Raw genomic sequence first — 255,650 nt, forward strand, 5'->3', positions numbered from 1 at the left:
GTTTTGTCTTAGATTACGACAGTGCTTTCAGAGTTATGGAATCAATATTCCCTTTATTACAGGGAAGGTCTGCAGAGCGGAACCGTTTAGAATACATAGCTTTTTCTGAGTGAACACGACCGTCTAGTCAGCTAATACGGACAGTGGCTTTTGAAGGAAACAAAGTGAAGCCGGTCATGTAGCTGTCTGTACTACTAAGATTTATCCTCCACAAGAGACCCAGTTAGAACGTCAAGGAATGGCCAGAAATAAAGTGGTTATCACAGGACTCTACTTCTTAAAGATTCACTCTACCTTTGCTCTCTGAGGCAAGTCAGTTTAGGAGAGAGAAAGGCGACAAGCCTAAAGAAGACTGAAGGGTGTATTGTAAGACTTGAAGTTTGAGGCCTGCTTTAACAGTGATCTAAAAGAGTGAATATTTGTACGGTTGGATCAGAAGCCCTATATCTCAGTGGGTCTGACTTGGTATCTGAAATCAAAGTTTGGTATCAGTCCTGAGCCCTGTGGGATGGGAAGGATTGGGCTGAATTTAGGATGGTTGACTTCCTGTCAACTACTCTGTCCTGGTGAGCTCTCAGAGCAGCAACAAACCTCGGAATACGATAATGGAACAAAATACATTAAACAGCTCTAAGAGCTGTTCTTTGTGGTCAGGACTATTGAAAAATGGTGTTTTAGCCTAACACATTTTCATGACATTTTGAAAGGACAACTTAAATACATATGCAATTTAAATTAAGAGGAGCTAAAGATTCCTTTTTCAGTTAACAAGAGCTCAATAATAGAAAAAACATATAGACAAGTTCAGGCAGATCGAGTTCTGCAAAAATGACTATAACTCATTTCTGAAACTTAGGCTTTTTTTCTGTTCCTATCACTAGTGATGCCATAATAAGGCAAAACAGATTGCCAAAGAATAAAATACAGTCTAAGGTGTTTTATCCTAAATAACTCTTTAGAAGACGTAGCACAAGACTCACGAACTAGTGAAGAAGAAAGCTCACACTTTCAAAATTCTTTGCTCTGTAATTCTCCTTTCCCTTTCTTGAGTCAGCAAATCTCAGTCACTGTAATAAGACTCCTTTGGAAGCCTCAGCAAAATTACATTAGCAATACTCTAAATAGTTAGACCAGGTTAAAAATACTCAATTTATTCCAGTACCAGCTGGCTGCACTGCTGGAAGTTCTTTCCAACAGAAGGAAGAAAATACTACATATGTTCAATACAATCTAGTACTCAACTTTAATCTATTATGGTTTCTTGAATTTGAGAAGAAAATGTATTCTGAAGCAGGAAGAACTTTCTATAAATATGGGCCACCAAATACTTGGACACTCCCTGGGTGAACTTTGACACTTTGCTAGCTATTTTAAACAGCTCTAAGTACAGCCAGAGATTACTCTAATTTAACTCAACGGGTACTGAAGAAAAATCCTTTGGAAACATTTTTCCCTGTCAGAAATCAGAGCAACCATAGGCAGCCCGGTACGATTATCCCAAGCTTGGAACTTTTACCAACAAGGTAAAAGTCTAGTAGAGGCCAAAGGAATTATATTCAGAAAGTACAGAAGAGTCTAGTCTGAATGTTCAGTTTGAGACATTCACGTAGTACTGCTTAGAGCCCCACTCTTGAACTAAAGACAATGTTTTTGTAAGGGATTTCAGCGGCATCAGCCCAGCTCATAGCAGAGAACAGGACTAACCCAGTTGTGATTAACTATGAACATAAAAAGGATTTCTAAAAGGTCAGAAGAAATATATTGTGATAATAATGAGCAGTAAACATCACAACGTTTTTCTTGGATGCCAAATGACATTATTAAAAAGATGAACACCTTGTCATGTCTACTCTATTTATATGTGATATATATGATATATAAACACAGAATATATCATATATATCTATAAAAAAACCCACATGCACGTTTCTTGCAGGCAGTTCACAAATAAAGAATTCTTTCTTTGTAGTTTTTCAGATATACTAAACTTACTTTTTGCCTTGGACAAACCTGAAATGATATACTTCATGTTGTACTTTAGGATAAAGATTTTTATGGTAGTGGTGCCAATTTTGTTGTACGATGTTCTTAGAACTTTGGTATGGTTCCAGAGGTACCGAACATCATCACGTCCGGTTTGCATTGTTATCAAAGTAGGAACTTCAGCTCTTATTGTCTGGCTACTTCTGTTAACTGTATCTATGGCTAAATCATCAGATTTACATTCAGCTTTTCTTTTTTGGAAAAGACAACATATTTGCAAGTACATTTACTTTATGAGAACATCATATATAAAATGAACTATGCATTTAAAAAGGAAAGATTGTATTGTTCTGACACTGCAGGCCACTCTCTCCTCTTATTGCACTAAACTGGCATAAATCTTTTGACTCCTACCAACACACCCGTGATTGATCTTACTGGTAGCAACAGAGGAATCAGGTTGTATATTTGCTACACTTAAAATTCACCAGTGCAAAGGCAGTTTTAACAATGTTCTACAGGAGACTGGAACCCAAGATCTATTTTGCTGAGACTGGAAACTGATCTGTGCTTTGGAATATTCTGAGAGCAAAATGTAAGGAGAAAATAAGCTGCATGGCAACCTTCTCCCTCACTATCCAAATATAAGACTGGTAGCTTTAAATACATCCTGAAATATAATAAAAAGTGCAAGAGTATTTTAAATTTAAATACAGTGTTCATCTTAATAGTTAATAGATTGTTAAACAAGATGTAAAATACACATATACATAAAAGCTTATACCATGATCTGCAGCGGCATGCTATGCATAAGTGTCAAAGTTTGGCATTTCACTTGCAATTCATGCTATGTTTCTTTGGTCTTCACCCCTATTATTAAGTGGAAGAGCACCTGCTTTAGTTTGTAGTCATGGGGCACTTTATATCCTTTGAGGAAAATATTGGTACTGGGGCTCTGTGCTCATGATGCAGATGCAAAACTCCCATTAATATTAATAGGAAAGCTAAGGACGCGGTTAGGGGAGAACATACCACATTTAGATTACTCTATAGTTCTGCAGTCTCTTACAGTTAGCCAATACTTCCAACAAAATAGCCCATAATAAAGCTTGGAATTGAATGTTGTCTTTTGTTTGTTACCAATAATGCCTATATTACTGGGCTCTAATAGCTGAGCAAGATTCATACTGTTACAGTCACACTTGTATCCACATTCAACTTCCTTTTATTAGAAGTATAATACTGCACTTTATATCACAAATGTATAAAAATATGGCAGATAGTGTCATAACAATACTTTTCTTTTAAATGAGTATATTTAAAAAACAGACAATTATTTTCCATTTATATATATATTTATATATAGAATAAAATACTCCTGATGCAATATATAAATGTTACTGTTAGGATTTTTTTATAGAAACTACTGTAGCTGTTGCACTGCTTCACAATGTTTCAAACAGCTCAAAATAACTTTACATTATAACATAAAAGATATGATTATAACAGTACGATATTAGGTCATCATAAATAAATATTACAAATCCTATCAAATATGGTAGTTTAAAAAACAAATTTAAGAGTACAATTTAACTTTAAACCCCTAGCAGGGATACACTGCTATCACATAAAACCCACTGTTTTAACTAGGCAGCAAAAAATGTAGTAAGGGCATAGGTCTAGACATGAATGTTTTCACCCTTATAAGTGCCAATACATACCAAGTCTCCCAGCTTTCAGACAGAGATGTGCATTAAGCTGGAATGTAAACGAGAGAAAACAGTAATACAATTTTCTCCCTGAATGGCACACTCTGCCTGGTATCCAATGACATTTCTGATGACTGGTAATTCATAATTCAACTTGTTTTATCCCTGACTCTCACTGTGGTGCCAAACAGCATAGCGCCACACGTACATATTGCACACCTTTAAACAGCCGAAAATACAGTCTTACGATCACTGGAACCACCTATGTCAATCTCCATGTGAACTGGCCTATTTTCTGGAGTGCAATTACAAGGCTGTCTCTTTTAAATCATTCAGATTTGGCATTCGTGATCGGTTTGTTCGGTTATATGTGTGCCCATTCTGTCCACTCTTGGAAGGCAGCTGATCGGAGTAGGGAGGCCCATCGTTTGCGCTCCTGTTCACCGGCGCGACGTGCCAGCTGGGTTCCAGCTGGCCAGGTATCTGCAGTGTTGGCCTGCTTTTTGACTGAGACTCTTGCCGTACATTGCTGCTTCCACTGCTGGAGCTTTGACTCATGGGATGAATTCGCACTTCAGAAAAAGAAGCTTTGGCTGGCTGACTTGGTAAGGGTTGGAAGCGAGGCTCAGCAGGGACAGAATGATTTGAAGAGGACAGATGTAATAGCTTTCGAAGAGATTTTAACGGCTGGTTCTGAAAGACATGGTGGAAAGCACTTGACCTGGTGCCCTCTTGTTATAATACTGTATCAGGCTTCCTGTAGCAAAACTGTCATATCTTAAACTGAACATTCTGAACTTCATGGGAATTTATTAGTTTTAATATGCATTCATTTGGAATATTTCAGTTCAAGCTATGACTACACACCTGAAAAAATGTCTTCTCTTATGTTTCAAATCTATTAGCTACCTGGAAAGAGGAAATGGCTACATCAGAAAAACATTTGTTCCCATCAATTAGTTTAGCCTGATTTCCTATGAGAAAGAAGGCACAGGCACCTGCATTAGCAGTACTGAGAGATGGGCAGCTGTTAACTTTGGAACCTCAGCCATATTTTATGGCCATATCTTACAAATCTTGGAAACATGAAGTTTCTTGAAGTTTCCTGAACATCAGCATGGCATAGAGAGAGACCTAAGTAACTCTGCAAAATATCTCATGATATTTTGTTAGGCAGCAGCTGGGTGATAAGCTGTTCTGGTTCCTCATAGCATGTGCTTCTTTAGCTGGTGAGTAGGTCATAGAAAAATCATAGAAAAACTGAGACACGGGGTTATTGAAATGGGTAAGGACCTGGGGGAGCCCAAGAACACAAACTGTTAGGGAGCTGCTTTCATTAAACTCCACAGCTCATAGAACAATGTATTTCTTCAAACACTGCAGCTGTAACAAACCCTCTTGTTTGGTTTTCAGTGTTGTAATGGCAACACAGCATGGCACGCAGGCTCTCTCCCAAACTCTAATCCCCAAAAGCTGGTTTTAGGACCAGAGAAAACAAAGCTGCATCAGTGCAGTGCTATGCTCCAACAATCTAACCTGCTCAAAAAGCAGTTTGTGCCAGCACAGGCAGAGTTGTACTGTAACGTGGTCACAAGGCCCTTAGTATTTCTGTGCCCCAGCACTTCCATGTACAATAGCACTGCACCTGCAGGATGCACCATTCCCCGCAGCGCAAACCGCAGGGTTTTCATACAATGCTCCAGCACCTACCAGAGATGTGCACTTAGATTTTGTTTGCCTCTAATAAAAAACCACAACCAATATATCAGAAGACTCAAAGACTGTCACAGGGCCTTACGGTCTCTCTTCTTTTCCTTGTCATTCAAGTCTAGATTATCAAAGAATTATGCAGGATGGAAAGCACATGACTTTTTACATTCAATAAGCAAGGAATGGGGAGGCTGGGAAGTAATGCCAAATGCAGTTTTTCTATTCACTGGAGAAAAAGCTGTCAAGACACATCAGTGATCTTGGAATACAGGGAATTGATAATGGCACTTACATGAGGCTGGATTTCTGTCATCTTCTCAGGATGCCAATCCTTCTGCCTGCTGCTCTGGTGATTAGAAGTGTGAATGGCTTTCTGTAATGCCAAAAGATCCTGACCATCACTGCTAGGCATCTGCAACAAAATATTAATTAGTGATTTCTTAATATATTCTTAAAAATAGCTGTAAACCATTTTCCCCAGTTAATTACATAATGCAAGTGAATTCCATTACTGTAGCAGAATTGTAATGCACTTTCAGTACTTTTTGCCATAGTAAATAATGAGTGGCTGTGAATCTCATGCAGATTTGCTATACCCTTAGCCCTTAAAGCATTCACATGCTGTTAGTGTTATTTGCTGTAAGAGAGAGCAGGTAAACAAGGCTTCAAAAAAAAATTTTTTTTGTTGCGCCTCATCTTCATTTAAAAAGCATTCCATACTGCAGTTAAGACCATGGATCAGTTCTATAAATTTGTTCCTGTGCGAAGCAGATCAAAATAATCTCTAAACTGATGTCTGGCTGATTTTGCCATCACAAGAAAATGAGCTTTTTCTCTCCCCATCTTTCTTCTCCTTCCCAAATATTCCAAACTAATTGAAAAATTCCCTGAAAAATGAAAAACAAACAGCAACTTCAACAAAACTTATGGTAGAGAGATTAATTTAAGCTTTTATACATAAAGAGTTTTATCTCATTCCAAGCATTTAATGCAAAAAATGGGATAATTAAAATTTTTAAAGACATCTTGCAATTAAAACGAAGTTATCATGAACAATCAGGAAAAACAAAAACACAGCAGAAACATGAGATAAAAACTTTTTTTCAGAGAATCTGTTATTACAGTATTTAATTCAGTTCTAATATAAAGGATCCACTTGCATATAAACTGTATCTTCAATATACCTATAAAATAAACTGGGTTATTTTTTCCTGATTAAAACAAAAAGAGACAGTCTAATTTTAAATTTTTGTGACTTTGCAACTCTTTTCCTCCTTTAATCTCATTCTCCCTGGAATTATGTGTATTACATTTTCAGTATATCAGACTACTAAAAGTATTTTTTAAAAAACACAACCTATTCCAACAGAACTGCCACTTGTACTAGAATTTATCGAACTGGCCCAGGTACTTAACTGGCATGAAGAGAAAAGTGAACCCGTGAAAATAAAACACATGCGGCTGTAATCAGTAAAACAAGTTTACTGGAGCATTTTACAGTGCTACTGTACTTAAAAATTAATACCATGGGTAGAGTGACTACAGGAAGCTTTTTCAAAGAAGAGCTATGCTTTAAATTATTCTTTGAATTAAAAAGAGGAAAGAGGGATTTCTTGATGCTTGGATTCTCCCCGTTGGTTGAGTCTGTCTGTAATATAAGATACAAAAACTAAATGCATAGTATTTCAGTTCAAGAGATCTGTCCTTACTATATTCATACATCATGTACTTTTTTAATTCCAACAATATATGGCATTCATCCTATAATTTGCTTGAAGAAAATAAAATACTGATTGATGTTCTGAATGAAAAGAAGTGTATGGAATAAATTCAAAGATTTTAGTGCATATAAAGAATATAAAAAGAGATCAGTGTACCTATTCTTAAATCCACGCTCCATAGGGATGCAGAGTACACTTCAAAGCCTTTTGAAAACAACAGAACAACAGGTAGCTCTTGTTGATTTTACTGAGCTTTAGATCAAGTCCTGTGCTTTTTGATCTAAAGTAGTAAGATAGTTCTTATTTTTATATAAATTAAACATCAAAGATATGCTAGCAATGTACAGTAACCAATTTTAGAATGAACAGTTGATTGCTACCTCTAAAAGGAATAAAAATATTACATTTTTAACTTTCAAAAAGAGTTAAGGCTCTAAGATGAATTATTTTAGTTCTAACAAAAATATGCCTTCAACAACTTCTTTTATAACTGCAAGGGCACTGGCCGTTTTAATTTTATTTCTGTAATTCAAACAAAGGGCATACCAATGGATGCACAGACAACAACAGAATTATCAAGTATTAAAATTTTAAGGGGGAATATTCCTCCTTTTCTCATGTACAAACAAGCACAGGATGCATATGCTGTGTCTAGCATTATTTTGCCTACCAAAAAACTCTTTATAATACCATATAATGATTATACGACTAAACAGAATGATGGAAGCACTAGTAACAGAGAAGGTTTTCAGACAGCTTCCTCAGCTTCTTGATTCCACTTAGAATATCCAACTAAGGAAGGACAGAGTCACTAATTAACATAGCTTCTTTAGAAATCTCATGATAAGAAGAATTTCCTGTTTGAAGCTCAGTAAACCAAAAAGGAAAGCAAAGCATGACTAGGAGGAGTGCTCACCTGCAACAGGATTTTCCAGAGGAGACTGCTTCTTCAGAGACATAGCTTGGAATATGTACCAAAATCTGCAAAACTTGTGCTCCTCTGTGCAGACTGACACTGCACACAACCCTCACGGATATCAAAATGTTTGCTGCCAGGTTACAGAAAGAACTGAGACTCTTAACAATCCTCAAAATCTTTTGCTACATTACAGAAAGACTCTAAGTAAGAGAAAGGAGAATGGGTAAGACTAGCTCTGCAAAAACAATATTGCAAAAATTCCTGTAGTGAGCAGTAATGATTATCATCCTGTGAAGAACTACCACCAGAGAACTCTAGAGAGAATGATTAATCAAAACAACTCTGCAGGAGGAACCATCCAGAACTGATGCCAACTCTGGACTACCAGAGATGAGAGAATGACATTATTAAGAAGGTATCTTCAATTAATTTAAGATATCCTTTATGATTCTTACGATCATCACTGGCTAAATGAGACTTATCAAAGGATATTAAAAGTAAATAATAGCTAGCAGATGTGATACTGTCACCTTCTTAACAAACTCTAACTCCATTACATGCTTCTCAGCATTTCCATGATTCTCAGGTCTATTTTTTATTTGCTGAAGAATTTCTGTGTTGGTATAAAGCAGGCATAACAACATACTTCCAGGAGTCTAGAATTGGAAGCCTCAGAATAAAAACTTGGATAGCTGAAAGCTTGAAAAGCTTTTACTGCGGAAGGCAAATTTGGTGCTGAACAGAAGGTAAACCCTATTGTTTGTGCTGGAAGATCCTAATGAACATCTCAATGCTGTCAGGGACACTTTCTTAACTAGCAGACATTTGGTACAGAACAAAGATCAGTGTCTGAACTAGGCACTTCTACTTTACATTGGTGTGTACAGTCTATCCTCAGATATTCTGCTGTTAAACAAGACAAGTAAGTAGAAATCAAAAAAGATTTTGCAATCTCTGGTGGGATCCAAAGATGCAGTTGGTGTCAGCAAGTCAGAATGCAAGAGCATTACATCATTGCAAGAATTTTATGCATCTTCCTGTGAGAAAGTAGCTCTAACTAGCCAATGTAATTTCCTCTTACGCAAAACTTTATTTTCTCTCACTTTAAGAGCGAAAAAAAAACAAAACAAAACAAAACAGGAGTAAGGACTGTGTATAAGTCTGTCTGTCTTGTCACCAGTGATGTTTTTGGTAGTTACAGTTCAAGGTACTTGCCACTTAGAATTTTTTGAAAGTGTTAGATTTTAAGATGCAATCCGATCCAGTCCATATTTCTTTCACATAGTTCAAGCTGGAGGTTGTTGATACACTATCAGCAAGGCTTTTAAAGTAGTCTCTACCACCATGCCTAAATGGTTTGAATCACAGCAGACCAGAACAATGCGAATTTAACACAGTTTTGGAAAATGCATCACTGGAACCAATTGTATTAGGTGTGCTTTCCCTGCAGGGACATTTTGATGGCAAATAACACCAGCGTTTAAATACAGATGTTTTCTTCATTTGTATAATACAAATAGTCATGTTTTAACCGAGTACAAGTATCAGGATGAACAAGTTCAGAATCACGTAGCAGTTTGGGACTGCACATCAGAACATACGTAATCAACTCCATCACTGTATGTAAAATGTTTTAAAAAGCTTAGCTATTTGTTCTACAAATAGAACTAACACACAAACTACATACAGAGATAAAAGAAGAGGAAGACTGGCATTGTGGTACAATTGGAGCTAACAGCTGAACCTGAAGACGAATGTAATAGAAAAGGAACTGGAGGCAACTGGGATGAAGATTCTTTACAAAAACTTGCACTGTGAGCCATGAAAACATATGTTGCACACAGCCTTAACAGTCATTTACTTTGTATATGTTGATGGCATATCCAAACAAGCTGCTGCACCAATATTCAGTGGAGAATATTTTTAATGTAATGCCATCTGATCCCACATAGTGGTAAAACTACTTAAAAAACCTCCTTCTTTCACATGCAATAGATTAAGCTCCACTGCCTACAAAGCTTAAAATCTAATCTCCACTTATTTTGAATCTACTTACATTAAAGTGAATTAAAAATAATTTCAGCAAAGGCACAGACCAATGAAAAGGTGGTATTTTACAGGAATTTTGTGCACTACTGCCCACAGATTCATATATATTGCACACAACCACGCAATAGCATAAAGAGGGATTGCAAAAAATAGTTGGACATGATTCTGGAGGTAGAAGTCTTTCTGCTTTCATTCATAGGCCATACCTGTGAAATAAGAAGAGGTAGGAGCCATTGCCCTGAAATCTGTCCAGAAGAAAGGCAAGGCACATTTTTTGGTATGCTAGTTAAAACACTCATGCATATATTCTATGCAGTTCAAATAGAATAAAAAAAGAAAACTGCTCCTCTTTCCCACTTTTCAACAGATCAGCCCTCCACTGACAGCCAGAGTCATGCCACCTCACTTTATGACAGCATATATTTTAATTTAGTTACATCCCTTTGCCCTGTGGTACCATTAACAGCTTCTGAGGCTAGTTCAACTGTGGAAGAGTGAGCATGGTTTACTCCATTCTGAGCACCTTGAAAACTCTACCTGGAATTTCACTTACAAAAGTATTGCAACTTATTTTTTCTAAAACATTGAGTACTTAAAACATAACCCACAACATGTGGAATTAAATAAGCTCCTCTGAAAAGTGGTGCACACGTTACTGTTGGGTATGATGATCGCTCTGTGAGACAGAACATAGTTTGATTTTCAGATTCCAGCTCAAGTCTGAAATTTATCCTCTTACTCATACACAGAGAACATCTGACACAATACCAGTAACAAATAAGGAATTATTGTAACTCTTAGCTTTTCCTACTCAGGCTATGCAGAAAAATGAAACAAGAAGGAAGTCTACTGAAAAGAACAGGTAACATAAAAAGACAAGGGTTATTTCTGACACTACTTTGCACATGCGATTTAGTAACGTGCTAGTATACTAGTAAGAATTTTTTAAAAAGTTCAGAAGTTCTGCTTCTAACAGCCTATCTGAAAATTGCAAGACCACACTTTTACCAGCTATAATTTAAGATAAAATACCTCCAATTTTAAAATTTTTTAAAACAGACTTAAGGTAATCCTAACTTTAAATATTTCCACAGCTGCAATCCAAGAACAGGAAGACAGGAAGTTCAGATTTCTTCAGTTATCAGGTGAATTTTCATTTTAAAATTTTGTGAAAAGTTAATATACTGCTATCCTCTAACAAAAGTTCTCCTTTCTGACAACTAGAAGAAAATGTAAAAATACACAAAACAGAAAGGCCACGTAACAAAAGCCACAATTCCTATCCCCCCAAACCCACAGAGCATTAAGAATGGTTAAGGTACATGATCCTTATTTCCAGCCACAGTAAATGGCAAGAAGAAGGAGACCATCATCAAGGCACTGCCATGAAAAAGATTGGAAAGAATTTTCACTTATAACAGTTTTATCTCCTTCTAATGGGTGTCTGATAAATTATTCAAGCTTTGAGGACACCCCAAAATTTATCTGTTACTCTTAGAATATCATCACATTATACTGTGAAAGAATTTGCCACATACGCTTAAAGCTCTTATAAAAACTGGTTCCCTAGTGTCTAAAAGAAAAAAAAATACGCACAGAAATGTATCTACTAGGTGAATTAGTGTTTGAAAAGGAAGATAAATAAACCCTGAACAGGGAAAGAAGTTGATTTTCATATAGTGAAGACAGAAATTAAAAGAACAAATAGATATATGCAGGTAGGATCACATATAATATAGAGGCACTGTACTGATCTAGCATATTAACATGGGACGATTCAAAACTGATAATGATGTATTTTCTTTTAGAAATACTTACGGTTTGAGATTTCTTCTTTTTCTTTTTTATTGCCCTGAAAAAACCTTGCTTTTCTTTCTCCTTGAGCTGCTCAGAGTGACTGCTAAGATTTTCAGGACTTTTCCTAAACATGAAATAAGGTATTGTAAGAGAGATTTAATTCAGACATTCTGTAAATTTTATGTAATAACAGCATCTTATGCCAAAGAATGCAAATTATTGATTAAAGCAAGAAGATTCTAAATGTTTTAGCATTCATTGGTTCAAGGATTACTAAACAAATAAAGTATAAACAGTCTTAATAAATGGGAAAGGAAGACCTCAGTGTTAGGACAAAATGATTAGCACAAACCAGTGAATAGTTATTTAGGGAAAAGATAGGCATGCATATTTTCTTTTTTAAATAGAATTTAATATTCAAACCAAAATATCACACACAAGATATTTTAAGAAATTAAAATCATATCTGAGAGAACATACAAATAATGATGAGGTATAAAAGCACAGATCCAGTTCATCCATTGCTTGCTGGAGAGCTAGGAGTTGCGAAGACGTTTGTCAGACAGAACTGATTTCAATCAAAATTCCTGACCTTTGCTGCATGGTTCCAAATTAATCATCTGTGAAGTCTGGGAATCTACTGTTGTCCACTTCCACTTAACAACTTCAGTAAAAGTTTGTTATGCACAGGTGCGGCAGTGCTGCCAAGAGTAGATGACTTGAAAGTGGAATAGTTGCAAAGACTGAATTTTTATTTCCACTTATTATCTCAACTAAAACTGAACTATTTTCTGCTGGTAAGTAGCATGTTACTTAAAAGTATATACTGTAAACTATGGAGGCAAAGTACTGATATGGAGTAAAAAGATCATTTTAACTTACTGGTGAGACATTAACTGAAAGCAGTTCTAGTATCTAATATAGTTTGAAAATTGGAAATGGTGCAGGGAAGTTTCACAGAAATAATTTCAGAGATAGAAAGAATGGCTTACAGTTAACAGAGACGAGATTTCAATCTCTCTAGTGTGCTAAAAAAAACAAACAAACTAACCCCAACATTTAGCGTTTCCTTGATTGCTGCACATAGGTACTTTTCCAGGTAGAAATCACTGAGTACAAGGAAGATCTTTACAGTAAAGGGAAAAGACATAACAAGAACAAATAGGTGGACAATGCAGCCAGATAAATTTGTGTTAGAAATAAGGCACTGATTTTAACAATGAGAATCATTAATTGCCAGCACAAACACCTTAGGGGAAACAGTGGACCTCCCATCTCCGACTTTGCAAAGCAAGACTGGACACCCTTCTGGGAGATGCACATTAGTCAGATACGCTACTGTGCTTGTTCCCTGGGGGCTGGATGACATTTAATAATAACTAATATAGAGGAAGTCACATGGGGTGATTTAACAGTCCTTTTAGCCTTAAGCTGCATGAAAACAAAAATGAAATTATCCCAGCGGCTGGATGGCAAACCTAAGAGACAGCCACTGTTCTAAGTGCTCTGGATGACAAACAGAAGCAGCCTTCCTTGGAGTAGCTGTAATGTAGCAGCCCTTAGCTGTCTGCTACACTCATCTTGGGGCTCTAATTCTGGCTTTAAATGCTATGCTATAAACTGGTGATTCAGCAGCTGCTGCATGCCCAGCTGACATTTTTTTCCAAGCAAATGTGAAACACATAACTGGGGTAGGAATCACTACAGTTACTTTCCTTATTGATAAGCATACCTTTACTCTGATACTTTGGTTTGACCAGTTGCTGTTGCTGAGTAAGAGAAGCTGGTGGAAGTTTTTCCAGTTTGGATTTTTGGAATATAAAGCTAGATCCAAAAAACTATTCAAATGTTCAATGATATAGATTCTACTATAAAAATCACAAAGCTAGAAGTAACTACAGGATTGCGAAGGATTCCCATTTCCATCAGGCCCCAGTATTTGGCACTGCTGTATGACAGCAATATGGCAGTCCCATATTATTCACTTACAGCAGCACAGTGAAAGCCACGGTGAAGAGTAACACTACTGACAGCTTTACAGATTCTGACAACTCACAAGGCTGACTTAAGACAGACAAAACACCTCCGAATTGTTCATTAAGTGATTTTTATGAATTTCATCTTCCTTAGTTTGTCAGGAAGCTTGGAGGAAAATATGCACTCCAAGTAACTTGGTTGTGCTCCGAAAGTAATGCAAGGGGCACTGAGAACAGAATCGTCCAAGCCTTGCCCCAGAGGAGCCACTGCGCCTCCACAGTCGGCTCTGTGCCATTCCCAAAACGCAACCTAAAGACAAAGACGCAAACAGGTCCCAAGCCGCCCCCCAGCGCAAATTACTAACCCAGCGACTATGTCGCTATAGAGGAACCAATCTCTCAGACCAAATGACAGTCCTAACCCAGTTACTCTGCCTTGTACTTTAGAATTTTTCAATCCCTTCCTATGACTTTTCCGCTCCAAAGTCCATTCCAAAGTGGAGAGGCTCTATTTCTAAAGATGAATTTTATCTTCCGAATAAAACTTGGGACTACTGTGGCCACACTTTCAGATAGAGATTCACTCAAGTGTAACTCTTTTCTCTGGCCCAGTGAACCCGGACGAGGAAAGAGGAGAGAAGTGAAGCTGTGTGCCATAATATCCTAAAACTATAGTTAGCAGCCAGAGGAGGAAAATAAGGGGGCAGAGGACTCTGCTCATTTTCCAATTGCTGCTTACCCATGAGCCAGTGGTTTTACCCTGACTGGTTTACGGCACCAGCTCCTATGACTCATATTGCAGTACTGTTGTCTGAAAAAGCACCGACCTCGAAAAGGAACTGCTTCAAAACACATGCTCATTATGTGAAGAGAGTGAACATATATAGCATTATAGCAGGAAGTTCAACACAAGGATTCTGTGCTGAGTAAAAATAGAGCAGAACATTTTGATCGATGGTATGAAACACCGGGATATTTTAGGCATTCCCAAAGATTTTCAGACAATGGACAGCATAGCAAAAATTCAGACTATCAGAAGAAATGGGATTGTACAGTCACTCAGCACTGTCTATTCTTACAATGTAACTGGAAGTCTTGCTATTTTGCATAAAGCCTCAGCTCTTGGAGGCAGTTATACAGGAATCTCAGTGTCTTTTACTAGCAAATAAGTCTCCAATCTTAAAAGATGCAGAAAAGAGCCCTCATTTGGAGTGCTCACAGTCAAGCAGAAACCAAAGGCAAAATGTCCTCTTTTCCATTATTTTAGCATTTTGATCCTTTTGCACGGATAGAACATAAAATATGGGTCACTGGCTATTCTGGTCTGAGACACTTGGGAACATATATGTAAACAGAAATTCTCTAACTATCACTAGCACTTGTTGTCCTTGGGGAAGAAAGGCATCCAATTTCATGCAGGTACAATGAGGTGAAGAAGCAAACATGCATGAGGTGAGCAAACTAGTATGTCTTAATACTAGTTAAAAAATTGAATAGGAAGCATGCTGCATTCATGCTGCCATAGATGGGATTATATTCCGCTGTGCTCCTTTTTGTAGGTAATTCTTCATGTCTGTTTCTGTTATTTTTTCAGCTATGCTAATCTCAACAGGCAGTCTGCTTTATAAATCATCTTTAACTGCCAATTTACTACTCTCTTTACAGAACAGCTCACAATTACATGAGTAAGAGTTTGCTCTAAAAGGAAGAACTATTCAAAGATCTGAAATTTTCTTTGGAAGGTAAATGAAGAGTTATTAATTCTCAAAGTTAACTTTTGGGTTTGCTTAAAATAAAATCCTCAGTAGTTAGTATTACCATAAATGGAGAAAGAAAACGTCAGAAACTAGTGAAGCACCTCAAATACGTGGTTTACTTAACATAACTCAGTCTCAAAATGTTGAAGTTTATAGTAAAATTTCTTGGCCTAAAATCTGGCCCTGAAAGCTAAAAATCAGAGGTCAGACCTGAACTCTGCTAAAATAGTACAAATTTTTCAGGTGAAAAAGAGGGATTTATTAACTGCAATAAAATCTAGACATGACATCTTTTATATTGAATATCACCCACAAGCTGCTGTAACCACTATATTACCTGCAAATATATCACCTCAGGTTGTGCATGCACGCGCACACACACACGCACACACACACACGCATGCATGCACACACACACGTTATGCAAGATTAGTAATCATTTAAATTTGGAAGTGGTTGGTTCTATGAAGTTGTAAAGCATATACTTCACTAGGTTTATTTCTCAGGCAGAATATCAATGACTACAAATTTTGGAAAATTTCCTTGTAAATAGCCCTAGGTTGCATCATCTAATTTTGACTACAAAACAAAAACCACTGATGACAGGGGAAAGGACATGGTAAAAAATACTGGTTACTAGAAAAGAGGTTGCATGCATTGATAGGGAAGTTCAGATGCTGCCAAGTAGACAAAAATAAAAAGGCAAACATAGTAGATGACAATACATATGCAAGAGTCTTAGGCAGGAAAGGTCAACAGGAAAGCTATATGATTAAGAAGTGTGAACATCTTCAAGCTATGCAGAGCAGATTTCTAAAGCCTCAACCATAGCTAACTTTTAAGTTTGCAAGTTACAAATTTTGCAGTTGCTTCATTATTTTAGAAAAATTCCAGAAATCTGTAATGGAACTGAAAAGTATTTACAATGCAGAAACGGGCTGTATTGCAGACACAGCTGAGGAAACTTTAAACTAGCTTGCTTTGGTATTGATAACCTTCTAGTTTCATAGACTTCACTGTGAACTAGCTACTTGGCTTCTCAGACAGACTCCTGCCATGACTATATTGCTACACTGATACTGAAACAGCAAGATTACGAACAGTTGGCTCATGTTTGTAATAGCCTGTGTAGTTCCAGGGTCTTGAAACTAATGGTAGATGGATAACATGCCTACGAGTGTGGGATTTTTTTTTGAGTGACAAACGGAGAAAGTGTGTGTATGTTTATACATATGTGCATATCTGTATCTAAATAAATACATATATTTAGATAAAAGTAAAAATGTATAAAGATATATGTGTTATACATACGAATATACATTCTTTTTGCAGGAAGATACAGTATATACTAGCAAAGATACAACCAGCTGTTTCTCATAGAATTAATATATCTAATTGGACATAGACATTCTAAACAACAGGTTTCCAGAAGCCCCCAAATATCTTTATACAATAAATGCAAGCACTTCCAGTAGGATATGAGATAAAGTACTGCATGTTAGAATTCACCACAAAGAGACACTTGGTACTGTAACAGTGGTAGGTTTAATTCTGGTCCATATTATGGCACACTAGCAGAACGAGGTAAAGTATCTTGCCTATTAAGACAAAGCTTGAACAAGTGAAAGACTAAAACATCTGTTCTTGAACCTAAAGAAGAAAAAATGACAGAGAAGTTCAAGGTCATTCAGAGGAAATTGAACTGAGGTAAACAAAATATTTTGGGGAAAGCTGAACAGTTTGCCTTTGTTCAAACCAAGTTTTCTGAAGTACAGAAATGATCTAGTAATTTAAAAGTAAATCCTGATGACAAAAGTCGAGTTTAGCAGTGTAAGATCTTTATTTTATAGAGGCAGGACAGTGAGGACAGAGTGAAAATATGCACACAAAGACAGAGGAACATCTGTGACAATTCAGTCTAACAAACTCACAAAATCTTTGACAGAAAAAAGGCAACAGAAAGCATTAGTATGATAGAAGCAGTATTTTACAGTAGTGGCAAGTCCAGGTGGAATACGTCACTCACAATTTTAGATGAATTGTCACGTACCAGTTATGTATGCCAGTAGAACACTGAATATTTACTTCATCATAACATTGATGTAAGCAGAATCACATTCCATTAGAGCTTTCAACATTTGCATAGGCATTTACACAACTTCTATACAGAAAATTAAGTAGAGAAACAGTCTCTACATCACTGAAGAATCTGATTAAGCCGCATATATGGCACAGAACAATTTTGCAACATTAGACCATTGCCAAGACAACTTGCACAGAGTAACATGTAGAGCTGGGCAGGAAACACTTCAGGATAATAGGGAGTAGGAGAAGCAAAGAGAAAGAGAAATGCATGCCAAAAGAGCAGACAGCTTGGTGTTGAGGGCACTGCCATTCTCCCATTTCACAAGAAGAAGTGCTTATTCTTCTGTGGGCTTTTCTCTCAAAGGAGCTGTTCCACTTTGTGGAAATATTTAAGTATATTAACTGGAGCAAGGACTTAAATCTAATTGTCTCAAAGTTCACTGAGGGCCTCAATCAGTAGCCTATGCTCAGCATTTCTGAGGTCCTTCCATTATTTCAACAAGATGAAACAGCTTCAAGAAAAGATATTGAGCAAAATAGAGAATGTGCTGCAGAACAACCTGCAGCTTCTGGTTCAGGGCATTCACTGGTTGGATATAAGACCTTGGTTCATTCCTCTGATTTATATAACAAAGAACAAAGGCCCTGAACTTGAATTCTTCGTGTTCTAAGAAATAACACCGAACCCAGAGTATTTGCTATTGTATGGTGAATACCTCACTTGTTTTCACTGATAATTCCATCCTGGAGCAGAATAACCTTCCCAATAAAAGGTTAGTTCATAATATCAATTTGTTGCTTTGAAATTTTCCATTTCTGATAATTTGGAATTTTAAGTAAAAAAATACTTGGTCAAAAAATTCCCAACCAGCTCTAACAACATATGCTATTAAGTTCAGTTCAGAGTTAATATAATATTGCATAAGCCTTGTAGCGACCACATAACAGAAGGAAATACATTGCTGAATTATATAGAAAGCAAAGCAAAATTTCCACTGGGTCAGGTTATATGCAAGATAATGAGATTCAGATATGAAGGACAACAAAATATGTAAAAGGGTTCAATAGTGCAAACAGTACCTTCTTTAGTCACATAAAAGTAAGTCACAATATAAGTACCATTTTTTTTTTCAGATAAATGACCAGATCCCCAAATCAACTGCCATAAAAATACAGGCAGGTGGGGCTACTGAAGGGTAGAAAGTGAAGTCTACTGAATCAGAGGAGGCAACAGTGCTTTGGAATAAACATCATCTATTACTGACACAGGTATACAACCTGAATAAAAGTTGAATTACAGGTTGTTGGGCTTTATTTCCCCATTTTCCTTTTTCTTTTTTTTTTCCTTAAAACAGGTAACTCACAGGTTGTGCATGTGAAAATACATTGAAGTTAACAAATCATTGCAGCAGTTCTTTAGATAGCATGGTTTTACCACATTTTCAGAAAGCAGTGTTTCAGAGTGATATGAAGTATAGTTGTCTCATGAGAATATACATAATCCCTTCCTCCCACCAATCCTTTGAAACTCCATTTACTTATTTTTATGGAGTGAGCTTTATTGTAATTGAACAAAGTAGAAGATTAAGAATATTTTAGAGCTGAATAGTTCTCATAGAAACGAAATTAAGGTATTTCCCTTTAAGTCCTGCAAAACTATGTATGCACACCGTCATTCTATTCACATAATTATAGTTAATTGTTTTAAGTTATATAATGGAGTCATGTGGTGCTTTTAATCTTTTAAAATCAATATACACCATTAAGATATTGCTTAGTCCATTATCCCATAGAATGCACTTATTTCCTTCTGTGGTGCATGAGCAAAAAGAGAGCAGCAGTCCCCATTGTAGGGCGAATATTATATTCTTCATTTATACAGTCCTATTTTATATATGGAAACATGCAGTTTGACAATTTTTTTCCATTTGTCTGACACTTCAGGCTTCTGGAATCCATAGATGGCCTTGCTATCCACACTATATGCACACAGGTACTTTCTATTAGCTTTAACCAAAGATAGATAATGGAAAAAAAAATCAGGAAAGACCAGAAAAAAGTATATAATTTCAACGCATTTGTTTCAATAGTGTAATGAAGTATGTCCTATTCCTTAAAAGGGGACAAAAATCATGCAATGCTATTTCAGTACACTCACAGGGAGCAATTAAGCAGGTATAGACAATCACAAATTTCAAAAAAGAGTTACAAAATATTCTTTTCGAAATGAAGAGCCTAGAGGGGAAAAAAATTGGTTTTCTGTGTAATTTCTTCCTCTCAACAGTCCCCTTTTTCCTGCTACCTTCTACACATCTGTGTAAATAACAACTCACCAGGTATCAAAGGTGGTTTGTCTCTTTGAGTGGTTTGCCACCGTGCTGCTGTCTGCTGGTAACACAGGGGCTCTGTTTGACACATTGTTTTCTAGGTATGTACTCTCCGGACGTGGAGATGGAACTGAACAGAGAAATAGTAAACAATGTATACTGAACGCCATCAAAAGTCACATCTTTTAGTTATCTGTTTCCTCTTTACTTTTACAGAAGATGGAAGATACTGCTGTACTTTATGTACAACTAGAAGAAACCACTGTACGTTTTCACAGGTTGGAAACCTAGTTTTTTGTGACATTGTCAAGATGATGTTATTATAGTGTATTATCATCATCAGAACTTGAACAACACGTTCTTGAATTTTGACACTATATCTATCTATAGAGATCCACAAGTGCAAATGATATTTAAAAATAGGAAGTGGAATAAACAGTTGAAATACCGTCATTAAAGACATTAATTACTACAGTTTACATTTTATCTTCACTTAGGCCTGAAAAACACTTGGCCTGAAAAATTTTAATGTGGACTTTAATGCAACTACTAAGAGGAAGATACTACTCAGTGTAAATGAAAGGATCAAAATCAGATGCTATATTTTGTTTAGTAACACACCTCTTGTACTCAAGTCAGAATTCCTATTGTAGATTTTTGAAAATCAGTTATACATACCTAAAAATAAATTTGGTATCAAAACTGTGTGACCCACCATAAAAATTTGTACTGGATTAAGAACAAATCAGGTGCTGGTTGCACCATTACTGCAGCACCATGCCGTACCAGCCATCTGAATGGAATGTGACGATAGAACAGGGGATTGTAACAAGTTTTTATTTAAGTCACAATACACAAATTCTTGTATACTTGGAAGTCAATATTTAAGAACTGAACAAATACGAATTTACCTTTTTCATAGTAACTTTTTCTGTCAATAGGTTTATTATCAATTTATTATTTAAATATAGCACTGTTTTTCCAAAGACATAAATAAATTTGTGAAATAAAATATATTTGTTTCATAGATAAAATTAAAGAGGAAGCAATATCTAGTTTGTAATACGGTACTGAATTCAATTCAATCCCAGACCTACAGTTTCCTTAGCCATGACCACATGATTTACAAAAAGTCATTCTTCCTTGGAATTTCTTATTTCATTATGTGTATGTGTATGTATGTATATGTACACAAATATATACATAATCCATGTCCAATTTATAGGAATGTTTCAAGGATTAATAAAACCAATTCAGGGTTGAGGATCCTTGAAGATTCTCTGTTCCATGTGCTCTAAAACCTTAGTAAACTCAAAAGCACTGCCCAAAACAGTACAAACTTTAATAGGCTCACAAGTTTTAATATTTCAATGGGATACTTACAAGGATTGGCAGATTTTAACATGCCTAAATCAGGTCATCAGCCAACTGATGAACCCAAAGAGGATCAGTGGGAGACTGGCAACTCTACTTAGGATTATTAGGTGACTCATAATCAAATTTTAGCTGACTGGGAGTTCTGAATGATCAGCAGAGTCTCACAAGCATCCTAACACTAGCAGGACAGTAATTAGCTTCTTATCATCCTCCTCCTTTTCAAAAGGATTAACCAGGTTTAGCTGTGAGGCAGCTGCTCAGAAATCACCACCTTTTAAGTACAAATCACCATCTTTTGTTTATCACATTACAGCAGTGTATGTTTGTGTGTCTGTATGTGCATACATATATATATATATATTTAGAGTATCCGTTCCTGTTCTATTATTTATTCTGAACTAGAATTACATAAATGTGTTTTACTTGTAGAAGAAAATTCTGATTTTTAGTAAATCTGAACAAAACACACGAATATAGGACTTTACTGGTTAAAGTAAGAACTTCATTTCTACATACCTATCACACTATCTGAAATAGATTAACAAGTATATTAATTTGCTACAGGTACAAAGGTGTTTAGATATAACGTTATTAAGAACTTAAGACAGGAATTGATGTTTAAAACATTTACTTTGGCAATTTTCATTTATCTTAGTTAACTCTCTGATAAAATTACTTTGTGTTTTACTAGGTACTGCACCGGATATACTTTTCAATCAAAGTGAGTTACCATTTACAAATAAATAATATAATGATACTAATACAGTTACTACATATTACCTAGCAGGCCACCCTGGTCTGTTTTTCCTATAAACATTTTTAGTTGTTTGTGTTAGTTTGCAGTATCCATTTCTACTATTTCAGTCATATTCTGTGTTAAAACTCTTGTTTAATTTTGAAAGATCCATCATAAAATTACCTCTGTAAAAGCTGCCGACTCTTCTTGGAACAGGGTCATTATAGAGAATTCTATTTTCCTTAGTAGATGCTCCATCTTCCGTGTGTGGATCATGGTATGTTCCACCCTAAACAGAAGAATAGTTAACTATTTAAAATTAAAGAACACAAAGTGATCTGCACTGTTTTTAACCAACGTACATAAGCAAGAAATCCCAAACTCAAATACACACAATTTTCCTGTCATTTAATTAATAACTGCCATTATCAAACCACAGATTATGGAATTAATAATTATTTGTTTTTGCTTTGTTTTTGCCAAAAGGACAAAAATGGCATTAATAGGATTTTGCCCCTTAGTTGTAATTTTAAAGACTTTAGCATGATTCAGACCTCAGATTTTTGCCGTGAATGAAATGTAGTTGTAACATCTCTGGAGGAATCTTTTCCTGGAGGTCTTGTTAAATTCATTTCTGATGGGATCTGGTCACTCTGCTAATAGCAAATTTTAAAAAGGAAAAAGGAAATGCATATAATCTGTGATAAATGCAACACTACAGCACTCTCTCTTATCAGCTGTTATACAGTAGCACCTAGAGGTACCAACAGTCAAAAAGTTTACTGTACAAATAATAAGAGGTAGTTTCTGAACTTAAAAATTTGTAAGCTAAATAGTTAAGTCAGACAGGACAGAAAAAAGATACCATCAACTCTATTTTACCGAATAAAGTACTTTCTGGAAAGTACTATAACCAAAAACTTAAGCATGTCCTTAGAAACAGATATGCACATAATTTGCTGCCAAATATGACTTAACCCTAATCATAAATGAACCAGCTGCTACAATTATTTCTGCAATAAAGACCAGATAAAATTAAATGATCTCTCCAAGACCACACAGAAAATTATACTGAAACATATATATGTATGTATATACGTATATATATAGTATGTATACACACACACACACACACACACACATACATACATATATCTATATATCTAGAATGTCCAAAACGAACAAAAGGTTAAAAATCAAAAGGATTCTGATTTCAGTTCACAGTAGTGTGCAAAATCTATTTTGCCTTTTATTAATAATGACCTGGCCTCACAGGCACAGATAAAACAACTCTTGAAACTGTGCCATGATGAGAAATGCAGCTAAAAACAATGCTTTAAATTGCAGTTTGCTTCTTCTAAAATTTACAAGAGGCTGAAGCATTTGATTAAATTACTACTTGTGTAAAATACCTCTTGTCAGCAGTTAAGCTACAAGAGACAGTAATAGCAACTTGTATTTCATTTTCTTCTGCTTGACCCTTTTTGTGTACACTAACCTAAAAAATAAAAAGAATCCCCCCCCCAAAGTATTTTACTAAGACATATAAAGCCCCAAAGCTAACACTGAACATCTTTTATTTTTATTTTTATTTTTTTTAAATCCCTTTCAAAGGTTTAAAGCCAGGAAAAAAAAAGAATGTTTTCTCTTTAAACGTCATAAAATGTGAAGGGAGAGGGAAAAAAAAACAGGAGCAAGAGAGAGAAAGAGGGGGAAAGAGAGAGAAGCAGGAGAAGCAAGAGGGAGAGAAAGTGAGAAAAAAAGGAGGGAAGTATGGAGGGAGCAAAATCAATAGAATTGAAGAGAAAAAATTAATAGGAATATAACAAAGAAACAAGGAGAACAATTATGTTATTCTTGAACTTGCGAGTTCAGTAATGTTGAGAAAAGAGAAATTTTCTTATTTGTGATCTAGAGCATGTCAAAAATAAAATAGATGGGATAGGAGAAAACCCAAGAATTATTTCTTTGTGAGAATGCCTTTATGAAGCTTAATAAGAAGGTTGTTCATTTAATTCTAATTTGTTTTTGAAACTTAAGAAAACAAAGAAAAAATAGCTGAAGAGCACTTAGAATAGTATTTTCTTTCAGCCTTCAGTTGAAATATACATTTAAAAGTAAATTTAAAATTATTTAAAATTAAATCATATAACTGAAGACTGAAGTTTAAAGATGTTGCCCGTAAGATATAGAGACACGTACTTTACAAATAATTAGAGTAACTAATTCAAGCACTCATTCCAAAGCAAACCAAAATGAACAAAATCAGAAGCAATGGGCAGTACATCAATTTTTCTAATTAATATACAGGCTTGTCAACCAACTGTCAAAGAGAAAGAATGATAAGGACATTCTGTCTCTACATAATATGAAGTAAAATTGAAATTGCTTATCAAAATAACATTCTCTACATATTGCAGGAAAAGATCCTAATACAAGAAGAGTACAAGGTAGTGTGAGCTTTTATTATCAAATTCAAATGCTGGTGTTACTGCCCTTTTACGGCAACATCTTCAAGAATAAGTAACACCTAGCTCAATTAAATGTGAGAGAGAGAAAATGACTATATAAAAAAAAGAAATAAAACCTGGTTTTGAAATGGAGCTGCTATAATGCCTTTTAAATGGTTATTCTCTTTTAAATTAGATTGCACTTCTCCTATTTTGATGAAATTTTTCTCCTTATAATGAAGATAGGTAAGCCTGAATGGAGGAGAGATGGTAAGTACAAAAATGATGTATTAATATGCAGAAAACATCAGAAAAGATTTATGTCTTTTTTCCTACTGAATTGAAGAGCCACCAACTAACTGAAAACTTCTTACGGTATTTGCAGACTGCTATCAAGTCTGCTACAAATATTTCCTAGCTTTTAAATTTTTCTTATTTCTAAGTATGCAAAAGTCTTTTAGTCTCTTTTATAAAACATATTATTTAGATCTTAAGTAACTTTTAAAGATCTTTTCTAACTTCCTTCAATTTGTGAACAAATCTGAGCAAGCTGTTCTCTCCTTAAAAGTTACTTTACCAGAGATACATGTATAAAAAACGTTCATTTTCTGTACTTCTCTTTGCACCATTTTGCTGCAATCTGCATCAATGCTGCGGCAATTTAAAGACTTAGGGACAAATGCGATTCCCCTGAGTAAGACTTCAAGTAATTCAGAAGTGCTATATAAGGAAGGTAAATCAACTTAAAACTGGTCCTTGCTCTAGACTCACGAAATAATGATCACATTAAAACATAACAAGACATCTAGTGACAGTTATCACTGCATCACTGTTTCAGAGTCAGTTAATCAGTAGTTTCGTCACTATTAAAGCTCTAGCCTATCCCTGTTTCCTATTATACTAATCAGGAGAAATATTGCAGTGGTTTTGATATTCCGCTAGTAAATTATGCCATTTCAGCCATAACACTTTGCTATAAGTGAGTGAAAAATCTCACTTCCAAAATATTTAAAATTAGCTTTCATAGCAAAAAGATACACAAGAAAAAACACAGCAAAAAACCCCAAATCCAAATAAGAGAAGGTTAATTAAGGAAAACGATATGGTAAAAATGACATCAGAGAGCATAACCAAAGAACAGCAACTACTTACTATATTTTAAACTCACAGACACATTTGTCTGTTCTCACATTTTAGGACTTTAAAAGAATGGCATTCATAGTTCTTTTTTTTTTTTTTTTTAAGTCTCTTCCTTCAAGCTCTGAATATTAAGCCTGTCTGAAAAATCTTAACATTCCTTAAAACAAGACAAATAAACAAACAACTATGCAAACAAATAAAGAGAAGAGAGAAAGCAGGACACTTTCCCTAGATGAAAGATACAAAGGAAGGAAAGTCTTCCATTACAGGCAGTATTTTGAACTAACCCTATTGGTATCTTCTGTACAGTCTTCTCGTGAAGAGCCAACAGACCTTGTGAGTGACTTATGCTGCACCTGTGGAGATAACAGTTGCAGGCTGTTTGCTCTGGCTGCCATCCCTTGCCCTACGTTTAAGCCACCCTCTGAGCCCTTTGACCTCACTCTGTCCCGGCTCACATACATAGAGTGTCTATGAGGGCGCTGCTGTGAAGAAAAAGGACTGGTATAACCTAGACCATAGGAAAAAGATTCATGTGGAGCAGACAGCGAGTGAGAATGGCTTCCATCTGCGTGATCTGGCAGTTTTAACTCCTCCATTGTTTTGGAGTGTCTTGTCGATGGTCTTCGGGTGTCCAGGGTACCCTCACTGCGGTTGTTCCTCCCAGACGGACTGAGCAAAGTCCTGTTATCGCTGTGTCGGGGAGGAGTTGGACTGGTAGGAGAGTTCAGGTCCATACAACTGGATGGAAAATATCTACTGCTGTTTGGTTCTGCAGCTTGTGCCCTAGCCTCAGAAAGATTGCCCACCGATTTTGAGTCAGTCAGAACTCCGTGGCTCTTTGACTTTGTCCGATATGAAGGACTCTTAGAAGACTGTGGAATAGTATCAATATAGCTATGGCGACTATGCTTATCACCAGGTTGCAGCGTCCCAGTCTTGTTTTGAGAAGTTTCCACAAATGAGTGCCGGTTCTGCTGAGATCTGGTGTTTGACTTCAGGTATTTTGTACCTGGACCATCAGAACTTTTTGAGTCCACATTAAAATCAAATTCTGTTTTTCCTTTTGCTTCCTTTGGACTGAGAAGATGTGGCATGTTATTATTGGCTAGATCCTTGTTGCCAGATCCAGGTGGGTTGCTTGATTTTTTTGCATGCATTGGACTATGTGCAGCTCCAGGAAGGTTTCCATTTAAAAAACTTTCATTTGTTGGAAGACCCTCTTCTCTTGGCAGGCCAACCCCTAAAGTCTGTATATCCTTGCTGTTTGATCTGTGATGTGACTGCAAAGCAGAACTTTTGCTGGCTTGATTTCTACATCAAAATGCATAAAGAAGGATTAATACACCAGATAACATAGTCATATATTAATAATCTCAATTTTAATAAAAGCACATTCATGTCAAGATGGAGGCACCCTTAAAAACAAAAAATTTAACTGTAATGAGATTAAATATTACCAGCTAGAAAGCAGGAACTCCCCTAGAATAACAGATTTGCAAGTGTTAGTACATTGTTGTTTCTTATTGGCTAAACCCTGACAGACAAACTCAGCTTTGGTTAATATTTTAAAACACAGCTTCAAAAATCCAACATACATGTTTGCATATTCATATGTATGTGTGAATAATATATATGTAGATCACTAATGTACACTACATTATGAGAGTTAGTTGTATATCCATTGAAAAAATTCTTAAATATATCTGGCATACCAAGTTTAAGGTAGAATAATCAAACATGCCAACACTGACAAAAAAACTACACAATCAATGCTCCATTAGCCAGATAATGCTGGTCTGAGGATGGTGATGTGAAAAATAGAGTATACTGTGCTGGTAAAGACATCCAAAAGGAACGTGCCTGAGTTCAGCGTGGCCTAGTGAGCCCTATAGGACAACCAGGTCTAACACAGGAACGCAGACCCCTGCAGAAGTTGGCATTATCCCAGTTCTTGGCATACTAACTTATTCCCCAAACTGTACTAGACTTGCTGGAACCAGATGGACTTGGTGCAGGGCCACTCAGTATCTTTGTTGCACATTCCAGCTCTCCTGGTTTTGAAATTACAGGGCTATTATGGGATCATGAATTGGTTCTGCAAACATTCATCCTGAGTTTAGGAGGATTTATTAGCTCAGGTTTTATGGCATATAAAAACAGTTCTGCTTCTGGACTTATGCTAGCCCTGGAAACAGTGCAGCCACGACTAAACCGTGTTGTGTCTGTGCCCATTAGCCTTGATGGACCAAGGTCAGTTTAGCTCAGGGCTAACTTACTTATCTCTGCATCTAATTCTATTGGTTTAGCTCAGAGCTAACTTACTTATCCCTGCATCTAATTCTATCATAATCTAGAATTCAGATATACTACTGAGAAATAAACTCAGAGAAATGACTGTTTAGACAAGTTCATATCTTTGTTGACCTTGTTAATTATAATTGGATAATGCTTCTATATCACCCACTTTTAATGATCTAATTACGTGCTCTATTATAGTTCATATAAATTGAGCAATTTTAATGTCAAGTTAAACTATTTTTTAGTTAAAAGGACAGATATCTTCCTTTACTTTTAGCTTAGAGATAAAAGGAGCCTAGTAATTTTAAATCAAGCAGGTAGGCAAAGCTTTGTATTAACAAAACGTTTCCTATGAGCCTAGGCTTTTCTTTCTGCCGCCTTGGCATCATAATTGCAAAACTTCTATCCTAAAATTTAAAAGGGAGTTAAAGCTTTTTGGTGACTATCTCAGACCAGTAAAGACTGTAAAAGCCAGTTAAAAAGTTAGAGTGAGGAATATTTTTTTGGATATCATAGGAGAAGCTAAAGAAAAAGCCGAAAGGTCATCTTCCAAAGCGTGCAGAACAATCCTAGACATGACTAGGATTAAAAGCAGGTATTGTTCTGCACGCTTTAGAAGATGACCTCTTTTGTTAGAGGAACAACATGGGGCTCTCTGCACTGAAGAATTTCCTTGAACAATATGAAACAATATGATTCCAGAACATGGAATGATATATATCTTTATCTATATGTATCTTTCTCAATGTGCCTAAAGTGTTGAATGACTACTTTTCTTGATGATGATGTTGAATTTAAGCATGACAAGAACTTACTCACTGGCATAACAAATGACAGGTAAAATGGTCACATGACTGCATTTACCTGTTAGATAATGTGTTGCTGTCTACGTGGTAAGGTTTTCTCTTAGTTGACCGTGAAGGTGAACTTCCACAGCGATCCAAGAGTCTTTGAGTTTGAAATGAAGGGTGGTTCAAACATTGTTCTGTCAAATACCTATCTGCTGGATCTAGCTTTAGTAAGTTCTTTGGAAAACAAACCCCAGAATTCAAGTGTTAGTATCTGTATTTGCACCAGCAAAAACTAAAATGAAGCAAAGAACATTATTGGGACAGTTTTTTAATCTCCAGATTTTCTGAAATTAGACATAAGTGCCAGAATAATTTAATGTTATACTACTAAATTACATATAACACAAGTAAAATAAACACTTTCAAAATACTCTGTTCAATGTTCGAGTGAAAGGTCTCAAGCTTATTTACTACAAATATTATTATTTTTTAAAATATACTTTTCAGGATATACCTTAGAAGAATATTGCTTGGAATGAACAACATTAAATTTACCTGTAGTAAAACAGTACCAATGAAATAGGCTTTATAAACATGAATAGAACAAGAATATAAACAGAACATTTTTATTAAAACAAAAATATTCTTTTGAATACAATATTTTTAAAAATAAAAGATTCTGATATTTACTTCAGTAGGGGTTCAAGTCCACCTATATTTTTAAAGACTCATCTAAATTGTTTAGAATGCACTCAGAATAACATCTGCCTTACAATTTCGTTAGATTTGTTACGTTTTTGAACAAAGACACTTTCTGACACATAGAGAACAAACATTAAATTACAACATTAGAAACCAATGGGTTGGGTATTTTGAGAAGCTAAAAAAAATTCTTGCAGAAATTTAAAAAGTCCTGGAATAGTTCAACTGTATGATTGTGAGCAAGGAAAAAATTTTGAATGACTATTAAGTAACAAGAATAGCTATTTTTAATGGTTATATAGATTGAATAAATAACAGCCTCATGTACATACACACGTGTATGTGTGTGTGCAAGCGCACGCACCTGTATGCATGTGTACACTTACATACACACACACACAAAACTGTACCTGCATATGCATTAAGGTAGTATTTAATCACTTAACCACACACTAGCTTCCCTTCTATCTTCCTTGGAGAGTTAGGCTCACAAGGTTCAGTAAGGGCAAGTGCAGAGTCCTGCACCTAGGGAAAAATAACCCTAGGCACAGTACAGACTAGGGGCTGACCTGCTGGAGAGCAGCTCTGCAGAGAAAGACCTGGGAGTGCTGGTGGATGACAAGTTGACCATGAGCCAGCAATGTGCCCTTGTGGCCAAGAAGGCCAACGGTCTCCTGGGGTGCATTGGGAAGAGCGTTGCCAGCAGGTCGAGGGAGGTGATCCTGCCCCTCTACTCAGCCCTGCTGAGGCCTCATCACGAGCCCTGTGTCCAGTGCTGGGCTTCCCAGTACAAGAGAGACATGGAGCTACTGCAGAGAGTCCAGCAGAGGGCTACAAAGATGATCCGAGGGCTGGAGCACCTGCCCTATGAGGAACGGCTGTGATAGCTGGGCCTCTTCAGCCTGGGGAAGAGAAGCCTGAGGGGGGATCTTATCAATGTGTACAAGTACCTGAAGGGAGGGTGTCAAGGGGATGGGGACAAACTCTTTTCAGTTGACCCATGCAAAAGGACTAGAAGCAACAGGCACAAACTGAACCACAGAAGTTCCGCCTGAACGTGAGGAGTTATTTCTTCACTGTGAGAGTGCTGGAGCACTGGCACAGGCTGCCCAGAGAGGTTGTGGAGTCTCCTTCTCTGGAGATATTCAAAACCCGCCTGGATGCAACCCTGTCTAACATGCTCTAGGTGACCCTTCTTGAGCAGGAGGGTTGGACTAGATGATCTCCAGAGGTCCCTTCCAACCTTACCCATTCTGTGACTCTGTGATCCTGTGATTTGCTTCAAAATGGAAAATGTTCAAGCAACAAAGCAAATATTCAACATTTCTATGCAGTTTTTTCATAAGATATATTGTATTTATATTTTCCAATTGACAAATCATGCACTGAATCAATAACTTTTTCCCGATTTTTTTTCTGGTGCTCATCACTGCAGCGTCTCAAACAGCCTAAACAAACATGAGAAGGCTACAAGTGTGATTTTCACATTCCTGCTTAGATGAGAGGATGTTCAGAGGCTAACCTCAAGTGCCTTTACACTAACTTGCGGAGCTTGGGCCACAAGCAAGGAGAACTGAAAGTCCATGGGCAATCACAAGGCTGTGAACATAACTGGAAGCACAAAGAACTGGTAGGAAAGTGCTGGAACATGGCCACTGATGGATATGGCTGGCTTCAGAAGGATGCAGGATGAGGAAAGAAAAATAGCACTCTGTATATGTTCCTGGATTGCACCAGTATGAAACAGAAAGTGTGTCTGCAGACAGTCTCTGAGACAGGATTAGAAAATTGTATTTGCGATGTTACAGTAGGGATTTGCTGCAGACCATGTGTCCAAAACAACAACGTGGATGATTTTCTGTAAAAACAAGCAGAAATTTCCTGACCACAGGCCCTTACCCTCACAGTGGATTTCAACTATCCAGACATCCAGCCTCTGTAGACAATCCATGACATTTCTAGACTATGTTGGCAAAAATTTCCTAATGCAGCTGTTGGAGAGACCAACCAAGGGGAGCACTGTACTCTGCTTGACCAGTTGCTCATCAACAGTAAAGAACTGCTGACAAATCTGATCAAAGAATGCAGCTTGGGTTGCAGTGACCCTGAGGCGATTAAGGTCAGAATTCAAAGGAAAGGTGGAAAGATAAACAGCAGGGATAGGACTCATGGCTTAGGAGAGCACATTTCAACTTTTTTTAGGGGATTGGTAGGCAGAATCCTCTGAAAAACTGCCATCAGAGTAAAGATGTCCAGGAAAGCCAGCCGACTTAAAAAGAAAAACTTTGAGAGTTTGGGAATAAACCATCTCATTGTACAGAAGACTGAAGATTTTGGCAGGTCAGCTTGGCTAAACAAGGAAATTCTTAATGAACAAAAATGCAAAAAGGGAGCATGTAAGAAGTAGAGTCAAGGACAGGATACAAAGGAAAAATACAAAAGCACTGCTTTGGCACAAAAGGGATGAAATTAGGAAGGTCAAAGTCTGCAGCTAAAGCAAGCAAGGAACATAAACAGTAAGAAGAAGGGATATTACAAGTATTCTAGCAGCAAAAGAAAGTTCAGAGAAAATACATGTCTGTTGCTAAATAGGGGAGACAACTAAATTGCAGATGATATAGAAAAGGCTGAAATACTCAATGACTTGTTTGCCCAAGTTGTCACATGCAAAGCATGCTCCTAAATTCTCAAATGCATGCTTGCATAACAGCATAGTTTGGGAATGAGAGGGGAGGCAGGGAACAACAAAACCATGGGTCCATATGGATGTCTCCTGTCTAGAGGAGTAAAATTCAGGATTACCCAACTTGGATTCATCTTCATTCATCTAGACCACAAATGCCCTATTTAGAGATATATTAAGAACTCACAGCTTCAGCTGACATAAGTTGAAGCTTAGGTTATTCAGTAATCTAGTAATCAGACCTGAGGTTCCTGGGGAAGCAGATAATGAGGAACACACCAAGTACAGGCATGTGCCAGACTGCCCAGAGAGAAGAGACAGGCATAGACCAAAGTACGGGCAGTATTTAGAGCATACAACTTAACCACACATCTCTTCTGTTCTTTTCTTGTAGTCTTTTGCTCAATATTTAGCAACTTTCCAACTTCTGAAATAAATAATAAAAGTTAAACACACAAATATCCCCTCTACAGAATCCCTGATCTTTTTTCACAGAAATGTTGAAAAGAATTACTTAAATAAAAGTGGAATGGAATTATTTGGAAACCTACATTCCTTAAAATCCAAGTACTTCATTTTGCAACTTTTGTAACTTTTAAAACACAGTAAAAGAACCCAAAAGACACTGAGGTATAACATATAAGAAATAAGATAAAAAATAAAAACAAAACCAGAGCATGCATAACAATGGTCTGAAGAACGATCTTCCAGCTGCTATTCTGCAATACACGCTACCAAAGCTTGAGCTAGAGGTAACTATAATGTCAAGATTATCTGTGAACTACAAAACTGAGAAGGATGTATAATACTGAAACAAGCAATTATATGGAGCCTAGCTTTGAGAGCCTAACTTTGCAGATTACATGAAACCAAGACAAAAAGCCATGCTGATTCTTTTTATAAGGCAGGGAGATTAAATGAAAGTGATTTGAACTGTAAAGGAAACAAAAGAACAACTTTGGTGGACTTCTACTGATTACATCAATACTTTTAAAGGTATTATCCTAGAATACTCCCAAACATGACTCCTGGTTTCCAAGACAACTGGCACAGATTCGCTTGGGACCACACAATTCACTCAGAGTTGATTAGCCACATTCGTACTTCATAATATTTGCTGCAGATTGCCTCTAACTCTTTGATGATACCCTTCTGATTCTAAAAATGTAATTTCTCTTATTGTGATGTTTCTTCAGCTCAGTGGGGCTGAAATAATGGGAGAGCTGTGCTGCAGCTTACCACTGTGATGTTTTTACAGTACAATGCTGAGAATGCATTGCATATCCAGGAATATGGCACAAATACATAGCAGAATATTTCACAGTATGGGACCGTTCTGGAAAGAGTCACCTTCTCCAGATCACATGTAGTGTGCTGGTTTGTTCCAAAACAGGACTGGAGAGCAACCTAACATACAGGCTGTGTATAGGTGAGCAGCAGTCAGAAGATTATGAGCTCAGACATATAAAGAAATTACTGTGCTTCAACTTAATCTCTGACAACTGTCCATGCCCTGCTGCTTATCCAGCAACAAATGCACAATTCCTCAGGTTAGCGTAACAGTATTTCAGTGTGGATTTATCTAAATTTATCACAGGCTGAACACTCACACTTCAGCATTACTGAAGTAACCAGTATATCTGAATGGTCTTCAGTGTCAGTGCATGCTGGTGCAAATAATATTGATTCTTTTGTTTGGAATATACTTTGTTATCAGATCAAACAAATTTGAACAGACTCTCCTTGGCATTTGCAAAGGGTATGTTCCTGATTTCTCAGAAATATCAAATCCTTGCTACAAACAATGGCAATATCAAAATATCCAAAAGGAATTTGTTCAAAAATACTTTTAAGATGTATTATATTAGCAAACAGAGATAATTTACATCTTTCTCTACACATTACAGGAAAAAAATAAATACATTTTCCTACCTTCATAAGGTCAAGTAACACACCACTTAAAATTCCCAAGTATCTTCTCTCCAAGGACTGTGGATGATTGACTGCAGGGAACTGTGAAAGTAATTTACCATAAATATTCAGAGAAGGTAAACAAGGTATAGATCAATACAACCTTTCAAAAAACAGAAACTACATATTGAGTAAAGGCATAAAACTTAATGGAAATCATGTGGAATCATACGTGCTAAAGGAATCAGAGTGCTTCCTGAAACATTACGAAATATAATGGTAAAGCAAACAACTGATGTACTATATGTATCTAGTCCAGCAAGGAAAGTATTCCTGATTAGGAGGGCTGTTAGCAGAATTTATCACAAATGAAAAATAATCAAGTTGGAGATATAAATATGTTTGTGGCATTATGACTGACAAAGGCTGGGTGGTTTAAAATAGATTAAGAATTAACATAAGCAATATTCCTCCCCCAAAAAAGGATTAAAAATAGCTTTGAGATAATTTAATTGTTGTATATATATAGTATTAACTAAGTATCAAAGATTAACCAACAATTCCAACATGTTTTTAGGGGAAAACTTCAAGAAAACAGCATGGCAACTATGCAGAGACTTAAGGTTCAGCATTATTCCTCTGGTCAAGCTGCAGTAAGAACCGGCAACACCATGAGAATTACTGCACACTGCCGAAGGGCATCTTTATCAGCTAGTCTTGACAAAACCAGATGAAGACAGTATTTGAAACTAGTCCTAACTGTCTGGAAAGAAAACAGGCAGGCACGATTTGAGGAAGGAAAAAATAAAGTATAGAATTGCTTTTGTTGATATTTGTTGTTAATTTTTATTTTAGATTCTCATCATTGTCATCTGGAACTTAAAGGTAAGATATCTGTACTTTAAGATTTTATGAAGGCTTGTCAGATTTTTTCCAGTACAAATATATGACTGGACATTCCAAAGAAGGAATATAATAATAATGTTAAAATGATTCAGTAAAGTCATTAGCTGAATAGTCAGAACGAGCAGAGGTGCAGAAAACCAAATGAATGCTGTAAAGAACAGTGTATGTTCTTGCAGCTTCATCTTTCCCTAAATTTGAATCATATCAATATTAATGCAATCACTTCCAACAGTACATTCTAATGTAAACTTGGTGCTTTGATAGAGGTTTCAAAAATATTCAGTAAATCTGTGGTGCCAAATATAGCCATTTTTTTTTAATTAGACAAGTAAATGAGGAGAAAACAGTATATCGGATTAAAAATTTCCCCTGACAAAGTTAGGTACTCCCACACTGGATCACAACTCACTGGTCAAGAGCCACAGACTAAAGACTCCTTAAGTAACAGCAATGGTGAAAGAAGCAGTATAAAGGAAGACAAGAAAGAATAAACTCATTGGTGAATTAAAATGAGAAGCTAGACAGAACAAGCAGACTTAAATACACCACTGATTTAGAAGAACTGAGTTGAGAAGTCTTCTAAGTTACGGAGACAAGACAGCCCCTTCAGCTAGCACAGGACATCCAATATATGCAGAACATCCAATTTTATCAATTTGACTCCTCCTGATTACTGAGATTTGCCACCAACTGATCTTGCCTGATGTATAAACAAGCTGAATAAACATATGAAATGAAAAGAGAATCTTTTCTTCCTTTTAATCAAATGAAAGAAAATTTGTTCAATATTTCATTGCTATACCATAATGTCAAGTACAATGAGTTGAAAAGAAACAAACAACAAAAATCGAATCTCAGGGTATGGCATGCACTGAACTCACAACAAATAAAACAGATAAACTGATTTCAGTATGGTAATTTGAAACTTAAAAGCTGAATGTATATGTCAGTGTTTTCAGAATTAGAAATTAAGGTTGGAATTTCAAGAGGGGTTTAAAAAAAAAACCCTCCAAGAACCTGATAGATCCTAACTGATGCTGATTTTAGAGAAAACTGGGCATTTTAATACCAGAGTAGATTTGAGGGAGGAAAAGAGAAGAAGAAAAAGAAAGAGGGGGGAGAGAGAGAGAGACAAAGAGAGAAAGAGAGGAGAGCAGAGCAAGAGAGAAAGAGACGAGAAAGAAAAAAAAAGACAAGGAGGAGAGAGAGAAAGAGAAAGCGAAAAGAAAAGAAAAAAGAGAAGAGAAAGTAGAGAAGAGAAAGAAGAGAAGAGAAAGAGAAGTACTTAACTGAAGTCTGAATAATGGCTTAAATGTGGAAAACACTACAAAAATATTGGTTCAAAGTTATATGTATTAGTTAATTCATGGGAAAATTTTGTTCCACATCAGAAGACAGGATTAAAAAGTAATTCTGAATGTAACTTTCTATTAGAATGCATACAGAAGAGAAAATATGGTCCAATCCTTAAAACAGTATCAAATACATATAGGACATTGGAAGAAATGCTTGTCTAAAGTGTTTTTAAAAACCTCCACTGACAGAGGTTCAGAGGATTAGAAACTCTTACAGATTATCTAACCTTGTAGCTAATTATCCTAACATCTTAAGCCAACTACTTCTTTTCCTACCATCATCAGCTAAATCCAATTCATGGCAGCCCTTAGCACATTTTAAGACAACTATGTCCCCTTCTTTCCCTTTGTCCTTACTTCTCTCAGTTTTCTCTTTTACAGGGTAAAACTTAAAGCTCCACAGGTGAAATCTTATAAAATATCTACGTAATATTTTTTTCAGCATATTCTCTACATCATGTTAAAAAATTGGACAGCTTCTTCTAAAACATTATTATGCTGTACGCATTTAGATCATGAACCAATATAACCCACTATTTTTTTAACAATATAGTACTCCTGCCTTATCAGGTTTTTTTTCTACTTTATATTTGTGTATTCAATCTTTAATTTTCAGATGTAATAGTTATATATTTCTTTATTGGATTTTACATTAGCAATTTCAGGCCATTTATCAAGATCAAAAGATCACCCTTCTAAGCAATGTTAATTAAAAAAAATGACAACCAAAACTGAATTACAAGAAAACAGAAGTACAGTCAGTGACCAGGAGTTATTAAAGACAACGGAGCCATTACTTAATATACTGCTTTTGGGCTCTTGCCACATTGTACGTTTCAGCTTAGGCAGTTTCACCATGCCAGTGAGTCTCTGCCAACATAGGATATTGGCAAACTCCTGAAAAGGGAACAATGCTGTCAGTAGGAAGAGATTCTTTTCTTCATCACATAGCTTACGCCAGCTCACCTGGTAATGTAAACCAAATAGCAGAAAGCTCTTTTGTTATCATAGCAGCATCCTTGGCTCAGACTTCCTGACACAGCAGCCTGAGAGAGCAGGCATGATTTTTTCACACCCTAAACTGACACAGCCGTGCCACTAAACTTCAGAGTGCACCTATGGCAGATTAATGCTAAACTGGGTATAAATGCTAACCTGCATGCCAAAAATGTCAAAGAAATTAAAGTAGATTTGAATCCACTTTTAACAGTAAAATAAACATATTTAAACAACTTAATATTGGTCTAATCAGAATTCTACTTACGAACTACAAATGCCTTATCATCTAAATAGCCTGCTTACAAATAAATGCATGCAGTAGATAACCCTAAACACAACTGAAATGAAAAGAATCTTCATGGCATCAAGGACAATAGCACAAATACTGTGTGAACAAATTAAAAAAACCCCAAAGTTTTCTCTTACCCGCAAGCCGTGGAAGCGAGGGTTGCTGTAGAAGAGCTTCATCTGCTCAGCTGGCAGAGGGCCTAGCACCTTCTGAATGGTAAAGAGCTGGTCAATCTCGCTCTCGCCGGGGAACAAGGGCTGCCCATCACTCAGCTCCCCCAGAATGCAGCCTACTGACCACATATCCACTGCCTTTCCATAAGGGGCTCTGAAAACAAACACAGAATGTTTTCTACCCACTGACACTACTTCTCCTTACTAAGCTACTTGAGTTTACTGGCCATATTCTTTAAGCCCTGCTTTTTTGCAACACAGAAAAATAAACTTCAATATCAAAGAATGGACCTCAAATATGAAGTCCTTTGTTTCTGCACCAGATTATCTGATGTATCCCTGTTTGGCAGAGCAGGGCTGGAATTCTCAACTACCCACTGGGATTTGGTTACCTCTTGTGAAAAATTTACATACAAGCATATCTTTTTGATTTAGAAGCAGTTACCATTTAAAGTTAAACTAGCACTAATTTCCATTCTCACCAGGCGTTCATGACAGTGTTGTATCTTGGTATTGCATTTATTTTTCCATTGTGCTTAATAGGTGGATCAACTACTGAATTTGGCGACTGAGAGAACAGAAATGATAAGCAATGTTTGTTTTAGCATTCAGTATTCATACAGTGGAATTTTAATTACAGAGAAAAGAGGATGACTCTGAAATTATTCATGAGTTGAAAAACACAGGTCAGAACACAATGAAAGCATCATAACATAGGTAACTTGTACTGCAGCAAAGCCACGGGGTGAGGCCCTGGGGAGAAATGTTGATGGGTAGTCAGGCAATGTAGTGGGGAAAACAGCACTTGCTATTTCAAGCTACTGATGACGGAAGGTGCTAGGTAAGCAGTGAGAAGGAGGGAGTCCTTGTTTGAAACAAATGTAAGTGGTGTGAATGTTAACACTAGAAAAGGCTATTCCAGCTTTTCTTGGGAAGATAGTATGGAAGTGCAGATACTATGGATTGCAACAGTCAGGAGAGACTACAGTCTTGAGGATGGTTTGCAAAGCAAGTAGGGTAGAAAACTGAAACACAGACAATGGAAATTTATATGAGAAGGACAGCGTGGTAGACTACAGCAACATTCAATCCAGAGGCGTAACACAGAATCTCTCTTGGACAGTTTCTGATTTTTAATCTAAGGTTCTGTTCCTTGACATGTTTCTTTAACAGCACACCTCAATCACACATAGCTAATGCATTGCATATTGCTGGCTTTTAAGGGCATCTGCTGTAGAACAAAACAATTCATTTTCTTTATGCCTGAGTTCTTGCTTGTTGGATTTTAATTGTTTTGTAAACATTCAACTTATTCCAAGAATCATTTTTGGATGTTTAAGTTTTGGGCAGAATTGCGGGAGAATTCTTCTGAGGTGAAAGAAAAAGCATATAAAGAGAATAAAGACCGGAATAATGGCTGAATAGAAACATACTTTATTGATTCTCGTTTTTAAACTTGCACTCAACCTCTGTTTAAAGAGATTTTAAGATCATAGCTAGCCTGCTTATTTCTGGAATGTGGCAACACCTGGAGTTACAGGTGACAAATCCAATCCTAAACCTAACCTCTTTGCTTCTTCCATATGCTCAGGGTTAAAAGTTGTCCAGGAAGTGAACACCTGTAGACAGAAAAAAGAATCTGCCTTTTCCCTATTCGTTACTCATGATTACCTATTTCTCTCTACCGGGAGAGCACATGGCAAAGGGACTCTGAAATCCTGATGACTAGATGGTTAGGTTAAGGTGAGAAAGCTAGTTTATAGCTGCACAAAAGCCTGAGGAAAATTATAGGCCTACTGAGCTGCCTGCTGCCAGAGCCAAAGGCAGCTAGGAAAGCTGGTAGCATGTCAAAATTTCAAGAACTGTTTGCCTTTCAGAATCTGCCATGAGACACTGCAGTCCTTTCACAAACAGAACCACCACAAAATCAAAATTTGCCCCACTGGAATAAAGTACTGACAACAAACCAAACCCAGCAAAGCAGAGTATGCAGAAACTCTTGAGGTGTTACAAGAACAATGGCTCTGTAGACCATTAACTCCTTTTAGTAACCTGGAACAAAGACTAACTGAGGATTTGCTGAAAGACTAAATGTTCTTTCCTTCTTTCTGTGATACTGCTAGTCTAACCAGCCATTAGGCCAAGTCTGAGGCCAGAGCCAAGGAAGGACGAGCTGGACCAGTTGAAAGGACTTTGCAAAATGCAACGCACAGACTCCAAAGCCATGGATCTGTTCTTAAAAAATCCTATGCCTGAAAGCAAAGTAGTTTGTGAAAGTGCAACTAAGAAACTGTTACCTTTTTAACAAGAACGAGAAAAATATTAGCAACCCTTTGAATAAGACAGGCTCTTCCACTGTGACATGTGAAGCAGGAAGAAGGCAGACCGCTGAGGCCTGGAGACCAAGCTGGGGCTAGAACTGAGGAAAGGGCTAAAACCTCAGTAAGGCAGTAACCAGTACCCTTCCTTGTACACCAGGATAAAAGAAGTTGAATTGCAGTTTAAGAAGTTTCCATTATATGCTGTGTAGTCAAAAAGTAGCAACTATCCACTTCTTACAGCAATTAAACTGGAAATATTTTGTTTAGGAAGGCATGTTCAAGTCTCCTGTTCTACTGACTGTAAAGATCAGCCTTCTCGGCTGAAAGGGAAAACAGTGCAAGAATGCTGGGGCTGGATTAATGAAATAATTCATTCCTGTATGATATGAAGATCACAGATCGGAAGTGCTATAACATATTCTTGCCAAATTTGACTAGTAATTTGATATGCTTTAAAATCTGCCGGTATTTAGCAATCTTTTATAAACAAAGCATAAAAAGTACTCCACTAACTGTTACCTGAGGCTCTCCAGTATGAGCAGATTCGGATGCTCTGTGAATAACTGGGTAGCTATTTCTTTCCTCATATGAAATTCAAGTATTTGACCTTCCCTATCACATACAGAATCCTCTCTGGGACACAACACAAAGTTTGAAAAAGTCAAGAAGTGTTTGATAAAATATAAATATTTAATAATCCTGAGAAGACTTCCAAATCATTGATGCTTATAAAGATTTGGAAAATACGAGCAGGAGGGGAAATGGGCAAGAGCAGTGTCTAAGAAATAGAACAGGATTGCCAAGAAAGAGACATTACTTGTGCCAGAAAAACTTGGCATTATATCAGCAAAGTTGAAGTCATATGCATCAAACACACACACACCTCCCCTTTCTCTACAAGCTAATCAGATAAATTTAGTCAATTATGTGCATCCATGACTCCTGATAAATTTTTTTGTGTTAATAAAACAGTTTCAAAAAATTCAAGTCAGATTAATACTGTACATGTCAAGTTTTTCATGTCTTTCCTCTTAAAACCTAATCAATAATAGAGACAGATAATAAAATGCTATATAAATAAAAAGGCCACTATTGATGGTTTTCTCAAGTTTTTTAAAAACAAATATATATCTTCTTGGATGTTTAATAATATCTGTTTTCCCCAAAACATGAAAAACAAAGTTTTGAGGTTTTTAATGGTAATTTTAACATACTGTTCTGCATATAACAATGCAAATGCATACTAACTGGATTAAGATTAGTAGAGCTCTATAAATAGTGCGATGACTTTATTGACAGAATAATTATTACCTTATGCTTTATCTATTCAAGAAATGTCTGTTTTCTAGTTCAGTGTTAATCAAAGGTTCCACAAAGATCTGTTTCTCAGCAGCATGAAACATCTGGCTTAAAGCTCTTCTTTGTTTGAATCTGTGGCTACCAATTCTTTATTTCTAGACTACATATACGAAAGTATATATATGTTATACATACAGGAAATGTATTGTACAGGAGTGTTTTGTTCTCATAAAGTTTAAAAGAAATGCACAGTACAACCTGATAGTAATGGAAAGACCACATGCTGTATAATTTCAGTTATTTATGTCCTTTCCTTTACCCGTTTGGGTTCTATGAATTTATTCATATAATATTTGAAAAACTATTTAACCTTGCAAGGTGAGAAATTCCTTATTTTACAGATGAAAAAAGAGCAAAATTAAATTGTCTGACTGAGGCTACTCACGTAACTACTGCTTGCACAGGTTGCATGACACTAGCTATTCAGTGCTTTAATAAAGTGATTCACAAACTTTCCTCCAATAAATTCTTCCTGTCCACTTACAAAGCTAGCATCATCTTTTTGTACCACCTCAGCAGTGACCATGATCATTGATGCATGTCAACTTACATGAACTAAAATACTTCATAAAAATCTGCAAGTTTCTTTAAATTTACCCTTTAAATGAACTACGGTTCCCCACATGTAAAACTCACAAAAGATACTTGACAAAACGCAAAGAATTAGCCAATGTTTATGTGTCATGGCTGTTCTAGAACCTGTACTTACCCAAGCAAGAGTTCAGGAGAACGGTACCATCTGGTAGCCACATATTCTGTATAGTTAGCATTGCTTCCTTCAGAGAGATTACGAGCAAAGCCTGTGAAAAAAACAATGAAGGTGAAAGATTATATTGTATTTTCAATAAATATGCATGCCACTACTGATTTTGGCATTAAGAGGTTACATCTATTTAAAAAGAAACAGTTTACATCCCCTAGTGCACAATGATGTCTCCAGAGATTGCAAGTGTTTGCTGAAACACAGGTTTTTATTGATGCAGCACTGAATGTTAACACTCCTGCTTTAATGACAAGTTTACTTGTGCACTGTCCTCAGAAGTCTGTGGCATTCTGCCATGACTTTTCTGCTTTACCATAATAAAAAACAGATAGATAAAAGTTACTTGTCAGTATGCCACATAAGCCATTGAAATATAGTCACTAAATTTCATTGTGAGGCGCTTTTTACAGCAGACAATTCATAACAATGGAAACTTAATGAGTCAATAAGGAGAGGTGTCCTGCTGGCCCTTGTACTAACAAAGACAGACTGGCTGGAGATGTGAAGGTTGGGGGCAGCCTTGGCTGCAGTGACCATGAGATGGTGGAGTTCAGGATCCCGCGTGGAGGAAGCAGAACAATAAGTAGGATAACAACCCTGGACTTCAGGAGAGCGGACTTTGACCTCTACAGGAAACCATTTGGAGGAATCCCATGAGTTAGGGGCCTAGAAGGAAGGCAGGGTGCAAGAGAGCTGATTCAAGCATCACTACCTCCAGGCTCAACGGTGATGAATCCTATGAGTAACAAGTCCAGCAAAGGGGGCAGGAGATCTGCATGGATTAACAAGGAGCTTCTGTCTTCAGACAGAAGAAGAAAGTACACAGAATGCGGAAGAGGGACAAGCCACTTGAGAGGAATACAAGAATGTTGTCAGAGTAGGCAGGGATGCAACGAGGAAGGCTAAGGCCCATTTGGAATTAAGTCTGTCAAGCGATGTCAAGGACAACAGGAAGGGATTCTTCAAATACATCAGTAGCAAGAGGAGGACTAGGGAAAATGTGGAGCTGCTGCTGAATGGAGTGGGGGCCCTGGTGAAAAGGACAGAAAGAAGGTAGAGTTACTGAACGCCTTCTTTGCTTCAGACTTCACTGCTAAGGGCAGCCCTCAAGAATGCCAGGGCCTGGAGATGAGAAAGGAGAAGAGAAAGGAAGACTTTCCCTTGATCAAGGAGGATCAGGTTAGAGATCTTTCAGGCAAACTTGACATCCACAAATCCATGGGCCCAGATGGGATGCATCCACAGGTACTGAGGGAGCTGGCGAATGTTGTTGCCAGGCTGCTCTCCATCATCTTTGAAAAGTCATGGAGAACTGGAGAGGTGCCTGAGGACTGGAAGAAAGCCAGTGTCACTCCAGTCTTCAAGAAGGGCAAAAAGGAGGACCCAGGCAACTATAGGCCAGTCAGCCTCACCTCCATCCCTGCAAAGGGGATGGAACAGCTCCTTCTGGATGTCACCTCCAGACACATGGAGGAAAAGAAGGTGATCAGGAGTAGTCAGCATGGATTCATCAAGGGGAAATCCTGCTTCACCCATCTGATAACTTTCTATGATGGACTGACTGGCTGAGTAGATGAGGGGATAGCAGTGGACATTGTGTACCTTGACTTCAGCAAGGCTTTTGACACTCTCTCCCATAACATCCTTCTAGAAAAGCTCAGGAAGTGTGGGCTAGGCGAGTGGACAGTGAGGTGGATTGAGAACAGGCTGAAAGACAGAGCTCAGAGGGTTGTCATCAGTGGTGCAGAATCTAGTTGGAGGCTTGCAGCTAGTGGTGTCCCCTAGGGGGTCAGTATTGAGGCCAGACTTGTTTAACTTCCTCATCAATGACCTGGATGCAGGGAGAAAGTGCTTCCTCATCAAGTTTGCTGAGGATACCGAATGGGAGGAGTAGCTGATTCCCCAGAAGACTGTGCTGCCATAAAGAGAGTTCTGGACAGGCTGGAGACTGGATGGAGAGGAACTTCATGAAGTTCAATAAGGGCAAGTGCACTATCCTGCACCTAGGGAAAAATAACCCTAGGCACCAGTACAAGCTGGGAGCTGACCTGCTGGAGAGCAGCTCCACAGAAGGACCTGGGAGTGCTGGTGGACAACAAGTTGATTATGAACCAGCAATGTGCCCTTGTGGCCAAGAAGGCCAACGGTATCCTTGGGTACATTGGGAAGAGTGTTGCCAGCAGGTTGAGGGAGATGATCCTCCCCTTCTACTCAGCCCTGGTGAGGCCACATCTCAAGTACTGTGTCCAGTTCTAGGCTCTGCAGTGCAAGAGAGACATGGAGCCACTGGATTGAGTCCAATGTAGTGCTACAAAGGCACATATAGGACTGGAATATCTCTCTTATGAGGAATGGCTGCGAGAGCTGGGCCTGTTTAGCCTGGAGAAGACTGAGAGGGGACCTTATCAAGGTCTACAAATACCTTAAGGGAAGGTGCCAAGGGGACAGGGCCAGACTCTTTTCAACGGTGTCCAGCGACAGGACTAGAGGCAATGGGCACAAACGGAACCACAGGAAGTTTCGCCTGAATATAAGGAAGAACTTTACTGTGAGAGTGACAGAGCACTGGAATACATTGCCCAGAGAGGCTGTGGAGTCTCCTTCTCTGGAGATATTCAAAACTCGCCTCTATGCGATCCTGTCTAATATGTTCTAGGTTACCCTTCTTGAGCAAGGGGATTGTACTAGATGATCTCCAGTGGTCTCTTCCAACCTTAACCATTCTGTGAGTCTGTGGTATAACTGGGGAGTAGACTCTTCAGTCATTGATCCTAACTACTACAGTCACACTGCATTCATTTTTTTTTCTACTGGTCAAGAATTTATGAATTATTCTTGTCTGATGACCCTCCCCAAGAACCTATGGATTATTCTTGTGTGAGAACCTCCCTCTCTGATTTTAACTTTTGTATGAGGTTAGCACAGTCCACCTTACTTGGCAATGAAAATGATCATTTCCCTGCAATTACAAAAGGCAGAAGATCTGAGCAAAACTGCTACATATTGCATATCATGCTGCACTGATGTGTGTTTCCCACATGCTTTATTATCACATACAAAGCAAGGCTCTTATCAAATTTACAATCAGAATCCAAATCTAAAATAACTTCCTTCTCCACATCAGTTTGTTAAGAACCAATAACTGTCTACTTATTTACAATTGTACCAGAGGTTGACTTTTGTCTTAACGCATAACAGCTTAGAAGAGTGACACAGAGAAGAAGGCATATACTGGAATGTCCAGGGGTAGGCATAATTTAGATTTTGTTTTCATTCCCCCTATTCTCAATTTATAAAGTCAGCTGAGCACTACAGGGATGACGTTATTAGAGTCTTCACTTAGAAGTACTACAGGGCAGCTGCTGTCATTATTTTTAGAAAAGTATCATGGATCCTGCTGTTTTCAAATAACTAATAATAAGGTGAGACTGAGGTCAGACAGAGCTCAGCAGTAAGACTCTGTATGTGTATGTTCCTTACCGGAGCTCAAGCTGAGACAAATCAGCGGGGCTGAACTGCAGAAGCAACATTTTAAAAATGCTTTTTTTATTGGGATGTGGCATTAAAACTTGATCCAAAATTCACTTCAATTAGACCACTGGGAGTCTTTCTATTATTTCTTAAGTGACAAATAAAGAATAAAAATTCTAGAGTCCTGCAGAGGTTTAAGGTGTAATTTCATTTTCAGAATCAATGTGCCACTTAAATGCAACAGTCATTTTTCTTTATTTCCAAATTCATACGTAGAAACTGCCAAAAGTGCTTTTCTTACACAACTGTGATTCTAAGGTTGTGAGATTTTCTTATTCTGAAAGCAGATCTCATTTGACAGCTTAGTCTGAAGGAGTCCAGTCACACTGACCCCCACGGTATGCTGATTTCCTCTATGTTGGAGTAAAAGTTTGGATGTAGAGATTATTAATAGACTAGTGATTTAAGAAAGCAATAAAAAAGTTTGGTATTGACATAGGGTACTGTTACTACTTTTCATAAATAAGATATCTCTTCCTTCAAGAGGCAGTAATCTAGAAGACATGTACAAAGATGAACAGATATTTCAATATTGTCCCAAAATAGGAATAGTTCTATTCGGTCCCCATAAAATCTACTGAACACTACTGATGCTGATGGCAAAAAGCTTGAAAGGAATCTTTTTTTTTTAACTGAAGACTATCATTAGGATTATAAACATTACTGCATTTAGAATTACTCAGGCAGTACTGCTTCTGTTTCAAATTACATGACCCATCTGATTAATCTTGTCAGTGAAAAAAAAAATCTTTCATTCATCAATTTAGAGGAGAGAGGGAAGAAAATAACCAGGAGAAAGTGGATAGCCAAAATGAAGAGCAGGAAGCCCCAAACTGAATGAAGAAAAAGATATCACACGACCTAAACAAATACACCATGGCAGCCCCTGTGCTAATGGTAGGGCAAAAGCCTGGCAGCCCACCAGTAAATCTGTCCCTGAAGAAGCAATTAAGATCAGGATGCAATCTTCCCTCCAGGCCTGTCCACTGGAACCTGGCCCCAAGTAGGAGCTACAAATGATGTTCAGAGATCATCAGCAGCTAATATAGTCCCAGAAAGGATTAGCCCCCTACCTTTCCAAATAAGGTGCAGTACGGATTTGATGCAGCAAGACAGAAAATAAGTATTATCATGCGCTTCAGTGTGATGCATATATATATATATGTGTATATATATATATATATATATATATATATATATGTATAGCTGGGTGACTTAGAAAACCATTTTACTCTAGCTTAGATTCTATGTTACCATGCTGAAAGATGATGGACAGAATCCACACTTCAAGGAAGCATAATATCTTTCTAAAGACACAATTACTCATTTACTATGGTGACAAAACGAGTTCAGAACACTACTGCTCATTCCTCCAAGTGTTGAGGTGGTGGGAACAATTTTTTGCTATAAAAGTAAGAGGAGGTAACTAGGGAGAAGACTGGACTGAACTCTAAGCAGCAGGAAAGAACTAGATCAGAAAATGAAGATGGAAGTGATTTAGCTGAGAGTAACTACAAAAACGGGTTTGCAAAATGCATCAGAATGTAAGGAGGAAGGAACAACCAAAATAGAACAACAGATTTCAAAAAAGCCATAACCAGAGGAGAGTCATAACCAGAGTAGGAGAGATGTCAAGAAAAAAGGTGTGAGGGAAAAGGCAGTTCAGAATCTTGTCAGCTTCTTATGTAGAAGGAAGGCAAATCAAAGTTAGACAAGTAAAGCATTCTAACATTAATGGCATTTAAGTACTTAACTAAGTGCCTAGCAATGCTGTGGAACCTCAATTACTAAGATTTTAAAGAATACATTAAGGAAACATCAGTCAAGAATGACAGAGACATGCCTAATCCTTTCTTTGAGTAGGTGGAAGAGCTAGAGAATTTCCTGAGGTCTTTTCCAGTCCTGTGTTTCATGATTTCTATGCTTAAACATTATACAGAGATTAAGAGATTGTTAGAGTAAGTAATTCTGAAGCACTGTCATTGAAGCAGCACACATAATAGTGTACAGAACGCATAACTATTTCCAACAACAGTTGGATGCATCTGCTGTAGCTGGCATTTCGTACTGTTCTCTTTTTCCATTTCTATTGGCAGAAACTACACCCACACGCCATGTGCCCAAGCAAGCACCATATTCAAACTCATTTTTATCTAGTACGATATGTACAAAACACAGCACAAGGACTACAAAGAACTTGTTAAGAGTTTTGAGCTTTTTCTTTCTGAATTATTTTGTCCACTGAGTTAATTCTGAAACACTCAGTTACTTTAATATTTGCATTCGGATGGACATAAAGATTTTTTGTTTGCATTTGTTGTCATTACTTGACAACATGACAAGAACCTGTGTTCCAAATCATGAAGCGAGTTAGGTAGACAGGCAGCATGTTTTGTGTCATTCTAAAAGTCAAACTCTAATATCCTGTGCTGCACATGTGCAAGAAATTTGTGTGTTTAATTCCCTTCTAGCAGGTATTTTTGCAGTAGTAACCAAAGCAATTTACAATAATGTCAATTAGCAGTAGGGCTAAATAATTATAATTGATCCCAAATTATAAAAGTTGCTTGGTACTTTAAACTCAACGAAATCTGAAACATGAAGCAAAGTTCGAAGCTACATAATCAATAATGACAACACAAGTTCTCACAACTTCATTCACCTTCTTCTCCTGGGCACTGGGAGTACACTGTGATTGCATTTCTCTTCCAACACTAGAAAAAAAATCTGGCTATAGCGTATGAGATCAGCAAGCTTACAAACTAGACAGAACATCATTCTGATAGAATTCATAATTGTATAATTTTACTGAGAAAACTGTCATCCAAAACATGATCACATTGTTTGGCTTATTTTCCTGCAAAGCTCCTTTGCACACAGAATGTCGTGACAAGTCCGTGCATAGAGATTTGTTAGCTTATGCCACGCACCAACAGCAAAAAGTCACTTTCAGGGAAAGAATTAAAAATGAAAGAGGAAGGGGAAGGTGAGAGGGGGAAGGGCAGACTCTCCGCAGGGGCCGGTGGGGATGGGAGGCGAGGGGGCTCCATGGCAGAGTAGCCTTGCCTTCCTCTCCAGCAGGACCTACTCACACCCCTATTGGCTGTTCCTGCTTGTAATGCCGTTGGCCCTGACTGGAGCACGTGCTGGGCAGGGGCTGGTGCTGCCTGCTGATTGGTTGTCAAGCCCCGTGCCTGGCAGTCATTGGCTCCCCCATGTAACACACCAGGGGCAGGGGCAGGCTGCTGGCCCCGCCTCACGGGGCACCTGTCATGGCAGCGCTCAAGGCCTTGGTCCGCAAGGGCAGGGCCTGGGGCACCGTGGCAGGAAGCTGAGGGAAAAATACTGCCCCAGTGCCTCCAGTGGAGGGGGCAGAGCTGCCAGGAGAAAGCAGCTGTGGAGATGCAGACAAAAGGTCCCCAGCACCAGAAATGGCTACGGCACCTACCTAAGCCCCCTGCAATAGTACCATTATATTTTATTAGAGCTCTGTAGTTCTTCACATTGCAAAATAAATGCCAGCTTAATTCAAAGAACTCCTATGGACTGAAAATTTGGAGGCTTTTCCTAGAAAGGTGATTGTTTCTGAATGCTTAAGCAAAAATGCATTTAGGATTAAAAGAAATACAAAGCCCTGCAAATGAACATCATTTTTTTATTACTAAAAGCTGTTGCAATTTATTTTTTTCCAACAGCTCCTTTTTCCATTCAAAATTGCAGAGGTCTGAAACGACAGCTTTCATGAAAACAGCTCTCACTGAAAGTGCCTTTGTGTAGTGCTCTGAAATTGGTTTTTATTCACCAAGTCAAACTGTAGGCTTTTTAGAGACAATGTTTTATTCTGTGTTTATGTAGCATTTAGAACAAAAATACAGGTTGTTGGAATCAGTGTATACTCTGCCCTGTTGTCTTCTGAGGATTACTCACACGGCCACAGTTTGTCTTGTGCTTAGGTGCTGATTCTTCAAAGCCTTAAGTTGTCATTAAACAGGCATTCGTAAGTCAGGAAATAACAAAGTTAACATTGCATATACAACTCTGACTTTATTCTCCAGCTTTTCAGTCATTAATCATATGATCACATATGACTCCTTGATTAACACAATAACACAAGTTGTTATGTACAAGTGAAGACAATCATAATAGTCCCTAAGAACCAGTGTTTTAAGAAGAATACAAAAAGTTAAAGAATTTCATTGTCTTTACTAAACAACGAAAAACACTTTTTTTAATATATGAAGGCCAGATAAATCTACAGTTCTGCTACCTTCTAATCTACTTATCGTCTGAGCTTTTCTTAACTGAGTGCCAATAACACTGCTAGTAAAAACTCTAGAAAATAGGAAGAAGTAACATGTCAATAGAACGGCTGCATTAACACTGGTATTTCACGAGACATGAACATTAAAGCTCAGAGATCTTTGAAATTAAAGCAACAACCTGAATGAGTAATCAATTCTGAGCACTAAAATGAATTTAAACAGTACACACTGTTTAACTCGTACAAGAATAAGGCAGCATTGCACTGAGAAGATTGCACAGAGATTTTCTCTAGAAAACAAACAAATATATATCTAGCTATTGAACTTACCGAAGTCACACAACTTCAGAACATCATTGTGGCTTATTAAGAGATTCTCTGGTTTGATATCTGGCGTATTGGAATAACAGAGAAAAAGAAGATACCTGTTAACCTTCTTAATTTTAAACTTAGTGAACAATATAATGTATTTAAGATATTCAAACAATCACAAACAAAGCATTACAAGAGCAACTGCTGAAACAAGTATCACTAGGCTTCAAATGATGACGTTTGTAAACACGCAGAATTCACTTGCTATAATGTGAGGCCTTTTAAGTAGTTTCTCAACAAAATAAAGAAGATGAAAGGTGCTTACACATATTCCTAGACATCAAAACAATATGCAGAATATTGTATATTGCAAAGGAGTATGTAGAACCATCTTTAATTACCCAGTTAATCAGTAAAACATTAACTATGTGCACTCATTTTCTTCAGCGTTATGACAATCTACTCCTGCATCTCTTGCCATTTCTTTAGAAAAAACATGTTCTCTAGTTACACAAGCCTGGTTTTTATTTCTATATGGATATTGTGGTATTTGTATAAGCTACATTTCTTCAAACAACATTTCACAAAATATTTACAGATTCTTGTCTGTGTTTGGTCAATCTCAAATACAAGTAGTGCACTAAAAGTTTCCAAAAGATGAAAATTCTTATACATTAGAAATGTCACTTTTGCAAAGTCATAAGACAGAATATGATTTTATTAAATTAGGATAACATAAATAAAACTAGATAAACTCATACATCAAAGTACGAATTGTAAGTACTTGAAATTGAGGAAAAAAGTACATACACAGAGCTGAACTCATGGGAGTTTGGAGGAATTGACTTATACCAGTAAGCGCAGATGACCAAGCTTTAAGTTCTGCGTTACTGTTCTCTTAATATTTTATTATTATATTCAAAAGTGAAATGATTTAGTGCCATGAAATATTTAAACAGTTCCTTTTCTTTGGCAATGTCTGTGGCATAGTTTTGCTTCACTGTGCATATGGTACAACCTCTACTTATATGCCAAAGACACCAGTGGAAAACAAGCTTTATATGTTTTAAAGCGACCTGAGGCTTGGCAGGCTTAACACTCAGCCAAATTCAAAGATTTTTTTTTCACAGACATTAAATAAGAACTTATATTTACATCAGTGCAAATTAATTCAAGCTATAACATCTTTCCATACAGTAAATTTCTATCAGGGGCTCACTTCTATATGTAAAACTACAAACTTACCTCTATGAACAATATCATTCTTATGACACCAGTGAATTGCTTTAATTAGCTGGTAGATATAACTTTTCACTTTTTCTGGTGGAACTCCATTTGGCATTTCTTCTAGCAATTCAAGCATATTCTAAGTGTTTAAAAGACATATTATTTAAAATACATACACTGTAGTAGCCAGATAAGCGTATCTTCAGCATACAAAGGAACACACTTATGCCAGTGAGTCTAGCTATGAAAACCAGTTTAACATTCAAAGAGTAAGTTTTAGTCATTCACATGCTACTAGCTGTTTTCATTCTAGAGAAAGCACTTGTGAAGACAATATTCCTTAAAGGCGAACCACAAATGTACTCTGAGACCTTTAAAATCTGTCATCAAACCACTTGTAAATAAATGATTTTTAGAAGTTTTAATCTAAGAGATTGCTTAAACAGAAACTCCAGCTCAGTGTTGCTATATGAAAAACTTAGTTGAGAACAGCATTTCATAAATATCCTACCATGCTTTAACATACCATTTTCTTAATTTTTAAGTTAGTTCTACTGCTTTCACATAGCAGGACAAAAACCTGTCAGTGTGAATGAAATAATAAAGACATAAAAATGCCTCATATGGGCATAAATAATACCCTAGGGAATTATTAATCAACTAAGCAGAGGATGGATATTAGACTAAATGTTAATTTAAGTAATCTAGATTTGGGTATTGCAGAGCTAAGATTCCTTAAAGGATAAAAGGCACTCATAATCAGTTAAAACAAAAATTACTGTATTTTACCATATTTTATTTAATTGTTTTTACCATTCCTCATTCACAAATACAGAAATTACCCTGGTTTCGAAAGGCATCTATAAGGAGCTGTGGAAACTATTTTACACATTTGAAAATGAGAAACATCTATAGATTGTGAATTTTAGCTGAAAACAAAGATGACTGTTGAAACAAGAATGATATTATGAACAAGCTATATGTGATGTCTACCTTTAGCATTATATTCTTTTACTCTGATGCAAATATGTTAAATATTGCACCCTGCTTTATTTACCCAATATACTAACCTTTTTTTTTTTTGAAATATACCCTTATTAGATCAGTTAAATGTTTTCTATGCTCATCTTCCAAACCACTGCTAGAGTAAACTCAACCAAGTGAATGGTAACACAAGATTAAATGTTATCTTCTAGTTTGTATGTGATCAAAGACATTCCAAAAGTTTGGATGAACCACAGGAAGCAAAGGAAGAGTAAGGCAAGCTTTGGATGTTAGGGCTAAGTAAGATCTACCACATTAGAAGTTGCTGATCTGCTCGAGCACCACACTACTATTTCTGCCAATCCATGTCATAGCATAGGTCACCTTACATTATGTAATGAAACCATACTACATAATCAATTATAAACTGAGGTAAGGAGACACAATATCTAGGATGAGATATCTTCACATATAAGGGGTAACTGACTGAAGAGAACTAGCACGGTGCAGCACTGCAACATCACTTTGATATTAAATGAGAATTTCAATCAGGAGAACAACACCTGATGAAAGCTACATGTATGTGATATATTTTTTATGCTTGCACGTAGTTTTACTTTATGTAACAAAATATCATCTAGTTGTTTTCAGGAAGAAATGCTGAACGGTTAGAATACAAAAGTAAGGTTTACTGTGGCCATAAAGCCTACAAAAATAATGGAAAGACCAATGTGTTCTATGCTGTTTCTCCTAGAAGCTGACCTGGCCCACTTGGCAGTAGTGGGCTAATCTAAGAAAATTTTGGAATGGGTTCAAATGAGGTCAGGATTCGAAATAATGGTAGTGACTTTTGCCAAATCTTTCTAAGCAACTGCTGATGCTGAACTTGTTAGAGAAAAACAGAAATAGAAATCTTATTTTTAACGGAGGAGGAATGATAAAGTTGCAAAAAACTGCGTGACGGAAACTCATGATCTTGTTCTGAAAGACTATGGAGTTCATATACAATTATATATATATATATTCCAGTCCACATGATTTGAATGTGTTTGTGTTCATATATGAAATATTTTTTGAAGCTATTTAGCAATAACAACTAAAAACACATCACATGAGGTAAAAGCAATAATAAAGTTATTGGTGGTGTTTTCTCACAGTATAGGTCTAACTACGAACAATTTGTATTCAGAAGAACTTCTGCTATTCTTTTTACATTAGAATAGTGCCATTTTTAGAAGTAATTTCAAAGACTTTTTCAGTTAGCTGATGATTTAATTGTGGATAGTACAGACTCAACTCACTTTTTCCACATATTCAAAAACTAAGTATAATTTTCCTCTTCTTCTGAAGGCTTCTTTCAATTCCACTATGTTCTCCTGTTTCAAAGTGCGAAGCATTTTAAGCTCTCGTAAAGTGGTTTCTTTGACTTCTTCATTTTCTACGGTGCAAAGTAAAAATGACAGATTAAAACTTATTAAAAATAAAAATACTTAGTAACAAATGTTATTAATAATTTATTTGAACCCCTGATTAAAATCTCTGTTGCTGGATATTACAGAGGAAAAGGCTCATTTTCCAACATGGTCTCTTTCTGCTGCTTGGATGCCTTCTGTATTGGAAGAGAGCTGCATGATGACTGCGCTCTCACTATATAACCTTGACATACTTCCCTTCACTACCATGCAGGTTTCCAGTAGCAAAAAAAGCAATAACAAATAATCTTTTGCATTCTATCTTTTTTCATTCTGAAGACTAGTAGTATACATCTATATTTTTTGAAGCATATGTGTACAGATAGCTCCCTCACCCACACACACATATCCCATGAATGAAGCACTGATGTGGCTAATATGCTCTTAGCAGAGACACTGGAATGAAGAGCTCATATTTGGTCAACATGAAAGACAAATCTATTGCATTCTAAAAATAACTTTATCTTCCAATAGCCACGACAAATTAAGACATAAACACAGATTTTTATGCCTTATAAGTTTTTCATGAAAGGCTTTTAGTGCAAATTCAGCAAGCAGACCACTGCTGAGGCCGCAGAAGGCAGTAGAGCAAACATCGATTCAATGAAGCCTAGAATCTGTGATTCTAAAGCATCAAGAAATTCAACTAATGTTTTGACAACTTAGCTGTCTGAAAGTTGTTCAAAAAAAGGAGAGTGTTTTACTAAAGCTTTGTAAACTTCTCATCACTGAGGGGCCCTGAACTGGTTGGTTATAGGTGATACTACCGAAGAAATGTCAAGTAAAACAGATTAAATTAGTTTGCACTCTTCATTTAGTAAAATGAAATGCATTAATTCAGTGAATCTCCTCATGTACATGCAGGCAGTGGAAGAAAAGGGAAGGAAAATAAACTGTTTTTCCAAACAGGCAAAAGGCAAAAACAGACTGGCAAGGGATAGAGAATAGCACAAGTCATACAAACACACACAATCATAATCAGAAGAATGAAAAAAATTGAAAGGTAGGAGGAGAAAGGAGGGAAAAAAAACTCTACTACCATCACAAATGTTTTGATTTTAAAAGATATATAATTTAGAGCAATCTAAATCATCTGATTTTAAAGTGTTTGGTGTTGGCTTGAATCAGCCTGATTACATACTTTCTTCTAAAACTAGACACTTTATTCCCTAGTGCATTTAGCATGCATGTATCAAACAACAACAAAAATCCAGTGAAACAAAAACAGTAATAGAAACAATTATAATATATTCAGGTTTTTAATGAACTACCCTGTTAACAAGACATATGTTAAATGGACTGATCAAATCTATGAAGAGAACTTCTGTCATATTTTCTGAACCTTGTAAACAGCTAGCTACAGCTCTGAAAAACAGTCATCAGTCATGTAATCTAATATTACATAATCCTGTTGGCAAGTCATACCTAACAGCAATGTTGCTTTGTTGCCTTTTTTTTTTTTTTTTTTTGATTGACCAGCTAAAATACTAATCCTGTTAAGGCCTTGATACTGAGATTTCATTGGTTAGAATCTGCCCCAAACAGCCAGATCAAGTAGCTACATGCAATTCTGAAGTACCCTCATGACCTGCTTGATAGGACTACCCCAATTCAGTACTCCCCTACATTCTTTAATTGGGGTTTAAAACAGATTTCTAAACAGCAGAGTTAAAAGATTTATCAAATACACCCTTCAAGTGTCTGGCAACATCAGCTGCAAAACAGAGTTTGCACTGCAGAAAGAACAGAGGCAAATTTGACTTTACTATGTCCAACCAACCCTGAAAATAAAAGTCCTTGTAGCCAACCACATCTGCATGGTCATCAGCAATCCCATAACAAGACTAAAAAAGAAAAGTTTGCTAAAATAAAATGGCTATTATTTCTTTAAACACATCATTAGAATTTTAGTTGAAGCCATAGTATACAGCAAATCATAGCTGCATTGCCTCAGTCCAGGATTAGTCCCCTATTACTTCATACTTGGCTTCTCATTTGGTTTGTGTAAGTCCATTAGGGATCAGAGTTAAGTTCTGACATATGCAAGGTAGAAAGCTGCCTACAGTTGTTGATTGCCAGTTTTGCCTATGATGGGATACTGGGATTAGACTATTCAAGCAACAAGTGCAGGTGAGAGAGCCAAGCCTTTATTTTTACCAATACTGTGTGTGAAGCAGGGTGTGGGCAGCACTAGCAATAAGGTCCATGGGTCCTGTCTTCTACCACCCTCTCAGCCAGCAACAGTAAGCCTTCTCTGCAAACTCAGTGACACTGGATAGTATATCAAAGCTGCTCTGAGTGAAGCACACTGTTGGAGAATGAAGCCAGATGAAGGGAGAGCAGAACTCCTGCTACTTTACACTGCTCCCTCAAAGTCTCCCACAGATCACTGAAAACTCCCACAGAACTTCTTAGCAACCTCTCTGTCTCCTCCACTTATCCCTTCAAGTCCCCCTTTCCAACAAAATCATTTAAATGATGAATATTTAATTCAAATCTCCTCCCACAGATAAATGGTGATGAAGTTCATTTTTGTTTAAATTAGTAAGACGCGTCAAGCCAGTGTTATAACAGGAGTTTTTGCCATTCCCTGATCACATCTAGCCTCCAAGTGACATGTCTAACTACCAGGCATTGGACCACAATCTCAGCAATGTTAACATGGATGCCCCAAGAAAAAAAGATGGTAATTTCATCTAGTTTGAGTATATAATGCAGCCTCTAGGCAGGTATGAAGTATCAAAGGCCTTGAATACTCACAAAGCTAATACATCATTATCATTTTTGAATCATAACTTGATATGAGAGACTTCTTATTTAACTGGAGAGGTATTAACAGCATTGTTGTTGATGTAAAAGATTATATAGGAAAAAAAAGGTTATAGGGGAGAAAATGTTACCTTCACTGTCTTTGAATTTCTTGATAGCCACAATTTCATGTGTCTCCTGTAAAACAAAAAGCAAAGAAAGTGAAATGAACAATATACGGGGAATTTTTTTTTCTCTCCCTGAGCATCACAGAAAATAAAACATCCATACAAACTTCACAATACAAAAGTAAATGAACTAAAAACTTGGTAAATGTCTCAGTGCTCAGGCCAGACACAATACAAAAGCAAGTGCACGTGTGCAAGCACACGTTCTAGCATGAGGCCAAGACTTACAATGAGACTTGTAATTTTGGATCACAAAACCTTTTGGGTTCCAAAGTTCAAACACCCAAAAAGAACGTGATTTTTAGGAAGGTAAATTCTTTGTGACTCCTAAAAAAAGGAAACAAAGTAAAGGAGCAGATCTCTTAAGAGTAGCATATCCAAAACCAACATCCAGAATCACTTATCAGTTTGGAAGTGTTAATCTACGTTTACTATACGGTAACAGGTGATAACTTTCTAGCACCTTCCCACTTTTGTGTTCCTCTCCTGTTCTCACCAAAACTAATTATCATAGGTCACCTTTTTTGTTATGTTAAACCAAGACACATCTTTCTTCTTTTGTTGTGTGGGCCAGAAGCAGGGACCACTACAGGTCTGCTCATATGATGATGGGACACCTAAATTTTGTTAATATGATGGTGAAAGAGCCTTCAGGTCACAAAGCAAGAGGGTGTCAGTAAGTAGGCAGTAGGCTAGCTGAGTTATTTGAAGGGCTCGATCTACCATGTACATCTTTTTCTAAACTTCACAGTTTTCAAAAAATAAAGATATCGCAATATTAACAGGCATAGAGAAGCTGGACTGGAAGGCAGCAATAAAAAAGTTTAGCCCCTCCAGCACGTCTGAAGACGTATGTGTAACCAATTATTTTTTATATATATGAATTTTAAATATAAATATATTGAATATAAGAAACCCTTCGATCATCACTCACAATATCTATCATAAAACTGGAAAGAGTTATGTTGTCTATTGATTTAAATGACTAACTATATGTGCCCCACATTGAAGAAGGTTAATTTAACAGACGTAGCGCATGTGAAAGCCATTTTTGCTATTAGTTCTTAGCACTTAAATTGCTTTTCTGCTACCAAAACCTACCTTTCACATACATTGGCCTTATTTGAAGGCTGATACATTATATAAATTCTGCTGAGATCCTACACATGTCCAAGAATTACCTTCTGCTCAACAAATTTACAGAATGGGAAAGAAAAGGATGTCAAAACTGAGGACATAATACTCATTTCAGGTTAGGAGTGATTCTGAAAAGCTTATCTATAGCTTTCACGTCAAATACAGTACCTATACGTACTTGTTTCAGGAAGCTTTCAAACTGAATGGTCCAAACTGAGTTAAAGACTGTTTTACTAATTATATTATTTGTGGGTCACAATATTGTTATTGTTATCAACTGCATCTACAGTTACATACTAACAGTTAATGTTAAGAGGGTGAGTGTTTTCAGCTCATTTGACTTCTGCTACCTAACTTAGGTGCTTTGTCTAATTAAGCCTCTGAAGGGCTATTCTGAAACAGTACTGAAATTGCTCTCTAAAGGCTCTGCTGACTGTAATATGCCTGGATTTAGACAAGTGTGCATACACCTCTTTGCAGATGAACTAAATATACCCATTAACATACTATTCCTATTTCATACAAAAGAAAATAAGAACTTGTAGATGCTTCAGCAACCACTACACAACTGTATTTTTCTCAAAGTAATGTCTGAGTGTGTTGGAAGAAATGTAGTAGGAGTTAGAATCTGTTGCCTAATACAGAGAACAGTTCTGCACCATTCAAAAAATCTAGTGTGTGTGTCATCTCTGGCTTCTGTGCCATATGCTGATGACCCCCTGATGTATAGAGTGAATGTGACTATTCTGGGAATTAAACTTAAGAAGTACTTGGGTCAAATCTTGCAAAGACTTACGTAAGATATGCTATCAAAAGTCCCATAGGATCCTGACTATTCACAATATTTAAAGCACATGCGTGGGTCTATGAAGAACAGGAAAATAAAGACTTTATGGAAAGTCTTTACAGTCACATATGGAAAAAACGTTATCCAAACAGCTCAGAATACTAAGACAGTTAAGACATTTTTATTTGAAAAGCTTTATCACTTACACTACTTTATAAAGCTAATTAAAGGTGCCATAATGAAGTAATGAAGAATTTGTATATAATATACTCTTTTTGTTTTGTATTATCTGTAAAATGAATATCCTATCTTTTAAAAAAGCAAAGAATAGTACCTGCAAATAACTTGAAAAAATAAGACAGTAACAAAACGAAACTAGGCAATAGGTGCTTTGAGAAGCTACATTAGCAACATCTCTTTTCTCCTTAACAGAGACTTCCTTGCCTATGTTTCTTGGAGCATCCCATCCTATCTGAATGACTTTTTTCAAGGAATCAGCTATCTGTCACGCAATAAAGCATAAAGCCACAGCTATAAATGGGTACAACCACACTTAAGATTACTATGCATATATTTTACACACAATGCATCCGCTAGTCAAAATATTCTGTAACTTTCCTAAAATGTGAAACACCTTAAAGACAGCAGGGTTTGAGAGAGCTCTATCAAGCAGAACAGGAAACTGAAGCTCAGTACCCCTTTCCTATAACTTCATTGAGTGTTCTAAACCAACTAAGTATTTCACATGAGGTGACATAAATATTAGTAGCTCATCAATCATATTTTAAACCAGTTTCCAAAAGAAAAACGCACCTAGAATGCCCTGTTTGTATGTCTCTCCATTTGCTCTCACCACTAATAATTTTGAACTAGATGTCCAGCTTCAACTAACTTTTAGAGAAATACAAGTTTCAAAAAGAGAAAGTTTCAGAAATGTTGTCAGCTAGATATAGAATAACCTTCCTTGAAAGTAAAGCAGTCAGAACTCAATTTCTCGTGCATGTTAAGATATTGCAGACAAGCATCAGATGCAGATGGTGCAACCAGCTAACACAGCTTTGTATCAGCCATCTTATATATTGGCATTTAAACAAACTCAGAGAGAGGGAGGGTACTGTCATCAGGAAGGCATGTTGGCAAACATGGAATACATCTTGTACAGGACCATTTTAAAGACAGAATCACAGAACAGTTGAGGTTGGAAGGCCCTTCTGCAGATCATCATATCCAACCTCCAGCTCAAACAGGGTCACCTATAGCACGTTGCCCAGGACCTTGTCCAGACAGCTTTTGAGTATCTCCAGGGATGGAGACTGCCCTCTCTGGACAAGTCCTCCAGTTTTGGGGGTTTTGTGTTTTTTTTGTTTTTTTTTTCCCTTCTTCTTCTTCTAGAAGGCATTTCCTGTGTTTCAGTTTGTGTCCACTGCCTCTTGTCCTGTCACTGGGCACACTGAGAAGAGACTGGCTCTGTCTTCCTTACACTCTCTCTTTAGATAAATATATACACGTTGATCAGATCCCTCTGAGCCTTTTCTTCTCCAGTCTGAATACTCCCAGCTCTCTCAGTCTCTCCTCCTATGACAGATGCTCCAGGCCCTTCATCATCTTTGTGGTGCTTTGTTGGACTTGCTCCAGTAGGTCTGTACCTCTCATACACTCTCCTACAACCCAAATCTGCACCGAACACTCCTGATGCAGCCTCACCAGGGCTGAGCAGAGGGGAAGGATCTCCTCTCTCAAGCGGCTGGTACACGTAGTAACCAGATCAGAAAATAGATGAAACAGCTGTCAATAATACAGGCAGATGAATGCCCAGCTTGAGATTTTCAAACAGGTATTGGCATGCACTAGGCACAAAGCAAACAAGATACCAAATTCCTAAGCCATCCAAAGACTAATGCAGATATGAAGGGATGTGAACTTAGAGCAATTAGGGAATCTGACATTGCAATTCAGGTTCCTATGGAGTTTTAGGTGCCTAAGGGCTCTTTATAGGTCAAATTTAGACTCAGGCACTTAAATTTTACTTAACAACCTTTGGGAGACCTCAGCCTTCCTGATCTGATTTCAGTGCCTCAAAAACAAACCAAACTGCAGTTTTCTAAAATAGAAATGTAATTCTCTAAAACATTTTTTTTTTAATTTTGAAATGTTTTATTCAAGATTGTACACTAAAATGTGAACAGGAACTGCAGCTAAAACAATGTTCAGTTTGACTGCAGATGCCCTGCCTAGACAATAGCTCAGTATCCAACACCTATCATGGAAAATTCTCATATTCAATCAATATACAGGCTAGGTAGATACAACTGCCACTGGCTGAGTCAATGTTTGAGACTTAAATGAACTTCAAGGAAAGAAAATTAAAACTCAACTAATCTTAGGTATTCTGTGCTCTTTTTTGTAGAATAGGCAATATCCTTTGCCTATTGATCTCTACTAATAGCTTATAGTATAAAATGTGAAAATAGAGTTCACTTAGCCATAGTTTTGCCTACTCAGCTACATTTATTATTAAGTACCAAAATTTCCTGCTCTATTAAAAAATTCTGGCATCAATACTTCACTTTAGATTCAGAAGCAATGAAAAACTTAGAAAGACAAATTGCAAATTTGCAGTTGCACTACTCAAATACCTCTTAGCATCAGTGATGCCTTTGCTCATTAAGCACATATATATGTATAATAAATACATTATAAAACTTCTATACACATCAAAGATAATTCTGGCATAAAGCACTAGCACACAAAAAGATTCTTTAAAAAGAAAAAAAAAAGATTATGTCCTTCAGAAAATTACGCCATTTGGCTACAATTCTATTGCCTCATAATACATGCTTCAATGGGAACTGGCTTCATACCAGGTATTTTAATTTAGATTACTACAAGTCAAAAGACAAGGAAATCGTACCAAAATATGCAACAGAAGAATCTGAGGGAGCTAACAGTAAAGTCTCATTAGCAGAACCACTCACAAAGTATGTTTAAAAGATAAGAATTGTAATATCTCCCAGTAAGTTTTGATCTTCTGCAAGCATACATATGGATTTAATTTCCTGAGGCTCAACAAGGGCAAGTGCAGAGTCCTGCACCTAGGAAAAAATAACGCCATGCACCAGTACAGGCTGAAGGCTGACCTGCTGGAGAGCAGCTCTGCAGAGAAGGAGCAGCACTCTGGGAGTGCTGGTGGATGACAAGTTGACCATGAGCCAGCAATGTGGCAGAGAAGGCCAACGGTCTCCTGGGGTGCATTAGGAAGAGTGTCGCTAGCAGGTCGAGGGAGGTGATCCTGCCCCTCTACTCAGCCCTGCTGAGGTCTCATCTCCAGTACTGCCTCCAGTGCTGGGCTCCCCAGTACAAGAGAGACATGGAGCTACTGCAGAGAGTCCAGCAGAGGGCTATGAAGATGATCAGAGGGCTGAAGCATCTGCCCTATGAGGAACGGCTGCGAGAGCTGGGCCTGTTTAGCCTGGGGAAGAGGAGACTGAGGGGGGATCTTATTAATGTCTGTAAGTACCTGAAGGGAAGATGTCAAGGGGATGGGGCTAAACTCTTTTCAGTTGACCCATGCAAAAGGACAAGAGGCAATGGGCACAAACTGAACCATAGGAAGTTCTGCCTCAATATGAGGAGGAATTTCTCTACTGTGGGAGTGCCGGAGCACTGGCACAGGCTGCCCAGAGAGGCTGTGGAGTCTCCTTCTCTGGAGATACTCAAAACCCGCCTGGATGCAATTCTATCTAACATGCTCTAGGTGATCCTTCTTGAGCAGGAAGTTTGGACTAGATGATCTCCAGATGTCTAACCTTAGCGATTCTATGATTCTATGTTTTCAGATACTCCAAGTAGTAAAAACCGATAGTTCTTAAGGATCAATAATAACTTTTTCAAGTATGGATTTTTAAAGCAACTGAAAGCAGAGAGTATTTATAAAATCTAATATGCATAGAGATAGTGATAGTCAACACTGCACAAGTAACAGAGAAGCAGCATATTACTGCAGTTACTAAGTGCTGCTCCAACAACATCCAGTACATTACATCAAGCTTTTATGCCAATACATCAAGTTATGTATTAAGGTAGGATATGGTATATTCTGTGGTTCATTTATGTTTTTCAGTGTGTACAAGTATGAGACTATAAGGCCTAAAGATAAATGAGCATTAACCTCTGCTAGAAAAGGTTATATCATAATCATATTCTCTGTTCATAAATACATATTTCATGAAAATAATCAATAAACCAGAAAAAACATGATCTAATCCTCACTGAATCAGAATTATATACATACAATTTAGTTTGCCATACTATAGACATAAATATCAATAGAATTCAGCCAAGTGTATCCTACAGCTAATGTCTTTTCTGAATAAAGCAGTACAGTTTTACTTTGAACTGCATAAACATGATTATGTTCTTTAAATGTTTATAATGGACCTTGCAGTAATCTCAATCCCAGTAAATATCATAGAACATCAAATAACCATCTTAGAGGCAGCAGAACACCACTGCAACACAAAACCATTACAAGACGGTAACAGATTAACTTTTAAAGAGTTGCTTATTATGAAACTTAAAAAAAAATTTCAAAAATTATTCTCAAAATGAGATAGCATAAATAGTAGCATTTTAATAATTGATCAATGTATCACAAATGCGACATTTTACATTACAATAAATTTTACATTCAAGTCAAGCTACCTTGCACATGCAAGTTCTTAGAGGTAAGTGGTATCATTAACTAGATATAAATTAGGTCTTTAAGACATCTTCCAGATACTGTCCTGATACAATTTGCATTCTGGCCTAACACACTTGTACCTTTGGACAACACTACCAGATCAGAATACAGCCTCCTGTTTTCTCAAGACTCTTCTAATATTAGGTGCTGGCAATTTCACAGTATTATTTTGAAATCTAGTGAAATACCTTAGAATAGTCTCTGTAAATTAGAGAGATGTGCAAAATGAGGCATTCAATTTCCATTTTAAAGAGTGAGATCGGAAGTCTAAGTCATAGTGCTGCATATTCTTGTACACCCAAAATACTTTGGGAATTTCCATCAAGAGGCATTTCTCTGTATTTTACATTTCTCTACTGAAAAAAATGTGGTTTTCATCTATCCCTCTCTATCCTCCCTCCCCTTCCCCCAAAAACCAAAATCAAAAAAAAAAAAAAAAAAAAAAAAAAAAAAAAACCTGCACCTTGGTTTATTATGATATACGACCCTTAGCCATAGGAGAACTTTTAGGAAATTACTTTCTTCTTATCTAAGAAGTTCTTAGTTATTCATTTCAGGAAAAAATATCTCCTCTGGTAAACAATGACAGGGCAGTATCTCTGAACTTTCATAATGCTTTTACCTACTAGAAAATTTGATTAGTATTTCTCCAATGTATACACGTTAGAGTTTATGTAAAAGCAAGTACCTAGAATGAATCACCACAAGCCCATTTTCCATATCACTGAAGCCAAATGTTATTCACTAACCAGCTAAGTGCAAGAAAAGACTCTTAAGGAACAAAGATTCAGGCAATTACACGCCTACTTTAAAGAAGATGGCCACACTGGCTCCTAAACAAGGACAACGGAATGCGGACTAGAGAAAGCTTAAACCAGTCTGGACCCACCCCAAAACTTTAGAGTGGCAGCTATAAAAGCTCAGCTGCCCCACCGAGGGAGGAACAGGAACAAAGACTAAAACCTCTAGCTACCACCTTGGCAGAAAAGGACCAGCAAGCATGAGGAAGCACAATGAAGGAAAGAGACTTTTTTAAATGCAAGCAGATTAAACATAATTTCTTTTCTATTTATCTGTCTTCGACAACATTTGTAATTGTGTTGTCTTTTTGAAAGTTATAAATGTTTTCTTAATTTCCTATTTTATTTATCTGATCAAATGCAATGTCAAATGCAATTTAAGGGACTTATATAAACAATAAGGCATTTCCTCACCCAAGGGGCAGATGAATCTGTAAGCCTCAATCCTGGGAAACCTAATTAAGTGGTGTAGCTGTGGTACAGTATCCAAAGGCTCACAGAGTGGGGTTCCCCTTTCAACTATCCCAAGCCGCAGTAGAGAGCTGAAAGGGCCAACCTCAAGAAAGTCCAAAGGCTCTTCCCCTGACTACTGGTCAGAGACTCTCCAGAATGCAGTAACTTCACACAGTCACAGACTGTGGTCTGGGTGGTTAGGAAGACATCTCCGCAGATCTGTCTAGTCCAAGCAGGGTCAGCCAGAGTACATTGCTCAAGACTATGTCCAGTCTTGAATACCTCCATCCTTGGAGATATTTTGAATACCCTTGGAGAAGCTCAAAACCCAAAGGGACAAGACACTGACCAACCTGCCCTAGCTGACTCTGCTTTGAGGCAGAGACATGCCTAAGGAGGCTTGCGTGGACCCTGAGAGGAGCACATTATAATTTAGGAATTATATTCTTCTGAATCCGTGATCTCCCAATTTTATTTTTTTTTTCCTTTACTTTATTCTCACTTCCTTTAGGACTTAAAATCGAATTAAAGTATCCCAAAGTGATAAAGTAACAAAGACTAATGTTAGCCTTGTAGGTTAGTCCTTCCAGCTTTTGTTTAAGATTAGTGGAGGTGCAGAGTGTGATTAAGAGCATGGCTGTCAGCTGGTGGAGGAATTTATTTCTCTCTGGAGGCCAGAGGAAGCCTAAGGAAGCTCATCTCTCCAGAATAAAGTTAGCTTTGTACATATTCACCCTGTATCCTGTTTTACATTATGCCAAAATACTCTAAATACTGGCTTTTCATAAACATGGGGAATGAGCAATTTCTTTAATCTCGGGTTATAATGTTAGGATTTAATCTTAAAAGAGTCCAACTATGCTTAAGTATTACTCTGAAAAAACACTGGAAGAAAGTGAACTCATTCAGTATTTGCTGTTAGCTACTGGACTGGTGACAATAGTTAGCAATGAAACTTTCATTCCTCTGACTGTTTTTTCATATTTATTTACATTTTTCTTCAAGCACGAAAGTATGTATGTATTCCCAAAGATTTTGTACAGCAGCATAATCAAAAGGATCTGGAATAAAAAGCAACTTTTGAATACTTTAAATGCAACTATTCTGACTCTTCACAGTAAACTAGCATTACCAGAGCAAATGTTTATAATCTGGCCTTCATTTCATCCTATTGAAGCAATACTGTACCACTAATCTCTATCATTTTACAAGCTGACAGTATTATTTAGGCTAAACCATAGATGTAAAATGGAACACAAATTCAGTAAATAGCTGGGTTTCCTGATACTGAAAAGTCAGTACTAGCTATTTCAGTTTCAGATTCTGATCATCTTCCAGTTCTACTGGATTTTTTGCCTATTATGTCTGCAAATTGTGAAATAGATCAGGAAAGGGAAGTAAAGCTTTTTATATACAGCAAAATAGCACATTGGAAAGATATCAATATTAATTATTTGCAGCAGATCCTTGAAACTTCAAATACAGTGATTGCAAAGTGGAAAAAGCAGGAAGCCATAACAACCCCTCTCTGTGCCCCACTAGACCTGTAAATTTCTAATAGCAACTAGCTACCCTCACTGCTTTGCAAAAATACTGATTTTATTAGTGTGAGGAGGTTTATTCAATTCTCCAATGGTCTGAAAACTGCTAGTAGTAATCTCATTTCCTTTTACAAAGCAACTATGACATCTAGCACTAATAATGATCAGGCAGAAGCAAAGAATTTTAACACTCTGGTACTTTTTTACCTGCTTCCATCAGACATAGCTAGGTCTCCATGTAAATACACAGTTTGTTTCAGTTTTATTTACTGGTCAAAACATTATCCAATGCTTTTTAATCATAGCATAAAAATAAAACAAGTAATAGTGAGGAGTAACACATCTTGTTAATGCAGTGATGAATGATTTAAAGAACACCTAGCTTTCTAAATGCAGAGACAGAACTTCTGTGAACACAGAAAAAAGAAATAGGTGCTTTGCCCGAATGTGGTTAATTCACTCTGACCTCTGTAGCACAGACAAAAGGCTACTATTAGATCTATCTGTACTTAGTATAATTTTTTATGTCTGACTTCTGTATTTTTAAGCTATACAATCTGTCCTTCCTTTATGGCTTCCTTTAAAATGTTCCTGACTCCATTAATGCTGAGACGAGACAAGTGTGTATAATTGCACTGTATTTTCTTCGTTCTTACTATTATTACTGCTTTAATGCTTCTTTCCTTGGGCATCTGATAATTCAAGGGTAGGTAGGACTTACTGAAAAATACTTTGTTTTGTTTTTTGAAACATGCCTCATACCAAAGTTTTACTTGGTATTTTGGTGTTATTATTCCAACTTTTGGCATCAAAATAGTTTGTGTGGTTTGCTAAACTTCTGAAAATTGTCAAAGTTCTCAAGTTTTGATTCTGAAATCCTTATTTTCATAACTGCTATAATCTATCTATTTCCTTCTGCCAATTAATTTTATCTAGTAATTTCTTTCATATTTTACAATGTTTTGCCAGGCCTTGCTAATACTAGTCTTACCAACGTTCTGAAGGGGTCTGTTTCTTTTTTTTGTTTGTTTGTTTTTTGTTTTTGTTTTTTTTTTTTTGTTTTAAAATAAACAGTATCTGTAAATCAAGGAGTATTATGAACCAAGGACAGACTCATCAAGCAAGTTTCTTAGGCTGAAACTCTTCAGGTGGAACTCAGTTTCAAATTAAGAAAGCTAAGTTCAGGTATCTACCTGTGAACTAGGTGTCTGAGCTTCTATTACAATCAGCAGAGCTATGGAGCTCTAGGCTGATCAGTCACTAAAGACATGACTCAGTAGCCTAAACATACGGATCTAGTACCATTTAAGACTCCCTACAGTATCTATGATGTTCACGTGGTGTTGGCAGAAAAAAAACAAGATATAAAAAGATGTAAACTTTCTAGAGTAGAAGCTAGAGGTACAGCATTATATCTCATAACACCTCCGAAAGGAGGCAGTGCTCCTCTGGCACTCCTCCAGGAGTTCAGGCAACTAAACTGCACTTTCCTTTCCCAGTGCAGCATGAACTGAATTACTCCATACTCCTTGACTAGATTTCCATCGACTAGAGTGGGAATTTAGACACTTACAAAAGTGCACGCATATACAGCTAAATTTGTATCTTGATCATGTGATCTTTCCAGGTCTAAAAATCACGAGAGCATGTGCAATGAAATTCAAGTCAATGCAAATATTCAGCTTGAGCATGTATGAAAAATGGATGGAAATCTCTATGGTCAGCAACAGGACAAGAGGCAACGGACACAAACTGAAACACAGGAAGTTCCATCTGAACATGAGGAAAACCTTCTTTACAGTGAGGACAACAGAGCACTGGAGCAGGTTGACCAGAGAGGTTGTAGAGTCCCCTTTCTTGGAGATATTCAAAACCCACCTGGACACAATCCTGTGCAATACGCTCTAGGTGACCCTGCTTGAGTGGGGGGGGGGGGGGGGGTTGGACTAGACGATCTCCAGAGGTTCCTTCCAACCTCAACCGTTCTATGATTCCGTAAAATCATACCTGGACTTTCTAGTCATGGGTAAAAAATCAGTTAAGAGCAGACTTTTTATTTTAATTTAAAAAATTGTTCCTTTCTCTCTTCATCACAGAACACCCCATATCTCCACAACCTTTAAAGTTAACTGAAAGCAGCCTTACTGCAAGGATTTTGGCCAGTTCACTCAGCATTCTTGGATACAACCTATGTGGTTTCATGGACTTGTATGGGTCAAGTTCCCTCAGGTAATCTCTTACCTAATCTCTTCCCACTGCTGGTGATTCATCTCTTCCTTGAACCCTTTCACTAAGCACAGAAGTCTGGAAGACACTGCCAGTGAAGACTGAGGGAAAGAAGGCAATGAGCTCCTCAGCCCTATCTACGTCTGTTGTCAACCTGTACCATTCAGCAACAGCCCACCCACCCACCCTCCAAAAAAAAATTTCAGTTGAAATCCATTTCCCCCATTTTGTGCGTGCAAAAAGTATAATACTGTCTTGTCTGTGAAATTTATTAGACAAAACATGTCAATAAATGCAATTAAAAGCTTAGGTAATCTGGTATCAGCCCGTTGATACGTTTTGCTATGAAACGTTTGTCAATCTTTGCCTTCAAAGTTTAGCATTCAGTGTCCTCTTGCACACATGGTAGCTCCTTTCTCCTCAAGCAGCAGTAAGGCTCAGTCATTTCTTTCTCTTCTATCACATCTTCAATATATTTTTTTTTATTCCTCTCTATTCCAGAGTCAAAGGAAGATAAATTTGAACAGGAAATGTCACCTGTATTTTCTAGCCTCGGTTCTCTACTTCTCCCACTAGACAACTGTATTATGGGCAGAAAATAAATACCAAAAACCAACCAAACAAAAAGATTTTGTTTGTAGCAATCACAAAAAGATGCATTTTTCCTCTCTGGGTTTTTTGCCTTCCCCTACCCCTAAATCAGGGGACAATTTTTGTGATAAAACCACTCTCCTACCATAGCAAATGTTGGCAATGTTATAATGGGCAAAGCTCTATAGGTGCATGCTGGTACTACTTTCTTGTCCTCAATTTTTAAATTATAGCATTATAATACAGCAGGATTATTTTTCCCTGACATTTCAGTGATAACTCCCCCTCACTTCTGACTCTCTCTGCCAGCCTGATGGATGCTCTACATATTGAATCCTAAATCAATGCTCCTTCCTATTTCCCTTTCAATTCAGCTAACTTTTTTAAAGCTTTTTCAGTCAATACATTGAAATGGGTTTCAGGGAACATCTTCACTTCTTTTCAAACTCCTGCATTCAAGTTTATCCAGAAAGAAAGGTTTTTCTTTTCTAGGTTTATACAGTCAGCAAGTTTCTTGGCCAATAAGAGAGAAATGTTTCTCTCTTAACTACCATTTTGCTCTACCAAGCATTTAAAACTGCATTCTTTTTAAGGCTGTCTCTTCTTTATAGAATAGTACTAAACATTAAAATCGAAATCAAACCTATTAAAAAAAGAATAGTAGACAAAATTCATACCTTGAACACATATTGGTTTTTACTGATCACTGTTGCAGAGCTGTCAGAGGCAAGCCTGACTCTAAATAACGTGTATGGTAACTTATTAGCTTGAGAAACAGAGCTCCTATAAAGAAAAAAGATTCTGCACCCAAGGAAGACTAGACTTTTGCTGCTACTAAGGAATGAAGAAGAAACTGCAAGTATCCAGAAGTCTTCATAAAACAGCATTTCTATCTCTGTACTACAGTTGAAGTTTCAGCTTTGGAGCTAATTTGAGAGAATTTGTGGACTTAATGCAGGCAGTTTCTGCAATGCCCAAAGACTCATGACTACATCAGTATTTTCTTCTCCTTTCACCTCAAAAAAGAGAGAGAGGAAAAAAAAATCTAAACATCACAAGTTCCAGGAAATAGTAATAGAAAAAGCTGTTCTAATAAAACTTACCTCTACTAATAAGACTGCCTAACATACCCCAAGTTTACATCACACGTGTACAAACACACACATACAGAATGGTTGAGGTTGGAAGGGACCTCTGGAGATCATCTAGTTCAACCTCCCTGCTCAAGCAGGGTCACCTAGAGCATGTTAACACACACAACACAGGAAAAGAGAAAACATGCAGCATTTATGTTCTTAGAAAAGGGGAAAGAAATACAACATCTTGGTCTCACCAAGCTTATTGTTCCAAAGACTGGATGATCAGAATGAAGAGCTGAGGGCCAAGGGAATATAGTGACTAAAGAGACTAGGAAGAGAAAACTCAATAGTGCAGACTGGAAACAGACTAGAGTATCAAACTGGGAAAAGGAACCAGGATTTAGAAGCTAGTATTAAAAACAGCAGAATAAGTAAGCAAAATCTGTGCCCAGTGCTTTCCAAAATCTTACTGGAACCTAATTTTACTGAAAGCAGAGGAATGATAAGAATTCAGATATAGCTGCAAGCCCACTGAAGATGCATGGGAGTCTCATTCCACACAACTCTGGTATGCACAGAAAATGAAGGCAACGGGTTACTAGATACACCATTTCAAATAGTAGAAGCTGACAGCTGTGTGACAACTGCGTGGGTATCCATATGGTATTGTATGATGAATTTTATTTTTTGAGAAAGCTACAGGCAAGAAAATGGTAAGTTTATCACAGTGTATAAGTAAGAAGGGGAAAAGGTAACATTCTTTTATTAGAACAACTGATACAGGCAAAAGAAATAGCTCTTCAGGTCCACACTAGAAACAGCAATCTCCAAAGCTAAATATAAACTGAGAATAAGTATTGTGCGTTTAAAGGGACTCATAGCGCTACAGGAGACCTTAAACATTTCCTAACTTAAGGTAGGGTCCATTTCATTTAGCTTCAGCCAACTGAGTGTTAAATATCCCATGTGCATTGCCACGACTTCCTACACAGCTAGTAAAAAGCAGGAGAGAGAGAGAGAGATCTTTAAGTTACAATTTAGGAATAAAATGATGAACACTGGTAATGCTGGATATATTACCTCCTCTGTATCCGTATGCCTTGAGTAGCATTGTTAAATCAGCTAATGCCATCATAGTCTATTGGAATGTATTTATAATACACAAGCTAGAAATACAAATAAAAGATTCCCAACTGTTCTACTGAAGTAAGAAAGTCTACATTGCCAATATAGGAGTACAGCGTCAGTTCTCACATCCCACAAAGCAATCTGGCAGAGCTAGCAGCAAGACAGAGCTTCTGAAGCTTGCTCCTCTCCGTGAACATGCCGCTGCACTGGCACTGCAGGTTTTAAGAAACAGGCTGGCAGGGCACTACTGACACATTTTACTGTATTCCTAGCACAATGAAACAACTTTTTTTTTTTTTTAAAAAAAAAAACCCACTTCATCTGTTTTCATGCAGCTAAGAAAATATATATTTAGTTATTATGTTACTTTTTCCTATTCTATTGCTCTCTACAAACATTTTTACAGGTTGAACATCTTGACACTAATGATAAATCTGCCAGCTGGTGAAAACAAGGAAGGTAGTAAAAGCAGATAGCAAAAAATACATAGCATTTCAAATAGGAGAGCTGCTCCAAGTAGTAACCAGGCAGTTGAAAATTGGCTTGACTCAGCCAGAGGGAGTTTTAACCTATTTTGTGATAAAGTCACACAGATTTGTGCTAACTTCTCAGACTCTTTGGATGACAGTACCTAGCACTTGTAAGCTTGTCCAGTATTACTTAGATTTTTGGGATACTCTGCATTCCCATTGATAATCTATATTCTTTTTTGAGGGGAAAAGTCTACTGCAGAGAAAATGAGTCTGTTATTCAGAGAAAGTGAGTCTATTCTTGATCTGGCTGAACTTTTAACTTCTGCTCTACTCCTGATGCCATCTTTCCCTACCTATCTGTCACCTTCCTGCATGCCCCTCTCTAAGCGTTAACTTACTGACAAGACACCCTTCCAAATCCCTGCTAAGATTGAAAGTAGAATGCAATTTTTATGAAAGCAAACACTGGCTTTGCTTGCATCTCATTTACCTTGTGCATGTTTCCCTTGGGCCTAGACAAACAAAGAACATATTAAAGTAGGTCCCCCTATATTCTACGTAAAAAAAAAAAAAAAAAAAAAAAAAAAAAAAAAAAAAAAAAAAAAGACAAGCCTTGTAATTTCTTTAGAAAAGGTAATGTGATAGTTTATCTTCAAGAACCAAGTACTAAAATCTGATCACTTTCCCTAACAATGAGCTAAACAATCTTCCTTCCGTTTTTCTAGAAGACTAAAACGCTCACAACAAGGTAAGCCAATCAGTCTACAAAATAATCTCAAACTCATAATAAGTTAGTGTCTATTATAGATACCATTCCTCAAAGTGCCAATTATTTAGACCCTTTTCTTGCTGACAATGAGCAAAAACCCTCAAACAAGGTTACATAATGATCACATAACTAACTACAGAAGATGGCATATTTTCACTACACTCCTAGTCACAGAATTACAGAGTGGTTGAGGTTGGAAGGGACCTCCAGAGATCATCTAGTCCAACCCTCCTGCTCAAGAAGGGTCACCTAGAGCATGTTAGACAGAATTGCATCCAGGTGGGTTTTGAATATCTCCAGAGAAGGAGACTCCACAACCTCTCTGGGTAACCTGTGCCAGTGCTCTGTCACTCTCACAGTGAAGAAATTCCCCCTCACGGTCAGGCAGAAATTCCTGTGGTTCAATTTCTGCCCATTGCCTCTCGTCCTGTCACATGGGACAACTGAGAAAAGTTTGTCCCTGTCCCCTTGACACCCTCCCCTCAAGTACTTGTACACATTCATCAGATCCCCCCTCAGTCTTCTCTTCCCCAGGCTAAACAGGCCCAGCTCTCGCAGCCGTTCCTCACAGGGCAGGTGCTCCAGCCCTCTGATCACCTTCATAGCCCTACACTGGACTCTCTGCAGTAGCTCCATGTCTCTCTTGTACTGGGGAGCCCAGCACTGGAGGCAGTACTGGAGATGAGGCCTCAGCAGGGCTGAGTAGAGGGGCAGGATCATCTCCCTCAACCTGCTGGCAACACTCATCCTAATGCAGGTCAGCCCTCAGCTTGTACTGGTGCCTGGGGTTATTTTTCCCTAGGTACAGGACTCTGCACTTGCCCTTGTTGAACCTCACGAGGTTCCTCTCCGCCCAAGTCTCCAGCCTGTCCAGGTCTCTCTGTATGGCAGCACAGCCCTCAGGTGTGTCAGCCACTCCTCCCAGCTTGTTATCCTCAGCAAACTTGCTGAGGAGGCACTCTGTCCCCTCATCCGGGTCATTGATGAAAAAGTTGAACAGGATGGGACCTGGTACTGAGCCCTGGGGTCGCCACTAGCCATAGGCCTCCAACTGGACTCCACACCACTGATGACGACCCTCTGAGCTCTGCCTTTCAGCCAGTTCTCAATCCACCTCACTGTCCACTCGCCTAGCCCACACTTCCTGAGCTTCTCTAGAAGGATGTTATGGGAGAGAGTGTCAAAAGCCTTGCTGAAGTCAAGGTACACAATGTCCACTGCTATCCCCTCATCTACCCAGCCAGTCAGTCCATCATAGAAAGTTATCAGATGGGTGAAGCAGGATTTCCCCTTGATGAATCCATGCTGACTACTCCTGATCACCTTCTTTTCCTCCATGTGTCTGGAGATGACATCCAGAAGGAGCTGTTCCATCCCCTTTGCAGGGATGGAGGTGAGGCTGGCTGGCCTATAGTTGCCTGTGTCCTTCTTGCCCTTCTTGAAGACTGGAGTGACATTGACTTTCTTCCAGTCCTCAGGCACCTCTCCAGTTCTCCAGGACCTTTCAAAGATGATGGAGAGTGGCCTGGCAACAACATCCACCAGCTCCGTGCATCCCATCTGGGCCCATGGATTTGTGGATGTCAAGTTTGCCAAGATCTCTAATCCTATCCTCCTCAACCAAAGGAAAGTCTTCCTTTCTCCAGACCTTCTCCCTTGCTTCCAGGCCCTGGGGGTCTCGAGGACTGCCCTTAGCAGTGTAGACTGAAGCAAAGAAGGCAGTCAGTAATTCTGTCTTCTTTGTAGCCTTCATCACCAGGGCCCCTGCCCCATTCAGCAGCAGGCCCACATTTTCCCCAGTCTTCCTCTTGCTACTGATGTATTTGAAGAATCCCCTCCTGTTGTCCTCAACATCCCTTGCCAGACTCAATTCCTAACGGCCCTTAGCCTTCCTCATTGCATCTCCACATACTCTGACAGCATTTTTAAAATCCTCCCAAGTAGCCTGTCCCCTCTTTCACATTCTACTTCCTTTCTTCTTCTGTTGGAGTTTTGCCAGGAGCTCCTTGCTCACCTGCTCCCTTTGCTGGACTTCTTACTCATAGGGATGCATGGCTCTTGAGCTTGGAGGAAGTTGATGCCAGTCATTAGCTGGTAGGAGAGAACAGTCTTCAAGTACTTCCAAGCACTGGAAAGCCACACCTTTAGCTAAAGGATAGTGCCTAGCTTTCACAAAGAGACATAAGTATACATTTAATGCCTATTAAGATTCAAGTGGATAAATGCAGTTATGGAATGGGACCACAATTCTCTAGTTCAAGTAACTCAGCTTTTTGATATCAGTAAGTCACTAAGGTACTGCTCACTAGTCTCTTCTGTTCAGTAACTTTGCAGAGTTATCTTTGAACTCTCAGGCAAGAGTTAGGTAAATAGTTCCACCTAGACAAAATTAAAATGACACTATTCTTGAAGTAATAACCTATAGAAGATAACAAAGAAGAGGTTCTATCAATAAATAGTATCTTCTCTTTTTTTCTAGAGTTGGTTGAATAACCATCTTATCCTAAAGAATATAGACAGTAACTGCTGCTGCTTGACAATTTTGCTTCCTTTCACTAAAAGTCAATAAACCTCAGCACTTCCATCTACATTTCTGATACACTAAAAAAAAAAATTAGCCTGTTGAGCTCTAAATGGGCTGCACCAGCATGTTAGTGAATGAAGTAAGTTTTCTCTGATCAGTATTCATAAAACTGTAAGTATCTCCACTCAGAGCTTTCCATTTTCTTTTCCTAGTACAATTGAAGGTACTAAGATCAATAAAGCTTTTAATAACATGCAAAAAAAGGCCCCATTAGAAGTAGCCAGTTTCCTTATGTAAAGCTTCCAGAAGCATATTTCAAATAAGAGCCTTGCGTAAGACTCAAAGATTTAATTGAGAGGTTGTCAGGGAAGGGGAAAAAAAAAAGGTTTTATGAATTTAAAAAGTATGTTACATATTGATGTCTTAGAGCTATATATTTCTCCAAATTTGAAGACAGTGTAACATTCATCTAAATGGATATGCAAAAAAGGCAATGGTTGGAAAAACTTGTGGATTCTTTGTGGAATAAAGGTTTTGAATCTTTTATTCCATAATATGCCAATCAATTACTTTTCAATATTTAAAAACAATACTGTTATGCTAGATTTGATTGGGAGAAAAACAAACATTTAAGAATACTGCAAAAGCTAAAGCTCTTAAAGAAAGCTTGGAGCTTCATTCTTAATTTGTCTAAACTAAATGCTAATATTAAAGGAAAAGCTTCTTTGGATAAATTTTACTTTCTATTCTTTGTAAACTAGTACCTGGCATTCTGCTGGCAGGAAACAAAACAATAATTCCAATTGTAGTTTGTTGACTATTGCTCAACCATACTAAATCTGAGCTAGTTTCATTATACCACATTTCAGATGCAGAAGATTAATCTGCCCTGGGTTTTTTGTTTATACTACGGTATAAGCTCTGAGTACGAGCAATATAGAAGAATATTAACCAGTGAATCCATTAATTACTCCAGGTCCCACTAAAACTCTCTCTGAAACCCCCTTACACAGGTTTCATTCAGTGTGAATAGTTAGCTATGCCATTTCCTCAAAGAGAAAAGGAGGCCTTGCAGGATATGTTTATGTTAATCATTAACCTACACTAGGCCTAGCTGGGGGGGGGGGAGGGAACTGGGAATCCAAGCACAAAACTACCTAACTGTTCCCTTACCTTTGTATTTCCACAGGTTTCTTTTATGTTAGGATAAGTTACAATTCATATAACTTAATTTCTACCTAGATATTTTCAGGAAAGCTTAAAGGCATGCTCCTCCATTTAGTTTTGGGACCTGCTATCTGTAAAAACAGAGCCATCAAAGAATTTAAGTAATTTAAAATTAAATGTACATCTTCATTTTGATTTTTTTTAATATAGTTCAGAATGGTAAAAGCATTTGTCTTTCACCATACAAATATGTTTAAGAAAAAAAGCACAACAGATGTTAGCAGTGAGAGTAATTCTCCATAAAGTTCCTGAAACATAATTTTATGATGAAGAGACTAGTGGCACCCGAGGAAATAAAATCAAAAGATTTCATTTGTATAGATTTTTTATTCATATTTTGGTTAAACACTAGCACATGCTTGCTGAATACTTCGATAAAATAACAAAAATCATTGTAATCTGTTTCACATTGAGACAGAAGTGTTCACTTCTGCTCATACTGATGAGAGCAGAAAGAATCAGCGTAAGTGGATGTGCTCAAACTAGTGCATTTAAAAATTGCTAAGGGTCAACAGAAAAAAAGTGCTCACCTCAGATACTCAAATTGACCAGAAGAAACCATTCGCTTTAATTAAACAAATGTGTGTGTGTGTGTACACTCATGCATGTGTGCATGCCTGTGAACATGTATGCACAGGAACCAGAAGGGATGTTAGGCAAGCAAAAGAATCTTCAGCAATATAAATGAGAAACTATTGATTTACTGACATCTATGAGAAATAGGATGTGAGAAATACCATAGACAGGCTGGTCCCCCTTGATTTTCTGCTCTGATACCGACTTCATCCAAAATAATCTGTTTCATATTCCCCGTTTTATGTGATCTGGGGAAGGGGGATGAAGGTAGAGGGGGAGTTATAAATCTCAAAATTTCTAAATAGCAATGCAGTCAGTTTTTTTTTTTTCTCTGCTAACCCTTGGGATAGATTTTGTTTGGCCCCTCTTAAGCCTTGTTAAAAGTCACTAGAGAACTTTGTGCTGATTCTCGTAACCAGCACATGTTATTTCTTTTCATTGTACGTAGAAAAAAACGTACTGTTAGCTAGTAATGCATTTCTTCTTACGCAGACTTTTGCTCTCTAGTTTTGACTCCTCACTACAGCAACATTTATAGCAACAGAAGCACGAAAGACTTTCAAAATTAGAGCAGGTTCAGAACCTAGGCAGCAATCCCACCGCATATACTATGCTGTATACGTTTCTTGACACCATTCTTCACTGACTGGTGCCTCAAGGAGGGGGATAAAAAGCAGGCTTCACTCGCATGAATTTTTTCACACAAACAGTCACAGGAAATTTGATCTTGTAGAAAAAGTAGCTAGCCTGGTTTACCCTGCAGATGGCATTGCCTGTAACATATTTCTGTGCATAAACATGGCATTACTCCATCTCTGTTTGAAATGTTAATTGAATTCAAAAACATAGCTTGCCTCCTGGTCAAGATGTATGCTGTCAAGAGGTAGGTGTATAACCAGCCAAATTCTTTTCTGATCCTATAGAATTTAAATCTTTCCAAATCTCAGTACATGACTACACATATAAATGACACCTATCCCTGTTATATCTGAACACTTCACTATTTTTTAAAAATATGTTTCTTTACAGCCAAAAGGAAAATTGATTATGATGGGAAACTTGCTCAACCAAGATTAAATCTAAGAAAAAACACTTCACACTAATTTTTAGTACACTGGAATTCATAGTATCTTCTATTCTTGGAATTATATGCAACAATGTTCTTCATAACCATACATGGGAGAAATTTCTTCCTAGCAATGGATTTAAATCTGAACACCTTCAAATAAAAGACTTGTTTGTGGACTGAAAGATTAGGGAGATACAGCAGCATCCAAACTAAGCTTTTACCCCTCAAAGCATTTTACAGTTACTAATACTTAGTTGCATAATAAACTATACTAAGAATTGCACAATACCATACTAAGAATTGAAAATAAAACAACAAAAAAACTTTTCAGAGAACATACCCATCTGTGCACATCATTTTTGCTGCAGAGACAGGTAACACAGAGCAGGATAGGAACGAACAGGATATGGGGTGCAGTGAGAGAGCATGTACATATGCAAGGGCACACAAACATCAGAAGCAGCAGCACAACAAGGTTTAAAGAATAAACTGTATTAATAACTGCTCCCAGGATGCTGCTGCCACAGTAAGACTGAAAAACCTGCGATGCCAAGCCTGCGCTCTCAGGTGGCCACAGCACAACCCACTCACAAGCAGACCCTGCATCCAAACAACAGGAGGATGGCAACAAGGTTGCAGCTTATAAACATACAGTCCTTTGCCTCTTAGTCCAATAGGAAAACACACTACAGGCATGTATTTCAAACATCTATTTCGAAAGAGGAATAATGGTCAGCAGTCTGACCTAAGGCTTATGGAGGCTGAGGTAAGCCAGATGGGAGGCTAAGGACCATCCCATAAAAACTGCTGACTTCTAAATATAATATACATACCTACATATGTACGTATACTGTGTGTGTGTGTATATAAATATATATACACACACACTACACATACATACATATATATATTTACTATATTTAGAAGTTGGTTTTATAAGTAGATTTTATTTTATATATAAAATTCTCAAGATCTAGTTTGTTGTCACTATTAAGAGGAAGACCATGGATACAGCAGGGACTCAACAGCCAGCAACTCTTGTCCCATGTGCAATATGGAGGACAAGGGCCAGACTCTTTGGGCACACACACCTTGCTAATTTTAAGTATGTGGACACAACAGTTTGAGTAAATGAAATCCACGACAGAAAGTGTCAGTGGGTACAATAAATCTGCTTACAGATTCTGTAAATATTCACCTTCCTCTTCCGTAAGATTTATACTGAATTTTGTTACACATTTCCAGTGCTGCAGTACTACACACAAATCAGTATTCCCATGGAGAAAAAAATGGAAAATGTTTTACCAAAGTTTTTAAGGTGCAAGTCATTATGAACTACAGAGCAGTGTTGGTATCTGCTTCCAACAGAAAGTTATCTGCACTGTTCAAAAGCAATGCCTCACTTTGCAACACATCTCAATAAAGGAAAATAAAATTCCACACTGTGGGTATCTTTTATAATGGGCACAGTTAAACCATTATGCTGCAGGGCACTGGTATTTAAAATGGACTTGAATGAGGACTGGTCTAATTAAGCAATGTAAGTTAAGAGTAATTTGGGATAATACTATAAAAATTATAAAATATTTTATAAAGTCCACTCTTTTTTTTAAATAAAAGAAGCTTAAATGTATACTATTTAAAACAGGGGAAGCTGGCATACAACTGGATTCTTATCAACAGTAAGATGATGACTGAGTGAGCTTTATTGCCCAACTGCAGCTAAGTAGCAAATCAGAAGTTTGGAGAGTTAAATTTGTGATGTATACATAAACCATAGATAGCATAAAGAATGTTTTCAGTTCAGTGCAAATCTATAATAATTGCTATCAGTTGAAGGAAATCAGTGCTAAGTCCTTCTATCCACTGAGCACTGTGCAGTCTTGCCTCTATTCTAGAGCTCAATCTTTCCTTCCACTGAATCAAAAATTTCTTCATTATCTTATTCTGATATCAGGGTTGTCCAGTCCCGCAGAGGGACTACTATCTTCTATCTGAGGTCAAAATACCACTTATGGTAAGTGTAATTATTAATTTTTGTGTAAAGTTTTACATATTTGCATACATTTCAAACAGCTGTAATGTTATAAATGAAAGTTACTTTCATTTTTATCATCTTTGAAATAGTCTTTGACAGAGCAAAAAATATTGCTCTACTTTAAAAGAAGTTACATATTGCAGAAACTTCCAGTCAAAAAAGGCAGAAAGGTTTCTATATTCTTACGAAAATATTCCACCAATTAAGAGTCACACAAAACTGACTAATCATGAAAAGTGACTTTTACCAGGAAATTCTGAAGGACTATTTACTATTTAAAATCATACTGATCCTTATGCATGAAAAACGTGTGCCAAAAAGAGAACAGTACATTCTCCAATTTCTACATAAAGTGAAACATTGGGAAAGTCTGTGCTACCATGTCAATGTTTTATCTATTACCTAGACAACTCCTGGCCTAAAATAAACAAACAGACAAAGCTTTAAGTTCACAAAAACAATTAAGAAATATAAGTCAGTGCAACTGGTATATTCCGGATACTCAGTCATTCAGTACAGTAACATTTCAGGTCAACTTGGCTCCCACAAAGAATTTTGAAACTCAGCTAGATGGATACAGATCCAACCATTTTCACCATGGTATATTTAACGATCCACAGGAATAATTTTCTAAAGACCTATATTGCCTTCTGTTATACTGCCCTTTATTTCAATACATAGAGTGTCTAGAGATCAATCATTAATCCAGCACTCTTACAGCTGCTCATATGTCCTACAGAAGTTTTTAAAAAGTCCATGAGAATTCCTCATAGGAAAGTAATCAGCTTATAATAAAAACTGAATATTCTTTGCATCAATTATGCTACACAGGACTTTGTGATTTGATGACAAGCCTAGACTGTAATCCAATATTCAAGTAATTTCCTATTACTACAGATGTAGTTCTATAATTAGCCATATGTTGTTCCCTTTCCAATATATTAATTTGCATTGCCTACAGCACTGCTTTCCTAATGATCCAACACACTATATCAGGTCTCAAATCCTTAATGATTTCAATTTTTTCTGATATTGCTTCTAAGAAATACTGTAGTCGGGTTCTTAACTTTAATTTTCAGGGTAACAATTTCAACTTTTTTGCAGAAAATAGTAATTTGTATCAATAGTTTTGCTTTGTATGTTCATCATTTTGATATGTACCTTAGAAGGAAAAAAAAATGAAAGAATGCATATAGTTGCAAGTGCACTATAATGAGATACAGCACAACAAGCTGTTTGCAATTAAAAGTCATTAGGGGCAGCCACCAAACACATTGCTGCAGGTCTGATTATGATCCCATTATTAATAAAGTGTAAAAATTCATAATCCATCTGCAGAAGGGAGTATCCAATTACTACTAAGCAGTTTGCTTATTTACTGGCTATCTTCCAAGGAACAGAGCTATCCACTACATAAGTGGCAACTTTTTACTTAGCAAAAACCAGAACCTCTAGCAGGAATTCATGCAAGATATTACATAAACGACTATCAGAAAGAAACGCAGTCTCTTTAAAAAAAAAGAAAGTGCCACAGATGCCTGGTTCATCTGGAGCCACAAATGTGACAAATTGAAAGAAGCTACAAGAATGAATAATTTATTTATACACACAAACACACACACACACACACACACTGATTTAAGAGATACTCTTCCCTTTCACTGTAACAAATTATTCATCTTTGATTTAAGTCAAAAACATGTGTCAGCAATACATTTCACACATCCTTCCCAAGATCAGATTATCTGCACCTACCATTCTTAATTCAGGCTTGTATGCCACTCCCCTTAAGTCAGCTGCATTATTAGGGTGACCACACATTCTCCTTTTCCTCACTCCTGTTTTCAGCATTTTATTCTTCTGTAGTATCAGGTCATTCATCTCAGCTTTGCACTATATGATCTTCCATTACCCAATGTTACACTGTCCAAGACAACTCAAGCCATCCCAATTCACAGCACTAAAAGTAGAACCCTCAACATTGTATTGATTTGAATCCAACATACCAGAAAAAAATCTTAGCACCTTCTTCCACACAAAGTTAGTCTCCCTCCTCTGAAAGACAGCTCTTTTTTCTCCCTCCCATTTTTACATTAGGCTTTGGGGAGAAAAAGCAGATTGCCAGTTTTGAACACCACTCATCTGAGCAAGGTTCATAACATGACAAGTATCGAAGAGGAAGGTGAGAGAATGGTAATATCACACAAAATGACCCTGCATAGAGCAGATTGCACTGTCGTAACATATTCAACAAAAGGAAACAAAACAACCCCAGACCTCACCAATGATTCAATTAATATGCCTAGGCATAGTCTGACCTTCCATGAACAGCAAATCACAAAACCATTAAACTAACTGCATTTATTTTCACAACTGCCTTGTACAACCTGGTTGAGTCCCCTCAAAGAAACCACTGGACGTAACTGAAAAAGATAGCAAGGGCTCATACTGAAAAAACAATTTTCCTCAAAAAAATCCCTGACTTCACTCTGGCAATTTATACCAGAAATGATGGACTAAAGACAAGTTCTGACATAATGCAAATCAAAGGAGACCTGAGATTACCTTGCTTTAACATCTCACCCTTTACTTAGAAGAAAGAAAAACAAAAGTTTACTTCAGATAATCCCAGGACTCAAAGCTTCTAGGAAACTAGGACAACACTAAATGTAGAGACTCAGTTTTTTTCTACTGGAGCAGGCAAGCCATTTCACAGATGAATGGCTTCCTCAGATTAACACTCTAATGGTTTTTATTAAGAGATATCTTATGAAACATCTTTTTAAAAAAAATGCAGAAATAGTTTTGGGAATAAGACTTTAAGAAATAATAGAAGACAACCTTGTGATACAGAGAGTATTATACCGCAAGCTTGGGGGCGTGAGGGGGAGAGATACTGAATAGTTAGTTGTCTTTTCAAAGCTTTTCCAATCTCAGCAACTTAGCTTGACAGCCATTCTCCACGTTTGATTCCACTTAATTAAGTATAAATCAGGATTTCATTAACACTACTAACATTTTGAATATATTAGCATAATGCTATTATGATTGTTTATTCCCCCCATGAAGTGAGAGAATTATGGAAAAAGCTCAGGCAAATAGCTATAGGCACAAGATAAGATAGCAAAACATTGCACTGCTGGCATAATCTGTGCTAGAATATTCTGATGATGATTTTCCAGTAGCACTGTGGTAATTAACGGCTGTGAGTACTGTGCAGAAGTATCACAACATGCCTGTCCTGTTCTTATACTCTTCCCTTTGGTATCTCATCTGCTTCTAACAAAGTCACTTTTAAGATAGGGAGCTAGATGAACTCATCCTACTCAATATGACCATTCCTTTGTATCCCAGGGTAAAGGTAGTAAGATCTGTGCATTACTCAGCTTCCAGCTTTAAACTGCAACAGTAAAATGGAAGAGTCAAGATGGTTCCATCACAGCCAGTTCTTGCTGGAAAGTTTAGTTATGTAGGTCATGTGTATATGAAGAAATACAGATATTCAAAACATGCTTTGCTGAATGGAATCACTTACCACATGATAGTAAATGTCCTGCATGACTATCTTGTGTTGCTATTTCACTGTTTTCCATAACTTTTAAGTATTTGCATATCTACCTTCAGATCATTCACTAAAATGTAGAATAGCAAGTAGTATCATATCTAGTACTTAGCTCTGGCCAAACCACTTAAGAAATAACTTTCCTTAAATCTCTACTGGCTATCGCTTTGAGGTCTGTTAATCAGCCACTTCTCAAACCAAGACCACTTTAAAAACTAAAATTACACAAAATCATTAATTAGAAGTTTGTGCAGTTCTAGTGACATTAAGTAAATTCTATAATGTATGTAGTTTCATCAGCTACACACAATGCAAAGGATGAAATCTAGTTTATTTGACAAGAGTTGCTTCCAGTAAAAACCTATTGACTGCAGTTAATTATATATCCATCCTTTTTTCTTTATTTGTGATCAACTTTTCCATTGCTAAGACAGATCTAAAGCAAGAATATTAAAAGCCACAACACACTGCAGATAAAGTTTGCAATGTTTGCAGACACATATGCTTTCTAAGTTTAACTTTGGTTAGAGCGTGGTGCTAATAATGCCAACGTTGCGGGTTCAATCCCCGTACCGGCCACTCGTTTGGGGGTTAGACTAGATGATCTTCAGAGGTCCCTTCCAACCTTACCAATTCTATGATTCTATCTAATTCTGACCCTAAAGGGAAAGTCCTCAACCTAAAAAGAATGGTTTGCTGATTCCCAATGAGAAGACTAAGACAGTGTTAACATCAGCAGACATACAGACTAAAGAAGGGATTCTAACACCTACTAGACAAATTCAGAACTCTTGATGTTGATGACCACATCAGACAGACCCCCAAGAAGTACTGTGCATGTGTGTGTGTGCACACATGTGTAAGCAGCCTAACAGGGTGCAAATCTCAAGTGCCCATATATAAATGCAAGGAACTAAAAGTCAGTCCACAGTTAGAGCTACAGTCTCATTAGGATTATAAATAATGTGATGAGATAACTTGCATGACTGGAGTGCTGCCACGAATACATACAGGCTTTTTAGGAAAGGATAAGCTAGCAAAGCAAGGAGATTGTTGCATTTGAGTCCTTTGCATCGATTTTTGCTTTGAAATAGGTAGTAAGCAAGTCAAAAATTTATGCACAACAATTAGTGGACAGAACAACACATGTGACACTAGGGTGGGTATCAGCTTCAGTTTGCTTCCAACCAAGAAAGCAAAGTAGATGAAGAGTTCTTAAGGGAACTGGAAGAAACCTCATAATAAGCTCCAATTTTCACAGGAGACTTAGAGCATTCCTGTATCTGCTGGAAAGGTATGATACAAACAACTAGGAGATTTTAAGAAGATGTAGAGGAATTTCGTGACACAGCTGACGGACAAACTGAAAGGAATGTGAAGACTGATGGTAGCCTTGGAAGCAGTGACCAGGATACTTAATTTTCTCAGGATTCCAGTGTAAGAAAAATCGTAAAATTCAACCCTGGAATTTTACAAGAACAGATTTCTGCTTATTCAACGATCTGCTTAGAGACAGCCCTGTAAGGCACAGGAATGAGAGAAGTGGTTAATCTTCAAGGACAACTTCCTCAAAGCAAAGGAGCAGTCCATTCCAACATGCAGAACTTTCTCAAGTTTGCCAGCAAAGATAAACAAGGAATTCCTGGCTGACCTCAAACAGAGAAGATGGAAGTGGAGATGGGAGGAACACAGAAATACTGCCTTAGCATGCATGGGTTATATTAGAAAGGCCAAAGCTCAGATTCAGTTGAAAAATCCATAAAAGCAGAGGGCTTCTGTAAGTACCTAACAGCAAAAGGCAAACTGAGGAAACTGTGGTGCTGCTGTTCAGTAGGGGAATCTAGTGATAAAGGGTGTGGAAAAGCCTGAGGTACCTAATGATTTCTGTGTCTTTATTTTATTGGTAAGGTCTGCCACAGGCCTCCTAAGTTCCTAGGCCTACTGGCAGAGTCTGAGAAAATATTAGGGAGCACTTCAGCAAATTGGGCAAACAAGTCCATGGAAGCAGAGAGGATGCCTTCAAGTGTGCTGAGGGAGTTGACTGATGTCACTGCAAGGCATCTCTATCATTTGGAAAGGTCATAGAGGTTAAGGATGTTTCCTGATGAACGGAAAAAGTAAAGAAGGGGAGTATCTGGGTAACTATGCCTAACCTCAGTCCTTCAGAAAACTAGGAAGCAAATCCTCCGGGAAGCCATTTCCAAGCAAATAAAGGACAAGAATGAACTCAGGAACAGCCAAGATGGATTTGCCAATGCAAGCCATGCCTGGCTGACCTGGCAGTCTTCCATGGTAAGATGACCGATTCTTATCTTGGCTTAAGCAAGGCCTCGGGTATGGTCTTTTTCAGTGCCTTTACAGCCAGACTGGTGAGATGTGATTTGGATAGGTAGGCAGAAAATTGGCTGGACCTCTGAGCTCAAAGATTTGTTGATCAACAGCAGGGAGTCCAGCTGGCAGCTGGCTACTCGTGGCGTTCTCAGAGATGGATACTAGCGCTGATGCTGTTTTATGTCTTCTTGGTAGACTTACGTGAGAGGAAAGAACACACCATCGGCTAGTTTTCGGATGATATGAATCTGGGATGAGCGGCTGATGTGCTGGGGGGCAATGTTGCTATTCAGAGGGACCTGGACATGCTAGAGAAATGAGCCAACAGGAACCTCATGAAATTCAAAAACAAATGCAGAGTCCTACACCTTGGATAAAATTCAACAAAATTCATAATAGTGTAGGCTAGGGAAACCGATCAGTATAAGAGGACCTGGAGGTCAGGAACATACCCCTGTGGTGAAAATACCAACTGCATACTGAGCTTTACACAGAATCACAGAATGCTTGAGGTTGGAAGGGGCCTCTGGAGATCATCTAGTCCAACCCCTCTGCTCAAGCAGGGTCACCCACAGCACGTTAGACAGGATCACATCCAGGTGGGTTTTGAGTATCTCTAGAGAAGAGGACTCCACAACCTCTCTGCGCAACCTGTTCCCATGCTCTCTCTCTCACACACAGTAAAGAAGTTTTTCTTCATATTCAGGAGGAATTTCCTGTGTTTCAGTTTGTGCCTGTTGGCTCTTGTCCTGTTGCATGGCACCACTGAAGAGAGTCTGGCCCCATTCTCTTGACACTCTCCCTTGAAATATTTGTAGACATTGATAAGACCCCCTCTCAGCCTTCTCTCCTTTAGGCTAAATAGGCCCAGTTCTCATAGCCTTTCCTCACAGTCTTTCCTCATAGTCCTTCCTCATTCTTCCTCCCTTTCCATTAACAGAGGATGCAAGTTGCAGAGAAACACTATCATGTTCATTTTGGTAAATAATTAAAATCAAAGCTTCAAAATTCTGTCTCTGTGTCTTTTCTGTCATAAATTAAGGTAAACAAAAAGCTAGGGCAAACAAGTAGCACCTTTTCATATCTTCAAAATTTAATTCATATTGCCCCTCTAGCTTTCTTTCTCACAACCACTTTTTCTTCACATTTAAAAGGAGTAAGTTAAATCAAAAATATACTAAAACCATCAAGAATGTAGAAAATTGTAATTATTTTAATAGCTATAAGTAAATGTGAACTACCCTACAGTGGCAATTATCAAATATTTTCTTAACAAACCCTGAAGATCTAGTCAACAAGCAGGATGCTCTGCTCTGTATTTGTGCAGTACCTTACAAGAGAGGAAGGGATAGGTTTCTTACAATAAACTGTATTAAGATGTAAAAGGAAAAAAATTACAAAATGACAGATGGGCAGGGAAAGGACAGGGGTCAAAGATGCATTAAAAAGCCTAACTTTTAAATAAAAAAGTTTTATTCTTTCTTAAGAGAATAACCCTTGAAGTCCGAAAGAACTGGATTTTTATTATTATTTGTTTTGCTTTTAGGGTGCAGTGTGAGGCTTGTTTTAAGTAAATGAGAATCATAAATCAGGAAGTCAAAAATAGTAATATATCCCATCATTTTCATATCTCTGAAAACTAGAAACCCTAAGTCTTGGAAAACAGCATGCTAAAAGCTTTAACCTGTTTTATAATTTCAAGTTTGACCGAAACAACTAAAATGAAGAAGTGGTTCAACAACTACCTGAAAATTTAAACCACTAGAAGAAATTCAGCATCTACTAGCTGTAGGAAGAAGGAGCTCTGATCTGCTAAAAAAAAGCCAGAAATGAGATATTCTCATGAGAACTCAGACAACAGCTGATCCATGACATTATACCGTAATGTTAGAATATTAAATTCTTTCAGATTAGGACATGACTAAAGAGATGCAGAGCTTAAATTTCACCCAGCAGTGCAGGAAATCCTAGAATCTTCTTTAGTCACCCTGAAGCTACCTTCCATAAAGGAGGAGGCTGCCTTTATAAATTGTACTGTCACTACCGAGAACCTCTCAAACTACACATCCTGAATTATTATTCCATAACTACTATTCCATAACTACATAAAAATATAAAATTTGCCAGAGCCATTCTTAAGAGGATATTGTCTCCCCTAAACCCAACCAGGCTTCAGCATGAGATGGTTCTTTCCAGATTCTTATTTTTTTCCATTTTCAACTTTTAGTCAGTCTACACTGGCCAGCACCTAATATACTGCAAAAGACAAAGAAAATCACTAATCTGAAATCCAGGGAACTAACAACTGACTTTTTATTATAAAGGCATAAAATGTCTTCAAGAGGACACTGGTTCTAGAGTCTTATTCAGCTCTTAGAACATCTCTTAAAAAAAGCATCCTAGGCTAACACTCTGTCATATAAAGCATGCAAAAAAAAAATTTTTTTTTGATCTTTTAAACTAATCTTTTCTGTCTCTTTTCTCTTCCACACTTCTCACTAGCTTCAATCTGCATTCCTCTTGCACTTGTCAGAAGAAACTATAGATACCTGCACAAATCATATGACAAAGTAGAATTTATGCAAGAAAATCAAACAGAGGTGCTTTTGCCTAAGCAATGTGAAGTGTTACACAGCTTTTTTTTTAATTTATAAGTAATTTTCAAATCGCATATACCACACCTAGACAGAAAACAACACTTACTGTTCAGTTTGACTTGTTAACATACACTCTACCCAGGTTTTACTGGGAGTGGAAGAGGACCATCTTACCATGTGGTATTCTGTAAGTCTCAGATGCTTACACTGAGAACCACTATCACTACATCCTACAAGTCATCCTACTACCAGAGTGTAGGTAAATCTTCCTATACAGCAAAGCTCCAGCTTCAAATTCTCAATGCAGTCATGTAAACCACTTCAAGATTCTCTATATGTATCCTGGGCAAAAGTTGTATTGTGTACCTTCTTAAAGCCACTCCAAGAAGTCAGGCCCTCTGCACAGTATAATCATTTTCTAGAACAATGCATGAACTATACACAAAAGCCTTTTACATATTCTCAGGTCAATGCAAACAAATCATTTTATTATTCTGAAATATTTTGCTTCAGAGACGTAGAAGTTATTTTATTGTAATAATTACGTTACAGCTCTAAAGAGAGCAAAGTAGCTCATACTGGAGTTCTGTTTTGATGAGTAGCTAGTTCAGGCAGACAGGCTGCCGAGACTTCACTTTTGTCTGAAATAGGGTTTCTCCTTTTCCTCCTCCTTCCTCTTCCAGATTAAAAATCAACATGGATAAAAGTCAGTACCTTCTTACTAGATTTTGATTGTTCAGCAACAGCTGTAGAAATTCCATATGGAATCACCCAAACACGTAAGTGATTAATGGCAATATCTGACAATCAATTGGATAGATTTTCTAACTTAGAAATGAAATGAGATGAAACTGTACTCCATACCAACTTCTTCATTTTATTTTTTTCAGTTGGGATTAGTGAAACATGAAGAATACATCAGTCAAATATTTTTTTAAAAAATTTTTAGTACTAGATGTAGGTGTTTCCTTTGACAATATTACAATTAAAAAAGTTGAATGACTAACTGTGAGGAAAGGCCCTCCTCATTTACAACATATCTAATACACAGCAACATCTCAGTTCTCTTCAAAAGCCATTGTTTCACCCAAACACCAACACTCATCTCTGAGGTAGTTTACTTACCTTGTGTCTGCATTTAAGTACAACACCATAGGCTCCTGAAACAAAGAAAAAAAGGTTAACCCATCTCAAAACAGAAAAAAGTAGTAAAGTAGAACAGTTTTCAGTTACCTCCTGGCTACAGGAATAATATTGTTGCCAGTATTATCATGCTAAACTTGCACATAAAGATACCTTGCTGAATATTTGTACATTAAATGATTTTTAAAAATCATTTAAATGCAAATGAATTTTAAAGTGCTATAATTTTTTGAAAATATTCTTGCAGAGATAAGTTTGATAATCTGCATCTATCCACTAAACACCACTACAAGTTTTGATAGTAAATTAAAACAGCCCTATCCCATTTCTTTCACCTTCCAAACTTTTTCCTCCAATATTAAATGAGAAAAAGTTTTAAAGAATAATATGATGTTTAAGATTTGAATACAAACAATATTTCACAATGATATTCTGCTACTGAAAACTTATTATCGAAGAGCACTAAGTCAAATCCATATACAAGTAGAATTCATTTTTCATTAAGATACGACTTACCTTCACCTACAACCCCAAGGATCTCAAATTTATTCATCACATTACCAATGGTAGGAATCTTCATCAAGACAAATTCCTCTTATGGTGAGAGCCACAAAACATGGCAGAAAGGGGAGTGCCCAAAGGTTTTGCAGAAGGCAATCGTGAAAAGTATCTTGAAGTGGGTGGGAGAAAAAAATCCACCTTGATCAACTGTAATTCTTGCACACTTTCCTAACTTCTAGGCAGTCAGTAGCTTCCTGGGGAAAGAAAGTAAAATAACGTAATGAGTATCTTGTTTTATTTCAATAAAAGAAAGCAGAAGAGTATATACTCTCAACATTATCTAACTGCTAGATAGTTTCGGTTAGAAACTATCTAACAGAATGGCAGTAGACAATTAATTTACTTCTACATTTCATGATCAAGAGAACTCAGCAGCATGTATAAAGGATTGAACCTATTAAGAATATATATATATGACACAGTTGGTTTTGTAATCTCATACTTGGGGTGTCTGTTAAAATAACAAATAACTTGCATTAAGAATATTTCTTACAAGGGAAAAAGAGGACAAAAAAGATGCTAGGAACTACCACAGTAGGTATAAATACACTTATAAATACTCATGTTCTCTCTTCAGTTTATTTCAGCAGGTAGGTACAAAAATAGATTGTGTTTAGTTATTTTATTCAACTCTAGTGACAGAAAGGATAAAGTAGAAAGGATACTAATCAATAGAAAGTGTCCTGCTGTGCTTATTCTCCAAGATTTTTTTAAAAAGAAAAGAAACTATCTGCTAGACTGAGTGGCAACTAGTTTTAAAATCATACTCATTATCAGTTTGAGAGAAATGTATGAAAAAACAAAAGACTTACACAAGATTTTATCATTTGACTTCTTCAATATCTCGCAAATATAGAGGAAATGAACCAAGCACAGGCAGAGAAACAATGTTTTTTTGTGTCATGTTGGTTTTGGGCACCAAACGCATTTCTTCTACAGCCTTAGTAGGTTTGGTTTTGCTAATCGAAATTGCCTCCTCCCACCCCCACAAAAAATCGGGGTGTATACCACATGCTCTAAAATAGAGGAGAGAAAAGCTAAAATAATTTCACTATGAAATGGAAATACAGAATTTGAAAAATTCAATGCTCTTAAAACAGCACTGCTCACAAGGAGCAACATGGCAGGATAAAAGTGAATTCATACAATTAACTTAGGTATGAGTGACCTAATGTTATCGGCTTCAGCTCGCACAAACAACTGAACTGCTGTTTTAGCATGAGCTATATTAGCTATGGGTGGTGTCAAAAGCAATGCCATGACCAAGTGAAACATAACAAAGAGAATGACTCAGGGTGGAGGGAAATCATAATGATAAGAGCCTCAGCAAGACACTGGAAGATAAGCTGGGTGGGGGGACGGGATTAAAAGCAACTTAAGAGTTAAACAAATGAAGTATTTTGGAAGCAAAACTTTGAAAATGAAGACGTCACCTATTCCTTAATAGAATAATTCAGTTGATTAATTAAAAACTGTAGATTAAGTAATATTTTTATTCGTTCATATGTTTTACAAAATGTCTTCTCCTTTCCCTTCCATACACTCTTTTTCCCTCTCATTTTCCACCTCCTTCTCACAACCACCTTTTGTCTCACAACCTGCCGTTTGTCCAGGCTTTCCGCATACAGTAAAGAACTACAAAACGGGCTCACGGAAGAGAAGGCCCATCTGGTCGGTTGTACCTATCTACATCAGAACAGAGCCCTCAGTGCGCTGGGTTTGGCACCCGATTAACACAGGTTTGTGCCAAGCAAACAGGCACAGCTAGCCACCCACCCACTGTACCTGAGCAATGACAATAGTGCTAGAAAGACATTGAAAGAGCCATTAATGCTATAACATAAGAAAAAACAAGGCATGTTCAGAACAGCAATAATACTTGTCAGAAAGGAAGGAACATTCAGAAAATATATATCCTGTTTTCCATTAAACTATTCAACATGTCACCAAATCTGCCACTTCAGTTTCCAAGACGTATTGGGGGTTTCTTCACTGACAAGTCTTTCTAGAAACTATCTTTTCTGCTTCTTTCATTATCATATATCACCATTCTGCCTTACAATGTACACAATACCTTTTTGATCCAACATAAACAGTGAAGAAGCTCATGAGATAATGTACCAAAAACTTTACAAGAAGTTTATAGAGGCTCCTCTTTCTCTTCATTTATAATTTCTGAAATTCTAATCAACCACTCACATTTTGGGAATATAATTGTAGTTTTTCAATCAAGCTTTGCTGCCTACAGCTTGTGATTGACATTTTTAAAAGAGTTTTGCAAGTATAATCAGTATGCGCCCTATTTTTTATTGGGAATATGTGTTAGATTTATTGCAGTTATTTACTAAGCTAACTTTTCTTTCTGAAATTCAGTATTAAACATCTCTCCACAAGCATGCATTTGCCTTCTAATTGTATAGGGCGTTTTATGTTCATCTGTTTTTAAAGTAACAGCTGTAGAAAGCTGGTTTGCTCATTACATTAGTGCTCCTGGATGCATGTCATCTAGAACAGCATTCACATGCTTTTGCCTATAGAAATTACGTGGCAACTCAACTCACTTATCAATACTCATAAACCAACAGCAGTAAACTTTGACTATACCAAATATCCAAACTAGTTTTTAAATATCCTATCCAAAATGCAGCCCAATAGCAAAGATGATATAAAGGCACATATAATGGAAATCCCCAAAGAAAACCACACCTAAGTGAGCTGCTCCTTTTGCACTAGCTCCCTGGTAACCTTTGTGCACAACTCTGCTGTAAGCGTATTATGGTAACGTAATCTGGAAATGAAAAGGACAGCTAACGAAAAAGTCAGCAGAAAAGTGGCACCTGGGAGCAGCAGTTCATACTTAAAAACCTGTTTGCCCTAGCTGTTCTGCCACATCTCCTCAAGCAGGGCACTAATTCAAACTAGCTCCCTCCTTTTTTTAATGCTAGTGAATTCAGGCTACAGTGAAGTAACAGGTAGCTATGCCCATCTAATCCCTACCTACCCCACTGTTCTAGCTTTAATCAAATGTAATGAGAACCAGAAAAAAAGACATTATTTGCTTATTTTGGACATGAAGCCCAGATTTGTTCTCCAACCATACAAGAAGAGAGCTGGTTAACAGAAGCCTCCCAAAGTATTACCCTTGCTTTCTCTCAAAGTAAGGACTCCAGCTACTTCAAGACAAATTGTGCAAATTCATTTGAGATCTTTGCTATCAAAAGCTGCTGAAAGACTGAAAAGAATCATTATGTATATTCCAGTCTTTGCCTACTGCTTAATGACAGCACCCAGTGAACTTTTGGTGGGGGGTTATTATTTTTAAAAGGCACTGTGCTTGTTAAGACTATTTAAAACCAAAACTACTAATTCTTGCAGGGAATCTGATAACATTACCTCAACTCTAGGAACTGTGCTGAATCTTGTGAATGGTAGACTGAGTAACTGTAGTACATTCTTGAAGTTGTAACCAAAAGATAATTTTTAAAAGTTACCCATAGCAAAAATGACTTTAATCTGTAACTTAGTGAAGACAGCCTGGATTCTTTCAAGAGGTTGAGCACTGTAGCCTGTAATGAAAATCTTACAAATACCAACCACAAATTCTTTCTGCACACAGAGAAGCATATAGGTCTGTTTTAATATTGCTGGCTATTTTAATATTGTTAATTAATGCGCATGCTGGCTAGAACTATAAACCTTGCAGAAGGGGAAATAAGGCTGTTCTTTACCCCTCAGAGGTTCACAACAGAGAAACAGCACTCATCCTCTTAAGATCCCTTCCTGAGGCAACCAGATTCACAGCACACCAAAGGTTTACGAATAAAAATAATGCATCTTTGAGATGGTCTCTATGTTATTCTGATATTCTGCAAAATCTGGAGCCAATTCAGAAAAATGAGACACCATGAAATGAACAAACACAAATTAGTCTCGCTGAATGCAGAAATGTAATAATATGGGATTTTAATAAAATTATTTTGCAATAGCATGTAGGACACGTATCAAATGCAAAAAAACTGCATAAACATTCTGGGAACGCACATATTGACTCTATTATAGTGATGTGGTACCTGATCATTTGCATTTAAATTAAAACAAAGGTAGAGAAAAAAAAAACCTCATCCTTTCCCCAACTCCATTTCTCTTCATGACCATTGAGTTTTAGAGCATCACTCAAAAGCACTTAACTTTCACATTCCTGCCAAGGCCTCAATCCTAAATTAAAAAGTCATTCATTATTTCATAAATATCAACTAGATCACAAAAAAATCCCCAAACAAACAAGCAAACAAAAAACAAAAGCAGAAAAGGACCACACACACACGCACAAATCCATCTTGAGGGGGAAGAGGGGGCAAAGATCTGCCTAACTATGCAATCAGAGAAATTTCTTGAGAGTTTTTTTTAAGTAGATATTTGTCTTCACAAAATTTGCAGCAACTTCACAACTCCCTGTTCTAGAAATACACTGTTAGCTTTTGAAGTATCATTCATTTCATACATCAAGACAGAAAGGGTGCAATCTGGACCCTGCTGAAGTCAGTTACAAACTTCTATTTGACTTCAAAGTCACCCATTAACTTTCTAAAAAAAAAAAGCTTCCTATCAATAAGAAATGCCCCTCCCTCTCCTAAATCAAGAAATCAACTTGATCATTTGGGGTGGGATTTTTTTTAATTGACTAGTTTTACTCACTCTACTGCTTACTACTTAGATGCTACTAAGAACTTTTACAGGCCAGGTACACTTTCATCTGCTTATTAAAAAAAAATACTGGGTCAAGCAAACATAGAACAATTTGCAGCACATAAGTGTCTGTCTTTGATAGTTATAACTCAGTTCAAACCTTGGCAGATTTCTATTGCACAAGGTACACATATGAAAGGAAGCATTAACTGCCTCTATCAGTCATCATGTATCACCAATACATCTTCTTTCTGCTTCCCATTATCTGTTGTTCTATTGCTCAGGGTTTTCCAAGAAAATGCTCGTAACACTACAAGCACCTGACCAAAGTGTTTAGTCAAGCAGAATATGCAAGGGACAAGAGTAACAAGATAGATGAAGACACTTTTCTGGATCTACTGCTCCTGAAGAACATGCCAGGAGTATTATGATTTCTTACTGATTAGGAAGAACAAATAGAGTACATGAACAGTTATAAGCAGGAAGCTGGCAGCAGAAGTTCGGATGGGGAGAATGGAGCAAGAAATACGGCTATATTGTTAGTGACAAAGTTCTGAGAGTTCTTGCCACTCTGATTGCTCCATTTTGAATAAAGCTGCCCACTTGTTTTTCCCATTTTATAACGCAGATCCTCTAATGGGACAAGATACAAACCCGTGAAGACTACATAGTACAAACCTCCCCACACCTGTACAGTATGAATAAATAAATAAGTAACAGCTGAAGAGAGAAAAAAGCAACCGGAATCTGTAGTTAAGCAAGCAAGCCTTTATTCATACACCAAGCTTCAGTCCATCCTCTTCTGCTCATCAAAAATGCAGTAATGAAAAAGAACAGTTAGTGAAAACAAATGCAAATAAAACCTGTCAAACTTGAACACACTCAAATCTTCATTATGTAAGCACAAAATACTGAGGTTGCTTGCACCAGCTCACAACATTAAAGTTTTAAAGTTCAACCCCAATAAGCTTTTATTTACCATATGCCATTTAACAGCATGTCATCATTAGAACTTAACTGGTCAGGGCTTTTTTTTGGGGGGGGGGGAGGGGTGGCTAGTCAGTTGTTTTATAGCTATTGATACACTGAAAACTGTCAACTCACCTCCACGACTGATGCCTTTTATGCAAGTTATGCAAGGATGACATTCCAAAATGTAAGTATCTCCCCCCCCTCCCATGCAAAAGACAAGGGAGGAAATTTGAATCTGAACAAAGCTATCATCCCGCAGCACACACACGATTAAAAAAAGGGTTTGAATCAGCTCCAGTCTATTAAAGATACCCATATGGCTAAACTCCCAAAGGAAAACTGAGCTTGGAGACCAAGACCAGTTATGATTCAGTTTGTTTCATCTTGTTCTGCTATAACTCTTCCTTCTGCATGCAAGTACAGATTCAAAAATAAATTCAGCTTGTCCTGAATACATAATAAACTAAATTCACTTCTCAGGGTTAAAACACAGGATTTATGAGCTTCTCGAACAGCTGTAGCCAACTTAAAAAGAGTGGGTGCCTAGCAGGATGCTTCTATGACTAAAGCGACAAATAAGCAAACTGATTATCAGAATGTTGAGCACACAAGTAGCTCCCATGACTCATAACAGAAGGACAGGAAAGACAATTTTGCTTCCATTTTAGTCTTCTTCCTCTTTGGTAAGAGCTTTAAGAAGCCTGTGTATTGTGGGTGTGACAGTTTCTTACTCACTTTATGGCTGCCCTTGCACATGCTGGGCATTCTTCACCATACCTGCAGCAACTCTGAATAAAGCAGCCACTATTCAAAGGATAATACTCTCAAACAACATGCTGTTAAATTCAAAGCCTTAGCAGCTTCATCTGGCACAAGACACACATTCACTTCAAATGGAAATGCAAAACTTTGTAGGGGAAGAAAAGCACATCTACTTACTGAGCTTAAAAATGATATATGACTGTCAAATTAGCCATGGAGGAAGTTAACACTTTCCAACCTAATAGAGTATTTAAGTGTTCCTACTGGAAGATGTTTCTTTCATTTTAATTTTTCCTTCTCTCCTCTCAGAAAACTACTCTTTAATAATATCCTACACTCATTTGTCATACTGCTTACTATTTAGTCTCATATTTTCCTTGACAATCTGCCACGGACTTTAAATCTCCAGGCTATAAAATAACATTACTGGCGTAGCTTTTTCTTCCTTAATAATTACCAAAAAAGCTACTGTTTTCAGAGTTCCATATTAAGCGTCATTTTGTGACTCAATCCCACACTTGTGTCTGAAGTTTCATGATTAGAAGAAAGAAAGAAAAAGATTGAGCATAAAAGTCATTTCTCTCTACCACAAAAAGAAACGAGTATCTGGAGCAAAGGGAATTCTTTCCAAGAAAAGTAGAACACATTATCTTTAAGGAAATATATTAGAAGCACTAAATAGCCAGTGAATTGGAGAAGCACTCTAGGGTTTGAGCTAAGCAGATTTATGGAAAGAAAGGGGCTCTCAAGTTCTCCCGTTAGGCTCACTGGCAGCACACTCTCAAAAACTACTCTGCTACTTGCTCCTCTTCAGAGGATCTTCAGTTCTGTCCAGGTTCCCATCTTTAATGGTTGTAAACACTAATTCTGCATCAACAATATTACAATATCATACTGTTATCAGATAAAGCAACAGATTTACAAGATCTGATCACTTAATAAATAAAATGCAAATAAAATAATAAATTAAAAAAATCATCTGGCGCCTTCATAACTGGATCAGGCAACAAGTCCTTCATACATGCACATGCAAAAGCATATTAGTAATTTAAAAGCACTATCCTCTACCAAAAAAAAATTTAATCAGACCAACTTTATCCCTTCTACCAGCCCAGTTTTGTTTTTATTGTCCCATAAACTCTCTCATTCACTTTCTAAAAGTTGTATGATCCTCTCTGTCCGAAAGAGCAGAAAAGCAAAAGGTGAATATACAGCATTTATAAATACCAAATGAATGCTGAAACTAAATTCTGTGGTTATTCTAATACAGATCAAAATAACCACAATGACGACTCTCCCTTGTAATTTTCAAACACATCATTATATACAGATTGCTGGTTCACTATCTGAAGTAGGAAAAAAAATCTTTTTTTTTTTCCTTTAAAAAGGCATACCACAGATTTAGAACAAACAAAAATATGAGGGAGGGGAACCCCCACAATTTTTTTAGTAGTCAGAGAAAGCACTATAGACTCTAAAGAAAAAAAAAATACTCTAATTAAGCTACTAAAACATTATCAGATTTCTACCATTTGATCTTGATGCATTTCCCAGGCAGGCAGAGGCATTTTACTTAAATACTGCCAATCCATCTTTTACAAAATTAAAAGAATGCCTTCCAAAGTTTTCAATGAAGGACAAAGAAGCCAACAGAAATTAGGAAGACCGCTTTCCAAAAAGGTGCGGACTGCATTAAAACCTATGGCTATTGTAACTAGCAGAAATTAAATAAAAAATATTCACAATCCAAAGAAAAGAAAAGAAAACCTCTCAAATCTCTCTCTCATCAGTACGAGCTTCCTTTACCACAGAACAAAAATTTTGGCTGTTCTGGAATACAACACTCATAGTGTGTCATGGAAGCAGCAGCAATGTATCAGCTATGAAGGGCAATCTTAGGGAGGACTTTAAACATCTAGCTGAAAACCTTTAAATTAATTTTGCATTCAGTGCAAACCTGCTACAGAGAAAGTACAGCAATCAACTTGTGGTGCTACAATAGATGCGCTCATTTAAAGGTACCTGAACACTTTTAAAAAGAGGAGCTTCATTCTGGTACGTAAATTAAGACAAATGTATTTGGAAGATCACCAAATATATTTAAGGTGACCAGGTCTGTTCCCTGAAAGTGTAGGCACAATGTGTCATTGAAGTAGAAACACAAAAGCAAAAAGAGAGTTAACTTTCGATCTCATCCAAAAGCAGCAAAAAAATCAGCCTGATAGAGAGTCAGGCAAAATAGCGAAGACCAGAATATGAGCTTGTAAACAAGATCATATTCTTACCTCACTGTTCCTAGTTGCACCAGTGTATGAATATTAATGAAAGGTTTATCTGTATAAAAGAAAAGCACACTGAGAGCAACACTTACTCATCCTTACACTATTTATTTTATCTAAACACAAAATTTAAATTCAATTGAGATTAAAGCAAAAGTGTGTACTTAAAAATCTTAAAAATAATAAGATCTAGCAGTTGATGTTTTAAAACTTAACTGGTATGTCAACTAAACCAGATGGTCCTTTCCAGAAAGGAGTGAGCAAGCTATCTGTATGCTCCAAACTGAGAAGGCAGAAGTCAGCCCTAGGCTGCAAGATGTATAATTGAGTTAGCGTGTTACAGTGCTCTGCTAAGCTATACAAAGCATGGCTGTGCTAAGACAGAACAAGTGAAAGGCTACATCCAATTCAGATGAAGGAAACTGAGGTACCAGTAACATAATTCTAAAGGTTGACAATCTGCCCTCCTGTGTATTTATCCAGGGACAGAGGTGGATTGTAGCAAGGTGAGCACAGAGGAAGCTTAGAGCACTGGAGAGATTATCTTATTCTCTTAAAAAAAACTGTTTAAGGAAGTTACTGAAACTTAGAATCTCTCTCCCTCTTATACCCCCTTCCACACACACTATGAATTTAAATTAAAGCAGAGGAGGGAGATTTGCCATTTCTAAACTTGATAACTCTAATTCTATACTAACACAGATGAGAGTTTTGATTACTGTTGGAATTTATAAGAAATTGGTGATCCAAGTTTAGATTTTATAATTTACATTTAATTTCTAAAACATAATGAACTAAAAAACACCTATTATGAAAGCTGCAAAGACTTTTAATCACCTGTGATGTTCATTTTTCCTCCCATTTCCTTCAATTGCTAGATCCAATACTTGGGGCTTGTTTTTAAATCAGATTTAAAGTGCTTTGGTAAAAATAAAATAGTTTCTTTTCCTCTTCTGAGTGTTGCTATAAAATAGTTATAAGCATATCATATTTGAGACCATCCTATGGTACTGGTTCTCTGCATAAAGAGAACTGCTGGGAGAAAATAAAAGTGAAGTAAATGAAAGTCTTACCATATGACTCAGGGAAAAAAAAACTTCAAAACCATTAGGAAGCAGTTTGCTTCATCTCTGGAAACAGAATGTAGCCATAATTTTTGACTAATAAACAGCGTCATTTTGATGCCAGCCTCTATAAGAAGGGGTGAGGCTAGGAGGGGGTAGCAATAGCTCTTCAAGGACTTTAACTCAAAGATCTTGGCCTCATCAGTTTAATGGTTAAAAAAATAAGGAAACTTTTTAAGAAGTTTCACATGACATGGAAACTATCTTCATGTTTGTGTGTGAATGTTCAGAAAACCTTTCCTAACATAAAATGTAACCTGTACCTGTTCTCTATCCCTCTCCCCACCAACAATGTCCTTGCAAAACATACACATCTAACCAACTGGGTTTAACTAGTATTTTTGTCAAGGAGGTTAGCATTTAAAAAGAGCACAATGAAAGAACGCTACGGCATTAGTCAAGTTCCGGCAAAAAAAAAAAACCTCTGAACTAAATAGAGGAATCTTCTACTAAAAGGCATGAGCTAGCTCATAGAAAAGAAGTGAGACACACTAGTATTTGTATTAAGTATAGTGAACTTGTAAAATGAAGAATCATTGGGACTTTCGACATCCAAATTCAAAGACTAAGTACCAATGGAAAGAATATTTAAATGTCGTTAGGAAATGGGGCTTGCTCCCAAGTAGACTGCTTCATGTATGTTAATAAAACCTCCCTCTGACATGCTGATGGCTTCTTACATCTGAAATGCCAATAGCAGCAGAAGCATGTCTGGATATGTAAGTGACCCAAAAGAGGGACCTGAAAAACAGGTCTTGAAGAAAGGGAGCTGCATCTAAACAGTAAACAGTGTTGGCAGGCCTACCAAAGGACTGACAAAAGCAGCTTATAATCCTGATTTTCATCCTACATGCCTTTCTCGATCCTTCCCTCCTTCAAGTTTAACTGGGGGGAGATGAAAGAGGGAACACAATGCCTGTGGCAAATGGGAAGAAATGTGGGTGAAGGCAGGAGGGAAAGGAAGCTGTTGTATGGAAGAGGACAGTGGAAGGCTGGCTTATGGGGAAATTTTTGCATGAAAGAAAAGATGGGAAAAATACAAGATGCTTTAGGCATGAGACCAAGTTCATCTTAAAGTTACAAGATCCAAGATTTACATTAATCATGTAAACTTACAAGAAATATGGACTTGCATGGCCCACAAGTCACTATTTGCGTACCTGACTTTTCTGTTTCTAGTGTATTTAGTTACCTCTTGTATAAATAGTCAGAAAACTAAGGGAAATAGATAAGTAGTATTTTTATTAACTGCAAAGTGATTTGGATATAAAAGCTATCCCAGCAAATTGCTATTAGGCAGCTGTAAAAGGAAAAGAAAGTCACAAAAGCAAGGAAATGAGGGTTGGCAAAAGCACTGAGCACACCATGCAAGGAAATAATTGTCTTTTAGAGGACTGAAAAGAACTTCCCTAAATTCACTTATAGGTAGTGAAGGATGCTGCTAGAACTTCCTTGGTAAAGGACTCTTGCAGTTGAAATCAGAAAGATGAAACAGCTAACTCTTGTTTACAGTAAACAGCAAGCTGAACGGAACCATACACATAATGATTATAAAACAGCCCTAAATATTGAAAATTAAGAAATTAAATCTGAATAGTAGCATATAGCTATAGTCCATAATCTATTACAGACAATAGGCAATCATGAAGCATTAGAAGCATTAGAATACTGACTTCATACCTAAGACAATGGAACCAAAAAAACCATTGCCAACAAGTAGGAAAACACGTAAGATAGTATTTTGAACCATACTATATTATTTCTTTCCATTCCTTTTCTCCATTTCTAATGATGGAAGAGTAATCTCTAGTTTCCTTTGCCTTCCTAGGCACAGTGGGGAACATGATAAAACAAAAAAGTTTGAAATAAGTCTTGCCAAGTTCTTTGAATGTAGTAACAGTACCACTTTCTTTGTTGCTAAGATTAAATCAGTTTCGTACGCAAAAGCAAATTTAACACTAATGGACTTTAAGCCTCTTCTGGTGCTAGTTGCTCATTTTCTATTCCACCCCACTCACATCTTAAAAAAAAAAAAAAAAAATCTAATTTCTAGTTCAGTATACTGTTGTAGGTTATTTCTTCCTACTAGTACCAAATAAGAAATACTGTGATTTTTCAGTACAAAACACTGAGTTGAATACCTTCTGCTAGATAAAACATATTTTCTTAAGGTATATGGGACATTTTCCACCCCAAATAAAATCAAAAAAATAAAATAGGAAAGAGTCTCCATCCTCAGGTGGAATTTCAAACATGGGATGTTAAATGCATTTCATTCTCTATTTTCATCCATTTCTTATATAACTGATTAAAACACTCAGTAGTCTAGAACAAGCTCATTTTTCTCTGCTCACACGCTCAGATTTTTTAGAAAGATAAAATACACTCCAGACAATTTGCACAGCAGCATTTTGCAACATATTTGAGCTAAAGAAATTTTCCACTGGAAGGTATTTACTAGACTACAGTAGTTCTCTTAGTACTTTCAAAGCTTGAAACACACCTATTGAATGCTATGAGTCAGTTTTAATGACACTGTTATGTTCTTTAGCTCTGTAGCTTATGCAAGAGCATGAATTTGCATTAAGCACCCAACTTTAGAAGCCACCTTCTCTTTCCCATTGTTAATACTGTATAATAGTAAAAAATAGGCTATATCTGTGCTCTCTCATTGTTTTATAAGTTTAATTAGCTGCCTGTAAATTAGAATGTATATAAAATTTGGGGTATTATCACCTTACGGACACATACTGTTCTCTTACATATTTATATAATTCTTGCAAAAAGCCAGTATGCAAAAAATATAAAGAGCAAAGATAGGTTTTCATATTTAGTTGAGTTATAGAATCTCCATCAAGTGTTGTGTTGTTGCTCTTCCTTCCCCTGCTCATGAAAGAATTTACAATACCTTAAAGGAACTTGCGTTAGAAGAAAATTAACAGTTAGTTTTACAGCAAATGAGGAAGAAATACTACAATATGCCAATGCATGGACCAGGCTGGGGGGGACAGAAGGAAATGAGGAAAAAAGGACAATGAACCTGCTGGTACTGGAAGAAAACTTTGCAGAACCTCTTCCTTATTGTACATGTCCCCTATTCTTGGCGAGAACCTGGCATTAATTTTTTGATAAGAGGACTAAAATTATCATCTAAGTCTCTCTCTGAAGGATGCAGCAAAACAAGCATTCTCCTAAACTTACAGATTAACTTAGGAAGACTGTTATTGTTCTCATTGGGGCAGCATGCAACGGATTTGGCTTTATCAAGGCATTCAACATGAAAAAGGTAAAATGGAATATCTCTTGCAATCATAAGTCTTTTACTTCAAACAGTGGTACAATCTAAATATGCTATTCTTCCATTTCCTTTGTCCCCTCATTTAACTCAAAAACCACTAGACCTACCTGTAACAGTAAGTTAAATCTATGTGGCATTTTTTTCTGTTGAAAACAATTTTATTTAGCTCAGCTTGACAGTGAGGGTTTGGGCAAATTACTCCTGAAACTACAATGACTGGCAGGTGTCATAACTGGTTCTCACACAAACCAATGGCCAAATCTCCTCACATACACATTCATACTAGGTACACAGACATATAAAGTTAATGTGTGTGTGTATACACACACACGCACCTATGTGTAATGGAAGGCGACCAGTTCCTCCCTCTAGCAAATTAATTTTCCTAGAACTTCAATTAGGTCATCACTTCTTTTCTTTTCCTTACTGAAAATTTATGCAAATAATTACTTCTTCTACTCTACACATCTTCTAAAAATAGAGCATACATAAACCAAGTCTCCTCCAAATCAAGACTCATTCCCTTCTTAGCACTCTTTAACCAGATTCCAAATTGCCCAAGTCAGAAAAAGATCTTTATTTAACGTTTTCAGTGCAAGTTCACAGGCTGAACCTACAAGGATGAAAGGGAAAGATCTAATGGATGTCTTCCTCCATGGTTTGTACATCTGCTATAAAAGGTAGTAAGTGATACCTTCCAGTGGATAAAGAACACACAAGAAATACAAGGAAAAAAAAGTCACTACTGGAGATCTGGAGTACTGGTACAGACAACTGCTTTCTGAGAGTTGTAGGTGCAAAACACTTGTAAAATGTAAAAACACTTTGCACTGAAAAATTATGTACAGAGATTGCAGGTCATGAAGTAGCAAAGAAACTGCATCTGCATAAGGGCAGAAGAGATAGGTGGTCACACTGCCTACCAGCCTGAATAGCAGGTAAAAGATTTGCCCCACATATTGGAGAATAATACTCATCTTAATGGAAATAATCACAAGCAAAAGTGTCTCCAACACTAAAAGATGCTACTTCTCAAAAGATGAGGCGCGTCATTGTAACCCAGCCTTCACATCTCAGGGCAAAACTTACATTTCAATTAGCATGCAATTAAAACTTTGACTAAAATAGCAGCATCTGTGTCTGTGTGTACTTATAAATCCCAACACCATTCTTATCCCTTTTGGGGTGGGAGATAGAGGTATCATCTCTTTTCCTTTACTTATGTAAAAGCAAGTTTACTCTTCTTCCCTTATAAGAACATCTCTTCATAGTACTTGAATCTGCTCCAATGAAACAAGCTCTCAAATCACTTCAGAAGTATATTACAGCTCTTACAAGTTCAATTTAATTGGAGGAAAAAAATCCATTAGCACACTTTCCAACTATTATAGACTTGTTTCTTGGCCAATTGAGAACTTAAACAAACTAACTTCCTATCCTTAGCTCAAAGGGTGATGGCTTGCAATGATCTTACTTCTAATTCAGCCTATAAACAAACATGCAGCTAAGTAAAACTAAAAATAGAACATAAAACATGGTTTATTTTAGGCATCCTGAAAGATGCCCTAGTATACATTAACACATACACACATCATTCCAACAGAAAAAGGTTAGTGAAAATATTTAAACCAAGATTCAGATGCTCACACTGCAAACAAAAGTAACTATCCTAAGTCTAGTGCTTATTTATATTCAGTAAATAATTTTATTAGTAATAGAAGAAATATAAATGTTATTTTTAGGAAGACAAATATATTTGCACCCAAAAACTTGAAATGACAAGATCTTGTAATACTTAATTCCAGAGGCAGAAGTAAAAGATATCTTCCAGATTTTGGAAAAGCTAAGTCTCTAATACGACTGAGGCAGGTAGCCTAAAAACAATACCAAAAAAACCCTAAGGAAGTAAAAAATAAATAAATAAAAAAAAATCTGAAATTTACCCAACCTTCATGACTTACGGAGTCAGACTCATTACTTTTTAATGCTTACTGCTATCAAAAATAGCTTGCCTCCAATCTTTCACCAGGGGGGAGGGGGAGAGGGGAGGAGGGGGAACACATACACACACACACACACCACCTTACCAGACATACACACGCACAGCCCTCCTCAAAGCTGTTTGTAAACTGGTCTTTACTTCCTCAGCAAACTCTTTACTGAACATTAAAAAAGTATCTAATCGTGTCTCAAGCATCCAATTAAACCAGTAAATTATTAAGCTACCATCCTTTCAAGTTCAAGAATTCAAGCAACAGAACAGTTTGAGTAGTAATAACAGCAGTACTATCACATGCACATTAGACAAATATTCACATACAACCAAGAGCTAAATTTCACTGATGGCTTATGAGCAGGTTATTTGCAGTAGTTTATTTGCAGTATTATGTAAACTGTTCAGATATAGAATGTGTCAGTTTGAATTTGGAAAGGAAAACATGCTTTTAACATGTAAAGCCTAATTAGTCAAAATAAGTTTCTTTATGGCAGATTGAAACTAACCTTAAACTAATCTACCCTTTTCCCCAGTAACATTTTTTTAAATGTTTAAAGTTCTCAAGAATATTTTTAAGAAACTCTACTGCTACTAGAGGTCAAATTCATCTAGTCTGAAAATACTCTCTTTACAGTAAGATTGTATAAACTATATTGGAAAAGCCTAGAAAACTAAACCAGCACAGCGTAAGCATCAGCTGTTGATGTGCCAGTTCATTCACAGGTGCAAAACTACAGCATTTGCTATCCTCTCTAGCAACCTACTCCTATCAGTAGGTAGGACTCCACCACATATAGGTACAATAGCACTGATCTCTACACTGTTTCTCCTTATTCAAGGAGCTTCAAATACAAATGAATAAAATCCCATAAGAGACTACAGTTGTTCTTTTAGACCTAACCCAAATAAGTTACTGGAGTGATGTATATTGTTCATCTTCAAAAAAAAAATCTTTTCATGAAAAATCTTAAACAAACCATTTCTCTTTACATACATCAAACAAGAAACCGCTGAGAACTAAAGAACCAAACACAGCCATATCACTAGAGGTCCTAATGACCACAAACTCTCACACAGGAATGAAGCCACAGCCTAGGCAAGCCTTCACATAACACCAACCAACCAACCCTTGCACAGTAAACCAAGACAACAGGAAATACTGGCACAGAGTTCTAGTCCTCTCCACCACCTTCTTCACTAAACACTCAGAGCTGCAGCATCCTACACCTGGTCCTAGCATCCTGCTTTTCAAAAAGATTTGCTGAAATGTGGAAAACCACCTTCAGAAATCTAGTTCAGTGGAGCCATACAATCTCAATATTCTCTCAAATAAGACATTTTTATAAGTGCGATGTATTCTTTGTAAATGAAACAGGGTTTGGGTGGTGTGGACCTTTTTTAATTATTAAAAAGAAAAAAAAATACAGTACTAAGACACTGTTCTAGAAAAGTAGTCTTTTCGCAGTCAGTTGGATATTAGCACAACCCTTTTCACATAATGGGCCTAAGTACCATCTTCGTCCTACAGATGTGCTCCACACCTCAGTGTAGAGAGTATCTGCTCTCATCATCCATGTCAAGGAGCAGAGCAGACAAAATAACAGTATTAAGATTTATACAATATCTCTTAGGATGCTACAAATCTGACCGTGTCACTAGGGCACAACTAATAACAATATGTAGTTGCTGTAAGACAGGAATGCGTGTTTCCCCCATAGCAAACTAGGTCTTTTTAGGTCTGTGCCCATGTATAAACAAGAAAGGGAAAAACAGCAGTGAGAGCAGGCCAAAGGGTCAATCTGCAAGTGACCTCTTCAATGTAACTATGATTAAAGCAGGTATATCTGCTTGTGCATATAACCACAACACAGAGCTTCAACAGCTAGCCTGATCTGAAATCACTAGCAAACCAGAATAGCAGTATTATATGTGGAAGGAGGGCATCAACATTTGTGAAAAGCTTGGCTTGCAGTGCACATACACCTACACTGAACTTCCCTTTCAACAACTAAATTAGAGGAGTATGCTTTTTAACACTCACAGGTTACTTGGCATCAGTGTGTAAGCCAACTACACCCAAATGTACTACTTCAATTCAAAATTATCACCTTTATACCATGTAATTTAATCCACAATAGAAGCTCTCACCAATTTACTAACCAGGTTCTAAAGTGCTATAACTGAATCTGCAAGTTCCAGTTTCCTATTAAAAAACCCTTGGTATCACTAAGTTGTCAAACAGTAGATGCAAAGATGCAAGAAGCTCTAGAACCAAACATTAGCATCTAGAAACATACCACTTGCCCTATATATGGTATACATAGTTATAAGGAGTTAGAATAATAGGATAGAAAACATAAAAAGCAGTCATTGTCTTCAAGAATGCCTGGATGATGTACCAGTAACCAGAACCAGCTTGAAGAAAACTTGCTTTCTACAGAAAAGCAACAGAGCTTGGAAGACCAAGGTGCACCATATCAGAATCACAAAATAATTCTGGTTGGAAGGGACCAGTTGATCTTCTCAGGTCCACTCTTGCTCAAAGCAGGACTAAAGACGTTCAATCATGTTGCTCAGGACTTTGTTCAAAATCCTTGTTAGGATTGTAATGAGCATTTCTAATAGGACAAGCTAGAATAATGCCACAACAGCAGAAATGCTTTGGCTCTTTAATGCAAAAGAGGAATCCTATAGCAAGTTTAAAGTGGCAAGCTAGTAACAGGGCGAGGAGAGCAGAACACATTAACATATTTAAGAGTGCAAGGATGAGCAGATTAATTATTCAACAGTCTCAAGTGAGCTTCTGTACCAAACACTCCAGTATCCACACATTTACATTAACAAAAACTTCATTCAACTGCTCAAAGTTTATTTTTGGGTTTTTTTTTTTTTTTTTTGGTGTTTTTAAGCTTAAAACAATTAGAACCATCTAACCAATATCACATCAAACTATTCTAATGTGCCTATGCTAATAAAATTGAAGTTTAAGAAATGGTAAGTTTCCCTCCATCTCCTCCTTCCTTCTTTCAAATGCTTCTGCAAGAACTCCCAACTACTCCTGGGAAAAAAAATCTCTGAAGAAAATCAAGTTTTCCTTCTCTGTAGTAAACTAAAAGGGAATTCTTTCTATGCTCTTTGGTGTCTTTCTGATCACCTAGCTTCCTTTTTGCACTCAGGTAAGGCTTCACTGTTACACTGTAAACCTTTACAAACCTGCAAATCAGGATGCAGGAAGAAAAAGGTGCTTGTCAATCACAAACATTATCATTTTAAAAAGCCCTGCACTTACTTGGTTTCTCCTGTTTAAATGAATTCAGTACATAACATTACAGAAGGAGAAACTAGGGCCTAGGCAAGCTGAATAGTCTGATATGACTGAACGATGTTAGTGGCATATCTGAAAAAATATCCCACAGTGCTAGGAAGTTTTCTGCAGTATTCTCAGCTCAACCCATCTGAATAAGCAATAATACAAATGGACTAATGGAAAATCTGCAATTAAGATTTTATAAAATAAGCCTCTCCAAGCACAAGAAAAAATTGTTTTCTATTTATACTTTTAGATTGTTCACTCCAAAAAAAAAATTAAGCAAATTAAGAAAACAATGTATTCGTTTGAAAGAATTTCTAAAACTTGCGCTCCAAAAGACCTTCATCAGTAGCCAGAAAAAGGACTGTGAAGAGTGAGTGAATACAGTTAACTAAATTAAATTGGTACAATAAGCAAAAGAAGTTTGATAAAGTTATTTTTCAAGAGAACAGATGATATTTTGCAAGGCATATGGTACTTATTTTTAGATAGTAGTCATACAATAATACTACAGATTTTACTTTTCTTGAAAATAGCATAGTATTTTATATTGAGCTGCTGTGCTCATATTTATTTTGTACAGGTTAATATTGTATTTGCTATTACAAAAAGTGTATGATGGTCTTTTTCAAATCATTAACAAACTGCTAGTGGAAAAAAGTATGCAGCATACCAGTACAAATGTTTCGGGGGCAAGTGGGAAGTCTTATATAAAAGAAAAAAAAAGTAATATTGAATTCAAATGAAGGAGAGGAAAAATGCCTTATGCAAACACATGCTGGGTTTTTTGTTATTTTTTTTTTCAATCAAATGTCCCAAAAATCTCATCATACATGAAATGACAGCAACAACAACAAAAAACAACCACCTTTGGATTGCTGTAATGACTGTCAGGCCAGCACAGCACCAGCAGAAAGAGGCGTGCGCGCGCACACACACACACACACACACCAAAAAAAAAAAAAAAAAAAAAAATCCATCTGGACTTAGGAATATACTTCTTGACTCTTGACTTCATCTTAGCAAAAGATGCTCCAAGACCTTTTGATTTCTAGTATTCCCACATTTTGTGATGAAAAGAAACATATGAAAGAACATATCCCCTACTGATTACATTTTTTAAATTCTTATCTACGCATACGATGTCTCATTTCAAAGATATCTTAAAGTTTATTTACGAGTAATTCTCAGTTAATGTAGGTACATCAGGTGAGGCCGTTTAAGTCTTCTCTGAGTAAATTTAGTACAATGTATTCTCATGTATTCGCTTAGTTATTTCCCTTTCCTTAATGCATTTTCCAGTTAAATATTAGGACTCTACATATCATCAAAAATAACCTGTAGGACTACAGTATCCGTCTCTCTTAAATAACAACAAAAAATCCAGCCTACCCAAAAGCCCTCATTCTGACTCACATAACTTACAAAAAGTTAAGAAGTTCTCACACAGAAAATTTACTTTATTTTGAAAAAGCAGTACTTGCAGGGATGAGGGAGACTGCTTAGAGGGAAGCTAGCAGAAGTTGTCTTCGCCCTCATTATGAAAAACAGTTGCTACCATGCAAGGGCCAGCATGTGTTTTAAAGTCAAACATCCTAATGTTTTTACAGTATTTTTTTATAGTATTTGAGCAGAGATTTGTTTGTTCCTTAGATAAGTGTTATAGAAGCCTGTACTGTACATTAGGCTTTTTTTTTTTTTTTTTTAATCGTCTATAGAAGGCCACAGAACTGAAAACTAAAACTGGTAAAAAGACAATCCACAAATTGGAGAGGAGAGCACAATCTACCACAGTAGACTGTTTAAGGCACAATCAGATACTCAAATCAAGCTGCTACTGACCCACATCAAAATGTCAGTAAATCCAAGTACCTATAGCTGATTGTCATTCCCTGCTTCCACAACCACTACAGCTTGGATCTTGAATCTCTGTTCTTCTAGCTTAAGTTTTCACACTAATTTACTACTATAAAATATTTTTTTCTTTTCTTTAGGAAGAAAAAAATCCCAGCACGTTAATTAGGCTGTCTTTTTTAAAACTTTGATACAAAAAGTATCAAATGTACCAGTAGTGCCAGAAACCTAGGCACTAGGCCTACTTTTTTCTTCCCCTCGATAATTTTGCACAATGAAGCTAGAGGGCAATTTATGTATTTATTTATTTAAGTTCTGTTCTCCCTATAGACCACCAGCACAGCAGGCTCAAGGGGATGTTCAGGAATATCTTTGCCATCTGAATCCCATGGTGCTGAATTAATAGTGTTCTTTCCCACAATGGTTCTCCAACAAACAGTCCAAAAATTTACATAATTTTGCCACTGTTTTGTCTTGACAGATTACAGTCCCACTGTCGTGTCACTAAAGGCAATTCACAGATCAGGATACAGAAAATAGAAAATACAGATTCTCACATGCATGCTGGGTTAATATTTAACATTTCAACACTAAAAATTCATTCATCAAGATTCTCTTGTAACTCTGTATCTAATGAAACTGAACCAAAGTTTCTTCAGGCTACTAATCTGCTCATGCTACAAATTACAATGGTAAAAAAATCATTTCTTAGCTGAAAAAAAGAATTTTTGAAGTTTTGAGTTGAAGTGCAACACCGATTAGCATTAACAAAGTTTGTATTTGAGAAAATCATATGTACTTTCTAAAAGCAATAGATATAGTTAGTTTTAACAACTAAAAACTTTTTGGCCATGTTACATGGCAATCTGGGTATACAGTTACCCCACATCGTTTAATTAAATGCCTAGAGATATTAAATATAGATCAAGTTACAGTGATGAAGGAAATAGAGTAAACAAAAGAGAAACCATAATGATTAATCTGCATCCCCAGAAATCCATACAAGAACCCACGTTAACAAAATGATTTTTGAGAAGATGTAACATCCACCCACCACCTTCTATAGTAAGGGGTCAAATCACTCAAGTACATGAGATTTTATACAGTTATGCTAAAATAAACATTTAAGAATTGTCTCAGGATACACACACACACACACACACACAGAATGGGTAAGGTTGGAAGGGACATCTAGAGATCATTTAGCCCAACCTTCCTGCTCAAGAAGGGTCACCTAGAGCATGTTAGACAGGATCACATCCAGGTGGGCCTTGAATATCTCCAGAGAAGGAGACTCCAGAATCTCTCTGCGCAACCTGTGCCAGGGCTCCGACACTCTCACAGTGAAGAAGTTCCCCCTCACAGTCAGGAGGAACTTCCTGTGCTTCAATTTCTGCCCATTGCCTCTTGTCCTGTCACACGGGACAACTGAAAAGAGTTTGTCCCTGTCCCCTTGACACCCTCCCTTCAGGTACTTGTACACATTGATCAGATCCCACCTCAGTCTTCTCTTCCCCAGGCTGAAGAGGCCCAGCTCTCGCAGCCGTTCCTCATAGGGCAGGTGCTCCAGCCCTCGGATCATCTTTGTAGCCCTACGCTGGACTCTCTCCAGTAGTTCCATGTCTCTCTTGTACTGGGGAGCCCAGAACTGGACACGACACTCCAGATGAGGCCTCAGCAGGGCTGAGTAGAGGGGCAGGATCACCTCCCTCGACCTGCTGACAACACTCTTCCTAATGCGCCCCAGGAGACCATTGGCCTTCTTGGCCACAAGGGCACATTGCTGGCTCATGGTCAATCTGTCATCCACCAGCACTCCCAGGTCCTTCTTGGCAGAGCTGCTCTCCAGCAGGTCAGCCCCCAGCTTGTACTGGTGCCTGGGGTTATTTCTCCCTAGGTGCAGGACTCCACACTTGCCCTTGTTGAACCTTACGAGGTTCCTCTCTGCCCAAGTCTCCAGCCTCTCTCAATGGCAGCACAGCCCTCAGGTGTGTCAGCCACTCCTCCCAGCTTGGTATCCTCAGCAAACTTGCTGAGGAGGCACTCTGTCCCCTCAGCCAGGTCATTGATGGAAAAGTTGAACAGGATGGGAGCCAGTACTAAGCCCTGGGGAACTCCACTAGCCACAGGCCTCCAACTAGACTCTGCACCACTGATGACAACCCTCTGAGCTCTGCCCTTCAGCCAGTTCTCAATCCACCTCACTGTCCACTTGTCTAGCCCACACTTCCTGAGCTTCTCTAGAAGGATGTTATGGGAGAGAGTGTCAAAAGCCTTGCTGAAGTCACGGTACATAACGTCCACTGCTATCCCCTCATCTACCCAGCCAGTCAGTCCATCACAGAAGGCCATCAGATTGGTTAAGCAGGATTTCCCCTTGATGAATCCATGTTGACTACTCCTGATCACCTTCTTTTCCTCCATATGTCTGGAGATGACATCCAGGATGAGCTGTTCCATCCCCTTTCCAGGGATGGAGGTGAGGCTGGCTGGCCTATAGTTGCCTGGGTCCTCCTTCTTGCCTTCCTGAAGACTGGAGTGACATTGGCTTTCTTCCAGTCCTCAGGCACCTCTCCAGTTCTCCAGGACCTTTCAAAGATGATGGAGAGTGACCTGGCAACAACATTCGCCAGCTCCCTCAGTACCTGTGGGTGTATCCCGTTCGGGTCCATGGATTTGTGGATGTCTAGCTTGCCCAGAAGGTCTCTAATCCTACCCTCCTCAAGCAAGGAAAGTCTTCCTTTTTCCAGACTTTCCTCCCTTGCTTCCAAGGCCCTGGGGGTCTTGAGGGCTGTGCTTAGCAGTGACGACTAAAGCAAAGAAGGCATCCTTTGTCACCAGGGCCCCCGCTCCATTCAATAGTGGGCCCACATTTTCCCCAGTCTTCCTCTTGCTACTGATGTATTTGAAGAATCCCTTCATGTTGTCCTCAACATCCCTTGCCAGACTCAATTCCTAATGGCCCTTAGCCTTCCTTGCTGCATCTCTACATACTCTGACAGCATTTTTATAATCCTCCCAAGTAGAATGTGGAAGAGGGGACAGGCTATTTATTTTCTTCTTCTGTTGGAATTTTGCCAGGAGCTCCTTGCTCATCCATGCAGGTCTCCTGACCCCCCATACACACACACACACAGAAGTTTTGTGAATCATTAACAGAAAACACAAGCTTCCCTTTCTTTTTTTTAAAAAAACACACTACAGCATTCAAAAAAGTGGAAGCCTACCTTTTCTGCATCCATGATGAGTTTACTTAAACTCAAAAAACCAAGAACCCCCCCCTCCCCCCCCCCGAAACAAAAAACACTGCCCACTACACACTGTTTTGGTACCCCCTCCCAGACTTAAATAAGAATATACCATAAACAAACAAGCTATTAAAGAAGAGCCAGTCTCCTGTAGAAGTAATCTGTAAAATCGTGTAAGAAAAGATTATCTTTCCCCATTATAATAATCAAACATCTCCTCTAAAAAACAAAGATAGTCAGCACAAATAAACCAGTTACATGGCCAGAAAGTTTACAGACTCAAATTCAAGAAGCTCTAGCATATCACAAGCAAGTAAACTTCATTGTTTCAAATGGAACATATTAAAACTTTTTAAAGCAAATGTTACATTAAAAAAAGAATCTTTGCGTCAGTCCTCCCCGAGTTCCCATCTTGACAGCTTGAACAGGTTTTGTTTTGCTTTGCTGCTTGCTTGATTGCTTGAACAGGAATATTCATGACTGCAACTGATTTCAGTAAGAGCTGTGCTATGAAAAACCAAGACGTATATTAAGGTACCCAATACTCATAGGCATTTTCACCTTAACAGCTTTTGCGCCTCTACTCTTGTCCGGTGAGACGACAGCCCCAGTTCCTTTCCAAGTATAACACAAAATCAGAGAAAAAATTGTGGAAAGCGCTCAGCCTATCTAATGATTAAAATACTCAGAGCCATGAGAAAATAATTACTTTGCTTTCCCATCAGTGTTGGAATATCATAAATACCCAAACTGAACAAGAATTAAAAGAAGTGTTAGATATTGCGTATAGTGAACAAAGCAGATTTGCAGGAAAAGGTATGATCACACCATTACTGAAAAGCAAGCATCCAAAACAACAAATTAAGAAATCATAGGTGCCTTAATTTTGTCATTTTTAACTGAGTACATGATTTGCCACTCTGATAATGTTTGTAACAATTGGTGTGCATGTACGCCCATGCATCTCTCTCTAGGTTCCTAATATAGTGCACTACTCAATCTGAAGAGCAGGTTAAATCATTTTGTATGATGCCTATAGGTAGTTGAATAGCTAGACATATCTTTGTCAATCAAGTAATCATTTTTTCTCCACTGAAAAGTGAGCTTACACAAGTAACAGCACTAGAAAGGGATGAGACATACTTTATCACTAGGCTTCACAGCAGACAAACAGAAAGACTCCAAACAGACTCCCTTCCAAAATCTGTCATTTCAACCAGTTTAGATTACCACCTTTTTCTACTAGCTTTGTTCTCTTCTAACCTGTCTTCAGTAATCTGTCTCTACTTTGTCCTCATGTATCATCTACTCTTTCTCTTCCTCACACAGTCATCCTATGCCCTGAGTCCTGTCTCAATATCAAGTCAGATTCATTTTCTACTCTCCTCAGACTTTTTATCTTTGGATTCATTAACTGCTAAGTTTCAAGTAGGAACTAGAAGGTTCTAACTTTTTTTTAAGCTTGCCACATTTGTGAGAACTTGACCAAAACAGTCAAGTCAAGAGACAGTGAAACAGAACATTGGTCAACAAAAGGTGAAAAGGTGACTTTTCTACTCCTTACTAGATATCATAAAAGCATTCAAGCTGTTTAAGAGAAATCTTTTTTTTCTTCTGAAGTAGCATCTTTCTCAACAATTAACTGTTTCAGCTTGAGTTAAACAAAAAAGCCAGAACCAAGGCATATGCAAACCCAAAACATAATCAAGCTGAGGCAACTGTCCAATATGGGGAAGGTAGAAAAATAAATCAGCCTAAACACATTTGTCAAAAGTTATAAGCAATTTAAAAGCTGGTTCTTAAAGAGGAACCTTTTTAAATTATAGATAGCAGTTCTAGAATCATCTAAAACAAAAAAAACCCTGAACACTCACCCACCAAAAACCCATACTACAACAACAAAAGAAAACCAACAAAAAACTAACCAGTAAAACTACAAGTTTGTTTCCTCTTTTTGCATATTTGGCAAAGAAACATCTTTTTTTTTTTTTTTTTTAAAGAAGCTTAGAAATCTCAACCATATCAATATCCATTCCAAACCAAATGATCTCACGCTTTATCTGCAAATCTGTGTATATCACAGCAAATGAATGGTTTATTTTATCCAATTATCAAATTTATAAACTTTACACATCTATGATATTAATGAAGTCCTTTTCCAATTAAAGCAGAGACCCAGGACAAAGAAAAATTCAATGTAAAAACACAGATTCACAGTAAAATATATTTTGGTACTTATGGTTTCCTCGTTCTTAAGTCTCAGATAAAACTGACACTAAAGAGTAAACGAGACTCTTAAATGTATGCTTTGGTCATTAAAATAAAAGTGTCTCAAAATAAGCCTAAGGTTTACAAGTCATAAACACAGCAGCCTGTGATCTTATTTAACCACCCTTCTGCCAAAAAACCCTAAAGCTGTATCAGTTGCCAACTGCATTTCTTTTCCGGCCAAATACTGCTTCTTCAGAAGTACCAGTTAGCAAAACGAAAGAACACAGGGAGAGAGTAATCGAAAAAGCAGTTCAAGCAATAGCATGGATACACCAGATGCCTGCTAGACCTAATAAATGAGAAACACTTGTATTCAAGAGAAGATGAGTTGCTTCCAGTGGAACAGAAATGATCACTAAAATCAAGGAGAACAATAATGAAACAGGAGCTCAGTACAACAGAAAAAGGGGGGAAGAGAATAAAAGATCTTATGTAAGCACATACTATGGCTGAAAAAGCAAAGAAAACTATTTAAAGTGTTAGAAATCACACATACAGGGTGGGAGAAACCACTCTGAAGCACTGAAATTCATTACCTATTACATGGGTATAATTTCTTTACCACAAAACTTAGATCAGAAAACTGATACGGACTTGAAACAGATGTGAATGTAATTGAACACTGCCATTTGCTTACTCAGTAGGACGTTTTCAGGATTACATTTTCAGAAACAGAAGTTTCATTAGTGAGAGCTTGCATTTTCAAAGGAGAATGACAATTAGTATATATAAAAAAAAAAAGAAACACCCTCAAACCCTACCTTTTGTAACAATTTTTTTCACAGTTTCCTGTCACTTGGGCTTTCTAAAAGATTCGACATGAATGGGTTCTTCCATCACACCAAGAGTAGTAAGACTCTGTAGCCTGCAAAGAAATATTTTAAGTTTCTTTTCCTGGTTTGTACTAAATAGAAATTCAGCATATTCTGACCAGAGCCCTTGAAGTTTATTTCTGAGTGACGCTATGTTGTCAGTTTGTTGACATGAAAAGCATTAACAAATTTTGCTTCCTGGACTAATACCATAAATTAATATTGTGAATTGGATTTATATATCTATCAAGAAAATGTGGTTCAGTGTTCATTTACCATACTTATTTCTATTAAGGCTTAACATCAATTTTATTTACATGATCAGTAGGGACATATAGCAATATTGTTGCTACAATAAATTAACAAATTAAAAGGAAAGGCTTAATTGAGGCAGCAGGTTTTGCTAATGAAATTCAGAATTTCTCCTTATAATTATAAATTTCGAGTTACTACATTCAATTTTGGAGTTACCTTTGTATTCTCATGAAGGAGGAAAATGTTACAGAACCAATGAAAGAATGGTATCTGGAACCAATATTCTCAGCAGTTAAACAGTTTTCTTCTTATTGTTCATGAGATTGGTTTCACAGCCGAGTTAAACTGAAATTAGAATTGGAAGTCTTTGAGAAAAGAGAAAGGCTATTGATGATATACACTAGTTAATTATAAGCAACTTTGTTTTACACTAACATGAATTTCAGCAAAATCCTGAGCTCCATCTCTATGTCAAGCTGTACTGTAAGTCATGTATCTATCAGTTCTTATCTCCTTGGGCCCCCACTATTTGATAGGTAAAATCAGTTCACATTAGAGCATATAAGGAGAAGTGCACTAATCCTGCTTTCCATCCAGTAGAATTAACAGGTTCTAGAGCATTCATAAATTGCTCTAGTGTGACTGCAAAAAAAATTCAAGGATCCTAATAAAGTAACTACAAAATTAGCCTATGCTGGCATGACACAGATTTTAAAACTTAGTCTTTTATAATAGCCAAAAGCCTCCAAAAATGTTTCAAAGGACCCACTGATTTCAGTATTGTACACATCCATCTCATAGGACAAACTCAGATATAGCTTCTTATATAAAACATTGTTAAAAGGTATATGTCTTTAGGACAGGTGCTGAGCTTGTATACACAAAGCAGTAACAATAGAATTTATCACATATTCTATACGATAATTGTTGCACACTATACAGTTCACAGCAGTTGTGATCCCCATAACAACTTTAACATAGCCTCACTTAAGTCTAAATCACAGCTTCTATATTGTAGGGACTTTCCTTGTATTAAATGTTCTTCCTTATGATCCAACTTCATACATCTTTGACCTCTGCTTTACAGATTACACAGTAGAATCCAGTAAGAACAGATAAATATTTAACAGATTCATAAAACAATGTTGTGACTGGAGTACTAGAAATTACCCGTTTCTGGATTAACGGCAACAACTGATAAATTGAATGTTTTATCTACACAATAACACAAGTGACCATTGCAAATATACTGCAGTTCATGGAGACAAACACAATGCTTTCAAGTCAGCCTCAGTAGTAACAAGTAAATCACAACTGCAACAGCAAAGATTTTGTAGCAATAGTAGGAGATCTTTAAAAAAAAAAAAAAAAAAAAAAAAAAAAAAAAAACTAAACTGCGTGATAGGTCTCATGTTACATACGTGCTACTTGGTTTGTGGGCATTTGGGAGGGACAGTAGAGTTCAGAGAAAAGGCTGACTAATAAAAAAGGACTCTGTTACAAACTTCAAAATGTCAGTCTAGTGATAAAAGAAATGATACGCACAGAAGCTTCCAAGGTTATTCAAACATGCACCACCACTGCCTACAGACTGAGGATACTCCATAACCTCAAATGCTTGCAAACATTATTCCGCCAATCCTGCACTGGCAGAACGACACTTGAGCTACTGTGTTCTGCCACTTGCAGTTTTATCATCAGTAAAATATTATTGCTAAGATCTGAAAAATCCTCGCAGCTTCAGCTTAATGGAGGTTCCCAAATTATCCTTTTCTGCTAAGCCCATGAATTGAAAAAAAGTTTTTTTTTTTTTTTTTTTTTCCACTGTGCTCTACAACCTACCTGATCACCATGGCAATCTTGCCAAAAATAACACTGCTTGTTCACAACTATAATCTTCAGCAACTCACACCCTCTGATTTTAACACAGAAAAGCATGCTGCCACTAAATAACCAATTTAGTAGCATCATCATGGTCACAGCAGTAAGACTGTGATGCTCTTCTCAATTATTAATTCAAAAGGTTTATCTACAAAAAACAGATAAACAGAGTTTATCAACAAATCAGAGAGGAACTGCTGAGACATAATGAACCAGCTGCAGGTTGAGCATGTATTTCAGAGACCAAAATGAATATGACAGTGTCTTGTGACCAGATTACAAGCTGCTGAACAACACTTTTTGTAACTGCACAGGCAACATCTGTGAACATCACTGATGGCTGAGAGAAAAGAAATGCTTGAAGATATTCTCCTCAGCCATTCATAGCACTGAGAATATAGGCAAAATTGAGCAGAGTTAATCTCATAGGTTGGAGATCAGAAGCTCTTTTTCTTTACATTTGAAAACCAAATGAAGTATAGCAACCAGTTCATTGACATAGAGAGGCAGGTATCTTTGGAAGGTCACTTGAAGAGAGTTACAGGATTATATTAAATATTCACATTTTATCTCATAAATAGGGCTAAATGAATCTTGCACTTTCACTTTTGAAAATATCTCAGTAAAGATTCATAAGCACAATGATGAGAAAACTTTTTATGAAGTTGCTCTAAAATGATTCACAGAAGTGGAGCTTCAATTAAAGCTCAATAGGCAGCTACATTTTTTACCATACACACTGCAACTGTACACTTCCTCAGCTTGACAAATAACAGTGGAGGTCATGCAATGAGTTTTCTGCCTTACCATTCTCTTGGTATTTGAGGAACACTAGCTTTCAATTTTATGAGTCAACAGGTGTCACTAATCTCCATACCCCATGTTAGGGTACCAAGGAATTTGGTCAGGTATTATTTCTGTTCTTATTTTTGGAGTTCTCCTAAGACTATAGAGCATGAGATATTTGAGGGTATCACATGAAAATAAGAAAGCATTTATCAAATTTGATAGGAGGAGGAATTTTTGTGCAAAATTGTGTGTTCATGTTATTCCTTTCTTTTTCTATAGCGTCCTGGTCGATGGTTACCTATGTTTTAATTTTCCATACTTCTCGGTCCTACAAAACACTTCTGCTGCTGTCCACATTAAAAAAAAAAAAAAACAAACAACCTTCTTTGAGGTAGCTAGCGGCTCTTTAAAAATAGTTACTGCTAACCCTTGTCTCTTCAGGTATGCCTAAGACAGTTCTTAAACAGAATGCTGTTAATCTTGGCTCAGATTCTGCAATATGAATTGTTTTCTTTCTTTTAAGGCAAAGCAGTCTCCTGAATTTTCAGATGACATCTTTATAGTCTCTTATTAAGGGGGAAAAAAAAAAAAAAAAAAAAAAAAAAAAGATAATTAGCTTTTTGAGTCCCCCCATTTCTTCTACATTAAAGAAACTGATTATGTTATGTAGAGGAAGGCAGTCAATACTGCTCTCCATACCACAACAGAAAGAGCTACTTTGACAATTGGAATTCCACAGATAGATGTCTGAGTTTCAAGGATGGGGTAGCAACTGTAATTTTTGTTTTGAAAGGAAGTTTCAAATAGCCAGTCAAAACGCAAAGAAAACTAAATATCAAACTTTAAGATTCCCACCAGAGACCCACAGAAATGGAACAATTTCACTGGGCTAACTTTCTATACCCAAATAAGCAATAGGAACTGTCTCATCTACTTTCAGAGACATAAAATAGAACAGAGAAACAAGATGAACTTTAACATTGCTTGAAGATGCTGTACACAGCTGAAATGACTGTTCAGGCCATTCTAGGTTACCAGTGTTTGCCTCACCAGTGAATTATCCTCTCTTTGTGTGGGAGTTATGTTCAAACGTCAACAAAAAGGTTAGGATCCCAAAGAAATTAACAAAGGGTTATGGGTTCGATCTACTGCAATAGCTGGCATGAAGCACAGAAGAATTAAAGCACTCCAATTCTAGCATGTTTTCAGATTGCTTTCACTCAGTATTAGAAGCAGTGTTTAGTGGTCCTCTGATTGAACACAGGAAACTTAGAAACTTCAGAAGTTTTTTCGTTATAGTTGTAGTCACAGCTTACCTGTGTTCCTATGACATCTAGCCACGAGTGATTATTCTCATTTTATTACGGTCAGCACCATAAGGTATAGCAGCTCAGCTATACTGATGAATTAGAACTTTTATGATAAAAAGGGAGCTGAACAAGGGAGATTAGAAAGGAAAAGAGGCTACAATTTTAATCTATCAAATCTTAAGAGTAAGAGTAGTGAGAACAGGAAAGAGGAGAAAAGAAATTACCCAGAAGACAAAATAAACAAAAGATGACTACTTGTTAAAAGCTTTAGGAGTTCTGGGGGAAAGAGAAGAGAAATATCTCTTTACATATGTATTTCAAATATTGCCAAACTTGCTCTTTAACCAGAATCATTCAGTACATGTGCTACAGTGGGTACCAGTTTTTAAATCTGAACAGATGTCTCTTACAACTAGACTGTCAAAGTCATGAGCTTCACTAATATACAGTTTGCCCATATGCAATGTTAATTTCCTATCTTCCAAAGTCACAGCAGAACTTCACTTTCTTAATATAAAGCATGGCGTATTTGTGACTAATGCTAGAATTTCGACTACATGGTTTAAAAGAAAATAGAAAACCATATGGATATTCCCCACCTGCTAAGAATTCTTTCCCTCCCTATTTATCGGTTTTCAATACAAAGTGGTAGCAGTAGATGCCCAATCTTTAACATAACTTAGACTGCTTTTGAAGTATATAGTAGGCAAAAGACTGATCCAGGATAGTGAAGTGACTGTACTTTTCTTATAATAATAATAAAAAATAATAATATAAAGGCTTACATTGACTGGAACTCCACCAATTGTGACTAGACGATCCCAATAGGTACACTCAAACAGAACTAGAGACAAAGCTTTTACTTAATCAGATGAATAGACAAGTTCAAAATGTGACATATTACTGAATGTTCAGGCTTAAAGTACTTCAATACACACAAAATACAACACAAATACTTAATTTCTTAGATGTAGAGGCAATCGCCAATAAAATTTAACATGAAGTGGTTAAAAAAACCCTCAAAATCTGTTATGTTGATTTTGTCATTTCAGCAATCAGCAATACACTTATGTCCCCCCCTCCCCCACACACACACAAAATCAATATTCTCCAAGTACAAAACTACAGGTAGCAGTACGAGGACGACAGACTGGCAGGGGGCGGCAGGGAGCAGAACTGAGCTGCAGCAGGCAACAGTACTCCGGGGATAAGCAGACAAGGGGTAACAGGAACACAGAAGCACTTCCCAGCTCCCTTGTCCACACACTTATCCCATCCGCATAGCAGAAAGGGATCCATGCATCACCGGCTTCACTCCCTCCCAGTTGATTCTAAATAATGCATTCATTTTCTTTACTATATCCCATATCTGCTGTAAACAGGCAGAGTGAACAATTATTATACAGACCAAGGTGTACAGAAGCATTGATAAAGTACTAATATTGAAGGCACTATCATGCACTTTCATGCTGTAAAGCAAATCCTATAGATAACACCACTGAATTTTTATTCTCAGGTAAGTAATCAGAGGAATAACAGCCTATGAGTTCCAGTTATGAAATAAGCTAGATAAAAACAGAACTAAAAGTTTAAAAACTAGTAAGCTGGCAGTATAACCTCTCTTATCATGAAATCAGAAATCTGAGCAAGTACAGATTAAAAAAAAAAAGTTTATACCAATCACTAAGGATTAATTTCTATCACAGAGGCAGCAGCAGAGAGACAAAACAAGCAAACCAATTAGCTTACTAGTTTCAATCTTATTTTTTAAAAAAATGATTTCACAAATCATCACTATCGGTTCCAAAGGATGCTTTGTTAATACTGCTGCAATTCAAGACCTTTGGGTGGTGGGGAAGAGAGCAACGTAAAAGTAAAAAGAACAACAACCCCTTGCACAAACGTTTAAGACTGCTGTGCATTTATAAACTATGCATATAGTATTTTCGTATCATACAAGTGAACTATTTGCAAAAGTGTAATCATTTAATCTAATTTGATACTGAGTATTATGTAATTCCACACAATTCTATTTAGAGATAAAATAAGGCAAGCATCCAACTTAATAACAGAAAAAAAAATGAATTCAATGGAGTTGATGTATGTATTTTCTTCCCCTAGTGAAAATGAATACAGGTACAATGAAAACTGACAAAATTTTCTTCTAGCTCAACTTGACAGAGCATACAACTGCCATATAAACATCAAGCTGTTCTTAAATTTTATTGCTAAAGCACACACAGAAGTCTTGAGTTTGATATTTCACCAGAATTTTTCCCAATCAGGACAATTCTTTCCCTCTCTAATTTATTGCAATGCTTGCAGAAGCCCCACAAGAAATTGCAGAAGCCTAGAAGCCTAATGAACAGAGTAACAGAATAACCACACTGTGAAATTCAAGAAATAAAGATGAAGTTTTCCTGTAAAAGAGCGTATAGATCTCACTAAAGATATTCTTCCTACTACTGAAAAAGCAAATTAGCCTGCTGTTCCTGAATTATAGTATTTGTAAACTAGGTTTATAGCTGTATTAGAGCTAAAAAAACAACATTTTTGAAGTCTCATCAACAATGCTTCCCCCTTTGTTCTTCTACATTTTATTAGCTTATTAGTGAGTAATTGCTTAAACCCAAATATATACTACCTGCGTATTTTATGAGAAGCAATATTTGTAAGTTTGTTTTAACTTCTTGTATAGAAGAGCACAACTGAACTGCAAAGCTAAAAGTGTAAAGTTTAAGTAGTTGTGACTTAATTACTATCAGGCTTTTGTTTTCAGAAGCAACACAGATGCTATTAAGTTCATTGTAGGGTTTCTGTGTTCTAATTATAAGAACAAAACTGTTAAACGTCTGAAAAAAATACATATTACAGAAAAACCTCACACTAACTGACTGCTGCTTTTTTTCCACTTCAATAAATTATTATGTAAAGGATAGCTCACATTTTGAGTTGCTCACAATAGTCCAAATCTAACAGCTTGGTCCTTGCAGGGAACTGTGTTAAACAGATACATTGCTGAAGAATACACAGGCAAAGTGAAATGCTTTGGTTTTGAGAGTATTGTAACCCAGGCTTCAATAAAACATAATGCAACTTTTGCATACTTTACACAGATTCAAAATTCCAACTTCATTTCAATATGGTGCTGTGTTTATTATCCTCTTTTGCAAACCAGGAGAAATTTGGTAACAAATCACTTAATCTCTCTCTGCAGAGAATTTGGGTGTAGAAAGAGTCATGAGATCCAATTCCTACTGTTTATTACATTTGCTTATTAAGCAGCCACTAAAAATACAGCTGTTAGAAAAGAACTCAAAGTTCTATGGTTAATATTCATCAATTTTGTAATATGCATTACAATATCAATGACAAGACTTTACAAAAAAAGATTTACGACTTAAAGTTAAAGCAACAGAATAGAATAAACTTTACTCAGGACAAATATACAAGGCAGAGGAGATCCATAAGACAATTTTAGTATGACAAATACTTCCTTGAAAACAGCAAACCACTCATACACAAAATTCTAACTTTGTTAAGGTTAAAAAAAAGTACAGGAAAAAGTTCTCTATTAATAAAAGGATGGATGAGTAAGCATCATATTTAAATAACAGTGGAAACTATTCAAATGTCTCTTGAAGACTAATAAACTTTTGTTTTAGAAACCGCATTGGCATACAACATGAACTAGAATACACAAAAAGGAGAAATCTGTTTTGCTAATACTGATAAAACAAACATGAAAGGAGCAAACAAACACAGAAAGGAAAAACAAAACAGTGTTTTTTTTAAAATCACTCTCTGGTAAGCTATGTAAGACAAAGTTTGAAAGGTGAATACTATAATAGATCAAGAACGGAACTGGAACTACCCCAGTTAATACACCTTATCATATTTCCCAGTATGTGTGTGCATCAAATGCTTTGTCCACCAAATGCTTTGTACATTTTATTTTTCCACTGGCAATTATTGTTCTGCCTTTCTGCTAGAGCTCCAGTACTACCGACCTTCTCCTTCTCTCAGAAAAGATAACAGTAGATGTATAACATACTGTCCTCTCCATTCCACAAACACCTCGCTCCCAAGCGGCTTAGCCAGACTCTACAATATTTGCTTATTTTCTATCAAGAGGACTGCCATCCACAAATTCCCTCGAACAGTAAGTCGCTACAATCTTAATTTTTAGAAGTCAATGCTTAAACTATTGAAAGTGCCTTAAGAAGTCACAATAAGCAAAAAATAAAACGCAGCAAGTAACCCACCTTCATTCTTGCTTTGAAACAATTGTTGTTAAAAGATTAAACAATCCCAGTCTACTTCCTAGATTTGCACTATTCAACAGCACTTACCCACAGAAGCACTCCTAAAATGGAATCATGACATAGGAAAAGGCTACTTCTACTACCAATTTTCAACATGCATTCTAGAGGTTTACTATGAGACACACTAAGGTCCTAAAAAGAATTGCAGTTGTTCAAATTCAAAGCAAATTGCAGCATAAAATGGCTATCTTCATTAGGATGCACCATTAAGCAGTTACCCAGTCATAATTTGAGTAATGCTTTCCAGTAAGATTCAGTGAAATCACAGCAGTGAACAAACAATACAAAACAACTTAACATGTACTAATCACATGCAAAAGCCATGAAACACCATCTCAGCCATTTATCTCTTAAATATAAAAGGACAAAATACAGTGAGGGGCATATTACTGGAACTTCTAGGGAGAAGAGACAAGTATCACTGAATAAAGGAACTCAGCATACTGCAATATTCCATCTTAAAAGCAGTCTACAACTTAGGAAGCCTTTTTTTTTGGTTTTGTTTCCTATCCAGTAATCTCAGATACTCTCAGCCAAGAACTCTATAATACTCCCCTACATACTCCCCCCCAAAAAGAAAAAAAATAATAAAAGAAATTCCAAACAACATACTATACACACAACTAGGAATAGTGACACTCCTAATTCTCCTCAGAACATCTGACCTTCTGTCACTGACAAAGCTGTAAAAATTCGCCTAAAATGTCTTCTCAGCATACCCAAGAGCAAAATTCACTTCCAGTTAAGCTTTACTTTCAGTTTTCTTAAACAGGATAGATGATAACTTTTCCTGTTAGTTAGTTATCATCCTGTTAGCATCCTCCAGCTGCAATTCAATGAAGTTATGTCTTAGCTGCACAGACACAATACAGGATTAGCTCACAGTATCACTACACATTTAGGTAGAGGGAAATCATGTATCTTACTTTGCAAAGGCACTGCATGAATGATTGCGTTCTTTACGTACAAAAATCTTTAAAGTTAGTGTCAGAAGAAGTATTAACTGTTTTTTCTACTTTCAAACTCTACAAAATAACAGTGATATATGAGAGAACAGAAGGCACCATTCTGACCATGGCAGGACAAAGCCAAGCAACAAAGGCAAGTTTGCATGCAGCACATTCAGATACAGCCTGGGAAATCTGCAGATGCTAACAGAATAAGCATGCAATGTATTTCTATTTCCTCAAATTCTTAAAACCATGCATTACAGGAAATTTTCCAGTCAACAAAAACTTATTTGTCCTCTTTCATTTGCTGTTCTATCACTAGTCCTGTAGACTCCACAGAAACTAAATATGATAATAAACTACACTATAATAATGTATTTCTGCTTTAGCTTGCAAAAAATACTTCAGTTAGACTGAAGTATTTTACCCAAGTGACACTATACATTACAAGCAAAATTTTATTTTGCCGTTTTGGCTCTAGATTTAAACTCTACATTAAAACATACTATAATGCCACATCTACAGCAGTATCAGGATAAAAATCTATTCCGTGCAACAACCTTGCACTGGCAGACAACAAGCAATTCATGCCATGTTCAAATTTATTTCTAGATTTGGGTGAACGAGATTTACCACCACAGTGTGCCATATGTAATAAATAGGAAAGCCTCCAAAATCTTTAATCTGCCCCACAGCTGCTCAGTAAAACGGTAACAACTCTATCAGACAAGGAAAAGGAAGTTAGGGAAAAGTCATTGGCTCTATCATGAATGTAATTGATTCTACAGGTCTGTTTTCATCTTCATCTATCATCACACCTCAAACAAATCCAGTTAATTCAGCTTCACAGGTGCTCAGGACTTTCACCCTGAGATACGAATGAGCCACAAAAGGGGAAAAAAAAAAGGCCCCAAACTAATATCACACAAATATATATGCCACATACAGAGCTGCTAAATCTCACACTTTGAATATTCAACTTAACCTGCAGTTCCCTAGTTTAAACCACTACCACGACGTATCCTCTCAAACATTAACAGCACACTACCAGGATTTCTATCTACTGAATAAATCCATACCAAAGCACTACATTGTGCCCAGGCAGCGTCTCGTGTCTGGCAGCAAGGCTCGAGTCTAGCAGGAACACTATCGATAGACACATGCTGTGTCTGCAGCCTTGTGCCAGACCTTCTTGACCATGTGACCCAGTGTAAGCCACATACTTCACCATAAAACCAAGCACAAGAAGGTGATCAGGAGTAGCCAGCATGGATTCACTAAGGCAAAATCCTGCTTAACCGATCTGATAGCCTTCTGTGATGGCATGACTGGCTGGGTAGATGAGGGCAGAGCAGTGTACGTTGTGTACCTTGACTTCAGCAAGGCTTTTGACACTCTCTCCCATAACATCCTCCCAGAGAAGCTCAGGAAGCGTGGGCTAGGCGAGTGCACAGTGAGGTGGATTGAGAACTGGCTGAAAGGCAGAGCTCAGAGGGTCGTCATCAGTGGTGCAGAGTCTAGCTGGAGGCCTGTGGCTAGTGACGTCCCCCAGGGCTCAGTACTGGCTCCCATCCTGTTCAACTTTTCCATCAATGACCTGGCTGAGGGGACAGAGTGCCTCCTCAGCAAGTTTGCTGAGGATACCAAGCTGGGAGGAGTGGCTGACACACCTGAGGGCTGTGCTGCCATTGAGAGAGACCTGGACAGGCTGGAGACTTGGGCAGAGAGGAACCTCGTAAGGTTCAACAAGGGCAAGTGTGGAGTCCTGCACCTAGGGAGAAATAACCCCAGGCACCAGTACAAGCTGGGGGCTGACCTGCTGGAGAGCAGCTCTGCCAAGAAGGACCTGGGAGTGCTGGTGGATGACAGGTTGACCATGAGCCAGCAATGTGCCCTCGTGGCCCAGAAGGCCAATGGTCTCCTGGGGTGCATTAGGAAGAGTGTTGTCAGCAGGTCGAGGGAGGTGATCCTGCCCCTCTACTCAGCCCTGCTGAGGCCTCATCTGGAGTGTCGTGTCCAGTTCTGGGCTCCCCAGTACAAGAGAGACATGGAACTACTGGAGAGAGTCCAGCAGAGGGCTACAAAGATGATCAGAGGGCTGGAGCACCTGCCCTATGAGGAACGGCTGCGAGAGCTGGGCCTCTTCAGCCTGGGGAAGAGGAGACTGAGGGGGGATCTTATCAGTAAGTACCTGAAGGGAGGGTGTCAAGGGGATGGGGACAAACTCTTTTCAGTTGTCCCGTGTGACAGGACAAGAGGCAATGGGCAGAAATTGAAGCACAGGAAGTTCCTCCTGACCGTGAGGGGGAATTTCTTCACTGAGGGAGTGTTGGAGCACTGGCACAGGTTGCGCAGAGAGGTTGTGGAGTCTCCTTCTCTGCAGATATTCAAGGCCCGCCTGGATGCAACTCTGGCTAACATGCTCTAGGTGACCCTGCTGAGCGGGGACGTTGGGCTAGATGATCTCCAGAGGTCCCTTCCAACCTTACTGATCCTATGTCAGGATTCCACAGCAGGTAAGAAATCCATACAGATGCTCAACACACACTCATTTTGATCCTTGCTTCAGTTCAACTATTGCAACCCAGCTTCCACTATCTAATTCTCAGTATTGTATTGAAACATAGATTTAAGGACAGGAAAAGTATAATCTCTTATTTTCTAACTATTAGTTATGTATAATATTTATAGTTATATTTATATTTAACACAAGACTGCATTACTAATGTATTATTTTCATGCATTGCACAACCTACACCATAGACTTGATACGTTTCATTCTATGAGTCATTCGACAAATTTGGAGAGGATGTATGTTTGTTGTAGGGCAGAGGTGCAAGGGGCTTGAAGGCCTGCACACTTTGGAGGAGGACTGCTCTGCTGCAACTATCACACTAGCACAATGTTTAAAAAAAGTCAAAAATGAACTTATGATCAAAATTAGTAATTGAGCAAGAATCTGTATTAAATTCTAAACACTGTAAGAAAAATTCAGGAAGGTGTAGATTTGGTGGTCACAAATGAAAGTTAAAAATATTGCTCTCCTAATTCTTTAAAAATCTGAACTATTAAGAAAATATCTGTAAAATCTAACATTAATAAATATTTATATTAAAAAATGATTTTTAAGCTAAAAAAGTTCAATAAAATAGTTTGTTCATACTCTCTATAATAATTTTTTCAATAACATTAAAACATTATGTAATCTAATTAATTAAAAGAATAGTGCATTTCTTTTTGCTCATTTTTTTGAGGAAGAGCAAGCTAACAAGCATGATCTGTCATTTCACTTTCAGTGAAATAACCAACAACAGCTCACATGTTATTTTAAGTGAATATAACTAGAACAGTCAAAGATAAGGTCACCCACTTTACTGATGTGGAAAAATACAAGACAGTCACTCTGTCCTACTGGGGTTGTTCAGTACATTCTATAATCAAAGCTGAGTAGATTTAAGGCTTCATACAGAAACTCCACTTGCTCCCACCATACACTTATTTGTAACACTTATTTATAGAAGCCATCAGTGCCTTAAATACATCTGACTTATCCCATAAGGAAAAACACCAAGCATCTCTCAGTCTCCAGACACTGTTAAAACAATTGCATGTTTCAAGTTAGTTAACTGCAAGGATATATGGGTTTCTTCTGTGACATACATTACATAATTTGAGTCAGCAGAAACAACTGAAAAACAATTAGGGTAACAGAAGTAATGACATGTTTTTCAAATATACTGTTCACTCACAGACCTTTAGGCAACAAAAATGTCAATACATACAGAATTTACTGAAACAGATTTAATGATCTCCAAAGGACAACAGGAAAAGCTATTCAGTTAGGAAAATCAGAATAAGGGTCATGATCTGAAAATATTGCTTTGTTGTTATTACTGTGGGCATCCCACACTGCTACCTTCATACTGAAATCTGTTTTTGTTTATAACAGTAGTAGGATTTTTTAAAAAGTCAAATAACCCATTTGTTCTGTTGAGGTTGCACAATTCTTGAAATCCTAAATTAGGCATGGCACTTCAGCACTCCAAGGTTTTCAATAAATATTTCAGCATTTTTGATTTGTTTTGCAGTACTAGAGCATCTCTTTTCTCTCTAATTCCTCTCTCTTCTAATTATAAGGTTCTATGTTCAAAGTTTCTCCTTATTGGCTGCCACTTTTCTTTCTGCACCAAGTTTATATTCCTGTCCCTGATTTTTTAGGATAGGTTCAACCTTTTACCAACCTACATGAGATGACATGTTTTCTATTCCACCTACAATTCTCTCCTCTTACTTCCTCTTTATTTTAGATTTTAACTGAGTAGCCATCCCCACAATTCTTTAAGAGGGGAAAAACTGTTCCTAAGTTACACTTCTGTGTGACTGAGATCAGACATTATCAAACAAGTCTGTCACAATAACTCAAAGGTCCCCTGTACATCCACAATAATACTCTTACTTCCCTCCCAAAATCACATCCCCAAATTACCACCCCCACAGTATCCTCTCCATTATGCTTAATGCAACAACTGATCACATCGGCTTTTCTCCCCCCCACATTCCCTATTACCTTCACTTTACCCACTAAGCCAGGCAAAAGGCAGCACATGCCACAGCTGCACATTCCTGAAGGCTGACCACAGAAAGGAGTTCCCTCTGCCTCCGGCCCCGTCTCCTCTTTGACCGACTGCCTGTTTCCATGAGACCTGCAGGGTGCAGCCCGGGTTGAGAGCGCTGCCCCACGGCCAAAGTTGAGTGAAAATTGACCAAGCACTTCAGAAGCCACAGGCAAGGTAGGAGGAGGGGCTAAGGGACAGATGGATGGACAGATGGAGCAATTGCATAAGCACCATTCCTTCAGGCTAAAATAAAACTGTCAAGTCCCACCTGTTGGGCAGAGCATTCCATCAGCGCTAGCCACTCCCAGCTTGAAGCTTTTTTATTTTATAATAGGTTATACTGCAACGAAGTGTAGCTTTAGTCTATAAGCTTACTGGATCGACGCATTACACTCTGTACATCATGATATACAGCTACAACACTCCATAAATAACTGTCTTCTAACTGTGAAAACTTGTTTAGCAGAAAAATAATAGTTGCATAAAAATATTATAATGACATGTAATTTAAAGTTTTTTTTAAAATAATAATGCCAACAAAAGAAGAGTAAGAGAACACAACGGAGGAGTAAAAGAACACAACTTTTTTTTAATTAAAAAAAAATGAAAAGCTCTAGAGAAGTGAAGAAAGACTACTACCAATTAAAGGATCTGCAAAGGCGGTTTGCCTTTCAAGAGCCTAAAACTGTGTGAAGGGATAGAGAAGAAACTGTGCTAGATAAACAGATGGATCAGGAAAGTGTGAAGAGGTCCATAAGGTAGGCTCAAATTTTTAAAGCATGAAACTTCTGAAATGAGCATGGGCTTAGTGTAGGTGTTTTCCTACAAGGATTAGTTAAGTTTAAAAAGGAAGAAAAAAAAGAAAAAAAGAAAAGCTCTTAGATGTAGGTAGATAGCTAGATAAAACCATGCTACACGCATTCATCTGGAGTGGTGGTTTTGGGGACACTGCAACTCTTTCCTTGCCTGACAAGCAAGACAAGAAAGACTGGAAGCAATTCTGCAGCAGTTAAACAAATGGATGGTAACCTTGTGGATGTGGTAGGTTAACAGCAGAATAAAAACACAGACAAACAAAAAATAGGGAGACAGAAGCAGGAAATCCAAGTCAGGAGAAGGAGAGAAGGCAGCTATGTTTGCATCCAAGACCTTTGCTGCTTCTTTGTTGGGAATTCTCTTCTGAAGTGCTTAAAAAAGGTTAGGTGAAATTACAAGATATAGATATTGCCAAAAGAGGAGAATAAATCATTAGGATAGCCACTTACTAAACCAATGCATACAGTAAATGTATATAAAAAAAAGAGGTCTCTTCCATCTTGATGATGGTTACCACTTCAAAAAAGCTGAAGTAATTCTACCAAGAATAAACAAACAAACTTTGGGGGGGGGAGGGTGTTCATCTATATGTATTAATAGATTCAGCCTCACTTTAGTCAACATCCATCCTGCAATCAATAGGTAAAGGTAACCTTAAAAATAAATAATGAAAATAGACTGTGTTCTGTAATTCAAAACTGAAAATTTGTCATCGCTATGACAATTCCCCATTCTTTGAATAATAAATAGCTTTAACTTTTGGATAAAGAGTTCTATAAGCAATCCATAAGCAAATTAAGCATTTTTCATCTGAGTTGGTACATAACAAAAAGCAAACTCATTCTAAGCCACCACAAATCTATGTCTACATAGAATATACTTTTGGGAGTAAAAATCTAACAACAAGGAGGGGAAAGCAAGACCTGTCAGTTTGGCTACCAATTACTTTGAACAACATGAATTTGAAATATCAATTAAGATGAGATGAGAATGGTTTCACGTACTTATATGATGTACTGTATCTTTGTGCAGTTTCAACCTCTGAAGGGGGTCATATAGAAAAGAAAGTCAGATGGGTCACAATTCTGTATACACTTATTCATATGGCATATAAATGACGTTGCTCATATGTTTAACTTGTTGCACATGAATAAATACTTGTAGAGAGGGCTTAAGAGTCTCCAGGAGTAAACAAAATACTGCCACTGTTCAAAATAATTAACAGTAGAAGAAACTTTTCTCCTCTAATTTGCTTTCAGCTACTGTAAAGTTTTTACTTTACACAGCACAGTAACAGGAATTTCAAACAATAATAGTTCTGACAAGTCCTTTTAAGGAGAATTGACTATGACATATCCCCACCTTCCAGGGGCTTCGTTTTTGCAATAACTATTGAAGATAATAGTCAAAAAATAAAATCTATAAAACAAACACAAGCATGGAGCATGCTAAACAGTACACTTATTCACGTGAATTCATTCTGATGAATGTGCAGTTAACACGGCATGCTACAAAATGCAAGATACAGTAAATTTCAGTGTATTTGGGAAGAGTAAGATAGACAGTATAAAATAATCAGCATAATATTCAAATCCTTTTAGCAAGCTTCTGAAGTTCACCCACTGTAGGGTTCCCACCAGTACAGTTTCCTCCCTGCCATCATCCTGGAAACGTTGTCCAGATGGGAAGAGAAGAGGAAAAAAGAGAAAAAGAAGAGACTGCACACCATGTGGATTGCAAGTCTGACACCTTCAGGGTACACTGGACCTTCTGCTATATCAACACCTGTATAGTACAGGTGCACATGTAGACAAACACAGTGAATCTGTGAAGTTAATTACACAAAAAAATACAAAAACATGCCTTTAAGATTTGGAAATATAGCAACAAGTGAGACACCTATAACTACAATTTTTCAGTGCTCTCCAGTTTAACTCAGAAGTTTCTATGCTTTAAAGATAAATATTTAAGTACAAAGCCCCAGTTGCTGGCACACAGCTTAAAATTACCATTTGGCAGTCATTTTGCAGCCATGAAAACAGATTATTCTAACAAGTTAAAATGTCACGCAGTCTAGCATATATAGGCCAAGCAAAGTGATCTACCCTTCTTCAAGGTCATAAATGGATGATACAGTAAAGAAGTGAACTGATGCACATACAAGCACCTATTCAGCTGTTCTATAGATAAGTGGGACTTTACAGCTGACTAGTTGCTCACTTCATAAGCACTAAGTCAACTCAAAATAAACCAAGCATACTGTGAAGATGTGCAAGCATTTTAATGCTAGATGGTTACTTAATTACCAAGTCAATTTGGACTTAAAAAATCCATTTCAAAATCTCAAAAGTAACTTCTACAAGTTGAAAGACTAAGTGTTTCCCTCCCCAAGCATAACGGCTTCACAAATAATAGCTGATGAGATCAACCAAAAGATAATTCAAAGGAAATAAGGTAAGTAAGAACTCTCCACTATAAACAAACAATTATAAATATTAACCATCTCTTTGAATGCTCTGAGAAATATAACATTGCTACAATATGCCATGACTTTATGACTTTCATCAGTGTTTACTGATACTTAAATAAGAGAAGTTGGGGGAAAAGAAAGAAAAGCTGTATTTTTTATTCATGTTCCAAGATTCTTTTTTTTTTTTTTTGTGCACTGAATAGTTAAATAAATATTTGATTCTACCAAACCTTACAGTCACATTATCTCTTTGTTTCAGTTGAACAAAGCAGTGTGTTACCATTAACATTTGTTTTTCTCTAGTTATCTATAAGAAAAGATTAACAGAGACATTGATACAATTCACCAAAATAATGAAGCTCTCTGTGGCTGGCATATTTAGGATTCAGTTAAAACTTGACTCACTTTTTATTTTTTCAGAGAACAAATGTGTTTGTTGTTGCGTGTTTTGTTTCTTGTTTTTAAAAAGTATTGCCAAGCAACTATTTCTTGTGCAAGCCACCGACAGCAAGATCCTTTTCTTTTTCCAAAATAAACTAACGTCAGTGTTAAAATAATTTATTTTACAAAGTATATTGACTAAATGGTTAATTTTCAAGATATTAATGGGCAATTCCAGCAATAAAAGGCTCAGTCAATTTAGAATTATGATACAAGTTTGAAGCCAAATTGGAATACACTAACATCTCTTCTGAAGTTCTGAACTCTCACTGCAGTAAGGCTGGAATTAAAAGTTTCTAGAGACTCAAAAACTTCAGTATCACAGATAAATATTACAGGAGATCTTAATATATTAACTTTAGACACCCATTAATTCCATATACATGTTTTTCTTTTTAAGAACAGCAATAGCCTACTTTAATTCTGCAGTAATTAAGCATACACTTAGGTACCAATCTTGATATGAACAGAGAAACAAAACACAATTCTGTATAACTTGAGAGCATTTACCTTCTGGTTGTTTTTTTTTTCTTCTTCCCTCCCTTATTATTATTTTGCCTAAAAGCAGCAGGCATGGAAGTTCCCTGAAGGCTAGGTTATTCCTGGGAAATTCTCATCGTTGCCTCAGAGAAGGAAAAAATACATGTATAATAAATATTTCAATGATATCAGAGTTTAAGGGTGAAGCGTCTTTCAATTTATTATTTTTGTTCTTTCAATGTAATTTAATTACTCTTGATATGCTATGCTAAAGTATCTTATTTACCACAGTAACAAAGAAATATATTTTAGTCATCATATCAACCTTGATATGAACAGAGAAACAAAACACAACTCTATTTAAGTTCAGAGCATTTACCTTCTGGTTCTTCTTTTTTTCCCTCCCTTATTTTGTAATTAAAAAAGGCTTAGGTTTAAAAGTTGAACATACTAGTGCTGTGAATACTTAGCTGTTCAACATCCTTCCTTCATCAATATTTAATATTACAAAACTGCACCGACTCAGCAAGAAGACTGATGTTGTAACTGTTGTTTTCTTAGTTTATTTACGTATTGTTCTAATGTTCATTTTAATTTATATTATGGAATTAATTCTTCCTACTTGCAATATGGAAAGCTCTATTACCATTCACATACATATCTCCTTCCATCTAGATACTAAAATATAACTCTTGAATTGTCTGGTAAAACAGACAGAGAGTGAGAAAAAAAGGTGGTGTTATAGCTAGAATATAGAATTGGAATGACGAAATAAGCTTTATCATTCATTATATTACATATATCCCTTAGCTAGGGAAAGTCACTGATAATTCTCATGCCTTGGTTTCCCAATATAAAAATTAATATAAAAATGTAGAATTGCTAAGTTTAGCTCATGGATAGTGCTAAAATTCTCAAATAGAATTTGTTACGACAAATGTAAACTATTCTTGCTACTTTCACATGATGGGTACACAGTTCACATCTTCTATCTACCATGTCAACACATTTTCAGGGTAGCTCCCCTCCATTATGGTTTCATGACAAGTGTATGTGTTCTGCTCAAAGTAAGCATGTATGCTCAAGAAAATTCTCGTAACTCAGAACTCACATTACATCCAGAGTTTAAATAATACCTAGGAAAACTGGGGGATTTTGTTTATTTCTTCCAAATTTCTACTGCTGAGTGTTGTGTATCCCAGCGAGAACGCTTATATAAGAACAATTTTCAAGAGCATCCATATATAGACAGTATTATAACTACTTATTTTTGTAACAGAACAGAACTAGGTTATTTTGTTATATATGGGGTATCTTCCGTATACAAAAATTATTCTACCTTGTTCTTGCAATCTTAGTTTGCCTCCCACTCACATAGTCCAGCTCAATAACAGAAATAGCACTAGTGTGGTTTGACACTAGCAGTGGCTATAGTTAACTATACCAGTGCTCCAGTTAGTTTCCAACAGACTAGCCCAAAGATCTTTATAAAGAAATGTTCTCTGTACTGACCATACAATTTGCAATGTTTGCCTATAGTTGACTATTTCACTAATAAAGAAGACTTATGAAGTCGGCAATTCCCAAAGGCTTTGTTAGCTGTATAGCACTACAGTTAACATTTCAATGTTTGAATCTCAAGGTGTATTTTTCTCATCACTAAACTAAAAGGACCTGAGAGTTTTAGTTTAGGAACCCCCTCCTTTTTCTTTTTCTTTTTTTTCTTTTTTCTTTTCTTGCTTAAATACCTGAAGTTTTGAGAACTAAGCCAAAGCAGATTACTTACAATACTAAATAGCTTTGTTAAAACTCTCATTATAAAGTCAGACAAAAGAAATCCAAAGACATTTCTGATTGTAGATCATTGTTGCATAAATATTTAAGACTTGCAGTTTCTAAATGCTTTGATTGTTAAAACAATAAAAATGTATTTTTTTAGCATAAAGCAACAATGGATCATATTTTAGATATACTGAAATTATCAACATTCAAATACAGCCTTAAAAAAAAAAAGACTCAATGCAACTATTTATTACATGTGCATTTTTAAATGATGCTAACTGCTTTCAACTGCAGGACTAGGCACTGACTGGAATTAGTTCCAAAAAATCTAATTCCAAAATAATAGTGTAGCACTTATCACCATGCAGCACTTGATTGCTACAGCTTTACACCTCTCCTCTAGCTTATAAAATACTGGTCTTCCAACCCTCACAATGTATCATCCTGGTTTTCTGAATTTTAGAAAAAGCTAATAGTTAAAACATGGCAACAAAGATTTAATTTTGATTTAAATCTCTGAATATTGCAGTTTTAGGTAAATACTGACAAATAAGGCCCTACTCTTCAGAGTTATTCAATGCAGAGGCTTTTATAGGCACAGACTCTACCCTTGCAGAGCTTCTTGTCAAAGGTACAAAGGGCAAGACTTTCTTCCCTACTGCCAAATGAGCAAAATGAAAGAAATCTTGAAAACCCACACACATAGATGTATTCTTTTAAGTCTGTACCATGGAAAGAGCCAATACTTACTCAACCCATCTATTAAAATTGCATGTTGTGCTTCTACTATGAGCAGGTATATTTTATAAAAAGCTTTTATATTTTTTCATTGTACTGCAGACCTCTTCACTGTTTAAGCCAGTATGCATACTAAGCTAAGAAAATCTTAAAGCTCATTTTTAGGCGAATCCAAAAGACAGTATAAAATGTTAAATTCAGCACCCTTGCACTGAAATCTAATATATATGTGTTTGTGTGTGTGTGTGTGTGTGTGTGTGTGTGTGTGTGTATTTATTTATTTTTATATATTATATATATAAATAAATGTTAAATGTCCTCAGATAGTAAAATGAAGTGGGAATTGTAGACTGTATTAGCCAAGAAATCATTATCACGCTGGCAATATACAACTTCACCACTGATTATACTGCAAGCTGAAGATGCTCAACACCTCCCTGAAAAAAAAGCACAGAAGGACAAGGATAAAGAAATAAATAAATAGAACAACAATTTAAAACTTCTGTCCTTTGATATTACAGAATACGAAGGCCATTCTTGATCTGCACCTATTACTAAGCCAGTGAATTTTCCAAGCTCTCCTCTACACTGTATTTTCTCGCAATCTGGTTAAGTCACAAAGCTTTTAATACATAAATATACATACATAAAAAACAGTAAGTCTTCCAGATACGACTGCAGGCCAATGCAATACCATCTTCACAGGTTTACAAGTAGAAGTCAGGGGATACCCTAGCTCCCCTCACAAAAGGGGCAACAAGCAGGAATTTGCATGGTCATTACCAATTTCACAATGGCAGTTTCATGCTATTGCTGCTTGAGAGAACTACCTGCCGCAGCAATGGTAGGCAGTACACTATGCAGACAGAAGGAGGATCTCAGAGAGCAAGGCTGGAACAGTTTGGCAACAGCAGCAACACACACAGCCCTCACATAAGCCAGAGGGAATGGAACAGGAACAGAGCTCTTTGCTCCTCAGCCCAGAGAGATCACTGCAAGCACACAAAACCCTGCTTAAAACAAACAAACAAAAAAAATCCTTCTCCCTTCCACATGCTCACGCCCAAGCACAGCAACTGAATAAAGGTTTTCCTTGCTCACCAACCAATATGAAAGAAGAAGCCTGAGAACACAGTCAAGGAATAGCCCAGCAATGGGAATCCCAGCATCCGTCCTCTTCCTAGCGGCTCAAACTGAGAAAGCTTTCTCTCTTGGGTGTTGCCCCCTCTGTGATGCTCTCCATCACCACCTACCTACCTGATAACAACTGGTACATTTTCTCACAACTGGCACATAAGAGGAAAATGCATGAAACCAGTAACTGCATGGCTGATTTAAAAGAAAAAAAAAACGAGGAAGAAGAAAAAAAGACACACTAAAAAAACACACACACCGGAAAAATCCCTCCCCGCATATCATACTAAGCAGATGAGTATCTTCTTAGGGAACAGACATCAGCCCTAAAGAATTCCAGGCACATGGAGAGAAAACGCTCACCCAGGAGGAAGGGAAGCAGAGCTAGAGCAAGGCAGGCAGCACAGGCGGCACCTCACAGGCGGCCGCCCCGGGGCGCCTCGCTAAGATCACGACCGAGGCGAGAGGCGCGCACACACAGACCGCGGGGCCGAGGAGGCGCCGCGCCCGGGGCACTACCCCGTCCCGAGAGAGGCGACAGGCAGAGACGGCGCCGCAGCCTCCCCCATGAACCCCGGGGCCGGCACGCACCTGGGCTGCGGAGCGGCGAGACACTCACCGGCCCCGCGCCCGCCGCGCCAGCGACGCCGAGCGGATCCCAGGGGGTGGGAGGGGGAGCGACAGAGACGCGCGCGGGGGGCGGCGGCGGCAGCCTAACGGCGTGCGAGCGGCCGGCCGTTGGCGCGGAGCGGGGTGGGGTGGGGGGGCGACTGGAGGGGGGGCGCGCGCGCCAACGGCCGGCCGTTGGCGCGGGGGGAGCAAGAGGGCGTCGGAGGAGAGGGGTGAGCACCCGGCCCCGCGCGGCTCCCCTACCTCCGCTCCGCTCCGCTCCGCTCCGGCGCCGCCGCTACCCCCGGCGGCGCGCGCGCGCGCGCGCTCTCGCCAACCGCTGCCGCCGCGCCCCCACCCGCGTTCCCTCCCTAACGCGGCGCTCAACCTAACGCGGCGCTCAACCGAACGCGCAGGCCGCCCGGCCCAACCCCCCTCCTGCCCACACTGACACCGCCCCCCACCAGTAGCAGACGAGCGAGCCGGCCTGGAGCCACGCCCCCGCCTTCTCGGCCAATAGAAGCGAGCCTCGCTGCTCCGCGCCCCGCCCTCCGGCCCCGCCCCCAGCCGCGGCACGGCCCGCCCCCCAGCCCGGGGCAGGCTCGGTTGACCCGCAGCGGGCGCGGGGCTGCGGGCGGCCGCCGGGACGGGGGAGAAGGGGCAGGAGGGAGGCGGCCGCAGGAGAGGCGACCGCGGTCGCAAGCGTTACCTCTTGCTGTCGGCGGCGCAGACAGGTGGAGGCGGGAGGTGGGGCAGGTCCGTGGCGGCAGGGACCGGGCCTGGCCGACTGTGGAGGGGGGAGGGAAATCGGGGTTTGGGTGGGGGGCACTGAATCGATGGACCTTCCTTGCGGGGGAGGGCAGGGAGGCTGGTGCGCATCCCCGGCACGCAGAGCCGTTAGGCAGCCGTGTACCAGAAGGCAAGCAGCGGGGTAGGAGCTGCTGCTGCTTTTTCTGGATGCGTAGGAGAGCTGGGATGTTTAAAATGGATTTCCCCTTTTCCTTCAGATCAGCTCCAGTACTCAGGCATTTCCAGCCTTTACAAAATCAAGGCCTGGGCTTGCAAATTCTGTTGCTTGGGCCTGTTGGGCTTGTATTTTACAGCTTTGCCCCCAGGAGCCAAAATTATGGGTAAAAAACTGAATCCAAGAATAATAAGGTCGAGCTGCCACTTTCAGGCAAACATCAAGTACCAGATGCATCACAGCACAACACAGGACTTCTGCAAGTAATGTGAGCTCCAACTCCGCTCGCACTGGCCTGGTGTGCTTCAAAAGGGATGCAGTTTGGAAGTAAATCTCTGCTTACTGTGCTTTGATTCACAGTGTGGCGTGGTCTTGGAGTGCATGAACTAGATCCCTTCTGGATGAAGCTGGACGGGGCGGGGGCTCCAGGAGTGCACGTGAGGTGCTCCAGAGCGCGTCTCTGCATTCCAGCCACTAACGAGCACTCAGTGGAAAACAGACTAGCAAACATTAACTAGTCCAAGGTAAAAGGCTGTGAAATATGTGTAGTTTGGACATCAGGCCCTCAACTGTTGCATTCTACAGATCGTCTATTAGACCTCTCTGCTTGACAATGTCAAGTTACTAACTTACTTTTTAGGTGAGAAGGGAAGTCCCAGAGGGTATCTGCTGAAGCATCTTAAAAAGCTGAAAGGTGCTTCACAGCAGACTAAAACTGGTCTGAGACATGGATGCTTAAAGTCTGCCAAAACTCCCAGTTTGGATATGGATCTTCCTGTTTTATTGTGTCTGTAGTATATCACATTATCGACAGAGATAAGGATAACTTAAAATAAAGGTCAAGTAAAGATATGACACTGTTGTCTAAAAAGTAGCAAAAGTTGCTACTTGAGGTACTGTCAGTGGCTATGGTGACCCTTAATTATTCCTCTACACTTACACCAACTCCATGATAGAAGGCAGTGGTGCTAGAAGTGAAAAATTAAGATAAATTACTAAGTAATGTTTTAATGCTTAAAAATAACCAAATGAATTTCCAGTAACTCACATATCTTCTGGGTTTTTCTAGTATTCATCATAGTATCTTTCCTCATTAAAGCAATTTTTTTCTATCAGTGTGCCTTGTCATTTTTAGTATGAGACCACATTATAAGTGATGTAGTACATGTTGAATTCCTGTGAAAAGGCACAGATATATTCATTGCCATAGTAAGATCTGAGCAGAGAATTGTGTTTTTTTGGTTTTTTGTTTGCTGATTTGGGAGGACTTTTTTCTTTTTTTTTTTTTTTTTGATAATCTACACAAGAACAACTTCCTATTGTGCTTTTCACAGGTAACTAATTTCACATGCTTTGCTTGAATAAAGACAGCAGGGATCCAGTCCATAATCTTACATGCCTGAAATCATTGTAGCTCACATATCTTCTGGGTTTTTCTAGTATTCATTATAGTATCTTTCCTCATCTTGTGGTTATAACTGAAAAGCAAGAGTACAACAGTTTTTTGTTTCTGCCGCCAAAAGTCCAAGGCTAATTTCAACTCAGCTAAAAAGATGGAATTTTCTAATGTGAACCCTTGCAAATCGGGCAGGGATGTGGAAGTCAAGCTCTTTTTTTCTAACACACTCCTCATGGTGTATAATGGAGATTTTTTTTAAGAAGCTAGACTAGCCTTCACCAATAACCCAAGATAACACATTTAAAAGAAAAAAGAAAAAAAAAGCATGGTTTGCCGGGTAAAATAAGCATCTGTAACTCTGAATATAAATAAGAAGCAGGTCTCATTCATAATAAGATACATTTTTAGACATTTTTCCCATAAAAAGCAAAAAAAAAAAATTTTTACAAATTTGGGTCACCTAAAGGTTTTTTCCAAGGATTCCTAAGGGGGCTGTGGGGTGTTCCAGCCCAGAGACAGATGCTCGGAGAAGGCAGCCAGATTGTCTTGGCTTCCTTTTTTGGTCTCACAAACTTTAGCTGGCTCAGTGTCAGGTTGGCCCTCCAGTGCAGATCAGAGCAGTCTGATCTGTTCTGCTGGAAACTGCAGGAAGTGCCAAGTCCTACATGTGTCTTCTTTAAGGAGTGCGTATGAGTCATTGTATCAGCTATGCTTACAGGCAGCTACTGGTTTGATTGCTAACCAATGTAATATTGTCTCAGTAGAAAAGGGCTGTTTACCCATTGCACCCCTCTCAAGCCACTGACACTCAAAACAAGTATGTATAAAATTGATGTAAGCATCAATGGAAGGGGAGGGGAGGACAAGGGAATACTGAATATGTAGCATTTCCCATATGGTTTAGACAGGTATAAATATAAATACATGGAGCAAGATACTATCATAGCATTTTAGAAGAGCCTTTAAACAGACAAAAATCAATGGGAGTTCTGCCTCACTGAAAAGTGCAAAAATTGTCACACAGATAGGAGCAGATTATTCATTATTCTTTCTTGTAGTGACATTTCATTACATACAGAAGAAACAGAAACCATGAAGAAGTGAATAAATTCTGTTTCTTTCCTAGGGTCTTGAGACCAAACAATACAACAAAAGGGAGTGATGCTGTTTTTATTGTTATTCCCTACACATTCTGTTGCTTTCCCGAGAACCAAACTCTTAGTTGAGCAGGCAGTAATTTAAGAAAATATCTTACCATGAATTTCCTATATTGCATTGCATATTTGATATGTGCAATAAAGGCCGACAGTCACAATTCTCAGGTGGTAGAGTTTGCTATAGCTACACTGACATCCCTTTACAAAGCTTTTTTTAAAATGTGTATTTTAAAATGTGTAATTTGCAAGTATTGCTGTTGAATGGGATCATTTCATTTTGACAATTGGGCTTATGATCAAGGAATTATGGCTTTGTTCCTTTCTGTGCAATCATTTCCATGCAAGTCTTCAAACTATTTTTTTCCTCCTCCATTTGATGGGTGCTGCAACCATCCTTCACCGAAATAGTAAGTGGCTCAATCCCTAAGGTTTGCCTGGTACGTGCATTTGTGGGGATTCAAGAGAGATGAGGGTTTTCTGTGCAGCCTCAAAGCACAGCTGCTATTTGGTCTGGCTGGCACTTCTAAGTCAAACAGAGCCATTCCAGGAAGGGGGAAATAACAGCAGATCTCATGCTGGGTCTGTAAGAAACATTTTGTACTGTTTTATTTAGCAAGATTTGTTTAGGTCATGAACAGTATCACTGATCTAGAACTTACCTACTGTATCTTCTCTCTGCCTTTTAGTTTAAAAATGGTGTTTACTGTGTAGCTGATTCACTTGCTGTATATGCCTCTTAGGCATTACCACTGCCCTTTCATCTGGCTTCCTAAACTTATCCGAGTAGACTGCTAGATACACATTCTGCTTTTACAGAACCAGGACTCAACCTGCTTACAACCTTCAAGATCGGATGTGACTGTTTTGACTTGCAGAATCAAGGAGGAGTAACTGAGCTGTTGTCATTTAGTTTTGTTCAGATAGTCTGAACTTACTCCACTTTTTATTATAACTTACACTGTTTGTGACAGTGCTGATGCCTGATCAAAACCACTTAAATGTGCAAATCATCATCTGTATTGTATTTTCTGATGAAATAAATTGACTTTTAGCAGATGTTAGGACACTTTCGTTGTTCTTTTATGTTTCTTAATTTAATGTGCTTTACAACTTCTCAGTGACAAGAAGATAGTACACAGAATAAAGTTAAATAACATTTCCTTCCAGACTGCTATAATTTAGGCAGTATGACATTTCAAAGAACTACATATCTTTATTTCAGTAATAATGACCAGTTATGGTTAATAGATTTCATTCATCCTAATATGTCCTATAGTGTGTAATAGGCACCTTCCATGTGCGTGCAAGTAACTTTGCTCATGAGGTATTTCATCTCTAAGTGTAATTCATAGTTTTACATCAGCATTTGGTAGGAGCAAGACAGGACGTAAGATGACATGATTGCAAGGTGGCTTTCTGTTGTAGTGGTTTGTGTCTTGAGCTCTGAGGGCAATTCCTGAATGTCTAGACCCATCAGAGTTTCAGTCCTCAGCTCTTCTCAGAATAATAGTACAGATATTTAGCATTATAGTCTCATGGATCACATCCTCTTCCACACCCTTTCGCCTCTCCCCCCCCCCCCAGTGGAGCTCAGGTATCCCCAGCAATGAGTTCAGAGTGAAAAAGAGATTAGGCAGGATAGGCTACATTTATTTTCTGCAACTCTTTTGGTAAAATCACTTTTGTTTTCAGAATACTTGTAACTTTGCATAAGGTGCTTCCCAAAGCACATCCCTCTCTCGTTAAATAATTTCTTCATTTAAATATTCTATTTCCTTCTCTGTCTTACTTCTCCCTAGTTCTCCCTTCTATCTTGGCTGCATTTAAACATTACTATGTGACTGTTTTACTAGTAGCTGTGAATTGTTTTCACCTGTTCCAGCAGTATCCCCCACTTGAGGGTCTTTCTGCCTGTTTTATAGGAGAACAGGTTTCCACAGAAATGAAGAATCATCCTTCCCATCTAGCAGAATTGGAATTTACTGTCTTACTAAACCAAGCCTAATGGAGAGCAAAATCATTTAACATCTGTAGGCAGAATCCAGAAACTTTTTGTATGAAACAGTAATATATGACATACTGCATCTAAGACATTGCCCCACTAAAGATAGTATTTGACTAAATCAAAGATACATCTGATTTTAGTTTACCTTTAAGAAGGGGAAAGATGCATATCTTTTGTTTTAGCCTATTCACATACAGAGAAATATACTCTTCTAAAATACGAATTTAGATATAGTAGTGAAAGAAGGTTAACACAACAATACCACAACACAGTTGAGATGCTAAAAAATCTGCCTATTGTAGCATTAAGTATATCATCATCCTTATTGTGCATAAGAGCCCTGTTCTTGGACAAAATTCTTATTGGATTAAGTATAATAAAAACACAAAATAAGAAGATGGTCCCTGCCCTAAAAATCCTATAATCCAAAAGGTAACAGGCATGAGGGTACTGGGAAGGGATGAGGTAGTTCACATAGCATGACAGATAATTGCCTAGCATAGCCAAATCTGTAGGCATCAAGGCAGAGATGAATTTCAGATAAAGATTTTTGAGGAAAATACTGACATAGCTTTGTGGATGTTTGTAAGAAACTCGATATGAGCACCTAGGAGCAGTATGGGTGATAACATGGATGTACATATCTGAAATTTTAACAAGTAGGAGGTAAATATCATCCTGGGTAGGCTGGATCTAAGAGCTTGAGAAATGATATGATGAGAGTAGATCACAAATGGAGTTAAAAATGAAGACAAGTACTTTACACTAATCCAATAAAGATGGGAGACCAAAGAAAGGGTTGCAAGAGAAAGGGTTAGAACTTAGGATCTTTCTGAATGGTTATGCGTGGGTAAGGCAGTACCTGCCAAGGGCAAGAAAACAGATGTTGCAGCAATAAGCATGTCACATGATGAAAATCTGGATGAGTTTTTAGTATGTAGATGAATGCAAAAACCTTATACTAGAAATGTTATGAATAAAGTCTTACTGGAATTAAGGCATAGTTTGGCTATGAGAAACAAGAAAGAGGTGGAAGTAGCAAATAAGTGACAGGCTAGATGTGATTTTCCCATAGTGATTTGGAAAGGGGATACAATTGAAAGTGTTGTTTTAAAAATATTGTGGTTGAGGTGATGGCTAGATGTCCAGGAAAAGCAATTTTGACTCAGATTTCTTGAGACTATCTTTTGAATAAAAACAGGCTTATGTAGAGTGAAGAGATAAAAACAAACAAATTAACTAACAAACAAATAAATAATATAAATAAGAAAAAACCCTACATAGTAACTAAATCATCATAATGGTAGATCACCATAAATGCTCAGGGTCTTGGAAGAGCCTCCAAATGGCAGGCAGTGCTAGCAAACTGACACATAGAAGGAGAACAAGGAGAGGCCAATTACATAAACCCAAGGAGGGTAGGTTTTCAAGAAGATAGGTGATAGGTTAGTATGTTAATAATAAAGTATTATTTTTGAAATTTTGTAAAGTTCAAAATCTGTGAGAGACCTAGGACAGAGCAAATTATAGTCCATCTGTGGGGAGAAGGCCAATTTACAGAGGTTTAGTATGAAACTGGAGAAGAGCTTGGAGGTGAAAGGAAAAAGAGGTGCAATGTGTGGCTTGTGAGCAAAGGGGATCAGTATAAGAATGTTTAAGGTGAGAACTGAAGGAGGAGTGAACAGCAGTTTTCTCAGGACGGAACAACTGAGGCAAATGGAGGAGTCAGAGAAGAGAAATTCTTAATGTGTGACATGGAAGAAGGAAAAGAGTTACAGGAAGGGAAGTGATAGAAAGCAGATGTCTTCATGTAGAAGATAACAGTGAGATCCCAATGTGGAGAGTGAAGGAGAGGCAGGAATGGGGTAAGAGTGAGGATGAGTCAGGGTACCAAAAAACCCACTTGAGATGACAAGTGTTGTTCTCAAACTGGAGAATGAGAATTGCTTAACTAGGAAACTGGAAGAACTGAAGATGGAAAAAATGAATTTGTAGAGGGGAAAGGCAGCTTGTCTCAGAGCTAGCTATTCTGGAGTAGGAGAGAGGCAAAAGAGATGGGTGAAGAGTGAAGCAGGGAGAAAATAAACAACTGTGCTTGAGATAGAAGGAGAAAGGAAAGAAGAAATGTGGGAAAAGAGAGAGACTAATACTAGTAACTACTAATGTCCTGGAGTTGTGGAAAGACTGAGTGACAAAGGATGAGGGAGAAGAGAACCTGAAATACAAAGCTGAAAAATATATAATCATTGTTTAACAAGGAAGAGCACAGCAGCAAAAGATTTGAGAAGATATCTATTGAAAATGAATGCAAGGCAGTGAGCTTAAGCATCGGGAAAGCTGAACGAGGAATGCAGACTAAATTCAGAAGGGAGACGCAGAAATACGCAGCAAAGGGACTGATGGATCACCAAAGACTTATGTAGGACACTATGAAAAAAATATGTCTTGAGCTGAAATCAAAGAACAAGGTGAAGAGAACTGCTACATGGAGTGTAGAGAGCAAGAAAATGTCAGGGGAAAGGGGAGAGGAGTCATATGCAATGCTGCTGAAAATGGAGAAAGAGGAGAAAGGGTTTAGCCAGGGAAAAGTAAAGGCAGGCAGAGGGCAAAAGTCCAGTGTGGCTACCGTGAAGTGAAGCTGCAGAGGGAGAAATATATGGAAAAGAGAAACCTCTGAAAAGCAAAGAAGAGAGACAAAAGGATCCAGGGCTTGGTGAGGCTGAAGGGAGAGACATATAAAGGAGTAATGGATGACAGGGGTTCTTTTACGGAGACAAGGAGAGTGGGAGGAAAGAAGAGTGTGGGTGTGAAATTAGAAGCTGTGAAATAAGACAGGTAGAGGTAGCAATAAAGGAAGAGGTAGCATCAGGCAAGACAACATTTCCAAACTGGAATGGTAGAAATAAAGGTCCTAAATCCTGTTTAGCCATCTCAGTAGAAAGTGGCTTTAAAGCATGGTCCCTCAAAAGATTTTTCTCTTTTCTCTTCCGGAGATCATCTTCAGACAGTTCCTCAGGTGTGTGGCCTTTTTCTTTTGGGGAGAGCACAGAGAAATGAACTACTAATTCCTCCTCTCTCCTGTTCATTGTGTTTATGAGGCACCTGGAAGGGCTGACAGAAATGTTTAATAAAGTAGTAGGTGACTGATTTAGCTGAGGGAAGGCATAGTCGTTCCAGTTTCATCCTAAGCAAATGTATGTCCCTCTGTCTCATCAAATTAGGCAGGTATGGTTGGACAATGTGCTTTCTAATGCTTAATACTAATTTGAGCTTGAATGAAGCTTACCTGGCTGAAACCAGGTTTATTTCAGCAGTCTGCACTGGAGGACTCTGCCTGATTACGATACCTGTTTCCATCTTAGGGACTTTCTTGTTTCTCCAGCTGCTTCCACATAGCAGCAGCAGCAGCCATGAAAATGTCTTTTAGTGTGAGCTTTGCTTAGAAGCGGCTACCTCCTTTTCTGGATGTGGGCCTTGCCACTTCTCCATGCTTTTATCAGCTAGAGTTTGGATTTCTGTAGTGAGCTCTACACTGACCTATAACCAGAGATCAAAAGGAAGCTTCCTCACACGAAAGTAGAACACCCACTGGCTTAGCCAGTTCCTTCCGACATGTTCCCGGTGGGCAGCCTTGGTGCCTGTGAAATTCAAAGTATTTGTTTTTACGTGCACTGAAAAAATTTTGAACAGGATCTGCCTTCCTTGAATACATCTCTCACTCCTTGCAATAACTCGTCAGCAGGGGTTCTTCCGTTCAAGGGGATCTTTTTGCTGATACATCATGAAAATGCCTGTTGATCTCAAATCCTGAATGTTCAGCTAGGTGCTCTCAAGTAGCATATTCAGTGATTACAACTACACAAGAGCCTGGAGCGATAAAGCCTGTTTCCAAGATAAGCTTTTTCCTTCCTGTTTTTGAAAAGAGGTTTGGTTGTTAGGCTAAGGCAGCCACGGAAGACTGTGGTTCTGGTTTGTTTTCTAGGAATGACTAAGGGAGGAGGAGGAGTTTCTGATTACATTTTGATGACTTTGTTAGCAAATGCATTTCTATAATAGTACAAGAGCTTACAGAAAGCATTTTTTTCATCTTGTAAAACCCTCCTGAATTTCTACTGCTTCTTCTAACATACATCCTGTTATTTTCACTTTTAGGCTTCAGTCCTTCCATATTTGACATACAGGCATTTCCAGGAATACTTTAAAATGGAAAATTTCAATATTAGTATGCATATTAATTTCAGATATTTTCATTGTAGGCTAAGCTCTCAGGATTTCTTGTTTTAAGCAAGAAAACACCACCTTACTTAGAAGTAATAACTATATAAGCACTCAAACCATCTTTAAACTGCATTAAATTAAAAAAAAAACTAATCTGATAGACATTCTGCTTTCATGCTATAACAAGAGATGCACAGAGGAGAGTTCATACCTTGACTGGAATAATGCATATGTGGGATTAAGGACTTGATCTGAGGCTGCACCAGAAAGAAGACTGTTGTTTGGATCTGTGGAAGCAAAAATAATTAAACTATACATAAGCTATTTTCTGTTCAGAATAATGGTTGTCCCAGACTAGCTCCCTTTACGTGATTTCAACTGGGTCCAACCATCACAGCAAATAGTTCCTCTTGCATTTGGCTCCAGCCAAGAAATAAAAGCATGAAGAGAAATCAGGTGAGGACTGATACTCAGTGCTGCTGAAAATGTGAAGGCATGAGGCTTCAGTTCTCCAGTATTGACCACTCCCTAGTAGCTTTTCTTCCCAGAACTGTGTTGAAACTATCATGCAGTGTGGTATTACCCTGTACTGCAGTGACATCTACAGAAGAAAAGTGAAAAATGCCTTCAGGAAAGCAGTGTTAGCCTGTCGTTATGAACATAATGCAATTACCAAAGCTTGAATATGTAAATACTGAGGGATTTGATTCCCCCCCCCGCCTTTGAATACTTCAAAGCTATTATTATCTGATTTTTACTCAGCACCCATCATCAAAATGTCTCCTGACTTTAAACAAACAAATGCATACCTAACTAATGTATTCTGTGACTTGTTCTGTCTGCAGATAATTAATAGCTGAAAGACTGTGTTTTAGTTTAGTTTGTTCTCCACTTGAAAATGGAGTGAACCAAGTTTGTTCACTGGAGGAGGAAAGGGGTTAGAATTTGGAGGACTAGCAAATGTAGAAAGTGTTCAGGTAGACCTGGCTGGAAGCTGAGCACATTGGCAGGTGAGAAGAGGTGGAAAGGGCATGGAGGATGAGGTATTAGCACTAAGATAAACAGCTCATATTTGTATTACATTTATGTAGAGCATATTTTATAAGGTCCTTTCTTTATGCTCTCCTCTTTCCAGAAAGCACTGCTCTATACTAGAAACAAAACTGGACCCCATTTTTTCTTGACTAATGACTTGATTGTGTTACCTGTAGCAGTTTGTGGAGGAAGGTCTGTCTTGCTCTGATAAAGGTCTGTGGTCTGCAGCTAGTTCACCTGAATACTTTCATCCCTTTCTTTTAGGGGATCTGATTATGGGATCTAATCTTCCTGCCATTGGCAGCAGTGATTATAGAGCTCTGGATCAGGAGAGGAACATGAGGGAAGATTCATGCTGCTCTTCCACTCTTCTGAAGCAGATAGGATCGTGGTGTTTTGGTTGTGAAACCCACACTGAAGATAAAGGTACAAGCAGAAGAAATCCTGTAAGCATATGAACATGTCAATCTATCAATCAGCTCAAAAAAAGTACCATGGGGCTGCAAAATGTTGCTAGATTGAGACTATCGTTGCTTGAAAAGACCTGAAAACACTGATGAGAAGGTTTTACGGTTTTTCTCTGTTCTGCTTTTTTTCTAGTCTCCCAGAATGCAACACTTGCAGCCTATAATTAAAACAGCTTGCTGCTATTTGCATTTTCATGAAAAAAGCCTCTTCTAATACACCACTCTTAAGTCTCTTATTTGATACCTGGTAAAATTTAATTTCAAGCTTTTTCTCTTTGCAGATCATTTAACTCTTGATGGCTTTTTAGCCTACGTCTATCTCTGTTTCTGAGTCACTCTCTCTTTCTCTCTCTCTCTCTCTCTCTCATTTTTTGTTCACCTTTAAGCCATTCTGAAACTATTGGAAAGACAGACTGCAAAGGCTGAAGCCTGAATTTAGCTATTATGTTCAACAACTCTGCCGTGAGTTTCTACACATTCCTGTTTAAAAAAAATGTCTGTAGTTGAGAACCTAGTGAGGGAAATACTGGCTTCAGGCTGTTTGTTAGTTAAATAGTTCTATATGGCACTGTCAGCACATATGAGTTGTCTTTATGGATTTAGATGCGCGGTGAAAGAATAGTGTGTGGCATGATACTGTTGGAAGTGCTGTATTTGAGGTCATATATAACATTAAAATACTGTGCATATGCTATGTATGCACAGCATACTTTGTGCAGCACAGCTGAACAAGGCATCTCTTAGAAAAGTAATAGCTAGCAACAAAGGATGTCTAGCAAGTGGAATTTTTTGTTGATTCTCTCCTTCTCTTTCTTCTTTTTCTTTTTCCTGGTAGAAGCATATGGAATTTTATTTTCTCCCAATTACTATGAACTGAGAATAACAGCTCTTAAATTGGCAGTGAGGAGGTGGAAAGGTGTGGAAAAAAAATAAAAACATGCAAATACTCTCTAACAGTCTGAACAGTGAAATATGGAAATAAAGCTTGTCATGGGAATTAACCATGGCTTGTGGATTATACCCATAATCCCATCATTCTTCAAATGATGTGTTTGTCTTAAACAATAATATGATTCTAGGATCCTTCTACAAGTGATTAGAGCTCCCAAACTGTTATAAAAAAGAGAAGCATTATCATGTTATTTACCTAGCATCAAAGTCTCTAGAATTTTTTCACCTTTGGAATTGGTGTATAAGCATAGTCTATATGCAAGCCATTGACTTTCTCTTAACATTTCCTTTTAGATTCCTCTTTGCCCAGTTTTCTCTTTTCCCAGATCAGACGAAATTCTGTGTTTTATATCATTTTGTTACCATTCTCTTATCTTAATAATCGTACTATTTAATTAGAGAAAGAGCAAGATGGTAGTAAACTTACTTTAAAATCTACTCCAACTAGCATGTGGACATCTATGATCTTCTGAGAAAGTTTCTAATTTGATTTCTCTAAGGCTAGCTCTGGAGACAATCTGGAGGTGCCCCTTGTAGTGGCCACACTATGATTGTCTTAACATGTCACCCAAGAGTCACACAAGGACTTTCTGTGCTACAGCTATCCTTAATTTTAAGAAAGAAGATTTTACAAATTGAATAGGTTAAACATCTTAATTAATCTCCTAAGCAGCCTCTATGGCCAGATGTGGAAACTAATATTCAGGAGACTACTAAAATGCTATTTTGTAAACCTAGGTTGTGGGGGGCTGGATCTAAAAGTCTATTTTGTCATGTTGAAGGACCATGGATATTTCAGCATGTGCTGGATGTGATTGTGCAGTCCTGACTGGGGGACTTTTCCCCTTCATTGAGAACGGGCTGAGGATATCCTAATGGGAGAACAGTGAAGAAAGATTTTGTGTGAGGGAGAGAAAATAGAAAGTTACCCAAAAAAAGCATGAGAAAAAGGATCTGAATCTGGATGAATAACACAGAGATATCAAACAGAGGAAACTGGCTGAGGAAATATGAAACGGTGTATGGGCCAATAGGCAGAGCTGATATGATACTCCCATCTCCTACTCCAGCCATCACTTTGGCCCCATGCTGCTGTGCTGCCACTGCTAAAGTAATGATATGTTTTTAAGCCCAATAAGCTTTTTGATCAGGCTGGCGCTTAACCAGCTGCGTCTGTAGCAGTGGGATGGGGAAAAGGCCATAGCACCCAGGTGGGAATTCCTTCATCTCACATTGTTTCTGCTAAAGCCCTGCACGGGTAAAGGCAGCCTCTGTCCCTTCCCAAAGGGATTTTGATGACTTAAGTTCACTGGCAACTAAGCTCTTCTGCTGGTCCAAATCCCTTATAGCATAGAGGTGGAGGCTACTGTCTGTTTTTGCTTGGACTTTACAGGGAGCAAGCAATTGTAAATGAAGAGACTATGGAAAAGTGTGCTTCTGCAGTATCACTGTGATATCAAGGAAAGAGTTACAGAAGTTAAGACATTGGGGTCTCTTTACATGTATTTTATCTTCAGATCAAAGAATACTAAGGCAGTGAAAAGAGCACATAGTTAGGGAGGACACTGGTTACTGCAGAATAAGCTATCCTTTCGTTAGGAGATGTGTTAGGACAAAAGATGTTGTTCTTAACTGGTAATACCCAAATACATGAGTTGCATACATTGATTTTACATATAGGTTAGATCTTCTAAACAATTACAGTTACATCCCTAGATTCTATATCAATTTCGTCTTATTTAATCTGTTTATTTTTCTTTTCACAGGGGTTAACAAAACTTGATGTAGCCCTCACTCACACACTGCATGATTCGTGTTATCTATCACTTAGCTTAGCCTACAGAGTGAAGCAATAGACCTACAGAGTGTCAGTGATTCTTTGTCTTCTCCAAGGAACCTGAAATACAGAGTTTGCTGAAGGTCATACACCTTAAGCTTCCATGGAGATGGCTGTGAAGCATGGGATAAGAGATGTACAGTACACTAAAAATATTCAGTTACATATTTTCTGTTGAGCAGACCCTGAAAGTTCTGGGAGGAATGCCAAAGTGATGCTGGTAGAAGAATGTATCTGAGCCATCATGTCCTTGACTGCAGGAAAACAGAAGTGTTGTTGGACCAGAACGTTTTTTTTACAAGACTACTCTCTCTTTGTTTTTCTTCAGATGGAGTCATGTTAAATGTCAGATCAAAAATCTTAGAGTCACTTTTGGTTGTGCCCTTCCCATAGAAAGCCGTGTGTCAGATGAAGCTTTTAGCTATGCAGTTTGCATAGATTGCACCTTATTTATCTCATGCTTATCTCATGCCAGTACCATATGCATATTCATGGATTTTCTAGGTTTCCACTGTTTCACTGATTCACTGACAGTTAAATACTTCCAGAGTATTTGACTGAGTAAAGCATGTTGAAAATGCTGTAGTATCCTTGCTAACATAATCAGCCTGATTCTTTATATTGCAACCCCATTTAGTGGCTGCTCCAGCTTCAGTCTGTCTTAATGTAAACAGCTCTGAAAGGTTGGGTCCAAGTCATATTTGAAACCTCCTTCTTGAGCATCTGCTTAACAGAAGTCTGTTGAATTCTATACATTGTCTTGTATTTTGAGGTTTTGCTCCTGTACCTGAAGGCAGGGGTTAGTGAAATTTCTGCCATGGTAGCTCTATTATATGGAACTGATCTCTGAAATATGGCTTGTTCAATTCTCCTAACTCTTCTCTTTACCTAAAATGTTAAAAATTACTGCCACAGTTGCACAGCGATTGTTTGAATTGTGATGTTTGCTCCTGGTAACTCTAATGAGACTGGAATGTTTCTAGACAATGATATATTTTTGTTGATCCATCCTGGATGCGATCCTCTCTAACATGCTCTAGGTGACCCTGCAGGAGGAGGGGGGTTGGACTAGATGATCTCCAGAGGTCCCTTCCAACCTCAACCATTTTGTGTGATTCCTTTGCAGCACCTTAAGCTCCTACTGGTATTAGTGCCATTGTTATAATTACAGTTCTAGAGCTTTCTTTTTTATTCAGCACAGCTAATGTGGAGAAATTTTCATTTTATGTCTCTTTCAAAACCCTGCCAATTTTTTCTGACATTGTAACAGGAAGATTTCTTGCTACTTGGCTTCAATATCTTATACTGATCGATGTTTCTGAAGCTCTCTTTCATGCTTTTCTTATAGTAATTGTAACTGCAGCTTAAATGGAATACTCATTTCACATTAGTTTCTTGTATTCCAGTGGGATTTTACAGTGATGTGGAAAAATATTCCAAGCCTTTAAAGAAAAATTGTCTGACATAAAAATTTTTTAGTTCATTTTAAAAATATTGTCTGATTGTTGACCCCTGTGAGAACTGAATTAGCCAACAGATATATGCTAAAATATTAAGCGTATTTATTCCATAATATTTATGTTGGTGTGTGACTGGAGGCAAGAACATATGCAGCTGGTTGTCATGGTTCATTGTGATCTCTCAAATTTCCAGGATAGGGTACTGTGTGAAAGAAAATTTATTTTTGTGAGCTCATTAGGAAAAAAAAAACCATGAAAGCAAGCAAGGGGTTAATCCCTTCTCTCTAGACCAGCCTAAATTGTTGATTTTCTAGTTACTTAATTCTCCAGTTCACCAATTCATTAATTTGATAATTTGTTACTGTCTCATACTTATGAGCAAAATAGTTACCTAACCTATGGTGAGAGTGCTCATCCTTCCTCCTCCATCATGATGCGGGTGTCCCCTGCATTGCACTGGGAAGCACAACAGGCTCAGCAGTCCAGTGGCTCGTGGCTCCATTCCAAAGGCTCTTTGGGGGAGCTAATGTATTTGTACCTTCCAGCTTGGACGTTTCATCTGGACCATCCGTATTGGTTGTTCAGGTACTGGGCAAAGATTTACTTAATTCTAAAGAGTTTTGGTTTTATCAGGTGTTAACAAGCAGTTACTTCTAAAACTGCAGGAATCTGCAGCAGACCTCATTCTTTTTGTCTTTGAGTGTCCGGCATATGTGTTGCTCTCACTTTAGCTGAACACTGCTGCTCCTAGTATACATCAGGCCTTAACATGAGCCGTGTGTTTGGCCCAAATCCTGAGCAGGAGTTGAGTGCATAGTCAATGGCAGTGCTGGATAGACAGAAGTTAGTAGACCCTTAGTAGTAAATCTCCTACTCACTCTGCATCATGCTGGATTTTAAGTCACTGTTAAGAATTCTGGATTATATGGGACATTAGGTAGCTCGGAACAGGTGTATCTTTGTCTAGAGTTTGCAGATTTTTTGGAATACACCGGATATGATACTTGGAGTTGAAAGAAACCCATCTGTTTGACAATAGCTCCAGAAATGGAACCACCACTGAAGGACAGAGCCACATGTAAGTCTTTTGCCAGAATGGCACTGATGGTAGCCAAAAAGCTCATGTAGAATTAGAAGACAGTGAACCAAACGCTTGTATGTGATAGAGCCAAGAAGCTTTATCAGATTGCGTACTGGAAAGGTAAACCTGAAGTTGTGGGGGAGACTATTTTTTCTCCTGTTTACCTCCTGCTGCATTCACGGAAACAGACTGTGTAAAGATTCTTTGTAAATTACACCAAAGAAACATTCATGTAATTAACGACCAATATAATTAGTTCTCATTATAGTGAAAATGACTAATAAAGCTCCAAATGCTGGCTATCCACATGGTTTAAGGGACAATATAATAAGTTGCCAACCCTAAGAGTTACTGCAGCACATCATTCTATGTAGAATAGCTAGGGAAACCATGAAGTGTCTTGGTAATTATAAAAGTGTTCATATATCTGGAAAACCACACCCATGCATAAAATTCAAACACAGTTAAAGGAAAAAATGCATGTAGAAATCTATCCTTCTTAAGTGTTTACTGATATTTAGACTGAAAGGAGAGTGTGGGGTCATTAGGACCTGTAATATCATGCATGCCAGGGCTGAAATTACATGGGAGTTCTTCAGAGGAGTGTCATTCAGATTTAATATTACTTGAAGCCACATTACCATAGCGCTAATTCAAGAAAGAGAAAAAAATCACTTGAGCTGGATCCTATTCTCCTTGTGAATGCGTCTTTGCTGGAATATATGCATCTTAGACATTTCTGATCAAATGCAGTGTCTGACTTTCAGTGCAAACGTAGTTTACCTTCAGTTTCTTTTAAAGTGTGCTAGGCTACAGCAACGGCCTTCTGAAGCCACGCAATGAGAACAGTAGTTCATTTTGATGCTATTCAGTTTGCTGCCTTTGCTGTCTGTCCTTCTACTAGAACAGACACTATTGCACAAAAGCTTGTAGTCTAAGATTTTTGTGCTACAAGCACAAAAGCTTGTAGCCTTAAGATTAAAGGCTAATTATTTATCCTCCCATTTCCTGTATAGTTACTTCAGTTTTATGGAGTAAGGCAGTTTTACATACTTCTAGTATATTTTCTCTAGATTATTTTTTCCTTCAGGTATTCAAACATTGAAAATGTGCATAAAAGTGGCTTTGATTTAATTAAGGGATAGTATATGAGTTGAATTATAACTAAAAGACGAGAGACATTATCACTTCCTTTGGTTCATCTCTGTGCAGTAGTCATTTCTCCAAATGATGCAGGAGATCTTGGGATGTTGATATATTAAACTTGGCTCAACTAAGAATTCCATGTAACCTTTTTTGTAAAGGATGCTTCATTATAACAGTTCACATCAAGAAACATTGAAAATAAAGGTTCCTGACCATACATTAAAATAATCTGAGCTTACAGTGCCTTCAATAGTGAAAACTTCCTCAGTGAATTTCTTCTGTTTTCAGAAGGAGTTTCCTGTGATCAGTACTGGATGTAGTAGTGATACAGGGATGGGGACAGTGCAGTGACATTATTATTTTCCCACTGCACGACCTCAAAAGCACTACCTGGGTGCTACAGCTCTCTTCAACACCTCTTATTATAGGGGGCTTGTATCTGCATTGCATCAGAGGAGAAAAATGAACCACATAAACTATATACTATGTGCTATTCTATGTCAGGCTCTTTTCAGGTGGAAGCATAAAACACCCCACAATGTGGTCTCAGGTCTATGAGAACCAAAAATCAATCACAGGCCACATGATTTCCATGGGTTAATCTCCTGATATACTTCCTCTATGTGTTGGATTCTATACATGTTTTTAAGGGACATCTTTTAACCCAGCTTTATGAATTAAGAGGGTACTATAACTTACCTGCTGCTGCAGTGTGTCCGACTGAAGCATCACCATGTCTAGCTGACCTATGGCTAAAAGAGTGGCAGATGGCATGAGGACAGCAACTGTGCCATTAGCTTGAATGGTTCTTCATGAACTCAGGTCAGGGGCAGAGAAGGCCCTATTGCACACGTGGAAATATGCCAATTTCTAAATTAAAAAAAAAAAAAAAAAAAAAAAAGTTTATCTTCAGATGATCTGGATGACCATACAAATTCACTACTTAGCACAGGGCTGGTGGGAGCGGAAGGGAAAGAGAAGTTCTGTGAAATCTTTTGAAAAAACAAAATAAGTTTCTCATTATGACAAAGCATCTGTAAGGAGGACATGAGTAATTTGCTGTTTACATGAGCAGTCTTGTGGAAAGACTTTTTAGGCCAATGAAGAGAGAAAGAAAGATACTCAAACAAAGTCTGTCTATGCAAAGGTATGACATTATCTAGGTAATCCATGTCCTGTCAGTGTATTACCACAACTTGCTCTCCCCTTGTCACTCTTAGTAAAAAAGGTCTTTGTCCTGTGCAAATAAAAAGACATTTAAGTGCTTCTAAGTACAACTTTGAGAGAAAAAATATTTGCTTGAGACAAACAATTGTTTTGTGACAGAACCACTTCAGGTGAAAAGAATGTAAAAACCTAAGCAATGTGTCTCTGGTATATAAATAAATGTCCTGTAATTGTCTTTGCTGAAAGTAGAGGTAATGGAGTTGAAATAATAGACTCCTTGGAAAAATGAAATCCTGTAAAGTGATAAATGTGTAAGGTCAGCTGAACTATTTGAAAGTAAATCATGTTTCTTTCCTTAGCTACTGGCACCTTTACATAAGAAAAAAGCCTTTCAGAAATTAACTCCATGTGCTCCACAGAGTTAGGAAAAGACCTGTATCAGGTATAGGATCACACCTTCCACTTCATTTCACTGGAACCCCTTCAGTGCACTGCTTCCTGACTGGACTAGACAATTCCTAACATAAAAATGTCTGAACTGTGTTCAGACATGCTTGGCTCAGCTAAGACAGTTTCAAACAGATGGCTGGCATGACTGATGAGACCAAAACATTTTTGACCAGCTTGCTGCTACGGGGCTAATACTTCACATTCTTTTTAAGAGGTTAGGATCCTTTAAACAGATAATAGAGAAAATGCCTCATATACAAACAGACATGGTGGATCAGTGGGCCCAAATCCCAGCTGGAGTGAGCAGACAGCAGAGTACTAACTAGTAGGTAATTTCAGTGTAGAAGCTCACCCTGATTATTGATACAGCTCATAGAGGTTGCCTTAACAGGCAAGAGCTGCTAGCAGTTTCCAAAGGACTGTATGCAGCAAACTCCACCAGAAATGGAGCATGTGTTTAGCGCTGCAGAACCTTATCACATCTGCTTTCCTGTTCGGCTTGTACCTGACAGGAGTTATACTCATGCCAAATACTTTTTCCGGCATTTCTCAGTTTCTGTTTTATCTTCCAGCCATTCTCAATCCTAATCTCTCTCCCAGCTTGCTACATAGACTCCCCTAACAGAGGAAACCCTTCAATTTTATATTTTATGTATATTATATACATGTTTTTACATATATTACGTGTGTGTATATATATACATACATATATATGCACATATATAAACACATAATACAGCATTGGTGCTGTGCCAGGCAGCAGTGGTATCCTGTTGTGAGGAATTCTCCAACCCAACCACATAACTGCGGAGGAGTTCAGGATCCTTACTGCATGTAAGGAAATACTCCTCTTGTGATGGAAACATCAGCTTCTGGACACCAACAACCTGGTGCAAACACAGTGCGCTTTATATGAAAGTTGAGTCTTTGTCTCAGCCTGTATGTTCATATCCCCCTTTACTTTGAATGCAGGATATTTTTTTTCGCTAAGGCTTTCACTGTTTTAAGGATAACTTCACAAGCAACTCAAAGAGAACAAATACATTGTGCGAGAGTAAAGATATAGTGAAAGAATAAAGAAAAAAATGTTAATGCCAAGTGTGTAAGAACTTACATGAAAAATTACTACGAAGAAAAACACTTAAGTTCTGAGAATTCAGAACTCTGATATCTTATTTTTTATGCAACTCATTTTCTTTACTTATCTGGTGTTTCCATTAGAAATATGACTCTCTCTCCCTGCCTCCTGTTCAGCTGGCATTTTGATCATGACACCTCTTCACCTTTTGGATGACCATTTTTCATCTTTAGTATCAAATGGAATTTCTGTCCTTTATAACACCAGAGGTTCAGGGAGTCCCATATCCTTTGACAATGATAACTTTCAAATAATTGCAAAAAAAGTACAAGGAATTGTTCCAGGCAAAAAAAAATTATCTTTCTTACCCTTATGAAGTTGATTTTAAATGAAAACTCTGAGGGAATGCTCCATACTTATAATTGTCTCTATTATAATAATCATTGTAATATGATAGTGAGGCCTTTTTAAACTCCTGCAGGTCTGCTCCTTTATGATAGCCTCTTAACTCTTCATAGTAATGTTGTATTGTGGTAAGGGGTTTCACAGCTTAATTGTGCTACATTAACTCTTTAAAGTTCTGCTATACAAATTCAGTGTACGTTCTTGTGTTTGGAATAAAAGTCAACATGAGTTTATATTCACTGTATTTTGCATTTTTTATTTCATTCATCATATATTCATCTCTACATTAGACAGTCCCATGTGTATGATCTCTCCATGTAAAAAGTCTCTAGAGAATTTCTATTTGCTTTCAGCATCTGTTTTTGAAATAATTTTATTTCCACTGTTTTTAGACAGGGGAGAATAAAACTAAGCACATCATGAAATATACCTTTGATTTATGTAATGTAAGTATAATGTCAGTGTTACTTTTTTTTTGATAATGATTCTTTCTCTAGACACTTCCAACATGTAGCAGGATTTACCTTAGATATCAGTGGCATATTTGACTCTTTTCTGGGAAATTCTTGAAAAAAAAAAATTAGGCAGAGAAACTTTTTCTCAGCAAGCTCTTAACAGGTATCTATTTCTAGCTTGCCTGAATGCGTATTGTATTAGTGGCCCCATCATTTCTTTCAGAACTCTGTGAACATATAATTTAACCCTGAGGACTTAACCTTCACCTTATTCTGCCATTTCAACACCTCTTCCTTTGATTCCTCAAACCTCATCTGTAGAAATAGTGCAGGGCAATTTCAGCATTTTCCTCCTGTTTTTACTCTCCTTCCTTCACAACTAAGCTTTTACTCATATTTTCATGTCTTTAACAGAGAACACTTATGTATATTTTCAAATGTTTTAGGTAACACAAGGAAGACTTCTTGTTAAAACTTAAAGCTAGTTAAAATAGTGGAAATACTTCCTTTTCTTCAATTAAACCCTCCCTTTTTCACCTTGATTATTTTTAAAGGAAATTGAAGGCAAGCTGGTATGTGTATGAGAAAGGAAAAACATAGTATTTTTCTATTTTTGTACAAAATTCTTCAATTGCAGTAACTTCATTTCTTACATTCTAAAAATAACTAAACAAAAAATATCTGTTTCAAGCTTTTAATAATACTATTTTGACACAGAGAAAGAAAGGAAATACCATTACCTTTATGTGTTACTGATTTTGGGTTATCTGTTTATTATTAATTCAAAGAGTTGCCTTAGGGAAAAGAAAATCCTTATGAATTAATAAGAAGGCTGCATTTGGCACTCTTCTGCTCCACAGCTTGAGAAATTCCCTTTGCCTTCTTTGTTCAGTCTCATCTCTGCACACATAAAGCATAACCCTAAAGGAGATAGGGAAGGATAGTGGATGATCAGTCTTGCCTTACAGTGAGAAAAAGAGGTGCCATTAGCCACTGCTTCTCCACTTGCCCTGACAATCCCTTGTCCTACACCCTTTCCCCCTCCCATTGCCCTTTTGCTTTCCTTTCATACTGGACACCAACAGACCTTTCTTCCAGCACACATGAGCTGCTCCCTTGGGCCTGCAGTAGCCTGTAGGGCTCAGTTGCCAAAAAGCAGAGAAATGTTGCCTCTGGCAGGCTGATTGAATGCGACCACTGCCTGGGGTACTGCAGGCAGCCAGTGCCCAAGTCACTCTGCAGGTGGCCACTTGAATGTCCTAGTAGGCAGATGCTTCTATTTGTAATAAAGCTGAATAAACTAAATTATAACTAAATAATTAAATAAATGATTAAATGAAAACCTGAATAAGTGAAACATCACTTTATATATTCCAACTATAATGTAATTTTTTAAAAGTACAGTCTCTTCAGTAAACAGAAGCCACAATTGTGAGCTTGCAAGCAGAGTGCTGCAAGCAAACTATCTCTGTTGTCATTTTAAAATACAATGCTGACAGATCTCTAACCTGACAGTAGCACTAAACAGGATTAACCACTTTAGCATCTCGGGTTTCATTTCACTGAAATGGAAATAAGTGCTGTTCATATGAAGAATGGCATTTGTCATATTATTCATGCCTGCAATGGCCTCTCAGAGTGTTATGGTCTGTCACATCATACCAAACAATGCATGATTTTAAACCAAACTTTCAGGAGCGCTTTAATGCTATTATCAGTGAAATCTTCTTTTAGTGTACTAATTGAAACAAACAGCAACCCAGCTCAAAGTGCCTGATATGCCTGACTTCAAAGCAGAATTTTGCCTTTACTCTTATGGAATATATTCATTTAGCACTTAGCCCTACACCGATTAATTGCATTCTAGATCATCTGCTCTTCACCCAGGGTATTTTCACCTTATTATAACTGGTACAGTATAAACAAGACTAATACAGTAGCAATTTAAAGGCCTGATTATTTTGATGATGGATTAGTGATCTTGTAGCCAGTTTTAACAGCTCTTTTTTCATGGCTCTCCCAGGTCACAGCTGCTGTGCTGCCCTAGAAACAGCCCAGACGGCCAACTTACTTATACTTCTGGCACTTTCCCACTCCCTGATCACCAGCTGGATTCCAGCTCCGGCTTCTTAACCCTCTTCTGGCTAGCCCTGTGGGACAGCCCATGAGCCATGCATGTTATCCAGTTCACTTCCCCCGCAAGGAAAGCTGAGGAGCCACGGGAAGTTGTCATCAGGTGCCAGCAGGGCAAGAAGACAAAAGAAAATGTCAGGGATCTCTCTATAGCAAATGGTAGATCCCACATCAGAAGTTCTCAGTTCTGTGACATAACAGAAAAAATACTGCATTTAGAAGCTCGGATTGTGGATCATGAGGCCCACAGGCTACAAATGAGCGAAACTCACTGCTCACACTTAGCAATATGATTGTGTCAGGTTCCCTGAAAATACTGAGAGATAACATCACATTGGCTAAAAATTGTTCATTTTCTCAAAGTTTCTCCCTAGCTGGAACAGCTGGATTCGTGTTTTTTTGTTAAATCACACAGATAGGTAGTTTGAACTTTTCTTGTCAGACATGCCCACTGCATGACCAAGAATGAAAGTCATGGGTAACTGGAAGCATGAGTGTTAGGCAGCAAATCCCCCTGGACAGCTGGATAAGCCCCAGTAGCAGGGACTGGTTTGAGCAAGAAACTTGGCAGTGTTAGGAGAAAGCACTGAATCCAAAGTCAGGGATATTAGCATATCTTGTTTGCTTTATTTCTTAGGGAAGAGGGTACTCTATTTTACTTTAATTTCATTTTTACTTTTTAACAATAGTCAAAGGAGAAATACTAAGAAATAGTTAGACTTTGCTCATTTGTCAAAATGTAACCTGGAGTTAGGATAGCTGTCTTTGTGATAACTAAGCTTAAATAACATTCACTGCAGTTCTATGTAGAAAATTAACTGTTGTGTTTGCATGAAGATTGCAGTATCCACTGAAGACATTCTTATCTATACACATAGGGAAACCAACTGCATTAAGAGAAAAAAGTGTTAAGTTGCTTCACATTCCATACTATTATGCAGAGCACCTGAATTAAATGAAATTTAATAATCATAAATATTAACTATTCAAAATTAAATCAGAATTTAGGTCAGCTGCATTGCTATAATATTTGTTGACATGTAAGAATTAGTATCTTGGATATAAATTATAACTTTTGCATTTGGTCCCCTGATACAAATCACTGATCTGGATTCTTATGAGCCAGAAGTAAAGGTTTTGTTGGTTGGTGCTACTGCTTCTTTTTTTTTTCAAAGCCCATGTTTATATCCATTCCATACAACCGTTTCTCCTATTTTATTCATTTGTATTATAATAGCAGGAATGCTTCTTACTACATTTACACATATAGTACTGCTTTGCTTAAATTGTCTGAAGTAAAGGTTTGATTTTGATGCAGTTCTTAGATACAAACACAAACAACAATGGTTAGGAAAGATTTTAATTCTCAAAATACAACATGTTGAATCAAAAGTTCTGAAAGCATTTGATTCACAAAATTTCAATTCAAATGTAAGGTTATTTATGTGAAAACATTAGAGTTTATGAATATGCTTAAGATTTTGGTTTTTTATCCTGAATAAAGATGGAAAAAGTATCTGAAACAGGAAAAATCTTAGGGAAGAAAAAACAAATACCTGCCTAGCCCTGCATGTTATTTACCTAACCAAGAAGCAGCCTGAAGCTGCAGAGAACTTAACAGCTGTCAGTAAAAAGAGCCTCCTTATCATTTCAAATTTTATCCTCTATTTTAGTATGAGTCTATCACATGTTTTTGTCCCTGACATTTTGCAAGTTAGCATCTTTTTCTTTTTGCTTGATATTGTGCAGGAAGCATGCAGCCTATGTAAATACAAAAACAAAGAATGTAAATTCATATCCCCTTCCTGGGTAAATTTTAATTACTATCCTTTCAATGGCAAAAGATTATTCATAGCTCAAGTATATTTGAAATCAGTTCCTCTGTGCTTTCCCCCCTACCTATCAGCTTCTAACTAACGCTATAATATTTTAACAACTAGTGTGGCCAAGGTTCTGGTACGTCAGAGAAGCTATTTTCAGGTTTGCAGCCATGCAAATGAAAATAACATGACTCCTTTTCTTTCAATATAATCAGCTCCTGCATGCATATCTATGCACATTATGTACATAGTATAACTCAACAGCATTAGAAGAAACTATTTTAGAACATTTGAATGTAGTTACTTACCATAGTTGCAGTGAATGTTCTTTACACTTGTCATCTATAATTATTTCTGTTCTTAAGTTACACAGCTTAAAAATTGTGAAGGAGGTGATGGCGTTTCCTATAAGTAGGCAGAAAAGAAAAAAAAGAAAAAAATGTTACAGAAAGAGTAAGTCATACTTTGGGCCCTGGAAGATTTCTGAAGCTGTTATTCAGACATTCCCACTCAGCATAATTTTTCTACTCTGAAAAAAGTAAGCTTATTTGTCAGGAAAGAACAAAATGATATCTTGCTTTCAGAAATAAATCTACATTTTCTGTTGAATTCACATATAAATCAAACCTATTTATGTCTAAATTATGGTGCGCTCCACATAGTGCAATTGTGCAACTTCTCGTATCTCTACAATATACTTACTTATACAGGACTATCATATTGTGACAGCTAGAATGATGGAAAACTCAGAAATTATGAAGGCAGTTTAAAATTTTTACTGAAACAATTTATTTTTGGAAGCTAACAGTATGTTCATTGTTGCAGAAACAAAAATCCTTTCCCTGAAGAGACAGATTCTTTTAAATGTCCTTAAAGAAAGCTTATATTCATTGAATCATAGAGGTGGCAGGGACCTTGGAAGGTCACTCAGTCCATCTCCTAGCCTAAGGTGAGTCTATCTGTTCCTTTTCTGACGGATAGCTGTCTAACTGCTCTTAGTCCAATGTCAAAGGCTCCACAACCACCCAGTCAACTTTCTTCCCTATCCTCACAATCTGAAAGCTTTTATTTCTGAATCTTTCTTCATGCTTTTTACATCTATTCTTTCTTGACCCACCCAGAGAGTAAATTGTTCTCTTCCTCCTTACAGCACTTTTAAGTATCTGATACATATTTGTATCTGTATCTATGCATCTATTCTATGTTCTTCTGCCTTCCACCATCAGTCTAAACTCCTCTTCCCTCTCCCTTATTTTTTTTAGAATTTTCTCCTGGGGCATATTTTCTAAATCTCTTATCATTCTAATTGTTCTTTTCTACATTATTCATGGTCTATATGTTTCTTGAAGCCAGACAGACCACTGTTGTTGACCTTTTCGAGGGCCACCTAAAGCAGACTAATTGTTTCACAAAGAAGCTGTGCCTCTGTTTCTATATCCCTTGACTTTTTCACTGCAGCACTAACATTGTCACCTTGTGTTCAGATTATGATTCACATAATTATAGATCTTTTGCTTTTGCACATAATTGCAGATCTTTTTCTGCAGAACACCCAGTAGTTCCCCATTTTCTATTTGTATAACTGATCATTCCTGCCTCAGCTCAGTAGCATGCACTTTATCCCTGTTGAATACTACTCTCAATTTTCAGCTTCTGTCTCTAATTTGTGAAAATGCTTTTAAATCCTACATCTATCCTCCAGCATACAGCCTCACAGTTTGGTATTATCTGCAGTTTTGTAAATATGTTTTCTGAACCATTGTTGAGTATAACACCCTTCCATTTTGACAGTGAGCCACTGGTAGCAGATCCTTAAATATCTTCATCTAGATTCTGTTTCTCTTGTTTGCTTAAAGAATTTCTTACGATATTGTGTCAAAAAACTTATCAAAGTCAAGATGCATAACATCCAATATTTTTCATCCACTGACAATTCCTCTGATGTTTTGCAAGAAATACTAGATTTCTTTGACATCTTTTCTTCTTCACAAAGCTATGTTGGCTGTTATTCGTTGCCTTATAGGTGCTTACAGACAGTTTGCTTACGTATGCTTCTGTATTTTTTCTGGGCATTGAAATGCATTGGTTTATAATTTCCAACCTCGCCTTTCCCTCCTTTTCAGGAATACTATTTGTCCTTTTCTTTCCTCTAATATTCCTCCACTATAAATTCTCAAAGATAAACACTGCTAAAGGAGATTTCATCAGCCAGATCTTTAAGCCCAGCTGACTGGGAAGCAGCTAATTTGTAAATAATCTCCCACTTGGTCCTTTGATAGTCACTTCTGAAATTCTACTGTTCTCCCTAATATTAATAACAACTGACTTTTAAAATCAAAAATAGGTAAAAAAAAATACTAAAAAGCTTGGCTTTCTCTGTGTCATCAGTCAATAACTTTCCAGTTCTGTCTGACAGTGAAGTAATCATTTGTTCGATCTTTTCCATTTCCAGTAATATACACAGACAGAATGATTTCCTGTTATTCCCAATGTCACTTGCTAATTGAATCTCATTTTGTGCCTTCGTTTTTTCTATTTTCATCCTGCATGATCAGGCTACACTTCTGTAGTTGTCCAAAGTAACCTGACCTAACTTCTGTATTCTGTACACTTCATTCCTGTGTCTGAAGTTCAGGAAGACATTGTGACAGCTTTTACTATATTCCTTATGTTTTCTGTGTGGAAGGATAGCATTCACTTACAATATTCTTTATTTGAGGAATTGCCAGCTCTCTTTAAACATCTTTTTAATTTGCATGTACCTCCCAGACACAAAAGAGTATTATGAATTCATTGGAGTCTACCTCCATGAAACATCTTGTTTTTATTTTGCTGTTATTGCTCCTTTCTAAAATCAGGGACTCTTCCTACAAAGAAACTGTAAAGCCAAATATATATATGTGTGTGTGTGTGTGTGTACATACACGTGCACACACACATTTAACTATCTGTCTTTGTAAAGACTAATCAGAGCTTAAAAATCGCCTGGCACTTGTAAGCCAAGTAATTCAGTTTAATACCTTTAAAGGCTGATGAAAGGTGTCTAGTGATTCTCCAGAAAACTATCCCATCATACTGCTAGAAAATGGAAGCAAGCAGGACTCCTTATTCCTTTTCTAATGATTCTGTAAGGAAATCGTTTGCTTTGCATGAGCTATAGCTAGTAGGTGAAAGACACATGTGCAAGCACTGTGTACCCATTTGGCTCCTAGATTAGCAGAGAGCTTTAAAAGAGTTTTCTTTTGTTCTGCTCTTAATCTTTTTACTGGTGATATGCTCTGTGATCTTGTAGACATTTATTCTTATGTCTATTGCTGATTCTCAGTTTCACAACATCAGGGGTCTAAATAGCAGGATTAATGCTTCTCAGGCTTCCTGATTTCTATCTCTTGGGAAAATTATGAACAGGTCAAGGACTGTATCTGTTCACATTTGACAGGCTCTGCAACAATAGCTGTAGCAACTAATGGTATGGTCACCCAATGGCTCACAGTGAATGAATTCTTCAGATGTTATATCTAGCATTGGCCTGATTTTAAAACATATCTTAAAAATATATTTTCTTTTCTTCTGTCTCTCCCATGGAGTTATTCTGTGAATCTTGACATATTTCTGTATCCATCTCTAAAAAAGGGCAGGAGCTTTCTTTTATTTTCCTACAGAAGTTTAATATGACAGAAAAGGGAAAGTATTTTCAGTTAAACAGCAATCTATTTGTTATTAGCACATCATACCTGGCTATCATTATAAAGATTTTATGTACATATGTGTTTTATATATATATATATATATATATATAAAAAACAGATGTATATATATATATATACACACACACACACACGGCAATTTCAGTGTTTGCCTTTCTTGTGTATGCTTTTTAATCACTCTGATTTGCATATTTTTACTCATTTCTCTTACATTGTCTAAACATTTCTGATTTGTGGCAAGCACTTGTTTTCCTTGTGCTTCTGAAGAACTATTTACTACTTAGGAGAATGCTTAAAATGAATTATGAGTAGTCACTTACAACATAGGCAGGATATTAATGTGATCTGTACGAATTTGACTTTCATATAGAACATTTGTGGGGTTTTGGGGTATATATTTGGGTTTCCTCTTATTTCTGTGTTTTCTTTTTTTCATTAAAAACACCCATGGACTTCACTCTCATGATCTTAATTTAGTTTTGGATTTAAAATTTCACTTTTGAGTGATACAGGCAGTGAAGATGACACTTAGGCACAGAAAGTCCCAAACTTTAGTAAGATTAGAGATGAATTCTCTACATGCCTCTAGGGATCTGAATTAAAATACTTGTAACTTACAAAACGGGGACTCACCCTCCTATAATACCAAGGAAGTACTTTTCAAATGCTATGAAATATTTATGAATTATGAATTATCTCTAATGACTGCAGAAAATGCCTCCAGTAGATGTGCAATGTTAATATGCATTCTATGACTGTGATCCTGTGCATGCACGTATTATTAACACAGCAGCATTGGCCTTGGTAGTTACACCTCTATACCAACTGCACATTCAAAACAAACGTATAGTTATCATGAATTACAGCTGTAGCCGTGATGTATTACGACAGTCGGCTGACATCCTCTACTATAAAACCTTGCCTTTAGTTGCTCGTAAATTTGCCGATGTAAATACCTGCCTAGAGGTAACTTCTTTTCCTTAGCCGGAGCGGGCCCGGCACCGCAGAGGGCGCCTGGCACCGACGCCAACGGCTGCCGGTGGCCGTTGCTCTGGCGAGCGCAGCTCCTTCCCTTCCTCCCTGCGGCAAAGGCGACGGTGACATTTGGCCGGGCGGCGGGTTTTGCCGTTCCTACGAACCCTCCCCGCCGCTCCAGCCGCCCCCGAGGAGGCTCAGGGGAGCCGGACGGGGGTCACCTCCTGCCCCCCCCGCCCCGCAAAATGGCTCCGCGCCGCGTCGCGGCCGCGGAGGGGAAGGCGCCAGATTTGAACGCGGGCAGAACGCGGGGAGGGAAGCGGACGGCCGCGGCTGAGGAGAGCTGACGGGGAGGGCAGCCCGCGGAAGGGGCTAGGCGAGCCACCAGACGGGGCGGCCGCGCTGAGGCGAGGCGAGGCGAGGCGGCGGGACGGGCCGCGCCTGAGCTGGGGACGCCTCGCGGGACCCCCCCCCGCAGGTACGGGCTGGGTGCGGGGCTGCCGGCGGGGCTGCTCCCCCTCTCCCCGCGGCGCGGCTGGCGGTAGCCTCCTCCCCCCTCCCCGGCCCGGGGCTTCCCCCCGCGGCGGGGGCGGTAGGTGGGGGGAGGCCGGCGCCCCCGGTGCCGCTGCCGGGCATGCGCGGTGCCCCCGGAACATGGCGGCGGCGTGAGGCGTGCGACGGCAGGAGCCGCTTGACAGGCTCGCGAGCCGCCGCGGGACGCTGGCGACCGGCTTCCCGCCCGCCGCTCCGCGGTGAGCGGCGGCCCAGCGCACGTCGCTGGGGGTCCGGAGCGGGTCGGAGCGGCAGAGGAAGGGAGGCGAGGCGGGGGTCGCGCCCCCTCCCCGGGCTCCCACCGCCACCTCCGCCGCGACGGAGAAGGAGAGCGGCTGCGGCGCCTTCCCCTCACCCCTGCCTCCCCGACCCTCCTCTCGGAAGGAGGCGGCAGCAGGTCCGGCCGGGGCTGCCCTCGGCTCCGGCGCCGCACGCTGCTCTCGGCGGCGGGGCCCGGCTCCCCTCGGGGGAACCTGCCGGGAGGCCGGGGCAGGAGCACGCGGTTGGGAGGGCGACGGTGCGGGAGCCGCTGCGGGGCGGCTCCTCCTGCCGTCCACAAAGAAAGCGCCGCGCCGCGGGGGAGGTGGCGGCTCCCCGGCGAGCAGCGGGCTGGCGGGGGCCGCTGCGGCGGCGCCTGGTGCCCCAGAGCAGCCGGGCTGCGCTGGAGGCTGGTGTCGCTGCCGGTGCGGGCGGCGGAGCCGGCCCCCCCCCGTGCCGGCCCCCTGCCGTGACCCTGTGCCGGGGCCGCGTTTGACAGGAGCGCGGGTAGGACACACCTCGCCCGCCGCGCCGTTACCCGCCGGCCTGGCCTCGGCAGCGGGCGGGGCCGGGCTGGGGGGGAGGCGGCGGCCCGCGCGCGGCGGCGGTTGGAGCCCGCGCGCGGCGGCGGTTGGGGCCCGCGCGCGGCGGCGGTTGGGGGCCGCGGCGCTGCGCCTGTCGCCGGCCTCCCCGCGAGGTGCGCGAGGTCCTGCCGTGACGCCGGGCGGGGAGGCGCCCCTTAAAGCGCGGCGATGCCGAGCGGGTGTGTGCGGCTTCAGCGTGCTCCCGTTACTGCTTTTGGCACTACGATTCCGTTTGGAGGCTGCATGAGGGGGCTCGGCCGGGCGGGGGGCGCTTCATGCTCGCTTGCCGCGTGTTGTGGTGTCTTGTTTGTAGGTGAACTGTTGCGCGTGGTGTAAATTGGTTGCTGACTTCAGAGCGGATTTCTTGCGTCGTGAATTGTCCTCTCTACGGATACGTGGTAATCCATAAAAAAGTAGTTAAGCAAAGCATGAAAAATTCCGTTGTAACACTCGTAAAGAGCGCTCTTTGCTCATCGCTGTCGTCAGCTAAATCAAATTGCAACTCGGAGTGTGGTACTGTAGTAATTAAATGAAACGTTTCTAAAGTTTGCTTGCATGGTCAGTTAGACTTCAGGAATAGAATGCCTCTTTCTGTGCTTCTAAAAGCATCTAATTGTTCATTTATTGCAATTAAAACTTAAAAGCCTTTCCCTATGGTTATTTTCTGTTTCTCACTGATTACTTGGGCTCAAAATAATTCTGAAAAGATGTAATGCAGAGGTTAGATACTGCTATCTTTGTGAGGTCTGGTACTGTAAACCTCACTTGTGACTCATGCATATTCTAACTAATCTAGGTTTGGTGATTAAACTTTACAAAACAAATACTTTGTAGATATGATTATAGCTTTTCAGAGCATACTCTACGTGACTTGTAAACAACTTTTCAATACAAATTTGTTTGATTTGAATTTTTTTATTATTCGAGGAATGGCATTCTTAAACATTTGAACTTTTAAAATTTTCATACCACATCTTGGTTACATGAAAGTGGCAAAGTGCTCTGTTAGTCACTGTCAGTAAGTACTATGGCATGTGGTCAGGTGGGAAAAAGAATGTTTAGGAAGGCATTTTCTGTATTACGGGTATGTTTATGCTCTCATATTAACAGCAGGTAATAAAGAGGAGAGTGAACAGCTTGAGTGACCAGTTCTCCAGGACCCACCATCAAGTGCTCTTCCGACTGCAATAGCCTGCCAAACACTAGAGTGGGCTTCATGGCAATGTACTTAGGGAGACCACTCTTACAGTCAGACTGTTGCTTTGGGGCAAGGGAAACTGCTTTTTCTCCCTTAGGGTACAATAAAAAGTCAGTACTATTTAAGGGTGATGTTGTTTGAATTGATGTGAAGAAAAAGTGCTTTGAAAACACACCTGCTGGTACCCTATTTATGGGCAGTCTCACAGTTATGTAAGCGGGAGGCAATGGGGAAGAGTATGTGGTAAAACTGAAGTTCTGACCTTGAAATACTTAATGTTATAAAGCTAACTGCTATACAACACGGTCCATTTTTGAATATAAAAGTAATGTTTCATGATTTTACTTGAGGCTTAGCTGACAGAGTTAATGTTGTAGTTTTCTGGTTCATGTAGTTTGTGTAATGTCTTGCAGGTCAACTGGTATTAAATATTTTTATAGTACTGTTCAGATTCTGAAAAAAAATGCTTTTGAGTGCGTGTTCTAGCTACAAGTACTTTAGTATTGTGCTTCACACTAATTTGAAGCTGAGTATATATGCAAAGCTAACTTTTGGTTCTAATGTCCCACATCAGGTTATTTTTATAGTTTGATTAGACATCAAGTGTTGATCTTGACTTAGGGAAGTTCAGTTGAAGGAGCAGTGACAGACCTCTAAAATACGTTTTCTCATACTTGGTACATATTACTACTTTGAATGTGCAGATGTCTTCTTTCTTCCTTTTTTTTTTTTTTCTTTTTTTTTTCCTCTATGGCTGATTTTCTTACTATATCCAGATAGTGTTCTAATGAGGTAGAGATATTGTTTTCTTAGTAGCTACTTAAGTGCAAAAGAGGCCTTGGAGAGTGTTTCCATTGCAAAACCGATCTGGCCACTAGTGTGAAATTTATAGTACTAAGAATGTATTTATTCCAACATCTATCCAAAAACTGCATATGTAAAATGATGACTCAGCTCTCCTTAGGAGAAAAGAATGTGAAAAGGCTAAAGCAAATGTAGATAGCTCCTTCTGCCCTTTGCACATGGGTGTCCTTTCTCATGAGTTTGTTCCCTATTTTTTAATATTCAAATAGGGTTGTGAGTTGAGGGTGAGCCATGTCTACTCTCTTTACTGTTGCAGTCAATCCATAATAGAATGGATGTGAGGCGGGGGGAATTAAGTCTTCAGTAATTATCCTTTGGCATTAAATCACATCAACACGAAAAAAATACATTTGTCATTAGCTGTCCATGACTGCAGCTGACTGTTGTTGGTCTGGGTGCATATGCCTCAAACAAGGATGGGTGAAATGCAGGGCTCTTGCGTGTTTTAAGATAGCCTTTTAAGATACCATTTGATACTGTACTGCAGTGTTTTCCAAGAGTAAATATAGAGCAAATTGGAGAAAGTACAGTACTTGAAGGAGTTACAGAAGAGGAGCTGTTAACCAGCTTCTTTACCTCTGCATCTGCTGGGAATTTAAATTTTTATTTATTCAAGTTTTAAAGAAATAGCCTTAGGCATCCAATCTTAGTGCTGGTTACTTCTTCCAGAGATTAAAATCTTAATCATAGAGGACTATGCTGTTAGTATTCTCTAAAATACAAGAAATGCATGGAAAATGGACCAGGAGGCTAAGATTTTTCCAACATGCAGGAAAGGGCCAAAAAAATCCTGTACAAAGTTGTCAAGGCTTAACAGAGCAGTTCGTAAATACAGAGCACAGGAAATGTTAAATGTAAAATGATTTGTGCTTGCATGTTATAAACATTTTCATTACATATAACAGTCTTGATGTTTTGCAAATACTTTTACTTTGTAGTTTGATTTAATGTAAATTCAAGTTCCACAATATTTATTAGCATTCCAATATGATTTGATGAATGATTCTTTTTGACTATAATTTCCATTTTGGTATATGACAGTGTTTTGCTAATACAATTTGTATGGCTCTGTTGAAGGTTCAAGTCTTCTGTAATTTGATGATACCTTGATTTAATGGCAGAAAGAAAACTCTTAAAACTAGTTTTATATAGTTAAGTTTATCGGTCATAACTGCAATGCAGAAATAATGGTGAGATACATGTGCTATATGTGCACAGCTTATTAAGTCCTTAAGTGAGTTGTAGTTTCTTCTAAGAGTGTATGTCTATGTCAGTGCCACTGCTCATATGTGAGTGTTTCACGCACCTGTCAGCTGACTGTTCTGAATGGACAGTGGTGCTGTGGGCAGGCATCCTGCTCCTGCAACAGTGGTGGAGGTGGAGCAGCCCTGTTGCCTCCTGTTCTGGGAGCAGCAAGGTAGGACCTGGTAAGTGATCAGTTCGGTTCGTCTGTGTGTGTATATAAACTCCCCACATTGCCTTTATATAACTTATATTCTTATTTGTGATTTCTCCTAGTATATGTATGCATTGTGGGATGAGGAGGAGGTGGTTTTGTGCCAGCTGCTGCTTAGACAGGGATCATATGAAACAGTCCATTCTTGTAATGGCCAGCTGAGGCTGCGGGAAATGGTGGGGATCGCTTCATGTATCTGAGCCAGTTGTGAGCAGGTTTCCTGTTTATTTTCAACAGGTGTATAGACAAAGAGTAACCAGTGCATAAATAGCGGTGGTGATACTTGGAGATAGTTGCATGTCTTTCTTATTAGTCATTCTTTTTTGTTAACAAGGATATATATGTATATGTGTGTATATGTGTGTGTGTGTGTGTGTGTATATATATGTATATATATATGGAGGAAAGACAGGAGCTGCATCATAGCTATTCAGAAAGCAACAACTATGTTTGCAAGCCTTCTTACCTATTTTAGTTGGGCTTGTTCAGATACTCTCTTTTGTATATGCTGAATATTGGGCACAGGTACATGCAACTAAATCATTGGACATAGGGGGGCAAATCACTTTAGCAAATTGCTTCAAAAGATCCCAATCACAAAAAGTAACTTTATTGCCTTAGCTTCTATGTCATTGAAATAGGACAACAAAAACCAACTTGGGTCCAAAGCCAAGTGCTAATGTACTGTGTTTTTTTTTCCTTCTACTTTCTTCCTACTTTCCTGAATTCCTTCTAGGATAAGCTTAATATTTTGAAGGAACTGAAGGGAGTCTGCAGCTGTTATTTTCTTGCAGTTGGGCACCTGAAGATTCAGACAAGTTTTAGGATTTGCTGGATGCAGCTGTTTCTTAAGAAAAAAAAAAGGATGGGGGGATTATGCTTGATATATTATAAGGGTGTGTATGGTTCCTGCTAACTCCTTGAAGAGTTGAATTAGGAAAACATGGTGTTTGTCCTAATAAGCGAGCCTGATCTGAGTGTTTCTGGATTTCTGTGGAGAGTTTCTACATACATATATACCTCTTTTCACCTTCATGCATGGTACCTTGTGTAGTCTCTCTCATTAGGACTTACTTAACGCCTAGGGGCTGTGATCTTATGTTTCTGCTTTCTGAGTTACCTCATCTATCTTCTGATGTGATAAATAGTTCACATTCTTTTGTAGCTGATGGCTACGTTGTTAATTGAATTATCATAAGTCATTTTTTTGGGACCATGATTTTAGCATTCCATATGCAGTGGTTGCCCACAGTAGAATCTTAAGTTTGTCCAATAAGGATTTGTCAGGTTCTGATTCTTCCAATTTTTAAAAAAATCAGGCTGTTTTTGCATATAATACTTTAATATCTTGTGTTTATGCCAGGTCTTTCTGAAATACTACAATCTTTAACAAAGTTTTACTTTTCTGCTTGTTTTAGTAGGAGATTGCCTTTTTGTCCCAAAAGAAAGATGCTGTTTAGATATCTTCTGTCCAGACTAGTCTTAAAGTACTTCAAATTTGTTAGAACAATGTTATATGCAGCTTCAGTATGAACAATATTTTTGAATTGATAGTTTTTCCCCTGTATATGATGTGCTTTCTGTGCAGCTCCCCATCGGTATATTGTAATCTAAAAGCAAGTAAGGTATTGAAGGTAGATAGCCTGGTTAAATTATTTGATTCTAGGCTTTCAGCTACACAAATCAGGTCAAATTTTATCTGAGATACCAAGGAAGTCTTGACTTTAGGTGAAAGAGATGACCTTCTCTAGTGGAAATTTAAGTTTTCTGTCTTCTCAAGGTAATATGATATCCCTTTTAGTTAGTTCATGACCAAGCCTTCAGCCAGTCTCTCTCTCTAGCATATATTAGTTCAGGGACCATCTGAAGCTAGTAAAACCTACAAGAGAGTAGCACTGTTTTGATGAGGTACATGAGTGAAGTGTGTACCATTATTTATGTATTATATGAAATCTATTGTAGATTAACACAGGAAAATTCAGGGGAATGAGTGCAGTTCTAAAGGATGCTTTTGAAAACCTGTTTGAAAAGAACAGTTTGTAAAAATGAATTTGTATATGGAGGAATGTGAAAGGATGTCAGAGCTGTTAAGTTTGGTGAAGCATGTTAGTGACACTGTCATATATTAAGGTTCAGAGATTAAAAGAGCTGCTAGTATGTTTGATGGCACTTTTGATATTAAATCTCTTGTATGAATACAGTATACTTGAAAGAGGCAGGAAGTTTTCTGGAAAGGTCAGAAGATACATACTGGCTTTAATCATGAAAAGAACAGCATTATAATTACCTGGTAAATATTATCTGTATGTTATGAGTAATATTTTTGCTAGCTTGCAGTAGGAAAAATGCTGCCTGGATTAATGGCTGAATTCTCCAGTACTCAACAGTAGAAGCCCTGTGAGGCAGATGTGCGGGAATGGCACCTTCCTGAAGGAGGCAGCAGAAGGCTGGCTGCTCTGCCCCTGCCTGGGCTGCAGTGTTGGCACACAACCAATTGCACATCCGGGGAATAGGTGGGGGAGGCTGTCCTGTTACACCTGGTCTCATCCTGTTTTGTATAATCAGATAGTCATCCCAGAAATTAGGAATGAGGAGATTGACTTACTTTGGATATTACCTGATGCTTTGGGATTTTCAACCTCTTACATTTTTTGAGGAGTATGGCAGATTCTATGGCGGAGCGTTTGCAGCTGTCTGCCTCTCCGTGCTGCTTAGCGTTGGCTTTCTTTTTTTTTTTTTTGTGACCTGTCAGCACTTTATTATCTGCAGAAATGTCTAGCAACATTGAACAGTGCTTGTGAATGTTTGTGCAAATATTTTTGGCAATATCTGACGAGGATTCCACTCCCTTATGGAAGGGGATTGGAGAAGGATTGTTTCTTTCCTAAAGAAATAAGAAGTGGGGAAGGAAAGCTGTAACTACCAGTAGCGCAGATATGCCCAGTCCAGTGGGGAGTGGGTGTGCCTAGAATGCAGCTGGGCAGTGAAGGCTATAATCAGCCACCTTGGGTTTTCCTCCCCTCAGAAACATCCTCTGAAAGGTGAGGTATCAGGAAATTCCTTGAGGGTTAATTTAATTTTGGTTTGTGTGTGTGCGTGTGTGTCTGTGCGTGCGTGCCCTGATTAGACACCAGCAGGCAGCATGTGGTACCAGTGTAGTGTAGCTGTCCCATTATGTAAAGGAGCATACGTTGCAGTGTGTTGCAGCAGGGCATAGATGTGATAAGGCAAGCTCTGCCCTTGTTAATGAACGGTGGTTGCTAGTCCCAGTTAGCTAGTCCCAAGCGTTTGGATTCTTGGGAGAGAGGCAGGAGATACCATAAGCACTGGAGGAAGATGGTAGCAGAAGTGTGTTACTGTTGACATTGAGTAAAAGCTGGGAGAGGCAAATTCTTTTGCTTCAGAACAAGCTTAACTTATGTGAGGTGCTCAGAATAGACTGATGATATGCAGAAATGTCCCAAGACTATTCTCTGTGCTACCAATAAAAAAAAAAAAAAAAAAAAAAAAAAAAAAAGCTGTGCTCTGTATTTGTTGCTCATAGATTTTTTGCAGCAAATAAAAGATGATTGTATTTTTCTGGTTACTCTGTTGGATTAATATCTACTCTGGATCACAGGGATGGATGTCAGCTCTGCAAAGCATGGATAGGGCTCTATTAGATCATATCTGAACTGAGCTTCCACAATTCTTTTAGAATTTGGAGGCAAGGTAGAAGGAAGGAAGCCAAAGTTGTCTAACAGGTTGTAAAATCTCTTTTTGCCCTTCTTCCTCTGCTTGTCTTTCTGCTCCTAGCCCCCTTGTGTACACACTCTCTCTCAGATTGCTGCATTTAAAACTGTTGATATTGCTTGTTTTCTGTAAAAGACAAGTGCAGAAAAGCTATATAGGGATCTTGAGCATCCCATTCCATACCAGCTTCTGGGCATCTCTTACTGTTTGCAATAGCAATTTATTTTCTCCCTTACCTGTCTTATTTGCACTGTGCTAAAGGTATGCATAGTGCTTCACAGAACAAATAGTTAGAAAGCTCTCTTCTGTGTCAAGGGAGGCTGAGCTGAAGGAGGAGAAGATAAATCTGTGAATATATAGAATTTCATGCGGGAATGCAGTGCTTATTGTACTTTTTTTGTGCATCTTCTAATTGGTTTGTTTCATGACAGAAATCTGAGTTTGATTTGAGTGAAGTCATGCTGAATAATACTGATGAATGTTTTTAGGAACAATGCTCCAGGCTTGAAGAGGGAAGTGGAAAATAACACAGAGGTATTAGAGATGTGAATTTACCAAAATGTTTAAACGGTTTGTCAAACTCTAATGCTACTGTAAATATGTATTAGTAAATACAGTCTGACAAACAGTTTTACTATAGACAGAAATGTAAATGCTTTGAGCTATATTTTAATTTATTTGAATATAACATTAAAAATACCCTTTCATGTGGGAAGACTGGCATTTTAAGAATATTTAAAGCTGTTAATAGACTGGGTTCCAGCTGCCTGGCTGAACTGCTGACTTCACACATACCATTTCCTTTTTCAGGTTTTTACAACCCCACATCTTCAAGCTTTTCAGGCAGGATCAGGGGGGTGAGGGGCTGTTTTTATTTTCCACTGGTAACATTAGAGCAACTCTAAACTTTCTACTTCAAAATTTTTTTTAAATTACTGTCAAATTAGAAAACAATAAATCTACTTGACATAAGGTATTTCTGTTATTAGTTGATACTGCTTATATTATTTTACTGAGACATTTGTTTTCTGCCATTCCCATAAAGTATTCATTTCTCATTTCAGGAAGTTTTGCGACAAGTCTTTGGTCTAAATTCGGTTAATGTTGCTTTTTAAAATACACAATGCCTTGCTCTGTACTGAATAATACAGTCAGTATGGATTGTGAGGTTATGGTTTTGAAGTGTATGACTTATTGTAAGTACAGTTGCTCATATTCTAAAGCAGGTCATAAACTTACCTGTATAAAGGGCAGACTGTTTACAGATGGCATTTTACTGTTGATAGCTTAGAGGTTTATGTTAATTATTTGATACATAGTGAGTTGTACACTGCCAATGTATTTCTAAGAAACTTTGCAAATGCAGAAAACTTCATCCTGATGTTAGGGCAAATGACAGTACAAAATGATTTTTAAAGCAGTAATTACCTACTTACTTTCCTTAACACCACTTAAGAAATATGTATTATTATAACAAAGTTCAAATATATACCTAATATTTGCTCCCCTTGAAAACCAGTAAATCTGACAAAAGTCTAGCTCTCCTAACTCTGTTTTTATTAACTAGAAGAGAAGGTGTTCTCATCTATTGGTTCATTAGAAGAGCTGCCATATGAAATACTGAAGTTTATTTTACTTTCCTGAAAAGATTCTCACTCTTTTTATAGAGAAGGTGAACTAGAAGAGATTCTAATTTAGACTAAGTTTGTCAGAACACCTACTCATTATATACTTGTGTGTATAAATGAAAAAACCCCTAATCTTTAGTATTGTTTTGAAATGGTGTGTAATGATAAATAATGCTGATTTTTACAACTATAAAACTTGTGTTACATTTGTGCAAATCTTTTTTTTTTTTTTAATCTTCCAAATCTTACTTTTCTGTAATGATAGAGCAATATGTTCTGAAAGGCGCTTGCTGATAATCTCTGTGACAGAAATCAAGGAGGTGTGTGCTGCTATGTCTTAAAGGATACTCGATGAGTCTGCACATAAAATTTGCTTTGGGTAACTAGCCTGTTTTTTCAAAGGGGCTTGGAAGTATTTAAAGTTATAGAAATACTGTTTTAAGTCTCCTTCTGCTTTTTTTTCCTTCCATCTTTTCAGCCTCTTAAGGACTTGTGAAAATGGTATGTAACAATGTTTTTATTTAAAAGATAAGAGATGAAAAGGTAATTAGGTTTTTAAAAGTATTCCAAATTCATGAACAAAAACTTTGAAGGAATGCAACAATTAAAAAAAATCACAGTTGTTTTGGAAACAACTGTACTTGCATATTGGGCTGTGTTACCCCTACACAGAAATTGAGGTCAGAATCATGACTCTTGCGCTGTATGTTAGTCCAGAGAGGAGAGTGTGAAGGTCCTTTCCATGGATGCCTCTCTGAAGTGTTGCCTGTTACAAATGAGCAGAAGGAGGGAAGGGATGGTAACAGAAGTAAGAGCATGTCGATACTGACCAGCATTTATAACCTGTAACTCTTAGGTTTCTAAAGTTAATAACATTTCAGTGGTGGAGGTAAAAGCAAAGTGTAGGTCTGGTGTAAGTGAAAGATCAGGAGGGGATATTGCTTTGTTTACATTGTGCTTTTTCTTTGCTCTTAACTATTTTTGCTGTTTAACTATGTATAATTCTTTCCCCCCTTGCATATGGGAGTTTGATCTAGAAGAATCTATAGAAGAAAAAGAATTAAGAAAGAGAGGGAAAGGTATAAATCCCTGTTCAGATACAGTCTCAAACATGACTATTTCAACCTAGAATTAAGAAGATCGGTATTTCAGGGTGGATTTCTTACTAGTTTCCTCTTCTGAGTTCTGGAGGTCGTACAGCTTTGTATCTGTGTAAAAGAAGAGCCTCAGCCCTTGCCTAGCTGTGACTGCCAATGAATGACTGTTCCCTACTCCCCCAAGGACTGGAGAGCTGAGCTCTAAGTTACTCCATTTATACCAGTTGCAGGGTCAGAAAGCTAACTGCCTCTAAAGTTGGCTTCTCTGTCTTATCTCTGAGTCTGAAATGCTGAGTCACTACCACAGAAAACAATAATTTCACTGGGAACTAAGCTCACAGTCTACTTGGTGCTTAGGCTTCTTTTAAATAAAACGCTTATGTCCATAATTCTGTTCTATACATTTTCATGAGCAGGTATGCTGTCAAGATAAACTTGCTCTGGGAAGCTCTAAATATGGACGATTTTTTCAGAACATTTACCTGGTTAGCTTGGTTCAATGATTGGCTTAGAGCAAGAAGGATAATGGAGAATTGTATTAGACAAAACACAGAATGATTTTGACATTTTCTGTAAAATAATAGCTTCTTTGAAATGTGGCAATACATGCCATTTGAATTTTTTTTTTTCCAAATTAGAATAGTAGTGTCAGACAGGAAACATTTTCCATCCTGTGTTCTGACATCTAGCATTACGTAGTAGCAGCTCAGAAAGGATGGTTTAGGCTTATGTACTAATATATTTCTTTTTCACTAAGGACTTGCACAGTGGGAGGTAGCTAGTAGAAGTGATTTGGGGCTTGACAATAAAAACCTTAATAAAGAATTGAAGGCAGATAAATGCTTTCTATTTGATCTTAAAACAAGTAACTGATGTAGGAGAAGCTAAGTAAGGAAGGAGTAAAACTGAATTTCAGGATAATTTGAAATGTAGATGTAAATATTGCTGTTCCTGGGAGTTGGGATCCTGCGTGATTCTTTTAATTAGAAATATTCTAACGGTGAATCTAATGTGATGCTTTTGTTCCCCCCCCCCTTTTTTTTCTGTAGCTTTTCAATTCCTGAAGTTTACAGTAAACAGTTTCTCACAGGTGTCCCCACACAGATTCCGTACTTCCACTCCCTGAATGGATGCTTTTTGGTTATTTTCTGTTTGTGACCAACAAGCGTTGTTCTTAGCTTAGGTTTTGTACCTTTGCTTTTCATTTTTTTTCCTTTGTGCCCCCTAACTCCATTACCCTTCAGCCTGGCCATTGCATTTCTATCTCTGTTTATTCATACATTGTTTTGTTGTACTTACTTTTCCTCTTCATTTCTAAAAGCTAGATTACTTTCTTAACCCAAACTTTATGTTCACTCTCTCTGTTTTCCTAATGAGTTGCACATACAAGAATGCCTTGAGATCCATGCTTTCTCCATAATTTTTCCCAAAAGTCCTTGGGGGCTTCTCCCCCGTATTTAGTCATTGTTTTCTTCTGATCAGGGGAGGGGGGGCTGTGGTTAGAGTCAGGCTGATGATGTTGGGAGCATTCTGAAGGGACTTGTGTTGGTTAGCAAAGGACATAACTGCCTTGCTCACAATTTGCTACTTAGTTACATGATGTAATCAAGAGCTGTTTCTAGGTCTGCCCCTGCAAAAGAAGTTACACTTTGTTTCAGACTGACTCTGTTGTGTTTTGGAGGAAGCTGGCTTTCATTGTGTTACTCTTCAGCAACGTGCAGTAGTTGCTAGATAAGAGGCTCAGAAATACCTTTCTTGAGTACGTCTTCTGTGACAGACAGCACTATCTACAAGCTAGTAGTGACTCAGAATTGACTACAGTAGGTATAAGTAGGTTTTCAGTAGCACCTCTTCTAAATAGAAATATATTGTATTCCTGCTGTTGGATTTGCCTTATTTCAAGCATCATTTTCAGAACTTTAAATTGTCCTGTATTTTTTAACAGGCTTATGGGCATGCTGTAAAATAGCCTATCTGGTACAACACAAGCTAATGAAATGCTGGAATCCTTTTTATGTTCTGACAGACGTTCCAGTTGTGCTAAACTTGATGACTATCACTGCAGGGTTGGAATCTTTATTACTGCACCAAGTGCAATCTGGTACTTGGAACAAAAAGATAAAAACCATGCACTGTTTTAAAGTAATCTGTAAAAACAGCTACTTTGACTCCACATCACCTTTCACAATTTATTACTTAGAGAGGAAAAGCTTTGAATTTTTTGGGGGAGTCTACAAAAGTATCAAGTATTTCAAATTTATTTGATGGCTTAAAAGGATTTCTATTCTTAATCCTGCCGATCATTTATGTGAATGCTATTGTGCAGTGAAAACTGCTTCCTTTTTATTATCATTCAGTTTTATTTATATCTACTTCCAAGACTCAGTCTTTTGAGTTTTTTAAATAACTGTGCAGCATGTTCGGCACAGAATTTTTCATTCATTGGTATTTTCAAAACCATATTTATTTTAGCAATGGGACTTGCACTGTATAAGTAGTTTTCATCATGCAGTCCATCATAGTATGCAAGTTGATCTAAATTTTGCAGAAATGTCCCAGTTTAAGGAAAATACTCATGTATATGACACCTTTTTTTGTTATATGCAATATGTATACTTAAATTTTTATGGCACATGGTTATAAGATTCAAGACATTACAAGTAGATACCTTGCTTTTCACTGCTGTTCTTTTTATATAATATTGAAAAGTGTGGCTTCTAACAATGTTTCCTGTAGCCAAACTTAAATGGTCAAAGGAATTGGTTAAAAATGATAATTCAGAACTTTTAATATCTTTTTACTCATTATTACTTGAGTAATAATCCATCCACTTGAGTAGATGGAAGAGGATAATAAATTTGATGATTTTGTTGCTCCCAGGCTGAAAAGTTTCAAGTGAGTTTGATTTCAGCTGAATACAGTCAAAATTTAAAAAATTAGATGCTGGAGTGGAAAAATAACAGTAGCAAAAGAAAAAAAAAAGTTGCTTTTGGTGTTTTACAGTGGTTTAGCTAAGTTGACGCTTCTATTTTTCTAAAGCCTACAAGGATGTGGATCACTGCTTCTATCTGAAGTCAATATACCCCTAACGGGCTTTCTTCTCTGTGATACCACTTGCCATTGCAACTTGTATCAGTTAACAATTATGCCTTTGTGTAGACTTCTTACATCAATACTTTTGTTCTCCCTTCTGCTGTAGTTCTGGAGTATAGTGTGCTTTATCCGAAAGTGTTCACAGTGATGATTGTTAAACTATGCATATGTGAGACAGGAGGGCCTTTCTTCCATTTTTCAGTAATGTGGGTTTTATTTTTTTGAAGGGGGAGAGAATGAATTATGTTACTTATCTTTCCTTGCATTAGTAACCCATTGAAAATGCAAACCATTAAACAATGAACAGTCAAACAATGAAATAAAAATGTGGTTTCTTCTGAACCCTTGCCACTTGGATATATCCGTTGTTTGCACAGTGTTATTCTACAAATAGCTTATTAAACCTTTTCTACTTTAAATTGGCAAGATAATTATAAACCAATACAAAAAAATCCCAAATCCCAACACCCCCCCTCCCCTAACATGTTGTATTACTACTCCACAGGAAACTGTTGTGCTGAAAGGAAGAATTAACTGGCCTTTCAACTTCAGCCTTTTTATTGTGAGAAGGAAGATCACAGAAGTGTTACCATGGGGAGAACAGCAGCTAAAGGTAAGGCCTGGTGGCTTTTATCCAAGAGGGAAGAAAATGAGTAAACTGTTAACTGTCTTTTTTTTGAAGGTGATGGGATTTTACTTGATAGTTACTATACTGTTAGATTAAAGAAGGGAGGTAATGATATGTATTGAACATGAATAAGTTCATACTTTACTTTTGTTTTAAAGTAACTATGCTAAATTTAGCATCTCTTGGAGCTGTTCTATATAGTTCGGTGAAAACAACTTTGTCCTCTGACAATCTTGACACCGTTGTCCTACTTTAAAATAGAAGAGTGTGTCTAGATGTGATATTAAATAAAAAGTAGTCCTTTATTCTTTAACTACTGCTTAATTTAGCAGGAAGATAACTGGTAATACTGGGAATCAAATTTTACCACAGCAAATTGCGTCAGCTGCTATCTTTCACAAGCTCTTGGAGATAAAATGAACAGTTTAAGAAATTTATTTACAAACGCATAGTGTACCATGAAAGTTTGATTTCTTCTGTGTCATCTCCGGAGAAGTTAATCAAGAATTAACTTAAGTGCTAAATTAAAGAATGAGACTTAAGAAGTAACGAATGTGTTTGGGTTAGTGGAACAAAGAAAATGTAGTAAGAGAAAGGTCTGCTGTCCAAGGCTGGGTTGCTGCTGCTTTTCAAAGCTTTCAAATGAGTAGCTGTCCCCCATAAAACGTTGCTAACACTTTTGTGTAACACTCTTGAGCTTTCTTCCACCTTCAGCCCAAGTTGCTTTATGTGCTTGTGTGCTCCTTTGGTAAATAATTGTCTCTTGCTATAATAATAGCAGTGGTCATCCATTTAATTGTTGTACCAGGAGTTTATGGAGGAAGCCTACCCCCTTTGCTTGCAGATTTTCTACATGGCTGTTGTCTAAATATCCTAAAAGAAATGCTCTGTTCCTGGCAGATAAGATAAGATTAAACCTCCTGAGAAAGCACAAAAAGAAATAGAAGGAGATGTCTCAGATTCACTCAGTCTTGGTATCTTCAACTGTGTGCACTGAGGTTTGGTGAAGGGTAGCTAAGAGGTGCTCACAATCCTCTGTGCTAGGGAGTGAAGGTGACTGGCCCCTTCCTGGGCTATGATAGGTCTTAAGACTTGGGCTCATCTTTGTGTGGGAATATTAGCTCATCTTAGTAACTTGCCTTCAGATGAAGGTTATTGTGTGGCATGGGAAGATCAAATGCTTTTGTTACCCAAAGGCGTTTAACATCTGTCAAGAAGACACAAAAGATTTATTTGAGAAAAGTGGTCTTCTGACATATTTTGAACACAAGCCTGTGTAGAAGACTTTAAGATATCTAAGAAATAGCTGTACAAATCCTGAAAACATGACTGCCAGCTTCTTCCACCGTGGACAGCAAGAAAATATGCAGGTTTTAGAAGATGAAAAACATATGCCTCCTCATGTAGAACACTACTCTTTTTGTCTGCTAAAAACAAATGCTGTCTGAAGAGGTGTTTGCCAGCCTACAGACAAAGCTTTCCTACTGTCAAAAGCGTAACTATTCGCAGAGGAAGTGTGCTTTTTTGTAGTATCTCAGGCAAGTAACTGGAGTTCAATGTGGCCATATTTAACAGGAAAAATAAATTGGCCACCAGAACTATCTTTTACTAGACTTTATGTTCTAAAGGTGCCTTTTCTGCTTGTAATTCTTTTTGTCTCATTCACAAGCCAGTGAAGATAGCTTTGTCTAGTTTCTTCGTTGTCTCTGCTTTCTTGGGTGATAGATGTTGTTACTCTTGCCTGTCTTCTGTTGTATAATCTTATCAGCAGAAGAATTCTGAGGTTACAGATAGGGTACAGTGATGTAAACAAATACAGTTTTGAATCAGTAAGCAGAAAACACCACGTTATGTAATCTATTCTGATCTTGTGTTGTATCTGCTGCATTAGTTTATAAAGTATGCTGTGAAAAACTCTTATCTGGTGAACATAAAATATGCTGCTTTCATAATTTAGTATATCCTGTACTCTAATATTGCTCCTTAGAAGAACGAAATCTTCTTATGGGGTTTTAAAAAATATATATAATTGTATATATAATACTTACTGGATATATTTTATATACATAGTGTGTGTATATATGTCTGCACACATATAATAGATGTACTATGTATGAGATATTGTACATATGTACTATTTTAATATATATAATACATATGCACATATTACTATATATTTAACATATTTTGATAACAATATCTTATCCTTTGTTTTTGCAGTTTAACAGCTGAAAAGCATGTAATTAAATCCAAAATAGCAACATTTCATTTTTGTTGTTTTGATTAAAATTACTTAAAAATATTGTATGTGTTGTGAAAGTAAACTCAAACTTGTCTCTTAAAAATTGACTTTATAAACAGAGGAAGATAAATAATGAGTTAAACTGCCTGCTTTTTTGTCACTGTGAACTTGAGTACTTCAGAATGAATAGGTCTCTTCTTTCTCTTAAAAATAAAGTTCCCATTTTCAAGTCCATTTTCAGCTTTGATGGAAATCAGTCATTGAACATAACTAGCTAAAGAAGTTGAAAAGAAAATGTTCTTCGTACCTGGAAGAAAAGCCCTCTTTTATAATCTCATTTAAAGTTTCACTGAAGTGTTATATGCTTATCCAGAGATCTCCCTCAGCCCAGTGATTGGCATAATACTCCTCCATTTCTTAATCTTATTTTCATTAATCTTTGAAACTAACTTTATTAGAATTTGAACTGTCAGAATTTCAAATATATATTTAAAAACATATATTTCATCTTTATAAAACCGTATTTTAATAAAATCTTATATTTTCTTTTAAAAATAATCCATACATTTTTATCCACCTGGGATACAGACATTGGAGAGGCACTCCAGACTAAGACATCACAACGTCTGTGAAGTGTAAACTGGGGGAAAACTTTTGATTGGTGGGAGATGGTAGTAGATACAGGGTGTCTCACTTGAAGAGAGGTAAGTAACTTTTACTGTTAATAGTTTTTCATCTGCTTAGGTAAAATATTCAGCTTTGTAACAGCCTTGCAACATTGAAGATTGGAATGCATAAAGGCAAGGGGAGCCTTTGGGAAAAAAAATCTTGTTTTTATTCACTCCTCTTTGGATACTGGCATGTGCTAGGGGAGTTTTGTTCAAGGATCTTAAAGTATAGATTTCTGGCTGTCCAGAACAACTGATAGTGACAATGCTTCAAGCCTGTTTTAAATGAAGGTGTCTTCACCAGATAGAAAAGAAATGTTTAAACTGCTACTGAGGAATCCACTTCTTTGCATTAATATCTTTATCACTTGTTCTCATAATTTCTTTAATGGTTGGTTATAGAAGAAATGTGTCCCTGAAAGTGTTGCATTTCAGCTTCATGTTTGCTGTGGTATTTCTAAGATACGCATTAACCTAACTGTGATGTGGGAAGTAAATGGAGTGGTGATGGTCAGTGAAAACTCATCTGGTGTGCAGGCTATGGTGTTCCAGATTCTTTCATTTCTTCTTGATTTTTCTGATAATGAAAGGCTGTCATCTTGTTTGAGATCTAACACTGGTGGATAGATACTCTTTCATGACTCTGTTTTCTCAGCCTTTGGGTATTCCTGGGAAGCAGTTATTCATTCTTACTCTTCAAGTCTTTCTCTTGAAACATGAAAAGAGAGCCAACCAGTGCAGAACATAAATAATTTCTCAACGTGCTGTGGCCATTTGTGAGATTTTAGCCTTACAGGTATTTCACAGAATCACAGATTCTCAAGCAGGATCACGTAGAGCGTGTTGCCCAGGACTCTGTCCAGAAGACTTTTGAATTTCTCCAAGAACGGAGACTCCATAACCTCTTTGAGCAAGTTATTCCAGTGCTCAGTCACCCTCACAGGAAAAAGGGTTTTCCTTTGGTTCAGATGGCATTTCCTGTGTTTCACTTTCCCACTGTGTTTCAGTGTGCCCACTGCCTCTTGTCCTATTGCTGAAAAGAGTCTGGCTCTATCTTTTTTGCGCCCTCCCATCTGATATTTATACACATTGATCAGATCTCTCCTGAGCCTTCTCTTCTTCAGGCTAAACACTCCCATCTCTCTCAATCTCTCTCTCTCTCCTTTTTTTTTTTTTTTTTTTAAATACGTGAGAGATGTCTCTTCATCATCTTTGTGGCGTTTTGTTGGATTCACTCCAGTAGCTCTACATTTCTCTTGTACTAGGGAGCCCAGAACAAGATTTTCACATCCTCTAAGAAACTGGTGGCAGGCCTTTGCATAATTATTGTATGGATAATCGTGCTTTATCTTTTAATAAGGAAGTGGAAAAAAGGCAGAAGAAGCAGCAGGGAAAATTTAAGTCAGTCCAGTAAAGGACAGACAGTATCCAACCACTGTGAGCTGACAGGTTGGTAGTTCCTTGATCTCTGTCCACTTCTCAGGACAGTGCACTGTCAGGGATGACCAAAAGATTTCTTCTAACAATGCCTGACCTCTGGTTCAATGCTTCTCTATACAGTGGCTTTACTGATACTTATTTGGCTTGCTGTATTAAAAATTGTTAAAGGAAGAGGTATTGCTTTTTCTTTTTTTTCCCTATATGCTTTAGCTAGACTTACTGCTCACCATTTTAACAGTGAAATGCCAAGTTTGTCATGCATGTGAATGTATTAAAACTGTATGTAACAATTGTTTGCTTAAAAAAAGGAGCCAATACTTGAAACTTGTTTAGTATAGCTAAAACTAAACATACCTATATGTAACTTCTTTCTTGAAAAAACATACATGAAGTCTGCTGAATGGAATAAAAAGTAAAGCAATATGGCCTTTCCTTGGCAAAAATCAGCAGAAGGCATTCACTTTCTCATTACCTATGTTCTCTGTCATTCATCTGTACACAAACACATAGAAATGAGTCTATCAAACTTAATTTCTTGCCAGATTTCAGTGCATATGTGTGTGCGTGATCAAAGGGGGGCGGGAGAGAGAGAGAGAGAGATGCTGTACCTATAGTGGAGAAGATGAGAGAGCCAGTGCCACTCTACCTTTCTGTGTTTAAAATATGTTAGTTTGGTTATCTGCTTTTGACGCTGGTGGACTGCAGTTCAAATGTAATTCAAATAAAACACTGAACTGGCAATTGAAATATAAGTACATTTTCAGATTTTAAAAAGAATATCCGGCTCTGCATGGCAGAATAATTCTCTCAAAGTTTGCTAATGCCTCAGAGTTGTGCATGGAGTCAGTTACAGGTTGCTCTTCTCGGAAGGTGAGTACTTAAGTTAACTGCTTTGGTTGTCCTAGTTCATGTGAGTTGCTGCAGGTGACATAATGGTTCAGTTTTACAGGGTGACTGTATTGATAGTTGATTATTTTGTTCTCTTACACTTAAGTCCTTACGTACTGATGAGCTCGTACTTGATACAAATACACTCCTAGCCTGGAATTAGAGGAGTTTTGGTGATCAGAGACTTAAGATGCAGTTATTTCTGCAGCGCTGATAAGCCCTACTGGTTTTTCTCTTCTATGTTTTCTGTAAGTAAAGCTTGAAACAGAGTACAGGTGAACCATGTGTGATGTTCATCATTTCCACTCCAGTTCTTTCATTATTTATTGAAGAACAACCACATACAGAAAGAGCTGAATCATGGCAATATGTTGAATTCTTCTGATGTTTATTTTTTATAAGTAAAATGGACACTGAGGTAGTTGCCTGCATTTGATTATTCAATAAATTAAAGATAGAATGGAATCTTCAACTCAAAAATACACTACTTTTTTTTTTTTTGTTTTTTTTTTTTCCTTGTTTCTCAGTTCAGGGTGGTCTGGACAAGAAAAAAAAATTAGTGATTCTAAGGATCTCAAATTGCGTGTAGATTGAGTAAATTGTTAATAATCAGAGCAGGGTTACTCTTTGTAGAGATAATAAACTGTTTTCTGCAACAAGCTTTTAACAATGTGATATAGAATACTCAAAAGCTCTGCTTTTTCATGCTATACTTCTCAATATATTTTTAAACGAAAAAATAGTACAATGAGTAAAATTATTATACAAATGCCTTTTTGATTATGCACTGAAATGAATTTGAAAAAGTCTTTAAGATAGCGTATTCTGTATTGTTTGAAAGCATTCTGTGTTACAGTGGACATCATTATGATGTGAATATTACATTGATTATGTAATGGAATCTTGTCTTTTAGATTCAAAGAATATTAGAAAAGAGAAACATGGAAAGAATCATCAGGCAAACAACCCATCTTTAAAAAGTGGTAGGTATTGCAGCTGTCAGGTTATCAGTTAAGGTACCTTTAAAAAAAGAAATCTATCTATCTGTCTCTCTCTCTATATAGAGAGAGAGATCTGGATCATACTGTCTCCTGAGGCTTTTTTATTCTTCCCCCCCTCCCCCCCCCAAACTTCCTTGGCTATTACTGATGGGTAGTTTAAAACACTGTTGCTTCTGTCTACCTTGGTTAACAAAATATGTTTTCGTACAGCAAATGATGCTTGAAATGGCTTGACTTCAGCCTGGCAGTTTTACTAGCCTAAGACAACTATTGATATTTCTATATAATCAAAACCATCCTGTGAACAGTGATTTCTTTTTTATTATTATTATTTATTTATTATTTGGCTGATTTTCTAATCATATATTTCTCTTTTCTGTGCCTCTTCTGCCCCAGTTATCTTCTTTTTCCTCATGTGTTTGCTGGTTCCAGGATAAGGCTTTTCACTGTAATAGTATGAATTTTTACCATTGTTAACTGGATTTAATTGCCTGGGATTCTAACTTTACTTTAAGCAAATTCTGTTTTCAAATCAACTGTTTTTTTAATATAATAAACCGAGGAAGCTCCACACTTGCCAGAAATGGTCCTCAGTTTATTATATAAAAAAACAGTTGATTTGAAAACAGAATACCAAATTTAGACATTGCTTTTCCCAACAGGTGCCACAGGGCATGTACGTTGGGTTTGCTGCCTGCTTTTCTGTTCAACAGCTTGCTAATTAAAGAGGCTATCTAGTCTTTGTGAGGTGCACTGAGAGCACAACGGCTTCTTTATGTGCTTTTCATGTGTTCACGTTGGTTGCTTGAATGTGGGTCAGTAAGAAATGTCACAAGTCCTGTTGTCTGAAGTAGAAACATAGCAGCATCAGAGTCCGTAGTTAACTTTTGATAACAAATCGCTAGGTTACTTAAACTCTCACTGTACTTCCAGTCCCATGCCCTTGGACTCCTAATGGGTGGCCTGGTACAGAGATTTTCTTGGATACCAGAGGAGGAGTGACTTACTGTAGTGCGGTCATTGGAACAATGTAGAAATATTGACATGATAACTAGATAGTTGAGGCAATGATATCACATACAAGTATGACCTGTTATCACCAGCCACAGTAGACTTTCTGCTGTTCCATTGGTCAGATTCTTCCTGTTTCTTCCATTTTTTGGGGGGGAGGGATCCTGGCAGTAGTTTCTGTTATTCTTCCCTGTTACTTGGAGACATGAGAGAAAATGTTTTCTGTCTTGTTTTCTGTCTCTAGCAGAGCAGAACTTCAGTCAAACTAAAGTCAAATAGCATGTCTATGTTTTAAAATAATGCTAATACCACATAAGTCCCCCCCACCAATGCTTTTCATATGTGAGTAAGGTAACAGCTTAAGGAGTCACTATAAAACTTCCCTGCCTTTTTGTGTAGTAGAGCAGGGCATTTAAAAGGCTTTGTGTGGAAACAGTGCTAAGCAGATGAACCTTATTCCATCATCTGTGTATTCTTCCACTGGGAACTATGCTGTTAGTGTCGCATTTGAGTACTGAATTTACTGATGAGATCTAGACTCAGTTCTCTCAAACATCTAGAGAAAGTGACTTGCTCGAGATCACACAACATCACTGATTATATATGGATGAGGTGATAATTTTATCCTGTGTTACTGCATGTTGGTGGGAAGGGAGAACAAAGAGTCTCTCTTTGTGCTGAAAAGTAAAAATACCTTACAATACTTTGGGCTAACATCCACTAAATCTCAAGAGTTTTCAGGAGGATGTGTGATAGGAGAAGTTGAAGAGGAGAGGAAAGAGTAATGTGAGAAGAACAGATGAATAAATAGGCTAAAGTAGGTAGGGAAGTACAGGAGTAGTAAACTTCCATTTGAATCATCACAGTATGTGGAAGGAAGTAAAAGGTTTAAGGGAGGATACAACATATTTTATACTTCACTTACTGTATTTGCAAGAATATGTAAACCAAAATTAAAGAGAAGTTTTGTCATCTTTGACAAGGGATGGGGAGATGAAGATTAGAAAAGACACAGGTATGTGTCAGAAGTCTCTGATGTCTGCACAGGAAACTTAGGGATGAGATAAGAAGACATGAGGTGCTCCCTCTGTTTAAACAGCATCTAGACTATGGTGATACTGTATTAAACTAAACTAAATAAACCAGAATCTTAACTCTGTTTATAAGTGACAGAATTCACGGTTTAAATCTTTATTTTTTTTTTTTAAATACTTAAACTAAGCTGAAGTCTTGCATACAGTAGAGAAAGATAGAGATCCTGGGCATACACACACAGGACATACATGCGTACTTGGAAGCAGACAGGATGCCTCCAAGTGTGCTGAGGGAGTTGACTGACGTCACTGCAAGGCACCTCTATCATTTGGAAAGGTCATAGTGGTTAGGGATGTTTCCTGATGAATGGAAAAACCCCAGACAATATGCCAGTCTTCTAGAGGGGGAGTATCTGGGTAACTGCAGGCTGGTGTGCCTACCCTCACTCTTCAGGAAAACTATGAAACAAATCCTCCGGGAAGCCATTTCCAAGCAAATAAAGGACAAGAATGTACTCAGGAACAGCCAAGATGGATTTGCCAGTGCAAGCCATGCCTGACTGACCTGGCAGTCTTCCATGGTAAGATGACCGATTCTTATCTTGGCTTAAGCAAGGCCTCGGGTATGGTCTTTTTCAGTGCCTTTACAGCCAGACTGGTGAGATGTGATTTGGATAGGTAGGCAGAAAATTGGCTGGACCTCTGAGCTCAAAGATTTTTTGATCAACAGCAGGGAGTCCAGCTGGCAGCTGGCTACTCGTGGCGTTCTCAGAGATGGATACTAGCGCTGATGCTGTTTTATGTCTTCTTGGTAGACTTACGTGAGAGGAAGGAACACACCATCGGCTAGTTTTCGGATGATATGAATCTGGGATGAGCGGCTGATGTGCTGGGGGGCAATGTTGCTATTCAGAGGGACCTGGACATGCTAGAGAAATGAGTCATCAGGAACCTCATGAAATTCAAAGACAAATGCAGAGTCCTGCACCTCTGGGAGGACTAATCCCATGCAACAGTGCAGGTAGGAAACTGGCTGGCTAGAAAGCAGATTTGCAGAAAAGGTGAGCAGCAAGCTGAGCGTGAGCTAGCAGTGTGCCCTTGTGGTGAAGAAAGCCAACTGCATACTGAGTTGTTCGAGCAAAACTGTAGCCAGCAGGCTGAGGGAAGTGATTAGTTCCTTCTTTTTGGTATTTGTGAGACTGCATCTGAAGTACTGTGTTCTGTTTTGAGCTCCCAGTACAAGGAAGACATGGATATACTGAAGCAAGTCCACTGGCAGTCCACCAAGAAATTGAAGGACATGATGCATGAGGGAAGAGTCTGAGAAAGCTGGTTTCTTCGACCTTAAGAAAAGAAAGCTTACAGGAGAGCGTCTTGCTGTCTTCAGTTACCTGATGGGTGGATGTAGAGAAAACAGGGCCAGACTCTTCTGAGAGGTGCTGTGGGAGGACAAGAAGCAACAAACACAAATTAGGACATGGGAAATACCTATTTCATATAAGGAAAAAAAATTTCCCAGTGAAGGTGTTAAAACCCTGGAAGAGGGGTGGGTCTGGTGTGGTTCTGGTGTCTCTGTCCATAGAGATACTCAAAAGCCAGCAGTGCCTCAAGCAGCCTGCTCTTATTGGGGCTGCCTTTAGCAGCTGGTTGAGCTGGAGACCTCCATGGATCCCTTCTGGTTTAAGTTACTTTTCGATTGGCAGAATTGGTCAAGGAGTGATGCAGTATTGGTGTAGAATTGGAAAGAACATCATGGGTCATTGACTGCAGTCCTGTACAGGTAACCATGCCATAAACTTATTTTCTTTATATTTAAACTAATCAGGCTATTTGTCCATACTGAGGGTCTTAGATCACTTTTTAAACATATTATTCTAGGGTTGGTTGTAAACTATTTAATTTTTTATAAAAAATCTTAATTGTATTCTGATTTTCCTCCCCTCACCCTTTATATATTGATTTGTTCTTAGCATTGTCCTTCAGCATAAAAATCCTTTTCTCGTTCTGGTTTTCACTTTGCTGATGGGTTCATAGATAAAGTTGTGCGTGTTGCATAGTAGGTTTTTCTTAAGCTGATTTATTCAGCCTACAGGTTTGAGTGGGAAGAGGAAGGCATATTAAATCATTGTCTGAGCTAATTTTCTTATGGACTTCTATTTCTCAGAAGTTGCTGAGAAATGCTTTTTAGGGTTTTAAAATTAGAAATGTGCAGAAAGCAATTGCTTCTCTACCTGTACACGCTGGCTACAGAGAAGGTTTTTTTGTAGAAGTATTATCATATGATTGTCTTCCTAGACACACATATATTACAAATATACTTTCATCTCCTTTTTCTATCACTGCAGTAATTTATATTGTTATTTAACTTGTTACAGCATATCCTCACAGGTGGAGTAATCCTAAAGTAAGCTTCAAATTGAATTTGCTTGATAAAAGAGTTTTTAACATCCAGGATTTAAAGCAAAGAGCCAGGTAGTGTGTTCTTCCTCTTGGATTTGTGTGCAACTGGCTGCTTGTGCTACTTCATGCAGTTTTCTAGTAGATATTATTCCCTGGAAAGAAAACTTGCTTTGTCTTCCTCTGTACTTTTTGGTCATCCCATCAAATTTACAGTCCTGCTATAACAGCTGACTATTTGGGAACTGCTGGGCTATTTGGAGACAGTATTTTCAGAGAAAGTGTGTCAAGGTCTTTCCTGTTGAAAGGTGGTGTCTCTGAAGTATTTGTATTTGTATGGTCCTTAACACAATGAGGCTCTGATTTATGATTATAGCTTTTACCATCATGTTGGATGTGATATAGCTAGGACCTAGGCAACTTCTTTTTTTCAGTAGGTTTAATATTATTGAATTGAGTAGAATAAAAGTTATATTTTAAAACCACTTTTTTTGGGGGGGAGGGGAAGAGATCAGAAATCAACCTGTAGTGGCAATTTTATTTATTATTAGACTCAAAAAAAGAACTTCTGTAAAGCAAAACTTTGCTAGTGCTTTATCTTATTTAATATTTGCGGCCTTCTTGGCTTACCAGAATGACATGACCAACAGATATTGAGGATACTTTTTGGGGAAAGTCATTTCCTGATCGTGCCTTTTTTGAAATACAAAGACTTGATTTACATTTAATGTACGCTGCCTCTTGTGGGCAATAAAAAACACATCGTTGTTGTACCAATGTGTTAATAAATATTTTATTGCAAAATAGGCTGAATTCCAAGATGTCTTATCAAACCATCCTTGTCACACCCAGGCTAAATACAGTCCAGTCCACCAAATTAACACCTTTTGAGATTTTATAGTTTTGTTACTTAGTTAACAGCCAGATGTCCTCTGCAGTTTCATGGACAAATCATTCACCCCTTGAAGCAGTTATGCCAAAAAATGAGGATCTCAGCTGGCCCAGGGTTCAAATTCTCGTTGCTTGAGGCACTATATCTTTTCAACTAAAGGCTATGGTAATACTAAAAACAGGTTTCAAAGCAATGAATACCCTTCAGAGAGAAGCAGTATACAAGTGGCTCAAAATGCTGTCTTTTTCTGTTTAGATTTTCTTGTTTTTGTTTCTCCTCTCCTGAAAATTGCCAAAATGCATTTAACTGTGCCCAAGAGTGTTCTTGAAGGGACTACTAATAAACCTAATTTGATTTCCCAGTCATTGCCATGTCGGAATTGTGATACAGACTTTGAAAAGTAGTAGTGGATTGAACCGCTAGGTGGCACCATTGTACCATTTTGGGGGTTCATCTGTTATCAAGTCTTTCGAAAAGATGCCAGTTTCCCAAACAAGAAAAATAAACAAAAAAGTTCACTTAGATAATTATAAGAACAAAAAATGTTAGCTGAACTACTGTAGTTTTTCTCTTGTGCCTTGTATTAATTTAAGTAATGCTCGCATATATCTTTGACATTAGTATTCTTACTGTTCCATTAATGTAAAACTTTAAACACTGAGTAAATCCAATGTAAAATACACCCATCCACCCATGCACAAAAAAGGTCTCAACATTAGCATTAGAAAAAAAAAAAAGATATGACGATGCTGAAGTTACTTGTTGCTGAACGTTATACTGATACATACTTTACCATACGAGCATTAACCATTAGTAGACTTTGGGTAGAAAGTCACAAAGGTGAAGTTAGAAGGGTGGGGCGTATTGATTTTCTTCTTTTTTAATTTTGTTTTGGTTTTATTTTTTGTTTTTTTGTGTTTTTTTTGTGTTTTTATGTAAGATCACACTCACAGACTGAGCTAATACCTTTGATTTCTGGTAGATTTGGGTTAGTATGTGGTTTGGATTAATATACGTTTCAAATACTTCATCTTATAAGGACAGAATCTAAGTGGTTATGCCACATATACATCATCTCAGTAGCCCTATGGGGTAGGAAATGCTGCTGTTCCCATGTTACAGTTAGGGAGATCAAGACACAGAAAGATTAATGTGATTTGTACAAGGATTCTTGGGAGGTTTTTGAGCGGGTAACTGAATCTATATATCCTTGGCTTGTATCTTCTTATGTGGACCACAGAAAAAGAATTTGGGGGAGATTTATATTCATTTTGCCTGTTGTGTGATCCATGCTATGGATTAATAGAACTCCTAAAACTATTTCAAGGATTGTATATTTTTTAAAAGTGGAGTTCCCATTTTAAAGTAACTCTGTTCTTGAAAAAAAAATTATCTGCAACGTAGTTGGGGTTTTTTCCCTCTCTTCCCCCAAATCTCCTTTTTATTTAAATTTCCTTTAAAAATGTTTTTTTTTTTTCATTTGTTTTATGTCTTCCAGAACAATTTAATTGGGATGATTATCTGAAAGAGAATGAATCAGTAGCTGCTCCTCTACATTGTTTCAGACAGGTATGCCAAATACTGTTCTGCAAGCCTGTGTGAATGTATGTATGTTGATGAGATGAGCTGCCTGTATACTATTTGTAAACTTCCTATTTGATTTCTCTTGATTTCTAGCTACAATTTCTCTAGTAGAAGCTAGCTACTGATATGTTCTATTCTTGATATCTGTCTCAAGCCAGACTTCGAGGGTTTCATTAACATGATAGCTTTGGACTCTCTTTTTAAGGAAGATTAGATGCATATATATATGTAAACAAGATGTGTGTGTACATATATATATATATATATTTGTGTGTATGTGTATACATAGTAGTAGAATTTATTCATTACCTCTTTAGTGGATCTCCCAAATGTGTTGAATTTTGGATTTTTCTGAGCAGAGTGATTATTGCCAAGGAATTGTAGATACTGAAGATAAAAGAAACAAGGGAAATACTCAGGAATACTGAAGAAGTACTATTTTCACGGTAAAGAATGTTATTACCCCTAATCTTCAATGGTGCAGAGCTCTGGTTGTTGAAGTGTTGGTTCTGCTGTACAGAATGTGGATAGTGGCTAAGTTTGAATGTAAGGAATGTATAATGGTCATATAAGTAACGTTTTTATTGTGATATTGTATGCTATGCCCTGCAGATTTATTTCCCCTCTGCCTGATGTTTTTGTATCCATTCCAAGATGAAGTTTAAATCTATCATCCTGTGTGAGCTAATGATCTCCAATGGTTCGGTCCTCTGGAGACTGAGTCAACATCTGCAGGCATCTTTCTATAGAGGGGGACTGGGGCCAGTATGTTCCTGACTTGAGGACTAGCTTAGTTAGCTGCCTAAAGATACACAGAATGAGTTTCAGTTTGCCTGCCTTCGTTGTGTTAGAAAGATAGGTGCTGAAGGAATTACATAGTTTCAGGTAGGTGTGACAAGTCACAAGCGTGTTGTTTAGTAAATCTGGGAATGTGCAGAGAGGTATCCTCTAGGGTTTTTTATTAGTGTAATGGTGCTGTACTGCTTGCAGCAGTAAGCCACCAGTGGGAACTAAACATAAAGGGACATGAAAGGAATACTCTGAGGAGGAGAGGAACTGTAACACAATGAATTTGAAGTAACTTGTAGAGATGGAGACTGAGCAGAGAGGAGACCGGGTGGTAACACTTCCCATGCTAGGTCTTGGGTCTCAGCTTGCTCTTGGGGAGTTGAAGATAAAGGACAAAAAGGCCCTTATGTATTGGTTTCAAACACTAAGCAAGGAAGATTAGGCTAAGAGTAACAATATCCATAGCTCCATTTGGATGGAGCACCTATAGTTCATTATCTTCAGTAAACAATTCTACAGTGTTCCATTTTCATAGTGAATGCTAGCTCAAGGCAGAGACGCTGAACTGCTTGGTTAGAGGCAGAGATCAGTAACATATCCGTTGGTCATTCTGAGGTTGATACCATGCTCTCCATACTGGATTGCTTGAAATGTGTGGAGGAGTTGGAAAGAGGAACTTTAATTTCTGTACTTAGCAAATTTCAAAACAATTTACGTATGGAGATTCACAGTTTCTTCTAAGTGTTGACCTTTAAGTAGAAAGTGATATGCATTGTTAATTATTGCAGAGCTAGCTCCTCTCACTAATTAATAGTTGCAGATTTTAGAAGCTAACCTGCTCAAGCTTTGTGTAGGACTAATTTGACTTTATTGGGTTATACATGTCTTGTACATGTCATTATCACTCTGTTTAATGTGAAGAAGTACACTGCAGGGACAAGCCAAACAGAACAAAGCAGAGAGATGCTTAACTTTACAGTTAAATCCAGAATTTGTAACTTGTGGGTGTTTTAAAAAACTTAAATTTTGTATTAAAATTTAAAATAAATTTTAAATTAAAAATTAAAAAAGACTGAGGGAGCAATAGCTAAGTGTTTACTATTAATTTAATATATAGATGTAGACAGCTAATGGAAACTGATTAAAATATTTATCTAATTTAGAGCATATTTAGCTGTTGCTGTCCATTGTTTTTAATTACCATTAAAATTTTTGAAATAATTCACATTCCTTTCTCTCACTGTATTTTTTTTTTTCAAACAGTTGAAAATTTTAATTAAAAAAGGTTGGTCCCTTCTGGTTTGAAGAGGGCTTAGAACAAAGCTGTTTTCAGCTGGTTTTGTTACCCTGATGTAAATAAGAACCAATACAGAAGTGATACTGTTTTAGTACAGTGTCCTGAGTTGTTACAGTTTAAACAAGCTCACCTTTTTCAGAAACAAACAAAACTTGTAACTTTTCAATTTCAATTGCTTTTCATGGTTGTAGAAAATAACAGCTTGACAAGCAATATCCTGAAATTGAATTGCCCTTTAAATTTAATATGCTCAGCCCCCTCCCTCAGCCAGCCTGCTGTCTAAATGCTGTATTGGCAGATGCTACACTCAGCATTCACTGAATATTACTTGTCTTTTGGGGTTTTGGACTCTGGCTCCTTCAGCACTCCTGCTGTTTATCCAGAATCTGCTTCAAATACTTCACCTGCATGCAGTAGCCCAAGTACAGCAAGATATATTTTTAAAAATTAAAATTAGTGGAGGCAAAATATTAACAATGCTTGCTATAGTAGCACAAATTACTTCAGCCTTTTGTGTGTGCTTATATGTATAAATGTGCCCAGTCCACTTACTACGGAATCCTTATCTGAGCTAATCAAGCGGACAGGGATAGGGCATTTGTATCTTGTGAGTATGAATGCTCATGTTTCTTATTTTTCTACCTGCCTCCCATATTAGGTTTCAGATTGCCTTAATCTACATAGGAGAGCTAGGGGGTTAAAATGTCATGAGGAACACTGCCAACAGTTTTCATCACCCGTGTTCAAAACCAGTTTTATACTGGAAAAGATGCAGAAAAGGACTTCCAGGATAATAGGGGAATAGTCATCCTCTCTTACATGAAGTGTCAGTGTTTGCTTATTTGATTTGATGAAAGAATGCTGAGAAAGGATTAGATTGCCCTCTGTCAATATCAATAATATTACTTTTTTTGAAAGATTTAAAGTAAAAGATAATGTTGGCAAAAATTTCCATGAATACATTTAGACTTGAAAAGAGTTCTCTTAAGAGAATGCTGAGATTCTGGACTAAACTGTCAACACAAGTGGCACAGGGAACCAGTCCCAGTTATTTTTAATACAGATTTCTGAACAGTATTAAATGGTCTTATTGCCTGCAGTACTACTGTAAGCGAGTGATCTGACTCAGTGATCTAGCGGATTTCTGCCAGTACTGTATTGTTTTGTGAGCTTTTCCATTTTTTTAGCAACTGTCCTGTAAAAATATTCCCTTCCCTCTTTTTAATCTCTAGTTTTTCACAAAAAGCTTGGATCAAAGACCAAATTGCATTGTCATGTTTCTTTTCCCTGCGGCAATGTCTTTTTTCCAAAAATCTGATGCCTGCTAATTAAACTGGCATTTCACTGTGTGAAATGGCATTTCTGTCTGTGACCCTGTGTGGCATTTCTGTGTGTGTATATGTATGCATTTAGTTTTCTATTAATAAGCATAAGCTACAATTCCGGTCTTAGCTCAGAAGTTTCATGTGACTTTGGGACTGTATTTTCTTTCTGTAAAATTAAGTTAACATTAATTCCTTTCTCTTTCTTCTTTTTCACATTGTAAGCTTTTTTTATCCAGAAACTCTCTCTTGCCTTGAGTTTTTCTAAACCTGGTAGTGTAGGGTCCAAGTTCTGTTTCATTTTCCAAGACATTACTGTATTGTGATTTACTGTCTCTTGTGAATTGAAAATTAATAAACCATGTCTTTAAAAAGAGCTGAATGTCATGTTTGCTCACGTCCTTGTTTTCTGTTCACGTCAAGAATTAATCACTCCTATTTTTATGTTCGTATTTTCATTAAGATTCCTTTGTTTCTCCTCATAGTAATGCTTATTGAAAAAAAAATGTTTGTGCAGTAGAAACTGAAATGGTAGGTGTTGGTTATCTAACGTCCTTTTCTGACTTGATGTTCAAAGGTTTGTTTATATTTAACAGTTATATGATAGGTTTGAATGAATGAAGGCTGTGCAATGAATTAGCTGGTAAATTTAGCAATAGTGACACAAATAAGGAAAATACTTACCTCTTATTGTAGTCTAGAATTCCACCTACGAATGATTTCAAAGTTGGTATGAAACTGGAAGCCCATGATCCTCGCAATGTTACCTCGGTTTGTATAGCTACGGTAATTGGAATCACTGGTGCCAGATTAAGGTTGCGACTTGATGGAAGTGACAACAAAAATGATTTTTGGAGGCTTGTGGATTCCTCAGACATACAGCCAATCGGGACCTGTGAAAAGAAAGGGGGCATGCTCCAGCCTCCTCTTGGTAAGAAGCAAATTTTCTGAACTGTCACGTATGGCATTTTGCTTTCATACAATCATTTTTGTCTTCTTGTGTTGGTAAATTCAATGGTACTAACACCATTATTTATATAAAAAGGAGAAGTAAGCAAGCCAATTCAGAACAAGTCAATTGTCACATTTTCTTCTCTTGATTTTTTTTTTGATGTAAGAATGAGCAGAATAATTAGATTTTGAGTTCTGTTTTCTTTTTCTTTTTAAAGCATCTTTTATTATTAAATGGGTTTATCAGACCTATAGTTTTTCTAATGACTAAATATATTGTCTTGCACACCAGTCTAAAAATATTCCCTGACACACACTCTATCCTGTGTATGTTCATGGATGCAGTATTTTCTTGCTTTATATTGTCCATATTCCTCTTAGCAGGCCTTTGATAAGAACTAAGTAGTGCTGGTGAAAGCAGAGTGATCTTTTTCTTCTTCAGCTGAACAAAGTGGCCCGCTAGAAGGCGCTCAGTGTTAACCTAAGTGTAAAATGCTCAGCTAGGCTGCAGAAGGTGCATCAGTTCAGGACAATGTGAATGAATGTTTTCCCAAGCTCTTGGGGAAAATTCGTTGTGATCTGGGAAAGGTGGCATAGGAAGGGTTCTACAGTATTGTAATGTTCCACTCCGAGGTAGGAGAAAAACACTCCAGGGTTTTCGTAAACTAGAAACTTATATTGCATACAATTCTAATCTCTTCTAATCAGCCATCTTGGAAGATACCTGGTCAGTTTTTTATGACTGAGTTATGAGCACTGTGAACACCTCATGAACAACATATAGCTTTCATGTGTTTAGGAATCGTAAAAAACCATAATAATCTGCAGAATATATTTTGCCTTCTGTGGGTAATGTAAGCTACAACATTGTGTCTCCCCAAACTGAGAAACAGTACTTAGGCTTTGTCGAAAAAGATTGAGGAAGTTTATTGAAGGGGAAACTACATAAATGAATTCTTTGTTATATGATGAACAGTCAAAGTTAACTCTAACTACTGCTGGTAATACAACTGTAATGCAGATTTTCATTGTATGATTAATGATTAATCTGTATATTTAGATCTGCATTCTTGTGCTATATTTGTTATAACATAAACTTCTAGGTGTGAACACTTTTGAAGTAACATTTTTCACATTATTTTGAAAATACTTATATTTAAAAAAAAAAAGAAATGACAGACGTTTCTCTTAAAAACAAAATTTCACAACAACAGCCCCCTCACCCAAATCTGTAACATTCAGAAAATACATGAAAAATGTTCTTAATGAAAGAAATATTACTATAGGTTTCCCTTCTTACGGTTATAAACCTCCTTGTGGTTTTCCTGTCATCAGTAATTCTTACACATGAGAAAACAGAGGTTCAGTGAAAATAAGTATACTTTCTCTTACTAACCTCTTAAACTTGTAAACTTAGTAATGACTTTCAGATCATCTGGTAGAAAGGTGAAGTGAAAATTGCCATTTCACTACGGTATGAAACTTGCTTTGCTTGTAGTGAGGCAAGCAGATACGACAGCATTATGTATAACCTTTAAGACACTTAAACTAGGTTATAAGGACAGATTTTTGAGCTGTTGTGCTGCTTTAGAAACACAAGGAAAACAATGCAAGCAGGATATCTGTCTGGAAAAATACTATTTAAGAGAGAAGTTGTTAAGCCCAGAATGGGGTTTTCCTTCTTTCTTTTGAATGTATGCAGGCTTTAAATAAAAACATTGAAAGTTTTTTTTTCAAGAATCTAAAACTTTCTTTTTTCAGTTGTTCAGTTTAATCTCTTAGATGTTCCTGCTACACTCTTTTAGAATGAATGCTGTGGTACCAGTATGAAAGAGGATTATAATAGGGACAAATATACCTGTTCCTTCAGCTACACAGATGTTACATAATTCAGGAGCCTAGTACTTTTATAAACCTTTTTCTAAACCAGCGTGATATATAAAACAACTCTGGGTTATGTATAATGGTGTCTGCTTATCCATTAAGAAGAGAAACTTTTCATCTTCATCAGTGAAAGGGTTGATGGATACCCTTTGGATACTGCCTTGTACTTGTATTCAGTCAGGCTATTTGTAGTGCTGTACCTAACAAGATGTTTCCATACCACCAGGAATGTAAGTGTATCTACCCTCAGAACAATTGCTAGTTATTCAGAAAAGAATGCAAGTGCCATTACTTTGTCCCTCCAGTCCTAGATCTTCCTGGAGATAGGCAGTGTTCCAAGTAGCAAGCATTCTGGTATACCTAGATAAATTTTTGAAAAAAGCCTTTTTGGCCAGTTTACAGCATCCTGTTCCTGGGCAAAGCTGGGAGCTAATTGGGTGTATAATTACCTCCTGTTAGACATTTAAACAACTGATTTTTTTTTTTTCCCCCTTCTGAGTAGTAGTGAGCGTTCTGGGTACTAATGTTTTATTTCTTTTGTAATAACAAGTTAAAATAGTCCCTCCTACCTGATTTTTACGTGGGTTTAATTATACACGTTACACCAGGTTTCTGAAAGTGATTAATGTAGCAAAGGTTTCGTCTTCCAGCTTCCATTTGTCAGAGGTGGTTTTTTTTTTTTTTTTTTTTTTTTTTTTTTTTTTTTTGTTCTTGCTATTTTCAGCAACTTAATGTTTTCAAAAAAATCCCTTGAGGATAACATTTTATATTTTATAATTTTTTTTCACTAGGACAATTCAAAGATAAAATTAAGTTAATTTAAGCTGTTCTCCTGCTGTCTCATGTGTAAGTCATTTCTGTGCTAGTTGGTTAGGGTTATGGTATTTTAATAATTAAATGTATTTAGATCATACAAAGACTCTGGTGTCAAAACTAGGACTGATAATCAGCTCAGTAGGCCTCAAGTTTTGGCATCATTTGCCAGGCATGAATTTTGTGTTCATTTAGGTGTTGCACGGGGAGTTCCAACCTGAAAACTCTTTATTCAACAGAAGGTAACTTAGAGCAGCAAATTAAAGGGCCATTATGCCACATAATCCAATTTTAAGTGATTTAATTATTTAACAAATAAATAGTTGCAAGTATGTTCCACCTTTCTAGCTACACTTCTTAAATGGTTCATGGAGGCCTGGTTATGAGGAAACTCCTCAGTTTCTGGCAGATTCTAGAACTATGTGCCTTGTGGAGAAATTTCCTATTTATTTTATGCCTGTTCTTCTATAGAACTATGCCAGATCTTTACTTGCTAAAGATGTAGAACCAAATGCCCGGTATGGCTTTCACTTTATTCATTACCTTGAAGCATCCATTCGGAAAGCTCAAAAAGCAGAGGGGGTATTTTTAACTGGAAGACAGTTGGTTCTCAGGGATGATTAACTGGAATGAAAGTGGTTTCAGCCAGACCTTTTTTCTGCCTGAATCAGATAGTTAATCTAAACAGATCTGATTATTGTTTGTGCTTTTTATTCTCCTCTTTAATGAAGAATATTAAACTAGAAACAACTTAAAATTTTATGTTTTGCTATACAATGGTTAAATTCATTGCATATTCCTTTTTTAAGATAGTGTTTGTATATGTGTGTATGTTTGTGGGTTTTTTGTTTATTTATTTATGGAGGAAGGATAAGAAACTAATTCTTTTTTCTGGTCTGTGTCCCAATGAAAGAATTACAGTAGCCTTGAAAATGAAAAGGAATCTCTTTAATAAATGAGAGGAGCTGGAACTGAGGATATTTTTTTGAAGGAGAGTGGAAAGTGGCTCAGAAAAGTAAACTAGATGCTTATGTTGGGGAAGTTCCACTGAATCAGGGAAAATGTCCAGTAACTTGATTATCTCCTGTACCACAAAGTTAGATTATGATGAGTGATCTGCCGACAAAACACTAAAAATGGAAATGTGTGCAGTTTTCTGCACCAACAGCTGCCTTAACTGTCCGTTGTTATTGGCTACATTTATTTCAAGCCAAGTCCAAAATAAAGGATACTAGGCATTAGTAATGCAGACTTTATATCCCTCTCCTATTTTATTTTTTATGAAGAGAAGATAGGAATTTTGTATACAAGTAATGTATTTGTTACTTAGGATTTCAGATGAATGCATCTTCTTGGCCAATGTTTCTCTTAAGAACTCTGAATGGAGCTGAAATGGCACCTGCAGCATTTTTTAAGAAGGTAAGAAAGGGGCTCCTAGTAAAGAAGCTTTTGTCAGATGGTTGATGATTACATTTTTTTTTAACTGAGGAAGCCAAGATACTATGCTGTTCTCTCCAGCATGGGAAGACAAGAATATTTAAAATTATTTTGAATTGGATTGGCAAGTTACAAAGCTATACAGGAAGTGGTCATCTAGTCCATTGAATGGTCATTGCTTTTTCCCATGTTTGAACCTTTAAAGTGTGCTGTTTTATTAAGAAAAAAAATATTAATTCATTTTTTCATGTCTCATGGATTTAAGATGTGATGTGCCTCTCACTTAACAGTGCATTGTTCAAATTGTGATTGTGTGTAGAAGTGTTTAGTGGTAAATAAGAGCCACTGGAATACAGTAGTGCTTGGAAAGGTTTTGTTAAATATTTTCATTGGAAGTGTACTGATTGTTTAAAATGTAATGGAAGTGTAGTTGAAAGTAGTAGAAAAAGATATTCTACCACTTTTTGAAAGTAACTTCGAGTAAATTACTGTGAAAACATGAAAAATTATGTAAAAATAATAGTCCTATCAAAATGTCTTGTTGGTTCAATTTTTTTATCTTACTATTCCTGTCAGGATGCTAAAATCCTGCTGTCAGATTGAATGACTTCATTTCTGATACTGAGAATTGAATTTACTATAAGTATGTCAACAAACAAAGCGGTTGGGTTCAGAACTGTAGCAGCATTGCTTATGTGCTACCTTTAAAGTTTTTTGAGCTGTGATAAATCCTACTTCACTGTACTAGCCTATCAGCATAGCTGAGATCTTTATTGGATGATGAGTTTCCTAAGGCAAGATGGTAATTCAGGTTCCATCCAGTCACAGCTTGTGCTGCGAGGGTACGCTTTGGCTGGCCACGTTGACTTGATTTTTTGTTTCTCTTTTGTCCGCTTGGAACTGATCGAAAGCCAGTTTGGTTTATAGCAGCCTGTAAATGATATCCAATGTTAATGAATTTTTCCATGGATTGAGAGGTGAAGTTTATAGCAGACAGCTATCAGTATCAGTCCCCAGAAGTATACTTTTTTTTGCAACCCTCCTCTTCCTTATTAACGTGTAATAATTTCATTTTAGTTTCTCTCTTGTCTTTTTGCCTAGACATTGTATGTTGGGTGCAACCTATTGCTTATGTAAGTACTTCTGGTGTAGCCTTTCTGTAAGGAAGAATTTTGCTAATGATTCCAACTATATTTATAGAAGCAGAATCTAGCCTTTATAGTACAGAAGAGCCAAAACAAATTGGATACATGAATAAGGTTTTCTTTTTAATGTATATAACAACTTTTTGAGAGCAATGAGTGTAAGAAGAAAGAATTCTGGAGAAAAATAGTTGTTTGTTTGTTTTTAAGAGATTACACAAACACAAATGTTCTACCACCCTTGCTTTCATAGGAACCACCAAAGCCTGCGACAAATGGTTTTAAAGTTGGAATGAAGCTTGAAGCTATAGATAGAAAGAACCCATACTTAATTTGTCCAGCAACCATTGGAGATGTTAAAGGAGATGAAGTTTTTGTTACATTTGATGGCTGGAGAGGAGCATTTGACTATTGGTGCAGATGTGATTCTCGAGATATTTTCCCAGTCAGATGGTGTAGCTTGACAGGAGATGCATTACAACCACCAGGGAACAATGGTAAGATGACTGAAAATATTGCTTGATTATTCTTCCCCTCGGTTTTAGCAGAATTTTAAAAATCAGCTGGTTGTGTGCAGATAAGACTGAAGGTTTTGTTTGCAAGTAGTTGATGAGACTGAAATATTGTTACATTTTTCTTTATGTAATTTAAAGACAATAGTTTAGTTTTAGAGAAATAGTTTTTGTCAGTTCGTATTAATTCTGGAAACATTTTATTTAATAATCTACTGTTACAAGTGCTTTTGATAATCTTTAATTTTTTGTATGCTTGCGAAGAATCTCGGATTTAAATTAGGTTTGCTGTTTATATTACAGATGGCTAAATATTACTGTTTAATGACACTAATATAGTTTCTTTAGCAGCACCTTATATTAAGCTAGCTGATACAGAAGTAAACAGTCTTCTAATAAGGGAAGTATAGTAACTTTGCTTCTATAATATATAAAGATTTAAACTTGTGTTTAGTGTTTTTTGGTTCACACACCCAAAATTCTGTTTTGAAGCTATGTATTCTGAATGCTTTAATATCCTCATGCCTGTGTGGATGTTTGAACATATGGCTATTGAGTCCCTTTAACTAATAACCACTGTGCTTTATAAGCTGTAGCTATCTTCCCTATGAAGAATAGAAATGAAATACAGGGGAATATCACTGAATTTAATCCCTTTGCTACTCTGGGGACCTTTTGCATGTTTCTGTAATCTAAAGTTTTGCTGTCAAACTGCTTGGGCCATTTTACCCTACTCCCTTCAGATTTGAGATAAGGAGAGTTTTAAAGCAGGAACCATATTTTAATGAATTACTTTACTATAAATGACTGGAATGATTCATTCTAATGGTGAGCTTTCTCGCAGTTGGTGTTAAGTCAGTAAGGAACAAATAGACAAGTGTCACAGAGCTCTTCACTGCAAGTACCAAAAAAATAGAAGCAAGAAGGCAAGAAATCAATTGACTTGGTCTGCCTTCTCTTCTCCCTATTATTTTTCTTGATCTTATGCCAGCAGATCAAGAACTGTATGGAAAATCTAAGTGAGATTAGTCAAGAGTACCTTTCTCAATTGCTGGCTGTCTTCTCTGCGTCCCTGCACTCATTTTCCTGTTCATAATTATTGCCTTCAGTTACTGTAAATGGGACAAAGTAACTGTAATTTAGTTTAGTCTGCTTTGGCGTATTTCAGCTGGGGAGCGACTGTGTGTGTAGCTAAACTGGTAGATCTAAGGTGAGCAGGTAAAAACTTGCCATGAGAAGGCAGTTGAAAATGAGGTGAGGGCAACTACATTAAATCAGAAGTAATGTAATAGGTACAAAGCTGACTACAGCCTTAATGTTCGTGTGCTTCAGTTCTCAGTCTTTGAAGTGTGTTTCTCAGCTTCTTCAGAAGGCTGCCCTTATCTTGACAAATTATAATAATGTGTTATCATAGTAAGTTAATGATATTAATTGTGATGAAATAAAATGGCTTTATACAAAAGGGGGCTGTGTAAATAAGTGACAGGTAAAATTTTTTAGATGGTGCTTTTGTAGCATCCAGTTGCACCTTCTGGAAAAAAAGCTTTATTAAATTGCTTAAAATACTCCAGTTTGAGTGCTGGAGAAGCAGTAACCGTTTGGGATAATACGTAGCGAAGTTTTCTCGCCTGTTCAGTGTTTGACAGAAATCAGACATAAGAGTTGTATAGCAAGTAGTTAGTAACATTTAAAGAACTATTGTTTTTAATAACAAAGCATTAGACTTCATAAGAAATTATCCAGTTCAGGTATTCTAAGCCTTCAGCAACCTTGAACAAACAAAATTCTAGAGTATGTTCGTTTTATTACCTGAACAACTGGAATATACAATCATCTTTACTAAGACCTGAGGCAAAATTCTTACATACTTTTAGTCAAAAATGAGAATTTTGGTTATGTGGTAGAAATTGGGGCAGGGAGGTACAGACTAGTGGGGATTTTGTTATTTGTAATTCTAAAAGTGAGCCCTAAGTTAACTGCAGTTTTATTAAAATTTGAACAGAAAAAATTTGTTGGGTTCTAAATTTTGCTTCACGTCCTCATTTGTTAAACATGCATACTATATGCATTTGTCTAGTTTATATAGCTGATGAAATATTTATTGCTCTCAGGTTAGGTTTTTCACTGTAGTTTTATCACTTTTGCTCCATTAAAGAACTGTAATGATAGCCCTTTATTAAGATGTAAATAACAACTTCAAGGAGAGTGTAATCAAGTCATTTTAATCCAGAAATATGATAACGTTGTCAGAATTCTTCATTTAGGTAGTGTTAACATTAGTTACTTCTTCCTCTGTAAAGGAAGAAAGTATGAGAGATACTGTGTTGTAGGAGTTCACTTGAAATATTATTATGTCATTCTGGCCCAGACTTTTTTCCTGCAGTTTGGTTTAGTATCTTTGTCTTAGATTTGCCACAGTAGAAAGTAAAAATACTTGACTGAGTATGACTTAGAATTTAGGGTGAATAAAATGGGAAGTATTAATCTTTCTAACTACTTTTTTTCTGAAGGCATATAAATGTAATAAATCATAGTTAAGGACCACCCCATCCCCCAGATTCTAGTGACCAAACAAAAACAGTATCTCTGTATCTAAGTATGATTCTGTAAGTTTCATTCATTCCTAAGATGACAGTCTCCTGCCAAGAGGCTTATGTTTTAGGGCCTAATTTAATACTTTGCAAGATAGGTGAAGAATTGGAGTAAGGGAGGCTTAATCTAAAAATTGAGGAAGACTCAGCAGTTTAGCCATTGTAGTTTGCCTGGAGAGAGTGTAGGACTTCTGTTGTGGAAGGTTTTTAAGAACAAATTAAAATCAGACTTTTTAGATATGGTTGAATTTACTTCAGAAATAGTTAAGAGATATATTTAGTCTTTTCAGCTCTGTCTTGTGTGACTCACGTTGCTTTTAGAAAACAGCGAGAGCTTGTCTTGAGATAAGCTCAAGAACCGACACACAGCTGATAGAAGATAAAAAAGGGGAGGGAGGTAAAAGGCTTTTCTGGACATTTTTTTTTTTTTTAACATGCTGTCATTAGTCCTCTTGCTGGTGTTTTCTCTTTGATCATTTTCAGCAAATGTAGCTTAGGTGGACCTGGGTGTTAGGGTATTTGCACAGTGGTATGAAATGTAGCCATACTATTTAATGTTTATACTAGCAGTAGCTCTGCATGGCTATTGTTGTAGCTGGCTTCTCTAGAAATATCTCTGATAACAGTGATCTATGTAATACATAGTTTGGCAGCAGTGCTTGGTGTCAGCTTGACCAGCTGGTCCAAGGTTAGTATTCAAAAGGCTGCAGTAGCTTGTTTCTCTGTCTCTCTGTATCACTTCAGAGCTGTTAGAGATGGCTTGTCGCTCAGGAATATCAGCGTGAACTACAGCTGATGATTGAAGTTGGTATGATAGTGTCTATGCTGGATCAATCTGAAGGACCATCTGCTCTAGCAGACTTTCTCTGGCAGTGGCGGGAAGCAGATGTCTGAAGAAAAGCATAAACATATAGGAGAGAGGTTTGCAGAAGTGTTACTAATATCTGGCAGTTTGTGACCCAGCGCATCCGAAGGCCAGGAATAATGCCTTTATGCTGAATACCTCCTGGGGGATTTTGATCTATTCTGTTCAATTACATTTTGTCGCCATCTAAACTTGTAGCACCTACAACATCCTGTAGCAGGGAGGGATATGTTCTGTGGAAAAGGAGATATTCTTTTCCTTTATGGTTACTTTATGGTAGTTTCTAGTATTCTAGTTCTTGTACAGAAGCAGATTTTTGTACTTCCAGTTCTTGTACTGTAAGAAACAGTGAATAGTTATTCCCTCATGGCCTTCATTTCAGTCATGAATTTACAGACCTGTATTCTGTCTTACCTCAGTGGTCTGTATTCCAGACTTGTGAAGTCCTGTTGTGTTTTGGTTTTCCTTGTATGTGATCAGTGTAATTCTTTTGTTCTTCTGTGTTCTGTGTACTGTTTCCATTTCAGCTCTGTCATTTTTGAACTGCTGGAACCAGAAATACACACAGTATATCAAGCTCAACAGCACTGTGGTATTTTCTTTGTTTGTTGCTCCTTTTAGAATAATAATTAATTTGTATAATACTTATTTTTGCAATAATAATTATATAATAATCTCCTAACTTTCAGTTTGGGATTTTTGTTTTGCAGTGGAGCAATGAACTAATATTGTAAAAGAACTATTTAGTTTAATTCCAGAATGTTATTTTTTGTATAGATCATCTAATAGCCCATCACTGATGACAGAAGCTGGATTATTTTGAATTACTTGACATTGAATTTCATCTGTTGCACCCTCAACTGCTGAGTAGCTGCTCAGTTTTGCAAGATCTTTCTCTACGTCTTTGCTGATTCAAGTAATTATTTAGCAGTTGTTGCCATCATGCTTTGCTCCATTTTCTAGATCCTATATGCCTTGAGTGACACAAGCTCAAGCAGAGATCTTACCAAGAGTTCTCTAGAGTCCTCTCTTGGCTGTGGAAACATGCTCATTTATTCCTGACTATTGTTTGATATTTTGATATTTTCCAAGAAATTCTTTAGAAGGATCATGAGACTCTTCCCTCACACGCATTGTCAGCTTGGGGTTTGGAGGGGAGGGTTTTTTTTGTTTTTTTGTTTTTTTTTGTTTGTTTGTTTGGTTTTGAGTTCCTTTCTTTAAGAGTTTTTAAGAAAATTAAAAAATGCAAATGTTAGTCCACAGACTACATCAATTGACTTTCCACCAACTCCTTAAAAAAATTGCAATAGATTTGTGAGGTTTTGTCATTTCTTTACAGAAAGCATGTTTGGTTCTTCCCTAATATATTGTATTTATCTTTCATTACTTCTGTTATGTACAGTAGCTTCCAGCAATTTAGCCAGTACAGACATCAGGTATTCTGTCCATAACTTTCTGGAGCCTTTTGCAAATGCTGGCATCACATTAACCGCCTTCTAGTCTTTGGATCTGAGGCAATTTTAAGGAAGAATTTGCACAGCACAGTCAGTAGGTTGGTCATTTTATCCTTGGGTTTCCTTAAAATTCTTAAGTATTGTCTGTCCTGCCAGCTCTTTACTATTTGTTTTGTCTCCCTTCCCTAACCTCTTCTACTGGCACTTCATGTCAGAGAACTTGTCTCAGATCACTGTGAAGAGAGGTTCTGGTATGGGAACTTAGGCAAGCTCCTTTGGAGTGAATATGAATGCAAAAAGCATGTAATTTTGTTGCTTTAGCATCATCTTCTATGTGTGCTCATTCTGAAATCTGATCGTCTGTTGGCTCTGTATAATTTCTGCTTTCGGTATGCTTTAAAAAGACTTTATTAGTTTTCCTATCTCTTGGACATTTTTCTATTAACTCTTTTTGCTGGATCAAACATATTGTGCTTTTCTGCTTAACTGCTGTAGTTGATGATTTTTATTTTACTCACTTGGATAGTAGAAATCTGTTACCTATGACTAAGAACATTCTTATATTGCTCTGTAACTAACTGTATCTGAAGGTTATGACTGAACTAGAAAGCAGTTAACTGGAGATTGTCTGAACAGTTTCTGTTGACTATTTCTGTATAAACTCATTTTAATATTTAGTCATTACATGTAAATGGCAGTTATTTAGGCAGTTCACCTCTTTATTTTTATAATATAAGCCAAACCTGTTCGTAAAGGAGTGAAGAAAAGAACAGTTGGGAACAACCTGGGAAATGATAAGCAGGTTCAACTGCAAAGATTACTTTAATTATAAAGTAGTGTTTATCATTTAGATGTGAACAGGGGCTGGAGAGGGATCAGTTTCTATATATCCCTGATCCCTGTGTCCTTCTAAAATTGGATCTTGGATAGGTCAAGGTGTGATCATGGGCACAGGAGGTCGTGCAGAAGGAATTGCTCTCCGAGTTGCCCAGAAGAGAATTTTGATGACCAAAGGAAGATGATGAATTAACCTAAATAAAAACAGTGAAACATTGTAGCTTTTATCTTCTGCCCCCTCCCTCTTCCTTTCTGCCTTTTACCTCACCATACCGTGTGTCACCTCACTGCTTTTCTCCCAATTCAGTGCATTTATTGTCAGTGAGAGCAATCTTCTTTCATTGCGCTAATCAGCCTGTGATGTGAAAGGTCTCCTTCAAAAGCTATCTGCAGCAATGAGAATAGTACGGGCACAAGCAGAGATTAAGAAGTGTCTTGTTTGTCCGTTTTTTAGTTTTATTTCATTTTCTGCTGTGATCTCAATAATTTGTGCAGATTTTTCCAAGCTAGCTACCAGAAGCATACTTCTGTAAGTGATAATGGAATGATGTCAAAATAACTGTGCTATATTTTCAGCTGAGTACTATCCAAATTTGCAACATCATTATAAACTTCAATACTACTCTACAGTGTTTGCAGATAAAACAAAGGAGTGTTGAAACCACTTGAGAAAGAGCTACTACAGATCTGTGAAAATCGTCTGCATTGTTTACTTTTAAAATAACAAAAATGAGTCAGATAAACACAGTAATACTTAAATTTCATTAAAGAAAGAAACAAATGTTGAAATGATACAATTTCCTACTGTTGGAAGTTTCATTTTCCTCTCAGCACATCCAACTTCCTTTCATGAATAGGTCACAGTAGTTAAATCAGGCACATACAGTAAGCAGATTTATGCTGTCTTCAGAATTGTACATGAAAAACTCTTCAGTGCTTCAGGCTAAAATCTGATTTGCCACATTCTCTCACATGTTAAGCTTTTTTTATTTGCTCTTAATGTTTCTTGGCATCTTGCAGCAAGGTCCGGATAGTGCTGCCACAGGGCAATAATCACTTAGGAAAAGGTATGATTTTGCCTTTTCCCAAAGCAGCAACCTCAGTGTCTGGTCTCCTGACCACCTTACTATATTTATTACAAAGTCGTTGTGATTTTCTTTTAAAATGCAAGTGTTCCAAGTGCGTGTGTTTTTGGCTGTTACATAGAAAACTTTTTCATTTGCTGCTCTTCAGGTCCTATGGATGCTGGTGTCATCACTGGTTCTGTTCTGTCAACACTAGTTCCAGCTAGTGGAGGGGACTGAATGGATTGTGTGCAAGTGGGTGTTAGTACATATAAGCAATGTCAGGAATACCAATGCTGCCATTGAAATCCTGCGACAAAACAAACTGTGGCTTTGTACTAACTGTGAGCATTTTTTTTTCCTGAAGCTTGTTGCATTTTACTGACTCATTTTGGACCTACTCTTCATCTTGGTGATGCTGTTGGGGGAAATGAGTGTGGCATCTGTTCCCAGAGTTTTCTGCAGGCCTTGTTTTTGTTCTGGATAATCATTTCAGGTTTCACTTGGAAAAAAAAATCAGTGTTCTCTATTCAGTGCAATCTTCTGGACAGTTTCTGTTGTGATGCTCAGTGAAGGAAATGACACGACGTACAAAGGCTGCTGAGAGAGAACTACCAGATTTGTTTGTGATGAGAGATTCACTTAGTACATTTTCCATTGTGGTAGATTAGATTGTTACATGTGCGCTGTTTTGAATAGCTTTCAAAAGGAGGGACTTCTAGGCACACTTTGAACATTCATATAATGTGAAAAAATAGGCGTATTACATGATGAATCTGAGGGAGCAAGAATTAGATGAATAATCTGGCAGGGAAAAAACAGGATTCTAAAATCCTTACCCAAGGCTGTAGAGTTAAGCTTTGCCATGCTTAAGGACAGATTCATCACCAGCACACCCAAACAGTCTTTAGGTAACTCAGATTTGTGCTACTGAGGAAAGTTCATTGGGTGCTTTTTTCCTCTTCCTCCTTCTGAGCTTAGAGACTATCAACAAAATATAGTTCAGTTTCTTGCTAGCATGGTTACAACGATGATGCTTTGTTGAAGAGTGAGACCTGGAAGATGACTTTCACAGCTTTTTTTCTGGAGATGAACTGTAGGAACTTTGCTAGGAATTTTGTTTTGTTTGAATCCCTTCACCTAGCTGGCCTGTTTGTATTTTTTTTTTTTTTGTTTGCTTGTTTGCTTGTTTTTGGAAGTGTTGTATGTTAGTTTAATTAATAGTGGGTTTTGATGGAGCTTAACTAGCACAGGCACTCAAAAAGATCATAGCTCTTTTCTGTAGGTGCTAGTTTGACCGTTTCTTGAAAATACGGGAGATCAATGCTATGATTGAGCATGCTGTAAGGTAGCAAGTGCTATGATGGAGTTTGGGCACGTCTCTGGGAAAGAAATGCTTTCCTCCAGTTCCTTGTTTTGTTTACTTAGCCCTCCTTTTCGCCTTCGGGACTTTAAAATGAAAGCTAGAATTTTTTGCAAAAGATACCAAGAGACTATTTTATGCTGCGAGCAGGGACTGAAATCTAGACAGAAGGAAATTGTAAGCCATGCCGTCCATACCTTGCTAAGGTAAATGTCGAAGTTTTCAAGTGCAGTGTTGCTTTTTAGATAGCAAAAGGATGAATTATAATTGATTTTTATATTATAGTGTCGTCCTAATACCTCACAGATCTTTTAACCAGAAGTAATCCAAACATAGATTGAAAGACCTAGAATGTATTACAGATGCTTCTTGTGCTTTTGTATGGCTCTATTCCTAAATTCCTTGTTTGATTGAGACCCAAAGACATACTTTCTTTAATAATCCTTGGCAGTAAGCTTTTTTTTGAAAAATTGCTAATCTTTTCAACCTCCTCTCCCAGCTTGTCAAAACTATCATGATAGTAACTTACTATATTCAAGAAGGTTAACTTTATAGCTAAAATCCAAGGCTAGAATTCAGGAAGTATGTTGCCATTAGTTCTGCTGTGGAATTCTGGATTTAGGGTAAGCTGTTAAATCTCTTTGCCTCCACTTTTTTTTTAATCTGTAGATGAGAGAAGGGCTGGGTCAAGAAGAGCATGTGACTTCACTCTCAGTGGGGGCATAGGAACAATACTGCAGTGCCAACAGAATCATTTCTGTTTTGAAAGCAGTACTGGTTTAAACACTGAATTATTGTTTTTATTGTCCTAACTGTAACCTTAACCTCAGGTAGCAATGTTGTGTTCACAGAATGTGTAGAGATGTGGGCCCCTTTGCTTCATATCATTTCAGTTTGGCTTTTTTGAAGTCTTTTCTTGCAGTTGCCATTCTGACTTTTACCAAATGATAGGTTTCTAAAATGTAAGTATTACAAGTCTGAAGCTTTTGTTCCTCATTCTGGATAAAAAGGTAAAGTGAAAGCATTGCTATGGATTGTTTAAGAGAATTTTAATAATTACAATTGCATGAGAGTTCAGGCTTCCGAGCTGTCATTTGTTCCATCCCCTTCCTAAGTGCTGGAGATTTTCAGTGGCTTCAGATTTCATACTTGTCTTAGATATCTGACCTAGTCTACCAAGAAATCTTGAGGATAACATTATGGGGTCAAATTTTGTAGTTGTGAATGTATCTGGTCAGTTTTCTGTTTCTGCAAGCAGAATTTGGTTCTCATCTAAAGTCTAATATTTCATATCCTTTGCTTGCAAATAAGCTCAGTTGACAAGTGGGCCCACTTGTGCAAATAAGGGCTGAATTATGGTAATGCATTTTTGGGCTATGGGTCCCAAGATATTTGGATTTTTGTTTTCTGCTATGTACGTTGAATACAAAGATTGCAAGTGCTGGATTCTCACAGGAGAGATTTTGGAAAAAAATGAGAATGTTTTGGGTGAGCAGTAGCTAGAATTCTGAAAGATACCTGTGTATTTCATGAAGTTAGTCTCCTATACCTTTCACTAACGTGACAGTGTAACTAGAACTCTGTAAGCTTTGAAAACTGTTCATTTGCTAACTTTTATATGGTAAAGTGTGTTTATGTAGCATGATCTCTGGTCTTCAGTTATTGTGGAGGCTTTTACGTTTTTTGGATATGAATAAAAGACATGGGTAGGAATGCTGTGCAATGCATCAGTCTCCTGAAACTTGAGTGGTATATATATTTTTTAGAAGAGCAGCATGAAACAAATGCTTTATTTCGTTTGTGCAAATGAGAAGACCATTGTGATGCAAAGCAGTATCCTGAAAAGGCAAATGTGCTTTTTCTGTTGTAAATATCCCAACTAAATACTGCAGTAATTGCAAGCAGAGCTTGGCATATTTTCTCTCTATTCTTTTCATCGATATATTTTAACAAGTTCTCATGAGACTATTAAAATGTCTTAGTTTTTGGAACATGTGGTCTAGTGGGGATAACTTTGTCTACAGATGCAGTGGGTTGGCAGCTAGCTTTTGCATGTCTTTTCATTTCCCTCCAGATTCTGTGACCCAGCATAACCTTTGGTCTCCCTCTGAAGGCCGGGGTGAAGGAAGTATGAGCAGGTGACTGATGATCACTGTCAATACAGCCTGCAGACAATATGGGAATTACTTTAGCAGTCTCCCGCTCCCTCCTGCTTCCCCCTGCTCCTCTCTTAAATCAACAAATGCAAATAGCCGGCTCCTCATTTGCTCCTGTCTTGGGGAGGCTGCCCAGGCAGCATGGGCTTTGTTGTAGTCCTGCTTACTCAAAAAAGCAGTTCCAGCCCTACTCAGATGAAAAAATATCAAATGGGATATGTCTGTCCCCCTCCCCCTTAATGGTTAATGCTGCTAATATTTGGTCCTCTGGCGCATACAGGTAGGAAGATACTGTGATAAAAATACTTGTATTCGTATTTCAAGGTGGCGACGTGAAGTGGTAGGAACTGTTTGCATTGTTAGTCTTTGTCTGGCAAATATCCATCTGGAAAGGAGTAGGGATGCCCAGTATATAGAAACTCATACCTATGTTCCAAGAACCTGTTGCCATTAAAACTTGTTTGCTGTTGACCTTGCAATTAGCTGTGTATTTAACATTAGTAATGTATTTACTATGCAAGAATCAGAATGTATTTGCTGGATTTCAGCATAGACCAAGGCACAAAGAATTTGTAACTCAATGTTACTGTACAAGTTCATGATTATTTTATAAAATATGTAGTTGGGTGGTGCAAATAAATAAAAAGTACGGTATTTTACATTGGTATAGGGATAATATAAGACATAATGCTAGTATTGTAGTACAGTAGACATTTGATGTTGTTCTGCTTTCCAGACATACATCTTAACTGAGTTGTCATTCAAAGATTCAGAGACAGAAGAGTAATGCTGTGCCAGCATTTGGTTAAAATTATGTTCAGCTTATTTTAAGCTGTCATAGGTGAAAATAGGTTTTGGTATACATGGATAAAAGTGGTCACTTTCGTCATCCAGAAGGTGGTCTTTCTCAGATACTTAGGGATATAATGTTTGTATTTGATGTATTAGGCTTGCAGCCAGCCATAATGAAGGGATTTCTTCTAAAGACTGTTTAGGGATATTAGATATGTAACTGAATCAGACAAATTACAATATATATAAATGGTCTTAGAGCTTTAAAAATGTTTGTCAGTAGGACTTGTATTTTGTGTTTTATAAGAAGCTTGTTTACAATGTGTAGTTCATCTTACCAGGACATTTTATATTGCAAGTACTTTTATTCTGATTTTTTCCCTAAGAGTTATGAAGTAACAATTTTAAAGCTAACTGGTGGGGTGTTAAGGTGAATATCATGCATATAGCCAGGCATTAAAGCTGTTATTCAATCTTTAAAGTACATTCTTTTCTCTAGATTTCCTTTCAAATATATCTTTGGGTTTTATTTCATGTTTTATTTGCTTACCAGCAAATAAATGTGTCTTTTAGAAGAAGACATATTCCAAATTCACAAAAAAATCTAATAAATTAACTGTTTAGAAGCTCCTTATGCTCCAGTTATAGTCTGCAGAAGTGCTTTGGATCAGGCTCTGGTGACTGACAGTCAAAGCCTACTTGAGTCTTAATTTGCAATATTTTTAAGTTATGTCTTGTTAAGTTCATAGTATTTAAGTTCAGGATGAGTCACTGAGTTTTTCTCTGCATCAATGAACTGCAAAAGGTCGTTGTCCAGACAGTATCATTTTAGGCATCTAGTTTTAATGTAAAGATTTCCAATATGTTACAGGTTCTCCCTCCTTTCTCTCACACCTCCCAACAATAAGATTGTTTTCACAAAAATTTCCATTTTGACCCTTTGCTTACTTTTTCCTTAGTAGATTCTATATCTGTCTGTCTGTCAGACATCAGGCCAAAGAAATAGAAATATACTTGTCTCTGGATCTTAGTCATTGCTTTTTGTTGGGCACAGGAACTAGTCCAATATGGTGCAGAGCATCTTTTTGTGGAGAACATACACGTAGCTTCTGTCTGACATACTCCTGTTGTTTTAATTAGTCTGTTACTAAGGGAGTTGTTAAAATAAAATGGTTACTTTGGAGAAGAATGAGATAGGTGAAAATGTTAACTAGGAAATTTTATTCAGTGAAATCTGATTACAGCTTGCAGGTTCACATCAGATTATAATGTAGTCACATCCTATACATGTTGGATCAATTTTGTATTGGGATGCGAGATTCAATAGGGAACCACTTCAGTGTAAGAATGAATAAAAAGGATATTTTGCATTTTATTTCTGGAAGTCCTTCCTGCAAATAAAATTTTAAGTCTGAATGGCTCCAGGTAGAAAGTATCAGGGAATAGTCATGTGAACTTCAGTTTTCAATCTGGCATCTCAGATACTATTTAAGTATGCCTTACCTGTCATCAGTTTCTCCCCTTCTACTGGATGATTTTCTTCATTGCCCCAATTTTTGTGTACCTCCCTAAAAATAGTTGACCTATCTTGTATTTGTAGAAACTACTCTTATAGTAGGATGGCTATTGTGGGCTATATAATTTGTAAAGTATTTTGAAGGCTGCCTAGATGAATGACAGCTTATAAATATCTTAGTAGTAGTAGTAACAATGAAAATTATGGGAAGCTTTTATAAGGTGAGTAGATTAATTCTTTTTAATTTTTATTTTAATATTTTTCTCTTAAGGAAGTCCCTCTAAAATAATAAATGTAAAGAGTTCACTTCTTGGATGCCAGACACTTAAATTCAAAATATCCAAATATATTTATTTTAGAATGTAAATTATGTGCTACACCTTTTTTAAGCCTTTGTTAGAAAAGTTACATTCCATCATTCATTTTGAGGTTTTTCCCCCTTCCCTTTTGTTTTTTTTTTCCTCAGTTTCCATTACAAAGTGCAGTACAAAAATCCAATCCTCCCCTTCCAAAGTGACCCGACGTTCAATGCAGTCTCCACAGAAATCTGCTCCAGTACCGGCGCAACGGGGCAGGAAACCAGGTCGGGGCAAACCCCCTGGACAGTCTGCAGTTCCCAAGAAGGGCAGGTCTCCTAAAAACATTCCCCAGACAAAGTGCACCTCTCATACTGAAAATCTTAAAACAAGGAAAAAAAGTTTAAAATCTGGAAAAAAGGTTAGTCTTTATCTACTACTTTACTTTATATTGCAAAATTTTGTAGAGTTTTTTTTATTATTATTATTTCTATCTTTTCTTCAGTCTTAAGGGCTTTTTTGTACTTGGAAATTTATTACAAGAAAAGCTCTGGATTAGCTGTTCTGGAATGTGTATTTCAGTATAAACTTCTGTGGATAACTTATTCCAGAACAAGATTACAAATATAGATTAATGTACAAGCAAGTTGTTGGGATGAAAAAAAGACTATTTTGGAATAGCCATTTCCAGTAAAATTTGAAGAATAAGGAAACCTTAGGTCTATTTAGTCTGGATTATTTTGTTACTGAACCAAATATGTAGTTCTCTTAATGTTGTTCTGTTCCTTACTTAGAAGCAGTGAGGGTCTTGGGGCAAAACTTAGACATCTTAAGCATACAGCTAGATTTGCAAAATCAATCTCTTTGATACTCCCTAATCCTGGAGATACTGGTGTGCAACAGGAAGCTTCTCCAGAAGGAAGTAATGTCCCTGGGTGCCCAGAGCGCTGCCCTGTGCACTCTAATCTGAAAGAGTTGGTTCCTTTCTCCCTTCAAAGCACAGCCTGAGAACAAGATGCTTCTCTCAGGCTGCAGATCCTCTGCTATTTCATAGAATCATAGAATTAGTATGATTGGAAGGGACCTCTGGAGATCATCCAGTCTAACTCTCAAACGAGTGGCCCATATGGGGATCGAACCCGTGACCTTGGCATTAATAACACCATGCTGTAACCAACCAAGCTAAACCTAACCCTCAATTCCAGTGGATACCAGCTGAACATGCTCTTCCCTGATCCCCTCGTCACCAGTGCTGTCAGGGAAACAATACCACGGTGAGCTGGTGCAGAGAGCTGAACTGGTAGAAAACAGACCCAGCATCCCTCCCCCTTACTCCCCTCTTGGTCCACTCCTTCCCTCTTTTTGCCTGCCCCTTCCTCCCCCCCTGCCAAAAAGAAAAAAAAAAGAAAAAAAAAAAAAAGAAAAATTTAAGAGGCACAAGTGCTACTACAAAGTGGGGTAGGATCCCAGCAGGGCAGATTTAGGCAAATTTTAAATGGCTATGGAAGTACAAACTTTTCTAAGGCATGTTCAGTCATGGCAACTCCAGCGGTGCTTCAAGAGGGCAGGCCACCTAAAATAACAATATGCAGTATGTTTTCCTCAGACAGCTTATACCATGGCCTTGTGCTGCTCCCTCCTCTGTGCTAACACATATATGGGGGAGAGGGATTGCTTGCTGGTCCCTTTCCCCCCAGTTTGGTTCACTGTGTGGCTATGGGAATATTTGTAGTGATGCATCGGAGAGGATGGACTAATAACATGAGTGGGACTTCTCCCTTCAGTGGTAGTGATGATCAATTTAAAATGCTAATGAAGTAACATTAACAGAGCATGCCTAAAGGGCTCTAGCACAAAAGTGGAGGCAGTCATTTCTTTGAAGTGGTGGCCACAGGATAAGAAATGGTTCTGGGGGCTGGAAATAGAATCCCAAATGCCTCATCTACTGCTGTCTGCTGCTTCCACTTGGGCTCCCAAGTTAGTAGGCTACTGAATGCAGGTAGACTTGCTACTAGCTTTTGCTAGTAGCTCACTAGCCTTACTCATTGGCTTTTTCTCTTGTTTGGTATTTGAAACTGCACAGGGACACAGATTCAAGAAGTGGAAAGTGCTCCCACAAAGACACAGCTGACAGATAGATGTTCTCTGTTTGTGTGAGAGGATTTGAAGGAGGTCATTGAACACAGGACTTTCTTATCTTGAGGAAGTAGTCAGGAAGGGCAGGATATGTTTTGTTTAAGAGTTCTGTGTTCTATCTTTTGTGAAAAAGAAATTGAGAAACTACATGTGTCCTTTGAAAGAACAGTGGGAGAGATTTTTTGGGGCTTTAAACTCCTGTGACTGCAAATGTGTGCTTGCAGCACTGAATTTGGCACCTGATCATACTCTGCAAAATAGTCTGTCCTGCTAATCCCTGGGAATGGGGATTACTGCTGACACTGCCCAGGCTGAAGCAGTGAATCTGGTACAATGAAGCACGCTTCTGATTTCTCCTCTGGATCCAGGCAACTAGGAGTTAGGTTTTGTAGTACCTAAGTTTGAGGTGCCTATCTAACTTCGAATATTGCTATAAATGAGTTCCTTTAAAGAATCCATGGAAGGTTTTTAACTACTGCTCTGATAAGATTGGCAACATGCTATACATGTGATTTAATAGTCATGATAACTGTCAAGTACAACCTGTGTTTACTTTATAAATTTACTCACCAGCGTGAGTTTGTTACTGCATCTTGATGTATTGTTTGAGCAAAGTTTATGTTTGTATAAGATGATGATTTCTGTTAATGTCTTACTTTACTACAATCTTTATCAACAAGATGCATTTAAAAGATAATGCATATGTGCATGTAAGAGCGAGGAGGAAATTGTTTTATGGGAGTTTTGCACATACACAGTATATTTGGCATGGAGTACCATACAGCCTGTATACTCAAATGATGCGTGCGTAGAGGTTGGAATGTGATTTTTCTTCTTTTTAAGCCAGGTCAAAAAGATTTTTTTTTTCAGACTAAGCAATTGTGCTCCAAGTGTCATCTAACTGTGTGCTGGTCTCCCTGTATTTAGGGAGATTGGTCTATGCCTGATACACTGTAGATTTGTTTGACTTTTTAAATTTTACATGAAGAAGCAGTCTGGAACTCTTTGCCTTTTTAAGTTAGTTGCTCTACGATGTTTATCACTATGCAGGTATTAATTTTTATTATACAGTTAGGAATGTTAAGCTTTTGTGTCATTTTTCTCCTTTATCTACATTTTTTCTAAGCTTCTCCATAAGAGTGACATTCATGTCAGGTTTTATTTTCCATTATTCTTTCCCAGTTTGGACTATATGGTATTACTCTGTCATAATGAAAAAGAAATCTTTACATCTCTTTCATTACTTTTAAAAGTGCACTTTTATATGTACAAAGAATTCCTTCCAGGCCAACTGGTAACACAGGTTTTCTTGAATAAGAACCTTAGTTTAAGTATGGGTCATATCCCTAAATTTGACCCTACAAATACTTCAAAATTTTGTATCTATGTAAGGCTTGTGTTGAAGCTAGTCATATAATGCCAGACTCTGTGCAGGGACTTCTGCAGGCAAACTGTGCTTACATGCTCTCCAAGCTGGCAGAGTGCCAGCTAGCAAAACTCTGTGCCCAGGCAAATGTGCTGCATTTCCCCGCTGGGAACATGGGCTGTCTCATGAAACTACACGGCTTTTGGATCACAGTTTGCTGCTCTGCAGTTTTGGGTGCAAAATGAGAATCTCAGTTGAGCAAGCATAATGTGCTATATTTTCAAAACACATGCTTTATTCTCATTCTGAAGAAGCGGGTAGGAAATGACTGGCTAGTCTGATCACATTTGTGTGTTTGTTGTGGAAGATAGATAGTTCCTCTGTCGTATAGTTTAGTATTTGTATTTCATTTTCATGCCTCCATTCCATGCCTCTCAGTCCCTCCCCTCTCCCAGCCATTTGACCACCCATGTTTTGCAGCATAGTGAAAGACAAATGGTCCCCAGAAGAGTAAGTCCCCTCTACAGAGAGGTCTTCTGGAATATCAGACTTAAGATCAAAAGCTCAAGCTTCTTAACTGTATTTTTATTCTCTGCATTAAGGATGACAAGAGACCTTTCTGTTACCCAAAGTTAAGATGCATGGGCAATTTCTGACAAGTAATACATCGCTTCTTGGTTCAGTATCTGACCAAAGCCACCTCTGCTCATTCACCATGCAGTGCCAGACCGTGCCAGTGCGTCTCTTAGTTTATGGTGATTCTGGTTAGTGCCATACTGTCAGAAAGTTTCTCCAGCCAAACTGCTCCTTTTCGATCCATGGGCACAGAAATGTTCTAGACGCATCTTGGATTTCAGTAAGAGTTAGTTTGTCCTTCATAGGCATTGTGTAGAGGTTAAGCACTAACTGTACTTTGATTGCTAACTGACTGATTTTTTTAATATATTAGGTAGTAAATATACTATTTATAAAACTTTAAAGGATTAATACTGCTGAATGGAAGAGGAGCCCATAGTGAATGAAGACACTTGCATTCTCTTCATTTGTGATGTAAATAGAAGTTTCAACCCCTCTCTGTAAAGATAAATGACTACTTAGTTCTACATAGCTAAGTTGAAATAGAAAAACAATACCATCCAGCATTTCTACAGTCACGCTCTCTGCTACTCATGCTACCAACAGTTTTATCTCTTTCCTTGAAATTGAATGGAAGCTGGCATAAAAGTAGTTTTATCTGATGTAAAAGTTGTCTTTCTTAACAAAGAAACTTTTTAATTTTTTTCCCCCAAAATTGATCTGTATTATTTCACATGTTAAGAGATCTTTTCCTTCTCACAATTATGTGGACCCATTCCCTGTTACTGTATTATCATCTAAAGAGCAGTTGAGGTTGGAAGAGGCCTTTAGAAATCATCTAGTCCAAACCCCCTGCTCAAGCAGGGTTGCCTAGGGCAGGTTGCCCAGGACTGTGTCCAGACAGTTTTTGAGTATCTCCAAGGATAAAGTCTCCACAGCCTCTGTCTGGCAACAGCAGCTGTTGTTTATAGAGCAAAGCGATATTGGGAGCTGTACTCATGTACTCATAGTACAGTTTTCAAGAAACATTAAAGGAATTGGTTTCTCAAATACCATTGTCTTCCTTGAAACTCCAGCTTGACTGAATTTTCTCTTGACTATAGGTCAATGTTAGAAATAAATCCTTACCACATGAGCAGATAGGCCTCTCCGACTTTAGCAATGTAAAGACCTTGGGTAATCTGATATCTGTAACTTTTTGGGTAGGTAAATTTCTTTTATTTCTGTGTATTTTTATATCATTCCTAAGCATGTTAGAAATGCCTTACTTGTACATGACTCTTTTCTAAACCTCAGTCTAAAACAAATTGCAACAAAGAATTTTCATTACCTCAGGTGGAAGGTAGAGCACACTGACCAATTTACAATTCTTTATGCTACAAATTCTGATAGCCTGTCATATGAGAGGCTGCAAATGAGTTTGGTACGAGAAAGAAAAAGTTTTGACAGCCTTTGTGACAAGATTATAACTCTACTGATTTATGATGTCTTGCTTAAAGTACCAATTACAGAAAATAAATGATTATTTGTGAATTTCAGTCCACTTTAAACAAGCTGAGGGAAAATCTGGAAGTGCTATTAAGTTGACACCTAAATTTGAATCAGGCTTTCTATGAGAACAGCTACTCTGCCCAACTAATTTATTGGAGTTGTGGTAAGCCTAGATGATTGGAAGAGCATGGGTAGGAAAGTAATCAAAAACTACTTCTGTGATTCCAGGGCTTAGAAGGGTCATTAATTGACAATATAAAGCTTTTCTCCTTCTTCTTTCCCCTCCCCACCCTGTCCCTGCTCCTTTTCAAATAGAGGTGGGTTCCATTTAAGTCAGTTATCGCCCAAGTAGTACAGCTACTTACGTAGCTGTAAATGGGCACTAACAGTTTCTGATATTCCTTTCCTAGTCTTTATCCTTTGCAGTGTGTATTGCTTTTGTAGTAAGTAACCACACATCTTCAGTAGTAGTATAACTGATAGTGCAATGTTTTTGCAAGCTCTTAAAAAAAAAAAAAAAAAAAAAAACAATATCTTGACTTTGAGCTTTTTGTTTAAACAGAAAAAAATTTTGCCAGAACCACCGACTCCTGCATCACCACCTCCTCTTTCTTCTCCTGATGGGGACAGTGGCACAAAGCAGATACTTAAAGATGGAATTAGTTTGTCTGGGGCAACTGCAGCAGTTATATCCACAGGTAAAAATAAAATAAAATAAAATAAAAGGAAAATGTGCTGCTAACATATTACATATTACTATAAATCATTATTCCACTACCTTATTTTTTTAAAGACATTTGTGGGTGCCAGTGTTACTTTGTAGAACTGGCATTTTGATGCCTATGTTATAGCAAGAAGTGCTGGAACAGTAGGGCTTTTGGCAGTTCTGCTAGACCTGGCACTTTGCTCCTATCTAAAGGAGGATTCTGAACACTTCTTTCATGTCTGTTCCACTCTTTAATATGTGAGATGGCAATAGATGTAGTTAAAAACCCACAGAATATTTTGGTATCATGCAGACCATGCTATAATATAATAATACCAATATCTCTCTATAGCCTTACATTAAAAGAAAGAACTCAGATTATTTAAACCAAGTAAAGGCAACGAGGAGAAATATATCCCCGCTTCGTTCTATGTTTGTTTTTGAAATGTAATGAAACATATTTGAAAAAATGTGAGCAAAACAAAATAAGCTAGTTAATGAACTAACTCACTGAGGAACTTTTAACCCTATGATGAAACAATTTATGTATTTCAACTCAGATCTCCAGACTTTTTAGAAAGTCCAGAAATCGTGATCATTTTGTTTCTGGTACTTTTTTTTGGTGTTTAAATACCTGTCCATCTTTTTAGTGTCTGTTACATCTTTTTAGTCCCAACTTCAGTAATGTACGAGGAAAAATATGTATTATTTCCTAGGAAAATAAATCTATCAGGATGCAGTTGTTATCCAGCCAGCCAGAAGATACCATGAAAAATCCTTTTGCTGATTTGTAACTTGGATTATTCCTACAAATATGTTTCCTCTAATTTGCAGACATCAGAGAGTTAGCATATATGTATGAAGATACAAGATTAAAACATCTTTTAGAAATATTTCATTCTTTAAAATCCAAGTTTTAATTAAACGCAGGTAATACTAGAGTTTAGAAAATATGAGTCTTTTGTGTACTGAATGCTTAAAATGTGTGCTTAATCACCACTGATGTGTATTTTTTCATTAAGCCGTAAGTGTCTTGAGTATGTGCCTGGTCTTACGACAGTCAAAGCCAAAAGGAAGCAAGAAAAAAAATCTTGCATTAGGACTTTTTCATTTATTTATTTATTTATCTATTTATTTTGCACTGCTGTTCCTTTTGAAAGACAGTTTTATTTAGCTGATAGAGTCTATATAGAGGGTATTTTCAAAAGTCCTATTTGATTGCTTTTTTGATGAGCCTTAATTTGGCTTACACTGTTTCTAGAGAGTTATGTTTATTTTATTTAGCAGAATGTAAAGTAGAAGTCTCATATGTCTCAAGTGGTTTGAGCTGCTGAAGATATGGATACTGACCTTTATATATGCACACATTAATGCTACATAGATGTTTCAGAAGGAGCATCCATGGCAAGTTCATGCCATAGAGTTGTCTTTGTTCTCAAATATGAGAAAAATAAAGGCAGTAAGTTGGAAAGGCCTGCTTTTTAGCATCAAGCCTTTGTAGTTCAGAGCACCTGACAATAATTCTTATTTTACTGGGACTACTCTGTGAGTAAAACCTTGTCAAAAGAAAAGATATGGCAATTTTATTATGTTGGCTGGATACAGGAGGACTTTAGAAAACAGAAAGATGTGGGCTTGGGACTAGGTAGGAGAATCTTGAATGTAATACAGAGAACTTTTTGTATGCTCAAAAAGTGTGTATGCCTGCTTGTATGTATATTCAACTTCTTGACTTGAACAGTACATCTCTTCATCAAGAGTCTAACTTAAAAAAATGGTTTACAATTCTGACTTGTGAAACAAGTTTCAGTTCCTTCGTGTATAGCAACTGTGATTTAAGTAGAAAAACTCAACAGTAAATATGACTTTTTCAGTGTGTGTGTATGTCAACAAGCATGGAAATTCTGGGCCTCATCTGGATAAGAAGAAAGTTCAACAGCTTCCAGATCACTTTGGACCAGGTCCTGTCAATGTGGTACTTCAGCAGTCTGTACAGGCTTGTGTGGATTGTGCCTATCAATCTAAAACAGTCTTTGGATTTCTGAAATCTGGCCATCATGGAGGAGAAATGATAACTGGTAGGCAAAGTTATGTTGCTCTTTTTCCTTTTTTTCTCTTGGTTGTGGAATTGCAGTAGGGCTGGAGAATTGAAATAGCTGCAAAGATTTTATATTGCTTTTGTAACTCTTCAAGCACAGTCAAGAATGCATACATATGACCTCCTTCACTAAGTATCGATACTACAATCGATACCGTGAGTATCGATGATGCTTGATTTATTTCAGTGAGCAAATTGAGTAATTTTTTATATTAGAATTCAGCACTAGCAATTTAAAATTACATATACACAGTACTTTTGGATTCTTATTAGTAAGCAGAACTTGTGCATATCCTTTAACAGCTGTAACCAAACATTTGTCAAGTAAGTTCAGTGCAAGTCAAATATCAGCTTTATTAATTCAAGTCATTCGCATAGTCTTATCCATGCATAGTGTTTGTGTTCTTAATGCCTTAACAAAGTGGGTGAAGAGTTTCAAACTACTCTGTGTAGTTTCCAGGTAAATGATTCCATATGTTAAAAATTGTTACTTCTTGCCTTCCTCCTTCACCAGAAATCTAGGAGTATCTTAGGTCAGTGTTCATCCACCTATGTCCTCTATTATGGAATAGGTTTATTTCTGCTATGTATTAATGGCAGGTCTACAGATAAATTATCCCTGTATCTCAAGCTGAATAGCTGTTACTTGACATTTTTTTCCTTCTAGGCTAGAAAATATTCTGTATAGCAGTTAGCACATCAATTCATTATTGCATCAGTGGCAGTAAAAAGACTTTGTGTTACTTTAATCTTCTTACATTAACACCAGATGTGAAAGATGATTAGTGGAATACAGATTTAATTAAATCTTCATAGAAGATGTTTTTCTCTAACAATATTTAAAGCATAGCATTCTTACCTGCATATACTAGATCTTCAGTAATCCTTGCTTATGCTTCTCCATGAGTTTGTTCACAAGTGGAAGTTTCTTGTTTCTTCTCTACTGTGTAGTAAAGGTTTAACTGTACTATGTAAATGTGGTTTTGAAATCGCTATTACTTTATTTTTGAATAACATGAATATTTGAATAATGAGCATTTAAGTGAGCGATTATTATTATTAATATCCTGCTGTATTTAACTTAGACAGATAACTTTTGCTTGAATGGTATCCATTCTGAGATATGGATTACCAGTGATTGTTTGTGATTGTTTACCATGAGAGACTAAATCCTAGGCTGGTGGCGTATCTGGACTGCTACTGAACAGATGAAAACAATCATTTCAAAGAGGAGATAGATAATTTCTATTTAATTTTGATTTGTCTAGGTTTAAAAATTCTGTAAGAGCATGAATGGCAATTGTGCACCTGACCTCACTGTACAGCCTGAATTCAGAGAAGCCTGCTCCATAGCTCTAAATTTGAGGAATTTGGACATATAGACTGCTCTCGAAACTGAGTCTTGGAGCTCAGTCAGGTTGTAGAGAGCTGCAAAACCAAGGCCATTGGGGTTCTGGTGTTCTTGAGTTCCTGTCTTCTCATCAGCTTGCCAGACAGGCAGATGAAAAGCAGAGTGAGCAAAACTGTCATTTTATCAAAATCTTTTTGTGAAATATTTTGAGAAGCACAAATGTGACTTAGGTTAATGTTACACACTACAACCAGCTGTATATATGAGCAGTAAAGAAGAAGGGGAAATATACAGTATAATAAAAGGAATATTTCATAGTAAAGTAGTGCTTTTTGTTTGAAAGTGGTTTTGGTGCTTTTTTGATTAAATAAAAATAAAGCTAAATTAAAAAAAAATCAATTTATGTTGCAGCAGAAAATAAGCAACTTTTGTGGACTGGTGAACTTTAATGACAAGTATTATATCTGCCATAGGAAGAAACTGTATACTGATGAGGACATGGATAAAATAATCTTGGTTGAATATGTGTGAATAGTTGGAGGGTTCTTTTGGTTCAGTTGCCAAAGAAAATAATTGTTTTGAATGGAATTGAATTTAGGATTTTTTCATCTTTCCTTACTCAAGTAAAAGTACAAGCTTTTAGTTTTGCTTGATGCATAAGGTTTCAAATCAAGCAAATGTAATTGAAAGGAAATTAAAGACTCGATTAACAAGCCTAGTAATGGTGGAAGTGTCAGACCCTTTTCTCCGTTTAGCTCACAGCTCATAGACTGGCATTTGGTGGGATGAAACAGACTGTGGTTCAGATTAATTCAGTACTTGAGAAGATTTAAATCAGACTCTTGAGTGAGTTTCTTCACTATCAGACAAAACAAACTTTTAGTTTAGGTCTCCTCAGCCTTTCTTCTGCCTCAAACCTGCTCTTCAAAAAACATGCTTACACAATGAAAGGTAAAGAAATGAGATTGACTCTTCATCCTGGGGGCTAGGACTGCGCACACAAGATCTAGTACCTGTTTATTTGTCATTGAAGGCTAGGGTGACTGCACATCAGAAATGCTCCTTTCTATTTTTTCCTCTTAGCATTTATCTGGAAAGTAAGAGGCTTATGTTCTCCCCAAGCAAAGGAGCCAGTAGTGCCTATGGATCTGGATCCTGCATCCTAGGTTGGAGTTGCAAGGGTTGCCCTTGAGTGTTTAGTGTGCAAGGGAGCTGTGTTTGCACTGAATATTTGTGTGTGTATTTTTCCTGTGATATGTATTGCTGGAACAATTAAATCGCCCCAGATGTTTCTTGCTCTACCCTCTTGACAACTCTAAGATAATATTGTTCTTTTCAGTGCTTCTTTTCAAAATGAGAAAGTAAGGCACAGAGAATAAGTAAATTCCCCAAGGTCATATGCAAAGACCTATAAGGCTATTATAAAGCATTTTAAATTTTTGCTGTAGCTGACAGTACTGCCTTGCAGTAAATTTGTCAGGAGATCAGGCTGTGTTAGGCCTCGTAGCCTGTTTGCTCTCTGTAGCTGGTTGACTTCCAAGGAGAAATTTGCCTTCCAAAATCCCTTCCCAATCCCCCTTGCCCAAACAGGAAGTAGGGGACTCTGTGTCTGAGCCACATGCGGGACTGTGAATCATAAGGATTTCATTTGAACACAGGAGTCTGGATAAAACAAACCGGCTATGGAAAAATGTGGTTCCAGGATTTGCCCCTGTGGTACTGATTTGTAGTTTTAAGCATTTGCACAGGGCCATTCCATCAGTAAAGCAAATAAGAGAGCAAACGCATTGCTGTTTATGCTAAACCATGTACTTGAATTAGCTCTAATCCTAAACTTGTTTATGTTAACAATGCAAGCAACTCATGCTGCCGATTTCTTAAGCAGGCCTAAAATATATTATCTGCCTCTTTCGTAACACAACATAGAAAGTTCCTTAATTCAGATTCTGTGAATAAAGGCTTTCTTATCGTTTCTGATTTTTGAAAATGCACATGCCATTAAAAAAATGTGATCCTTTAAAGTTCTACTTACTGTTGGGATACCTGTGTTTGCAGCAGAAAGCTGCATGATAGACTGAAAAATCAGGAAGACAAAGTGATATATAATGAGATGTTTATGCTGCTTCTTTCTAATCCTAAACTTTAATTAAAAAATTGTTAACTGCTTTGTTGGAATGTCTTTCTAATCAGAAATAACTAATGTTCTTATCTAAAGTGATTATTACTAAATTTCTAATTACTAAAGTAATTATTTATCTGTGTACTGGTATTGGCAGTATTAAATCTTTTCAAAATCTTAATTGTCACAAAAAGGAAAATATCCTTGACTATATCAGTCTAACTTTTGAAGGGGTCAAAGAAAGTGATCAGCAGTAGAAAGTACAGGCCTGTGTCCCATTTCTTTGGAATCAATCAGTTTAATAGGAAGTAGATTCATTTGTGTCTGGTGTTGTGATGTGTCACCTAGCTCCCGTTGAAATAAATGGGAAATTGAGCAGCGAAGCATTGACAGCAGGGTAGATTTCTCTAATGGTAAAACAGCAAATGGCAAAACAGTTTTTGTAGTCAGAATTTCAATGGCAGTAGGTGCCAGCTCACCACCACAAGTATGCTCAGTTCAATTAGAAACTGGAAAAAAAAATCTTAAAACAAGTACTTTGAAGAGTCCTTTTTATGTTACTTCCTGCACATATTTGAGTGGGTTTTTTTTTTTTTTTTTTTTTTTTTTGCTGTTTTATAAGCTAATAACAAATTACACATAAGGTTTTGATGATGTAGTAGTAGTTACAAGTTTTGCTATGTTGGTGTAAGTCCAAAATTATTTTATTCAAGTAAGTTCCCACAGAACAAATGTAAACTGGCAGGGATGTGTCATGTTAGAATCAGTCCTGTGGATGCAAGTTTGCTAAATACCAGAATGAGTGTTTACTCCTCTTATGTCTTGCACAGTTTAAATCAAAGATGGATGTTTTCTCCTTTAGTTAATGATGGTGTTTTACTATACTTTGTGATGCTTGGGGGTGTTTAACATCATCTTCTTGTTCACAGCTTCCTTTGATGGAGAGAAACACGCCATCAATCTTCCTTCTGTAAACAGTGCATCATTTGTCCTTCGCTTCTTGGAGAAACTTTGCCACAGCTTGCAGTGTGATAATCTTTTTAGTAGCCAGCCTTTCAGTCCTTACGTGGGATGTGCACATAGTCCTACAGAATATGATAGGAACAAAACAGGTACTAATAAACAACTGTTATTTTCAAGTATCAACACATTTGAGAAGTGTGGTGACTTTATGAAATTTAACTTTTTAATCTTTCTTTAACTTGAATTGGTTGAAAGGAATATGCTCCAGTTCTTAGTGAATTAGTTCCAGTACAGTAGTGCTTTGATAGGATGGGATAGCTCATACCACATGTGCAGAAATCATTTTGTTCAGCAAACTTTCTTGCACTCAAATCAGGAAACATACATATTGTACCACTGGGATACTACTAAAAGAACAAGCTCAAAACATCACATTTCATCTTTTCCATTTACGTTCAGATTGTAAAATAAACTTACAAAATGATACTTATTGCCTTATAAGAAGGATCTTGTCCTGAAAGGTAATTCAGTTCCATGCATCCCACATCAGTTAGAGGTATTTTCTTCCCTCTGTATTTACCTTGCTTGATGATGGCTCGGAAAGTTTTACACATTCTACTATTTGCCATTTAGTCTTCTAATAGAAAAGGTGTATTTTGCAGCTGGCTGCTTGTGGTATTTTGTATGAGGCCAGTATCTTTGTCTGATACACAAAGAGGAGTGAGAGAGAAAGCAGCTTGCCTAAAACCTCCCACCAGGTCATTTGCAAAGCTTGGTATTTCACATCTCAGCCCATGGGTTACCAGGAGCCATAACTGAGAAATGCTTGATGTCAGTGCAATTTCAGAAGATTTAAACTGAGCATGAAACTTCTAATAGCCTCTTGGAACTGATTTTGTCTTCCAGGTGCTGCTTTAGAAAATACTTATTTTTCCCTTTCTTATGGAGAAATTTTGTTTTATCTTGTCTGCCATATGGAAGCCTGTAATTTTAACTCTTTTCATAAAAGTGATTAGGGTCAGGGTAATTGGGATGATGATAGTATAAGCTAAGCTGTTCTTCAGCACTGAAAGTTTCTATCAAAATGACTGAGTCTGTATGACCCAAGAAACTGAATGTAACCTAGTGATTTCCTGTGGTGTATGACATTGCTTTTGTCCCTAGAACTTCCCTCATAATTTTTTTAATGTTAGAATAATAGATGGTGACTTTCCTCTTCACAGCAAAAGAAGAAATATCTGAAAACAGAAGTGCTAAACGATACTCTCAGGACTCTCCACCATATACTGCCCCTCTTTCCCCTAAGCTTCCCAGAAATGATGCTCATCCATCTGAAGGTAATTACATTGTGTTTGCACTATATATGAGGATTATTTATGATTTCAGTATTTCCAGTCAAAAAAGACCAAGTACAACTCATGTCTAGTTTGTCTCCAGCCTTTGACAGGTCAGGATGAAAAAGTATGTTAATTATTGATGAGTGGCACGAATATTGCACTTATGGAAGATCTACCGCAGGTTCTAGAAGTCCTTCACCTAAACATGCTGGCCCTTTTCATGAAGGGACTCAGGCAGATAGGTGATGGATGAAGCCTCCTGCTTCATATATGGTAATTTAGTAAAAAGCCAGTTGCCTTAAAATGGATTAGAAAATAAATTGGAAGCAGCTCTAATAACTCTGGACAGGGGCCAACAAGTGAGTAAGGGTGTAACTTGATGGTACAATTAAGCTGAGTTTATGGCTAGCTGTGACTGAAAGTTGAGGTGCTCCTGCTTTCCTTGCCTCCTTGTGCTTGAAAGGAAGGCTTGATGTCCCACACCCCACACCTCCCCAACTGGTTGTCAAGCTGGACCAGTGAGCTGAAGCACAGAGAAGAATTTGGTGAAGCAAACAGGCTTTTGCAATTTAGTTCTCTGGACTGACTCACTATGGTGTCAGATGAGTAAAATGCAGCCATGCAAAGGGCAGCAAACTAATCTCTTTGTGGCAGCTAGCTGTTAGATTGCTTTAGCTTACTGATGAATGGCAGCTTTTCCTGCACCACAGCTAAGCTACAGTAACTGGGCATGCATCTACTTTTAATCTGCCTCAGATGTGAAGCATGTTGCTTTAAACCTTAGTGGAAAAGTCTTGCACAAGTGTACTCTGCATTCACGACGTAATTCATTAAGCCATAGCAGCTTTTCTGTTTCAACTCATCCCATCTGATATATACTATCTCTTGCTGCAGTATAGTTACACAGAATTTCCAAAGGCTTTTTTGATGTGTAACAGTGATTATTTATTTGTTCCATGTTACTATTTCTTTCTTTTTGGAGAGCTTCGGATCATTTTATATCTATTGCCATCTTTGGGGGCAGATTGTTCTCTTTTTTTCTGAGCAGATTAGGTCATAGGACTAAAGTTAAAGAGGATATCTAGTTAAAATGTTCAAAATGATAGTTTTATTTAAAATGGTACAACTTACTCTTTTTTGTGCATAAGTAGCTTATTTGTTTCTATGTATATAATAGATAGAGATAATAAGAGATAATACATAGGAGGAGGTAACAGAAATTAATGATAAGTACACAACTGTTTCCTGAAGAGGTATTGTTTAGGTGTGCAATATGTCTGTGGAATTAAATTAGATATTTCTGCTGGGTAGCTTGACGAAAAATACGGAGATGGAGTTGCTTAAACTGGAGCAAAGCAAGTGTTTGAGTTAGACTTCCATTATCTTGCAAGAAATCTCCCTCAAAGCAAACATGCAGGCATATACTGCTTCTTAATGCTCATTGAGTAGGTTGATACTGGATTCCTTTTTCAGATTAAATCAATGTGTTCTTTAAAATATATTCTAAATCAGTAGTTCATTGTAAGGTGCAGTTACCTGACCTAACCAAAAAAAAAACAAACAAAAAAAAAAAAACAAAAAAAAACTTAAAGAAAATAAATGTTTTGTCATGATTTCAGAGGTTTGAGTTTGTACTCAGTGCATTTCAAGAGGCAAAATACTCTCCAGTGTTGTGTGTTTTCCATTAGGGCAATGTCCTCTGCTGAAAATCTGGAGGTAATTTCATAGCGGTTGGTCATGGGTTGGTTAGCAAGAAAGATCTGTCCTAAAAAATTTCTGGCTCCATTGAGACATAGTTGTCTAGAAATAGTTGTTTTGAAATATCATTTGAAGACAAAATGGAATAATTGTGGGCAAGGGTCTTTCAAACAGCTCGTTTTCCTTCTGATCTGCTCAGGAATAAGTTTTGCAGGTTTCTTGCCATCTTTTCTGCTGTCTAACAGTTTACTCTTAAGTTATGAAAGATAAAGGAGGGGCAGGGAAATAACAATCTCCTCCTGGAAAAAAGTGTTCGTACTACTGCAGCCAGTTACATCACTCCAGTTACATACAAAGCAGAACTTAGGACTTCTAAGTCCCAGAGGAGCTTCTAGAAAATTGAAAGCTTTTGCAGGAATTAGACTTTTTGTGTTAAACAATCTGTTGCCATCTTTATGTTTGAAGTATAAGGTCTTTTATAGGTCTTTTATTAATATAGCCAGAGATCAGGTATTCTCTAATGGAATCTCCAGTGAAACATGAGAAAACCTGTTCTCTTCCCATGCAGTTGTTATTCACAACTGCTCAAAGTGCTGAAGTAGATAAACTTTGTCATTCATTTCCCTGCTGACTGCAAAGCTCTGCTAGACAGCATTATTGAATCAGCAGTCACTTTTTTCAATGAGAAAAGTGCTGGTTCTGTATGTGGGTTTTTTTTTTTCTTTTTTGGTAGAGAATCTAGATGGATGGAAATGGAGTAGATGGAACGGAATAGCTGTTGAACAGAAACGCCTCTATAAGCTGTGATGGCCTAGTGAAATAAACCATCTTTCCCACATTGTATGTGTGAACTGAGGACTTACTAGATTTTGAATTAATCTTAATGTATCTTAGAAGCAAAAACAGAGTTGATCTGATCCCAGCCCTTTTCAATATTATTAAATTTAAGATATATATATAACATCAGAGAGAAATCTAGGTTAGAATTGGAATAAACACAATTAGATTCTTATGTAATATAGAAAAAATTTAAAATTGTGAACAGGATCAAGTAAAACAACTATTTAAAAATCTGTTATTTCCTGTGAGGGCCCTCTGCTTGATTGCTTAAAAAAGGTTCATTCTTGAGACATTGGATGGTGTTGGCTGATACACGCTTAAATATTCTAGTTGAAACTTCCTGTTGGGCAATATTCTCTCCATTAATTCATTCTGCATTCCAAGACTTCTGAGCTTTGTGCAGTTTTGTGTAACTATTTAAAATATTACCTCTGCCTTTTGGTCTTCTGAAATTTTATAGAATGATTGCTTTGTTTTCATTTCGGCAAGTTGCTGCAACTACTTCAAGCTGACAAGCATAAAGAGGTTTAATGTTTTCTTTGAAAACCTCAGTAGCCACTTCTTTGCTTTTTTTTTGATTCAGATCTGACAAACTATAAAGTTTGTAGTGGTTGTTTTGGCTCTTATTATAAATCAAAGTGTTTGAATATTTTGGGGGCAAAAACCAGTTCTCCTGAGAAGAGAAATAGCCAAATATTGTTTTAGTTCTTACATTCTTTGTCACTACATTTAGCTTTTAGGGTATTAGGGAGACTATTGAATCAAAGAAGGGCTTGTGTACTTGAAAGCTGCTTTATTGCACAGCTATCTAGTCTAATGAAGGATATTGCATCTTCTTGCAGATCTTGCCTTACTCAATTCACGAAGGCGATGGTTCTTTGAATGTCTTTTTTTTCCCTTCAGGATTATGTTGTCTGAAGACCATTACTGCAAAATACACTTAACAATTCCTCACTAAGCTCATGAAGCAAGTTAAACATGTGCTTGAGAAGCTCCCAAGCTTAATTAGGAAAATACTCTAATTGTGGTATTTGCTCAAGAAATAATTGAAAGCTTTGATACAAGAAGGTAGAAAGCTTTTTTCGGGAACTTGTTTCACAAAGCGTAGCAGTTCTTTTTGGACTAGATAACCTCCAGAGGTCCCTTCCAACCTTCCTGATTCTATGGTGATTCTGTGATCCAGAAGAGCAGGTTACTTCATTTGTGTATGTTTTATAACTTTCCCAGAGTAATTTTCAAGATCGCTGTGTGGGGTTTACACATCTGTGAACCTGTTAGCTACATTTTTCAGCTCTTGGTTCTGGTGCCAAAGTAACATTTGTTTCTTTTAGATCTGTACATAGTGCTTCCAGCTTCTTTCTCAGGCTAGATACTGCTCAAGTGCAGATGGAGAAGAGTAGGTATAATTGCTAGAGAATAGAGGGGTATTCTCATTGATTCCCCCCTCATATATGCTGTTGCTCCTGATCATGCTTGAATTGTGGTAGGTTAAGACTGGAATTCTTTTAGTAATCAAACAAACTGAATTCCTGTCTTGGGGCAGAGAGAAAGGAACAAACTGAGTTCTCTTCATCTGGTTTAAGAACAGTATTGACAGACCCTAAAAATTCATATAACTTCTAAGAAGAGGTTATTTGTATTTCAAGAAAAGAAATTAGCAGATAACTGATAAAAATTAAAAAGGGGAGTGTGTTTACACTCCTTTCCTTAGGCCTGTTTTTTTTTTAATTTATTTTTTTTAACTTGCACAGTGGGCTCACATTTTTATGTTTATCTTTAGTTTAGCTTCCCACAAGTCTGTGTGCACTCAGCGAAGAACTAACTGCATGTAGATACAGCATTGTGGTCAGGATGTGATAATGTTAAGTTTACCTGTATCTGAGATTCACGGCTTTCTGTGCTTTCTATATAATCTGTAATTTTGTATGTAATTTTTTTAAATGATGGCCACTGTTTCTGAATGTATTTGTCATCTATAAAGGACACTTGACCACTTGTTTTGCTTTGGAAATTAATGATTCTCTCTACTGTTTGGAACACATTAAAGAACTGTTCGCTAACACAAGAACTTTTATTAAAAATCTCTTGCAAGGTAAGCATAAACACAGTCATAATGATTAGGCTTTGAAGAATGCGTTTTAAAAAAGATGATGGAAATGCTGACCAAGTTTGCACGTCTGTCAACATTAGTTTTACAGAACAGAATTTTCCTATGTTCCTTCCCTATTCATACTACTTATAAATGTGACTAAAATGATTTATGAAAGTCTGTCTCAAGTTTGACCTGTTCAATCTTTTATTAAAGATATTTTTTTAAAAATAGAGTAAGAATGCAATGATTACTTGAGGAAGAGGGCAAAAACTGTGTAGCTGTACTTGCTTCACAGATTTGTTGACTGGCTTAGTGTCTACTGTTTTCTTGAAGAGAACATAGCTGGAATTAAATAACAAGGTTACTGAGTCTGGCACTTCCAACAGATCGATACTTGTTTTTATGCAGCAGAAACATTGCCTATAGAAGAAAACAGCACTTCCAAAGAACACCGATTTTCTGAGGACTCTATGGATTCTGCACTTAATTCAGTAAATCCTTCAAGCCCAACCCGTCGAAATTCCACTGAATACCGTACTTCAGGAAGTGCAATGTATTACAGAAATTCTCTTCAGCCAGTGACTGCTACCTCAAACTCAGCCCCAATCCTTCGCAGGCTGTCATTGAGCTCTACTGGGAACAGCAATTACTATGAAGTTAGTAGGAATCGAATACAGAGGAGGATTGAAGGTATGCTATATACCTAAACTTTCCAAAGGATATAACTGTGTTTATTAACACACAAGATCCATGAGTTATGCATAAAGAAGTACTTTGCCATAAAAAAGCTTGCATACGGAGTGAAATGTGCTGTTGCCAAACACATCAAGCCCACTAACATAGCTTCAAATACCGAATTTAAGCTTATCAAAACTAATACTGTTGTGGAAGCCAGAGGGATTTTGCCTACTGCACTTTCTTCTCGTTGCTATTATAGACTATGGGAAGTGCTAGTTATATGCAGCTCACTTCTTGAGCATCTTATCAACTATTACTGTGTTACTGAAATAGGGGTTCTTTCTGTTCCTTCCTCTGTCTGCACAGCTTAACTTGCCTTCACCACATTGCCAGTTACTGGTATCCTGGAACCAAATACTGAACTAATCCCTCTAGGTATGACATAGTGCTAATGCTTATGCTGCTATAAATAGCTGCAGTTATATAAATCATTTAAAGAGAAATGAAGCAGTTTGATGTTATTTGGACAAAAAATATAAAAAAAAATCTTTTAATATATTGCAAAAGAGTGAACAAAATAAGTCTAATGTTAATATTGAGACTGTCTCTTGTAAAATGAAATGTATTAATTATAGATTAGTGATACTTCTTCCTTTCACAATGTTTTTGTACTATAAGCTGCAAATTCCACAACTGGACCAGATCTGAAAGCACTAAAAAGGGAACCTGCAAGAATGTTGAATAAGGATCCTTCCACCTGGTCAATAGAGGAAGTAATGCGTTTTGTGAAAGAAGCTGATCCACAGGCACTAGCTCCACATGCGGAACTCTTTAGGAGACATGTATGATGCATATCCATTCTGTTCTTGTAGATTTTGCAAATCACATTCATTGTTAGAATACAGCTTTTGTGTCTATCACTGTATTTGCTATTAAAGGTAGAGCAGACTCTACCGCTTGTGTTAGAGGGAGGATGAAAATTATTTTTTTCACCTGGAACTCCTACTGTGGTATGTTTTGTATGTGTTCCAGCCTTCTTAGACTAAATTAAATCGCTGTTGCTTTACAGTTTATATAGAGTAACATGATACTGGAATTTCTTATTCTGATGGACAATGTAAATTATCATCGCTAGTACCTCTGGAGAAGGTACAGTACAGTATGTACAGTACAGGGTACTTAGTCCATTTAGATATCTCCTCTTTATGATGGTCTGTTTGTAGACTGATTATCCTAGAGTAAGCAAGCTATTGTGCCTTTTAGGCTTTGCACTTGATTATTAATAGTAAAATAAGGAGGATTAATTAAAAATTTAATTAATCTGTTTTAACAATGTGCAGCATTTCATAGGATCTAACTAGATGTTGTATTTAGAGAGATAAATTGTGTCAGTTTTGGTTTTTTTTTTTTCCTCTTCCTTTTCACTCTGCTTTTCTGTAGCAGATTGCTTAGCTTTTGTTGATTCATCATGTATGATGAAATTAACCCTCCAAGAAGTGTTGGCTTCCCTATAGTAGACCCTGTCACCAGACTCTCTATTGATTTGTGTCTTGTGTATGTTTTTTGCATGAGGTCAAAGGCATTTCGTCCTTGTTCTGCACCAGCTGTTACTAACAGTTAAATTTCAGAGTAAGCTGGATTTGAAGGAAAATTCAACTTTTAATGGGACTTCCTTTCTGATGTTTTATTCTTAGTTGTATAACAAGACTAAATGTCACTTGTTTTGTCAGATTTATTTATTTTTTAAGTGGTTTTCTTTATGCTGTTTTATGGAACTAACTGCTTGTCTACAATATAATGCTGCCACGAGCTTGGGAGCTAAGAGCTTAGGACTGTCACATTTCAACAACTTCTCAACAAGGCAGTTGAAATTTGACTAAGCTGTCCTTGGTCTTGATCCTAACAATGTCTGGTTTAACCTGGGCATAGATGTGTCTTATTTCACAGATTTAGATGGTCTGTAGCCCCTTCCTCCTTGTGACTGTTTGCATGAGCATGCCAGAATCCTCCCACAGCTGTGTTCAAGGTTCAGTGCAAGGCCTGAGTGCTTGCATCATTTAATCTCTAACTGCACAGGCCTTCTTTTTTCAGCTTTTTTTCCTTGATCCATTCACTTTCTGTTTCACTTGGTAACTAATTCTGAGGGCCATTTGATGGGTTTCTTTTACTTACTGTAATTTTGTTTAGTATCTCAAATATCTAAGTCATACCTTAAAAATACTAAAATAAACAAATTTAATTTCAGTAGCCATCAGTAAATATTAAATGTTACTAAGTTATGCTTTATATATGCTAGGTAAATACATACTACAGTATAAACAAAAGTAGTGTACTCTTCAGTTTTATCATGCAACTTGTTAAAGCAGTGTGTTATTTTGTTTATTCTCTTCCATCTGCAGGAAATTGATGGGAAGGCACTACTGTTACTGAGGAGTGATATGATGATGAAATATATGGGACTGAAGCTGGGACCTGCGCTAAAATTGTGTTACCACATTGAAAGACTTAAACAAGGAAAGTACTAGCCAATGGGGATAGCATAACATGTGTGTTTGTACCACACTAATCTCTCAGGTTCACAGCCATTGTCTTTATTTGAAAATATTTTGCTGCCATAAATGATCTTTAGTTTTTGGAAGTTATCTCAAAATGCAATAAAACATTTAGCGTAAAAAGCTGAAAAAAGGAAAAATCTGTATTATATTCTAATATTTAGATAACTGCTTCATTCCTTTTGCAAGGAGAGATGGTTGGTTGGTTATATTATGGAGGGAGGGGAGTCTTTGGCTGAAAGTAGTGCTGTTAGTGCTGCTCTTGACACCAAATTCTGAAAAGTGCGTTCTCTACTACAGACTTCAGGCAACATATTCATTTTCAGAACCAAAACAGCTGAATCCCAAAGGAAAAGCCAGCATTAGGTGTTAGTAATTTTTACAGGGATGGCTGTAATCTATAACATTGCAAAAAAAAAAAAAAAAAAAAAAAAAAAAAAAAAAAAAAAACACTGTATCTGGTCCTCCAGGAGAGTAATACTCAGCTAGATTATTCTTCATAGATTTCCGTAAGGGGAATAGTGCTATGAATTGTTTTTTGGTGAGGGAGGTATGGGGAAAGAAGGGCTATGTAGGAAAGTGCTTAATACAAGTACAAGCTTTTATAAAGTGTGATTATCAGTCCTTTTGTAGGTTATGAGGATGAATGCACAGTATATTGTCAGTTTATGCAGGCAATATTCCTGTTCCATGGAGAAGGGCATTTTGGCTGTTTAAAGAGCCAGTTCTGGGACAAACATATTTGTCTGGAACAGTACATCCACATTTTAAACATTCCATCTTTTGCTAAATTTGGCATGGATGTGTGTGTTCATGCTCGTTATATATACACATGTATGCGTTGGGAAAATGCATATTTTATATATATATACATATATATTAAAGGACAATACATACTGTACATATGTATTCATTTTTAAATGTTTTTTAAGGTACTTTGCATGGTACCAGAGAGAACTGTACAATTTCTTGTTACATTTTTTTTTTTAAACCAGTAAATTTAGTTGTGTACTTCTTTCATATTCATTAGCACCTGTTTAACTTGTTGTCCATTCCTGGGGCCAGAAGATGAAAAACAATCAATAGGTGGATGGATTCATACAGGCGAGGACTCTGTACTATGCAATACTCTTGGTTATATACTTTACTCTGAGCCATGTATTCTAGTGTATTTTTGGAGATATATATTTGGTTCTGATGTTTTTGGCTTAGACTTCCTATGAGGAAGTGTTACTATATAACTGATAAGTATATTTTGGGTAAATTTGGTGCTGTTTATATAAGCTACAAGAATGAGTGGTGATGATAAACTGGTTTATTGTCACTGCCAATTGTAAAATACATCAGGGACAAGAAAGTGTACTTTCTGTGTAGGAAACTGAATGTACTGTATGTAATAGTGCAAGTAATAAAAACTGTTTGTTAGAGAAAGTGTAGTCCTAAAATGGTAGGTTTTATTATATTTCTTATTGCCTTTTTATATGAAAGCATATAGTAAAAATGTATTTTTTTTTACAAATTTCTTGTTCAAAAATGGCTTGCTTTACCAGCAGTCTGATGTTCCTCAGGTTTCAGCAGAGATGCTGCTGCCAAATGATACATTTTGTGAATCACAAGTGTTCAAGTATTTTGTTAGTTTGAGTGACTGCAACGCAATTTTAATTTAGCAGGTCATTTAGGCTTTTAAGATTGTTTTTATTACTCCATCGTTAGACATTTGACGCTAAAGGTTATCTGTATTGATTTGTTTTGCATATCTTTTGTGGTACCTGTATGCTTAGATGAATAATACAAACATGATCTTTAGTAAGAAAAGGTCAGAGCAGTAACTGGAGAAACAGTGTGTTTTTTCTTTGTGTTGAGTATTGGTCTAACAATATGAAAGTTACAACTTATGTAATGAGGAAAACATCATTCCTTGGGTGTTCAGTATATTATTTATACTTCTATGCTTTCTTAGGCTGAATTTCAGGATATTTTAGTGTAAAAATAAAGACCACTTGTACAATTTACATGAAAGTAATTGACTGAAAATAGTTTTTGTTTTTTACATTGTCATATAATTGGAATAAGAAAAACAAAGATGTTTAAATTTTCTGTTTGGCATTTATAGAATGAGCTTTTTATACATGGCACTGTTAAGGGTAGAAATACTTGTTCAAGGCTTTGTGTGCACTGGTGTGCGTTGGGTTTACTGTGATGTTGCAGTACCAGAATTTCATCTTGTACTATAGTATGAGATTCAAGCCTGCGAACTGTTCTAGCAGAATATATTTTTAATTCTTTAGTTTCAATGGGATGTTCTTATCTATCAACAAAAATAAAATAGTTTGTTCATTGTTGTAACTGTCCATTTTGTTTGACATTGTGTATATATGTAAGCACCATTTGCGTAGGCAAGGGTTGCTATCTTATCTGGCATTTGGCAGCTCCTGACAGTTCATGTAAACATCTGATGTAAGGAAGTTTTAATCAAAAGGATAAAATAATTCCAACAATGTTTATCTACAGCAATTAGTATTTGAACTTGGGCTGGTCTGTGCTTTTAAAATAACAATTTAGAAGTGTATTCAACTATGTAGCTTTACATATAGCATTTTGCCCCTTATAGTTTACAGCATTCCCTTATAACCACTAAGGGGAAGAGACCACTAAAGATTTTTGACATTACTTGTATTTTGTGTGCAAAAAATGAGAATTCATTAGAGTAGCTTTTTTCTGATGATTTGATATTTGACTTGATTTAAATAGGATTCAGAACTGGAATGTCAGCTATATCTTAGCAGAATATAGTTTCAGATTTATACTTTGATTTCAATCAGTGTCTCATTGTATAGCAACATATAGGCTGTACTTGAAAGTAGAATTTAAAGCATTTTCGTATCATTATGGAGTTCTTTTTTTTTAATTGATTCTCCATTTTGTATGTGGAGGGGGATCTGGCTGCTTGTACAGCTTACACATAACTCTGAGTTTCAAAGGCTTGTACAGGGTTCGTACTCTGCTGGGAGTGAATTTGAGTGGGAACCTCCTGTGGTCCTTTCATGAGTTCATGATTGCCAAGTGCTTTCAGCGTCTCCAGGTCTGGTCCACTGTTCTTACAGTGTGCCTTACCCAAATGTTTGTCCTGTGTTCAGATGAAGACCTGAAGTATTTTAAATGAAGGCTGTTAATGCCTGTAGATTTGAACTTCATATACTTCAGATTTTAAAATCTGTTGTTCTGATGCCTGTTCCTAGCGACCAACTTGCATTTGAAAGCTTAAATTAGGTTAACGGTAGTCTCAAGTCCTCTATAGGCAAATTATGGAATTAGAAGTAACAATAGTCTAGAGACATTTTGCATCTGATTTCTCTCAGAAGATACCGAGTGTCCTTTTATTTTGGAATTTGTTAAGTATCAAGAAAAGCATTGTATATTCTTTGTTTCTGAGTTGCTTTTCTGTCTGCGGGGCTTCATCTGCTTACGTGGTTCTTTTAGTCTCTTACAGGACAGTACTATAACTCCGCAATGCTTCGTAAGATTGCTTCTATTTAAAATTAAAACAGTACTGCTTGTGAGGGCTAGCAGCTCTTATACAGTTCTTGTAGCAAAACCCCTGTGTGGTGTCAGAATTGACGAGCATGGCTGTTGCAGCATTACAGCTCACAGGCCTGCAGTTCTAACAAGTTCGTTGCGGCAGCAGACATGTTGCAGTACTTTTTCAGGAAGGACTGTGAAAGACAGCAACATCACATTTTAAATATTTGCTCAAAGGATAGGAAAGTCTTCCCTTTCTTTGTCGCTTTTAATAAAGGCACACCGTTTCCATTTTTAACTTCAGATGGTAGATGAATGTTCCTCAAGTACTCATGGTATTTGTGAGTTTCCAACCACTTTTCAACCACTTAGAGATAAAATCTGCTCAGAAGCCACATTAAGTTTCTCTGTAATTCTGAGAGCAGTTGTATGGGACTCTGCAGATAGGATTGTGTGTCCCGAATGTGGTACAAAACCGCTCCATTTGGATATCTCAAATTTTCCCTGTGGAATAAAGTGGAAAAAAGCCTGAAGCAAAGGTGGCCAAAATCCCCATGTTTGAGTTTGGTCAGATGAAATAACATACGTATTTGTCTCTGTCTTTGCTTTCATTGGAGGTGAAATTAGGAGGTTTGAAACATGGGTCTGCTGTTGAATTAACAGTTTACCTTCTTGTCTAACTCTGAGGACTCAGTCACGTTTTCCTGTTCATGTAATATTCCATGTGCCAACTTGGGATCATGGTTTTTCTTTTTTTCTTTTTTTTTTTTTTTTTTTTTAATATGAGGAATTTTTTTTTAATATGTGTATATATGAGTCTATAATATAAAAAATGTTTACTTTAAATGATCTGGCATCCAGAAGCAAGGAATGAGTGTGGCACGTGTCCAGCCAGCTTGAAGTAAGACTGGGAGTCACTGTGTTAAGATAATGTGTATTATACTATTTCTCTGTTTCCAGTTTGAAATGACCACGTGTGTGCATGTTGCATTCTGCGTTACCGTGGTATCACCTTAAGATCTGTTCAGTGTTTCTATCTACAACACTTTTGAAAAACTTACGCATGGTTTTCTGTACCAATTACTCTTAAGCTAGGTGATTTTTTAAAAGCCTTTTCTCTCATAGATTTAAAGTAGCAACTGAAAGTAATACTGGAAATGCAGAGCCATTTTGAGACCATCTTCTTAAAATCCTGAGTAGACTGTTGTAAACTCATTGTAAACTGTTTTTCTGTATTTCAGGTCAGCAGCTATGAGACATTTTATTTTTATTCTTTTTTTAACACTGGGAAACTCTGAAATTCTTGTTTTAATTATTGCAAAATAGATACATTTCTAAACTATCTCCTCTGAGGGCTTATCTTAAACAAATTCTTACTACTGTGGCAGTATAAATGATGCTCTACATACACTTCAGATATGCCATTATGCTGGTCCAGTAGGCCTTTAAATCCCTCGCTTACCACCGTCATCCATCCCTGTCCTAGCAGATCATTTTGATGAGCTGTAATTTGTCCCACTTGAATCAGAATTTCCACTAGCTCCAGAATCGCCCAGTCCTGCTGTGCAAGGCTGGGAGTCCTGTATGAGCCACTTCTGCTTGTAACTTCATGGACATTCACTGAAAGCTTTCTTTCAGCTTTCATTATCTGCAGTGGAGCTGTTCAGCACTGACGGTGAAGGCTGCTCACACCTACTTCATTTTAAAACACACGAAGACATTTTCTGATATCAAGGTTCATTTCTCAGTCTCCCAAATTAAAGCCCTTCCAGGACAAATAGTATGAGCAAGCAGATGCCAGCACAAGAGGAAAGAGAGATCACATCCCATGTTGTGTGAACAGACAAATGCGAACAGATGTATAGCCTGAAGCTGGCAGAAGCGCACCCCTTGCCAATGGTTCCTTTCTAGTTATGACAGCTGGAAGGAAGTGAATACACCACAAAACCACCATGATAATTGCCATTACCCTGTGCTGGCAGTCTCAGCAGCATGAGGTCAGGAGCTAGAAAGACAGGCTCATCTACCCTCTCAGGTGGAAGCTGAGGCAGATTGGCAAGGCACTGGGAAAGTCTTACTGAATGGTGGCCAGATGTACAAACATAAAAGACCAGATTTTCCCTAGATTTCTCTTTTTCTCAGTAGTTCTGGAGGTCCCTGGTTCCCTCAAATAATTGTGCTAATGCTGTTGAGATAAGTCTTAAGAGTGGAGTTTTCAGACAGGTCTAGGAAGTAACTGAACTCTCCTTCCCTCAACTTCCAGCTCTCCAAATCAGTGCTGCCAGGCAGGACTTTCTCTTGAGACCCTCTCTGCTGATGGCAGGATCCTTGCATGTGCTCTTTATTCCTATGTGTGATGAAAAATACTAAGAAAAGGACTATGCAGCTTGCTTGCTTGACCTCTGATACAAATACTGGTTGTTGCTACTGATTTCTTCTTGCCTGGGAATGCTTGTGGTACTCCCTTATTAACAGATGCCTCTCACCTTGGGCAGTGTTACTCAAAGTGTGGTCTGCAAAGTGTTTGTACATTTTTTTGTTTGTTTGATTTTTGTCCCTGTGGTTGGATGAGCAAACAATGGCAGAAGGAAGAATAAATAAATAACTGCGTGGAGTTTTAGTCTAGCTGTGGTTTACGCTTGTGGTTTTAGAGGTGAGGAACTACATGCATCATCACAATATACTTGGGGAAGTACCACCAACAAAGCACAGAAAGGATCTGACCTACCAGGAAGCTCTCCAAGGCCTAGAAAGAACGTGGAAGCTTGCTTAGAAGGTGATTTGGGTGAATCTGAAAGGGGAGCTTTAGAGCTAAATCATCTCTCAAGCAAAAGGCCCAGGGATTCATCGTGCTGCAACCATTCGCTGAGTGGGGAGAGTTGGTCAACTCTTGTTCCAGCTTTCACGCAGCAGGTTAGCAAAGAGCGTCAGTCTTGCTTGCTGCCAGCTTTGTGCCTTTCACAGGCTGTTACTCACAGGAAGCGGGCACTTCGTTCCTGCACTCCTGGCTTGCCCTACGCACAGCTCTTTCATCTTCTGTGTATAGAATCTTTTCCTTCTGCATTTTACCACTGCACGCCCAGACATGCGTTTGGCCCAATTAAGCAACGCACCAAGGTATTCCTGGTACTGTGCCTGAGATGACCTGTTCTTTTTTAATGCTTATCAGCCTCTGTCGGTAATGTGTGTTGTTTTTTCTTTTCCCCCCTCCTATCTGAAAGCATGTTGCCTGCTGTTTATTTGCTTTCAATGGACCAACACAACGTGTTCTTGGCTCAGCTGAAGGGAGCATACTGCTTTCACACATCTTTGTGCTCATCGTACTGTATTAATTACAAACCGCCTTTGCCTGGGTAGTGTTTGGCTACAGGAAATGAACAGGTTGGGGAAAGTTTAAATATTTTCAAAGAAAACAGAATGCGATGAGTGATATGGTTTGCACACAATAAACAAGGGAAAGAAAATATATGAAGTAATGGAAAATCAGAAACCAGGTGGAGATACTAACTTAAACTGTTTCAGATTTGGATGCATCAACTGCTGAGCCGTAACCAATGTCTTCGGCCATTTGTGTTGAACTGGGATTTGAAGAATAAAATTGGAGATTAACATTTTAAGCACATCAGGAGTGTGAAATGTTTTTGTCTTGTATCAAAATGGACATTTTTTGTCTGTTTTGCTGTCCATAGGTTGCTAAAATTCATAATCTATCCTTTTAGCATGGGCACCACTGTTTTTGATTAAAGCAAGACTCCTGGGCCTGTCCCTCTGAGGTCAGTAATTTTTAATGCTAAAGGCCTCTTGACATGATTTTATCTGAAAACATAGGCTGAGTCCTTACCATTCCCTGCCTGATTCTTGGGGTATCCTCTCTCTGTCCTTTATTTGCTCCTATTTAATGAAAGAAGAACTGCTACCAGCTCCTTATTGATGTGATTTCTTTCAAAGTCAGACCAGACTAGGAGCCAAAACGTAGGAAAAGGAATTAGATTTAATGTCAAATAATGTCAGTTTTTTAAATCAGAGTTGTCTAGGCTCTCACTGTAGTCCCTGGAGGTCTCTCTGTCGGAGTTCAGGGTATGAGTGATCTGACCAGATAGAAGCATCTACTTTACGAAGAGAGATACAGCTGTCCTGACTCTGTTGATTTTAACAACAGATCCTCATTATCTGTATCCATCTTGCTTAACTTTAGCTTATTCTCTTTCCCAAAGTGCTTTTTATTGCAGGTAAGATAGAACAGTCCATTTTGAATCCTGCATGAAAGGCCTCACTAGCATTCAGAAGGAAATGCTCAGGTGCATATTTTGTCAATGCGAATTTACTTTATTACAAGAAATACTCGCAAAATCCCATGGTGCACCATACAGGGTGTCTTGCTCAAAAGCCCAGTTGTCCAGGATTTTTAATCCTAAAAGTCTGTCCTCTGAGAATATTCCCGCGAGGCTCAGTCTGTTTTTAGATCTTCTCTGTTGTTCTCTTAGAGCGCTCTAGCACGCCTCTTGTTTAAAGTGGCAAAAGGTGGACACTAATGTTTACTGCATTTAAATAGACTATAGGGTTTTTTTAATCCAACTCTGATCTCCCCTTTAAATAAGTACTTGGAAGATACTGAATCAGTGTGGTTTAGGGATCATCTGGCTTCACGATGAGCTTTGTGCCATCATGGTTGAGCGATACAGGGTCTCCAAAGGGCAGACATGCAATCTCTTACGCGGTACGGTCCCCAGAGCTCCCATTCTCTACGGATCAAGTTTTCAAGGTATTTATTTTGAAATGATTGTTTAAAATAAAAAGAATCTGGTAGCTTTAGATGTGAATGCGGATGATTTTTTTTGTCTTCTTTTTCCTTTTATGTAGTCTCACAGGAACTTGGATGCTGACCTCAAAAATAGCTTAATAGTTTTCTCATGCCTTCTGATGAGATTTAAGGGGTTTTCTTGCAGTATATGAGAGACAGAAACAAGGTAGTATTTATTTTGTGTCTTTTCTTTTTTTTTCTTTTTTTTTAGCTTTGTCTGTGAGATGCCAGACTGCAACAAAATGTTGCCTATCTTCAGTTGTAAAGCAAATAAAAATGGAATTCCATCAATGAGGATGTGGTGGGAAGGATGCTATTAAAACAATGCAGGAAATGTAACAGTTTTGAGACAGCTGTGAGTTAAGGAATGTAATAATCCCAGGAGCAAAGGGGCAGCCGGGCACAAGGCTGACAAAGTGGCACAATTTATCAATTACTCGCACTTTGCTGGAGGCTTGGATGTGAAAGATGCTGCATTTCTTATGAGTAAAACTAATGTGGCTTGGGTGTAAATAATTTCCCTTTTGCATGGGAAATAATGCTCACTTCAGATACTTTATTAGACTGTATCCTGCCATTTGCTCCTTCAGTTCTCTCCACTTAGTTTGAAAATATCCTGGTAATTTCAATACCAGGATATTATGATATTATTATAGGAGAGCTTGCGGTATATAGGCACAAAGCAATGCTAAATATTTTAGAGATAAGTAATTTTTCTATCCAAATGCAGAAATTTTTCAGATGGCTCCACAACAGAATGGATTTTCCTAGCAGGAGTGTGCTATAAGGATTTTAACAACTGTGGAAAATATGTTATCCGTACTAAAATAAGGAGATTTGCCTGTGCGTCTAGGACAGTCCCAGACTATTCTGAATTGCAAACTTCAGCTGTAACAACTGGGTATATTCTGAGAGAAATGAAACACTAAATAAGGGAGGCAGGAAGCACTGAAAAAGTGAAAGGTGACTATAAATACCAAATTGCACAAATTCACGTTATTAATGTAGCAGTGTCAGGCTGGCTGCGTTCAGGAAGGCAGGAACTGATCCCAGCCAGATGAAAACAAAGTCTTTGAGCATTTCAGCATGTTTTTATAAACTTGAGCACAAAAAGAAACTAAAACATATGGCACCAGGATATTATGTAATGTTGTTCTATGCTATTTTCATTGACTAAGATTCTTCATGAGGACTGTTAATGAGTTGCTTATTGTTGTGGGATCACTGTCCTGAGGTGCCTCCATGCAAGCGAAGGAGCCCAGACTTCTCTGAAATGTTTCCTTGTGTGCTCAACAGCCATGTCTGTGCCAGTTTCCCATTTAAGCCTTTAACATGCAAGAGACATTTTGGAAAGCGGTTTCATGAACCCCTGTGGGTCAAAATATCTATGATATGCAAAAACTGAAGCCTTTGCTGCTCTCCTTCCTCTCTACTCTTGCTCAGTTTGCTGCTGACTTCTGCTCTTCCTCATGACCTGCCATATCCAGGGCAAGTTTACTACAATGTGGAAGGGGTAGGAAGGACGTATTCTCTCACGTTATATTGTGTGTGTGTGTAAGATTTGATACACAGTCTCTCCCTGCTCAGTTCTCTTCAGCCCAAGGAAGCCTTACACTCCTGTCCCTCTGCGTTCATCTTTCTTCCTGCTCTTGCTAAGCCAGATTTCCCTGGAGCAAACTCTTTGAAGTTACCAACTTCCTTTTCTCTGTCTGTCATCTTCTCGTGGCCAAGGGCTGCAGCTTTGTTTCTGCCCTTCATTCTCTGACTGGATTCTTGCTAACTTCTAATAAAGGTGTGATGTTAACAGACCTGGAGGTAGCTCTTATCTTGGCTTTCACTGTCTGCTTTCATCTCCCCTTTCTCCACCCTGTTCTTGCACTTGTAATTGCCATCTTCTTACCTGATAGCCTGCCTGTTCTCTCAGCTTACAAATCACATGGTCCAAATGAGTTTTCTGACTGAGAAACTGTTCCTTCTTCTTTTGGACTCATTTCTGCTGTTAAGATTTCTACACACAGAATTAGCTGTTAGGTGTGCACTCTAACACAGGTTGTGCCTTGTGCAACGTGTTGGAGAAGGGAACATGCTACACATGGGTGCTGAGCATGGCAGCTGAGCAAAGCCCCTAGCAGGTGTGTCTGAGCTCTCCTCTCCCTGAGGCTACTACTTACATTGGCCTTCCCTTGAGATTCACAGCCTTGCTGCTCTCCTTGAATCAAGTGTCTATGGCTTCTTGCAAAGCCCTCTACCTGATGATGGAAAAAGAGTGCACAGATGGGAAGGTAACCCCTCACCCCCTTGCCACACACACGCAACCCTCTTTCCCCCCACTTGCCCCTAATAAAAACCCACACCCAAATTCCAAGTCAAAGGAAGCCTGGAGCTAGGGTTGCCCTTCAGGGCTCTTCTCTTTCTCTCCTGTGCATATACCCATCACTGTTAAACACCCTCCTCCTACCATTACGGCTTAACGACTTTCCCCTCAACTTCGCAAGAGGTACTAATGTCTCCATTAACAGCCACCAGAAATGGAAGCTCCATATATCACTGGTGCAGCTCTGCATCCTTTTCCCTCTACAGAAGTTTCAGAAGCAGTTAAAAGGTAGCCCTGTAGAAAATTAATGGCCCAATATACAAAATCTGTAATTGCCGCTAGTGATGAGGAGGAGGAGGAGGTGGAAGCGCTCGGTCTTGGCGTAATTAAGTACCTTGTTCTGTGGCTACTTCTCCCCCATGCTGACAATACGTAGGACTCGTGCTTTAAACGTGTGAGTGGTGGTGGGAGGCAAATGGTACCTAGTTAGCAGAGTTTACCCAACAGCGTGAGCGTACCGCAAGGTGCTGCTGCGTGGCTGCTTCTGCCGGCGCAGCACGGCCTTTACAACCGGACTTCCGTGAGATGGTAGCACGGCCGCATGAGCTGTCCTACGTCTTCCTGGCAGGAAAGAAGCTGTTCAAAATATCCCTCCTACTATTGCAATTTAAGCAATCCAAAAAAACAGGTAGTAGGGCGGACGAGTGAAGGAAGTCCGTTCGGTTGATATATTTATAGTGAGGTGGCCGCAGCCAGAGCGCTGGCCTTGTAACAGCAGGAAAGCCCGCGGTGACCAGCAGTGCTGGAGAGCTCGGCCTTCATGAAAACCACCACGTGCATTTAGGTGGACTGTTCCTTGGGTGGGGAGAGGGGGACACTAGGACCTGTGCAGCTGACGTGGTTGCTCAGGTCGGCTGCCTTTACAACTGGCACCGCTTGGTTTTAAACTGAATTAGTTACACATAGGCACAGTGTGTTTAGACAGTGCTTATACGGGTTTATAATGGTGTAACGCTGATTTAGCCTAATTTGTTTTCAGGGTTGCTGGGGTTTGCGGTCTTAAATTCAGTTAAACCAGACCACTGTGTGCAGAGACCAGGCCAGGAGGCAGTTTGGGAATTACAGCTAACCCAGGAGCATTAACAGCTCCCAGTGAAGCCTGCAACGGAAAGGAGGGAGGCTGATGGATAAATGGATATAACGGAAAACCTCATCAGCTGCTGCCAGTCTGGCACTGATGCAAGTACCCATGCATGGTGGGAGGTGTGTGGGGCGGCCCGAGGCCCCTCACCTTGCAGGTGGTGCCATGTAGCGAGGATGGGGGACCAGGGAGAGCAGCTTGTACTTAAAAAAAAAAAAAAAAAAGAAAGAAAAAAAAAAAAAAAAACAAACTCCAAAACCCTCCCAGAACTCAATAACTTCCCTCAAACTTACTTGTGTTACCTGAGAAACAAAAAAAAAAAAAAAAAAAAAAAAAAATGGCAGCAGCTAATTCTGTGATTTCCGTCTTTTAAAATAATCTGGTAGCCCTGGGAAAACTACCTTTTCAGAAGATCTTGACAGTGGCCTGGCTTAAAAAGAGAGGCGTCGTGACAACCGGGATGGCCATCCCAAGCAGTTTTGAAAGCCTCAGCCTCTGCACTGCACTAACCACAAGATGATGCATTTCATCAGCACTGCTTCTAGGAAGAAACAAAAGAGCAGAGTGTTTTCAATTAATTAATATTTTTTTAAAGAATACAGTCAGACAACTAAATATTAATTAATCTAACAGTGCTTTAACTTGCTCTGAACACTCTCAGTTTCACAAGTTTTGTGAAAAATAACGGGCTTTAAAAAAACGCTTGTTAAAAATGGGGGTTTCACAGAATATGATACTACAGTTATGTGAAAGTTCCCGCTTTTTGTATTAAGCAAGATGGCAACAATACTTCAGCCCAGAAAAAGCAGAATGCCTTTCCTAACCTCTTGATGAGGATGCATTTTCTGAATAGTGAATTTATATCTATGTTTGCATCAGAAGTTTCAGCAAGTTTCAGAATTAGACCTATGCCTGAAGCTGAAGTTAGATTTCTAACTGGAAGCTGCTTGTTTGGACAACTTCTCATTGCAAGAACTACTGCAAAATTCTTCCCAAAACTGTCCAAGAGGCATCGTGGAAGTAGTTTGGCTGCACATAGGTAAAGGAAAAATGTTTATTTT

At 37.6% G+C, this 255,650-nt stretch overlaps 2 protein-coding genes and 1 long non-coding RNA gene across 8 annotated transcripts; 1 reads left to right on the forward strand and 2 right to left on the reverse strand.

Annotated features, from left to right (window-relative positions):
- Window positions 1-3,451: 3,451 nt before the first annotated feature.
- On the reverse strand, window positions 3,452-116,999 carry CDKL5 (cyclin dependent kinase like 5). Of its 4 annotated transcripts, XM_062574250.1 has the most exons (19): window positions 116,927-116,999; window positions 90,321-90,559; window positions 89,787-89,821; window positions 56,977-57,022; window positions 53,906-54,042; window positions 51,639-51,759; window positions 50,412-50,471; window positions 42,236-42,326; window positions 37,811-38,000; window positions 34,146-34,226; window positions 28,902-29,062; window positions 26,024-27,050; window positions 22,701-22,802; window positions 22,330-22,435; window positions 20,040-20,163; window positions 11,910-12,012; window positions 6,928-7,050; window positions 5,695-5,814; window positions 3,452-4,385 (listed from the first exon to the last, which is right to left on the reverse strand). In XM_062574250.1, exons 2-19 carry the CDS (start codon window positions 90,382-90,384, stop codon window positions 3,999-4,001), a joined length of 3,078 nt encoding a protein of 1,025 aa, XP_062430234.1. In that variant the 5' UTR covers window positions 90,385-90,559; window positions 116,927-116,999; the 3' UTR covers window positions 3,452-3,998. The 4 variants fall into 4 exon arrangements, 3 of the variants coding, with proteins under 3 accessions (XP_062430234.1, XP_062430242.1, XP_062430252.1); XM_062574258.1 differs by lacking the exon at window positions 22,701-22,802; XM_062574268.1 differs by lacking the exon at window positions 6,928-7,050.
- A 24,857-nt stretch (window positions 117,000-141,856) lies between these two features.
- Window positions 141,857-169,860, reverse strand: LOC134139641 (uncharacterized). Of its 3 annotated transcripts, XR_009958227.1 has the most exons (7): window positions 169,465-169,860; window positions 165,110-165,206; window positions 162,920-163,056; window positions 161,589-161,769; window positions 157,993-158,163; window positions 149,528-149,603; window positions 141,857-142,015 (listed from the first exon to the last, which is right to left on the reverse strand). It is a non-coding gene; the product is annotated as an uncharacterized LOC134139641 (long non-coding RNA). The 3 variants fall into 3 exon arrangements; XR_009958226.1 differs by lacking the exon at window positions 162,920-163,056; XR_009958228.1 differs by lacking the exons at window positions 141,857-142,015; window positions 162,920-163,056 and adding an exon at window positions 143,477-143,674.
- Window positions 169,861-184,491: 14,631 nt separating this feature from the next.
- SCML2 (Scm polycomb group protein like 2) lies at window positions 184,492-243,624 on the forward strand. Its single transcript, XM_062574303.1, has 14 exons — window positions 184,492-184,558; window positions 190,726-190,794; window positions 197,645-197,715; window positions 201,835-202,069; window positions 206,117-206,205; window positions 207,619-207,862; window positions 220,982-221,232; window positions 226,943-227,078; window positions 228,961-229,164; window positions 233,584-233,766; window positions 234,841-234,954; window positions 239,993-240,274; window positions 240,941-241,104; window positions 242,662-243,624. The coding sequence occupies exons 1-14, from the start codon at window positions 184,537-184,539 to the stop codon at window positions 242,785-242,787; spliced, it is 2,190 nt and encodes a 729-aa protein (XP_062430287.1). The 5' UTR covers window positions 184,492-184,536; the 3' UTR covers window positions 242,788-243,624.
- The last annotated feature ends 12,026 nt before the right edge of the window (window positions 243,625-255,650 follow it).

This window comes from Rhea pennata, chromosome 1 (assembly GCF_028389875.1).
Source record: "Rhea pennata isolate bPtePen1 chromosome 1, bPtePen1.pri, whole genome shotgun sequence".
NCBI lineage: Eukaryota > Metazoa > Chordata > Aves > Rheiformes > Rheidae > Rhea > Rhea pennata.

Coding starts and splice junctions, on each gene's coding strand:
- SCML2 (XM_062574303.1), top strand. CDS start 184,537: ATGGGGAGAACAGCAGCTAAAG. Junction 197,716..201,834: donor CTCTACATTGTTTCAGACAG/GTATGCCAAATA, acceptor CTCTTATTGTAG/TCTAGAATTCCACCTACGAA. Junction 234,955..239,992: donor TGATGCTCATCCATCTGAAG/GTAATTACATTG, acceptor GTTTTTATGCAG/CAGAAACATTGCCTATAGAA.
- CDKL5 (XM_062574250.1), bottom strand. CDS start 90,384: ATGAAGATTCCTACCATTGGTAATGTGATGAATAAATTTGAGATCCTT. Junction 42,327..50,411: donor TCTGAAGTTGTGTGACTTCG/GTAAGTTCAATA, acceptor TTTTTTTCACAG/GCTTTGCTCGTAATCTCTCT. Junction 38,001..42,235: donor TCTCCTGAACTCTTGCTTGG/GTAAGTACAGGT, acceptor GTTTGTTTTCAG/AGCCCCTTATGGAAAGGCAG.